We start from the raw sequence: 251,435 nt of genomic DNA, 5'->3' as shown, positions 1-251,435 counted from the left end.
CGACTTCGTCAGCCCGCATGCCCTCCCCTCCGCTGACTACATCCTCTTGGGGGACCTCAACTTCCACCTGGAGAACAACAACGACCGCAACACCAGCACCCTGCTCGACAACCTCGCCAACCTTGGACTCAAGCAACTGGTGTCCACCCCCACCCACCTCGCCGGACACACACTCGACGCAGTCTTCTCATCCAGCACAGACATCGACTTCAGCCACGCCACAGAGCTTCAATGGACGGACCACAGCTGCGTCCACTTCACCTTCAAAAGAACGACGACCCACCACCACCAACAACAGGCTGCCCGCAGAAGCTGGAACAAGATCACAGCAGACCAGCTCGCCACCTCCTTGAGCCAGCACCCTCCTGCCAGCTCAGCGAACCCCAACCAGGCCGCCGACAACCTCACGAAGTGGATCAGCAACTGCGCGGACGAGCTCGCCCCGCTGAGGACCCCGCCCAGCAGACCCGACAGCAAGAAAGCCCCATGGTTCACCGACGAACTCAGGAGCTCCAAGAAGAACTGCCGAGCCCTCGAGAAAGTCTGGAGAAGGGAACCTACACCGGACAACAGGACCACCTTCAAGCTGGCCACCCGGAAGCACCACCAGCTGATCCGCGCCGCCAAGAAAACTGCATTCAAGGACCGGCTGGACAACAACGCACACAACTGCAAGGAACTCTTCAACATCGTGAAAGAGCTATCCAACCCCAGCGCAGGAAACAACGACATCACCCCATCGCAAGACCTCTGCAACTCCCTCGCCTCATACTTCCACAACAAGATCGCGGACATACACAACAGCTTCAACAACCAACCAACGCACACCACGACCGAACAACCACCCTCCACGCCTGGACCCCGATCAGCACCGAAGACACCATCCGCACGATGAACTCCATCCACTCCGGATCGCCGACCGACCCCTGCCCTCACCACGTCTTCAACAAGGCCGACGCTGTCATCGCACCCCACCTACGAGACATCATCAACACATCCTTCGACACCGCCACCTTCCCTGAGAGCTGGAAGCACGCCGAACTCAGCGCTCTACTCAAGAAACCCACAGCGGACCCCACCGAACTCAAGAATTACCGCCCCATCTCGCTCCTCCCGTTTCCAGCCAAAGTCATCGAAAAGACCATCAACAAGCAGATGGCCGCCTTCCTCGAGACGAATGGATCCCTCGACCCCTCACAGTCTGGCTTCCGAGCCAACCACAGCACCGAGACCGCCCTCATCGCCGCCACCGATGACATCCGAGCCCTGATGGACAGCGGAGAAACTGCGGCCCTCATCCTCCTAGACCTCTCCGCTGCATTCGACACTGTCTGCCACCGCACCCTAGTACAGCGCCTCAGCAACATCGGAATCCAGGACAAGGCGCTGGAATGGATCATCTCCTTCCTCGACGGAAGAACACAGAGAGTCCGCCTACCTCCGTACAAGTCAGAGGCCACCGAAGTCATCTGCGGCGTCCCTCAAGGATCCTCGCTGAGCCCTACTCTCTTCAACGTCTACATGAGCCCCCTCGCGGCCATCGCACGCCAACACAACCTCAGCATAATCTCCTACGCCGACGACACCCAGCTGATCCTCTCCCTGACCAACGACCCCGCCGCCGCCAGAGCCAACCTGCACGAAGGGATGAAAGAGGTAGCCGAGTGGATGACGACCAGCCGCCTGAAACTGAACTCAGACAAGACGGAGGTCCTCATCCTGGGCTCTTCACCCTCCGCCTGGGACGACTCCTGGTGGCCTCCCGCCCTGGGCACCGCACCCAAACCGACAGACCATGCACGCAACCTGGGCTTCATCCTGGACTCCTCCCTCTCCATGACCAGGCAAGTCAACAACGTCTCCTCGGCGTGCTTCAACATCCTACGCATGCTACGGAAGATCTTCTGGTGGATCCCCACCGAGACCAGGAAGACCGTCACCCAGGCCCTCGTCACCAGTCGACTGGACTACGGCAACGCCCTCTACGCCGGTACCACCGCCAAGCTCCAGAAGAGACTCCAGCGGATCCAGAACGCCTCAGCCAGACTCATCCTCGACATCCCACGAACCAGCCACATCTCCGGACATCTGAGAGACCTACACTGGCTCCCCGTCAACAAAAGAATCACCTTCCGCCTCCTCACCCACGCACACAAAGCACTACACGACCAAGGCCCGAGCTACCTCAACAGCCGAATCAACTTCTACGCTCCCAAACGCCACCTCCGATCAGCCAACCACGCCCTCGCCGCCGTCCCCCGCATCCGAAGAGCGACTACAGGAGGAAGGTCCTTCTCCTACCTGGCCGCCAAGACCTGGAACTCCCTCCCGACCGACCTGCGCCTGACCCAAGACCACCTCTCCTTCAGGAAGAAGCTGAAGACCTGGCTGTTCGAGCAGTAGCGGCACCCCCCCCCACCCCCAGCGCCTTGAGACCCTACGGGTATGTAGTGCGCTCTATAAATGTCTTTGATTGATTGATTGATGGTCCTCTATCGTCCATTTCCACGTCTGCGCGACGCAAGCCACCACACGGAAAAGGCCCAGCACACCCATATGCAGCTGGAACAAAATAGCAGAAGTGGGCTGGCTCAGCAACCTCGGTACCAACCAACCCAACATTACCAACAACCTAGACAACGACTTAAGAATATTCAAAGATTGGATCTCAGACTATGCTAATACATTGACTCCCATCCAGAACACCAAATAAGGAAGAACAAACCCATAAGCCAGCGGTAGACCAATGACCTCAGGCAATGCAAGCACTACTGCAACCAACTTGAGAGGAAATGAAGATCTAGCTGGGAAGCCACGGCTAGAAACACCTACAAGGCTGCACTCAGTCATTGCCACCACCAACTGAGAGAAAGAAAGAAAAGGGCCCTGACATTGAGAACGGAAGCCAGCTACAACTGCTAGGAATTATTTGATGTCGTCAAAAGAATTCTCCAACTCCACAGCTGCAACCGATACTAGTACCCCTTTGCAAGAACTAGTGAACAACCTCTACGATTTCTTCCACATCTAAATATCAAAGATTTTCTACAACTTTGACCTCCAACCGAACCAGAGGACCTTATCTACTAGTTGACCAACAACTTCAGAAAATACGAACACCTAACCAGTTTGAGCCCACTCACTTACGAAGACACAGCCTCTATCATGAAGTCTGTCCACTAAGGTGCCCCCATGGATCCACACCCCCACCACATATGCAACCTAGGAAGAACCCAGATCAGCCACATACTCTCATCTATCAACTCCTCCATGCAAACCTCAACCTTTCCAAAACAGCTGGAAAAAACGCAGACGTCTACGATCTCCTTAAGAAACCAATTGCCGATCCAAGCGAGCTCAGCAACTATCGACCCATCTCGCTCCTGCAGTTCCCAGACAAAGTCATAGAAAAAGCGATCTACAAGCAAATCTGCATACACCTCGAACTCCACCATCTTCTGGACAGCACGCAATCAGGCTTCCGCAGCAGTCACATCACTGAAACAGCCCTCCTCGTGGCCGCAGATGACATTCAGACCATCCTCGACAAGTAGAATGGAGAAACCGCAGCACTTTTCCTCTCAGCAGCTTTCAGTACCATTTCTCAACACAATCTCATGAGAAGACTTCAAACAGGAATACAAGGACCATCACTGAAGTGGATAACCTCATACCTCACAAGTAAGACCCAGAGAGTAAGACTTTCACCCTTTACCCTCGGAACCCACGCTTACAAGGCACCGCACAGGACCCTCCTACCTCAACCACTGAATACACTTCTACCAGACCACCAGACCGATGCGCTCATCCTCACTCTCCCTCACAAGCACAACCCACATACACAGAAGCAGACCCGGTGGTCATTCGTTTTCCTATATGACTGCCAAGACATAGAACGACCTTCACCAATACATCAGGGCCTAATCCTCGCTTCTTGATTTCCACAAGAAGCTGAATACCGGGCTTTCCAACTAACCCTGTTCCTGCTCACTGCCTGGATCCCCTCCTGAGTAACAAGTGTGCTTTACAAATCCTCTTAACATAACAAGCTGCCTGCCCACTCGCTCAACTACCCTTATGAACTGAAAGAATGGCCTTCATCTCTGACTTAACGGACCCGCCCACCTGCTTCCATCACCTGTTATCTGCGGGGTGCATCTCAGCCTCCCCGCTGCCACTTGCAGACAGTGTCTTGATGAGAAGGACATGTTGGGTCATACCAAGTTTGCTGGGTCTAATCGGGGCTCATCGTCCCTGGATGTGTTGAGCTCTCGCCCTCATTCTCACACTTCAAGCCTCCCTAGCGCCACCTAGCCCACACTGGAGGCTGAGACGGCCATGCATTCAGTGAGTACCCCAGCTGATATAAGGGACGGCTGGGACACCATTCGATCCCTGCAAAGCAGCTGCTGTCTGCAGAAGGGTGGACCGAAGGGGCTGGCCAAACAACAGAAGCATGTTTCACTCACACAGGACTCCTTGAGTGGCAAAAGTGGAATACCTTGAGATACAGTGCGCCTCCTCACGCAAGAGAGCCCAAAAATTGGGTCCAAAGAGGCCAGTGTATGGGTTTATTCATTAACTAACATCGGGTGAGCTGAAATCAGTCACCTGGCCGATGCGATCCAGGGTGGGGTAAGGACCCCAACAATGTCAACGTGAGAGCCGCTCTGCAGAGAGCAGCCTAATGTAATCAAGGACCAGAAATCCACCACGTCGAAGTGGCTGTACTCCTGTCATTTACTGAATTGTCCGTCCTGCTTTACAGCTACCTGAGACACTGCTCGAAATGTGAAACGTTCACTATTGCTACACTTTGCAGAGGAAGAAGTTTACAAGCTGTTCAAAAACCTTCACAACGCAGGAGAAGAGGATGACTATGGCGGTGCAGTCACAGCGCTGAAAATCCACTTTGACCCACAACTCAACATGGACTAGGACAGTTTTAAGCTTCACCTAGCACAATAGAGAGAAGGGAAGTCAATAGATTGTTTCTATACAAGGCTACGCAAACTAGACAGTATGTGCACTGATAACAACCCTCCACAGCGAGGAATTAAAGTGAGTCATTGGTGCTAGAAGAATAATACTCCAAAACCATGGGACAAAGCTAGATGTCAAGATGTTGCTAGCTAGGTCCCATGAGCCACCAAAGAGCTGAGCAATTGGCCTAGCCCTAGCAAAAATCACAATCAAATTGAATCCAGACATGTTGCTACAGATGAAGTTGGTGAAGATTGATGCAATCTGAAGCACAGCCACTCCCAAAGCAACCTCAAGCGACTTGAAATAGATTTAGAACCTGTGGGTATTGTGGTGAGGACCTTCATGCACCACAATCGTAAGGCATGCTTCAACTGTAGGAGGCTAGACAATTTCTCACGTCATTCGAAGCACAGGTCACCAAGGCGAATAGAGTTGTTCATAGCACCACCACACACACTTTTAAAGGCGTAGCCACACATAAGTCCATACCTCAGTCAATGATGAGCAGTGACTTCAATGAAGAGGAGGAAGGAAATTTCCATATTCCAGTGTCTCAACCCCTACTTCAGAGTATGCATACAATGCCTCCACATTATGGTGCTCATCAACTCCGGCTCATCTGTCAATGTAATGGACGAAATGCAATTCAACCAGCTAAAGCCAAGGCTGACACCATCACCAACCAATGTCTGATTCTTTGCGAACCACGGATACACCTCTTCTTACTAGCAGAGACATTCTCCACAAAACTCCACTACCAAAAGAAAGTTGTCGACTCCCAATTCTTTCCCAGCTTGGAGGAAGGGTCCAGGACTGGTCAGCTGTAACACTTCAGAAGATCTAGAAGATGATATTTTAACCAGAAGCATTACCAACAGCACAATTGACAGCCTTCTCAAGGCGTTTGAAAAATCTCTGGGCCTACGTTGTCTTAGAGCAACAACTTTTACACTGCACACAATTCCCTGAGACACCCATGAGTTCCCTACCACTTCCAGCCACTCTTAGAGCCAGAGTTGGGAAAACCTGAAAACATGGGTGTGATTGAAAAGATGCAAGCACCCATCTATAGGTTTCCCCCCATAATAGTCACTGTAAAACCAAAGCAACCATAGCAGTCAGAATCTGTAATGACATGCATTTCCCTAACAGAGCTATCAAGCAAGAGTGACATCTGGCTCCTTCCATTGACAACATACTTATTGGGGTGTAGTGGTTTTCCAAGCTAGATATTAACTCTGAATTCCACCAGCTTATCCTCGTCTTCGGCATCAGATACATTGCCATGTTCTACACCCACGTTGGGCTTCACAGATACAAGCATATCAACTATGAGATTTTTTTCAACAGCCGGAGTTTTTCGGGACACCATCAGGGAGTCCTTATCAGGACCTGAGCATGTAGTCAACATTAACAATGACCTTCTGATCTTCACCAAGGCAGTTGCCAACTACCGCATGAGACTTCAATCTACTCCAAGACAACTTTCTGTCTGCAGCATTACCTTGCACAAGGCCAAATGTAAATTCTTTAAAAACCAAGTGCCAATCCTTTGATATGTGGTTTAAAAAGAAATGAATGAGGGTAGACGTCAGGAAGTCTAAAAATCCCCTGCACTGAACACTGAATTAGATATGAAGTCGCCTTGGCTTGGCCAATTTTTGTAGCTGCTTCATCCACAATCTGACAACTATAACGAAGCCGCACTGCGCTTTCAAGAAGGTCCAGGCACAATGGGAATGGTCTGAAAATCACAACAATGCCACAGAGAGACAAAGAGCCAGTGGTTGACAGCAGCCATGTAGGACGAGGGGCAGCACTCTTGCAGAACGTCAAAGGGTGTGTAGGCGCCCATTGCTCTTTTTAGTTGAGCTCTCTCCGACACTGAAGCCCGATATGCCCAAGTGGAGAGGGAAACATTGACAATCAATTGCACCCACAATAACCTGTAGCTGCATTTCACAGTGGGAAATTCCAGATCTGTCCTCTGAGTTTAGGGGCCGTCCACTGGAAAATCCCACAGGCTGGCCTCAGGTGAATGGGGAAGTGGATTGTTATATGATAACCAGAAGCAAAGTCTATGCTTTGGTGCAGAGCAGAAAAAACATGAAAAAGTCATACACAAAGTCCTCAATACAGGGTGCTCCATCCACCCTGCTGTTTCACAGACCCCCTTCAATGACACGCTCCCTGCGGTGCCCCTGTGAATGCCTACAGCACTGGATGAGGAAGAGAGAACATAACACTTTCACGCCAGCCAAAAACAATGAGCCAAGACCTCTCCATCCAAGAAGGGAACACAGTCCTGATCCAAGATGGACATTTTAGTGGAAGATAGAAAAAGACCTGTGGGCTGTCATAGTTGCCATCTGGAGCACCCCGCTATTCAAAATGATCGAGGCACCCTGGCCTCTAGAGACCCAACCCTGAAATAAGAGCAAGCACATGAGATTGACAAGAGAGCCAACAAATGGTAAGAAATGGGCTGACCCAAAACCTCTAAGTTTTGGTATTGATTGGGTCTGGAGGAAATTGTAATTAAGCCTGAGTAATTGGAGTTATTACGCATTACAACAAATTTAGAAAGGGTTTAAGACCGAAAATTACCACACCTACCACACAGTAAGGGTAACTGTTTGTCCTAAATGAGGTGCACCGAACCAGACTTCTAAGGGTGAAAACTCCCTGATTTACATCAATCTTTGTCAATACAACACCCTAAAATTGACCTGGGTTATCTCATGTGTTAGGCAGAAGTTCAGCTAAATTCTCACAAACAATTACTGTATAAACTTCAGATGTATTTTATTAACACTTCTTTATTCATTTCTTTCTGTTAATTACGAGTCGTAGCCAACGCTTTTCGTCCTCTTGTAATTCTTCAGGGCTCTCTTGGGGATCCTTCTTAGATACGTTTTTTGAGCTCCTACATCTATAATTTGTACACGTTTAATATGCAGGATCTACTGACAGAGTCCTCTAGTTTGGGAAGATGCACTCAGTGTTCTCATGTGCGATCATTGTTTCAATAATAGTCTAAGTTACATTCAGTTATCCAATACTTAGAAATGCATTCGAAATTTTTAGCGACGTCCTATTGGTGAAAGACAGGATTTATTGTACAAATTAGAGACTAGAGCACATACATCTTGATTTTAGTGTTTCAAACCATTGATAGTATTTATTTGGAGTTAACAAGTTTATTTTGTTGATGGTCTGTGCAGTTTGAACCATGTAATTTTTCACAGGTCTGTACATTGAGGATCTGAAAATCAGTAGCATATTCATATGTTTTTCTAAATCAAATGTGCTTTTGTTTAAACGACGCTGGATCCAAAACCGAGAATAGTTCCTTTCTCTGCTGATCCCATACCTTTCTATTTTCTTGCCTACTGTTTTCAAGCATTTATTCTTCTTCTCTAGTGGTGGACTAGTATATGTTGGCAGGTTAGCTCTTTTGAGTGCTGTTCTGCTTTGGATGATGCTGGTGATGTGCTCAGTCTTTCTTCTATGTTGTTACTATACGCTCACTTGTAGAAGGCTTTGTGTCTGTCTAGAGTGCTCTTTTTTCACTGCTAGTATTGGCATTCTAGATCACCTGACTACAGATCTTTGCCTCACCTGTATCTTGAGGGCCTTCCAGCTCATTAGTCAACCTTACATGGCAAACAAAAGTCTGCCCTCGCTGGGGTGGAGCAAACCAGCACCATATCTTACCCTCTTTGATGCAATGCAACAACTTTGGTTGCCGCTCTGCGTTGTACCAATACTCCCAATGCGACAGGATTCTTCTGAAATGTTTGTAGGCATAGAAGGTTGTACTGAACGGGATGCTTCCGCTACAAATCCTACTCTAAACAGCGCACACTCACATATCCACAATGTAGTTGGTCTGTGTTTCCGGCAAGGCAGCCAATTAGAGCGCCAGTGCAGGGGATGATAGCAGCAGCAGGCCAATCTTAGTAGACATGCCTCTACGATGTGTCCCCCCTCCCCCTCCAGCAATGCAGCACAGAAAATTTGGTTGCTGCGCTGCATTGCATGAAAAATTTGTAAATCTGTCCCCTTATGCCTTCCTGCAGTGTTCTTGGTAACCTTGTCTGGAACTGGTGTTTCCTTTAAAAAGTGTTTCCATAAAGAAGCATAACTCCTTCAGTTCCCTTTCTAACTATGCACTGCAGTGGTCCAGAGCCCTTGTAGTCTGTGTGAGGTTCATAGGCAAGTCATCAGGAGGTGATGGTAAGTATCTTCATATTGTTCTCTATATCTTCATCCTGATCTGTGTCAGGTGTGTCTCCTCACCACATAGGCTGTTGTCTGTAGTCATCAAATGAAGTCTGCTCCTGCTCCTCTGGATCCTTCTGATGTTCATGAGCTGGAGATGGAATATGTTCCTCAATTCCTGTCACTCCCTCCTCCCTAGGTTTCTTGTATCTTGTTCTTGCTGGAATTTTGAAAGTACTTCATGCTTAATGAAAAATTCTACTTTTGTATTAAAACTGCTATTTCGGCTTTGAGTCACCTCTTTCTCTTTTTGATGTCAAGAGTTTTTTATTTTGCCCCAACGTTGAGCGCTAGATCGGTTTCCTTATATTTCATCGATGTCCGTTTTAATGTTAGATTTCTACATTTGTGTACACGCTTTCAACCTAAAACGACTTTTTTACCTTTGCTTCATTCGTCTGCCCAATTTGCTGATGTCGAGAAAGTTGTCTTGGCCTTGGAGTCTTAAGTTGTCGGCCTACCTTCTTGAGTCATTGTAGGTTTAGGCTTTTTTCAGTTTCTACTATATTTTCTTCTGCACATTTTCAGCTACTTCCAGGTCTATTGTTGTCAAATCCTTGACATCCCAACCTTGCAGTTGTTTTTTGTGGACCTTTCCCTCAACTTCATCTGAACCAGTCTTCCACAGAAAAGCTCAGTTCAGCCATATATTACTCCTTTGCACGCGTTATGGTGGAAGATGCCACAGACCGTTTTCACTAACTTTTAGGGAGCTGCGTTTAAATTTCTTTCTAGACTTACAGCCTTCATACTTGCCTTGTGCAAGGCATAGGTTGCAGAACCTATGCATACCTGTGTGATAGGGTGATGTGATTAAGTATCTTTAGGCATTTGATGAGCTACAGTGCATAGAATAGCTTTGGCAGGCCAGTGTTGAGTCAGGGAGGACCCTGAGCCGAGATTTGCCGCCTTCTATGTATCCGCTTATTTAAGCTTGGACTGTACTGAAAGACAGAACATATTTCACTTTCTCAGGAGGGAGAACTGGTACCCAGCTGTGCTGGTTTTTCCAGGCAATGTGTTCTTCAAAGGCAAGGTCTGTGCCAAGGATAAATCCGAATGATTTTCTGTTGGTTATTACTTGGGGATGAATCAATATGGTTTATTTCAGAGAATAAAGCTTGCATCTGTGCTTGTTTGGTGCTGATGGTGAACAGGAGAAATTCCATCTTAGTCAGATTGTGCTTAAGATCTAATTCAGGATGAGATGGAGGCGGGATTTGAGTCAGTGGATGTCTATGTATGTTGCTGCTCCATTTGTGGGCTAGTTTAAAAAATGTACTATATATACACATACATACAATGATGTTATTGCTATTATGAAGACCACCTTCCATATAACTCTTTAAAAGTGGTGCATGAGTGTAGTGGTTTAAAGGTTGGCCCCATGAGTCAACAATTAAACCCCAAATTGGTGCTGGTAGCATTCTAGGGGGGCATCAGTCCCTGATTTTCAAATAGGCTGCACCTTGCGGCCAACTGAACTCATGTAGATGTGCAAGTCAAGCCTGAATTCAGTAATGTAAATATGTATTAAAAGATATCTCTACTCCTTCCTTAAGACACTCAGGGTCATAGTTACAAGCCCCTATCACCACAGGAACGCCACTTTTAACGGCGTTCCTATGGCGATAGGGACTCTGCCTTATTTACAAGGTGGCGTTAGGCCACTTAGCATTAGCTTAACGCTGCCTTATAAATAAGGCCCCTTTCTCGCTAAACTTGGAGTGAAAGGAGTGTTGCGGTGGGCGTTCCGCCGCGACACCCATTGATTTTGATGCTGCCCCCTATTTACAAGGGTGGCATAAATAGGAGGCAGCGCCAAAATTAAGACCAGGGAAAACTTGGTCTTAACATGGCGAAACGAGGAGGAATGCTTCATTTCTCCTTGTTTTTGTTGTTTCTATGTTCGCTGCATTGTGCAGCACACATAGAAACAACATAACACCATGAATTATTGTTTATGTGCAGGAAGGTGCCCCTTCCTGCACATAAACAATCATTCCCTCAATGCAGGCACCCTTGCACTATTGTGCAAGGGTGCCTGTGCCAGGCAGCTTGTATTTAGCGCCGGCGGAGGGAGAAATGAAGGGGTGAACCGTATTATTGTAAATATGGCGCATCCCTGTGTTTCTAAAGTGACGCCCGCGGTGTTAGCAATTTTGTAGCTAACCCGCGCTCCGCCACTTGTTTGTAAATATGCCCCTCAGTTCAAAGTGCAATACAGTAGTTAGCAGAGTTTCCACTTTGCGGGATAGCATGCTTGGGTTCGTCATTGTTGCCTGGTGCTTGTTGCACATGACATAAGGAAGATGAAGTAAAGGAGGAAGTACACACAAATGTCTCTGAGCATTCTATCCAAAGGTGATTCCCCAGTGGTGGAACTGTAGGTCCCTTGTTTTGGTGTCCTGCATTTTGTAAGTGGTAAACCAATTGATGTTTGGAAATTCTCATTTGTGAAAGTATGTATTGATCATGCTTATTTTAATCTCCTTCATGTGTCTTTTGATTTATGCTCAGCAGATCTCCAAAATCATTGTCCACATCCAACAAATACTCTACCAGGAGATAAATCATGATAGATCTGTATGCAATGCTGTAATGTTTGCGCCACCATGGCCAACTGAAGGGAATGTGTGCCTCTCTACATTTGTGTGCAATATATCATTGTAATTTATTTCTGTGTGAACCAAAACCCTCTGAAAAACTTTTAGAGTCGGTGCAACAAGTGTACATTCCTACAGACTGATATGGTAGGGCCCTTTTACTCTGACCTGCACCAATAAGATTATCAGTGTGCATCCCACCCCCATTCCCAAGAGGAGTGCATCTGTTTTAATATGCTCCAGTAGCAAAGCGTCTGCAAAACGTCTACTCTGAAAAAGTGGTAACAGTTACACCCCTGAAGTTTGTGCTGGACTCTTGGTGGCACCAGCTTCAGTGTCTGTCAATCCCTGTTCATTGGAGATCTGAGCTCTCAGTCACCAGTCTTTGGAGGCCATTGCTTCAGAGCCTCTCTGTCCCTGGTCCTTGAAGGCCATTGCATAAGATCCTCTTGGTCACTGGTCCTTGGAGGCCGTTGCATCAGACCCTCTCAGTCCCTGGTCCATTGAGGTCACTGCATTAGATCCTCTCAGTCACTGGTCCTTGGAGGTCCTTGCATCAGAGCCTCTCAGTTTCTAGCCCCTGGAGGCCGTTGCATTAGTTCCTCTCATTCACAGGTCCTTGGAGGTCATTGCATCAGATCCTCTCAATCCCTGGTGCTTGGAGGCCAATGCATTAGTTCCTCTCAGTCCCTGGTACTTACAGGTCATTGCATCAGACCCTCTCAGTCACTGGTCCTTGAAGGCCATTGTATCAGATACTCTCAGTCATTGGTCCTTTGAGGCCACTGCATCAGAGCCTCTCGGTCACTGGTTCTTGGATGCCATTGCATTAGATCCTCTTAGTCCTTGGAGGCCATTGCATCAGATCATTTCAATCCTTCTCAGTCACTGGTTCTTTGGATGCCATTATGTCAGATCCTCTCAAGCCACTGGTCCTTGGAGGCCATTGCATCGGAGCCTCTCAGTCCCTGGTCCTTGGAGGCCATTGCTTCAGCGCCTCTCAGTCACTGGTCCTTGGAGGCCATTGCATCAGATCCTCTTGGTCTCTGGTCCTTGGAGGCCATTGCATCAGACCCTCTCAGTCACTGGCCCTTGGAGGCCGTTGCATCAGATCCTCACTGTCACTGGTCCTTGGAAGCCATTGCATCAGATCCTCTTGGTCTCTGGTCCTTGGAGGCCGTTGCATCAGATCCTCACTGTCACTGGTCCTTGGAGGCCGTTGCATCAGATCCTCACTGTCACTGGTCCTTGGAGGCCATTGCATCTGATCCTTTCAGTCACTGGTCCTTGGAGGCCATTGCATTTACTCTCAAATTCACAATCACATACACTCTCTCTGTTATAGTGCAAGCTTTAGCTAACAATGAGCCCAGGGTTGACACCAAGAAATCCTGAGTTTGGAGTAGCCATAATTGTGACTGTTTCACATTGACTGTAACAGAAAGCTGATTAGTGATGCAATGGTTTGCTGTGTCTGATCTTGGTTTCTCTGAGTTGTTTTCTCTTTCACCAACCAATTCTCAATGTACACATCCGGTATCGTCAATGCAGTCCTTGAATTGGGATATGTGTGATGAAGCCTCTTTCACATCTAATGTCATCACGCAATCTCATGCCTGCAGACTCTGAATGAATAACCTCTTGTGATGTCATCCTCTTGAAAGGGGCCACCCGCGCATACCTATTTGAAAGACGTAAGTCTAGGATGAACCTCAGTTTCCCATCCGTCCTTTGAATAAGAAAATAGATGAGAAAGACCCCTCTGCCCAATTCTTAATCTAGATGTCTTGTGTTGCTTCTTTGTCCTGTAAAGATGCTACTTCCTCCAGTAGGTGAGGTAGATGTTTCTTGGTGGTCCTGTCTTGTCTGGGTAGAAGATTCAGTGGCAACTGTTTACACTTGATGCCTTAACCCTTACTGACTGTTGTAAGTGCCCATTGAGCCGAGGGGATTTCTTGCTACTTTTGCGTCCAGCATCCATCGATACATGTTAAATGGTCAGAGGAAGGGAGGGGATCATAGCATACAGACAGAAGATTCTCTCCCTTCTGGTACTTTTGCTTTGGATATTATTTGCCCCGAAGAGTCCGATTACTATACGGATGAGATTTCTGATGCTGTGGTGATGTCTGCGGCTCGTCAGTGTAATGCGCCTGCTTTTGGCTTGACACAGGGCATCGTGTTTGTGCCTTTATGTAATAAGGGCAATGCTGTCAAAAGGCGGCCATGGATTTACCCGTTTCTATATCCTTTTTAATGTTCTCATCAACCATTGCGGCCAAAAACAGGCTCTTCATCAAATAGCATATTTAGAAAATGTTGCTCGACGCCTTGTCTGAATAATGAGATTCAAAGTCAAGTACATTTCCTAAGGTATTGATCTGTCTATCAGCTGCATCAAAATCACAGCAAATCCCTGTGGTGCAAACAAAGTTTTCTACTTGGATAACTCCCCATGCTTTTTTCCTATTGCTCAGGAATATATTGGAAAATAGCCTTAAGTTCCTGTCATTGGTCTCTGCTATAGCTGCTCAAAATTGTCCGAGAATTGGCATTCTAAATGTTCCTACCTGTGAAGTAATTGATTTTATTTTTGCCAGGATTTTAAAAGTTTTCATTACATTTTAAAACCCTCTTTAATATCGGCAGATAATGATCTGTCTTTTCAGTTCTGGTCTGAGGCTCATCATCCTTTCCATATAGAAAGAGATATGCATTCTGATGCACTAAGAAAGTTTGAAAACATTTCTAGAAGTGTAATGCAAACACAGACTTCTGGATAAAAGACAGCAAAAGAAAGACCTGGAAAAACATAGTTACTGTCACTAAATAGCATATACGTTTACTTAACACAAACACCAGCCGGGTGGCCGAGACAACACAGCAGCAGATACATCTCAACAGAAAGCACTGAATATAATGTTGGATTCAAATAATAAAAATAATACATGGGCATTACTCAAAAACACAGTACAATGCTTATAAGTGTGGTAACAGCTACCCAGGTCCCAGCATTTTTTATTTCAAAGTTCTGTAACCACAAGACATCTCTGCTGTCCATGACGTCATTTCCGGGTTTCAGAAGTGCAGGTGCAAATCAGAAGTTCTCAACGATTTCTCTATGGTCACTGAACAGTTTAGCACTAGGGTTTGATGAGGCAAGCCCCATGTGGTCACATTCGCTTCTTCATAATCGCACAATGAATTCTGCAAATGCAGCTTATAGATGCTAAACATTAACACACAGTTGCGCCGTACCGGAGTAGCAGCAGCCATTGTTCCTACACAAAATACGCCATAACAAAAACACAGTGGGTGGATCCTCATGTCCGAAGACGTTCCAGACGGGGAGCGTTGACAGGTACACCACTTTATTTATATTTCGGATTTAGAGCAGCAGGACTACCAAAGAAATCAACAACTAGCTGATGTTGAGGCTTCATTCAGCCATCCCTCAGTTCAAGCCTTAGGTTTTGTCTGAAATTAAATGGCTGATGAAGAAGGGAGGAAGTGATTTGCCCAAGCTCACTGTGTGTCACGAAGCTGGGATTCACAAATCCTCCTAACAAATTGATCACCTAACCCAGTATCCAGCTCTTCTCACACATTAGTGTGAGGGCACGAGCAGAGTCTGTGAGGCAAGGCATGCCCTTTAATGAAAAGTCCAAGTTTCAGAACATCAGTGCGGCAGTTGCTCAATAAGCCCATGAAACTGTTGAAACACAAAGATGTGCAACAAGTAAAGAAATTTGTGCAAAAAAAACGTGGAGAGCAGTAAAGCGTGAAGAGAATCCTTGGGATGAGGTGGAACAAAAGAGGTAGTAAATATGCCAATATCTGTTCAATTATTCCTAAATGGTCGCATGTTAAAGTAAAGGCTAAAGAAATACAGACTGCAAAATAAAGCCCACACCAACATGTGTGTACTAACAGAAATCGACAAGCACCTAATCCGACCATTAAGCACTGGCTCCATGCCTTCTTGGAGTGGAGTTGCAACAGTAATTTAAGCCTGTTCTACTGTAGATGAAAAACTGAATTTGACTAGATGTGGTATAGTTCAAGTTTTTGTGGGTACCTTTATTTTATATCATAATTTTTGCAGTCTTTGATTTATTTATTTTTAACTCCCGATTTCTGTAGCCTGAATTTTTAGGTCTATGTTGCCATTTGGAATCTTACAAAATTGCTGTAAATTTATTAATCTGACAATAAGGCTGCTCTTGTGTTCAAAAGTGCTGAATGTTATACAACTGTTTTTAGTATTTTCCACTTGGCCACTTCTAGATGCCCCAGAGCATGGTCTGCTCTCTGGTTCCCATTGATCAGCCCTAAGAAGTCTGCTACTTTATAAGACACACACAACTACAAAACAACATGAACATATACAAAATCTTATAGTTTCTGGTTGATACAGACACCGCTATCAATGATTACAAGCGGAATGCAACAATGGAGCATTCCATGGTACAAAACATTAAAAAAAGAAACCAAACACCTTCTCATGAAGGTTTGGGTTTGAACACCTACAAGCATGTATGTTGAAGGACAAGCTGGAGTTATTGCTTAAGAGGTGAGGATACACAATGTTCTTCATGAAGGCTGGGCTAGACAGCCAATGAGGACGGCTTATCAATGCAACACATTTTCCTTGGTAATGGAGACCGTACAAGCACAGGAGGTCTTGTTGAAAAACATCTTCAGTCATCAAAGATTAGTGCAGGGCTGTGTCCGAGAACACCAATGATTTGGCACACACTTGGTAACACAGGGTTTGGGAAGAATTTGTCCTTAATGCGCTTTCGTACACATCTTCACATCCCCTTCAGCAAGGCTGCGCCGGCCGCAGATAGAGAGCGCTTGGATTTTTTCCTCTCGCCACTAGGCGCTTTGCCAGCAGTCTTAAAGTACAGCGAGAGCTGCTTCATTCTGTTGTCCAGGATGCTTACATCTGTGGATTTGCTTTTGTTGACGTTGTTGTTTATTCGGTCACTGGTTTTGTTTTCTGAGCCTTCTGCCCTTTCTCCTGTGTGAAGAAGATAAGGTAAGTTATTTACATTTTTCAACAGAAACATGGAAAGGAGGGTTGAAAATTAGCAGTGGTCTAGGTGGCTTCAAGAGGTTATTCAAGATAGGTTCTCCTAAACTGTTCATCACCCAGCTGTTCATCACCCAGCACCTGCGTAACCTCCACTGGCTCCCCGTCAAGAAAAGAGTGTCTTTAAAGATACTCACCCACGCCTACAAATGCCTCCACAACACTTGGACCCTAATACCTCAACAACAGAATCTCGCACCAAAGAGGAACCTCTGATCCGATGACCCCGCGCATCCGCAGAGCAAGAAGAGGTGGAAGAACCTTCTCCTACATTGCAGCCAAGACCTGGAACGGGCTGCCAATCAACATCAGACGCACACTTACCCTGCACATCTTCAGGAAGACCCTCAAGACCTGGCTCTTCGACTGACCGGAGCTGACCCTCCCACCCCAGCGCCTTGAGACCCTCATGGGTGAGTAGAGCGCTTAAAATTCCCTGATTGATTGATTGAATACTGGTTATCAGTCTTGAACAAGATATAGGATTGGACGATTCACCTGCAAGTGGCGCTAACATTATATTTTGAGGCAATTCAGCTATTAGGGTTTTTTCCCATATCAAAGTCAAGTACCAAGTAGGCTTCCCAGTGTGTTACGAAGAACAATGATTCATGTAATTTTCAATAATGGACCTTGCTATACATAATTAAAAATAAAATTGATGTTAATGATTATTACACTTACAATATTTGCCTTATCTCTAAGCACTAGTAGCAGGTATTAATTATTAATCATTTCAATGGTACTCATTCTATCCAACTCAAGAGGATGAAAAGTGGTTGGATCCGCCAGGACTTGAACCTGTGACCTGCAGGTTGAATGGCTGAATCAGTCCACTAAGACAGGCCTCTCTTTCTATGTATATTCATCCTCTCTGTCTCAGTTCTCTCTGCCTTACTTTGGTCTACCTCTCCTCTTTCCCAATACAACCAATATACCTCACCCAACTTCATCTCTCTCCCTTCCTCTCTCTCATGCCCTTGTCCCTCTCTCCGTTACTCTGTCTGCAGCTATACCTATCACTCGCAAACTTCTCTCTCTACTACAACCCTGACTGTTCTTTTCCCATCTGGCCTCCCTGTAGCTCTCCTCCATCTACTTCACTTTTCACATAACCTCATCTCTAAATTTACCTCCCCTCTCTACCTCTCTCTCCACACGTCTCCAGTACCTTACCTCTCTCTCTCAGCACTTTCTCTACTTCACCCCGCCTCGTAACATATCTCAGTTCTCTTTACCTCACATCTCCCTCCCCACCTCACCTCGCTGTACCCCAATACCTAACCTTTGAATTTTAGTACCTCGCCACCTCCTTTGTCTCTTGTTCTATCTCTGTGCCCTTTCCGTCACCTCTCTAAGTATCTTACTCCTTTCTGGCTACCTCTATTACTCTACTTCTACCCCTTTTTCTCAATCATCAATCGTTCTCTTTCTCTGTCTCTCTTTCACAAACACATACTCTCTCTGGACCCCTTCTCCATTTCAACTCACCCCTTGCACCTCAACATCTTTCTATATAGCTCTCTCTATCTCACCATATCTTCCTCCCACAAATCTCAACCTCTATATAAATCTCACATATGCTTCTCTATTTATGTATGTCTCAACTTGCTCTTTTGACTCTGCACATGTGCTCTCTATAACGTGTATCTGTTTTTTCTCAAGTCTCTCTTTCAACATATTCTCACTGTCTTTACCTCTATCTAATTCACCCCTTTTTCTACACAACCTCTTTCTACCTCACTCCTTGCAGTCCTGTACTTCTCTGCCTCGCTCTCTCTACATTTGCTTCTCCGTCTCTCTACCACACTCTAATACTTTACCCTTTTAATTACCTTTCTCTACCTACGTCTTCCTCTTTCTACCACTCCTGATCTTTCCTTCGAGCTACCTCACCTTTCACTATATACTCTACTCCTCTCCCTACCACAAAGATTATTCTACATTATCTCTACTCCCTTCTTCCTCTACTTGATGTCTCTCTCTATGCTGTTCTTTTTATGTCTCTGTCCATCTGATGTATTCCACTTTATCCCATTTCTCTTACTCAGCAGGATCACAGGAATTGTCTAGCCTGAAAAGTCCACACATATAAAAAGGAGAAGAGGGACAGAGCAGGAGAAGAGAAATTAAGAGAAGTGTATTAGATTGTAACCAATGGAATGGTGAAAATCCTCAGAGCAGAGCCATGTTTTTCACTGTTGCAGCAAGAAAGCTAGAACTGATGGGGGATATATTTGTGATTATAAATATTTGGCAACTAAAACTACAAATTCAAGTGCTATGTGCATATGGTTTCTTTTAATATTATACACTTGTCCACTAATCATCAAACAAGTCACCCTTTGTGTGTTTTCCTACAAAGGGAGTAATAAGCTGGTTAGACACCAGACCCAGATTTGTAAAAAATTCATGCAGTGCAGTAACTAAAGTTCCAGCGCTGCGTTGGATGAAAGGAAAAAAGCAGAAGATGATTATTGGCTCATCGGAGCCTTTGTGATACCAAACAATATGGAACTTGTGACAATAACAGTTTTGCAGTGTGAATCTTTCTGGATTCACTATGCTGTGCATTATTCCGCGATCTGGTGGTTGGGTCCGGAATCGTAGTCTTTCTTTTGTCTTTTTTTTTTTTTCCGTAGCCCAGGTGGGCGTCGACGTCCCACCATTTGGTGTACTTCTCGTGACGTCGGCATGCTTCCTGCGGAAGTCCCACCTTGGGGCGCCATCTTCAGATTCTTTTTTCCGCCGTTGGGTCTGGATCGTCACCGAGAAGCTCCAGAGTTTTTTAACGAAAAAAGATGAAGAGCACGAGTTTCATCGAAGGAAAATTAAAGCAGACTACAGACAGGAAGAACATCGAGCCGGGACGACGAAGAAGGAGGAAATCCTCGAGATCTTCGACGTCCAACGGAGAATGCGCACTCAGGGACACTGAGTGCAGGAATGGACAAAACACCTTTTAAATTCTGCCGTAACTGCCACCACAAATACGCGCAGAAGGACCAACATCCGGTCTGCAACCTTTGCCTGCCAGTCGACCACGAGAGCAAAGACTGCAACGTCTGCTCCGCCTTCACACCGAAGACACTCAGGGTGAGAGAGAGAGAGGCAGAGGAGAGCCAACTACAACATGGAAGGAAAAGGTAAGGCCCCGTCTCTGTACGAACTGGGCCTCTCCACCGACGATGAAGACAACGTCGCCGAGGGACCTGATGACTTCACGGTCGCAGAGACCGATAAGAAGACGTCTGACAAGGTAGGAGAGACATCGAGCACAAAAACCCCGAAAGGGCCCTGAAAAACAGAGACTGACTCTCGAAAACCAGAGTCTAAGTCCTCGAAGGGAACACAGGCGCCGAAAATTTCGACGACTGCGAGTGGATCCAAGGAAGAAAGGCCCAGCGGATCCTTCGAGAAGGACTCCCAGGTGCCAAAGGCCGCCGAAAAACAAAGTTCGTCGAAACAGGCCCACGAGATTGGGCGTTCGACGACGAAGGACAAGGTCGCGTCGATGCAAGCTCCGTCGAAAAGGCCAGCGCTCGACGCCGAACATGCCTCCGACATGGAGAAGAAAAAGAGAAGGCTCGAGGCGGAGATGGAGAGCATCCTTCAAAGGAAGAAGGAGTTCGACGAGAAGATGAAGAAATTCTCAATCGCAATGAAACCACCGACGGTTATCGTCGAGGTCGAAGAGCAGGACGAGTTCGACGCAGAAGAGCAGTCGAAAACTCCAGAAGAAGAGGAAGATGACCTCTACTATGAGGGAGAAGAGGAGGAGGAACAGCAATCTAACTACGGCTCGGCGCCGTTGTCGACGCAAGACCTGGAATGGCAGGACCTCGACGCCGAAAATCCAGAAGAGCCCTTGGAGACTTATTCTTCGAGGCCTTCGCCGCCAGATGATATTGGGGCTTACAACATGGTCGTAAAGAGCACGGCTGCAGCTTTTGGCGTGAAACTAGAGGAGGAAAAACCGAAAGCGGACTTTTTACTCGAGACACTGCTCCCCATCCAAACTAGGAGCCAGTTCCTCCCCATGCTTCAGAGTGTCATGAACCAGGGGAAGGAGGCATTCAAGGACCCTGCAACATGCAGATCCATCACACCCAGAACAGAGAAAAAATATAAACACTCCTCCCAGGACCCTCCATACATCAAGGGATCTGTCACAGCAGACTCCATTATCGCATCTACAGCCAGAAAAAGGGCCAATGTTCCGGCAACCTCTGGACCACCTCCTGACAAGGAGAGCAGAAGGATGGACCTCACTGGCAGAAAAATAGAGAGAAACGCGGCAATGCACTGGCGCATGGCAAACTCCAATGCACTACTGAACAGGCACCAGTACCAACATTGGGGCGAAATGGGGGACCTAATCAAGCATCTCCCCGAGCAATACCAACAAAGAGCTACGCATCTAGTGGAAGAGGGGAAGAATATAGCAAATTCATGCCTTAAAACAGCGTTGGACGGGGCAGAGACATCAAGCAGACTGATGGCAATAGGAATCACTGAAAGGAGACAGGCCTGGCTCAGAATTTCAGGATTCAAGCAAGAGGTACAGAACAACATCCTGAACACCCCTTTCAACGGAGAAACGCTGTTCGGGGCACCAGTCGATGAGAAACTCACCCAACTCAAAAAAGAGAATGAGACGGCGAGGTCCATGGGGGCCCTGCAATTCAGAGGGATGAGAAGAGGTACCCCGACACGGAGACCTTACGGAAGGTGAGGAAACTAGCCGGGAACATCACATCAAACATTCCAGCAAGGCCAGCAAGGCGAGGGTCACGGACAACAGGGGCAGCAGAAACAGAACTGGCAGTACCAGCCTCGGGCCAGTCCTTTCGCAGTAGGGGGAACGGACGAGGCCAAAGAAGAAGAGGGGGAGACCAACCCGCCTCAAAGTGACTTCGCATGGAGGAGGGTGCTCACCCACAACATCCCTCCAAGGGTAGAGCACAAAGGAACCAACAAAAGAGGGTTACACGAACCAAACGCCTACGAGCATGCAACACCGGTGGGCGGCAGACTCAGATTTTTCCTCCAAGACTGGAGAAAAATAACAACAGACAAATGGATACTCAACATCATACAGTACGGATACTGCATAGAGTTGGAAAGGAGACCCCCAAACAAAAAACCAAAGAGAAGGGAACACTCAGGACAAGAGCTAGCACAACTCGTAGAGGAAGCACTACAGCTACTCCAAAAGGAGGCCATAGAACCAGTACCTTTCAAAGAAAGGAACAAGGGAGTGTACTCAAACTACTTCCTGGTACCAAAGGTGGACGAAACACTAAGACCCATCCTGGATCTACGATTCCTAAACAAGTACGTAAGGACGCAAAAATTAAAAATTACATCCCTACAAGAATTACTCCCACAAATGAGAGACGGAGACTTCATGTCCACCGTGGATCTCAAAGATGCCTGCCTGCACATCCCAATGAACAGGCAGCACAGGAATCTGTTAAGGTTCACCATCAACAAGGATCACTACCAATTCACAACCTTGGCATTCGGTCTAAAGTCCGCACCAAGGGTTTTCACCAAATGCCTTGCAGCAGTAGCAGCGTACCTGCGGAGGGAAGGGATTCACGTGTATCCTTACCTCGACGACTGGCTAATAAAGGCAAGTTCACGCGAAAAATGCGAGGAACACGCACAGCGTGTCACAAGGACACTAACAAAGCTGGGGTTCTCAATACACTGGGGGAAATCATCAATGGAACCAGAACAAGTGAAATTTGAATTTCATGATGATAACTACTGTAGTTACTTTAGAAGTGTTCTGGTGATTCCCGGATGGAGATTTTTTATTATATTGAAGAATCTGTTTTCTGACAAGAATGTTAAATAGGTTTACCTGTTACAAGAAACTACTTCCATAAAGAAAAGCCTTTTCTTAGATCAATACTCTTGAAATCTCAGTAAACTACTAGCCCTGACAAAAACAACAAACTATGACCTCCATCTAGAAAACGTATGAACGAAAATGAGGCATCTTCTCATGACTAGTAATGGGTGAACTTGTTCAATGTGATGCTAAACAGGTTGTGACACTGCCTGTTTCAGCATTGCTATTAACAAAAAGGAATTCAAGTGCTTTCTGGCAACCAAGGAGCCAATCAGAATGGTCTGTACAGAGCGGCCAATTATGAATCTTTCAAGGGTAGCCAATCAGACTGGCTGAACAATTAGGTGGTCCTGCTAGTCTGACTGGCCCACCTTTCAACCAATCAGAATTGATCTTTATGATTATTCCATTGTAACTGCAGAACATCTGAAGTAGTCTGCACTTTCCTAGAGGGCTTAGTGGCCAACGGAGGTGGGGGGTTCTCATCTGTGGGTGGGCCAAGCAGCACACTGGCTTACAAGTGAATGGCAGTAGCGATTACTAGTAAGCCAGGAGCGCTACAAGAGTTCGTCTCACCCACTCACAGAAAAATGTTTGTGAATCTGGGCACACAGCTTATTTTACTAAACCCATATTTCATAAAACATCCAAAGAAATTGTTTAACTATTGTACTGTTCATTCAGAATACCACACTTGTACCGTATTAAAATCTATACTAACTGCTGTTTACTGCCCGTTTATAAAGTGTCTCTTACATATTAGACAAGCCCATTCATTGATCCATAGGGAGTAACTATGGAACAATTTCACTCACAATTATTTAAAACAAGCATTTGCAATGCAATAGGTCTCGCATTTATAAGAGTTTGAGCTATTGGCATTGTAAAATTACAATGCCTTTTATTTATGTTTTGGTTTTAAAACAAATAAAAGGCATTGTCATTTACAATGTCAGTAGCATAAACTCGCATAAAAGCAGTGTGTGGAGTGCAGCAGTGTGCGGCGTGCAGCAGTGTGCGGCGTGCAGCAGTGTGCGGCGTGCAGCAGTGTGTGGCGTGCAGCAGTGTGAGGTGTGCAGCAGTGTGTGGCGTGCAGCAGTGTGTGGTGTGCAGCAGTGTTTCGTGTAGCAGTGTGAGGCATGCTGCACTGTGTGGCGTGCAGCGGCGTGCAGCAGTGTGCTGCGTGCAGCAGTGTGCTGCGTGCAGCAGTGAGTAATGCAGCAGTGTGCAGCAGTGTGTGGCGTGCAGCAGTGTGTGGCGTGCAGCAGTGTTTCGTGTAGAATTGTGCGGCGTGCGTGCAGCAGTGTGTGGCGTGCAGCAGTGTTTCGTGTAGCAGTGTGAGGCATGCAGCACTGTGTGGCGTGCAGCAGTGTACAATTACTAGTAAGCCAGGAGCGCTACAAGAGTTAGTCTAACCCACTCACAGAAAAATGTTTGTGAATCGGGGCACACCGCTTATTTTTACTAAACCCATATTTCATAAAACATCCAAAGAAATTGTTGAACTATTGTACTGTTCATTCAGAATACCACACTTGTACCGTATTCAAATCTATACTAACTGCTGTTTACTGCCTGTTTATAAAGTGTCTCTTACATACGAGACAAGCCCATTCATTGATCCATAGGGAGTAACTATGGAACATTATCACTCACAATTATTTAAAACAAGCATTTGCAATGCAATAGGTCTCGCATTTATAAGAGTTTGAGCTATTGGCATTGTAAAATTACAATGCCTTTTATTTATGTTTTGGTTTTAAAACAAATAAAAGGCATTGTCATTTACAATGTCAGTAGCATAAACTTGCATAAAAGCAGTGTGTGGAGTGCAGCAGTGTGCGGCGTGCAGCAGTGTGAGGCGTGCAGCAGTGGCGTGTAGCAGTGTGTGGCGTGCAGCAGTGTGTGGCGTGCAGCAGTGTGTGGCGTGCAGCAGTGTTTCGTGTAGCAGTGAGGCATGCAGCACTGTATGGCGTGCAGCGCCGTGCAGCAGTGTGCTGCGTGCAGCAGTGTCGTGCAGCATGCAGCAGTGTGCGGCGTGCAGCAGTGTGTGGCGTGCAGCAGTGTTTTGTGTAGAATTGTGCGGCGTGCAGCAGTGTGTGGCGTGCAGCAGTGTTTCATGTAGCAGTGTGCGGCGTGCGTGCAGCAGTGTGTGGCGTGCAGCAGTGTTTCGTGTAGCAGTGTGAGGATGCAGCACTGTGTGGCGTGCAGCGGCGTGCAGCAGTGTGCAATTACTAGTAAGCCAGGAGCGCTACAAGAGTTAGTCTCACCCACTCACAGAAAAATGTTTGTGAATCGGGGCACACAGCTTATTTTACAAAACCCATGTTTCATAAAACATTCAAAGAAATTGTTGAACTATTGTACTGTTCATTCAGAATACCACACTTGTACCGTATTCAAATCTATACTTACTGCTGTTTACTGCCTGTTTATAAAGTGTCTCTTACATACGAGACAAGCCCATTCATTGATCCATAGAGAGTAACTATGGAACAATTTCACTCACAATTATTTAAAACAAGCATTTGCAATGCAATAGGTCTCGCATTTATAAGAGTTTGCGCTATTGGCATTGTAAAATTACAATGCCTTTTATTTATGTTTTGGTTTTAAGACAAAAGGCATTGTCATTTACAATGTCAGTAGCATAAACTAGCATAAAAGCAGTGTGTGGAGTGCAGCAGTGTGCGGCGTGCAGCAGTGTGCGGCGTGCAGCAGTGTGAGGCGTGCAGCACTGTGTGGCGTGCAGCAGCGTGCAGCGTGCAGCAGTGTCGTGCAGCATGCAGCAGTGAGTAATGCAGCAGTGTGCAGCAGTGTGTGGCGTGCAGCAGTGTGCGGCGTGCAGCAGTGTGTGGCGTGCAGCAGTGTTTCGTGTAGCATTCTGCGGCGTGCAGCAGTGTGTGGCGTGCAGCAGTGTGTGGCGTGCAGCAGTTTGTGGCGTGTAGCAGTGTGCGGCGTGCAGCAGTGTGAGGCGTGCAGCAGTGTGCGGCGTGTAGCAGTGTGTGGCGTGCAGCAGTGTGTGGCGTGCAGCAGTGTGTGGCGTGCAGCGGCATGCAGCAGTGTGTGGCGTGTAGCAGTGTGCGGCGTGCAGCATTGTGCGGCTTGCAGCAGTGTGAGGTGTGCAGCAGTGTGTGGCATGCAGCAGTGTGAGGTGTGCGGCAGTGTGAGGCGTGCAGCAGTGTGCGGCGTGCAGCAGTGTGCGGCATGCAGCAGTGTGCGGTGTGCAGCACTGTGCGGCGTGCAGCAGTGTGAGGCGTGCAGCAGTGTGCGGCGTGCAGCAGTGTGAGGCGTGCAGCAGTGTTTCGTGTAGCTGTGTGAGGCGTGCAGCAGTGTGCGGTGTGCAGCAGTGTGTAATGCAGCAGTGTGCGCAGCAGTGTGCGGCGTGCGGTAGTGTGCGGCGTGCGGCAGTGTGTGGCATGCAGCAGTGTGTGGCGTGCAGCAGTGTGTGGCGTGCAGCAGTGTGTGGCGTGGTTTGTAAACAACAAGAAAAGCGGACATCAAAGGAAGGGTGGGAGGGAACGAGCATATGGGGTGTGAGTTATAACGAAAGTTAATTGTTGTAAGAGGGGATGCAGGAAGTGAGACCGAGCGTGCGCTGGCGAAAGCAGTCTGCTGCTTTCAAGTCCGATGCCAGATGCCAGATGCCAGATTCGAGCTTGAATGCCTCACATGCAGTGGCCATAAACCGCATGCCTAAGGTCTTGTGCCCCTTACTAAATCTCTCTGAATGCGTGAGGCGGCGCACGCGCAGGAAGTAGCTGGTGGCAAATGGAATGCGCGTGGTTGTGCGCGTAACCGCCACCCGATCCGCCTGGGAAGCCTTTGGGAGCATTTTCTGAAGCCCCTACATAAGTCTCGCTGAGCGATCGCTTACGCGATAGCCAGGCGAGACCTAAAAAGGAAGTTAAATGTTTGCGACAGTCATCTTTAGCAAGGGTGTCAGGCAAATACTGTTTGCTTCATATTCGGGCAAAGACGGTGTCTATTATCTTCTGGAAAAACCTAATGGCCTTCAAATTTGAAACCTTCGTGACAGCCTCCTAAAGATTAATCACTGGATAACAAACCATCTTAAAATCAATGCATCAAAGACTTTAACCCTACTTACGAGCTTCCCCATAAATTCGGTGAAATTTATCACACCTGATAAAATCTGACTCGGCAGAGTTGGAAGTTATCGGATGTGAAATATCACCTAGTTACAACTTTTTGGGGAATAACGTGGATTTTGGTGCTTATGGCACCAAAATCTGCACTACTGGTCAATATCGTGAATTTTTCCCCTGATAAATTTCGGCAGGTTTGACCTCTCAGAATTTAGCAGGAGACAACTAAATGGTGTGATGATTATCAGTTACACACAACTCGTAATTCCTGTGCAAACATCGGTTTGCAGAGGGATCAGAACATAATGCTGAACTCGTAATGAGGGCCTTAGACTCTGACATGCGGAGACTGGAAGAGAGGGATACGAGCAGTTGATAACCTGGTCGTAAGAACTGGGAACACACCTATAGTTTCGAAAGAAGAAAGAAACTTAGGAGTTACCGTGGCTCGGCACTATCTATGAATCCCTAAGTTAACCAAAGTAAGTAAGTCCACATTTCATGCTATGCATCTTCTGAAATCTGGGGTGTTCACAGAAGATCCAGGTAGTTATATCCTTCACCATTTCATGACTAAATCATGCTTATGGTCTGCTCATGGAGCCTCAGTTATGAGTCACCTCAAAAAAACCTCACCGCCTACGTGTAAAACAAAGAACACACATGTCCCATGATCCCGAGGCCCATCAGGAGATAGAAGATCTACTTTCAAGTTACTCTGAATTACTCCCAAGGCAATAAATGGAAAGGGACAGTTTTCTTACAGATGAAGTTTAAGGGATGTTCACACAAAAAACATTATATTCTAGAGTAGAACCCTGACTAATCCTACTACATTATAAAAAAAAAATAAAACCATTGATGGCACATCTTTCTCAGTCTAAGCCACAAAATAGGGAACTCACCTCAGGCAAGGATACAAGCCACAGGCAACCAACTGGAATTCAGACAAATGATGAAGAGCTGGACATTTCAGACCTGAACCCAATGGAGATGGACAGCTCAGCATTACCCTACTATCACAGCGGATCGACACTGGCAACAGGACCCAACTCGCCAAAAGTAAAACCGGCCAAGCTCCTCAAGAGCCACATTTATCCCATCACCATCCTATGCTAATGACAAAGAGGCTACACTGTGACGTATCACAACAACAACTCCAATCGCAACAGAAGGCATTCTGCACAAGCGGCACAGAATAGGGATTAGAAGAGGATTTGTATCTTTCTCGAGGGAAGCATTACGATGTTTACCAAATAGAAAATTTGCATCCAGCTATGTAACAGCGAACCCTTACCAACTTCAGTCACACCCTGCATGTCTGATGCACAGAAGGCAGTCCTATCACAAGCATAAACTACAGATGTAAAAACAAATTGTGGCATTCTCTCCCTCTCTCCCCTTCAGCCTTTCTTACCAACTCATAAACCTACTAGACAATTGCTATCGATTAGAATCACAACTAGACTACAAACATCATGATAGCTGCAACATCCAGTTGCATGACTAGGTTGCTAATAATGTGAAACAGCCATGCTACCCACATACATGACAACCCATCATCCCTTAGAAAGAATCTGCTCAACACAACACACTGCATGAAGCTACAACCAAATTTTAAATTAAAACATAACTAAACAACTAACTCAGGGCTCCAAGGCATAGCGCGCTACCTGTCTAAAGACGCACTTTATAGCACCTCTTTAGGGCTAGTGAGCACTATATAATTACTCACAGCATACCTCTCCAGTCTGAAAATATCTGGGGAAAAGAGCTTGTATATATAAACCCTGCCATACTTTCGGCAGATGAGGGAATTAAAAATACCTAGATTGCCATGTGCCTCTGATGCTGTGAGACATTGACAGATGGGGAGTTTAGACAGACAGAACACAGGAGATTGTTATGATGCCTGAGGATAGTTTTGGACTTTCCTTTTTTAATATAGATGATTTGGATTAGTTATTTATTTTCATGAAATAGTCTCTGTGTAATTTTGTGTGTGTTATTCCGGCAAGATGTCTCAGTGATTTGTCGCTCACCAGTTTCATCTGGTGCGATCTGCAGGCCACTTGTTTAAATCCCAGCAGAGCCAACCCAGGCTTCCATCCTTCTGTGGTCAGTAGAGAGTAGCGCACTTAGAAAAGGCAGAAGCGCTCCATGAAGACGTAGTAAAAACAATCTTACGTTCTTTTTGTATTTAACTACATAACTTAATGACTGTTTTGCTTTCTATAACACCCAGGAATGGTCTATCCAGCTGCCAGAAATCAACAAGCATTTACAATGCAATGGTCTCGGCAATATTATAGGTAGAGCTATTGGTATTGCTCATTATTTTTTTATCATTTTTGTATCCCTAAATAAATGGCATTGTCATTTCTATTGGCATTAGCTTTTTTTTGCATATGTGATACCTATTGCATTAGCAGAGAGAGAGTGAGGTAGTGAGATGGAGAGAGAGAGTGAGGTATTGAAATAGAGATTGAGGTAGTGAGAGAGAGTGAGGTAGATAGAGAGTGAGATAGTGAGATAGAGAGTGAGGTAGCTAGAGAGTGAGGTAGTGAGATAGAGAGTGAGGTAGATAGACAGTGAGGTAGTGAGGGAGAGGGATGTTGTGAGGTAGTGATATATAAGCATAGAGTGATGTTGTGATGTAGTGAGATAGAGAGAAAGGTACATGCACCAGAGTGAGACAGAAATAGATAACACTCTGTCACGGCAGCGCTCTGAAGAAGTCACGAGCGAGAGAATACGCCTTCAGGCGTTTTACTGCAGCGACCAGCAAATGAATGAGCAAAGCTGCTCCATACTGGAAAGCACATACACACCCTGTGATTGTGGGCAAATCACTAATCTCTCCTTGCTTATCAAAAATGAGTGTCTCCTTGTGTAGTGTAACTGGTGCTCATGTTAAGCGCTCCCTATGCCTTCGGGTCGAGTTCTTGCTATAGAAAACTGCAAGAAATAAAAAAAAAATCTGGATCTGTAGAAATTATAGCTAACTAAACGTCCCAGGAGGGGAAGGAGGCAGCCCCGTCAGCCTGTTCGGATGAGTTGGACGTTTTGGCCGGATTGACATGTTAAACAAGAGTCCCAAACAGCACTGGGTAAGTGGGTGGGAGAGGGGGACACGGTGGCTTAGAGGGGGCGTCTACCTTTGTCTGCAGATGAAGAGGTGAGCTATGCAAATGGCGGGCATTAGCAAGGAAATAAATACTCCCGATCTTCAAATGCCCCTTTGCTGGGGGTTGAACCTCCTGCAATTAACCTGTCAGTTAATCCACAGAGATCAAACATTATGAGCTGGAATTGGAAAAAACTCACTTCGGTGCCCATGCCACGCCCCATTTCACCTAAACCACCACACATCCTTCAACATGGTATGGATGAAAGGGGAACTTTAAATTAATCAATCAATCAATCAAGGCATTTATAGAGCGCGCTACTCACCCGGAGGGTCTCAAGGCGCATGGGGGGGGGGGTGAGGTGCCGCTACTGCTCGAACAGCCAGGTCTTGAGTTTCTTCCTGAAGGAGAGGTGGTCTTGGGTCAGGCGAAGGTCGGTCGGGAGGGTGTTCCAGGTCTTGGCGGCCAGGTAGGAGAAGGACCTTCCTCCTGTTGTCGCTCTTCGGATGCGGGGGACGGCGGCGAAGGCGTGGTTGGTCGATCGAAGGTGGCGTATGGGAGCGTAGAAGTTGAGGCGGTTGTTGAGGTAGCTCGGGCCTTGGTCGTGTAGGGCTTTGTGTGCGTGGGTGAGGAGACGGAAGGTGATTCTCTTGTTGACGGGGAGCCAGTGCAGGTCTCTCAGATGTCCGGAGATGTGGTTGCGTCGGGGGATGTCGAGGATGAGTCTGGCTGAGGCGTTCTGGATCCGCTGGAGTCTCTTCTGGAGCTTGGCGGTGGTTCCGGCGTAGAGGGCGTTGCCGTAGTCCAGTCGGCTGGTGACGAGGGCCTGGGTGACCGTCTTCCTAGTCTCGGTGGGGATCCACCGGAAGATCTTCCGTAGCATGCGCAGGATGTTAAAGCAGGATGCGGAGACGGCGTTGACTTGTCTGGTCATGGAGAGGGAGGAGTCCAGGATGAAGCCCAGGTTGCCGTGCGTGGTCTGTCGGTTTGGGTGCGGTGCCCAGGGCGGGGGGCCACCATGAGTCGTCCCAGGCGGAGGGCGAGGGGCCCAGGATGAGGACTTCCGTCTTGTCTGAGTTCAGTTTCAGGCGGCTGGTCGTCATCCACTCGGCTACGTCTTTCATCCCTTCGTGGAGGTTGGTTCTGGCGGCGGCTGGGTCGTTGGTCAGGGAGAGGATCAGCTGGGTGTCGTCGGCGTAGGAGATGATGTTGAGGTTGTGTTGGCGTGCGATGGCCGCAAGGGGGCTCATGTAGACGTTGAAGAGGGTGGGGCTGAGCGAGGAGCCCTGGGGAACGCCGCAGATGACTTCCGTGGCTGCAGATCTGAACGGTGGTAGGCGAACTCTCTGTGTCCTTCCAGCGAGGAAGGAGATGATCCATTCCAGTGCCTTCTCCTGGATTCCGATGTTGCTGAGGCGCTGCACTAGGGTGCAGTGGCAAACAGTGTTGAACGCCGCGGAGAGGTCTAGGAGGATGAGGGCCGCTGTCTCACCCTTGTCCAGCAGGGCTCGGATGTCATCGGTGGCAGCGATGAGGGCGGTCTCGGTGCTATGGTTGGCTCGGAAGCCCGACTGTGAGGGGTCGAGGGATCCATTCGTCTCGAGGAAGGCGGCCAGCTGCTTGTTGACGGTCTTCTCGATGACTTTGGCTGGGAACGGGAGGAGTGAGATGGGGCGGTAATTCTTGAGTTCGGTAGGGTCCGCTGTTGGTTTCTTTAGTAGAGCGCTGAGTTCGGCGTGTTTCCAGCTCTCAGGGAAGGTAGCGGTGTCGAAGGAGGTGTTGATGATGTCCCGCAGGTGGGGTGCGATGACAGCGTCGGCCTTGTTGAAGACGTGGTGGGGGCAGGGGTCGGTCGGAGATCCGGAGTGGATAGAGTTCATCGTGCAGATGGTGTCTTCTGTGTTGATCTGGGTCCAGGCGCTGAGGGTGGTGGTGGGGGGCGTTGGTGCGGTCGTTGGGAGCGTTGTTTGTGGGCTGAAGCTGTTGTGTATGTCCGCGATCTTGTTGTGGAAGTAGGAGGCGAGGGAGTTGCAGAGGTCTTGCGACGGGGTGAAGTCTTTGTTTACGGCGTTGGGGTTGGAGAGCTCTTTCACGATGTTGAAAAGTTCCTTGCAGTTGTGTGCGTTGTTGTCCAGCCGGTCCTTGAATGCTGTTTTCTTGGTGGCGTGGATCAGTTGATGGTGCTTCCGGGTGGCGAGCTTGAGGTTGGTCATGTTGTCCGGTGTTGGCTCCCTTCTCCAGGCTTTCTCGAGGGCTCGGCAGTTCTTCTTGGAGCTCTTGAGTTCGTCGGTGAACCATGGAGCCTTCTTGCTGCCGGGTCTGCTAGGCGGGGTACTCAGTGGGGCGAGGTCATCTGCGCAGTTGCTGATCCACTTCGTGAGGTTGTCGGCGGCCTGGCTGGGGATCGCTGAGCTGGCGGGAGGGTGCTGGCTCAGGGAAGCGGCGAGCTGGTCTGCTGTGATCTTGTTCCAGTTTCTACGAGCAACCTGTTGCTGGTGGTGGTGGATCGTGGATCTTGGATCTTCTGAAGGTGAAGTGGATGCAACTGTGGTCCGTCCAGTGGAGTCCGGTGGCGTGGCTGAAGACGATGTCCTTGCTGGATGAGAAGACAGCGTCGAGCGTGTGTCCGGCGAGGTGGGTGGGGGTGGTTAAGCATCTCCTCCCACAAAAAGTGAAGAACATTTTTTTTATTGAAAGTTCATGGGTGGCCCTAATGAAGGGAATTCATGCCAAAGACAGAAAGGACTACTATTGGAGCCATCCTCCAATGGGTGAAAACATTTCACTTTATAAGAGAGGAAAGAAGACGCCCGATAAGCGTATGCACTTTTCAATTAAAAAGGAAATGGCTTTCTTGGTTTCAGACTGTTTTTTTGAACCATAAAAGCCATTCTGAAAGAAAACGTTTAGTGTTTGGAGGAACTAGTCCAAAGCCTACGGGGTAAAGTGATTACCGTACCTACAGGCCCGCCGTCCTGGGAGCTCAGAGGTCGGTGCCGTTCTAAAGGTGAGCTCCAGTCAGTGCACTCCTTCCAGCCTCACCTGAGACGCTTATATGTCCAGCCCTGAAAGAACAGCCGAGCTGGAGACAGACTCTTCTGCAGCTGTCCCTTCGGGGCCTGGTGATGACAGACTGGCGTCAGGGTAGATCCCTGTGATTACAGGTAACAGGCGTGTAATGAGGAGGTGGGCTGTTGGGCGTGTAAACGTGCACTTACACTCACACACTGACAACCCCCAGCCAGGACTGTCCTTTAGACTGGCAGCCGCTACCACCAGAATGAGGGCGCTCTGTAACAGCAGCGTCTGCGTTTACTTTAGAAATTAAGCATCTTTCTACAAAGCGGTTCACGGAAATTACAACAGGAGGTAGACATATTTGATGTGTCATTTGTTGCACGCTTCTTTCAGAGTTCCGGAACAGAGCATATTTCCAAACCCTTAAGCAGTGAAAACAAAAGGACATAGGAAGGGAAACATTTCAGAAAGCTAGGCTGGGAAATGAAGCTGTATGTTTTGGGGCTCAAAGAGAATGCTCTCGTGAACTTTCACAAATCGCATCAGCATATATTCGCAAGTGGCCCTGTTATATTCGGGCTAAAATGCAAATAAATATTCACAGTTGAAGGTTGTACCAAATATTTGGGCGTAGAAGACAGCCAGGTCGCCTAAAAATGTGTTATTGTGTTAAAACCTTAAATTCCACCAATCCGCTGTGCGTTGCTCTGAAATGGGTGGCGGCATGTTATCTCCCTCTTGATTGGTGGAGCCCCACATACTACTATGCTGCATGGCCATACAGCTGTGATATACCGCATAACACAGGTATAAAGCACATTCCACATAACAGCAGGGCTACGTAGCGCGAGGCAAAGGATATCACTGGTAATATATGTAAAGTAATTATGTTTATAGTATTAAAAACACGATTAGTGAGACTGAAAGACAGAGCTTGATAGACGGATATCATAATAAGCCCTGTGGGAGCCTGCCTTCCACCCAGGAACATACTTCTCTGAAGCCACTCTATGAAGATACGGCATTTACATCAGTGATTTCCAGCACAGGACAAATAAGGAAAGTGAAAACAGATGGATGAAGAGTTAATTTAAACAAGTCTTACGTGCATGAGGGAATCGTCGTTGAGGGAATCGCCCTGAACACCACCGCCTTTCTCCGAAGCGAAGCAGAAATGCCTCGGAGAAACGCAGCGGCGTTTCAGATTCAGGGGCGTGGCTAAAAAGTGGAAAGAACAGCACGGAACACGCCCCCGAATCTGAAAAAGACGGAGCCTATTTGGAGGGACGGCTCTCTCCTCCAATGGCTGGCCTCCGTTTAGGAAGCCAGCCAATGGAGGAGAAGCAAAAAGAGAGGCGGGCTAAATAGCCACTCTAAGAAACATTAAATCTCCGGACTTCCGGTTCTGCCTTCGGCAGACCGGACGGTCCCTCGACCTAAAAATAATGACTCACCTCGCTCTGCGTCACATTCTGGGGACGATGCCCCGCTGCACTCGCTCCGCGGGCCCAGGACAGGAGAGTTCAGTCTGAAATCGGACAGGGAGACCGGACTCGACAGGTCCAGGCTCTCGGGTCGAACGGTTGGAGAAAAGGACCCGGGCATCTCCTCGGGACTCGTAGGACCAGAGCTGTAGCTGGACACAGACTGCGTTTCGGAATCGTCTTCAGAGACCAGGCTGCTCAGGTTGTCGTCGTCAAACACTTCTGAGGTCACTATGGGGAAATAGGATATATGTCACTCACTAGTAGAGAAATGCCATCGGAAAACATAACACGTTGACATCAGGGAACATTCATCTATCATGTACTACCTACTTGGTTACCATGAATCTGGTGCACCTAGTCAAAGCAGCAGAACTTGAAGAAAAAAAATCTGCAGCTGGTTTCTATATTTTCTTTAGGTATCCACTTTTTGATTTAGGGCCTCTTTTGCCTTTCAGAGATTCCATTATATATTTCAAACACACAGTTCATTTTAAGAAATATAAATACATTTCATTCTGGTCAAACCTGTACAACGCTGCTGCTGCTGTAGCCTTCAAGCCTAATGGTTGAATTTGGCATTTTGAAAATAAGAGAAAGAGGTGGAGTAAATTAAATTACAATCCTCAAAAAAGAAAATTTCAAATAAAAGCTTAAATACGTTTAGTGGGTTACACTTCTAGAAATGTCTTCATTTGAGGTCAGTTGGATCGAATGTTAAATGTCTGAACAGAGTGTAAAGGTTCATCCTAATGTGTCATCTTCAATGACTACTGAAGCTCCTGTCACATCACACACAGGGTGCAGTGAGTCTCTGCCCTGCAGCGTTGAGTGCGGTGGTAGAGATGGAGCAGCGGGCATCCGTGTTTGAATGGGAACAGAGCAGAAGTAAAACAAATTGGCAGGGAGTGGAATGGATTTGCACAGTGGTTACCCAACCCTCTAACCTCCACTGTCAATCTGTATAGAAGCTACGGACGGCAAAAGCACAAATTCAGTCATGAACTGGACAAATTCAGTCATGAACTGGACATGGACAAGGTGGCAGCACAGGGGTGGATAAAGCCAGAAGACCACAGGTCAAAGCTTGAGGTTTTCATACTTTTTTTCTTTAGCAGTTTTATATAGCTCAAGCTCAACCCAAAGGAATTGAGGCCCTTTGCATGAGCGCCAGTTACATTACACATGGACACATTCATTTTGTGTAGGCACGGGGAGGATTAAGTGATTCTTCCAGAACCACAGGATGTTGAGCTGACGGTGAGACACAAACCTGGGTCCCCAGCTCCAAGATCAGCAGCTCTGGCCGTTACCATTCAACGACAAAATCCACTTCCACGTACTCCATATAAACCTCCGATCTTCCAACTTCGCACTGGCCAAAACCCCTCGCATCCACACAGCCAGAGCAGGCAGAAGATCCTTCTCTCACATTGCAGCCAAGACCTGGAACGAGCTACCGGCAGACATCAGATGCGCCCCTCCCTGAACACCTTCAGGAAGACCCTCAAGACCTGGCTCTTCGGCTAAACAGATCTGCGCCCCCCCCCCCCCCCCAACATCTTGAGACCCTCACGGGTGAGTAGCGCACTTACAATTCCCTGATTGATTGACCAGGCTTTCAAATAGATGCCAACAGGCCCTGTCAGTGCCTTGTCAGCGTATGATTAAAAAAAAAGGGTTCGAGCTCCTCTTAACTTATTTTAAAAAAAGGAACCAAGTTCTGCCATGAAAAATGATTACTCTCTACTGATGAAAAACAAAGTTTTTCTTGTAAAACCCTCACCCACCAGGGTTACCCCTTGGTGGCATACTTCATCGTCGGGTTCATCCCGTACCGCTACGGATCGGGGTGTGCACCGACCTATGGATTACGTGCGAGCACTTTTTTATTCTATACAATGATAAAGAAAGTGTTGAGAGGGGTAGTGGTGGCTATGGTGAAGTTTAAATATACCTGGCTAGCAGGTGTATCCTAATTTATTTCTCCCTCTAGTCGGTATGGTTAAAAAGAGAGGAGGGGAGAATTTAGGAAAAGAGTTTGTTATAAGTCTGATTTCCTAAAAGGTCGACATGTTTCAAGCCGTACCCCTAATTGGCTCTTCTTCAGAACCTAGGGAATCTAGCTCCCTGGTACCCCTCCTGTTCGTTCTGAATGGACACACACTACTTGCATGCCAAGAAATATAAATAAATACATCTACCACCTACTAGGCGTTCAATGTCTGTTTGTATATAAAATGCTTCAATGTCCCATCATGGTTCCTCCGGGGGAGAGGGTGGCAGGATTCCAGAGTACTGAGTAAATCAACAAGGATGGACCAGGGAATCAATCCGGGAATTGAAGGGGGACGTGACTGCCTAATAAATAGAACGTCAGTGAGGGCGTCTAAGTCACCTGGAGTCCAGCGCCATGAGTTACTTGATTCCCTGGTCCATCCTTGTTGTACTCTGGAATCCTGTTTCCCGAAATGCCTCGTTCCACTCCCCGTTGCCTAATTGCCCGATACGAACGCAGCACTGTTGTAAGAACTGCTGCAACTTTTACGAGTTACCTTGCCCCTTTGACCACGAGTTAAGTCTCGTCCTTACAGAACTGCTGAATTACATCGCCTGTCTTTAATCGGATTAAGCCCCTTTTCATCCATTCCCAGAATTCATTGGACCTGTCCTTCTATTGTTTCCCCACTTTAAGAATCTCTCACCCATATAGCACTGTTGTGAACATCACAACCCAGTCCTGACGATGATCCCAATTTAACCGGATCGAAACGCCGTCGACCTTTCAGCTCAATTGATGGCCTTATGGTTCTTCAAATTAATGTACAATTACTTTTATTGTTGAAAATTGAATTTAGAACCTTTGTAATTATTGCTCCATTTTTCACTTTCACTTCACATTGCGCCGTCCCTTGCTGATCTCACCTTGTCACTTGCGTCGCCGTCTCCGTGTCACATACACTTTAAGCACCAAGTACAAGTCCGGGTTGTCTTTATGGTATATTAATTTTACGTACAGTGCCGTTCCAACTGTTCCATTATTTTGTTTATTTAAATTTATACATGTCTTCATGTAAGTAATCTTTTTGATTCAATACAGTATGTCTTTTCTTAATTTTTTCTTTTTCGGAGTCTTCCTTATCTCTTCTGTAATGTTGTGTACATGCAATTTATCTGTCTGTGTTGAATGATACCAGTTGAGAGTTATTATTGTTATTTACATTCTCACCCTATCTCAACGAGGTTTACGGGTTTATGCTCCTGTTGTTTCTCTTACATATATTACAAACATGATTTATTTTACAGCATATTTGCAGTATCCACCAGAAATTTCACTGGAATGCTCATATACATGCCGTGTGATCGGTTTCCGTGTACGATCGAGGACGTGATTTAAGTTAGCTGAGTATCTTGTTGGTTATCATGGAATAGTTGACATACAATCGTAAACAACTCACATTTTATGTAACTGCAGGAAGAGTTCCAATCACAGCATTATCCACAACCCTGTCCATTGTCCATAGCAGCTGAGTAGCCCCTAGCGGCATGCTAGACGTAAAGAAAATTTAGGAGATACCAATTTCACAAGGCAGGGGTGCTCACAATTAGACATGAAGTGAAATCAGAATGAGTTCCAGAGGAATAATCAATGGAAGGAGTTTTTGCCTTGGAAGGTAATTGGCTTGTTGCCTTCCAACATTTGTTGATTTTAGAGCAAATTTGATGCACAAATTGTGGATCTCTGGCCAGCGGCTTAGAATGGTTTTGCCTTAGAATTAGTACATGCCTTCTCGTTGTCAGATTCTGGTCTTTGCAGTGGGGAGCATGTCAGTCTACTGTCACCTATAATGACTGATAAAATACAAACTATGTATGCTGAAGACACGTAAACTCACAATACACTGAGTGTGTCTAGTTGGAACTTGATGCAAAGTCAAGAGTGGCTTGTAAAACACAGGCCGACAACATCATCCTGTAACGTACTGCAAATATGAACCAATCGAAACATGTGATTCCAGGTGATCAAAGTAGGGTTCATCAAGGCATTCACAAGACAGGATTGTGGAGAAGACGGTCAATTATCCTTATGGCAAGGGCTGCGGAGGATATGCACCTTGTTATTTGTCATGCAGCACACTGAAGCCGCTCAAATGATGGATGGCTGCCCTTCCAGCAGGACAAGGAACTCATTGTGCTCCTAGCAAAGCAAGAGTCTTTGTACGAAGCGACAAAGAGGAAAATGGCTGGTTCAAGAGGGCAGCCACTCTCCTGGTATCGCTACAATATGACGTTAATGTGAAGGAAGGAGAGATTGCACACTGTTCGCATGACTTGGCAACAATCCCTTAATAAGATATAGTATCCACAGCTGCATTCGGAAAAAACAAACAAATCATATTTTTCTTTATCGTTTTTTGCCATTGTGTGTAAGTGAGCTGGCGAATACTTATAGCTGTGGGGCAGCAAGGGTTCGAGTATGGTGCTGACCAACCAGAATTCAAAAGACAAAATGGAGAGAGAGAGAGAATGTTTGTGCACACGAAAACATATACATTTCAAGGCCAACGAAACGTGAACTAGTGGGATTCTACAGTGGTCAATATATACAATTAATTAGTGGTAGGTGTCCTTCTGGGTGTATTTGCTGATTGTGTTTCCTCGACATCTACTAGAATATTATCCAAAGCACCTCTTACAGCAATAGGTTGAGGAGTGGTTTGCTTTGCTGATTTTATTGACCGAAATGTCAATTTGCAAGTGTCAATCACAAGTTAACTGCTAGGGGAACAGAATTTAATTAAATGACAAATTCCCCAGCCCATAATATTGTCAAATGAATTAATCGGCTGCACTTCAAGTAATCTCAGGAGGCCCAAAAAATAGCAATCCGCAAAGATTGTTACTAAATGAATTTCGAGCATACCAATTTCTGAACAATTTGGCTTGACTGTTGTTAATTAAGAAAAGCTCCCAAATTGGCTTGATCAAATGTAATTAAGGATGCAGCTATGTGAGCTGATACTGTGTGGATTTGAGGTGGAAGGGGAACTTGGTGCAAAGTTTGTTGTTGGAGTTAGGATATAAATGTTGCATACATTGTTGATAGAAATCCTCTGCACATGGAGTACTGTTTCCTCAGTGAGTGCTTGTCTGTAAGTTGTGTGTACTTCCCCAACCCTCTAAGGCCAATGAGGGAAACCTGCATACCTTGCAGTGGTTGGAGAACTGTTTACTTCCATTTCCCACTAACGACCTCAGAAGAAACTATCAGTATATCTAGAACCTTTATGTAAAATACAAATCTTCAACTGGTGAAAGCCTCTCGATTGGATTCCCTGAGACAGTGCTGATATTAATACTCTCATATCGCGGCTCACTTGGTAGCTGTATGTCATTACATCAAGGCCAATAGTATCGACTGCAATATTATTGCATCCACTACACTGCCTACCACTAAGTCACAAGGTAAACATATAATTACTATTATTACCTCTGCCTACACTTGCAATGTGGTGGTTAGATCAATGTAGTGAACGAGATATTATTGTCATGTGATGGAATCCATGCAATATATGGGTATAACATTGAAGCAGCCCGTAGCGCCACACCACCCTTTCTGTAATCATAATCACAAACAATAGAGCTGGCCAGAGGCAGATCTACTTTACGAGTGGCTCAGGAGATGTTTGCGTTCTACGTACTGGATATACTGTCGGGCTCAGATTTGCTGATGCTCGGATCATCGATTGAGACGTTGCTGCCTTCTGCGCCCACCCCGCGCCCTCGCGGGCCCATGAGGCTGGAGCGCCTCTTTTCATGGATCTCGTCAGAGATCATCTCCAGGTTCTTGAGGGCCATTTTGTACTCTCCTTTGGCCAGCGATAGTTTACTTTGGAGGTCATCCACCAGTTTCTTCAGTTGCTAATTGAAAAAGGAGAAGAAAAAATGTTTAAGATCTTCATGCGGCCATTTTGTATCTTTAACAAGAATTTATAGGAGTTTTTCGTGAAAATGTAACTACTCCTGCTCTCCCCAAGGGTCATTGTGAAATCATGTTTTGCAAGAAAAAAAATGTCTACTCCTTACCTCCCTCCACCTACGCTTCTGAATTTGGTCCCCACAACGTGTCACAGTATGTCACGAGTAAGATCAGTAGAGTAGCAAGACCCCCCTTGATACGGCATTTAAGCATGGCCCTCTAACTGATCACAGACAAATTTCATCAAACCCTCTGGACTCTGATTCACAAAAGTCTTTTGTGTACAACTTTGATTTATAAATGGCTGATATACAAGTTAAAGTTCATTTTTCTATTCACAAAAAGTGAACTTGCATTTGAAAATAAATGAATTTACATCAAATGTAATGCCAGTACGTTGTGAAGTGGGCGTCCAAGAGCCAGGATGCCTTGGCATGTTTTTACACACCCAAGATCTTGTGACTTTTGTCGGTATTCACAAATAGATTAGCTGCACATTTCCACCCTGCAATGTGTCAGAGATTTACAGCTGCCAGAGAGAAGAGTAAATCTGTTTGCAAGGGTTGTAACCGGAAGATCACCACCAGAAATGTATGCGTGTCAGGGTATGAGCTTCTCTACAGTGAAAAATAATTTCCCGATTGAAAAACAAGAGAAGGAGGGTTAGCAGGTGATGTTTTGCACGAGAAAATATACACATATAAATCTGCCCATGTGAAAATTGACTTAAAATGAATTACAGGAGTGCTCTTGAGGAAACTGACTGTTGCACCTTTTGTGGAGTGATCCTGGAATCATTTGTGAATCACAGCACACACAGAGCAGCAAAAGTGTGTAAAAGGGCTTGTTAGGTTGTGCCCGGGCAGCGCATGTGCCGCTCTACGAGGCATGTTGAATTCAGGTATGGACCTGCAGCTCCGCCCACTCTCCTCCCATCTTTTCGATTGGCTGATGTGACTGTCCGTCCTAAATGTTGCCTTTTGATTTGTTAATAGGCTTATTAGCCCCTCTTTCAGAACTGGACCTCTTACGTGTGTCCTATGGTATTGCTTGCATTAGGCCTTCGTGAGAACTTTGCTTAATTAATCTAAAGAACACTGGTGGGAGACCAGCTTTAGCAATGGTGGCCACTTTTTTTTTTATTTGCAGCGCTTTGCACGCTTTCAATTTCACAATGGGCCATGCCCAACTCATCGTTTTTTTTATCATTAAATCATGGCAGCTTCGCATCTTGTTTATGAACTGTTACTGTTCCATCCAGATAGGATGGCTGCCAAAAAATATAACGCTGTGGCTAGGTCGTTTTCTGGAACACTTTAGTCCAAGCCCCTGAAGGTACCGAGCATAAGTAAAGACAGCGTCCCAAGGGAAATGAAAATAAGCATTTGCAATGCAGTATGTCTCGCATTTGCGAGATTTTGAGCTTTTGGCATTGTAAATGACAATGCCTTTTATTTATGTGTTTAAAAAATCTGCAATAATAACAGACATTGTCATTTACAATACCCATAGGTCAAAGGGTATAAAATGTGAGACCTATTGCATTGCAAATGCTTGTTTTTCTGTAGGTGCCGCCAACAAAAGATTTAACATTTACGAAACAGGCAGATCAGGACCCAAGTTAAAACAAAATTTTCACTGCACGTTGGTATCACACATAGTGCTGGAAAACTGCCATTATTTAGCATTAAAACATGGGCAGAGCAGGTTAAAGTTAGACAAAAGCTCGCTGCATGGAACGTGCTTGTGATGGGTAGCAGGTTCTGTCACCAGCTCACACTTTGGTACTTCTTGTGATTCCCTTGCTGCCTCTGGTCTCAAGGTCATCAACGCAGCAGTTTGAACAGAAGGTAAACAGGGCTCTAAGAGCCATATTTACTGCTTGTAATTTCCACCCGGTTGGCCTTCACCTACCCTCTAAGTAGAAAAAAGTGGGAATCTGGGAGGGCTAGAACGGGACATGAAATCCACCATATCATCCCACCGGAGGTCAAATGTCAGATGATGTCACTTCTGCTACCACAGGCACTTTGATGAATTCATCCATGCTGTGGACACATTAAAACAGGCTCTGATGCAGATTCTGAACTTCCTCAAAACAGATGGGGATAAAATAAAAGGGGACTGATTCATTTGAAGGGCAGATTCAACTTGCATATGTAAAAGGCTGGGTTTCCAACTTCAGGGGATTCACAAAAGGTGACCCTGCAGTTGGAAACCCTTTAATTCCTGCATATTTGTACTCCACATGGAAGTAATATTATGTGAAAGTAAACCCAGATGACCACCTGCCCTTCCTCATCCGTGTTAGATGAGGATCCTTGTTGCTTGCTCTCACCCGCCCTCCCTCATCCGCATTGCTTGACCACAGCCCATCCGCCCTCCGTCCATTGTCTGTTGTTGCTTGCCCCACCCACCTGCCACAACTAAAAAAAAGCACTGTGACTAGGATGCCGCTGGCCGCATTACAGTGTTTTTTTCCTCCACACCCTCTGTTGTCCATGTTGACCCGTCCTCCGTGTTGCCTCAAACCCCGCCTTTCCTCCCACAATACCTAGAAAGCACTGATAGTGTAATAGCACTTAAAAAAAAAAAAAAAAAAAAACTTTCAACCATACTGCTGGTACTACATGGCTCGAAAATATTTTAAAAAGCCAATAACTCTTGTCTCGTAGGTGAGACATATTGCCTTTGCCAATGCTTGTTCTTCTGCCCAATACAGGATACAACATGAGGTTATGAGTCAGCCCACTTAAGCCACTGGCTACACTGTGAGTGACTGCATTAATCCCTTTCACAAGGAGCGCTTCCACACACAAAAGTAGTTCCAAGGAATTTCGTGTGTGGGTTTATGTAACTACCAGGATAGAGGGGGGCCAGGATACCAGGCACATCAACTGTGGTTTCTCCATTACATGCCGCCACCATTTTCCATAAGGGCCTTGTTTAAACATTGTTAATGAGAGGACACTGCACCAGCAACACCTACTGAAACTAAGGTACTGTGTGTTTGATTTGGTATAATGGAAAAACATTAATTAATGCACCCCACTGATGTGACCCATGGGGGCAGAATGTAATAGTTCACCAACGTAGGGCAATCCTCACTGATTTTTCCATATCCCTATGTGCTGCTTTATTCTTGGTGGAACCAACTAATCGATGCAAACCCAAGCTCTTGCAACACAGACCAGGGAACAACACCACTCCTTGTCCACGCACCTCCAGCTGCAGGTAGTACTTTGCCTTGAGTTCAAAGTAAGGCCTGTGGAAAGGAGAGAAAATGAAAACAAGAAAAATGAATGAGAGCTGCTCTGAGGATACAGACACTAAAAAGAGTATAAAAAGAAAGAGTTATCCTTCGCCTCACCCTTGGCTGATCTGCCTGATGTTTAGATGGATGGATGTCGGAACCACGCAGGCATTTTTTGCGCATGCCTTTGGAACATGGTACGAACCCCGAACTCATCTTTACAATGCGTTCATTCACCCCGCAAGTCATTACAACGACTTGCCTTAGGCTAAGCATTGGAGTTGGAACAGTATAATTTACTATTACAACTCCAGTCTGTGCAAAAGTAGGGAAAGTGTTGGACTTACAGTCCAACATCAATCCAACAACGCTTCCCTTAAGGCAAGTCGTTGTAACGACTTGTGGGGTAAATTAACGCATTGTAAAGATGTGTTCGTGGTTCGGACCACGTTGTAAAGCTACAGCGTGATTCGAGCCGCGGAGTAAAGGCTGTTTTCCATTTAGATTGGTAACAGCCCTTATCTCTAAGAACTTCATCTTCAAACACAGATCATATCGCACAATACAGAGGAGTACTCAGTGGTGTGGGCACCAGTGGTTCTTTGTGTACAAGCAATGGCAGGAAAATATTTGAAAGGATAATCTTCACCCAAAGTAAGTAAACAAATGTACGTCTGTTCCGGGTAACAGTGCTTATTTGTGAAAATAACATAAGTGCAGGGACCCAAAGTTTTACTTAGGAGGCCCCTGCTGTCGAATGCCTCCATTGTCAATACCAGGGCTGTCTGGTCTTGATTCCACCTCATGTCTTTTTCTTCCGCCACCCTACACTTCCTGTCTCTTTATCTCTCTCTTGCAGTCTCTTTTTCATCCATGCTTTCTCCCTTTATCACTGAAAATGAGTGCCGGCGTCGACCACCTGCAACCACAAATACCATTTAAGCATTGCTGATAAACAGTCAATGGTTCCCATAAGAGCTTGGGGTAGTAACTGGCTGGTGACACAGATGGGACCAAGGAGAACTGGTCAGAGAAGAAAAGAGACAAATGCACATCACTCATCCAACTTGGCCCTACAAAGGGAATCTAGTCAGGGAGAATAGATTACCATTTGCGCCTTCCTTACTCTTACATCCTCTAATCATGCTGGTGCAGGATGCGCCTGTCAGATACATGCGATGCCCAGTGCTTAATTTGACCCAGTGGTTTTGGTGCTCAGCACCGGCGCTTAATCGTCAACACCGTCATTTAAGCACCAGTTAAGGACACATTCATTTAAGGGGAGATTAAATGATTTGCTCAGAATCACAGGATGTTGAGTCGATGCCATAACTCGAACCTGGTTCCCCAGCTCCAAAGTCGGCAGCTCTGGCCATTACGCCCCATCCTCTCCCCACTTGTAGGGTTTGTTGGTTCTGTGTTAGGCAGCGCTAACACGAGAAATGGGCTGGCCGAAGCTGCCTCCTGACGAGAGCCCGGGCACTTATTTTTTTTACAAATTAACCACTGGCGATACAACATCGCATGCAATGGCTTGTGACTTCTGCTACCAGAAGTACAGAGCTGCGCTGGTCAGGGACAACAAATGTCATACATATCACCATTACTCATAAACCTCAAGCCCTAAAACTGGGCGTAAGACCGAAACCTAATATCAAGCCTACCCTAAATTCTACGCCTCTGCCTAAGCACCTATTACTTAACACCAGCCCAAATCTAATATAAACCTAAAGCAGGAAATGCAAGCCTTAATCTACACTTCACACAGTTTAACCGCCAACTCCTAACCATTAAGGTGAGTTCATCTAATTGGGGTGTAAATTAATGCTTACTGTGCTGCATAACTTTTTAAGTACTTGCACGTGACTAATGGGTGGGTCTTTACATAAGACATGTATATTGGCATAGCGGGTTTGATGCATGTGCAGGTTCTGATCCGCTGCTCAACATAAGTGTGTATTTGTACACAGCGCATACAAATAGCGTTACATGGGGCTCCTAATTCAGGTGTAGATGTGTGCACATCCTACAATAACAAACACAACGATGATAATGGAGTCCATCTTGGCAGATCTCTTCAATTGATACCTAAAAATGTCAATCGACTAAAGGTGGGCCTCTTGTTTTTATGTTATTTATTTATTTCAAATTTTCATCCGTATTTATCCACATTTCTTTTTGGGCCGTCTTATTGGTATTTACACATATCACTGTTGTATTTTGAGAATAAATGGAGTGGTAAAATGGTACATTTATTTAACTGATAAACATGCACTCATACTTGGATGCCTTTCACGTTTTAGCAAAATAAGCAGCCCAATGTGACAAAACACTACACCAGCATAAAAACATTAGCATTATCTCATCCTGTGTTTTTAAAACTCCGGATGCTGTCTATCTGCTCAGCTGTTGTCCTGGAACTCATGAGGGTCGGGGGGGGGGGGGGGGGGGGGGGATCTCTCACAAGGAGCACCGTTTTCTGCATTTTTCCACTTTTAACAAATAAACCGACAGGAAACAAATTGATTGTTGCCTGTATTTATCACTAAAAATCAGCAACAATGGAAAACTGGGGCCCTAATTATAAAAGAAAGCAAGGAAGGTCCCGGGCGAAGATTCGGATGAGCCGGCTGGCTTGGGGTCACAAAGGGTTAGTGGAGGGTTCGAGTAACTTCCGGGTATGAGGGATCTCTGTGAGAGCGATGCGCAACTTTCAAATATTTCCTTCCTTTGCAGACCCACAAATGAAAACGCGCCACAACTTCACTTCCTTGTCGAAGCCCAAACACCGAAGGAGCGGCTGGAGTCAGCCGACCCCAGCCCCGTCCATCAAGCCAGGCAGAGAAAAGGCGCCAAAGCGGCCCGAACTCTCCTCATCTGTCATCGACGCAGCTCCAATGTATAAATACAACCGGGGGGGGGGGGGGAACAGGCTACAGCGGATGTGAGGCAGGGGAAAGAATCCGAGCAGGAATGTAAAAAATGCTGATTTATACGGGATATGTGGAAACAGCCTCCTCACAATATTTCCTGTGACCGGTCACATACGCTGCCTGCAACAGCCAAAGCGCCTTTATACAGCCACCGAGCACTGTTCCCTGGCAAATGCTTCTTCCAAAGCACAACTGCATCTTATGTACTTGTTGGTGTTTTCCCAAGTCAAACAAGCATTGGCATAGCCAATAGGTTTCGCCTTTGGGACCTTATAAGTGTTTAGCCGTGCAACAGTTGCATAACTAAATACTTATAAGGTCCCAAAAGCGAGACCTATTGGCTATGCCAAGCGGCCGCGAAAGTGATCGCGATCAAACATCAAAGGCCGTGCGGCCGCTAAAGTGAAAGTAACTGCGGTAAAAGTGGCGTGCGCGCCCGCGCACATGCACTGTAGCTCTAGGCTGGCCTGGTAGCACTTTTTGGAGCCCTCTCAATAAGTCTCGCCAGACCAGCGCATGCGCTGGGTCAGGCGAGACCTAAAAGGAAGATCATCCTGGAGTGATTCTGAAGTCATCTGATGGCTTCAGCCAGCCAATTCCTGCAATTAACTGGGGAAGTCATCCGAAGCCATCCTGAAGTATGCCTCGAGGGCACAATATTTCAATGAGAGGACTCCTCGAGTCATCAGAGAAACTACTCCAGCATAAGTGCCCGATTACTTCAGTGGAAAAGATGGGATGATCTTGTACTACTGCAGGATTATCCCACGATGATTTCAGGATTAGGGTGGATTACTCCAGGATGGGTTCCTGATTACTTCAGTGGAAAAGATGTGATGATCTTGTACTACTGCAGGATTATCCCACGATGATTTCAGGATTAGGGTGGATTACTCCAGGATGGGTTCCTGATTACATCAGTGGAAAAGATGTGATGATCTTGTACTACTGCAGGATTATCCCACAATGATTTCAGGATTAGGGTGGATTACTCCAGGATGGGTTCCTGATTACTTCAGTGGAAAACATGTGATGATCTTGTACTACTGCAGGATTATCCCACGATGATTTCAGGATTACGCTGGATTACTCCAGGATGATCCAATGAGTATTTCAGGATGGGGCTGTATTATTACAGAATCATTTTGGGATTACTTCAGAATGAGGCTGCATTACTCAAGGACGATCCACGGATAACTTTAGAATGGGACTGGGACCGTACGAGCTGCGTAATTCATGATGGGGATGTATTACCCTAGGGTAGGTTCTGGCTGTGATGCTGCATGGCGGTTTCAATATGCAGATGCATTACTCTAGGACGACCTTAAGCACTTACTTCTTGATTGACATACACAGGATGTTAAGAATCACACAGTTTTATTAGTTCGTTAGCAGAGCAAATTCTTGCTACAAAAACAAGCATTGGCAAAGCCAATAGGTCTTGCCTTTTTGACCATGTGGCTTGCCAATGTCTTCTGCCGATGGTCTGCAGTATCGGTTAAAATAAACAAGCATTGGCAAAGCCAAAACGTCTGGCCTTTGCAAGAGCTATTGGCTTTGCCAATATGTTTTAGCCATATTGTACACTAGCGTGGCTGTTGTGCAGCATGGCTAAAAGTTAGTGGGGGACAGTCGAGTTGCATGTCCAAGAGTGCACTTCATAGCACAAACTTTTAATTCCGCCTTCTTTTTCGAGTTGTCGCCTGTTTAGCATCATTCCTTCATCCTCCCACAGGATCAGGGGCCAGGCGTAGCTTCCATCAGTGCATCAGGTGCAGTGGCACCGGATCTCAGATTCCTGAGGGGCCCGCTGAAAGCGGAGTACTACTGGATTTTTAAACTCAAATAGCAGCCGGGAGGGGCGACATTTCTTTCCTTGCCATAGGGCTCAGATATGGTACATGATGTGTGAAGGATGCAGAGTGTTTTCAGTAGATACACCGCGTCCGCAGGCCTCTGGGTAGCAACGTTTGGACGGAAGGAAGACTGAGGTAATCATTAACAAATGGGGCAAATTAGCAGAGAAAAGTGGAATATGTTGTAAAATGAGAGTAGGAATGCTCCAGAAACTTCCAGAGAGTAGTTCCATCAATCTCAGTCTGAGAGAGAACAAGTTATGTTATGTTGCAGTGATTTATAGAGCACAAACAAATACCCGAAGGTGTCAAGGCGCTGGCACTGTGGGAAAGAAATAGGGCCTTAGCAAGAGATTACTTATAGAAAACCCAGGTTTTTAGGACCTTCCTGAATGAAAACAAGTGGGGAAGTGTTCTAATATAGGGGGAAGTTCCCGGAAGGTGAGGAGCGGGTGGGTCGATCTTCAAGGCCTGGCCTGGCCAGCCCAGTCCTTGATGTCATGTAAAGTAACGTAATGTAATGTGGATTTGTAGAGCGCTGCTTGTCACTCATGAGGGTATCCAGGCGCTGTCATGTGTGCTGTGCCTGAGGCAGTGCCTAATTGCGCTGGTGGTAGCCCGTGGTTCTCACGGCACACATTTTTGGAATCAGGGACATATTTTATTTTTCATCATTCGACTTTCACCCAGAGCAAGAGAGCGAAAGACAGAAAGAAGGAGGAAGAGAAAGTGACAAAGTAAGAAAGTAGAGATGAAAACCTGCATGAGTGAGATGAAGATGCAGGGTGTGCAGTGGGCATGAGGTGGAACCAAACCAGGACATCCCTGGTTTTATTACACATCCATTTGTTTTATTTATTTGAGAGTTTTATATAGCGCTATCTAGACCTGAAGGTTTCAGAGCGCTTGACAACAGTAAATGTTCACATCAAAGATAACAAGTCTAGCCAGAGCATCTGATGCCACCTACATTGACACTCAGTAGCACAGGGGCCGGGTCCTAAGAAAAACGTGACGTCCATGCACTTGTTTCAATTTTTACATTTCTGTGTCTGAAAGACAGCAAACATTCAGTGCTTTTCTCTCTTTATATAACTTTTTTTGTACTCATTCTTGTGTCTTCTATCTATGTCATCAAATTGCAATAATTCAGACCCACGAGAATGTTTTCTTTGAGCAAATAATCATATGTTCCTTTGTTATGCTTCAAAACTAAAAACAATTTCTGTACCTGTTCTAAGTACACCTGCTTGCGAAGAAGCGCCCGTACTTTTCTATTAAACTTGCATGATTATTTTTACATTTTTTATGCAAGCGTAGCAGCGCCATGCTTAGGTGGTAACGTTTCTTTTTTCTTTTTGTGGTATGTTTTTGAATAACAACTAAAAATAAATGTAACCACTGCAGCAGCTTGCCAAGGTTAGACCTTTCGGCTTAGAAACACAGGTGTGTAGCCAGAAGAACTGTTATTATCAACTGCCTCTCCATCCTGTGTCAGGCTTCTTCGTCAGTGTTAAAATGTAATTTACTCTGATATCATCACTGTAATTTCCGTGGATGTCTTCATTAGACTAATTAGACATTTCAAAGCCTGAATAATCCTACCTCTTTTTGTCTTAGAATGTTGGCAAGTATGAAACAAACACTCATAGCCAGTGGTTAATTTGTGAAAAATAAGTGCTGGAGCTCTCGCCAGGAGGAAGCTTGTACCAGCCCATTCCTCCTATTAGCGCCGCCTATAACAGAGCCAACTGCTAAACATCCATTAAACCCTAAAAGTGAGGAAAATGTGTGGCGTATTCTCTAGAGCTGCCGACTTTTGAGCTGGGGAACCAAGTTCGAGTCTCGGCGTAGGGTCAACATCTTGTGATTCTGGGTAAATCATTTATTATCTCCGTACCTACCAAAAATGAATGAGTCCTTAACTTCTGCTCATGAAAAGTGCTCCAATACCTGTGGGTTGAGTTAGCGCTACAAGCGCCGGGGTTGACGATTAAATGCCGGTGCCAAGCACCGGAAACCACCGGCTCAAATTAAGCACTGCTCATAGCCATGCTGGGAAGCCATGGCACACTCTTGCAGCTTGCACAATAAACTCACTTGGACTTGTTTATGGTTCTCTTCAGCTTCTTCTCCAGTTGCTTCATTCTCCCCATAGCTGCGTTGTATTTGGCAGCGGTCTCCTTGTGCAGAAGCTCGCTGCGCGTCTTTGTCTGCTCCGCCTCCATGACCTTGAAGAGGTGAGAAGAAACAGCTCTTTGAGTCTTGTGGCTTCATGAATTTTTAATCCGTGTATTTTCATAACCTCACATACTAACACATGAGCAAATGAGATTAACCTACTTTGGGAATGCCCAAATGGGAAGCCTCGACAGCTGGGAGCAACGGCATATGCAATATTAATGTGTACATATAAAACATTTTTCTGCAAATGCAATATGTGTACCTTCTCATGACTGAAAGCATGCATCACCCAACCTGGGTCTTGCTATTATGACAACAATACAGGGTACAATAATACTGCTGCAGAGATTCTCAAATCTTGCAATGACATTTATTTATATTTTCTAGTAGTTTTTACACTACATAAATGCACTGATGCTACAACTTTAAAACTTGGTAAAATTGTCTTTACATCTTCTAAGGCCCTCATTACCAGTTTGCCAGTTTTTAGGGGAAGGATTATGTCAGTTCCCACCGTGCTCTTGGCCAAAGTGAAAGTGAAAGGTAGTGGTAGACAGCTCTGGTCTCTACTATTGGCCTGCGCAGTGGTGGCTCTTCCACTATGGCGGAGGAGCGTGGCCCCTTCAAAAATGGCAGGGAAGGAAAAATAAAACGAAACTCGTTTTATTTTTCCTTTCCTGCAGAGTCTTGGGGGCGGGGCCTGGTAGTGACAGGCGGTGATGGGAGTGGTAGTGCACTTCCATCACTGCGCATGATGGCTTGGTCAGCCGTCTCAGACCGGCCAAATCATCATGCGCAGTGAAATCTCTCTCCAACGCAGCTGGGTTGGACAGAGCAGGCACAGACTCACAGTCTGTCCTGGAGCGCAAATCGAGGGTGCTCAGGCCAATCCTGAAGCTGCTCTCATGCGCGAGAGCAGCTTCAGGATTGGCCGCAGGGCATTTTGGAAGACTGTGTCTTCCGGAAGAGGAGCAGAAGAGCGCAATGGGGATGACTGGTCTGTAGGTAAGTTTTTTATTTCTCTATTTTTTATCCCCCGACCTTTAGTGCCTGCCCCTGCACCCCCCGCTTCTCCAACATACCGGTCGCCCAGGGATTTTTTTTACCAGTTTGCATGCACTTTAAATTAGTAAACAGAGAAATAACATTGGTGAAACATACACTAGCCAACAGGCTTCTATATTTTGTCTGATATACTATGGTTTGCCACTCAATCTAACCTAAAAAATGATCAGCAGGTTTAAGCAACAAATTGAACATGAGGGACTACTTAACTAATGTCGCTGCAGCTAGTGGCTTGGGTGACCGTTTCTAGATCGTCCTACGAGCCAGTGGTCCAGGGTCGCAGGATTGAGGTACATCATTTAGCCCAATGGATGGCATAGCAAATGATGTCACAGAACGCCATGACGCATTAACCAGCAAGCCATTTAAAATACCTGCGACTGAGATGAACTTACTTTGGGAAGGCACAACAGACAGTTGCAAAGGATAAATGTTCACTTGAGAATGAATTTTTGTGGAAATACAATACCGGTCTCTTTTTGTACCACAGTGAGAACATGTGGGTCTGAACAATCATATCAGTGACAACAGCCTACTAGAAGGGTTCTCATATCTGGCATTAGGTTTGTTCTTTTTTCCCATAATGCACATGCACAGTTTTTGCAGACACCAATGGATCCACCAAGGACAGAAGCGGCACCGCGCAAACATCTCACACTGCGTCTCCTAAAAGGCGTCTGACACCATCTCGAGCTCTGAAGGAAGGCTTGAGGAATAAACACCGAACAGGTAAATGATTTCCATTTAGATTAATCTTGAGTACATTTATTCCAGGTGGACATCTTGAAAATCTGGATTGGATCCGGCCCTTATTGAGGAATGCTGGGCACCCATTTAATCAGAACAAGAGTAAAAAGGCAGAGGTTTACATCACATTGTTGCAACAGCGTATGTAATCGATATGATGACAAGTGAATCGGTGACGTTGGCAGCCTGACTTGAAGATGGCAGTCTTCTTAGCAGCTTGTACCATAGTGAGTAGACGCACTACTTGCTTAGCGGTGTTTTAAAAATACATGCCATGCCCGTAAAAAACACCAAGGTGCAACCCTGACTTAGTGTGCTGGGAGGTGACCAATACCAGTACTGTGGTCGTCCCTCGAAAGGCCACTGTAGTCACGAGTCTATACTGGGGCTGTGCTCGCTTTGCATGTGGCAGTCACTTCTTTTTCTCCCCCCTTTTGTGTTTCGTACGGCTGGACAGGGGATGGGGTGTGACCCCGCAGCCGGCTGTTTATAAAGGGATTGCACCTAACTGTGACAGGTGCATAAGGATATATATACATTGGGTGAGGGGCAAGGCAGCGCTGGAGTGAAGGAAAGTGGGGTTAAGTGTCGCCACCCTGTGGGCAAAAGTCCCCTTCAACTAAAAAAATGTGACCTATAGTCTAGACTGATTTGAATAGATAGCTGCTCGCTGGTGTTACGAAGGATCATTATTTCAGGTGACCTGTTAGCGGTGGGCGGCAAGTTGTGCTGAGTGAGTCGCGCCAGTTCAGTCTGCAGGAGGAACTGTCTCTCTGAGCACCGGGGGGTCCAGCGGGCCGGCGGTCACCTGAGCGCCCGATCATGAATCATGATGTCTCTTATGTTGATGCCGCGTGGCCATGATGATCATGCTGACCAGGCTGAGAGAGTCTCAGAGAGTCACCTCAGGTGGTCATCGATGCTGTGCCGTCCCGCCGGCGACGGTCCAAGACCAACGGCGGGTTAATTTATATATTGTAATAAATTATTGCCTCTGGCTGCGCAGGCAGCAGCGCACTCTGACTCTCTCAGACTCACTGAGAGGGACCCGCGACCGCAGGTCACATCCCCCCACGGTGCCACAGCCTGTAACGCGGCATTGGGGCAACGACTCTGAGGGCAGGCCCCGGGGGTCTCGTATTGGCCACTCAGACTCAGTGTGTGTGTGACAGCCGCGGGCGCTGCGCAGCAGACGGGAATTTCAATGCAGGGCGGCAGCAGGGCAGAGATTGTAACATTGTAGCAGAGCGAGCTGCGTGCACGATGATCTTTAACTGTTTCTGAGCCTGCTGGCAGCCGCAAGTGAAGTCTGCTACGGCCCAGGCCGGGCACATAGGTGCCAGAGGTGCTGACGCGGGCGCTAGCGCTACCAGGCTGGCGTAGGCAGCCAGTTTCAGCGCTGTCAGTAGAGTGTCTGTCAGTGGCAAAATGCGTGACAATGCATTTCAGTGTGGTGATGCGAAACACCACACTGAAATGCGTTAGCGTCACGCCTGATGCGTGACACTTGGCAGGCCTGAGAGTTGTCTGCATCAGCCCTAGTGCCGGACTAGGAACCAAAAGAAGGCCCGGCAAAAGATGTTAAACCCAGCCTTGGTCCCTTCCTCCTCCTCCCTCTCATCTGCCTTCTTCTCCTCTCTTTTGTCCCTCTTTCTCTCTTCTGAACCCCCTTTCTCGCACCTATTGCAATTACCTGGGGAAGCCATGGACATTATTTAGGGGGTCGCAGCTGCGACCCCTGGTTTGTTCCTTGCAAACCTTGGACCTGCCTTAGGCGACCCCTAGCCTCAGAAGTGGCAAAATCAGTGCCAGAAACATAGTTGAAACTCATCCTTAGGGACATCTGCTGGGGCGCCACTCTCTCTCTCGCTTTCTGTCAATGTTTACTACAGTAATAGTGAATAATACTGTATAATAATAATAATAATAATAATATGATACATTATTAGTGCACCAAAACATGAAGTACAGTTAGCTGAAAGAGGACCTTTCCTGGCAGCTGAGGTAAGTAAAAGAAATGCTTTTAAATGTGTATTGTGTGCATGCTTGTGGGTGAGAGTGCGTTTACGTGAGAGCAAGTGTGTGTAAGTGTGTGTGGGTAAGCATGTGTATGAAAGTGAAGGGTTAGGGAAGTGTGATGTCCCTTCTGCTATCCCTGGCATTTTTGGTGAATTGGGAGAAGCTGAAGAAAGCGATAGAGGCACCAGCAGTGCCCCCACCCTAACAAACCGCAGCCTCCAAAGGCCCAGCCCACCGGGTAAGTGCCTGGTGGGAAAACAGGCAGTCCAGGTCTGATCAGCCCTGCCATTCATTTATTTAATTATTGTGAGAAGTTGGCCTGGTATATGCTGGTCACTAGTTAAAGTGGCCACCTTGCACCAGTACAATTCGATAGGTTTAAGACAACCTTTTAAAGAAAGCTAATCTAGTGGTAGCTGTGGAGAGCAGCCTTCAGGCTAAGTCTTTAGAGGAATGTAAAGCAGCTTGTTTTACCTTCTAATCTCCTGAATCACTAAATGAAAGGACACCACACAGGTATATATATAAAATATATATGTATTTATTACTAGACATACTCTACTAATCTCTTTATGAGATTAGAAGTCAAGGACATATGCACAAATCAACATTTCACAACAAAATAAGCACAAATATAGCTGGGGCCCTAGGAGTGTACCAGACCATATACTAAAAAAGAGTCTTAGGAATATCGACTTGCGAGGGGACAAGGCCTAGGGCCTTCAGAAGCGCTGGGGCCTCACTAATCCACCCAAGGCAAGTAAGTAAAGGACCCACGGGAGACGCATGCATTGTGAGAACACAGCCGCGGATCCCAATTGACTTCAATGGAGCAAGTCGCGGTTGGAATTTTAAAGTTTTAGGATACTTCAGGAGAGTCTACCAGCAAGTCACTTACAGGGTAAGTAGTTCTAGAGCCAACACACACAGGAGCACCGTAGTGCTGGAGTTACCTCACCCAGGGAAGCCGGGTGCATAGGTGTCTTTTGGTGTTGGGTCGCAGCATCGTTTTCAATGGGAGCCAAAGAAGACTTGCTGCTTGTGAAGACAGGAGAAGTGTCCGGTGGAATCCAAGGCTGGATTCAGAAGAAAGAAGACCTGAAAGCAGAAGGGACAGTGTTCAAAGTCACTTGGCAGTGACCCGGGGCAAGGAAGCTGGATGCCCACAGTCGTCGGGTGATTTCAGGTGATCACAGGTGTCTTGACTCTTCAGCCACGAGGTCCAGGAGGCGTCTTACTGCAGTGTCGGCGACCAGATTGGAGCCAACAAGCCTTGGCAACAGCAAGTCTCGTGGAAAGTGTAAAAAGTCAGCGGTGCAGACCAGCAAGGTCTGAGGGACTCACCCAGCGAGGGTAAGTCAGGGCAGGCCTGGAGCAACCAGGGGAGCCCTTTGGTTTTGGTGAAAAGTATTCTGGGGACCCACAAGCCAACCGACAAGGGATCGCGAAGATGCCTCAGGAGGATTCACTCAACAGGGGCACACGGTCACTCGGGACAGGGTAGGCCTCTGATCTTCAGTGGAAATCCTGCTGGAGGCTTGGGACACACGTGGTCCAAAGTACAAGTTCGTAGAACGACGTGAAGGGGTTGCACTCGAAAATAGTGCCCGGTACCCAGGTATTGCAGTTCCTCGTCACCCGTGGGTCCACTTGCCTCAGCATCGCTGGGGACTTACGATGGCCTTGGAGAAGTCAGGAAATCCACTTCCGGGGCTGCAGGGACTTCGGACTCTGGCGGGAGCGGGAAAGTTTGCGACCGTTGATTCAAAGTTTTGGTGCCTGCCAAGCAGGGGAGTCACTCCTTGACTCCAAGGGAGATTCTTCAGATTTCCAGAGGTAGTGGAACGTCGAAGGTCCAGGATTCTTCTTCAGAGCGTTGTCCAGGGATATCTAGTTTGCAATGGCAAAGGTTCCCTAACTTATACTACAAGGAAGGGAGGGACTAGCTCTATGACCACTCCTATGGGAGGGTCAGGGGAGTGGGTGGCTACACCCACTTCCCTTTGTCCAGTTTCGCGCCAGAACAGGGGCTGGTAGCCCCTGAACCAGGTTGAGCTGGCATATGCACAGAGGAGCCTACTGCTCCCCCAGTGCAGGACTTCATAGCACTCTAGGAGTGCACCCACCTAGCCCCAATACACTAAATCCTGTCTGGGAAGTGACCACACCTCCCTGTGACAGGATGCCTATTGTTGGGCCTCCTCCACTGCGAGTTTCGGTCAGCAGCAGGAGGGCAGTCCAGTGTCTGTGACTGGTGGCATCCATTTTGTGATGCCAGGGCTCTTCAGGATTCTATCGTGTTTCCACAGTGGGTACATGTCTATCCCTCTAGAAGGGTGGGATCATACTCCCACACCAGTTACTGGTGTGGGGGTATGATTCCAAAGCGTTTGACTAAAAACACGACATGTTTTGATGCAGCCATCCCAAAGTTAACATTTACCGCTAGGTTATAATGCACTTAAGAGTATATGGTTTAACCGCATCTACAAACAGCTACAGAGAATGGACTCTGAGAGCTGCATGGGGGCCCTGCTCAGGCAGAGGCACCCCCTCACATGGAAACCAAGCACCCTGCCCTCAGGATTGATATGGCCTGCCTTAGGGGTGACTGATAGGTTTATATGTGTGTGCAGGTAGAGATATAGTGTACCTATATCTCAGTGAGGAGTGCTAATACTACCTCACCCAGGCTGCAGTAGCAGGCCTGTGGTGTCAGATTTAGTCTGCTTCCCAGGGGTGGCATAATACATGCTTCAGCCCCTGGTAGGCCTGTGAAGTACCTATGCCCTTGGTATCTAAGGTACCATATACTAGGGGCTCATAAGGTACCACAGTATCCAATCACTAGTGCACCTAATATGCACTCCAAGTTGTTTAGAGAGAACAGAGAGACTTGGGCCCTGATTAGCAGGGTCCCAGCCAGACTATAGTCAGAAACCAGTGTTAACATCAGAAAAAAAGTGGGGGCAACATAAGTGCAGATTCTACTCTCCTACAATTATTTTTGAGTTTCATCGTGTTCTGTCCCTCGCCTTATGGATATTTCAATTAAGTGCTGAAAATAATGGACGTCATGCTGCGAAATTCGGAGGAATGACCCGCAGCTTGACCCCGCTCTACCGACATAGGATTGCACTGCCGACAAGTCAACTCCAGCACAGCTCGGGCAAGCGCTTAGAGGTGCAGCCATCAAGCAGTGAGGCAGTTTGAATCGCACACTGAATTCAGTGGCATCTGCTGGTGTCCCTAAAAGTCAAACTGAGATGCGGTTGGTAAACAGATGTAAACTGAAGAAGGGGGCCTCATTTGCCTAGAACTAATGAGCTGGGTGTATGCGGATGACGTCCTCCAGCAGTGATATATTCGTAGCAGATTAATGAAATTGTCTTAGTAATTTGCTGTGTCAGTGCCCAGTGGTATTTTAAGAGCACCTACAAGCTGCTTTGAAGGAGTTAAGATGACAATTATGCAGATGTTGCCGGCTAAGCCCCAGGGAAAACCACAGGAGAAGTTTGCAATGCTTGTTGCAAACGAATGCACCAGTTTCTGGCTGCAGCAGGAATGAGTAGCGAAGAGGCACCTGTCAATCATTTATTGACCGGGTACAGGCAGGCAGAATACACAGGTGGGAGGGAATGGCACCCCGGCACCCCCATATCATTGAGTTGACTTTACATCGACCCACCGCCACGACAACCCGACGGTGTCAGCTCCGATAGCTTCAAGTAGAGTCCGATGACCACCTCGGAGTTGGTTCGTTGCACAAAGGGTTCCACCTCTTGATCGTTTCCTCTCTGATTGCTATTATAGCACAAGAGATAGATCGGATCAAGTGAGGGAAGGAAAGGATGGGAACAGCGGGGAGGGAGACCTGTAAAACATAAACATAGACCATTAACTTTATCTATACTTCCTTTCTACATAACTACATAAAGCATGGGAATGTACCCTGTGAAAAGCTTTCGTTACCTGTAAAGAAAAGAATTAAGAACTTAATTCAAAAGGCATATGCTATTCCAATCTCTGTGAATGTCTTGTATCAGGGGTTTGTATGGAGCTTATAGTTTTGTTACTCAGTGAACAAGGTAAGCGTTATAACAGCACCAGAAACAACAGGGATTGATATTCATAGCTCCATATGATTTGAACTCCACCGTTTCTCAACACGGTTTCGGCAAAATAGATTCTGTGCACTACAGATGCCGGTTCTCAACCCGGCTTCGGCCCTCAGTGCTCCCCGTTACTTCACTGGGTTTCTCACGCTCTCTCTCTCTCATTCAACAGTAGAGCCGTTCACCTCACGGCGAGTTAAGTCACTCTCTCTTCTCTCTCAAAATGAACAGTGCCGTTACCTCACGGCGATGTTCTCGCTCTCACACGCACTTCTGCTTTCTCCAGGTTTGAGGGGCACCCCAATGTTTGACACCGTTCTCGTATCACCTGTCCCAACACAAATACCCTGGGAAGCGGTACGCCCACGATGCAGTTTGTAGCGTAGCGGCTTCCCCGAACCCAATGCCTCCACACTCTAAATATACCAGAGACTTGACTGGTGCAGCGGCACCCTTACCCGACCTCCGCCTCCTTCCGACTGACCCTCCGAATCACCGCAAGACTGGAACCAAAGTAGGAATATCCGACAGCGCCATGGTTCCTCCGTTCTTCTTTTCACGGCGCGTAAAGCCGGAACACGACGCAGAGCGTCGGAAGTGACGTCAGCGCGTGAGCACTGCGCCGCACAGGCTGCTGGGTAGGGTAGTTCCGGTGAACCTGACAACGTATCGCTAATAACCCCGTAACAGTACATCCCTCCCAACGGGACGTTGTCAGGGTCTTGGTTTCAGTGGATTCAGAGCGTGAAACCTTTTTATCAGACGCGGAGCATGTACATCCTCCGCAGGCTCCCACGAATCTTCCTCAGGTCCGTATCCCTTCCAGGATATCAAATACCAGATCTTCCTTCCTCTTTTCTTGGAGTCCACCACTGCACGTACTTCGAATTCTGGTTCATTGTCAATGAGCATTGGCTTTGGGTGTTTGAGTGCAGGAGTGTGGGCTGGTTTTAACAAAGACACATGGAAGACCGGATGAATCCGCATGTGATTTGGTAACGCTAGTCTGACCGCTACCGGGTTGATGATCTTGAGTATTTTGTAAGGACCAATGTATCGAGGGTTGAAGATGCTATAGCGTCGGAAGCGGATATTCTTGGTGGATAACCATACTACATCTCCGCTCTTATACAAAGGTTCGGGCCTCCTATGTTTATCGGCTTGTGCCTTATACTTGATCTTTGCTGCCTGGATATTTCTTTGGGCGTTCCTCAAGATGCCTTGGATTCTGTGGATCCTAGTTTGCACTTCTGGTACCTTACTTGTGTTCTTGGGCAGAAGGAATGGGAGGAACCGGGGATGAAATCCATAAGTAACAAAAAACGGTGCTAATTTTGTGGTACTGTGTTGAGCGCTATTGTAGGCTATTTCTGCTAGCCATAACCACTCTACCCACCTTTCGGTAGTGCTTTGGACGAAGGCTTTCAAATATTGTTTCAATGTTTGATTTAACCTCTCCGTCTGTCCATCTGTTTGTGGGTGGAAACTAGTTGACATGTTAGACGTTATTTGCAAGGCAGAACACCATACTCTCCAGAACTGCGACGTGAATTGGGTGCCTCTATCTGTTATGATAGTCTTGGGAAGGCCGTGTAGACGTACTACATGAGTCAGTAATAGTTTGGCTACTTGTCCGGAAGTAGGAAGACTCGCACACGCAATAAAGTGTCCCATCTTAGTCAAACTATCGATCACCACCAGGATGGTGGTGCATCCGTTATCCTTAGGTAATCCTACAATGAAATCCAGCGATATGTGCTCCCAGGGTGTGTCTGGGGTGGGCAATGGCCGTAGCAGCCCATATGGTTTACCTCGATCCGGTTTCGTTTGCATGCAGACCTGACATGTTTGTACTAGTTCTCGTACATCGCTGGACAGTGTGGGCCACCAGAATTGTCTAAGAAGCCTGTCTTGGGTCTTTTCCCTTCCGTTGTGTCCGGCTGTGGGTGACGCATGACACCAATGTAATGCTTCCTGGCGTAAGCTGGGAGTGGGTACGAATAACTGTTTTCCTTTCATAGGGAGGCCTTCTCGCACCTTCCACTCTTTATGCTCCACCAGCCATCTTCTCCATTTAGGTTTTCTCATTTCTGTTTTCACTTTAGTGAGGAATTGTTCGGACTGTACTGCACATATTGCCTGTTCAGGATGTATGATGGATCTCGCAATTGGTTCGGCTATTGTGGGTGTACTCTCCTGTCGTGAAAGGGCATCTGCCTTTTTGTTTGCACTTCCAGGTCTGTATGTGAGCACGAAACGAAATTCTTCAAAAAATAGCATCCACCTTAGTTGTCTGGGTGAGAGGAGGCGAGCTGAAGTCATATACTGTAGATTCCGATGATCGGAATATACAGTGGTCATGTGTTTGGCCCCCATTAAATAGTGTCTCCACTCCTTGAAAGCGTCTCGTATAGCGAGTAGCTCCTTTTCTGCGATTGTGTAGTTAATCTCCGGTCCACTGAATTTTCTAGACATGTAAGCTATGGGGTGTAGCAGCCCATTCTGAGGATCCCTTTGGGATAGTACCGCACCAATTGCAATTTCGGAGGCATCGGCCTCTACCAGGTATGGTCTGTCAGGATCAGGGTGGGCTAGCACAGGCGCAGTTGTAAACGCTTCTCTGAGTTGAGTGAACGCCTGTTGTGCCTCTGGAGTCCAACTGAATTTAACCTTTTTTCGGAGGAGTTGTGTTATGGGGGCTACTATATTTGAGAATTGAGAAATGAACCGCCTATAAAAGTTGGCAAATCCTAAAAAGGATTGCACGTCCTTTACATTCGTAGGGGTTGGCCACTTCTGTACTGCCGAAACCTTTCTTTCCGCCATGGTTTGTCCTCGAGCTGACAACATTACCCCCAGAAACTCAACCTGATCTGCATGGAACTCACACTTACTGAGTTTACAGTACAAATTATTGGTTCTCAAGGCCTCTAACACTTTCCCTACATGTTGTGGGTGATCCTGGTCGTTGTCTGAATAGATGAGGATGTCATCTATGTAGACAATTGCAAACCGATCCAAATATTCTCGCAAGACTTCGTTTAGAAAGAATTGGAATGCTGCAGGTGCATTGCACAGCCCAAACGGCATCACTCGATACTCGAATAACCCATATCGAGTGCGAAAAGCCGTTTTCCACTCATCACCCTGTCTCATGCGGACAAGGTGGTAAGCGCCCCTTAAATCCAGTTTGGTATAGATTACTGCCTTTTTCACTTGGTCCAACAGGACGGAGATCAAAGGAAGCGGGTAACTATTTTTTATTGTTACTTTATTCAAGGCGCGAAAGTCTATACAAGTTCTTAACTCGCCGTTAGCCTTGGGAATGAAGAAAAGGGGCGATGCTGCTGGGGACTTTGATGGTCTAATAAACCCATTTGCTTGGTACTTCTCGAGATAATCTCGCAAATGCTCGTTTTCTCCTTCCGAGAGAGCATAGATCCTCCCGCATGGGACCACTGCCCCCGGAACCAGATCTATTTGGCAGTCGTAAGAGCGATGGGGAGGAAGCCTATCAGCCTGCGTCTCATTAAAAACATCTATATATTCTTGATATATATCTGGTAATTTGATGTCCTTTTCTGCCGCCGTAGCGATGGTATACCCCTGTGAAGGAGGAGCTTCCGTCTGCTTCTTCTCCATCCCGCAACATTGCTTACAAAACGGGGATGCGAAAACTAAACTGTGATTTATCCAATTTATGGTGGGGTTATGTTTGGTTAACCACGGTAACCCCAAAATTACCCATACATAGGAGTCTTGATGATATTAAATGTCAACCATTCACTATGTCGTTCCCCACATCCAACCTTCAGGGAAGGGGTACAGAATCCTATGGGTCCGGAAGCTAGATTCCTACCATCCACCGTTAGCACAGTTTCCAACTGTTTCTTAGCTACTCTAGAGATGCCCAACTCCTGTACTACTTCGTCATCCATAAAGATACCTGTAGCGCCTGAATCCAAAAGGGCAGTTGCTTCAACTGGTTTCCCTTTGACATGTATCTGAATTTTAACAAAAAAATGTTTTTTCTGTCCTATCACTGAAGGTATTTCATATTGGCCCATGGAATTTCCTCCCCCAATCCCGGGGCCTGCTAGTTTTCCGTCTTAGTTACTGTCAATGGAGGAGCCCGTAAAAATCCGCTCTCCTTAACCTTGGGTTTAGCCATGCATTCTCTTACGTAATGCCCTTTCTTCCCACAATACATGCATAAGCCTTGCTTCCTCCTTGTTTCCCTTTCTTCCTGTGTAAGGGCCGCTCTCACGGTGCCTATTTCCATAGGTTCCACCGCTGGGCCGGACATAGCTCCCTGTGAACGTGGTCTTTCATTCCTCACAAAAGGACGATCGTATTTTCTTCTGTCTCCCTTTCTATCCATGAGACGGTTATCTAAACGTCTCGCTAAATTAATGAGGTCTACACAGGACCTCGGTTGTGGATCGATTTGAGCAATCACATCCTTCAACTCATCCCGCAACCCGTGGTGAAAGACCGCTGCTTGCTTTTCTTCAGGCCAATTCGTCTCTGCTACTAATCGCTGAAACGCATTGACATATACCAATAATTCACGATTCCCTTGCTTTAACTCCAACAACTCTCTATCCACAGAATAGGTCTGAGCCCTATGGTCAAAAACACCTTCAAACTCCTCCCGAAACCCATCCCAATCATATAATAAGGGATCATCCTTCCGTACCAAGGGGACCGCCCATTGCGCTGCATCTCCTGCCAAATATGAGATTAGAAAGGCCACTCTAGCCTGATTTGTACTGAATACCTTGGGGCGACACGTGAAATGGAGCATGACTTGTGTCATAAATACTTGCACTTTCTTCTCGTCCCCATGGAACCGTTCTGGAGCGGCTAAGGGAATTGGGGTGGGTATTTCCACCGTAAATGGAGTGGACGGTGTTGTGGTAGCTCCCCCTGCCCAACTACCTCCACTAACTGTTCTGCTTCCCACTGCATCAAAAGGATTACGCTGTATCCGGTCTACGCGGTCCTGCAACACCGCTGTTTCTGCTCGGGAGGCTGCTACCTCGGTCTGCACTAATTGTAATGCCGCTAAAATCTCATCTAGGGTGGCCATTGAGCCCCGAACCAACTGGGAGGTAACAGTGTAACGGGTCGGATATTCTGTCAGCTCCGATAGCTTCAAGTAGAGTCCGATGACCACCTCGGAGTTGGTTCGTTGCACAAAGGGTTCCACCTCTTGATCGTTTCCTCTCTGATTGCTATTATAGCACAAGAGATAGATCGGATCAAGTGAGGGAAGGAAAGGATGGGAACAGCGGGGAGGGAGACCTGTAAAACATAAACATAGACCATTAACTTTATCTATACTTCCTTTCTACATAACTACATAAAGCATGGGAATGTACCCTGTGAAAAGCTTTCGTTACCTGTAAAGAAAAGAATTAAGAACTTAATTCAAAAGGCATATGCTATTCCAATCTCTGTGAATGTCTTGTATCAGGGGTTTGTATGGAGCTTATAGTTTTGTTACTCAGTGAACAAGGTAAGCGTTATAACAGCACCAGAAACAACAGGGATTGATATTCATAGCTCCATATGATTTGAACTCCACCGTTTCTCAACACGGTTTCGGCAAAATAGATTCTGTGCACTACAGATGCCGGTTCTCAACCCGGCTTCGGCCCTCAGTGCTCCCCGTTACTTCACTGGGTTTCTCACGCTCTCTCTCTCTCATTCAACAGTAGAGCCGTTCACCTCACGGCGAGTTAAGTCACTCTCTCTTCTCTCTCAAAATGAACAGTGCCGTTACCTCACGGCGATGTTCTCGCTCTCACACGCACTTCTGCTTTCTCCAGGTTTGAGGGGCACCCCAATGTTTGACACCGTTCTCGTATCACCTGTCCCAACACAAATACCCTGGGAAGCGGTACGCCCACGATGCAGTTTGTAGCGTAGCGGCTTCCCCGAACCCAATGCCTCCACACTCTAAATATACCAGAGACTTGACTGGTGCAGCGGCACCCTTACCCGACCTCCGCCTCCTTCCGACTGACCCTCCGAATCACCGCAAGACTGGAACCAAAGTAGGAATATCCGACAGCGCCATGGTTCCTCCGTTCTTCTTTTCACGGCGCGTAAAGCCGGAACACGACGCAGAGCGTCGGAAGTGACGTCAGCGCGTGAGCACTGCGCCGCACAGGCTGCTGGGTAGGGTAGTTCCGGTGAACCTGACAACGTATCGCTAATAACCCCGTAACAGACGGTGACATCAGCCAGGGTAATAGGGGTTGAGGTTGTGAAACACATCCCCAACCTGAGACCAGCGAGGGATCAAAACTAACCGTCTCAGGACCACCCTTGGGTCGAAGACGGTCCATTCTATCGTTGACCCTAGCCCTCTATCCTAAATATGGAGCATTACTAAACTAGTCAGCGTCCCAAGATGGACCAGAACCGCCTGCATCCAGGTGAAGCAAGCGCAGTGTGAGCAGAACGTTTTACTCTTTCTAATCCAGACTTGAATGACGTCTAATACAAATATCCACTGAGAACCACCAATATCCAATGTGATCCCCAGACCAGAGGGTAGATAGACCCGCGCTGTCATCTCAGTCGAACCCTGGTCGATTCTGACCCAACTGTTCGACGGTTGCTCTTTGCACTCACTGAACACCCAAGGACGATCCTCTCCTTAGAGACTCTCTCTGCAAGAGAGCAATGCGCCGGGGGCGGAGATCTCTCCAGCAAGTGCCTTCATCTGGAGGCACCCTGGCTGATGAATGATCAGGGTCGATAATGCTCTTGCTTACACTAAGTGATCACATAACACTGAGAGGTAAATAGCAATAAAACAGCCTCACCCTTCAAACCATTAAAGAGAGTGGACTACAGACTGGATATAAACAGGATTTATTGTATCCAGCTGATTTAGAGTAGAAGTCATTGCCATAAGAAACGATTTCAAGTAGAGAATGCAATGACATTCATTATATGCAAGCCCTCCATGTCAGCTTTCACATATGCCACCCGTTCCTTGATTATTTCTCTTTTTTTGCTGATCAGGCAGCAGTCGGTTACGATTAGGATAAACGCGACATTGTGTTAATAGCACAGCCATCTTTCAAAGATGAACTTAGTTGCTGTTGGTATCTTGCTGTCAGTCTTATGGGTGAATCACAGTACTTACAGATATATATACTGTCCTTTTATTTCAGACCCACCTAACTTTGCATTCACATTTGTTTTTGTAAAATGCCACACATAGGGCATAATTACGAAGTCAGGCGGAAAGCCTCCGACCAGCGGCCGGAGGCTTTCCACCCGACATCGTAGATTTCAGTCCGACCGCCGTATTAGGATGATGGCGGTGGGAGTGAAACTTGTGGGGGGAATTACGATGCACTTCCGAAGGGGTCAAGGAGCCCGTCTGTGAGTCGGAGGGCACCATAATCCCCTAATGACACTGGAGCCGAGCGTCGTGATTATGATGGCACTTTCTGCCTGCCCTTTCATGGCGGTACACCGCTATGGGGCCTGAGGGGCACCTATGGTGCCCTCCTAAACATCCCTGCACCATATTGCAGGCACCATGAGGTGCCTGCCACACGGTGCAGTGATGTCATAGCAAAATGGATATTTTCGACCGCCCTATGGGTGGTCTCATCCAAATTGTGAGGTTGGAACTGCCTACCTTTGGTCGGGCGATACCAGACTGCTACTTTGTCCGCCAAACATCATAATTACGCCCATAGTGTCCTTTCAGTGCATTTACTTATTGATATATCCAATAAACATTTGCATTGTGTTGCAATGACAGTCATTGATCAGTACAATTCATAGTTCTTAAATGTCTCTCCAAAATATTTTAACATATCTGAGAGTCCTCAGTAAAGCATGTCACGCATTACTCTGTGTTGGGAAACAGCCATTACAACGTGGCTGTTACCACGCCTTACATTTACAACGCGCGTCTTACAATGAGACTACTTTTACCACTCATAGCCTATACCACGCATAGTTCAACAACGAGTATGCCTTACCACGCATGCCTTTACAATGATTTTCTTTGTAAAGGCATATGCGTGGTAAAGGTAGTCTGCGCTCTAGAATTGGAGCAAATGGACAGGGTGTTGGAGGTGGCTGAGGTAAAAAAAAAAGGTCGGGACGTCAGGGAATGGGATGCAGTTTGGTGAGTCATTTTCAGTGCTGGAGAGCCAGGATTTAGGGCTCAGGGCAGGTGTGAGTTTTCTGGTCAGGGCTGGGGTCAGGCAGTTTTCAGGTCTTTAGGCTAGGTTTTAGTGCTCAGGGCAGGGGGCTAGGGTGTTTTTAGGGCTGGGAGGCCAGTTTTAGGTTTCAGGTCTGGAGACAGGGTAGATTTCAGGGCTGATGGCTGGGTTTTAGGGCTCACGGCATGGGTTTGGGGGTGTTTTAGGGTGGGAGGCCAGTTTTAGGTTTCTGGGCTGGGGGTAGGATGGTTTTCATGGCTGGGGAGAGGGTGGGGTGGTGTACAGGGCTTGAGGTGTTGGAGCGGCTGTGGCGGGTGCCAGCAGTTACAAAGCGGGTACTGTTACCACACGTAACCTTTACCACACATATGTCTTTACCAATCATCCTCGACAGCAAAATCCATTGTAAAGGCATGCGTTGCAAAGGCATATTCGCTGTAAAGGCATGTGTGAAAAACGTAACGAGTTGTAACGGTACCTTGTTGTAACCGCCACATTGTAAAGGCATGCATGGTAATCGCATGTGTGATTCCATTATAGAACCCTCTATGCAGTGGTGGCTGGCACAGATCGTGGGTGGCGGGGCTGGGGGTGTAAAAAAAAAAGAAAATCAACTTACCTTATCACCGCGTCTCTCCTCTGTCATCTCTCGCATCAGGCCAGAAACAGGAAGCACCTAGGCTCCCCAAAGCCAATCACAACGCTGCAATGCAGCATTAAGATTAGTCTAAGCAATGTGTTTCAGTGTTCAGCCAGGGAATGGGAGCCTGGGCATTTTCTCCACCCAGGCTGTAATGCAGCCTGGGTGGAGAATATGCAAAGTGCGCATGACTGTTTGGCCGCCCAAGATGGGCGGCCAAACATTTATGCGCTTTTACAGAGCGTTCGCACCACTCCTCCCCCTGCTGTGAGAGCAGAGCAGCCCCATCCTGCAAAGCTGCGCCAGCAGGAAAAAATAAAATGATAACGTTTATTTATTCTCAATTTATTTTTCCTTTTTTAACACGAAAAACAGTGGGGCAACGCTCCTCCTCCTTAGCGGAGGAGCCGCCACTGGTGCTATGTCTTTAAGGACACAGGTGCTTGCATTCCCTCGCTGAAGAACTTAAGATCCAGTTCTCACCTTTCTCTTCTTCTAAGCATGTGTCAGCTATAAGGTTTCCTCTCGGGCAGTGACAGTCTGCTCTGCGGTTCCAGACTAACCTGATTTCTCTGCCTGTTCTTTGTCTTGACACTGGCGAGTTAGTCTCCATGCCCTGGATATTGTGTTTGTATGGTTACTCTTCCTCTACTATTACTGAAGTAAGTTTGACATCATTATTCAACTTTGATGTGCTGGTTAAATTCTTCTATCCTTATGAATTACCTTTAAATAATGTAAAAGGTTGAAACGCCTTGATATTGCGGCAAACTAAGGATTTTTCAAACATAACAATAGACTGTGTCACAAATGCAAATTAAGGGTCCTTGATGCGCTATTCCCCCATGTTAAATGTACTCCTTGCATAAATACACATCTACTATGTATGTTTCATCACTCTTTTAATTCGTTTATAAAAAGGTCATGCACAGAATGATACATCAATGACAGCTTCTAAGTATTTAAAGGGAAACCTAGTCTGAGATCGAGAACTTATAACTACACATGGCTGCTAAACCATGAAACCACTAGAAACGTGATCACATATTGATTTGAGGATAAGTAACTTCTATCTGGCCTAATCCATCATAATGCAACCCTGTCATAACATGTATGCTGAGATGAATCAGCCATTTTCTTAAAAGACACACTTTAGTCTCTGCTAACACTTCTCATGATATGTAACCCCTTGGATTCCACAAGCATCATGGAGTAAAGCAAGTTCAAGCGATGGTTTAATTTCCAGATTACTCGTGACTTGCAATTGGTACCAAACTAAAACCAAGAATTTTTCAAAATCGGGCACTGAAACAGACGATATACCTTCTGCTCGACCACTCCTCCACCATGTCACCTCCTGAATCAGCTTATATAGAGAACAATGCGAGTTGTGAAATACTTTAGAATAACGGTTTCAATCGCACGTCTCAAAGTCTAGGATCATGGTTGGGTAGAAGGTCACACCATTCTGCTTTGGTGGATGTGTTTGGGATATGGGCTGACACCTGTGTTGGAGTCGATCCGCAGTGCGGTTTGAGAATGCCACTTTGACTAGTGTTTCACAGGGGGCTCAGATTTTATAACCACCCCATCGTTCCAGGTACAAATGGAGAGATGCATTTCCCAAGTTAGTCGTCAACGTGTCCAGTTTGGCTTCCCGAGTTCTTGGGATGTAGGTAATGAAGATATTGTGAAGAATCCATATGGAATTCCATGCCTGAAAGAGTTTGGCCATATCATTTTAAAGTCCACGACTAACAGTCAGTATTCCTTTCCTTGCCAATATTATCCAGTTAATCATTTATCCGTTTATATCGGTTTCTGAATTAATCCAAAGAGGCGCTTGTAAATTCAAGAACCCTTTTCTGTAATATTTTGCATTCAGCAATACACATTTTTACCGATCCTGTCAAAATTGGATTGACTCTAAAGTTATCCATTTCTGGGCCCACGTAGGTCACCTGTGAGCCTGCTACTTTGCCCTGTAGCTCGGTTTCCAACATAGACCCAATGTGGGTTTTCCAGGTCAGTTTTAAAGTGGTACGCCGACTGTGATAGATTTTGGGAGATATGATATAGTTCTACCTTAGGTAGTTGAAAACCCACGGATGTAGTTTCAGCATGTGATCTTGCCATTGCCAGTCTTGGCGAAACGTTCTGCAAAATGTAATTTTTAATCAGACAATCAATTTGTTAAAGATGGGTGTGAGAGTCTATGATCCCTAGCATACCAAACATGTGATTAAATCGGGGAGGGATGGGGGTGGCAGAGGTCTACTACCATCTTTATTGTTTGCACCAATCGCGGTCAGTACAGGTAGGAGCAGTGGGGGGGAAGTCGACATATGACGGGATAGGGAAAATGAAATAAGTAAAAACCACTTACCTTGAGCATGCTGCATCACCAACTCGACAATGTAGCGAGCGCAAGGTAAGTGGTTTTATTTATTTATTTTCCCTATCCCGTCGTATGTCAACTTCCACCCACCCCACCGCTCTTGCCTGTAACCTGGTTTACACCCATCCCCATATAGAAGACTGTAGCTTGTTCCACTTCTCAAAATCTATTCGCATGTGTTCGACAAGGATACCCATAGTAACTTCAATCATCCGCTGAATGTTGCTACTAATCGTTACACCTTGGCATTTCCTCTTGTTCTGTACCCATTTAAATGGGGGCCCATAGAGAACTGGCCATAGTATACAGTGTCATCGGCATAGCTTCACCCTTGGTCCAATTCATCTTACAGCCATAATATGGAGCAATACTTTTGATTCTCTCCATCAGGCCTGATACAGACGTTTCGGAAGTTAGCATCAACAAGACATCATCAGTGTACAGCATGAGTTAAGATTGCCGGCCGGGGTGTCTGAACCTGTTATCTCCTATGAACATTGAATTGCAATTGCCAGTGGTTCCAGCATTAATAGAAAAGCAGGGGAGACAGAGGACGCCCCTGCCGGGTACCTCTGTGGACAGGAATTCTGTCTCTCAGGAAGCAGTTACTGTTGAAAATGGCCGTCTGTCTTTTTGCCGTGTCAATTAAGTTCGGTTACAGTTCCTGCCATAATGATCATGTCTTCCAGCGCAGACGCCCCTTTTTCATTTCAGTTTAAAGAAGTGTTATTAAACATGTAACAAGTGATGAACTGCTATTTCATCAAATGCGTGGGTCTAGAATCTGCTTTTATTCTGTAAATGTATAATGAATATGTCTGATAAGCAAGATCAATCAAAATACATTCAGTGATAATTTAGTGACTATTTAGTTTAAAATTATTCCAGGAATGTCATAAATCTTAGGACTGTTCTCAGACATAATTCTATTATTTATCTATTTTATTTAATTGCTTTCAGGCTTCTTTAATTTAGTTTTAGGTTCTTGAACACGTATATAGAGACTCCATTTTGTGCAGGTTGAGACTCCATTTTGTCATAGGCCTGCTAGCAAATGGTGGTCTTTAAACTCCTAGGTCTAAAACATGGCGGCCTTTGTCTTTCTGAGGATGTGTAAATATGTCACATCCTTTTGACTTCTAAATGTGCCATATTCTCCCTTCAATGACATAGACAAAAACGCCGAAGTACAAAAGTGCCTTTTTCAAAGTCATATAACCATAACCCAAACAATGGGTTATATTGAAATTTTTACTTTATTAGTACATCCACTGATGTAGAACGATTTTGTCAAGACAGTCCTAAGGCAACGTTGAAAATTCCATCTTATATAAGGCACAGTATAAAAGGGCTGCCACTTGACCACCTGTCAGGAAAACGGTACCCAGATCACAGACAGATCCAGATGAGCAAGGCACCGGATTCCATCTCGACTGAAGAAGCCTCCAGCAAGACTCTCCGAGGCTCTGCGAATCATTCCACTCTGCCGGCACAAACTGGTACCAGGTTTGCATTCTCGCCCACAGGCGATCTCCTAGCTCTTGGCCTTGTGCTGAAAATAGCTATCAAGCTATTCCAAACAACAACAAACACTGTTGTCCGGGTATGCGCACCACCTCCGAAACTCAGGCTTAATTTTTATTTGTGTGCTATCACTAGCATCAAGCTTAGAGATAGCACAGTGAGGGTGTTAAGGGCTACAGATTGTGATGTTACAATTTTTCCCTGCTTTCGCTGTTATTGAAAAGCTTTGCTGCTTTTTATCTTTTGTAATGTTACGAATATTGTATGCACTTGATCCTGGCATTGTAAAATAAGTATTTTTAAAATAAGTATCTTGAAATTCATATTCTGTTTCTAGTGCCCTTGAGTGGGTAAATCATTAATGAACAATAATTTGGATCACCACTGCTCCCTGTTAGTGACCTAAAATCATTGACACTACATCAATTATGTATTGGGTGAGATTCTGCAGGGCTACAATAACCTGCCTTTCAGTCAGTGCTGGTGCATCGAACTAAGTTCACTCCTGTCACCAGTGGGTGCGAAAACAAATCTTGTAGAGCTGAGCCAGAGACTGAGTTTACACAACATTCCATTCTGGTCATGACGTGAAAGAGGCCAGCTCAGATAATCAGATAAGATAGAGAGGTAAAGTGCCTAAGCAGGATCGGGACTGGTGTTGAACCTCAAGACTAGATGAGGCAATGTGTCCCTGAATGACACCCCGACACAAATAAATCAAATAGCATTTCAGAAACTTAGCTCTAGGATTCAAGAATGAAAATGCAAACTATGAGGGTTTATTAACAAACATTCAAGAGCATTACAGAAGGTAAAAATAGTAATTGATCAGTTTGCACATGGAATTTTTAATAAGACTCAATCAAATGCAGCAAACGAATGACATGAAGTTAAGGCAAAAATATTTGATGACCTAATCACGAACAAACCAACAAGGTTCAATCTTCAAAGTTAAGGAGTTAAAAACACTAGCTCACCACTAAACGAGTCATTTTAGAGGCACATTTACAATGGAAGTCAATGGAAATCGCACAGTCAGCATAGGGTGAGCAAATGTAGCAATGAATTGACAATTACAACATAGAATGATACAATGTTATCTAATGCCACCATTCTAGCACTAGCCCCTTTACGAATAACACACTGAACTCCACTCTGACCTACTGCTATCAGAGGCAACAGTGCAGATCTAGTTACACAAACAGTGAAAGTCTCACAAATGCGCGAGCCTGTGTGTCATAAACAGGAAGAGTCATGAATGTTGCCAAACGCTTTCCTCCGTAGTTCTTCTAGAACAGCATGTCAATACAGAGCACCAGCGCAGGTTTGGGTTTACGTGCGGTGTCAGAAAAACAAACGAAAACACACATCATGGCTTTTTTATTATCCAAGTGAGGAAGTCAGGCCTGGTTTGGGCCTAGGTTAGTCAAACACAGGAAAATACCGTTCTGTTGAGTGTAGCATTCTCATTTTAGCAAAGAATTGTGCACAATTTTTAGCACACATATTATTAGAATAGATTTACTAAAACAAAAAAAAACTTTCTATCGGCAATCCACACTTAATGAAATATTTTTCAACATGGAGGAAGAGGACTACCTTTTGGTCTTCATCCTGTCATGAATACCATAATAAATGCAACCCAGTATGCATGTGATTTTGAAAAGAGCGCCAAGGACGAACCTAACTTGGGGGCATATCAACAAGGGCTTTATCTCTGCTTTTTTGGCTTTAAAAGCCAAAAAAGGAGAGATAAAACTAGCGCCCTATCAACAACAGGGTGCTAACACGCAAATTTGCATGTTAGCACCCTTTTACTCTACGCTTCCCCTTGCATCTCTAATGAGATGCAAAGGGGGCGTTTCAGAGTAAAATAATAGGAGAAATGTCGCTAAGCGACATTTCTCCTATTATCAAGAATGTCGCTAACCCTGTTAGAGACAAAAAAAGCAGCGCTAACCGCGGTTAACGCTGCTTTTTTACGTCTGGTATTTTTCAGACTTAGCCATGATATCCTATGGAAGGAGGATATCATGGCTAAGTTTGCCTGTCCCTATCAACAAGGTAACGTGTGATTATCGCTGGGTTTCCAGCGATAATCTCACGTTAGCCTGTTAGCGTGAGGATTTTTATCGCTACTGAGATAAGCGTTGCTAATAGCACGCTATCTCAGCGATAAAAATTCACGCTAGCCGGCGACAATTATCCTAGCGCTAAGTGCGCTTAGAGACAATTATCGCCGGTTTTTGTTGATATGCCCCTAGGTTCCTTTGTACTGTGAGCAAGAGCAACATGCCTTTCTTCAATCTGGGCCCAAAGATTTTAATTAGTATTTTAATGACCACATTTTTTAGGGCTATTGACCTATGATTTCCGCAATACAGAGGATCTTTCCCTGGTCTAGGTATAATGGAAATGTAAGCTCTATTACAACATTGGAATGTTGAGCGCTCTGGGCTTCCAATGGACAGTAGAAGCTCAGAGCATCAACATTCCAATGTTTGTTTACAGCAATAGCTGTGAACAAAGCCCTCACGGAGCCCAAAGGGATTTCAACCCCCTCGAACTCCGTGAGGCCTTTGTTTTACAAATTAGAACATTCTGCCTTCTAGGGGCGGAATGTTCTACTAGCCTTAGAGCCCTCTGTAGCAGGCTCTACTGTCCATTAAAGGCCCGCTCACTGGTTAAAGGCTCGAGCCAAAGGTAGTAGTGGGCTCTAAGGCTATATTAAAAACTGCACTTATGCCAGTCATTTCCATTGTTTCTCTAAACATCTTCCCTCGAAGAAGAATGAACAATTTGTGTATTCGTAAAATTCTACTGGGAATCCATTCGCACCCATATACTTCTCTGATGGCATCGTTTGAATTGCTCCTGAGATTTCCTCATCTGTGATTCCCTCATTTAACTCTTCTCTGAGTTCATCTGCTAGACATGGCGTGGGTAGTATATCCATGAAAGCTCTCTTTAGCATTGTCTGATGGAGCTTCTGAAGTATACAAGTGAGAATAGAATGATGCAAAGTCTTTGACAGTGACCCTCTGGCAGGTCAGCAGCGAGTTATTATCATCATATAATGCTGGGATAGATGACCTTGTGTCTTGTTGTAGAACCCAAGTTTGACTACCTTTTTGCCGTATTCATAATGGTACCCTCTGATACTATGGAGAGTCACTTCAGCTTGTAGCAGGAGTATTTCATTTAATTAATTATTTTTCAAAGTAAATGCTTTAACGTTGACCTTTATCGGGGATCCTTGATAAGCCTTGGTTAACCTGTATCTCCGCTTCTAACTCCAATTTCTGTTCTTGTGTCACCTTATGTGCTAATGTGGTGTACCTTATCATAATACCTCGAACATAAGACTTCCCTGCTGCCCTTAAAGTTTGTGTGAAGGATACAGAGTTCTCATTCAAGTCTAGGCATTCTTGTAAATAGCCAAGTCATTTCTTTTATTCCTCAAGGATGCAAGTTTGTGTCATATCCATTCTCCAGGTTGTCACCTGGCACATCTAATCGTAAGTCTACGGCAGGAGGATCGTTGTATGAAGTCAAATTGAGCTTTCGCCTATTTAGGTAGAAAATAAACAAGCATGTATCACAAAATAGTCAATTCTGGACTCTGTGCCATGTGGCATTTTCATATACCCAAGGTACATACTGCAAACTACCTGCCTAGAGGTTGGAAACTTCTTTGACCCTCAGTTCCATGGCAGTCAAAAGGAGCTCAGGGGTCCAATCCATGCCACACAAGATGCCTTTCTGTCCTGAACAGGCCATTCTGTGGAAGCCAGCTTATGAGCTCTGGTGCTCTAGAGTAATTAATAATCACCTCCCTGCCCTGTCTCTTACATTTTTTATCTTACCTGGGGACTCTCTAGAACATGCATTTGCAATTCAATAGGTCTCGCATTTACGCATTTATGAGCTATTGGCATTGTAAACAACAATGCCTTTTATTTATGTGTTGTTTTTAAAACAGATAAATAAAAGGCATTGTCATTTACAATGGCATAGCTTAAACTCTCGCAAATGCTAGACCTATTGCATTGCAAATGCGTTTGGCGTCCGTGATATAAAGATAAAACAAGCATTGGCATAGCCAATAGGTCTCGCTTTTGGGACCTTATAAGTATTTAGTTATGCAGCACAATATCACCTGTTGCATGGCTAAACACTTATAATGTCCCAAAGGCAAGACCTATTGGCTATGCCAATGCTTGTTTTCTATTTGATGGAAAGGTTTAGGTCTTCAAACAACACCAGTGAGTGGTTTGCTGCACAAAGGGCCCAGGGCTGCGATGAGGCTAGGACAAGAGGCTGTGCCCGAGAACTGCCTATTGCTTGTAACATGGAAAAGGTTCAGCATATCTGCAGTCATCTGAATTTTTTTAATCCCACCAAACATCAGCATGAAGAATCCCAATAAACATCTACATCAACTCACATACCTCTACAACTCCCCCACCACACTAATGTTAACACCCAACTGCTATTTATTTCATCTACCCCAAGGAAATTCTAGTGAATTCATGGAATAGTTGCTTGAGTCACTAAACTAACCCCAATAACCAATAACATGACTAGCCACTAACCGTGGGTTCGGTAGCAGCATGTGGCCCAGGGAAAGCGCTTCAGCACCTCGTCAGGGCTAGTAAGAGTTATATAAATGCAATTACAATTTACCAAGGTTCCCCAGGAATGGATTTCTGAGGCTTAGATATCTGTGTGAGTGAGAAGGGCTGGTGGGGTGGGGGTTCAAGAGCGAGACAGGGGGGAGAAAGAGAAGGCTTTGACTGTTGAAGAGAGGGCGGGGCAGGCAGAGAACAAGACAGATGGAGAGTCAGAGGAAGGCGAGAAGGAGCAGGAGGGAGAGAGTGTCAGGAAGTGAAGTAAGAGTGTGTTGAGAGAGAGCGAGGGGGGTTGGGGGAGGGAGTGGGCTGAGGACAAGGCGTGTTTAGGAACATCAAAGGTTCTTGAAATGAAGTGAAGTCATTGAAGATGGAGTAGGTGGGAGAGAAGTATCATGGCGAGGTGCGAAAAGAGATGAGAGAGGTGGGATTGGTAAGGGCAGAGAGGGCTGGAGAGTGTGCAAGACAATAAGGAATTTATGAAGGGAGAATGACGGGAGCACAGGAAGGTAATGTAAAAAAGAAAAAATATGGCAGAATATGAAAGACGGACGGGATAAAGAGATGGGCTATAAAGGGGAAGAAAGGTGTGACGAAAGGAGCAGTCAGAAGAGGGTAGACATGTAAAGTGGGAGAGAGGTAGGTGACAATGTAAGGGAGTGAGTGATGGAAAAGGACAATGCAGATCTAAAAATAGGAAAGGGAAAGAGGAGAAGATGAGGGTCCGAGAAGATGGTGAAGTGAGGGAGAAAAGGGGGCAAAGAAAGCACAAAGTAGAAACAGGACCAGGGAGAAGAAGGGTTCAGAAGAGTGATGAGCAGGAGATGTAAAGGGGGACAGAGTGGCAGGAAACTGGAATGAAAAAGACAAAAGGAGGAGACGGGGCAAAGTATGAAGAGAGCTGAGGTTGAGAAGATAGGGAAAGCAATGAGAAAAGGAGGAGCTAGTGAGACCATATACGATGTCCTGGCTCATTCACTTATGGAGCGGAGATTCTGGGAGAGTGAGGGGAGGAAAAGTCGGGAGAGCCTGAGAGCAAGGGAAGAGAGTCTGGAATGAAAAAGACCAGCGAGAACAAGGGGTCTAAGAGGGGAGGGAAAGAGATGTCAAGGGAGCAGGAGAGGGTGAGAAAAGGCGCTTCATGCGAGTGTGTGAAAGAGCGGTAGCTTGGGTCGACAGGGACAGAAAATAGTTCGGGAGAGCATCAAAGAAAAAGAAGAGATACCCCGAGAAAGAAAGGGATGAAACAGAGAAGATAGGATGGCAGGTCTAAAGGGGAAGAGAGATGGTGACTGAGAGAGCAGGATAGAAAATGAGAAAGGGGAACGACAGGCTGGAAATTAAGAAACGCGGTGGCGACGGAGAAGAGTGTTAGAAAGCGAGGGAGCGAACATGTGAGAAGGAACAAAGGAATGGAACATGGAAGGGTGACATAAACCAGGGAAGAATGAAGAGAGGATGTTTGGAAACAAGAACAGGGAATACCTTTTGTAGGCAGAACTCCTTAAAATCACACGTTCAACCCTATCAACAGACGCCATTCAGATCTTTCTTGTGGCGATTACATATGATTACAGCACACAAATTATAGTTTTGGCCTGCAGGTGGCGATAGGCGACCACGTCCAGAAATTAGTTTGGGGATGGTAACTTGTCTCCGTAACATCCCCCTTTTGAGTGTGCCCAAAAGTGTGATAAGGGCCCCACACAAAGTTTGCGGCATTTAAAAAACATATTGTGTGGCATGAATGGCAAAATTATGGGACAAGAAAATACAAATTATGGAGCATGTTGCCACATATACAATGACAATGTTCTTTTTTTATTTTAACACCAAAGCAATCGGCAAATAAAACAAGCATTGCTTAAAAGCGGATGCCCATTACTCTCAGCGAGTGCGCTCAGACGGAGTGATAGGCGCCGGAAGGACAGAAGCAATGACAGGCACAGGTACGAGCGAGGAGGCGCGAGCGCTCTAAAAGGAAATAAAAACAAGCATTGGCCGCGCGGCCGTGAAAGTGACGCGGCCGCGAAAGTAAAAGTGATCGCGATCGGGGGGCTGTAAGGTTGCCCGCGAGCGATGCACTTAATGAGCCATGACGAGACAGGAAAGCCAGATGGCGCCTGTGCTCGTAACTGTGCGCATAACCGCACACTCTAGGCCACACAAAAAGCTGTGGTTGGCTTTTTGAAGACCACTTACTAAAAGTCTTGCCAGAGCAGTGCATGCGCTGGCTCAGGCGAGACCTAAAAAGGGTTAGGAGAGAGAGTGTCCTGACTGCAACAGCAGGACAAAGCTATTTGAGAAAATAGTGCCTGGAGGCTGTAATTGAAGCCTACTGAGTAGCAACACACGTAACAGGGGGTGTCCTCATGGGAGGTTACAAAATAAGACAAGGCGGTACTGAGGAGGGACTACTAAGCCTATTGACCAATGAAAAGCCACAGTTTACAGAGGACAATGACAGAAGCCAATGAAAAAATGGGCGGAAAGTGGGCGGCGCTTCAATCCCATACGTGAATACAACATGCTTCGCAGAGCAGCACATGCGCTGCCCAGGCTCAACCTATAAAGCTTTTAATAGGGTAGCAGACTAGGTAACTTTAATGAAATACTTTCAGAAAATACCTCATATCTACACAATCAAGTGCTCCTTGTCACAGGTTGAGCCCACCCAGATGCATTGTCATTCCGCATAAAGTGCTCCATGATAAGCATGCCACATAATCTATGTGGATGAGAGTCCTTCACTGACCCATCGTGGTCACCACCAGAACTGCCATAAATGCTGGATTTTTTAAAAGTATCTAATTACTCATGCCTTATAAATAGACTCTACCTTTTCTGATATCAACAGGCAGAAGCTATCCACGTGTGCTCCAAGAAACACCTCAAGACAGAGCTGTTCAGCCAATCATTTGACTGAAGTGCTGATCCTGCAACTGAAACACACCCCACTGGGGATCCCTCTCGTACCTGACTGGACTCCACTTGTTTCTGAATGATTATCTAAACATCTGATTCCGTTGCGTCCAGCACTCTACTGCAGCAGTGAGGCACTGCTGAAAACTTCTAAAAACCTAAATATAAGCAGACCACGGGCACCAAACGATCATAGTGGCGCAGTGGCTAACTTGTAAAAAGTTAAGTGCCAGGGCCCAAAGTATTTCTCGGGAGTCCACTGCAGCAGGCAGCGCACACATTTCTGCTGCTAAATACCAGTGACAGCAGTACCTCCATGCTAGTTTTTAAAAAACATATTAAATTGTCACTGAAAAATTCTGTTAAAAAAACCAGCACCAGATTGTGGTGTATAAATATGTGCCGGTGTTTAGAAAAAGGTGCAGGTGCCAAGCACCAGCAAACACCGGCACAAATCAAGCAATGCCTTGGAAGTGTACGCTGAGCTTCACAAGTGCTGGTTAGTTTGAAGGGTCTGATTGGTCTACAGGGCAACCAGGCATTGGCGGCTGGCTGGTGTGGCAGGTCAGTGTGTGGCTGTTTTTTGGCTGTTCATGGGCCAGTTTTATGGTCTGCCGGACCAGATATTAAAACAAACATTCCCTTCAGCAACCTCACATCTATACAGTCTTCTATGCCATGTAAATACCCTTATATATAGCTTGTCTTTACAAGTTCAAATCTGCTCCAATTTGCAAACATGGACCACTTTCTTTAGATAGCTAATTCACTAATAGGGCACTTTTATTTGGACACACAGGCCTATTGTCAGTCCATGGCAGATTGTTGGTTCTCGTGGTGCAGGTCTCCAAGTCCTGAAAAGCCATTCCAACCTATAATTTCGTGGCCTACTCACGGTAATATCAGCTCTCATTGAAATCCTATCTAAACTCGGTCCTTCCTTTCCACTGCCCCTAAGAAACTGTTCCTTCTTCACCAGGAGACAACAAAGTTACGCTGCTATAGAGCTGGGTTAGTTATGTGTTGCATCCGCGCCATGACGTATCCCACCATCTTATCCAAAGAGCCTAAACTGTGTTTGTAAAGATGCGAGGCACTGAAGGCCCGGCTGGACCATTCTGAGCCCCGGGCAGCTGCAGCATCCGGGTAACGAGCAGCGCCTCGCGCTGACCGGAAAAACGCGCAACTGCATTGGGAGACTCGAGCGCAGGCAGCACTAATGCTGCGCACGGTTGCCTTGGTAACAGGTTTCCCTGGAAACCAAAGTTATCAAGATAATAAAAATGAACACTGGGGCCGCGGGGCATAGGAGAGAAAGAAGTGCGAGGAGATGGCTGCAGTTTTTCCGAGTTCGAACGAGAAAAGCGTGTGTGCTGGTGAATGTTTGATCTCACAGATAAAGAGACGGGTTGGAAAAGGTGTACGGGAGGTGGGAGGATGCGGACGGGGGGACCACCGACATGAGACAAAATGACGGACGAAGTTGGATAAGACCACTCGTGCTCAGGTGAAAGAATTTTACGTCTGTCTGTTTCCCTTATCAACAAATGACATGCGAGAACATTGCTACCCTACCCAGCTGCAAAACGGCCACCTTCCCAGCGCACAAACACGCGTTGATCCTCCGACAAACATTCAGGCATGTGGGACACTGCAAGAGACCCTCTGGAGCCCAGAAATCTAGGCCCCTAAACACTGAATCTACTTTCAGTCCACAGTATAACAATTCAAGTCCCCCTCAAACCATCTGTTCTACAGAACAAGCCTCTCCATGTAACCTCATGTCATAAAGGCACCTTGTAGTCCCCTATATCACTTTTGCAGATTAGCTCCTAAAGGTGATCGCAATGCGCGCGCATAGCCAATAGTTCTGTCTTTGCCAATGCTTTGTGGCCATTACAAATGTCTTTGCAAAGCCATATTATTTTATAATGCAGCCAATAACAGCAACCCGCCATGCTAAATGTTTAGGAAACACTGCTCCTAATAATGGCTACCACACTTCATGACGCAATGCAACGGCCTCTGGAAATTAAGTACAACTTTATTGTCTATATATACTATCAAGATGGCTGCCATGCTGTGTCACTCAACTCTTTCACACGCTCACTCGCACATATGGCTGCCTGGCCCTTACCCGTTGAGTGGCGTGGTTCAGCATCTCTTGCCAAGCGGAGTCGAATTGGCGGTTGTCGTCTTCCAGCAACCGCTGCTCTGCTAGCGATATGGTCTCCTTGGCTGCCCGCAACACTTCAGTTGCCCGCTGGAAATCCTGGGTGGCCTTCTGGGCTTCAAGCTGCGCCTAGAGATCAAAATACAATCTTAGTGCTTAAATATATATTAAAATAACGGGGGGAAAAAGGGAAAATGAATGGGGGACAAATGGAAAATCTCCATTCTAGTTCATTTTCTGTTAAAAGGCAATACCTGCATCTTACAAAGAAAATTATAAGAATGTCATTACAAAGCACTTATCTGAAATCATTCATTTGCTTTTCATAAGTGGAGTATCTTAAAGCGGGCTTTGATGGCCACAGTGCTGTCCACAAGACAAAAAGAAAGACCGTGTGGTAGCTAGCGGAGGGGTGAATGCACCAGTTGCTGGGGACATTGTACAACTAGGCGGACACAGCTTTGCCTTTATGTAGAGCTCACTTTGCCTTTCGTTCTCTCTCACTGCATCACTCACCGAGCAATCTGGCAGGACCTCCGCTATCAAAACTGAAGCAGGTGCAGTGGCACAGGGACCTAGTTGTTTGAGGGGCTCACTGCACTTCAATTATGGCTGTCTTTTACAACAGAACCAGGGAAGGGAGCTGTGAGGCCCGTTGACATTGCTTACATTCAGAGCGGGTATTAGCACTGGTGGCACCCGGTGCGACAATCATTTGCACCCAGTGTGGCCGAACTGGTCGCACTGTCGTAAAGCCAGCCCTGATTGTATTAGGGACCGTGGTACTCTTTCTGTGCCACCGATTCTAAAATAATTACCAGAAACAACTCAAGGAGCTCCTTTTTGACACACAGAGCAAATCAGAGCCAGCAATAGTCACATCTCATGTACTGCTTTGAGACGCCGGTGAGTTACTACTATCTACCATAAGTACCTGTATCATTATCAATATACACAGGTGTGTGCATTCTTTGAACAAAAAAGCGCTATTGACAGTACATCATCTCCATGAACTTAAGAACATCCTCCAGTGCTTAATTTTAGCCAGTGGTTTTCGTTGCTTGCACCGCACTTAGTTACCAACACCGGCGCTTGTGACAGTGTGTCACAAGGTGGCGGTGTCTGGCTAATTTAGTGAGCACCTCAACAACAGTTACTTATTAATTCAATATACATTAAAAATTACTATTACCTGCCACCCAAGTCATTCTTATACCTTTGGGGGCCAGAAATAGTCAGAATTGTCACACTTGTAGGAGTGTGATGGTTAGTAGTTGTGTTGTTACTGTCACTGGCAGTGCTGGCAGTGGCAATGTGTGGTGCTAGCTGCAGTGGCCTGCTGACGAAATCCCTGGCACATTTTTTGGGGGATAAATTAAGCACTGGCATCATTTACATGAATAACTACAGCACGGGGCAGGGTGGGATATTTAGAGCCAGGCCAAGGGAACCCCAGAAACAAATAAAGAGGACAATTTCATTGGGAAAGGGATACAGTGCGTAAAACTACAGAGGACCCGAGGAGTTCAAGTGACTTGTTTACCAATGTCTGGAGGGCAGCAGCAGGTTAGGTGAGTAGCTCTAGCAAAGATATTGGGATCAACAAATCACGAGTAAACTGAATCTAAGGCCCTGGTGCTGAGGGCTGCGCAAATCTCATGTTGCGTGCAAATCTTAAACTGGGCGCAGATGGGATTACAGCTCAGGCACCAGGGTCGCACTCGCTTGTAGGGCAATAAGGAAGTGCCCGATGGGCTGGTCTGACCGATCCGTGTGTGGGTCGGTTTTTTAGAAGTTTGTGGGCCGGTTTTAGGGCCAGCTGTTTGGTTTTTAGGTCTCACCTGAGCCAGCGCATGCGTTGCACTGTGAGACATTTAGTAAGTGGGTTTTCAAAGTGCTACCACACGCTTTTGCTGGCCTCAAGCTTGCGGTTATGCGAGCATGCACATGCGCAGCTGCCATCTGGCTTTCCTCCGTCATGGGTCATTAAGTGCATCGCTCGCAGACACCCTTACAGCCCGCGATCGCGATCACTTTCACTTTCGCGGCCGCGTCACTTTCATGGCTGCGCAGCCAATGCTTGTCTGATAGGAAATTTGTTAGTTTTTCGGCTTTTTTTATTTTTTTTAAGGGGAATTGGCTTGCTAAAGTCTTGTTTGTAGAAGGCAGGCGGCATTGCAGCCCCTCCCACTCCTCCTTGCTAGTGCAGGCAATGGAAAAGAGGCACACAGAAATGAAGCTAATTGTTCAAGATCACAAGCTGCGGTCAAAAGTATGAAGTCATCATTATAATCCATGATTTCTCATCCGGAGGCTGACAACAACACCCACAAGTGAAACATGCATCAAATTGAAAGAGAATGCTTCTTCAAGACTTAAGGAAAGAGTGCATGTCCACGTATGTCTGCTACAGGGATGGATTATGCCAATTATTGTTAAAGAGCTCTGTGTGCAGATCACTGACCCCCTAAGTACTTGGACAAGCTTGCACGTCTTGTGATTGTCCGCCACTTCTTCGGATTCTTCTGATTGTCTTGGCTTGTTAAGAAGTTAGATTTCGGAGGCTGCCTCTCTCTTGAAGCACCACACAGCATCAATGCAGCACATCGTTCAATAAACCAGCACCGTTTCACCGGCTGACGTATTGCCAGAGCTTTTCCCTCCGGTTTGTGGTCCGCGCTACAAAGACCCATTAGTGATCACCATATAAGAGAAGCTGTGCTCTCGCAACAAAAATAACTATGCCGCTGGCTTTGCTAAGGGTGCCTGTGAACATGCATTTCCCTGATCCTTTTGTCGCATTTCTGCTCTGTGTTTAAACTGTTGTTTTAGCATAAATTTAATAAACGGACGAAAGAGCTACAAATAAAGCAACTTTCCTCCCGAACCAAGGCCACTGCCTCGTCAGGCAAGCCATGCGCAAGTGCAAATGGCTCAAATCACTTCAGCCCCAGAATTTCAATTATCTGGGGGCTTTGATTACCACCCCTACATGGCCCACAGTAGTGTCACTTTTTGCAGCGACTCCGGGCGGCATGAGCATCAGCTCGAGGAGTGGCTGCATGGCACTTATTAATGGCTCCCCACTCTACCTGTTCGTGATAGGATGGGGTGGTATCTGTAAGCGTCACAGACCCCACCTCACCCTATGAAGAGTGGCGAAAGGTTGGGATTCCTTTATCTCCCAAACTCCGAAAGCCTCACCGGGCCACCGTCACCCATCGTTACTAGGCTGCTGAAACAATAGGTAGGCAGGCAGCAGTGGTGAAATGTTGCTTCCTCAGAGACAGAGCTGTACCTGGGGGCTGGTGACAAAATGTGTTTACCTTTAGAATCCGCTGTTGTGGCATCCTTGGCAATTATTCATTACTAGCCGATGCTGGTTCACACATTGTCCGAGTTGTTTTAGCGCGAGGAAGGCGAGGGAGATCACAAGTGTTCGAGTACCAGTGGCTGCAATCACACCTTTCATGTTTGAATTAGCTGTCAGTTTTGTCTGCAAGTCACCCTTGATTCGGCTAGGATGCCAGAGGGGTGTTGGAAGGAGTCACTTCTTTTCACACATTTTAAGGTATTCATAGAGGAGAGCAACATTTTACACGTGTTTTTAGGAGCAGGCTCAACGTTATGTGAGTCTGGGCAAATCATTTAATCTCATCGTGCCTAAAAAACACAAAAAGGAATGTGTTCTTGTGTAATGTAACTGGTGCTCATTCATGTAAAGCGCTCCAATACCTTCGAGGAGAGATCGCGCTATATACAACTAAAGAAAATAAGCATTGGCATAGCCAATAGCTCTCGCTTTTGGGACCTTATAAGTGTTTAGCCATGCAACAGTTGATGTTGTTGCACCAAGGATATTGTGCTGCATAACTAAATACTCATAAGGTCCCAAAAGCGAGACCTATTGGCTATCACAATGCTTGTTATTGTTGCTTTCCCTGATATCACCACAAGCATTGCCTGCAGCAAAAACAAATGCATGTTGTCTCCTATACCTTGCTAAATGTACTTACAATATGTCTTTACAAGTTGAAAACTGTCCTGATTCGCAACGATGGGACACTTTGAGCTATTTGGTTCATTAAGGGGAGTCACTTTTATTCCGTTGCCTGGGCCTATTTTTTGTCCCTGTCCGACGCTGTCGGTCACTAATTGTGCACTCCGTGGTTTTGCCACACGAGCGTCGTCCAATAAAACGCGTGTCAAACTGTGCAGGCACATTGTGTGAAATCCTGGTCTGCGGTCCTCGGAATGGGGGAAAATGAGTAAATTAAGAGAAAAACTCCAATCTGAGATCTGAGAGTGAGATCTGACACCAAGTAAATACACACCTTACGGTATTGGTATTGATACCTGGGGCTGGGCAGTCCTCACGTTGCAGGCCTTAATATTGGAGTGTTACAAGAGAAGGGTGAAGCTTGGTTTCTTTAGTCTCCCATAATCAAGGTTCGTAGAGCAAAATACACACCAGAAATCAATTAACAGACCTGACATTTCCCCTTAGAACAGCTCAGGTGGACCCACAAATAAACTTGGGATTGTCTTGGTTTGTAATAAGATTGAGCTCACTGCAATGAATTAACGCCCTATGTCCTGGCTCTCCTAGCTGGGGACCGGCAGCCAGCATCCCTGGTGGGTGAGGCCCGTTGATGTTCCAGTAGCAGCACCATTGACAGCACCGTGGAATGGAGCTGACTGGACAGTTACGAAAAACCATCCACGCTGGTCTTTGGCAGAGGTTAAATTCTACCGGTGTTTGCCAGTGCTCGGGACCGGCACTTAATTCTTTACATTGGCGCATATTCACCTAAAAATTGTGAGATGCTTGCGTTTTAATCACTGGCTAGAGAATGTTGCACACTGTCGATGCATTGGAGGGAGGGAGCCATCTTACTAGAAGAGGAACCTTTGGCACACACTTTACAAGCAGATCTCTGCTGTAAGTGCACTAACCTTCTGCTCTATCTCACTAGGATTAGAACTTGTGACTAATATGTTGCACAAAGCTTTCTCTTTGAGATCAGAACCGGGGGCTTGATGGTTATGCACGTATCTCTACAGTAGGTGCATTCGCCCACTGAGAGTTGAGGCTATGATTAAAGTCTGTGACCTGCAGGTTACATAGCGGCGACCGCTGACGTCAGTAGTGGTGGTGGGTAAAATGGCTTATGGGAAGCACGCTATGCTTTAGATACAGGTTTGAAAGGGTCTCAGCAACGGGGATTTATTGTTACCTTTATGGTTTCTTCCCATAAAAAGCAGAAGTGGAGGAAGAAGAAACGATAATCGATGACCGTAAGGTCATTAACATTTTAAAAACAGCAAGAGCGACCCCTTTTCCTCCCATCTAACATCCCTCCTTATTCCTTTGGGCTAGAAATCTCTTTTTTGGGCCAGACTTCCCACTGCTAAGCACCCCCCTGCCATGCTATGCGGTGCCTGAAGCAGACCCACCACAGAACTCTTGCTAGAGGTTGACACAGTTCAGCTTGCCTTCCAGTGCTTGCAGATAACCCCGCCCACACAGTTCATAATAGAGGTGGAGACCACTCAACTCACAGTGTAAAGCTTACAGCAAGAAGCCCCCAATCCCCTGCCACAAAGAACTCAGGGCAGGAACTGAACAAGTTCAGCTGGCTCTGCATGGTTTACAGCAGACCCACAGCAAAACTCATGCCTGAGGTCGTCACAGTTCAGCTCGGTGTGCAGAGCTTGCAGAAGCCCCTCTCCTGAACCAACACCTCCAAGAGTGTTCATGGGAAGTTGACAGAGTTCAGCTAACTGTGCAGTGCTTGCAGCAGGGGCGTAACACAGGCCCCTCTAGACCCTGCGGAGCAGGAGGGTGGGGGCAACCCTTTCATGGGGCCCCCATCGAGCCCAAGGAATATCTGTAAGATTGCCAAGTTTCCCAAGTCTATGCCCAGGTTTTTCCCTTTGAATTCTGGGACTTGTAGTTTCGTTGTATGATACCAGAAACAAGACTACAAACCCCAGAGTAAAAAAAAACATGGACTGGAGCACCACATCACGCATGGACCTAGGAAATCTGGCAGGGCATCACTGGCTTGCCGCTGACACCCCCAGTTGACACGTTTCCGCCCGCTGTGCGGTGCTCGCAGCTGCCCCCCAAACATAACTTATTAAAGAGGTTGACACAGACTGCTGCTAGAGTTCAGCTCGTTTCTTTCCCAGTCTCTCGCCAGCCCACGGCTACCCTCAGGGGTGGATGCACCTGTACAGGGCAGCCTATTTTTAAAAGCGAACCCTCCGCCCGCAGGCGGCGGGACACCTCGAGAGGCGGCGCGGTCTGCTGCTTCAGCAGATTTCAAGCGCGGGGACTGCTGAGGCGCCGCAGTCATTAAATATTACTGCTCCGCAGTTACACGGTGAACCGCGCCAGAGCACAGAGCAATGCGGTGCAACGTCAGGACGCAGGGGACATTAACCACGAGAAGCGAGACGCCGTGGCTGACTCAGTGAACAGAGACACACCAGACAAAGGACTGGCTGGAAATTCACCCCGTAGAAGAGGGGAATGACCGGGGGAGGAGGTCGGCAGGAGGGCCACAGAGCCGCCATTTTATGAGACCCGAGTGGATACACCACATATCGGCGCATCTTCAGCCGTGTAGCAAGAGTGCCGGGGGCCCAAATGTAAGGGAAAAGAGTGCCCCTTACCTCGTTATGCGGTCCCTGGTGCCACCTCACCAACTGCACTAATAATAGCTACACCCCAGGTGTCTTCATTACTCTTCCTCGTCACAGTCCTTACATAATGAGGAGTAAATCGCCTCGTGGGGGTCTGGCCCACTCTTGCCCTTTCATTTACAATGTTTTTCCAAACTCCTCCCCTCTTGTGCAGCAGGAAGACTCGCCTATAAAGACCTCACCAAGTTGTTTGAGAAATGCGGCTGTGCGCTGTGTGCTGTATGAGTGTTACATTGTAGCAGCAAACGAGTCAGCCCCCAAGCCTGCCCTAGCACTCAGCAACACGCACCGTTACTGCGCGCCTCCACTTCAGCTTATGGACCAGTTAGCGCTTCCACTTTGACAGCTGAGGAGGCACTATAATGCGTGACTTTCCATTTCAGTGCGGTGATGCGGATCACCACACTGAAATGCGGTAGTCTAACCCCTGATGTGTGGTGCTTGGCAGGACTGCTCTTCTGGAGCCCTAAAAAGTGATCTTCCACTCAGTGCAACTGTTGGTACAAGCAGGATTCTCCCGAAGCCTGAGAGGACGCAAGGCATTATCAGCATAACTGTGACAAGTAACCCCTGGACCTGGTGAAACGTAGATTACCACTAAGTAATAGAGTAATTACCACCCATACCCCTTCCTCGTCACATGCCAAGGAAAAGATGTGTGACAATTATGAAATGCAACACACACGGTTTATATTGCAGCACTCTTACATACATTATTAAGATGCAACCTGTACTGCTTTAGCAAAGCAATCCAAAGTAGAACCCCTTACAGCGGACAACAATGCCCAAAAGCCTCAGCAGTAACCCATGTATGTGTGCTTGTATTTTATTTAACAGTTTTATATAGAACTCCTGCACCACAAAGGTATTAGGGCCTTTCACAGGTAACTCATTGATATGCCAATCATACAAGACTATTAATCAAACAATGTGTAATATTGGAAATAAGCACATTTCTGGTGAACTATAGAGGCAGCACAGTAATGTTTATCCCATACGTAAATATCATTCTATGAGACTAAAAAAAAGGACATCTAGCTACAAGGCAACGAATGACTGTACTACAGAGAGACTATGCACACAGACGCTCAACAAGTCCCTGGGGGTTGGGGATAGGGGAGGAGGGGCTGAGAGGATAAAGTACTAGAGAGAGAGTGGAGGGCGTGTGGTAAATGTCTCTTCTGATGCCCCCGCTAAGTTCTGCCTGGGATGCTGCAGTGCCCCTGGTACACCATTACAGCATTGGTCGGGTTAAAAAAAACAAACCCTGCCCATCGATATGTGGCTAAGATGGTAGCGGTATTTACCTAGTGGAATGGGCCAACCTGGGGCAATCTCGGAAGAAGGCAACTATCTGCAGGGAGCCCGGTGCGGCCTGCACACATCCTAAGAGTGAAGGCCCCTTTCTTGGGGCTGTTGGATGTGGAATAAATGAAGGTGTGGAAGGAGGGCTCCGCCTTTGGAATGAAGGCGGGACCTTGGTGCTGTAGAACCCTGATAGGAAAATCTTTAGAAGAGAAGACATTAATTATTCAATAATGCCACCAGTTCACTGAGCCAACAGGAAAAATGCTTCAGATGACAGTAAAGCTGAGGAAGCATCTTCTGCAGCTGCAAAGGGGATATCTTTGAGATACTGGAGCAATAAAAGCAAGCCCCAGGGCGTACCCAGTGAAGGCACGGCCGGGTGCTGAAGAGAAAAAGTGTAAGATTTCAGCCAATAGGAATTCTGGGACTTCTGTTAAAATGTCAAAGTAGCTGCCCATGTGGTCTTTACGAAGGAAACTGCGTAACGCGGGGATTCCTGGAGCTTAAGAGGGTTACACTGATGAGGCTGGAGAAAAAAGAAGAAACTCCAAGTAGTGAAATGAGCCAGGTGGAGCCTACAAGCATTTAAAGTGGTTGTCCTCTGATGACTCCCTTGAACATCCACAAGTCTTCAGGACCCTCTCATCTGACTCAATGCCGCAAAGTATACCTCACAAGTGTCTCGTTTATAAGTCATTGAGACTAGAGGAGGGACGAGAACTCCCACACGAGCAGCAAAAGCTCTGTCGCCGTCTCCAACAGCTGCATACTGGTGCCACTTCCATTCATTCCATCAGGATTTTGCCAAAGACTCGATTCATCTTCACAAGAACGGTCCAACGGATGAACCGTACTCACATCTTCACAAGAGCCTTTCCGGCTACAATAACTTATCATTCCCGGGAAACTTCTTAAATGTCGCCACAATAACTTGGCATCACCCATTCTTGGTTTTAAATTGTCTCCTGTGTCATCGTTCACTGCTAACCTTCGTGTGAAGGTCGTCGCGTCGCATCTTGTCTCAGTCTGTCGCTCAGGGGAAATGGTAAAAGAATAGAGATTGCCACCTGCCACTGATAGGGATCTGGATCAGAACACTAGGTTGCTAGTGATGGAGCCTTTTAACAGCAGACAAAAGGCAGGGCTTGGACTAAAGCAATCTAACCTCGGTCGAGCCTCACCAAGCAACGTGATATCCACCAGAACATCTGAAGTGGTCTGCACAGCTCCATCGACGAAATAAAGGTCTTGACCCAGTGTGTTTTTAGCCACAGAGAAACAGGACATTGTCAAGAACGGAGATGATCTCCATTCCATAGCTTAATCTTATGAACCAAGTTGACGAAAGCACTGGTCAAGGTTCCTCCCAAATGGGGGACACTGACCTTTGCACCTTCACTGTTTGTGTGGACTAACACTGTATATCAATCAATATGTAGTGCCTGGATGTTTGCTATTGATTCTTTCTGATTTGAAACTTTGTAGGCCCTTTCTTGGGACCAGCTGCCCTATAGTGAGTCATTGGTCAGCGTCGCACACACCTGTTGAGACTGGCATCTATTACGATTCTCATGAAACCTATGGAATTCAGCTCCACAACATGCTTCATGAGTTCTGGACAAAACCATAATTAATTGATAATGGGGCTCTACAACACCCGAAATGTCTCCTGAGGGGGTTTGAGACGCAAATGGACCCATGAACCACCACTGTTTTTGCTCTCATCAGGCCCTGGCCCACCGTCAAAGTTGTAAGCATTGTTGCATCGAAAATGTATTATTCCATCCCTAGGGTCGACAAAGGAGAATATTAGCTGGAACTTTTGGACCTGAATATACTGTGATTTCCAGATGTCGATTAGCCACAAAGCGCTCCTGAGCTTGACACAAACTCCCTGGACAGACTCATGTTTGAAACGTGGAGGTTGTCAGGATTACACAAAACACAAAAAAGCAAACATACCACTAATCAGGCTTGCAGACTATGAAAACCAGACATCCACCATTACCTTCATCATCAGGATGACTGTCCCCCAATGGTTAAAGGAAGGACCCTGCAGAAGGATTTTCCAAAAAAGGATGGGATGGCCTCACACAACCCCTGGATGTCATGCTTCCTCATTGGCCATCCCACGCTCACCAGAGAATACTCTAGTGGTGGGCGGCCCTTGTTGGAATCAGAGATACTATTCAGGGATGTTTACTTTTAATAACTAAGCAAACACAAGTGTCTGAAAAGTTTCAGTGCTCTATCCATCAACTCTTTGTGTTTGCTTGGTTCGCCCTAAGTTGGCAGGGCATGCTCAGATGTGGGTCCCTTGCTCACCTTGCCATTGCATTCAAGCTAGCCTGGCTGATGAGGGTTGTTAACCCGAAACCGGTCCCAGTATGCTTGTTTCGGGTCCAGGGAAGATCTGGCTTGGCAGTTCGAGCTGGACTGTTCCCATGAGGCACAGGGTCAAGACTGATTTGCATATAGCTGGGTGTGAACTGGGGTGGTGAAGTGAGCTAAAGAACGATGATGGATTCAACCCAGATCTGTGACGGGGGTGGGGGGAGGGGGGTGTCTGAAAAGTTTCAGCACTCCGTCCATCATCTCCTTGTGTTTGCTTACTTTTAATAACTATCACGAATAGGAACAGGGAGGGTGGCTTCCTGCAGGGCTACCAATCCATGAAAGCCTCCCAGTGATACTGCTGGAACGAGGTTTTACTGTCATTACTCTAAATTTGCCACTGAGTCACTACCGGTTGGTAAGTGCTAGATCTTTTTTCCAGCTATAGAATTGCATAAAATTGGTAAAGGGATGAGGAGTTTCTTCTGCAGAAGGCCCATCCTTCCTCCATTAGCTCCTTTGCTTCCACGGATCTCAATACACGTTTGTTTTCCATATAGTAGAGTCTGGAGACAGGGAATTCAGTTTAACAGAATAACCAAAGTTAATCATCTGCAAAAGCCAGTGATTTGCTTTTGACAAGCTCCAAGCTAAGCCTCGTGTAACAGCTGGAAAAACGTTCTTCATCATACGTGATGCCACGAAGCTGCAAATAGTTTGCCACATATGATTGTCTCAGGGTGCTGTCTGCCTACCAGGTAATGATGTCTGTGTTGTCATCAATGAGTTACAAATGAGGCTCAGGACAAGTACTTCTACCTTGATTGATACTTGAAAATCTGACTCAATGACCTCCCGGAGCAATGCTTCAAACCAAAACAAGGGAGCCGATTTTTTTCACTCCCACAGAAAAACTGTCTTCATGGTGTCCTGAAATGGTGGCGGCTGTAGACAAAAGCAGGCAACACTGTGGGAGCAGGTCTACAACCTCTTTGACACAAGGGCCAGTCAGCCTCAGGTTCTGCTTTAGTCTCTCCCCACTTTCTGCCAGTTGCGGGCCAGTGAGTAAGAGTATCTACCCATCCTATTGTGTACTGTCTCTGATTCTGACCATGCCAGGGTCTTCAACTAGCCTCATCTTCTTTGACTGGATGCCCTCTGCTCGGTGGAGCCACAGGACAACAGCTGGGGATAAACATGGATGGGAATTCTGACACAGGTATTGCCTTTGTTACTGTTTCCGGGACCCAAGTTTGCCACATCTGCCTTTGACAATCTCCCTATAGCATCATCGGAGGAAGAGGAATGCTGATATGCCCTCCTCTTACTGCTTGTGCCATCCTTGTGTCAGTGGCTGCTTGTGCGAGACACACTGACCCGTCCAACCGTGCGGGTTAAGAAGGAGCCATGGTCGAAGCCTAGGCCTCTTGTATCGCCTCAACTCTTGCAAGCAGGCGCAAATTGTAGCACCTGCAATGCAATAGGTCTCGCATTTACACGAGTTTGAGCTAATGACAATGCTTTCTATTTATGTTTTGCTTCTTAAAACATAACATAAAGGCATTGTCATTTACAATGCCAATAGCTGAAACTCTCGCAAATGCAAGACCTATTGCATTCCAAATGCTTGACCTTCCTGCCCTCCTCAGTAAGAGCAACTCATTAAAGAAAATAGTGCTAAAGAAGACGTACCGTGTAACAAACTAAATAAAAGGGCCAGTCCTCGTGGGAGGTTACGTATGAAGACAAGGCTGTACTAAGGACGGACAAACAAGTCTATAAACGAATCAGAAGGCAGCATTTATGAAGGACAATGACACAAGCCAATAACAAATATGGGCGGAGAGTGGGCGGGGCTTCAAGTACATACTCCAATACAGCATGGCTCGCAGAGCAACGCATGCGCTACCCAGGCTCGACCTAAAAACCTAGAGAATTAATTCACCTCTCTTTAGACTAATTAAAATGAAACATACAGAATGCCCTGAGAGAGGTATTCTTCCACAAGAGGCCGAAGGGGGAGGAGTGGCAAAATAAAATTCTCAATTAACGGCCAAGCGTGGTTTGTCAAGAAGGGATTCCCGCCCATTCCTTAAAGAATGTGAAGGGAAAGAGTTTTAATGGGATTTGCATGCACCACTGAGTTAACTTCCAAAGGTGGACCTGAGCTCTGTGCATACATCATCACCACTGAGGCAAGGTGTGGGAAGTGAAGGAAAGGCTGTGTGGAGTTGCATCTCAGACTCTTCAGGACAAGGAGGCGGGCTGCTGGCTGGGAGTCTGCACACCTTCGTGCATTGATTTATTTCGAGTGTTTGGTACACTTAGCCTCCCTGTTTAGCATCCCCTGGTGTTCTGCATCATTGATGCAAAAGGAAACATCCTCCAATTAGAGATCCAGGTGGGGTGCGTCCTTTAAATGTTCCACCAGAGCCGACAGAGGCCGAGTGAGGTATGAATGACTGCTTTGCCTTCTTCTGCGCATTGATCTTTGGACGCAAAGTCCCTTTATTGAGAACTGAACGTCATATATCTTTAAAGAGCATGTTTATCACCTTATTCCGTATTTTTAGCCACAAACGTGATGGTGAGAGGCTGATATTATGGTCCAAGTCCCCGATTTACAGAAAAAGTCTAACATGATTTTCTAGGCGGTGTTTCCAATCAGAAATGCGCTTTTCTTTTTTAAGCGGCAGCCTTTACCCACCCATTCACTCCTTTTATGACCCCAGATAGAGACAGCCTCCTCCCTGTAGAATACATGTACATGTTACAGGCTGGAGCTGAGAATCCCCGAGCAGTTTCAAAAGCATACTTGAATGTTGTATATTTAATCTTTACACAGCATGATATTTATGCCTTTCATATATGTTTGCATTTCATATGTTTTTGTTCAATAGGACTTATTCTAAATCACTGTATTGCTGTTCTTTTTTGCTGTTCTTAATAAACTCAAACTTAAAACAAAAATCATACTTGGACACTTATTAAATGTTTTTCCTTGTGCTTTTTAAACGGTGCCAGAGATGGGTGCATCTGCTCTAACCTGTAGCAAAGCTGGTCTGGGGTTCCCTGTGTTCCCCATCCAGAAGGGGCGTGGTTTGGCGGTTCAGGATGGATTGTTCCTATTGGAGCAGGGTCAAGGCTGATATGCATATTGCTGGTCTCTGTTTGGAGTGGGACAGTGAGTGGAAGGGGCTTGAATGCAGCCCAACTGATTGCCAGTGGCTGACCTTATTTTTAAACCTTCAACCCCTCTGTCCTTTTCCTAACCCTTTTACAAAGCCTAAATGGTGGTCGCTCACTTGACTTCATAAACAACGGGGACAGGGGATCGGCTGTACAGTGTCTTTTCAATCTGAAAGTCTTTGTATGGTTGAGAAAACATCCTGGAAACGTGATTAGAGAGACCTTCTCCCTCATGAGACAAAATGCTAAGAGCCATGTTGCCCTCCTTGGGTAGACACAAATAGGACTTTCAATTAATTTCATCCTTTAAGCAGTTTACCACTTCATTTTGATGGGAAGTTGAAAGTTTGTCTTACTTCTAAGCCCAAAGTATCTCCCTGTTGAACTTTCTGATGGCGGGAAATAGTTGTTTAAATGGCATTGTCATCCCTTTTGGTTAATTCTGGTTTATATCCAAATTAATTTAAAACTGCCCATTCATAGGTCTTCAAAATTATACCATCATCCAATTGGTTGGGAAACAAAACAAAAAACTCATGGCAGGGCAGAAGTCAAAACCAGCTTATGAAATCTTTCTGAACACACGCGAGAATGTGTCAACATTAAAAGCAACTACATAAAATCAAAAACCTCAAACGTATCTCTGCTGCCTACCAGACAAGAGTTGTGCAACCATGTTATCACCATGCGTGGTTCGATAAGCTCCTATTGTGCTTGCAACATCTGACACGCGCACAGTGGCTCAGTTGTTGATGTTAGACGCTGAGTTTGCACTAGGCTCAAGGTACTTATTTTCTAGCATGGGATCCTTCACAAAAATAGGTTTCCCACCCAGATTCATGTGATCAGAGCACCAGGATTACTGTCCTGGACCTGTGACAAGGCATTGTAATCAGGTTTGCCTGACCAGTGTATTCATGGACACAAACCACGACTACAACTCCCAGAACACATTGGGTTGTCAAAGGAAGCCCCAGAAACATTGGGTTCAATTCACAAAAGCATTGATGAGTTTGGGAAGTAGCGTCACAGCAGGACTCTTTTACGTACCTTTACATGCCTGGGTGAAACCGCTCTGAAATACCCACCTCCCCATTATCAACTCTGCAAAGTGGGCACAGTGGTTTCCATATATAGTAAATGAGTATGAATATTACCAGACTATTCTTATTCTAGATGTGTAGGAAGCTGGCTCTGTATTTACTAGACATAAGTGAGGTATATAGTGTGTACAGAGTCCAGTGGAACCCAAAAGGTAGGCAGAGGTAAAGTAGATAGCACCTCACTCTCTATTTGTGGTATTGTGGTTGAGCAGTAAGGCTTTATCAGCGGACAGTGTTAAGCATTTGTTGTACCCACTCAGTCAGAAAATGAATTGACAGACTCAAAGACTGAAGTTCAGACCAATTGTTTTTGTATAAAAATATTCTTTTAGTTATTTTATTTTCTAGGACCAAGCAAGCCTGGCACAGGTAAGAAATAAATACTTTAAATTAGTAATGCAGTTGTAACACAGTTTGGATTGCAATTGTATATGCACTTTGTTTTGATTACAGGATTGTTACTGAAAATGCAATGCTTTGGAAATACAGTAAATATACTTTGTATAGGCTTATTAGTTAAATGACCAGTAGATTACTTTGTAGATTACTTTTCTTACACAGTACAGTATACCTGGATACTGCACTAGGACATTTCCTGTAAACAGAGGAGTAAAAGCATTTTTGTTACTTAGTACAATTTTAAAAGGATTTCTTAGGGTTTCCAACTCCACATTTAAAAAACATTTCCTAGAAAAACAGTCAATGTTATCCAATGGAGGAAATAGTGTTATCGGTTAACAGGTAAGTACTTTGTTGGGGGAAATGGTATTCTGTAGTTAGACTCAGGGGTCAAGGATGTACTCTTGTTACACACTCAGCGACACTAGGGCGGCCGGGTGCAGAGTGCTGAGGCCCAATGTTATCCAATGGGGGATAGGGCGCCTCCGGTTGGTGGCTGCTGACGAGCAGGCCACTGGGTTGTGGGAGCAAAGCTCCTGGGTGTAAGCTCAGGGCAAATGGGGGTTTAGGCCAGCACAAAAGGTGCACCTTCAGCGGCACTGGGGCTGTTTTGGCGTCGGGTGCCCTGTAGCTTTCAATGGGGATTCTCCGGTTTGCAAACACACTGCAGGCTCGAAGACTTAGGGCTTCTGGGTGCAACCACCACTTGGAGAGGTAAGTTAAGATGCTGGGGGTTGGTTAGGCACCATTGGTTGGGCCACCCAAGGCCGTGGGGCGCCGGGTGCAGGGATGCCTTTTAGGGTCAGATCTTCTTACCAACTACTGGTCGCGGTGGGGGGGGACCTTCGGGTTTGAGGCTGCAGGTGTCAGCTTGAGACTTGAGGCAGGTCAGGGGTCACCGGATCTCGGGTCAGGATGGCCGGGGAGACTTCCTCCTGGTGTTGGGCCACTCAAACTCGTGCTGTGGGCGCCAGGTGCAGAGTGGTGCAGACCCACGTATCCTTGCGGAGTTGGAGTCTGTTGATGCACAAATCCTGTGTTCACGGGAGACAGAGTCTTTGGGGTGGAAGGCAGGCAGGTCCTCCAGGTTTCTCGAGGTTGCTGGCTGCAGGACACACAGGGATTGCGCTGGAGAAGGTTCAAGGTGGGGACAGGCCTGTAGGGCTGGGGCCAAGTCAGTGGGCGTCCTCCACTTTTTAGCTTCAGCGCGGCTGTTCGGTCCTTCTTCTTTTCTTCTTCTGGTTTCTTGTCTGACTTCTTGGTTCAGGGCTGCCCCCTAAATACTGTATTTAGGGGGCGTTTTAGGCTACTGACCTTAGGGTGATTACACCCTTGGTGTGCTCACCCTACGTGGGGGAGTGAGTACAATCCCTAATCCTGATTGGAGAGTGCCTGCCATTTGCAAGATGGTGGGCACTGAAGTGTGGGCTTCACCTCCCCTCCCCCACCTGAGGCGTGGGGTTGGCAGAGGTGGGCACACCTTCTGGGCTCGCTAATTGTTCCTGCCTGTCTTCCCGCCGAAAAGGAGGGGAGACAGGAAGGGGGCCTGCTCCTGTTAGCAGGAGAGGCTGGGGGTCGCATTACAAAGGCTGCTAGGCCTTTAAAGCTCCCCTGCCACAGATGGCTCTTCCTGGCCTGGGGGAGGTGTGAACACCTCCGCCCAGGAAAGGCTTTGTTTCTGGGCTCAGGGAGCGAAGGCTCCCATCCTAGGGGTCCAGAAAGATGTCTCGTGGTGGCAGGCTGGTGTGTACCAGTCAGGGAACCCACCAGAGGCTGGTCGTTTTTCAGGGGGCATCTCTAAGATGCCCTCTGAGTGCATTTTTCATTAAATCCCACACTGGCATCAGTGTGGGTTTAATGTGTTGAGAAGTTTGATACCAAACGTCTCAGTTTTCAGTGTAGCCATTATGGTGCTGTGGAGTTCGTAATGACAAACTCCCATCACCATATACTCTTAATGGCAGCACTGCACTTACAATGTCTAAGAATGGACTTAGACACTATAGGGGTACAGGGCTCATGCACCTATACCTTCACCACTGGTAAAGCGCACCCAGCTAGAGGAGTGACTGATCTATGCCAGGGCAGTGAGTGGTAGGCATGGCACACAGGGATGTGTGACATATCGACACTTTGTTCTGCACCAAAGCACGCAGCCTGCAAAGGCAGTGGGTGAGTGTAAAGGTACAGGACCTCTAAGGGTGGCACAATAAGTGCTGCAGCCCTTAGAGGCCTTCCCTGGACACAGTGCCCTGGGTACCTGTGGTACGATTTACCAGGGGCTGACCTGTGGCCAGAGAGTGCTAATTGGGTGTGCAAGGTACAGTTTTGTGGAAAGAACACAGGCCCTGGGAACCTGATTCGCAGGGACCAAGTGCATCAGAAGTCTGGCAAAAAGCGGTTGGGGGGGGGTTTACTGCAACAGAAACCCAGCTTCCTACAAGATGTTTTGGGGATAATTCACAAAGGCGTGCAGGAGTGTGTAAAGGAGTACTACGGGAGTACTACTGGGCACACTCCAGAATGCCTTTGTGAATAGCCCCTTATGTGTGCTCATGACATGAAGCTACTTGGCTGCCATAGTCAACAGAGACCCTTATGTGAACTTTACTTATGAAACACAGGTTTAGACAAAAGCTTCAATAAAGGCACTTAGCCACCGAGGTGCACCAGCTGCAGACTAAGGAGTAAAGACAAAAGAGAGAAAACAGACTATGCTGAGCTTGTAGCCCCGCCTGGAGGCTTTGGCAGATACTGCTATGTTCTCATTTATCTTGCTGTGACAATGCCTGTGTCTGGCATAAGACACACTGAGAGTGCTGCATTTCACTCACACTGAGAGTGCTGCATTTCACTCACACACTGAGAGTGCTGCATTTCACTCACACACTGAGAGTGCTGCATTTCACTCACACACGGAGAGTGCTGCATGTCACTCGTGTCATAGTCTGCATGTTTGCTAATCTAAACACTGTGTTCATTTGAAAAATCCTAGTAGGGGAGCATCGAGGCACAAAGCTGTTTCATCTTATCTGATCTTTCCAAAATGATGTTAAACACACCTCAGATGGTTCACCCAGTTTTATACCATATCTAGTGTTCGTCGAGGTTTTAAAATGTTGGCAAACTTAACCAAAGTTATTATTATTTCAGCCCGATGTGTGCCTAAGGCTGCAGTGTAAAGGAGCGTCCAAGCAGCCAGGTTTTCGAGAAGTTCTTTACAAAAGATTTCTTGCAGGCAACTTGAACTGTGCTTTGCCAATCAGCAGGTGCTGCTCACGTGTGCTGGTCAATAGTGCAGGATAAATAAGTAACCTGACCCCTAGGTAAACAATTCTTAATTAAAAGCAGTTTGAATAATCAACATCTCAGGTAAGCAACCACTCGCTTAGCGATGGAAGCAGGAGTTCAGGAATGTTCAAGACAAGCACCCTTCGCAAAGGTGAAAGGTGAAAGGTTATCTCCTAGGCTTGAACCTCTCTCATCCCACAGAAACGATGGACACCGGCCTCACAAAACGTAGAACATGTCACATGCTTCCCTGGCAGAGTAAACCGAGGACGATCACAAAGTTGTCACATTTTATCTTTTACTTTTGGCCCCAAAGTTAACGATTTTTGACCAGTGAGAAATGTAAATATTCTTGATTTACTCTCACCGGAGTCTTTGTCTACATTGCACTAGAGAGGAATTTTGAGCTAAATAAAGACTGCAATAATATTAGCCTCCGTGTCTTTAATAAAATCCAGATTTTCTGACCACAAGGTTGGGGAAAATCTACATTTTCACTCTAATCCAATTCAGCTATGCTAGGAGAAGTTCTCTCTGGCACTTTACCCTTTTTTAGCTTTTTGAAATTCTGACTGTTATCTTTGCAGAAGCCACAAGCCAGCATGGTGTCTATCTGGTGTAGGGGCATTTCAACAACATGCTGGGCGTGATGGAAGTGACATCACATGCTCATTACATCACAGAATGCGGGATCACATGGCCTTTCACCCTGATGTTGGGCCACTCTACCTCTGTGTCTTTAATGTTTAATCAAAACACAAGTTTGCGTTGATTGTGGAAGGGCCCCAAGCACCTCCCTCGCAGTCCATCCATAACAGGAGGGGCAAAGTCCTATCGTTGAGCTGTTCAGCTGTGGGTGGGTGGACTCCGGGGCCCCTTAACATACAGTTCATGGGGCCCCTTCATTTTGAGTTATGCCACTGGCTTACACCTCCAGCCAGTGCAACTGGTAATCACTAGAGGCGGGGGACTCTCAAACAGCAGCAGTCACAGTGGGTACAACGCAGGGGCCACAAGCACGATAGGGGCACGCAAGAGCCACACAGGACCATCAAATGCTACATTTATCTATAAGTGAAGTCCGCGCCAGACCCCTGATGTTCTCACTGTGGACATGATTAACAAAGACGTGTCAATCTATGCAGTGAGGACCTATGCCTACAACTTGCATAGATTTGAGCATATTTTGGGATAGGCAACGCGCCACAGGGTTTCACCCAGAAATCCATGAACACTTTAGCTTTCCAGGAAACTGCTAGTAAATCCACAGAGGCATGTGTGGGAGGAATGTGAAAACATCTTTTAGGTGTCGCCTACAGTGTGCATGCGTTGTCAACAAAAGCGTAGAAATGGGCCTAGAGCCGACCCATTGATTACCACTGGTTGGCGTCCACTTCACTCTCGTTTCGTTGCCTCTTACTGGTCATGCCTCCTGCTTCCTGCTCACCTACTCCTGCATTCTTCTCCGGGCCTCTGTCCCTGCCATGGAACATGGACACAGCACAGCTTCCTGTTTGCTGCCAGTGTTCCTCCACTGGCCGTGCTCTCCTGAAGGTACTTTATTTTTAAATGTGGGCCAAGCACTCAATAAGAGTGCATGGCACTGCACGTCTCCCATTCCCTGCTGTCTGTTTTACCCCCACCTCTCATCGTCAGTTTTCCCTCACCCCCGGCCGTCCACATTTTCACCCCACCCCTCTGTCCAATTTTCACCCTGTCTGTTTTTTCCCTCCACACCCCCCCCACACTTGTGGTATTTTACCACGCACCCTGCACTGTATTTACACATATTTCACAGCCACATGAGCTGCTCTGCAACATGTTTAATGAAGGGAAAAAAGCATTATAACGTAGTCACCGCTGGCCCCATCTTGGCACTCTGTTTAAAGCTTTCAGCCATGTTGTCCAACACCTTGTGCTGCTGTGCAACATGTCTAGATAAAATATTGGCTAAACCAAAGGATTTCGCAGAAGCGATACCTATTGGCTGTGCCAATGCTTGTTTCTTTTCTTTCTTCCCAGAGAATAATTTCTCAACGTACAATGCCCTTCCCATAGTGAGTAACCTTTCTTTTCCACTCAGCAAAGGGATTTACTCCCACTCTTCGCAAGAGTAAATTTCCAGGGCATGAGAGAATCTTAAATTGGTTTGTGTATTGACCAATTTACAAGTCTCGCTCCTGGTCGGACAGTCCACATTGTGAACTGTCCTAAGGATTAAAACCGATCAAAGGTCCATATCAGGATCAGGCAATTTCTGTCAGGTGATCACTAATTTATGCAATGTGTACATAAGTGTAACTTACATGTGAAAACATATCCATGAATCGCCCTCTACATCACTCATGTTTCAAAAAGTCTCTTCTCTTTCTTTTTAGTTAAGCACCAGTGTCTTTGTGCTACGAAGTGCAGTTATTCTCAGTTCAATTTCACAATTTTACATCTTACGCACAAGTGACTTTTATATAGTTAATATTCCACTGGGTTGCACGACTGGCGCCCATAGGCAAGAACAATTATTAACTTGATCCCTGTTGCAGATAAAATAGCTGCATAAAGTTTAAAACTAAATAAAGTATGCAAGGAACGTCTTGTACAAGCAATCGGTGTTGTAACACCATGGCAGTGTGATAGGTTAAGGCTTGTGTAGCCGGTAACAAAATAAAGCCATGGGTTCAAGGGCGTGCGAGGTGGCCGTCCTTCTGTATCTCTGGGGGTTTTCAAATGTCTGACCTGTGATCTATTGAAGATCATGGAGTCTTCCAGTTGCAGCTCAGAAACAAGTGGTGGTACATACCCAGTCCTTCCTGGTCTCCAGAGGCTACTTCACCAGCTGGGGTGGTCTACTGCAAAAGAAGTGGCAAGCCTTGACGTATCCAAGGATTGCAACGTCGGACAGTGCGATATTATCAGGCTAGCCACATAAGATGAATCTACAGAAAACTCATGTTATCGATTTACTAGGTAGTTCTTATAAAGTTTTGTCAGTGATCTGGCCATCAAGAGCACCCATTTCACACCTATATGTCCACGACAGCACTTCCTATTTCCTTATGGTTCTGTGCGAGTCTATCCCTTGCCCATTTCATAGTCCTCGGCGATCCCTGCACGAGGACTTGTAGCTGCAATCTGGATGTTGAGACCATAGGAATGGCTCTAATACTGGCTGTACGGCTACTGCCTATACTTGATTTATCAAATATAAATGTAGCAATATGATGCGTTGTGCTAGTCTTCCAACAGAGCAAAGAGTAAGCTGGCAGCACATTACATGTGTATTGTGTGTGGACAAATTCATTGTGAGCAAAAATTGTTCTTCTACAAGATGTCGCCTTTTGAATTGTCACTCAATGGGAACTGGATGATAAAAGTAATTATTGCCTGTAATGTAATTGTGGCCTGTGTGTAAGTACTCTCTTGTACTCAGCTGCGAAGGGCGTTGTTTTACTATGCTTACAACAAAAATCTTGGTAGAGATGTTCCTCCCTGGCCAATCCTGAAATTACCCACTTCCAGTAGATTATCACTCAAACGAATGTATGACGCCATTCCACATGTGTTTTTCAGGCATGCCTTAGGAACTCCGTCATCTGAACGAATGCGTTTTTAGCACACATTTGTTCTGCACCCAAGCCGTTTTTACGACTTGCCTTAGGGGGGCACTGGATATTGGAATAGTTTAATTTACTAGTCCAACTCCAGTCTGCTCAACAGTAGGGAAGGTGTTGGACTTTAATTCCAACACCACTCCACCATTGCGCCCCCCTAATGCAAGTCGTTGTAATGACTTGCGTGCAGAGCAACTGCGTGCTAAAGACGCATTTGTTCTGCTTTTGGCACTGTGAAGGCACTGCGTGAATGGCGCTTAGTCCTAATGGACGTTTCCTCATTCAAACACCAACCAGCTCAAGTCTTCATCAACAAGACTCTGCAGTACCACAAGTAGGTTCCGCAGGGTGTCAGTCTGGCACAAGATGAAACTGACATTGAGGAGACGAGCTTATGGAGTTAACCTTGTGGAGGGTATTGATATTTGGGATTCAGGAGATCGTCTCATCTGACAAAAGATGTATTCAATTGGGGAAGTATGCAGGGCAGCAACATGGGCTATGTCCAGTACATCATGTATACACTAGTCTTGGGTTTTTAGGTCAGAGGCAGGGGCGGCTCCTTCACTAGGGTGGAGGAGCGTCGCCCCACTGCTTTCTCGCAGTGCCAGAAACAGAAACATAAAATGGTAATAACTTCTAGTTATTAACATTTTATGTTTGGTTGTGGGCGGGGGGGCTGCTCTGAGAGCAGGACAGGGGAGGAGTGGTGTGCCTGCTCACTCCCGAGTGCACAAAGACTGTTTGGACCGCCCCCTGGGGCCACCCAAACCAGTAATGCGCACTCTGCCTTTCTCCATGCAGGCTGCAATGCAGCCTACATGGAGAAAATGGCCTCCCCATAAGCCGTTGGCTGGGGGGCATCCCGCCCAATCACAACACTGCTTGCAGCGTTGTGATTGGTTTAGGGGAGGGAGGGAGCCTGGCTGCCTGCTTCTGCTTCCTGTTCCTGGAGAGCAGAGAAGACGCAAGACCCGGCCAGCGGAAAGGTAAGTTTAATAATCTATATTTTTTTAAATTAAATTAACCCCCCACCATGCCCCCCTCGCGTGCCCACATATCCCTCCCACCTGCAAGTCATACTGGCCGCCACTAGTCAGAGGTGCAGGTCTAATTCAGCCAGAGTGCTCTAATACATGTTTGCCTGCAAACCTGCTGCCTAACTTGCTAGCTTATTTAAAACTGAAAGTCTACTGTGACAGTAAACAGCATCAGATTTGCCATTTTATTTTCATGCCCGTAGGTTAAAAAATGTGTCCAAGATCAACAACCTTCAGGCCTGCTCTTCTGCCACCTAATCCTTCCTTCAACCGTATTCCTTATTGACACTTCAGCCCTGTATAGATGCAATGCCATCTCATTCAGAGCTTTTTGTCAAAGTGCTGGAGATGTAATTGTATGTAAGTCAAGTCAACTGCATTTGCACCAATTCAATCCAACAACACATTAAAAACAATTGGGAAGATCCTGCAGTCCAATTGATCGACGCATAATTACCCACTCATGTGACACTGGATTCTCATGCAGAGACTTAGTTTCTGACAATTAGATAGATCCCCAGGCAAAGGTGCAAGTCTTGTTGCTTTCAGCAGAACAGGTTACAATAGTTCGAACAAAATGCTGAAAACCATTCCAAATACTTTTGATCTGGTCGTGAAAATATAAAAGCTCGCTCCAAACATATTGTAAATTTGACCACGACATCCCATCAAATGGTTGAATTAAATATGCGAATTTGCCAATTTGAATACCCCTCCTTACTTCCAAACGACCTAGTTTCTCACTAATATAATACCTCCAAATAAATGGCCTGGTGTACATCTCCCTTACTCACTTTGTGTCCCTTGTACCTCGTCTCCCTCTCTGAGTCGAGTCGGTTTTGTTTTAGTTTGAAGAATCTAAAGTTTATATAAATGACTCAGAATATATCAGAATTAATGCCTGAATTTTGGACAGAACAAGTCGGAAAGAGAGAGAGGCAATCTCTGCTCCTACTTTCCGACTTGTACTCTCTGCATTTCATATTTGAACTAGGAGAATTCCAAGTTATATGTATGAACTTTAGACACCTCAAACTCGAAAAAGGAGGGGCGCTGCCCTGAGCCAACGCAGATCTTCATTATGCGGCCCCTGGTCCATGCTGGAGCTCTTCCTGCACTGCATTATCTTTCCCATCCCTTACCTTTCCTCCACTGCATTATCTTTTCCATCCCTTACCTTTCCTCCACTGCATTATCTTTTCTATCCCTTACCTTTCCTCCACTGCATTATCTTTTCTATCCCTTACCTTTCCTCCACTGCATTATCTTTTCCATCCCTTACCTTTCCTCCACTGCATTATCTTTTCTATCCCTTACCTTTCCTCGACTGCATTATCTTTTCCATCCCTTACCTTTCCTCCACTGCATTATATGGTCTATGCCCCGTCCACTATCCTATCTATTGTGTATTACTTCCCCGAATACTTGAAACTGTCTCTCCAGCCGCCTACATCGAACACTTTACCTGGTCTCTCCTCCATACTTTCCCACCGCACAGAATTAGTTTGCCTCTCCCGCCTCACTAACACATTGATTCATCCCTCTTGTGCACCACCCCTACCCACAATGCATTGTGTGGTCATACAAATTTTACAATTTGGACTGTACTAGGTGACCAAAGCTATAATAATAGCCTGAGCAACCTGGTATTATTTTGAATCGTATATTTTACTGTTAAACATTTAGCTGGTGTGTGTGTGTTTTTTAATAGACAGACAGCGTCACTATGTGGTGGACTGCCCTAAATATGTGCCGGTGTAACGAAATAAGTGCTGGCGCCGAGCATCAGAAAACACTGGTACAAATTGAGCACTGCATAAAACAAACAGTGCATCCGCTGTCTAGCCTACAGTCCCTCAACAGATATGTGCCATACTATTCTCCACACCCTGGCCCTGGTGAAACTGGGCCCATCCTTCCGAGGGTAGGTCCAAAATGCACCTACTCAGGCAGGGTCTCTCATTTACTCAAGAAACTGTACAATTTGTCACCAGAGCCTTTTACCAAATCATGGGTTTTCCCACCCAGAAATCCCAGGTTTGCTAGAGTAATTCAAAGGCTACTGTTCTTTAGAAGTATCATTATTCATTTTGAAATGTATCTTTGCTGGTGGAAAATCGTATGTCTTTAGCTTCTATCTTGATTCTGCTTTGAAAAGCCCTATTAGTGGCAAACTACGGGGCTTCGCATTGCACAAACACTCGCCAATGGTGAACACCTTGGGGAAGATCTTTGATTGTGTAGAGCTGTGTAGGGGAACCATAGGGAGCAGGAGAAGACATATCATGTATCTCTCTCTCTCTCTCACTGGAGAAGGCATTGCTCCTTATATCACAGACTCACTTAAAGACCGCTTCAAAACCATCAAATTCTTGGACCAAGAAGTCTCCAGGAGGGCTGCAGGGCGCTCGGTAGTGGCCAGCATCAAAACACGGTGGAGAGGATTAACTGGTAGGAAGTGGCGAGGAGTCGAGGGAGAGCTGGCATTGCCCTGCAGGGTAACTGGAGCTATCACAGAGCAAGATAAACATGGAGGAGACTGTGTGATGAACAAAATGTAGGAAAAGCTTGTTGGATCCGTCTGGCAGCAGTTTGCTGGGAACCATGCTGGAGACATTGGCAAACCGCTGGTTGGGAGGACGCAGGACCAGTGCATGGAGACTTTGCAAAGGAATGGAAACATACCATAAATTTTTGCTTTGATATGGAGCTTGCCACCACATCTCTATGCTCTTTTGTTGCACTCTACATTGCAGCTGTAATTAATACGTATGATATGTATCTTGATGATATTAATATAATGTCATTTGTAAAGCGCATGGTTACTTCACCTAAAGTGTCCCAGCGCTAGGAAACAAAGTTCCGGAAATTAAGCATACCAGAGGATCTTAATGGGAGGCATCAGCTAGGTTTTCAGTTTTTTTTTCTGAAAACCGATTCAGATGAAGCCAACCGAAGCTCCACAGGTAGAGAATTCCAAATCGTGGAAGCCAAGTGCCTGAAGGCGCAATCACCGACTCTAGCTTTCCTAACTCTGCGAACGGAGGTCAGTTTCGCTACAGCCAGTCTCAGAGTTAGCAAGACCACAACAGTGAAAAACTCAGGTGGCCACTGTAAACGGCATAATGCGGAGCAAGGCTACCACATAGTCCATTGCGGTCTATCCTGGAAGGAATTTGGCTCCTTTCCAATGGCGATGACCTTGACTGAATGTGCCCCAGCACCAATTATTTGGCAAATTTCCCAATTTCTTAAAAGAAAGTTTGCCTCTCCTCTTACCTGCTGTCAAGGTGACACATGGCCAGCCTACCCCAAGTCAAAAACACATCCTCGTGTAACATTTTGTTGCTTATGCAGTTTAAAGTCAACACAAGGAAAGTACATTACGGCATTGAGCAAACTATAACAGTGCAGATAAGACAACCAGTCCTACAGCTGGGCACGCAGTGCTAAAAATACTAGCCACACGACATGGAAAGAGCTCCAATAGTTGGTGTATGGTGAATACCAACGTCCATTTTACTCTGGCATTATTTTGGATAATGGGCGCCAAGTGAACCATGTCTGCACAACAGATCTATCTCACATTACATCAACCTTAGAGCCCACGCAGGGACAAAGAAACCACTGAGAGGTTTGGTGCCCAAGGGCAGCAGGAAGTGATGCAAAAAGCAGACAAGAAAGAGACACCAGGACAATCTTATGCAAAATGTCAAATTAAAAGGTCGAAAAAAGTAAAGTGGCCAATGTTAGCAAGGAACCCACATACCCAGCAGCCACCAGAAGTAGTAACCCTTTAACTTATATTTGGGAGGGAAATCGTATCGTGGGGGGCACCAGGTGGGGAATCGAGGCAGTTTGTTTTCTTATTTTATGACAACTGATCAGTAGGGCCTGGTATCGTAACACGGATTACTGGGTATTACATGTTTTGTGTTATTTTTTAGATTTTATTCTTACGCTTGCACTTCTCACAGTATTTTGAACTGGTTTGAATAGAAAATGCCACGCCAGCGGCGGCCCCATACATTGAGCAGGGATCTCGCGTGACTTCGAGCTCATCACTTGGCTGTTTGCTATGTGTGCCACATAAGGTGTAATACACCTACCTGTTCCCACCACTTTACTACCTTGAAGTTTCTCTGAGCAGCTTTAAGTGCTCGGACCCTGCATCAAAGTCCCTTGGAAAGAGTTTGTCACCTTCAATTTCCATTAATTCGTTTTATTACAAGGCGGGTTTGATTTTCGCGAACTCTGATTCGCTGCATACAATGCAGTCCATGTCACCATAGCACAAAAATATGGTGGCTCGTTCAATAAGTTGTTGGTGATACCAACACTACTCAATCTAGTTAGATGAGCTCGGACTACTAATGCCCATCATCACCGTTGGCACTGTAATTGTTTTTTCAAGCGTACACAGCTGCCAGTAGTGTGGCTCTGCAGGGCTGTTGCCTTGTCTTGCTGTTTTCAGGTAAGAGTTAGCACGTAGGGTTGGATGGAGCCCATGTGCATTGTGTTCTATATGAGAAGAGCTGGGTGTCGTGTGTGAGAACCAAACACGTGCTCTGATTGAGTTGTGATGATTTAACACTGTAGCTAGGAATGCCTATATCACAGAAAAGTGTATTGAATTCTATTGGAGTCTCGTTTTCATTCATGCCTGGGATCCTGGTTTGAATCCCAGCCTCAGTACAAAAATCAACATTGTGTGATTTTGGGCAGATCACTCAATCTCCCTGTGCCTAAAAATGGGAAATGTGTTGTGAAGAAAGAGTCCAGTCATCAAGTGAGATTGTTATTCCAAATTACAGATGTTTTATTAGGAGCATAGGAATAGCGTTGGTATCCCTTCAGGAGCCAGCATACATCTGTCAGGCAAAGAACACTACTATGATGTTCCTATGGCAACGTTAGAACCTACAATAGAATCTCCCCATTTAAAGTGCCATACATACATAGTAGCATAAAGTAATAACAAGACATAACAAAATGTAATGTGTGAAATGTATTTGTGTAATTCCCACTTGACTTAAAAGATCTTGTTGATCATTTTCCAGTCCCACCATGTAACGTGCAGCGCTCTCTTGTTTCCTTGCTATGATTGCACTATATAAGTACTAATGCTTACCTCTCCCTCCCTGCTGGAATTCAGGAAAGGACTCAAGACCTGGATGCTCAATTGATCACTTTCGAAGCAGCAAAGTTCTCCGTGCCTGGATACCCTCGCAGGTGATTAACCACGCTTTAAATGTCCTGATTGAGTGATTGAATACTACATTCATACCTGGGCAAACTCGAAGAGGTTACATATTTTGAGAAAAGACTGCCAATTCAACTGAGTTTAGAGGCAGACCTAGGTCCAAGCAAAGGTCATCTGCTGAGACTGCCCAGAGGAGAACTGGGATGGCAGCTGAAAACTATGCACACTCTGGTACCCAGGATAAAGACCCCTACTCAAGAACATTCTGACTCAAGAAGTTCCCTACTCAAGAAGATCCCGACTCAAGAAGATCCCGACTCAAGAAGATCCCGACTCAAGAAGATCCCGACTCAAGAAGATCCCGACTCAAGAAGATCCCGACTCCAGTCAGTCTAAGAAGAAAAAAAACAGGCTGCTAAGACCTGCACCAAACCCAGTAAGAGTAATTCTTGAGATTATGGGGATAGGCCAACTTATCTTCTCCCAGGGGTCTACCTTTGGATTTTAGCTTGACTAAGAGATAACTAATAATTGCTGATCTTTGCTTCAGAGAGTCTCATGGGCTGACAGAGCTAACTTCATTAACAGAACATACAATTGATCAGTTTACACTATGCCTTAAAGAAAAAATTTAAAACTCATTTCTTTAATGTTTAAGCCAGTTTCTCTGTATCTCTCCTTTGTAGCGCCAAGAGAATTTCAGGTGGAAGCTCACCAAAATCTTATTAACATAAGGTAACTTTTCTGTGCAACAACAGTCTTTTTGGAATCTCCCTTATGCATTCAGACACTCACCCCACTCAACACTCTTTTAAAAAGGCACTGAAAGAAGGCATATTCCGAGGTTCACAAGACCCGTGAAAAAAGAGACAACAATAGGGTATTTTGTGGGTTATAAATGCTCTGGGTGATTGAAGGTAAATAGATGCTGAAGTTTACTCACTACCCAAAACCCATGGGGTAGCCATGTTCACCCTCTCCCCTGGAGAGGCAGTGGTCGTTCTCGGCAGGTCATGACATCATGGGCCAGAACTTCCAGTGTCTTCTCTTCACTTGGTTGCACCTGGTCTCTCAGTCTTCTGACTAAAACATCCCAAGATGGTGATATTATTTAACACGGGAAGTGAAAGTCGCCTCTTTCTTTCTTGATGCACATAAACGTGTTAGTCGGAAACTTGTGGTTAATGTAACACTTATCAGAGACCAGCTGCTGTCGCCTACATAGAATGTGTTTTCATCCCACAGTGAGGCATAGAAGAAATTTCTTACTCTCAGTCTGTCCATCTCACTCCTGGGACCTAGTACTCTACTCTCTGCAAGCACAGTTTGGTCCTGCCACCCGCACAGAGCGATGTGCATTACAAACTACCCAAAAGGTACACGTCAGCTGGGTCCCCCCCCCCAGGGGCCTAGTGCAGGGGGGGGGGCTTTCAGGGAGCTCCCCCATTCAGCCCAAAGCCAATGAATATCTGTGTGATATGGGGGGCTCGCGTGGCCCTCACTAGATTCTCTAGGAGGACCATCATTGTGTGATGGCCACAGACTCCCCACAAGTGGCACAGCTCATCAATAGTTTCCAGGGAATCATACCAGTTAACTGGGACCGTGCCAGCTGGTCAGGAGGATCCCCAGGTCCTGCAGAGTCAGTGCAATGCAAGGTATCATCAATGCAACATTTTCAGGAAAGCAAGGAGTTAAAAGACCGAGAAATGATATATGCTTTCAAATACATAACTGGCTGAAATTTATGTAGGCTTGATATCTTGAAACAAAAGCTACATATTTTTAACATATAATCTTCTTGTGCTTCTCTTTGACCATGTATAGCGCTTCTCTGTCTTTTGTCTAGAAATGCCATATACATCCGTGTATACATACTTGCAGGTAGACCTTGCGATTTATCCATAGAATACACTATGTCAAATGGGATGCAGTGGCCATAGAACGGTCCTGTGATCAGCCAGAGGAATGTTTACCTTGAAGGATCCTGGCCCAATAATTGTGCTAATCAAATATGGAGGCTTTATGCCTGTGGTGTACTTCAGTATTTGGGCCACATATTCCCATCTCCAGATCTAAATGCCCTGACACTTTCAGGGCCTCATGGTTACCGAGCAAACACAAGGAGATGATGGACGGACCGCTGAAATTTTTCAGACACTAACCCCCAGTCACAGATCTGGGTTGAATCCATCATCGTTCTTTAGCTCACTTTGCCACCCCAGTTCAGACACAGCTATATAAAAATCAGTCTTGACCCTGTGCCTCATGGAAACAGTCCAGCCCGAACTGCCAAGCCATGTCTTCCCTGAACCGGAAACAAGCATACTGGAACCGGTTTCGGGCTAACAGCCCTCATCAGCCAGGCGAGCTTGAATCCTGTGGCAAAGTGAGCAAAGGACCCACGTCTAGGCATACCCTGCCAACTTAGGGGGAAGAAAGCAAACACGAGGAGATGATGAACCGAGCGCTGAAACTTTTCAGACACTCCCCCCAGTCATAGATCTGGGTTGAATCCATCATCGTTCTTTAGCTCACTTCGCCACCCCAGTTCAGAACCAGCTATATGCAAATCAGTCTTGACCCTCATAGTTACCGGCCCCATCAGTACTACAAGATCTGTAGTACGTCTTGGAAATTTGCAGGTGAAATTCAATTAGAAATTTGCAGGTGAAATTCAAAGGGTAATGGAGGCATTAATTAGCGCTACAGGTCTGGAATTATGAGTTGCCCTAGTAATTCCTCATTTGCATGGGATCCTGAGGGTATCACTTGTAAATCCCCGGTAACTATCTCACCCACAATTAGCAATGCCCCCATAGCAGTAGCTTCGGTTAAGGTGGTGGGGGAGATGTGGTACCAGGAGGTATAATAGGGACTTCGCAATGAGTCCTTTAGTACTACAGACAAAGTTCATGTGCATAGAGCAGAACCCATTTGTTGTTGCTAAGCTAGGAAGCAAACGTTTGTGCCATGCTATATCCCACTCAATGTATGCTAAGCGATTTCCTATATGACACCATGGAATGTAATCTGACGTACAATGAGAGTGCTTTTCATAAAACACCCCCTCTTCCATGTCTGGCATTCCTGCTGGAACAAAATGATACCTCAACCCGAGCCACGCGGTTCGACTCACAATGATATTGATAGGTTTCTAAAGTGCGCAAATACCAATGGCGCCTTGGAGCTGAATGACTACCATTACTTATTAAACAAAGCCTGAGGTAAGGGCCCAGATGTACCTCTCCAAATGGCCATGAGAAATGCCAGGTTTCGAGATGTGTTCTAAAATGTAAAAGTTGGACTGGTCTCTCTGCTGTTCTAGTAATCTATTCCACAGTTGTGCTGTAGAGTGAATAAAGCTTCTGCCAGCCCAGTTGGATCTCCTGATTTTAGGAACATTGATGTTCTGGAATTAGTAGATCGTAGTGTCCTGCTGTCCAAGTGAGATTTCTCTTTAGGTTGTCAGGAGCAGCTCCCTAGAGGGATTTGTGAGTGAGTCAAAGTGCTTTGAATCGGACTCTTCTTCACCGGCAGCCAGTGAAGCTCTTTTAGTGTCCCTGACTCTGACTGAAATTGGAAATGGGAGTCCGGAAGTGACATGCTTCCTCAAATAACTCCATCATGTCCGCTCTGCTCTTCAGACTTGCAAAGCCTTGATGACTACCAGTTTGGAAGCGTGTCTGACAAGAGTACAGTGACTTCTCCCCTGACGGATGGATGGACGCGCTGATGTCATTTCTGGGGCAGGTCCGGCAACCAGGCAACAGGAAGGGCCATGTAAGGTCTGGCAAAGTAAACTGGCCTCTTACGGCCTCCTTAGTGTCGACAGACATTTCACCACCTGGACTGCGCTGATTAATTAAACAACAAGGAAGGTGAAAGGTGAAATCATAAGGGAGGAGGATGGAAGGCACCCCCAGTAAGGACAAGCATTGGCACAGCCAGTAGCTTTCGCCTAGGCAAGAGCTACTGGCTTTGCCAATGTGTTTTTGCCAAGTTGTACACCAGTGTGGCTGCTGTTCAACATTGCTAAATGTTAGTAACGTGGCATAGGGTGGGGTAGATTGGGGTAGAGTGGAATGGGGTACATTGGGGTAGCATGAAGTCAGGTAGACCGGTGTAGCGTAGAGTGGGGTAGGTATTTTGGAGTAGCATGGAGTGGGGCTGACTGAGGAAGAATGGAGTGGGGTAGATTGGTTTACAGTAGAGTGGGGTAGCCTGGAATGGGTTAGATTGGTTTAAAGTGGAGTGGGATAGATTGTAGTGAGGTATATTGGGGTAGAGTGAGGTAGACTGGAGTGGGGTAGTATGTAGAGGGAGGTAGACCTCAGTGGAGAAGAGTGGGGTAGATTGGAGTGGAGTGGGGTATAGTTCAGTGAGGTAAAGGTAGATTGGAGTAAATTGGAGTGGGGTAGATTGGAGTGAAGCGGGATACTTGGATTGGGGTGGGTTAGTGTAGGGTAGATTGGAATGGAGTGGGGTAGACTGGGGTCGAGTGGAGTGGGGTAGACTGGGGTAAATTGGATTGGAGTGGAGTAGAGTAGGTTGGAGTGAGGTACAGTGGAGTGCAGTAGATTGAAGTGAAGTAGATTGTAGTGGAGTAGATTGGGATAGACTGGACTGGGGTAGATTGGAGTGAAGTCGGTTAGATAGGAGTGCAGTGTGGTAGATTGGAGTGGGATAGATTGGAGTCAAGCGGAGTGGGCTAGATTGGGGTAGAGTGGAGCATGGTAGATTGGGGTAGAGAGGAGTGGGCTAGATTAGAGTGTGGTAGATTGGAGTGTAGTGTGGTAGAATGTAGTGGAGGGGCGTAGAGTGGAGTTGTGTGAAGTGAAATGGTGAACCGTGTCGTTGAGTGTCTTACAGTGGAGTGTCGTGGAGTGGCTTGGTGTGGAGTGGCATGGCATGGATTGGAAGGGCATAGAGTTGAGCAGAATGTTGTAGAGTGAAGTGGTGTAGAGTGTTGTAGAGAGGAGTAGTGTAAAGTGGAGTGGCACAGTGTGGAGTATGCATGGTGTGATAGCGCACTGCCATTACAGGCAACACATACACAATTGAAAATGGCGATTACATTTGCACAGAGATACAGCTTTACTGTGCACAAATGATAATGGGTGGAAATGTTCTTGCCTTTAGTGCGTTGTTTTTGTAACCTGGCACCAAGAAACCTGAACAGTGATCATGCACTATATAAAACCCTATAACATAACATACCATTGCTATATCAATGTCATCAACTAGTGTATTGTGTTTTGATCGTGTTCAAATACTTGTTTCCACCACACTTTAGAATCCCCATAAATGTGCTTCATTTCTACTGTTTTCTTTGTGATGTATTCTGAAATATCAGTACAGTTCCTCTTTGTTGTGTGCTAGAAAAGATAACAGTCTACAGCCTCTCACATCAGTACTCAGCAGGATGGATTATCACATTAATTCTCTCACTTTGAAGTTAGTGAAACAAAAAGTAATCACCATGTTCCCTCAGAATACAAAGCCTGACATGCGAATGCGATAAGAGAAGAACAAGATTTAAAGGCCTGTTTACAGATAGTGAGTACTCACGGGAGAGATGAAGTCATGCTGAACAGTCTAAAACAAACAAACGTCAGAGCCAGCTAGACATGATGCTCTCTGTAGAATGGCTCAACAAAAAGAAAAAAATAGATACCAAAAGTGCGAGCAGTGTAAGGACACAAGTACTTGGGCCAAGCTCTAGGGGAGGGTCACATGCACGAAAGGGAAGTGCCGCCGCAGAACTGACCAGCAGGAAGCAAGGAATTGAGAGTGGCTTTGAAGCACACCACTGGTAAATTATGGGAGGGATTCAGGCCCACTAACAATAAACATAATGTCTCAAAGAGACAGCGCATGCACAGTCTACGCGAGACCTAAATAAGAAATAATAGAGGGGAGGGGCGGTAGAACCACTGCAAGCAAGCATCTGCAGCTAGAGTGAATCAGTGTTTGTTCCGCAGTGAAGTATCTGCAAATCATTTGACATTTGGTTATAGCAATATTTGATTACAACCCCCTCCCCCCCCCACGGGTGCCACAAACCTTAATCTCTCTCTGCATTTTTAATTAGGTAGAAAGGTGATTGTTGTAAGTATTTCCAATAAAGACACGGAACAGGAGACAAGGTGAGAAGCCTCTTTATTATAACAGTGATGTTACCACATTTTGAACTGCCCACCCTCCTACATTTTCTGGTCTCTGAAAATTATCAGAAGTGTTCTTTTCTTCACCTTGCGTTACATGAGTGCACTACATACTCAAATTTGTAAGATGTCCTCATACTCATTTGTCTTCGAAGTCAGTCTTCCCGTGCTATAGTTTCCATGATCCACCCATTCATCTGACACTTTTTAGTTTACTTTACACCACAGAACGAGACTGAAATTGTTCTTTTGTACTCTGTTTCAGTTCGAAGAGCAACATCTGCTAAGTAAATAAATCCATCAATAAATAAATAGTTACTATTTTGGTGTGTTGTTTTGCGTTGTGTTTTTGTATTGCGAAGATGTGTTTTATTTTTTTGTTTATGAATTTTTTGATGCTGTGTTTAAGTGTAGGTGTTATTGTTATTTTTTTGCTTTTATGTGGGGCGTGCGGGTTGAATGCATTGTGATGTTATATTGTGTTATCATACCCCAACTCCAGTCCATCAGTCTAATACGTATACTCTTCTTGCACAACAGCACCAGAAGCACCCCACCTTTATGATACTGAAGTAAAAAGTGTTGACACAAGCGTCTCTGCAAAATACCACCAAGGACATGTGATAAAACTCACCAAAAATATTTTGTGATTCAGCTCCTGTAGTGAACAGACCATAGAGATCAGGAAAATGATGGTATCAAGTACTATATAAAGCAATTATTACTATTATTACTAACATTACTAGTAGAAAAACTAATTGAACACAGCTAACAGGTGTAAAACAGGCAGAGCTAATAGACAAGAAAGTGCATCTGTGATGATTATAGATGTTTAAAATTATTTTCCATGTCTCCAAGGATGGAGGCGATGTAGTTGTTTGCCTGTTATGCAAAGAATATTACATTGTTCTTTGTGTTCAAACATATGTGTAATGTTTGCAAGAGACCTGAGAGGTCCAGCGCAGAGGCAGTTCGGTGGAGTTCCAAATCTTCCCTTTCCATGGCTAGGGGTTGTCTAAGAAAGCCTAACTATCCCCAATCCAGGTCCGCCCCATTTCTGGCATGCTCCAATGTAGCACCATCACAGGGACTGACCTCCTCTGGAGTATGTAATGTGCAGGGGGGGCTTCTCAGTAATGGTGGAGGAGCGTCACTCCACTGGTCAGCCTGCCAGCAGTCAAGCGAAAAATAAAATGACTGCTGGCTGACTCCGCTGATGCCAGCATTGTAGGGAGAGGCGGGGCTATGCATAGCAATTGAGGAGTGGTAGGTGCACTGTAAGTGCACATGTTTAAACAGACATGCGCACTTAGGTTTCTCCAACTCAGCTGTGTTGCACTGCCGGGTTGGAGAAACATCACAGGCTCTTAGGCACTGTCTGAGCGGCAAACCATGCTGCCCCGGCCAATCCTAGTGCTACCCTTATGCTACTGAGAGCAGCGTGAGGATAGGGTGGGGCGCCTGTGCCCCACTGCATGCTGGGATGAGAGCCGTAGAAAAGGTCTGAGGCAGTTGCGTCTTCAGGTAAGTTTAAATAAAAATCTTATTCCCCCATATTCCCCCCACTTTAGTATTGCGTCAGCCGCCACTGGTAATGTGACTAGTAACAGATGGTCAGTTTCATTGTACATTTACAACAGAGTCTTTCATGTGACTAGACCGCTTCACATGTTTGGGTGGATCTCTGCCTGGAAGTCCTGATTCTGTGAATCAGAATAATTTTTTATATGCAGGATTCTAGTTAGAACACGCATTGGCATAGCCAATAGGTCTCGCCTTTGGGACTTTATAAGTGTTTAGTTATTCAGCACAATATCCTTGGTGCAACAACATCAAGTGTTGCATGGCTAAACACTTATAAGGTCCCAAAGGTGAGACCTATTGGCTATGCTAATGCTTGTTTTAGCTTTATAATTCACTAATTGGGCCACTTTTATTTTGGTGCCCAGATCTATTTTCTGCCCTAGTCCAACACAGTATATTGATTAGGTATGCTGGAAAGCTGTCCAGTGTGTGTCCATTCCCAACTGTGAAGTGTGTGCAAGCTGTCCTGGTTTTGAATTAAACGGCTTAACACAGCATTAAATTCAACCACACCAAGGAAATTTCAAATCCCATTCACCTTCCAGTGGGAGCTGCTGGTTGTTTTGATTTGCCTCTGTTTGCTTGAAGTAAAGTCAAGATTAGAAGGTAGGCCCCTTGAGTTAGGCCATGTGTGCTTTTGCACAGCTTGCTTTGACAGTGAAGGGCTTCTGGCTAAACCTGCTAAGGAGCTTTTTCTGTTAAGGCAGAGAGAGAGGAAAGTCCTGAATATTATTTTCATATTTATTGACCAAATAGGATTAGGATCTGTATTTTTCTAACTCTATTACTTTATCTGCCAGAGACCTGTCTCGCCAAGTTGAATTGATTATGTCATCAAGAGGCGGATTGTCATTCAGACAGACACTCAAGTACCCCAACTCTTCTATAATATGTATCTCATAGCAATCACCTTAATATATTTATCAGAAGACTTGTGATCACACAATAGTTCCCCTGTCTTTGAAAATGCAACTACCAATACTTCACCTAGTATTCAGTTGATCTCAGCATTAGTAAAATAGGCACAGTGTAAGGCCTCTCCAAGGACAAAACCTTCACCCCTCTTCTGCCTCCCATCAAACATCACATCACGATGGAGAGTTTATAAACTGGGACTACTTTTATTGATGGTGAGATAAAGGCGCAATTTTGTATTCTTTGTCAAGGGGATAATAACCTCATCATGACAAATCTTCTCATAATCAAAGATGGAAGGTGTTCTATAAGTTAATGCCCATGAAAATGTTATTAGAGAAGAGGTAGGAGCATATGTGTGTTTGTCTGGTCAACCTTTGCAAGTTGACTAAATTGCTTGAACTAGGAGAGAATATCCTTTCGGCAAATCGGACAATGAAATAAGGGATGTTCAGCATATTTGTGAATATCTGATGAACCATTAGGAGGGACCTTTATCACTCTCTGCTTGAAATGAAGTAACATAGTCTCCTGATTATCCCAGAATTCTCCATTCCAAATGAAGGATATTAGTTATGATCCACCCTCAGCCCTATTAGACACAAAAGGCTGTATGTCTTGTACCACATCCAAAGTCAATGCAGCTTACCTGCTCTCCTCGCCTTCTAGAAGTTTCTTATAGGTGGCTATCTCCATGTCCAGTGACAACTTGACATTCATCAGCTCCTTGAACTCAAGCAGCTGGCGAGCCGTGTCCTCCCTGGCCTTCTGCAGAGTCACTTCGCCCTCAGACTGCTTGGTGCTGGCATCCTTGACTGTACGCTCTCCGTCACCCGCAACCTCGGCATACACAACCCAGAGCTGCCAAGGCATTATGCCAGTCAGCCTGGGCTTTTATGCAACCAGACTTTGCATTCTGGGATTTGTAGTATCACTACTAACCTTGCAAATAAGGGCTAAAAAACTCCAGCGCATAGCTGCGCTGGCGTGGTTGTTCCTCCGGTGTCTGTCCCGGTGTTTACCATGTCGGGTCGTGTCGAGCCACGCGCCGCAGCTAACGCAGAGTCCATGGCGTGCGGAGAATCTGTGAGTGAGAGGATCCTGCGAGACGTGCATGGGCTGTACACAGAGCTCGAGAGCGGTGAGAGCACAATTGCAGCCTAGAGACACGTACTCCACTTCTCGTGTCAACTAATGTATACAGCATTGTAATTGTATCTGTACAGAGCTTACTGCCCTAGGCGAGGCACTGGACTTAATGACCATCTATGGAACCCTGCGCAAACATGTTGAATGCCTAAAAGTAATTCAATTGTGTGCTTTTAATTCTGCATCTGTGGATTTTTGTGGTAGAGGGAGGAGGGGCTGGAATTGCAGATAAGTTGCCGCCTTGGAATCTGTGGATTTTGGGGGTGGTGGGGATGGGAGTGGGTACGTGCAGATACCATACCCCTTTACCCCGAGAAATATTCGCACGAGCCATGCATGTATTCGGGCTCTGGAAAAGCCAGGAACTGATACTCTAATAGAAGTTATGATAAAATCCTCTTTATTCTCTTTTAACAGGTAGCCATTCCCTTTCTTAAAAACAAGCCCACGAGTGGTGCGCGCGCGCGTGCCACAGCGAGACATCTGGTTTCAATTATTGCGCCCGTGTCTGGGCACGATAATTGAAACCACATGGCGGCCGTGCGGGTAACCGCAACCAATAGGCCATGGGCGGAGCAATGCCAATAGCGTGGGAAAAAACAAAAAGCACACGCACGAGCGTGTGCGAGTGTGAGGTGAAATTTTAAAAGCCCTTACATAAAGTCTTCGCCAGAACAGCGCAAGCGCTGTTACAGGCTCGACCTAAAAATGGAACGAGTATCATTCAAGGGAGAATGTAAGCTGTAACACATTACGATTTTGCAGGTTACTGGCAAGCTGGAAGTTCAGACAGAACTTAATTTGTAAAAAAAAAATAATAATAATTGTTGCGACCTAACACTTTCCATGCCTCTCTCATCACTCTACGCTTTCTGTCTCTCTATCTTACTTTGGAGGTTTTTTTCATCCTTATTTTGTACCCTGTCACGGTTTTCCTACCCTTCACCTTTTTCTGCCTTTTTCTCTTTCGCTCTGGGAACCTTTTACCTTTTTCTGCCTTTCTCTCTTTCGCTGTGCGTCTAATGATGACAAAAAAAGTCCTCGTTCCCAAAAATGAGTGTGTTCACTCACCATCCGAAGCACAATTACAAATTAAGCATTGGGCTCGGATCGAAGCAGGCCATTCCATCCCAGCATTGGGGGGTCTGTCGCTGCAGATGGAGAATGAATGCCCCTCTCAGGCAGATGTACAGTCACCACCTGATAAGGAGGCATTTTGACTCATTATGTCTGCAGATGTCGATTTTCGTTTCTTTTATAGTTTGAGTTTCCCATATTTGTTTACACTTCATGCTCAGGTTTCCCTAGACAGTAGGAAGGATGGATTTACTTCCCTACACTTTTCAGTTCTGCATTATGTACACATTTCCATTTCCCCTCCATGCGTGCAAAACCCTCAATAGCAGTATGCGTCCCGTGGCTGTGCCAGGATGTAACCCCCTCAAACACGGATGCAGAGCCTCGTCATACATCACTGCTACAGCCCCGAGAAAGCCAAGCCCAATCAGCGGAAGTGACGTCAGGCCAGTTCCCGTCTAGAGCCAATGCTGCCTCCTCCCATGTACTGGACGGATTATGGCATCCATCACCACACTCCAATACCTGGGGTGGAAGCACATGGTCTGTCTTGAACCATTGTAACTTTGGAGCTGGCTTGTGAATGGATCTGCAGGAAGCTGTGCGCTTCGTGGGGAAACATGATTTTGAATGGCAGGAAAACAAGGCTTGACGGTGCTCTCTCTCGTACTGGGTCCAGTGGCGGCTGGTGACATTTGAAAGTGGTAGGGCGTAAAACAATTGTCGTACTTCACTGTGGCGAGCGAAAACACATGCACTCTCGTGGTGTGCTTAGCTAAAAACGAAAGATAAAAAAGTTGTGCCTTAATAGTGAGCAGTGGAAGGACACAAGTAATGCCCAACACCTGCAACCATGGGTGCCATTTAAGCACTTTCAACCTGCATCCGACAATCTGCCTGGACCTCTGACAGACGCAAGTTAGTGAAACCATCACAATCACATGAACTTTTAAACCTAAATGTACACTACAGTGCTTTCATCTTTCACAGTGTCATTACACATGCACCAATGAAACTGCCTCGATGAAAGATTGCCCAATCCAATCCCCTACTATTTACTTGCATGTGATGTAACACAAATAATTCAATTAACCCAATCAAGGCCGGTTTTTAATCTAAAAACACTCTTTGGAAAAGTTATAAAGCATTTAGGGGCATATTATCAAGACACGAACAATTATCGCCGCTTTAGCGGCAGGAAACTGCCGCTGAAGCGGCGATAATGTTAACGGCGTGCTTGATATTATGCCCATGCGTTTCTGGTCAATGAAAGTACTGCAAGACGAACACACTTGAAACTCGAGAGATGCAAGTGGGAAGGGCAAACGTGATGTTCTCATACGACCAATTTGCAAATCACACCTGGGCACCAGGGCGCCTTGTTCCGAGTCCACTCCTGGATTTTACTCGGCGCTTAGGCACAAGGCCTGTGAATGTGAGTTGCACTCTAAGAGTCGTTGCCTTTACAGATGTCACCAGGCTCCCAGTGCTTTTTTAAAACCCAGCCCAAAGCATTCCGGGAGTTCTGGTCACTTCCAATACATGTGAAGGACAACAGGGCAAGCCCTTGCAGACTTGGCTTTCTCTTCGTTACACAAGGCGTTATGGGCGCTCCGTTTCACGCAGATACCACCATCCCAGGCCTGTATTTCATTAAAAGACGAATGCCCTGTGGGGATGAAAGCGATGGGTTATTTAGCCTGAAACAGAAACATTGGGGTTCTACAACAAGTAGTATAGTTTGTAAATTTGCCTTCGACATGCTCACAAACCTATTGGAGGGTAACCTTTTGGAGGCTTTCGCACGCTCTCTTGAGGCAAGCTCAGGGTACCCTGACAGTCTATGGCAGACTGAAGCCTGTGCAGAGACATTCTGAATGCCAGCCCGTGAGGGGTGGGCCTTGAAGGCCTTTACAAAGTTGGCTGCAGTGTTTCACTACATCCACCATCCGGGGGTACTTCCGGATTCTTCTCGAAGGTTGCAGGCTATGAGCACAGAAACATGGAGCAGTCGTTAAAGCGAGGGTTGGCGCGTGCTGTTTCAGGGGACTGAGGTAACTTGCGGGTTCAGGATATCTGCCTCGAGGAAAGCACGTTGGTTTTAATGTGGCGCATGCGCCTGCCTGAATTGGTTGCACCCACCAAGAGTATGCACTGACGCACACAGAAGCCGTGCACCAGTACCGTAATCAAGTGCTGGGGTGGTTATATTGTGAGCTCACTCTCTCTGATATAGGGGTTTTATGCCATGAATAATGTCTTGCTTCACTGTGACGAACGCTCCTGTCTCAGCAGTGACACACACCCCTCTAGATACTGTTTTTGGTATTGCCCTCAATATTATGAGGACCAAAGTTCTTCCCCCTGGTTAAAAAAGAAAGTCTTGCATGAGTATTTTTCAATACAGAATAATTGACAATAATTCTTCATGATCGTGGCCTGGACAACAAATAGCCCAGTTACAGAAATATTAATCGGTTCCCAGGTTGAATGTGGCATATGTGACCTTCAAGAGGACAGACAGCAAAGCTTGGCTTGAATCTTTATCCTACCTGCTGAGGTCCTGAGCACGTCCGCGCCCGCGCGCCGCATCTGGTCCGTTCGTTGGCGCCTACAGCGGTACAGCCCCTCTCAGGCTCTCAGCCAATCCTGGCGCTGCCAGCAGCGCCAGGATTGGCTTAGCGCACGGTTACTGCTCGCCCGCCTGCCCATTAGGAGACCGAGATTTGAGCCTTTGCTCAACCCTCGGTCTCCTAATGGGCATGCGCCAGCCAGACCACACACACACGAGTGCACATGACTGGGCACGGAGCGAAAATTCGCTCACCTTCCCCAATCATGCGCACTTGTGCTGCTGCCTGTTGCCCCTGCCTGGTCCTCCGACGATCATGTCAGTCAACATGACTCCGGACCGCCCACCGGCGGTCCGACGTCATGCTGACTGACATGATTGTCAGTTCTCCCTCTGCTTCTTTGAACTTAAGTAAACTGATTCAGTTTACTTAAGTTCAAAGACGCCGACGCTGCGGGCGACGGGGCTATGCCCCAACGCCCTAATGGACGCACCGCGCCTGACTGGGTCCTTCGGGAAGACTTTCAGAGCCAGACTGGGAACCCAAAGCAGCCCTGGCAAAATTTGTAAAACCAGCCCTGGTACGGTGTGTAGCGTTCGATCAAGCGCGACTTCTACACGCATGGTTGTGGGACAGAGGGGATTCTCCCCCCAAGAAATTTTGGGAGGAAATTACAAAAATTGTGCATTTTGCAACACATTTCCCATTATATATAAAATTATATTAGCTTAAAAAGCATAGTTGACCTCGCAGTGCACCAGGATACAACAATTTTTACTGGGGTCCCTCAATGGTTCCCTCACTATCACCCTCCAACATTGCCCCTCATCTCTCCATAGCCCCTCTATCACATGTTTTTTATTTGTTTTATAGCGCTTCTCATACCAGATTATGGTGTCGGAGCCCTTTACATCAAACACACATAGAGAAAATGAGTAATACACGTGTAAGTCCGTGTATAGAAAATGTATACATAAAACAAGACATAAGGCAGTACGAAGTGTAGGCATTTTTTATGAATGCTTGGGCCGGAGAAGGAAAAACTCAGGATTCAAAATGAAATACAGTGATTAGGGTTAAATTTACTAAGGACAATTAATTTGTACCCAAACAAACCCTTTTTCGCAACATTAGGTTAATGAAAGACCGAAAAAAACTAACTGTCTAACCTGTACTATGCAGTTTGCATGCAGCTCTTTGATGGCCGTCATAGCTCACTGTGCTAGATTACCATTGTAATGTATGAACTGCACATTAACAAAAGGATCTCTGTGACAAAAGCAGTAACCCCTAGAGGGAAAGGCCAGGTAAGTACCCATATGTGTGGATTTTAGTGCACAAACGTCCAAAATCTGTATGCTATGCCCCATTTAAAGGGCACTACTTGTAATTGGTGATCATTATTGCACCTTTTAAATTCAAATCCTCGTGGTATCGGATTTTAAAAGGTGCGATAATAATCGCCGTCCCAGTAGGGGCACTCGTAGTGAGGGCCTGTTTGTTTACGAGTTTTGAAGGCCCATGCAACAGTAAGTGGTCCGTTTGTGAAAAAGAAGTGCATGCCTGAGGAAATCCTACATCTGCATCCATAAGTCTATGATCTCCTGTAAATATAGATTAAGTTTCCATGAATACTTCTGCAAACATTTGTAAGTTTCTAGTTTGCATAAGCACATACACACCTTTAGGCAAACATCAGCTGACAATGCAAATGTACCTAAAGGATATGGTTTTCTTTTTTCTCCATAGGAGAAATATCTTTGCTCCTTGAAAGGCCTTGAAATCTTCCCTTTTTGATATGGATCAGACGGGAGAGGTGGACTCACCTGGCTGGCAGGTGCTTATTACGGAACGTATGATGGGACGGATTGGCCGAGACTGTTTGATCTATACAAGTCACAAACGGGACATTTGGCATTCTTGGACCTGGTACCATATTTGCTTTCTGCGCCGCCGGATGGACTGTTGGCTAAAATCCGAGGATACTTGTTGCATACACAATACCTTGCCCTGAAAAAGTCCATTATAGGGACAAAACGCATTGGCTGTTTTGTGCTGTAATCATTGGATGTTTTTTCAAGCGAAAAAAAATTATGAAAAAAAAGAATTGAAAAAGTTGCCTTCTGGAATGTGATTGGGACTCACATGTTGTGTGGTGCATCACCAGCTGTGTTTTGAATATAATTGTCTGTATGGTCGCATCTTTGGGCAGGGATGCAAGGGGTGAATGTACACGTCTTCAAGATATTGTGAATATTTTGGAATATATCTGGGACAAGGAAGAGGTGCGGTTCTTATGACTTGCTGTCCTCACCTTTTGTAGTTTTTAAGGTCAGTAAGATGTCGCAGTCAGATGAACACCTGGTTACTAACCCATAGATCACTGACTTGTAATGGGCTGCCCAGCCTCTGCCTCTCAGCCTTCTGAGGTGGATGAAATAAATGTACTTAAGTTAGGATAACTTGAAAACCTGTGACTTGAGTGCTTAGAAACATGTCAAATCCATGTCTATGCTGCATAATAAGTAATAGTTATTCATGCATGGAGTGTGCTCGGAAACCGCAGCATAATTCCAGCCAGGGAGGAGATATTCAATCTGGTTTAACATTGGCACCTGGTGAATATTTTACAAACATAGCTGGCATATTTTTATGCCAGGGCTGGAAAAACCTTTGGGAAAAATCAACAAACGCCAGCATTTTTTTATTTTGAAAAATACACTCAAAACAACAAATAGGAGAAATCATATCATACATATTTTACAGTTGTCAATGTGAGCCACAGATTATTATTAATGCAAAAAGAGACAGGATTGGCACACAAAAAAACTAGAGTTTTATACACAAATTATTATTTAAGTAGCAGTTCGTGGCTCTTCCAGAATCACAAATCATAACCAAATGACAGGCGTTTTCCTGTGCCAGCCGCAGATTCACTCTGGCACAAGCGCACTCATCCAGGCGCCCTCTTGCCAGGGCCAAGGGCAGCAGCCTGTTTCTCATTCCTGGCATGCAGAGCCGGCCTGGACTGGCAGCCGCAGCCATTAATAGATCCGGAGCTGCGCTCCCCTGGCAGCCCGTGAACACCGACACAAATTGATACAGCGCTACCTGGGGATCAATGTTGCAAAATCACTTAATTGGGACTATGAAAACACTATCGATGTGCAAGCTGTGCTTGAGCGGCCACGCGCTGCAGTACTGCAGCCCGGGGGGCGCGCGCCGCTGCCGGAAGCCTGGAGCCGGCCATCTCCTGCAGCATTCGAGGCTAATTAGATGCAATAATTAAGTCGTATGGTGCAGGGACATCTTAAGGACTTGGTGGGCCGCTGTTCGGAACAGCTTCGAATTAATGACCCAGTTTCGCGCCATCTTTGGCCAGTGCACATCCACCCTGGTCCAGATTCTAAACCTCTTTGCATCTGATATACAGGCATAGCGACAAGTTTTTTCAATATTACAATACAGCTGCAGCCAGGGCTCGAGTCGGGGGTACACGCAGGTACCCTCACTCTTTTCACAGGGTGGACGCCGTCCCCCCTGCCAAGAAGCTGGGCCCCACAGAAATAAGCTGAACGTGTCCCGGTGTAAATTTCAGACACCGGTGTAAATTTCAGACACCGGGACACGTTCAGCACTTGACGTCATGAGGTCATTTGCATATTGTCAGTCCCCCCACTTCTTTCTATAGGACTTGTGACCTGGCTGCAGCATCTCACTTCTATTATTGCAAATAATTATTGTGACCCCTCCTATTTCCGATATGCGAGATCCTGTTTTGATCTAAAACAAGCTTTTTTAAGGATGTTGCATGTTCATAGCACTCACAGTGAAAATAAATTAAAGGAAAATAATATTTAAAACAATCTGTTTAAGAATTGTTCAAGGTCGTCGGGGCAAGACTTTCTACAGAACGGAGTTGACTCTAACAGGGGGCCCCCCCTGGAAGGCTGTGTCCCTGGGCCAAGGCCCACTATGCCCATGCGTTAAACCGTCTCTGGTATGATAATGCAGATGAGGGAACGGGCTTGCCTCCTTAGGATGAAATGCAGTCACAATGAAGTGACTGGATTGTTCTTCCTAAAACTGAAATCAAGAACAAAGGACAGGCCTGGCCTAGAAACTTCCTCACTTGAAAATCAAAGACCGCAGTCCGACGCCTCATTCGAGCCATCCACCAATTGGCAGTGCTCAGAAAGACTCGTCTGCATCTCCTTGTTAAACAAAAGGACGCACTGAATTTCTAAAGGTATCCTGGTCTCAGTGGGGTAGCTAGCCACTTTGCCGCCACTGTGGCGGTCCCTGCCTTTGCTGCCCCGCGGTGGACGCATGAAAAAGTGTGGGGTGGCGGCTTGTGATTCTTGCATTTGCCGCCCCATGGCAAACGACACATGTAAGAGAGGGGGGGGAGGCAGCCACATCCAAAACTCGTGTTGCCCCACCCGGGGGGACCGCTTCCCCCCCTTCACCGTGCTATGCTACAGCCTGGTCTCTTCCCAACTCACTTCAGTGTCTCCTTCTTCCAGCTGTAACAATGCAGGCAGTACACTTCCACCGTCCGGGAAGGTTTCCTCACCCCCGTCCTGTGCCATGCTAAACCAAAGGACTCCAAATGGATCCCATTTTGCTTTGTGAGACAAACTTTAAGGTTAGACATCAGAAGACATCGGTTTAAGCATTTACCGAATCTCCTTTTCGATGTTTGCACGGGATCTTACCCTGTATATTCCCTCATACTGCTCTGATCATGAGTTTATGCTTCATTCATTGTAGTGTAAAGCTCTTGATACTTCACAATGCATGTGTCCAGCTAGTACTTTACATTTCCAACCTCTGAGCTGATCAGTTGTCCTTATTTATGCGGTGGCCTAGCAGTAGCCTGGCAGAGGGCAGATTGTTCGGCTGTCAAAAGTACCTAAATCAGCACTATCTCACATGCAACCAATGATGTTTCTTTTTATAGTTGGACATTCTCAGAGTACACTCTATCTCAAAAGTCAAATCTTTCTTCCTAATCCTTGAATGACAATTTTGACTTTGACGTAAAACCTTAGATTGTCGCCTCTCCCCTTACTTTCCACCCTGTGCATGCCTCTCTCTCGTTGAGCACAGCCTACTGTAAGACATGTATGTGTTTGCCGTAATCTCTATTATTGTATTTCGGCAAATTGGTCACACCTTATCTCAAGGATCAAAACCTGTCGTTCTTTGAAAGTCATACTCTGCAACATGGCAATACCTAAACTCCTCTGGCTCGACTACTAATCCCACAAATCATCTGTATCAACCCACATACCCACCCACTAATGACCAGACCTAACTCCTACTAAATGAATCCACCACAAAGACACTGAAATAAATGTATGGAAGTTCTCCTTGAGAGCAAAGGCTTATCCCACTAACCAACAATAACCACTGGATTACCCATTAACCTTGAATTTCGCAACAGCGTCCTGCACAAAGTAAGGAACTTCAGCGCCTTCTCTGGGATAGTGAGAGCTATATGAATGGAATTAAAATATCACTTTTCTGTTCTTCCTTCTGAAACAATATTAAAACTGCTCCATTACTGACAACCTCAGCTTAAAATTGGATTATGCAGCTGCACACCGATGACGTCACAGCGTGGGTGCTTCAAAATGCAGCAATGCATGGTCCTTTGAAAGACCATGCCTGGTAAATGTCTACAATTTATATAGTACTCAATAACTAAATAAAGCTTGCTCGGGAGTGTAGCTATCAATGGAGCAGCAGGTGCAGTGGCACTGCTGGCCCAAGGGTACTAGGGCTCATTATCATCCAATTAATGACTGCTTTTTACCACCAAATCTGGGAATGAGTGTCTCAATTGTTAGCTTGCATTAGGGCCCTGGATGCCCTTGTTACGCCATTACACTTTTTGCTGTCCCTAACCATACAGCCCAAGCTCCAGTCCTTACCAACTGGCTCCAAAGTTAAAACCATACTTTCAGTATCTGAATATGCATGAACAGTAACCCTTTCTGCCACTCTTGCCCACATCTTTTTTGTGTGGGCGTGGTTCAATAAAGAGACCGCATGCCCAACAGGTTGAATCGCTGTTCCACTGTCAACATACCTGTGACACTAATGAAGGATAACTACTTTTGAAATGCTCTGAAATTTTGCAGGTGCAGGAGAAAAAGTTATTTGTCCCAAGATCACACAATTCAATTAAGTATGGAAATTTGGCTAAGAACTTCCAGCCTCAAAATCAACAGTCACTCTTTCCTTGAGTCTCTCACATTTTTTGGTAAGACTAATACCATCCTGTCTAAGGTTTGAAATTCAGATGTTATGCTTGAATCCTTTGTGTCATCAGACCCCAGATAATCAACAGAAATAGAAGTGTTTGCAGCAGCCGAGACGCTAAAGAATGTAATCCGGCTTGTCAGAAAGGTATTGATTAATAGTGGTGAGGATACTAACAGGACAGTGGTGCTCAAAGCCATACACTTGGTTCTGAAGATATAGCAGGTCCAGTGTAAACAGGTATCACTGACCATTAGCCAGGCCCAGCGTATCATGGGCGAAAATCCCAAGATACAAGCTCATGCTATGTGTGCTGTCCGCTCAAAGTGTTCTTGGCAATGCTGATGACCAGGAAGGTGACCCTTTACTTTGTCAACTGACCATCAGACTCTGAGACAACGCCTCTTCTGCAATAGCGTTAAAACAACCCTACTATTCTAGGTCATATGTGATGACTTGCGCTTGAGGCGGTTTGGTACGTTGAATTTGTCATGTGTGTGTTTTTACACACTCGCTCACTCAATTACTCACTACCTAAACCATTAGACAACGTTTCCTCACTGAAGCTGTCCAGCCTGCTGCACTGCATTTGTGCTTTACTGGCTCTTATTCAACAAACATTGAGGCATTTAAAAAACTTTTTTGTGAAGCCCTGCAGTTTACCAGATGGTGGCATAAGAGCACTATGGAGCGTGGAAGAGGTCAAAGTCTTGATGGTGGAGAGATCTGCAAACTTCCAGCAAAGAAGATGGTGTCTGTGGGCGTGATTCTTCACGCGGTTGGCCAGCTGTGCCGATAAAGCCTCTACAAATATAGCAATGCCCACAGGCCTGGGGTGTTGTAGGAGGTAACAATTATTGTAAGTCTCACCAGCAGGACTATCCCTTTCATGAATGGCCTTCAAGGTGGACAGAAGGACGGGGACACAGACTGAAGCGAAGGGCTGTATGAATCTACGACTGTTTCCTTGGCATACCTGGTCTTCTAAAGCACTAAAAGGCTTCGAGTTGTCCTGGTGTGGCTACCAAATATAATTCCAAGGACAATCTAAAAGCACTTTGTTAAATGATGAATGTGCATCCTGACTCACAGACGTATGATATCTTGAAGCCCCAGAACTCACACATTACCAGTGTTTGACAATTGTGAAACTCTTTATTCAGAACATTAACCTAAAATTGACTGCTGCGACCCACCAAAATATTTTGTCAAGTGCTTAATAGAAGGAGCTGACTTGACAACCATTGTTCTGTAAAGGAAGCCTCATCACCATTACAACGATTACATGTGGTTTGGAATATGGAGATGCAACAACCTAAAGGTGGCCGTCAGTGCTCAACCATCATGAGAAATGAAACAGAGACGTAATAGCTTTTTGTTTGAAGTCAATGGACGAACCAAGTTAACGTGTGATGTAGACAACTACCTAGGAGAGGGGATATTCACCAAATGTAGCAGCAAGGGAAACAACCAGAGGGTTATTTGGCACAATACTGGTCGAAGAGATATTTTTATGCCTCATATTGGTAAAATAATCCATAAACAGAGCAAAGGTTTCTCTTTGAGGCAAAGAATAGAGGAGATGTTTGGATTTTATCTTTACGAGTCTTGAATTACTCCTTCTCAGAATACTGAGTTTTGAGAATGGCGGGTCTCGTGCGAGAGAAGGATTCACACCACCCATTGCGCACTGGGTACACTCATGTGCTTACCTGTCGGGCCACTCTTCGCGCCTCCCAGTACGGCTTGGAGTCTTCTACTGCCTTCCCAATCTTCTTAAGCAATTCATCGAGCTTGACTGTTGCTTCCACCAAAACTGATCGAAACTTCTGCCGGGCGTCCTACACAGAGGCAAACAGCACAAATCGTTTAATATGGAGGGGAAAAATATCAACTTCAAAGATTGCCATTCCTATGTTTGTGCTCTGACACCCCTTCTCTCCTCTTTATTGTATCTGTGGTTACCCTAAACCTGCAATGGGAAAGATGTCATGTTAAAAGAATGTTCTTGGTGGAACAGCTAGATCACCATTGCCACAGCCCTTAGTATATCTTGCTCAAGAAGACATGAACCACATTTCTTGTTGCGCTTCCTCATTGTGAATCCACTGGGCATCATAGTTGGAGACTTTGAGAGTCGCGACGCCCAGATGCGCTGTGAAGCAACCTCTTACTAAATGTTAGAACATGAGGTGCATGGATCAACCAATCATATTGCTCAGAGAAATAGTGCTCCTTAGTAATCAATGTCTGTTATGTACTCTGAACCTGGTCATATAATAATGTCCTACAGTCTGTAAGAATATGGCTCACAGCTTGTGCTTCTGCTATCCCTCATCGCGCCTGCCTGTAAGCGTAATGATGTCACACAGCAATGCCCACGACAGACATAGCTCAGGAAGTACATTAGGCAAAAGCACATAGTTCACATACCTTTTTCAAATCTAAGCAAAAGTAAACATTGCTGCGCCAAACATTCTAGAAGGCATTCCAATAGAGATATCTGCCCTCCTCCCTTGTGGGTGTATCACAGAATATTGAAGACAGAAAAACTGTAGGGCAAAAATGTTGTGACAAAAATATAGAGGGCCATAATACAGAGAAGGTATGCGCATATAGAGAAGGATAGATTTACTATTTTTAACTCCACATCTACATACCTTGAAGATAATATTGTCAAGGTACATATATGCAGAGTTAAGAAGGGTAAACCTATGCTTACATCTGTAAACTTAACTTCACAATATGTTGGCCCCGATACGTTTGCCACAATATTTGGCATGAGATTATATCCTAGATAAAGAAGTAAGGGGATACAAGGATGGATAGGTCTTCCAGAGGCAGCAGGATGGTTGTTTGTTCACAAAAGCATCAGTGATATTAAGTGAACAAGATTAGACCTCGCCAGTCAAGAAGCAGGGGCTAGTTCGGTAGTCTTGTCAACATCAGGCCTAGTGGAAGGCTTGTTGATGCTATAAGCTCAGTGCTATTTTGTCACCAGGAAAAGTGGCCTCAGTTAAGGCTTGCAGGGCTAATCCAGCATTCCCAGGCAGATGTCGTCCAAGATCACACCTAGAACCTACTGTAGTCGCCATGGAGCAGAACATTCCTCAGGTCCCCCTGCAGGTGAACGCTTCCGTGATCGCCATTGCAGTGAACCTTGTGATTCGCAAAACAATAATATTTTCAGGCAAATCATTTTTTTCTTTTTTAATGGAGGACAGAGTTGTGTCCTAGTTAATCACTGACCCATGATGAGGGGTGTTCTAAGTGCTGAACATTTCAGCATGCTGTAAAGTGCTCTGCGGGATCCATCAAAGGAATCCTGGGACATGCTTTATTGACTTGTTCCTATTTCAGCAGTAAATACAAGTGCCAGGGCTATCTATAATTTTATTGCCCCCATATCAAGGTGGAGCCCCAAGCAGAGGCATAGCTATAATTAGTGCAGAAGGTGCAGTAGTACCAGGGCCCAGAGAGATGCGGGGCCCACTACAAAACAATTATATCTGTACTTTACTATCCACACAGGTGAAGGAGACCCATGTTTCGTAGTTGCATTATGGTGCTGGGCACCCAGGCTGCACCACTGGCCAGAAGGTGAAACAGACTCACCTAACACACATCCATAACGCGGGTGGCATCCCTGCGCGAACTCCAGGGGAGGCGCCTACTGCAGCCAAGCTCCTTTCTACCTCCTGCTGCATTGGATCAGCCCCCCCTCCAGGAGGCTGGTGAGCACCCTCCTTCCTTAAACCACCAACCACTCCACGCCACCACCGACCAGCAGCCAGAGCTCTACTCCTCCCCACACATTGCACCGGCGCCCTCAGGGCACGCGTGCTCTCAGCATCATGTTCGGGTGACTTCACAAGTATCCAGGACTCTGAACGGCGTCTACAGAAAGCATTGGACAAAGCAGTCTTCCTTGCACTTGACTGGGCTGATTCGCTCCATTTTCCCTCTTTTTCATTTTCTTTTTTTGGAAAGAACTGAATATATAACTTTGGATGGGTTTCCTGCCCAAGGGCAAAATCAATTTTAAACTTTAAAGGAATATCATGTTTTATTTTACAAGTTTCGAGGGCAGTTGAAAATTGTAATTTTCTGTCCGCTTTAATTAATCTGAAGCGTCTCAGCCCTGTATTTTCTCCCCAGGCCCACCAGTACCCAAGGAATTGATGTAGGACGCCGGAAGCACGAGCAGCAAGTCTCACATGAAAGGCAGAAAGACCACCATTGTGCAAAACCATCCTGTGCAACACTCCGCAGAATCCCCAGAGCATCGCGAGGTAATGTTGAGCGATAATGAGTGGAGTTCTGCAAACCTTTGCCTGCTTTTGCCCAGAACGTGGATCCTTACATGGGGTTGTGTGCGTAGGAAAAAAGTCTGAGAGTGCAGTCATCCCATTGTTCATCACACTACTGCAGTCGCATGCCAAGGACCACTACTGCAGTCACATGCCAAGGACCACTGAACACCAAACCTGAAACCGGAAGTCGTGGATGCTTAGACTTGACCAATGAGACTTAGGAGCAATCTCATCGCCTTCCCTCTCCAGCGATCAAAATGATAGGCCTCAAGGATAAGGAAGTGGTGTGCTGACCATATGTCTTATTTTAAGGTACAACTGATGAAGTATCCATTTCCCTATCAGCATCCTGACGTAGGGAGTTTTGTAGAGGAAGTAGCATCATTGACGTTTAACCAACACAAGACGTAAATCAGGATTGCGGCATTCGAGAACCACGCGAGCTTCGACCAAGAGAAGTTTTGGCTTCTATTGATTAACATGTCCAAATTCTGAAAGCATTCCAAGCGTTCAACTTCCATCTACTTGCGATCAGGGCATTCATACGCGCTTGCAGTTGCCACAAAGAAGAACCTGTTGATGGCTCCCTCATGGCAAGACAGTGGATGGAACCACTGTTGACAGCCAATCATTGGCCCCACATTTCTTTCTTCACAATCAGACTATGAGGAAAAAATTAGGAACTGTGTAGATTTTTGGTCACAGTAGGGTGGAATTGTGGTTGTAATAAGCGTAGGATCATGGGATGGGTGGGGGTGTCTGGGTACTAACCAGCGAGGGCAAGGGGGATGCCCATGCAAACCATCTGGGACACCCACAAAGTCTGGGCTTTGTGGAAGTGTTCACACACAGTTCGCAGAGCCATTCCCAGCTTGGAAACACCTGGTAGATCTTCCCTTTAAACACGGCGGGTGCACACGCATTTCCGGTGTGTAATGTTTATGGGGGATCCACATCAAACATGAGGTAGAGTGGAATGGGCTTCAATGCCTAGAATGATGGAGAAAAAAGAAAGACAATATGTCCCAATGAGCAGGTTTAATATTACTCCAAGCAGGATCTGCAGGAGCAGAGGCAGGTCAATGGAGCGCCACGGAGATCCATGCACACTCCGGCGAATTTTCGCAAATCTCCTAAAAGTTGGGAATATCAGTTAGAAATATGCTCGGCGCTGATTTCAGACTTTTCAAAAATGTAAGTGAAATGGACTCAATTTTAGTTCAAAACACGCAAAAGCCATTGTTTCATATCTGTTACTTCACGATCAGCATCAGGCACCTGGGAGATTCTTTGCCAATGCTTATTTTGCTCCAAGGCAAAATAGATTGTCTTCAGGTGAAGTTGTGTTGAAAAGCACTACACATTAATTTGGTCTGCAATATTAAATGGATCATTAGACCGGGTGCTCTGGGAGCCTCGTTCACCCCACATCCTTTTAAAGAAGTATGCAGCAAAAACATATCCTGGGGGTTTATCTATGGACGGTTGCGTGAATGTTGACTGAACGTTTACCTGAAGGATCTTATGCATAACTCCTGGGCAAGGCATGAAGATTGGAGGAATTGTGTGAGGAGTAGGGCGCATAGTTACCTGGGCGACTATCTGCTGCCCTTGCCCCCTTCGCACCACACCATCTGCATGTGCACTGGTAGGCTATACACCAGGGTAGAAGACAGACCAGGCACTGACCTGCCCTCTTCCCTCTACAAATGAAATTGTCAACTCATCAGAGGCAAACAGATCCATAGGAGAACAAGATTGCCCGACCATCGGGCACCGGCATGAGGCCAGTAGGACCAGGGCATAGCCAGCCACATGTGCAGGTCCACAAAATCTTCTTGGCAGCAGTCTCATGGTCTCTCTATAGGCAAAGCTGTTTTTCGCCAATTGAACTGTATAAGCAGGTCTAGTCTGTGCTAAGGGGCACAATGACCTAGTCTTGTCCCCCGCACCCCTCTCTTTAGTTGCCCTGACCCTCAAGCCTCTTACAGCCATGACACATCCCCTCTGTCACAGCCAGGAGAACCAAGAAGGGCTAATCTGCAGGGTTCGTACAAATTTAAACCCCGCGTCTCAGATAATGCCGGCTCGCTATCTCAAACCAACAGAGGACCGCAGCGACAGGATTAGCGGTTCTAATTGAGGGGCGGCGAAGCTGGTTGCTCGCGCAGCTGCAGTGACCCCCTGACTGAGCGGGGGCAGCTGCCCAGCGGCACTTCTCTATTATGTACTGATCCTCTCTCTTCAACCACAGCGGCGGCCATATTAACTGGGAGCAGACACCGACAGAGAGCGGATTTCACTCAAGAAGGTCCAGCCTGCTCATTTTCTGTTACAATATGGAAATAGAGGTGATAATATCAACAGCCAGGAGGATTGGAGCAAAGTAGAGGGGCACCGAGGTTTCATACATGACTTGAAAGGTGCCAGTGTGAACACCTTCCTGCTCAAAATAATCTCCAAGGGAATTTTCCTCTTTCTACGTGTGCTGCAAAACGCAGCTTGTGTAGAAAAAGGAAATAACGAGGAGAAATAAATATATTTTGTTACGCCTCTATGGGGATGGTGTAGCATTTTGACGCAATCCCAGATTTACTACCCTTAGTAATTCTGAGAATGCGCCAAAATTCCTGGGTGGATGCATGGGAAGCCACACACAGCCATGCAAGGGGACATTGCAAGGCTTAATGAACATCACTTAAGCTCTTGCATTGCCATGCGTCGCCTTGCGTGACGGACGGCAACGCATGGGTTTAGTACATCTGGCCCCAAGTCTCGTCACTGCCGATACGAATCCTTGTGCCTCTGTGGATGATAATTATGCGCCATCAGAGCAGATGCTGCCATCATCAGGCATGTGATTAGTAGGCGTAATTGTAGTTAGTTAGCCCCGCCCATTCTATAGTGTTATTACATCCCTGTTGGTTTCAGCACCTACCTAGATTACCATGACAGGTGAAGGGAGAGGATGTAGCCTTACAGCTAGAGCGGTCAACGTCGAAGCTGGGGAACTGGGTTCGAGTCTCGGCAACGACGCTAAACATGCTGTGATTCTGGGCAAATCACTTAATCTCCCCGTGCCTAACAAAAAAAAAAAAGAATGTGTCCTCATGTAACAAAACTGGTGCTATGTAAAGCGCTCTGATACCCGATATCTTCGGGTCTAGTTCGCGCTATATAAAACTCTAAAAAAACATTTTTTCAAACAGGGTTCATATCATGCACGTCCCCCTAACTTTTACCGTTCCAGCTACTCTTCTTTGAATATTAAAGGGGCCATCCAGTGAATGATATCACAGTAGGTCTCAAAGCCCAAGCAGGCCTCATGAAAGGACATTCTAGAATGCCGATTGTAGGTGATGGTTAGCCGTGCAGGACTGAGAGAAGAAAACTGCCTTTTTTCACTAGATTGGAAGGACACTTTGAATGTGGCTTCACAAAGTATTACTTTTCGGCAGATTTACATCTCAGAACAGATACTATTCAGCAAGAACTGAAATATAATGTGCGACTGCAGGACGTTCTTGTTCCTTGATGTGAACACTGAGAACTTGAGTGGTAATATGAGTTTTGCAACTACAGCATGCAACCTCATCAAAGCACACCTCCCACTATGGCGCAGACTGTCGAGAGTGGTTTAAGAGCACTTGATGTCACTCCAAAGCATCAATATGTTTACTTTCAAATTGCTAGAAGGTCACATACTATTTTTGGCTAAAACCAATGGCTATTTTTTGCTGTTTTGTCATTTTGTTCATTAAATTATTCTCTATTTTTATAAATTGAAGTGGGATTTTTATTGCATTGTGTTTTTGACTTCTTACCTGTTTTGGTACATTTAAATGCTTTACACAGTTTCTTACGATAAGCCTGTCTGCTGTGTGTTATAGCTACCAGGGGTTGAGTTCAGGTTCAAATTACTGAAACCTTTGCCTGGACCTAACAAGATAGTGCTTTTATTACTACTGGTGGATACTAATCCACCCCAACTAGCACAAGAATGATGAGCATATCTAAAGGAGGAGGTCCAGATATGAGGAAAGTTGCATTTTCAAGCAGCCTCTGATGCCACAGAATTGTACCACCAAAGCTTTATCTCATTAAACCAGAATTATTTGGTTTCCTTGTTCAAAGTGGCCCTTTTCAAATGCACCATCCACTCTTGCCGCTTTATTATAAAATATTGCCATTCGGAATAATTTATAAGCTCTTATCTAATAAAAAATGGATATCCTTTACATGGTAAATATGTAAAGACCGTGATAAATATTAGTTAATTAACTTTTAAATGTTCACTACCCACTTCCATTCAAGAGAATATCTAGTTGATTTTTGTATGTTTATATTGGTCCACTTTAGAGCGCTAATAAAAACATAATCTAATCACAAAACAATGAGAAGCCTATATATCAAAACGGCGCCCATGTCGTAGCACGCTCATACTAATAATAATAATGTTGGTGATGAGGATGCAGGAATAAGTGCATTTAACATGACACGTCATCACTAATATTAACAATGTGGATTTTAAATATAAAGGCCAACAGCATCCAGCAACGCTGACCTGTTTAAACCAGCATTGGCAATCCTTGGTTTGTGTTTTATTGCACGGCAGGTATGACTAAATGTTTCTGACACATGCATTGTTTCTTAAACACAGATTCATTAATTGCCTAAACCATTCACTGCTTTCCCAATATATAAGTACATATTAAAACAGGCTTCTCCAGCTAGTAGTTTCGTAAGCTACTGGCAGCTCTCCAGTTACCTGTAAGTAGCTCTCCTGTGTGCATCCCAGACTACTAAATTAGAAACTTTTATTTGGTTAAATTAACATATGTATAATAAAATTGAAAAGTGTGAATTCAAGAAGAAAATGTGTATTTTCAGATCTCATATTTTCCAAAATATATCTAAAGCGGATATCTGAGTGGTAAATCATGTGGTGCTGAGAGGACTTAATACAATATTATCACCTTGGTGCCGGGGCATTGCGGCAGTGGCTGGTATGTATTATCCCTGTAGAGGCATTCCAAATTGACAGAGCCGATTTGCATTACTGCCGGCAAACTTGCACAGTGGTCATCACTGCTGGTAATCTTGCAAAGGATGGCCACTAACGTAATCTTGTCACAAGTGGTCGAACACTAACAGTGATGATAATTAGTAGCTCGGGATGGCTTTCATCAAACATAAGTAGCTCTTATTACTGGAAAGGTTGGAGACCCCAGAATGAAAGCATGCATTGTAAGTCATGTATTTACTATTTACCTGCCTCAATAAAATATACATTGCAAAGTTTTGACATCAGCGAAGACTGCAAAGGAGGGAATGATACGGGGGGACAGTCCACCACCATGAAGCAACACCACTGACGGTGCTGTGTGGTCCCCCGACTGCTTCTCAGCGCTTGTTCCCTGTTTTTTGGGAGTGAAGGACGGCAGACTGGAAGTCTGGCACTGGTTGCTTGTTGCTATATACTAATTTAATGAGGGCCTTATCCAGGGTTCTGGGGTGCGGGATGGCAGTCATTTAGGGCTCATTCCCGTGGCCCATCAGGTTCACGAGCAGGAGTGTAACTTCCATTGGTTAAACAGGTGCAGTGGCGCCGGTGCACATGGGGTCCTACTGAACCCCGATTACTGCTCCAATTTATAATTCCAATAGCTGCTGGGGCACCCATTTCCTCCCTAGCTCTAGGCTACGCTACTGTACAAGAGTAGGGTCTTCTCCCCTCGACGAGCTACTCGCATGTCCTGGACCCCAACACTAAACAGTCTGGCACCCGTGCTCCCCAACACCGCTCCATGGAGCCTGACCGCAGAGTTTGAACAGCCTGAAAACCATCGGCTTATGAAGTCATCTGATGGACGTTTATTCCCAAATAAACTATTTTTACCGTTCTGCGCATGCGCCATCTACTCTTTGACCTCTCAGTTGGTAATCTAAGCTTCTTAAGTGAATGCCTAGCATTCAACTTCTCTCTCCTCAGTTGGGATGTTTTTATTCTGGGGTTTGGCCACAAAGCTTTTCCCTAGCTTAACGCCTGCCCGAAAAATATGATATATGTACTGTTGGGACGGAAAAGTAGTCTGAATGGTAGACGTGTACCCCGGCCCTGAGTGCCCAACTGTATTGCTGTGTGAATCCTCCCTAATGCAGATTTTTTGTCATAGGCGAACACGGATTATGCGTGTGCGCCATGACATAGGCTTGTCTCATGGATTGCGGTCTTGTTGGACTTGTAGGGGCACCCAAAGCGCTACCCTTATAGAGGTAGAAGGCTAATGCCTTCACCAAGAGTTAAACAACACAAGTGTGGTGATGGCAGCAAACCGTGTGCTGACCAGTAGTAGTGAACAGGTCCATTTTACCCTGTAGCCTTGGAGCGAGGCCTACAGGCTCACTCACCTTTTTAAAAGTTCCACTGCTGTGTGTTTCACTCACCCTTGGCCTACATCAGGTTGATGCAGAAGTGTGTAAGTGGTGATAACATGTGCTGAGTGCATGTGAGCGCGCAAGTCATACACTACACAGAGGGCGCAAGCAGGGCCGGACTGGGAACCAAAACCAGCTCTGGCATACTGCTTGGCCGGCCCCCTAACGGAGGTGCGGGGAGGTTGCGGTCAAGTTGTTTGCTAGGGCCAGTTTCGGCTGATTTTGTTACGGGGGCCGATATTGCCAGCCCCGGAAACAAAAACGGCCTCCACGGGCCCAAAAACGGCCCCAACACTGGCCCACCGTAACGGCCAGTCCCGCCCTGGGTGCAAGGTGGGACAGCGTGCACATGGTAAATGTGTGTGCGCTGGCAGGGTGGGTTTAGAGTGACACACTTTGCTGCAGTACAGAGAGACTGTAGTTTTGAACAGTGTGTGCAGACTAAGTGTGTGTGTTGCATGTGGAAATGCTGGTGGTACCATGGTACATTGGCACAGCAGTACTAGACAGTGGAGTGTGCTAAATGTATGCTGAGTGCAGAAGTGCCTGCACTGGTACATTACAAGGAGGACCTTGGGTTCCATTTTGGGGAATAGAGCAATCTCTCCCAGACAGAATGGTGTATTGCTGCATTCCTGTAAGCTGGATGGGACAATCATGGGGTGAGGGGGAGCCAGGCTCTCCCTGTCTAATTCAAAGGGCTCTTTGATTCAGTGGCAGATCACAAGGGAAGGGCCTGGACACGTCTCAGGAAGAGGGTGATGGGACCGATAAGAGAATCATGAAAGGGCTAGGGCTGAGGGCCCAGGGATTAACCTTTGATTCACCTATCACTGTGGCTGACATCGGGGTGGGAACTCTGGCCACTCCCATGAATCTGGTTGTGGGTAAACAGCTTCTGATGTGACAGACATCCTTAAGGAGGAAGAGGAAAAGGGTAGATGTCAATTTCAAAGAAGCAGAAACTCAACATAAAACGTCAAAGTTCCAGACCCTAAATCACATTTAGTGTCAGGAAAATAACTATAAGTAGGGGAGTCTGAGACCGGATACTTAGACTTCTGCTGACCAGCCAGCCGGGCTGTACGAGAGGGAGAAGCTCTGCAAGACATCTGCCTGTGACCAGGACGAGGGGCATAGTCTGCTAGGCTCCCTGCTGGGTGAAGGAACATTATCCAGGGAAACCAAGACCACCTGCCCTGGAGTCTGGCGCACCAGTACCTGCCTGCCCAGCAAAACCGGTGTGCCTGTGAGGTAGAGGAGCGTGAGGGAGCGAGATCCAGAGGGGAGCTCAGATGTGTGTGGCTCCTGAGGGAGGTAAGAGGACAGTGCCTCATTGATCAGGCCATTGCCCGTGTGCAGCGTTGTGAAGTTTGGCAACCCCGCATGCCGGGAGGGACCGCTGTGCACCAAGGAGAGTGCTGCATCAATCGGGCCGCCATCCGTGTGCAGCGTTGTGGAAGTTGGCAACCCCGTGTGCCAGGAAGAGCTGTAGAGTGCCAAGGAACTGTGTTGCACTGATCGGGCCGTCACCCGTGTGCTGGAAGTTGCCGCAACCCATTATGCCAGGAGGAGCCACAGTAGAAACAACCGGAGGCCAGCGTGACCGGACACTGAGGTTCATGGGAGCGACACCATATGCCATGAGGGGCCGCTCGAAACGCTGAGGTCGGAGAGCCCAGTCGTTGCCCGTGACCCTAAACTGCTGAACAACCAAGACGAGGGAGGCTTTGTATCCAAGGAGCCCCGAGTACAGAGGAGACGCCACTGAAGCTACCGCCTGAGTAAGGAGACTGCCCTCGTCCCTGAACAAGGAAAAACAAAAGACTTACTGCGTGTGGCTGGAGCTGGAGTAACCCCGATCGTCAGGACGCTGGTAAGCACGGCTCAGGAGCTGCGCTTGTGAATGTGTAAAGCCCAACTTTGCCGATCCGGGCCAGGACCACACTGCATCTCTGCCAGGAGTGGGTAAGCCAAGAATTGAGCCTACCAGGCTCCGGGGGATATACCGCCTTTGGAACCCTACTTGAATCTAAGGGACTACACCTTATTGACTGATTCCAAGAGGGGGAAACCCCATGAACAGGGCAAAGTAGTTTACATTCCCTGGATGTTGCCACATGTGAATGGGGAATAACACACACCTGTTACATGGGAACTTAGTAGCCGGGGGTGGGGGGGCTGGCCTGACAACTACTAGTGTGCATACCTCAAGGAGGAACTGTGTTGTTTCTTTTTTAATGTTGCTTACCTTTGCATGTGTAGAATTAGAATTTTAAATTCTTCTTTCATTTAAAATAAGTATTTTACTGGACTTGATTTATTGTGTGCGTTGCATACATGTTGAGTTATGAGTCGTATTCACTGATATGTATCCACACTTCCTTCCGAGGGAGCTTTGACTGCTCGTGTACGCTACTAACAGAGTCAGGTGCAGAAGGTGGTGCCTAGGAGTCAGAAAACCTTATATTGAAATCACCTTTTCGGTGTGCTGTCTAATATTGCTGCAAGTATATGTTACCGTCATAGTCTGGCTTCTGTAATCCGGTTTGAACCAGACTGCACAGTGCTGTTCTATGCACAGCACCTCCGAGGTAATCCTGCAACAGTAAAAGTGATCTCTGCACAGCACCTTGCTGCTCCCTGGATGCAGGTTTTCATTATTTTTTTCAAACTGTGAATAATATGCGAGGGCATGGATGGAAATAGTAATTAATATAGAAAGACTGTTAACAAAAATCAGATCCCCTGGAATTATATGATTTAGCGGCTGTGGCGTTTTTCTGCATAGTTATGGATTTGCCACATAATACATCATCTACTCCATAAGCTACAGATTTCAACAACAAAAATGTGTTTCTTGCTCAAACTGATCAAAAGTTACTAAAAGCACGGCAACACATGGTGTTGCACAGTGGAAACCCCTTCGCAAAGGTTGATTGTCAGCAGCGGTTGGCAAATAGGCAGAGTGAGGGGGGCGGGCAAATGTGTGGTCGGTACATGCATGCATACAAGGCGAGGGGTGAGTGTAAATAAAAAGCTGGTATCAGCATGAGAGCAGCACCTGGATTTGAGGGAGCGGCCTCTCTCAGGGCTTGCAATAGCGCTGGAGGCCTGAGGAGCTGTCTAAGAATACTAGGTTAGAGAAGTTTAAAATGCGCATGTCTGGCTGGCCGTCGCAAGACAGCCGGTCAAAAAAACATGCGCACTTAAAGTGCATAGATCACTGCAGCCACTCAGCAGCAATGGCCCCGCCCTGTCCTGACACTCTGTTGAAGACGGGTGGATGATAAATTAAATTGTAATAAACTAACTTTATTACCATTTTATTTTTCATCGCTGGCACTCTCCTGGGGGGTATTTTTGGCAGTGGGGCAACGCTCCTCTGTCCTAGTAGAGGAGCCACTCCTGTTGATTGGTCACCTTTCTGTTACTTATTTCTCTATTTGGGTGTCACAGTGGAACTAAGAGGTCAAACATTTACCCAAATAGTGTTAAAGTGAGAACAACATAAAAAATAATGAAGTAATACTAACACAAACTGTGCTGCATTATGCTGCATAGTTTGCCTTTTCTTGCCGTATAATTTAGCCAACTCTACCACATAATTGTCCCCTCTCCTGCCGAATGAAAAACAATGAAAGTTTTAATTGGTGCATTGTCCTAATATGACTGATCAGTGAGTTGTTACTTTCAGAGATTGTACAAGCGTTTAGCATACTTCTAGGCGCTCCCACGGACTGCAGAAGTGGCAACAGACTCACGTTGAGGTTATTTTGCCCAGAAGCACATATCGTGAACTTAGTAACTAGAAATCCCTCTTCCTTTATATAAAGCACACACTGTACACCGTAAAATACTAGGGTTAGAGGAAAGGACCCAAGTCTTCAGTGTACATAAAACAACGCACTCGCATACTTTATTTACGAAGTGAACGGACAACTTGGATGTGAATTCGAGCTGTTCCCTTACATCTTCAAACAGGAAGTTGTTCTAGTTTCCTGCGTTTATCTTCCCTGGTGATTTTAAATCTACGAATAGTACTCAGCAAACATATTGCTATTATAGTGCTGACTTTTTATATTATTCTCTCTTTTTCATACCTTTTACGACAAAGGGGTGAGGCATGGGCAGCGGCATTTTACAGCAGGATAGCCGCAATGGAAGAGAGGAAGCAGCGACAATTGTGCTTAAAAAATACTCACTATGGCCGTAATTAGGAGTGGCCAGGAATATATGCTGGATTTAGCCCCACTCTGGGAGTTACAGATATCTACCTGTAGCTCAGGGAAGGGGCGGGGGAGGGGTTGGCAGGGGGTGGGGGAGATGCGTTTACTACTGCCCATTATGGGTCTCGCCCTCAGGGCCCACTAACAGACTGGGAACTAGCAGGGGAAATTGTTAATTTCATGTCTGATTCGGACGGTAACGAATAGTTTCTTACCTGTCGGTGTAGTTTTGCAGCTTGAAGATCTTTCTGGATTCACTATGCTGTGCATTATTCCGCGATCTTGTGGTTGGGTCCGGATTCGTAGTCTTTCTTTTTTTTTTTTTTGTCGTAGCCCAGGTGGGCGTCAACGTCCCACCATTTGGTGTACCTCTCGTGACGTCGGCGCGCTTCCTGCGGAAGTCCCACCTTGGGTGCGCCATCTTCGGGTTCTTTTTTCCCTTGTTTTGTTCCTTTGTCGTCTTCTTTTTTTTTTTTTTATTTAACCCCAGGCGGTTTTAGTCTTGTTTATTCTCCAAGTCTCTTTTCAGTATTTTATTTTTCTCAACCTCACTTGTTATTCCACCTTGCTCTCCTGCCTCATCTTTCTGGCGGAGGTGGGTGGGTCCGCTAGTGAATCCAGAAAGATCTTCAAGCTGCAAAACTACACCGACAGGTAAGAAACTATTCGTTTTGCAGCATGAATCTTTCTGGATTCACTATGCTGTGCATAGACTTTGTAGCGGTTTGCTATTTTTGTGGCGGCTGGGTGGAAGATGAGCGTTGGTCGTTGAATATATGTTGGAGCACCTTCTGTCCTACTTGTGCTTCCTTGTTCATCTGTATGTCCACGCAGTAGTGTTTAGTGAACGTGTGTACTGAAGCCCAGGTTGCCGCCAGGCATATGTCCTGAATGGGCGTGTTTGCCAGAAAGGCAATTGTTGCCCCCTTCTTCCTTGTGGAGTGTGCCTGTGCCCCCTCCGATAGTTCTTGTCCTGCCTGCCTGTGGCAGAATTGTATTGTTAGCGCGATCCATCGTGCGATGGTGCCCTTGGTCACTGGTCTACCCAGGAAACTGGTAGCGAATGACACGAAAAACTGTTTTGTTTTCCTGTGTTCCTTAGTTCTCTCTATGTAGTGCATCACCGCCCTTCTGGCGTCGAGAGTGTGAAGTGCCCTCTCTGCGCCCGTTGTTGGGTTTTGGAAGAAACTTGGTATTTGAATGGTTTGGTTCATATGGAAAGCGGACACCACCTTTGGCATGAAGTGTGGGTCCGTCCTCATGACGACTCTGTCCTTGTGGATCTGTATTTAGGGCTCCTGTAGTGTTAACGCCTGCAGTTCGCTTACCCTGCGTAGCGATGTTATTGCTACCAGGAAGGCTGTTTTCATGCTCAGCATTTGTAGAGAGGCCTTGTGTATGGGCTCAAAGGGCGCCTTCATGAGTTCAGTCAGGACTAAATTGAGGTTCCATGCCGGCGGCGGCATTCTTTTAGGTGGTGCTAATCTTTTAGCTCCCTCAAGGAATCTCTTTACTACCCGAGAGGTAAAGAAACTTCCTCCCGTCTCCCCTCGTGTGTACGCTACAATCGCCGCTAGGTGGACTCTTAGTGACGACGAGCATAGATTAGATTTTAGTAGGTGTGTGAGGTATCTAAGCACCGTTGATTACTTGGTCATTTTGTTTTGCAGTTTATTTCAGGTGCACCAAATAGTAAACCTTTTCCATTTATCTCCATAGCATTTCCGTGTCGTTGGCCTCCTAGCCTCACGCAGCACTCGCATAGTGCTTCGAGGTAGCTTAAGGTGTGTGAACTCTAGGTCCTCAGGAGCCAAGCCACTAGACTGAGGCTCTCTGGCTCTGGGTGTAGAACCTCTCCGTTCTGCATGGAGAGTAAGTCTTTGATTTTTTTGAATTTGTGTGGGGGGCCCTCTGCCATCTCCACTATCTGAGAGTACCACGTTTGTCTTGCCCACTGTGGTGCTACTAGGATCAGCGTCATGTTGCTTGTCCTGCATTTGTTGAGTACCCTGTGCATCAGTGGTATTGGTGGAAAAGCGTAGGCAAATGTTTTTGACCAGCTTATCCATAGGGCATTCCCCTGGGATTGTTTTTCTGGTTGTCTGGATGCGAAGTTTTGGCATTTTGCATTCTGGCGTGTTGCAAATAGGTCTATTGTAGGTTTCCCCCACCTTCTGAATAGTTTTTGCGTTTCACATCCATTGAGCTCCCACTCGTGGGATGCCGAAGTCTGCCTGCTGAGCCAGTCCGCTTCCACATTGTCCTTCCCTGGAAGGTGTATGGCCAGCAGGTCTATTTTCAGTGGGATTGCCCATGGCCAGCAGGTCTATTTTCAGTGGGATTGCCCATCTCCAGATCTCCTGAGCCAGTTTGGATAGGGGGAACGATTGCGTTCCTCCCTGCTTGTTGATGTAGAACATCGTTGTAGTATTGTCTGTTTGTATCAACACTCTTTGGTTGTACAGCTGCCTCTGGAAAGCCTTCAGGGCTAGCAGTACGGTCTTCAATTCCAGGTAGTTGATGTGTTTGACCGCATCCGTTGGAGTCCACAGACCTCTCACTCTGAGCTTGTTCATGTGTGCACCCCATCCCCTCTGGGATGCGTCTGTGGTGATGGTCACAGTTGCGTTTGGAGGTGTCAAGGGTTTCCCTGTTGTGATGTTTTCCCTGTTCTACCATGTTATCTCTTCCTGCACTGCGTGCGTTACAACCACTAGATCCTCCCAACTTCCGTTTGCTTTTCACCATTGTTGTTGCAGCCATTCTAGGAATGGTCTCATGTGTAGGCGTACATTGGGGACTAGGTGTATGCATGACGCCATCATCCCCATGATCTTGCTCGCCGTTCTCACTGTCAGAGCTCGCCCCTTCTGGTAGAGACGTGTCTCCTTCAGCAGGGTTTCTGTTCTCCTGTTGCTGGGCATGACTGTGTTGTTTATTGTGTTGATCTGTGCCCCCAGGAAGATCTTCACCTGTTCTGGTTCCATTGATGATTTCCCCCAGTGAATCGAGAACCCTAGACTTGTTAGTGTATTTGTCACTATTTCTGCGTGTTCCTCGCACTTGTCGCGAGTACTTGCTTTGATTAGCCAGTCGTCCAGGTAAGGGTATACATGGATCCCTTCCATCCGTAGGTATGCTGCTACCGCTGCCAGGCATTTTGTGAACACCCTTGGCGCGGACTGGAGGCCGAATGCCAGGGTTGTGAATTGGTAGTGATCCTCGTTGATGGTGAACCTTACCAGGTTCTTGTGTCCACCGTTCATCGGGATGTGCAGGTAGGCATCTTTGAGATCCACCGTGGACATGAAGTCTCCTCCTCGTAACTGGGGCAGCACTTCTTGCAGCGATGTCATTTTGAATCTCTGAGTTTTTATGAATCTGTTTAGGAACCATAGATCCAGGATGGGTCTTAGTGTTTCGTCCACCTTTGGGACCAGGAAGTAGTTTGAGTACACTCCCTTGTTCCTTTCTCTGTATGGCACCGGTTCTATGGCCTTCTTTTGGAGCAGTTGCAGAGTCTCCTTTTTGAGTTGAGCAAGCTCCTGCCCGGAGCGTTGCCTTCTTTTTGGTTTCTTGTCTGGAGGTCTTTTCTCTAGCTCTATACAGTACCCGTACTGTATGACGTTCAGAATCCATTTGTCTGATGTTATTTTTTGCCATTGTTGAAGGTAAAGTTTTAGTCTTCCGCCTACTGGTGTTGCATGTTCGTAGGCGTTTGGTTTGTGAACCCCCCCTACTGTGTTCACTATGCGCTTCACCCCCTGGGGTATCCTGAGGGTGAGCCTCTTCTTTCGATGGAAGTCACTTTGATGAGGGTTGGTCTCCCCCTCTTCTTCTCTGTCCACGTCCGTTTCCCCTCCCGCGAAAGGACTGGCCCCGAGGTTGGTACTGCCAGTTCTGCTTCTGCTGGCCCTGCTGGCTGTGACCTTCACCCTGCTGTCCTTGCTGGAAAGTCTGGTGTGATGTTCCCGGCTGGTTTCCTCCCCTTCTGAAGGATCTCCGAGCTGTGGTGCCTCTTCGCATCCCTCTGAATTGCAGGGCCCCCATGGACCTAGCCGTTTCATTTTCCTTCTTCAGCTGGGAGAGTTTTTCGTCCACCGTGGCACCGAACAGCGTCTCACCGTTGAATGGTGTGTTCAGTATGTTGATCTGGACCTCCTGTTTGAAGCCAGAAATTCTGAGCCAGGCTTGCCTCCTCTCCGTGATACCAATAGCCATCAGCCTGCTAGATGTCTCTGCCCCGTCCAATGCTGTCTTAATGCATGCGTTGGAAATGCTTTTGCCTTCCTCGACCAGATGGGAAGCTCTCGGTCTGTACTGCTCTGGGAGATGCTTAATTAGGTCTCCCATCTCGTCCCAGTGTTGGTGCTGGTGCCTGTTCAGAAGGGCATTGGAGTTGGCCATGCGCCAGTGCATGGCCGCATTTCTCTTCACCTTCCTCCCGGTGAGGTCCATTCTTCTGCTCTCCTTGTCGGGAGGCGGCCCTGAGGTAGCCGGCACATTGGCCCTCTTCCTGGCCGTGGAAGCAATGATGGAGTCAGCTGTGACTGATCCCTTGATATATGGAGGATCCTGTGAAGAGTGCTTGTACTTCTTTTCTGTTCTTGGAGTGATGGATCTGCAAGTTCCGGGCTCCTTGAATGCCTCCTTCCCTTGGTTCATCACGCTTTGGAGCATGGGGAGGAACTGGCTCCTAGTCTGGATGGGGAGCAGTGTTTCCAGTAGAAAGTCTGCTTTCTGCTTCTCCTCGTCCAATTTCACCCCCAAAGGCCGCTGCTGCGCTCCTGACGACCATGTTGTATGCTCCAATGTCGTCTGGCGGCGAAGGCCTCGAAGGGTATGTCTCCACGGGCTCTTCGGGACTTTCGGCGTCGAGGTCTTGCCATTCCATCTCCTGAGTCCTCGACGGCGTTGAGCCGTAGATCGACTGCTGCTCGTCTTCTTCTCCCTCATAGTAGGCTTCCTCCTCCTCCTCTTCAGGATCTCTCGACAGATCTTCGGTGTCGAAGTCCTCCTGTTCCTCGACGACCTCGGTCGGCGGCCTTACTGGGATCTTGTACTGTCTCATTTTTTCGTTGAACTCCTTCTTCCTCAGAAGGATACTCTCCATCTCCACCTCGAGCCTTCTCTTTTTCTTCTCCATTTCGGAGGCGGGATCGGCGTCGAGCGCTGGTCTCTTCGACGGAGCTTGCGTCGACGCTGCCTTTTCCTTCGTCGTCGGGCGGCTCACCTCGAGGCCCTGCTTCGACGAACCCTGCTTTTCGGCGGGCTTCGGCACCTGGGAGTCCTTCTCGAAGGATCCGCCGGGCCTTTCGTCCTTGGATCCACTTGCGGTCGTCAAAATTTTCGGCGCCGGTGTTCCTTTCGAGGACTTTGACTCTGTTTTTCGAGAGTCACTCTCAGATTTTCGGGGCCCTTTCGGGGCTTTCGTACTCGAAGAGTCTCCTACCTAGTCAGGCGTTTTCTTATCGGTCTCTGCGACCGTGAAGTCGTCGGGTCCTTTGGCGATGTTGTCCTCATCGTCGGTGGAGAGGCCCAGCGACGTCGGGTCCTTCGGCGATGTTGTCCTCATCGTCGGTGGAGAGGCCCAGCTCGTACAGCGACGGGGCCTTACCCTTGCCTTCCATGTTGAAGTTGGCTCTTCTCTGCCTTTCTCTCACTCGGAGCGTCTTCGGCGTGAAGACGGTGCAGGCGTTGCAATCCTTGCTCACGTGGTCGATCGGCAGGCAAAGGTTGCAGACTGGATGCTGATCCTTCTGCGCGTATTTGTGGTGGCAGTTACGGCAGAATTTGAATGGTGTCTTGTCCATTGCGCTCAGAGTCTCTGAGTGCGCATTTTCCAATGGGCGTCGAAGTTTTCGTGGAACTCCACCTTCTTCGTCGTCCCAGCTGTATGTTCTTCTTCTCTGTAGTCTTGTATACTTTCTTCTTCGATGAAACTCGCGTATTTATCTTTTCCTTCGTTCAAACTCTGAGGCTTCTCGATGACGATCCAGACCCAACGGCGGAAAAAAGAATCTGAAGATGGCGCACCCAAGGTGGGACTTCCGCAGGAAGCGTGCCGACGTCACGAGAGGTACACCAAATGGTGGGACGTCGACGCCCACCTGGGCTACGACAAAAAAAAAAAAGAAAGACTACGAATCCGGACCCAACCACAAGATCGCGGAATAATGCACAGCATAGTGAATCCAGAAAGATTCACGCTGCAAAATTCCTCATTTCCTCTGGTCTTTCACATAGAGTTTTCAGTTGTTTTCACGAGCTTAAATCAGAGTTAAGGCTAAAAATTCCAAATTCAGATAGGGAGGTCCCATCAAAATCATGAAGCCACTCTTAACGAGGGCCTGTGTTTTTATTTTCCTTCATCCCGGACACCGCCAAAAGGTAGTGAGTGAGTACCTCGCTGTAAACTTTGTCTCTTCCCCTGGGAATAATACAATACTTCTCCTTTGCTACCAGACACCAGGAAGGAATTTGGAACAAACAAATAAGTTAATTGGTCTGGAGGAGGCCAGTCACATAAAAACACCCCGTATAGCAGTTATAGGAGACTTGAACCTATGGGCCGATGTCCAGGCGGACCCATATCCTTTCATCCTTCACTGATATGGGTTTTCCTCAAATTGTTGATGAGCCCACCTATATCTAAGGCTGTGACCTGGACTCCATATTCAGTAAGGATGTTGACATTGTGGTTGGGAATATCTGCCCAATTGTCTTTTCCCTACCTTTAGTTGCTCCTCCTGCAAGTGTTCGTAAGATACCCATCTTAAAATGCAAAATCTACATCATCACTGACAGAAACGGCATATACTGTTCTTTCCTCTTTCTCTTCCCAGGAAATGGGTTGCAATATCATGTTTAATTCTTTTTCACACACAGTGAGTAACATATCCCCACTTATCCCTAAATCTACCCGATTAAGAGTGTTTCACATAGATTGGTTTGACAGCAAATTTAAAGCCATGAAACTACCAATCGTGTAGAAAAATCAAATGACGAAAATGTCCATGCATGCTGAAAAAGTAATGCCACCATCAAAATCACAAAATGCAGATACTTGGCAGAGGACATCAAGAAGGCAGATATCCAAACCTGAAGTCTGATTACATTGGTACCCTCACCACCCACTCCTGTTCGCTGCGATGTGGGCTTGACTCCTTCCATCCATCCAATGCAGCTAGAAACACATTTGTGGTAAAAATCTTATATCCTTATTGGTTAATGCCATAGCTCATGGCCAGCTCCAAACCTCCACTTCCTAAACCTCAAGGTCCATGCATCTGTCAGCTAAACTGGCAATACTTTCTCCTTACTTCCTGCCAACCCAAGGTGGCCAAATATGTACTTCATGTACTGAACCCGGTGTATCTTGCTATAGAGCCAGCCGCTGCATCACTGCTTAAGGAGTGTGCCACCTCCCCACCCCATTCACCCTGTTTCTCTACATCCTCATCAGTAGTTCCCTTATCAAGGGTATCTTGCAAGATCTGAACTTTTTAAAGCCTAGCAAGATTTTATTCTTAACACAAACACATTTTTCAAAAGTACAGAACGTTTACACGTTATGAAACTTTTAATATTTTCAGAATAACTAAGGCAAATGAAATATGTTGTAGTTCACTTTTGCAAGTTATTATCTAACGGACTGTGGAATGTGCAACATGCAGTGATAGGATATATTTGTGTTTCCTGTTAATGATTGTGCTGCTAATCATTCATTTTAGTAATGTCAATTTGTATGATTTTGTTTGAAAGCATTCGTCAAAATAAGTCAACTATTTTGCTTTGTACTCCCCTCAGATCTCGGAGATGGGCATTACCTAAGTGAATGGACTCAATTATAGACCTCAGAAGGATGAAAGACTGATTTTTGGCTTATCAGGATTCAAATCTGCAACCAGGAAGTCACTTGGCAGGTGCTAGCACGCTGAGCTATCCTACTGTCATCATGGTGCAATAAAATACATGTCCTGAATCAAAACAAAGGTTTGTCTATGTGCCTCTCCTCAGCAGTGAGATAGGCGTACTAAGTACATTGTGCTTCTAAATACAATTTTCCACACTATGTCGTCACTTTTTATGCAAATTTATGAATTTTGTGTATTTTGCATAAAAATGACCAATGCGGCCACTATATAAGCAAGACCCGGTGTTACCACCTCCTAAAGGATTTTAATTGGCTAGTTCAGTGCCTTGTTCAGCGCCTGTGCCTCAAATTCTTTTGACGCAGATCCAATTACTAAAGAAGTCACCTCACACATGGGTATCGAAAGAGACCACAAAAGTAATCCAGTAAGATACATTTCATAGCAATATCATCCCGTGCCACTTTAATCTCAGTACATTCCTCCCTTGCTTGACCCCTCAGTGCCCCCTCTTCCTACCTTGTTATAGAACGTACAGAAATGTTATATATGTGAGTGTATGATGTCACTTTTTCTTTCTTAATGTGAAAGCAGTCCACGAGGTAGATAAGAACGAGGGGGAGGAGCAAGCTTGCAAAAACTAACCGGATTAGACGGATAGAGTTGTTATTGGTACATTTGTCAGGAGGTTCAACATTAGTCATTAGCAAAAACATATATATATATAATTTTATATAGTTTATTTGTACTTAAAATCATGAGTGCCTCTGTACCCTACCCATGCTGTGAGGCAGTTAAAAGCCCCCACCTTGCCCAGGCACCCAATTAACACTTGATGATGCTCACCGCCCTCAGATCTAGGTCACCACCCTTTCCATGGTCTTATTCCTGGGGTGGCACACTGAGCTGCTGCTGTACATGCGCCCACAGAGGATCTTTAGCCAGCTGTGATATCCCTGCTCTTTGCACAGCTGCAGATGAAGCAAGCCGTGCACAAGCCATCCCTCTCCCATATCCGTGGTGGACTCCATCACATCCTGGACTCTATTTAAAGATGCCCCACTTTTCCCCTTATCTGCCCTGCATCCATGCACGAGAGGAAAGGCGGAACACCCGTTTAGAAGGCAACAATGCCACATCCGCACATCTGGCCTGGCAGAGTCACCCTCAGTAAGGCACGAAGGAAGGAAGTGGCAATTATCCAGAAAAGTCCATTATATCCTGATGGTACAGTTTGGGGCTCCTTGCTGAAAATTGAGAAGGCAAAATTCAAAGGAAAGGCACTGTTGTGGTTGCAACAGAGGGAGTCCTGCTGGCTGGAGAGTAATGTGGTCGAAACTATGGATGAGTCTGGACTTCCACTGATTGAAATATATGTCTCATCAGAATCCCTGCTCTTGGAAGGAAGGCGGTTTAATGGGATAGACACTTGCCACTGTTACCTGCAGGTGATGGGCTTGAATCCAGCAAGAAGGTATATATGAACATATTTTTAATGTTTCACAGGTTATAGTCCAGATTAGCCTCTGAATTGTGTAAGCTGATTGGTGCATCAAAATACAGTCACTATTCACAGCAAAGGTTAAGAGTGTATACCAGATATCTCCCAAGACTCATGACTCACAGACATGGAAACAGCTTGCGTATCTGATCACCAATGGTCAAGCAGGTGGCTCTCCCAGCTAGGTAGTCTCATAAAGACACCTCATTAATACACAAGGAATTTGTGTCAAGATCCAGACTAATCATTCCATGAGACCTCCCCCAGCCTCTACCTAACAAAGTAGGATGCTCTGGAGCACTAACATCCATGGTCTCAGCACTGCGGGGCTCCAGTTACTAAGACAAAGAGTTAATAACCTACTGAATATGATCAAGGACATCATTGTTGATTGTTATTGTTAGATTATATTTGTAGAGCGCCAATCACCAAAGGTCTCTAGGCGCTTACAGCGTGGACCAGGAGCCAGGAATCTCCTAGTCCCGAAGATACTAAATGCACGGTGGGTGGATTTATCCAAATGCCTCGGTAAACAAGATGGTTTTAAGTTTTGTCCTAAATGGAAGTAAAGTGGTTTCTGCGCATATTGTCCGGGAGCTTATTCCAGATCTGGGGAATCACAACTGAGAAAGCCCGCCCCCCCCCCATTGTAGCTCTATTAAAGCGCGGACAGGCTAGTAAGTTAGTCTCAGATGACCGGAGGTGATGTCCCGGCACATAGGGCTTCAGACGGTTCTTGATATATTTGGGCGCTACTCCATACTGTGCTTTAACCTTGAACCTGACCCTCTGCTTGATAGGGAGGCAGTGTAACTGTTGTAGCAGGGGGGTGGCGTGTGCTCTTCTTGGCAGTTTAAAAATCAGCCTTGCTGCATCATTTAAAACCACCTGAAGTTTCCCCAGGAGTTTGTCAGGAAGTCCTGTGTATACTGCGTTACCGTAGTCTAGTTGGGACAGGATTAGGGCCCTCGCGACGGTACGCATGGTGGAAAATGACAACAGGCTCCCGAGCTTCCGGAGTTGTCGGATCAGGCCTGTGCAGCTCCCCACTACAGCAGACACCTGATTGTTAAGGGTTAGCTTGGTGTCCAGCTTGATGCCCAGGCTCTTTACTGCTGGCACTGGTATCGGTGTGGTGCTAAATTCTTGGGGCCAAAAGAGGCTTGACCAAGGTGAGACCCCTGTAGTGAGAGCAAGCACCTCTGTCTTATCCGGGTTTACCTTGAGTGAATAGGAGGTCATCAAGTTCATGGTAAACCGGAGGATATTCTGGACATTGAGCTGTGCCTGGGGACAGTTATCGACTCGCACAATTAACTGGGTGTCGTCAGTGAAGTTGAACACCTGACAGTCTAATTTTTCCAGAGCTTCTACCAACAGCTGGAGGTAAATATTAAATAGCAGGGGGGACAACGCAGAGCCCTGTGGAACCCCCCAGCGCAAGACACACTGCCTGGACCTACATTCTCCTAATTGGACCTTTTGAGACCGATTCTCCAGAAAGGAGGTAATCCATTGGAGGACCGTCCCGGTGACTCCCAGCCGTCGGACACGGGCCAGCAGCTGCGCGTGGTTCACCGGGTCAAACACGGCTGAGAGATCTAATAAGATCAGTGCAGAGGGATTATTATTATCAGCTGCCAGCCTCATTCCATCAGGCACCGAGAGCATCACCAGCTCAGTGCTGTTATGGGCCCTGAATCCTGCTTGCCATGTGTGTAACAGCTGATGGTCTTCCAAGAAGGACGAGAGAATTCAGAGCACGTGTTGCTCGAGAACTTTGGCCAGAAAAGGAAGCCGGGAAATTGGTCAAAATATTTTCAAATTGTTAATGTCAACCCCAGCTTTTTTCGGCAGTGCATTTCGGGGGTTTAATGTTGTACTATGGCTACCCACCTCCCCAGCCATTATATCCTTCACAGAGGTCCCTTTGTGGGACATCAAAACTGAGGGCCAGATCAGGGCCGGACTGGGAACCAAAGCAGCCCTGGCAATTTTGTCAGACCGGCCCCACGCACGGTGGGGGGTGGGGAGGCGGCAAGCATGAAGCACTGCATGAAGCACTCACTGCTGCTTAACAAAACCTCTGCTGCTTTTGTTACTGAGGGCCGCTATTGCAACATTGCTGCAAAACCGGCCCCCGCTGCTCCAAAACCGGCCCTCGCTGCTCCAAAACCGGCCCCCACCCTTCCAGCCTCCAAGGCAAATGCTTGATGCCCGCTACGGCCAGTCCAGTCCTAGGCCGGATTTAGATCTTAGTGGAGGTGAATACTGCGTCACAAACGTGACGGATATCCCGTCCGCTGCATTACGATCCCATTATCCCCTATGAAGATCGTACTACGGCGGAAAGGATATCTGTCACGTTTGTGTGAGAGTATTCCATCCGATGAGATAAAACTAAGACCCTAACTCATGAAAGCAAGGACAATGGATAAATTAAGGGACAAGAAAAGGCAAATTATGCAGCATAATGCGCCACATTTTGTGACTGTATTACTTCATTATTTTGTTCATTTTTCACTTTCTAACTCTGTCTGGGCATTGGTTGCTCCTCATTAGTACCATTTTAACACCCAAATATAGAAATAAGCAACAGAAAGGGGACCAGTCAACCTTTGCAAAGGGCCTTCCACTGCGCGGTAGCACCATCGCTGCACTTTTAGTAGATTTTGAACCGCACTGCATAGGGCCATTTTTTAAGTCTCAAAACTGCTAGTGATAGCTAGTTGAAGACAGGAATAACACAGTGAGCATAATCACTTGCATGCATAATAAGGCTTATTTATCGCTGGATTTGTGTGTACAAATGGGACCAGCACAGGATATTCATGTGTCCAGTTTCTGCAGAATAGTTCTATACATGTTTGCAAGGACTGTTTCAAGATGGCGGCAATACGGGGATCGCAATCAGTTTCATAGGGCAGACTTCAACAGTGCATCACACAGCTTTATCTACACCGAAAAGGGGTGTTCTAGTTGGGGTGAGGGGAGCACAGGTTCCACCCGTTTCTGCTGTTCGCAAATATTCTTCTGCTAAGGTTGATGACTTCAAACTTGTGCAAGAGCCGACAAGACTCTTAAGTACAGAACATCTATAGACCCACAACAACCAGACTTCCACTTTTTATGACAAAGGTCATCTAACAAGCACATATCAAATGCCGCATAAACATTGGACAACGACAATTCCCCTTACATCTCCAAAACACACCACACATCGGGAAGAAAGCCTTATGCCAACACTAGAAATACATGATTGTGTATGCTGATGGGCAGAGTGTAATATGCGACTTATTACAGTTGTCAAGCCTCGAGGGGGCATGATGCCCCTGCCGCCCCTCAACGTTGGTGATAAACAGCATATTACTCACTGCTCACGTGCATGGAGTTATGCTAGGTTGTTTTGTCAAGAGTAATAGTTAAAAAAAAAAAGGTCTTAAAAGAACCAGAATACAAGGGGTTAAATTAATTCACTGACAAACATGACAGCATGTCGAGAGACTGCTAAGGGGTTTTCTTTTATACGGTTATAGTAACCCGCAGTCAGTTGTAGTAAGCATTGGTAATACCATGGAAGTTGACCTTTGCCCTGCAGTAACGAATCTGTGAATGTGCCTTATTAGTACACTTGCTTTAAAGAACGTGTTACTGGGTCACATGTATTTCCCCTGGCATGGCCCATATTCGGAAATGCAAACACATACATCAGAATGACTCCTATGCATGTGTATATATAAATGCAACATGTACCTCGGGTGCCATTTCAGAGATAAAATGCACGATGCAGCTTCACCCACCAAGCAGCCTGTTTCCAGAGTTCCGCACACAACAGATGCATGATGCACACCGGTGCCGGTGGCTGTAACTCCCAAGAGAGACAGTCGCCGCTGCTCAGCACATGACAGCAGGATATTACATACATTGTGGAGAAGTACACCAGGCAACGCCCAGTCACAGTTAAACACCACAGAACGTGTGGGCACCAGTATCTTGGCATTGGGCATCCCTGGCGCATGGCAGGATGGCGTCAATACAGTACCTGGCCAAGGCCTGGGCATGTTGTTGTCTTCTGTGTGATTCTAGTCAAACCTGATCTGCAGCTTTCCGAACCATCTGGAAAACCTGGCATCGAGACAGCCCCCTGTGCTCTAGTTTCAAGGTCACCCTGGCAGGCAGAGCGCCTTCTGCTGATGCCACAGAAACAGTTCATTAGTGTACTACTGGCACTGGGCAGTGCATGAGCCCTCGAGGGCTGCAGTCCAAACCTCCTTCACACAGTCACGCATCTGCACACAAGGCTGGCTCACAGGAGTGTGTGTGCAAGTGGGTCTGGTCCTCGTGCAGCCACGCCCTGGAGGCCTGCAGATGGCCCAGCATGCACCTGCAGACTGGCGCTCTAGCAATCCTCTATGGGAAAGAACCGTGCTGCTAACACGGGGCATGCAAACGGATGCTCTGTGGATTAATGCACCTGCTGCTGACATCTGTATGCAGCCTCCACACAAGCTCCAATTCCCTGAGATACAGCTTGTCCTTCTACCAATTCAAAGTCAATAGAATGCACACTATTGGGCGGGGTTAAAGAGTAAACACAAAACACCACTTCACTAGCCCTGGGCATCGCCTTTTCAAATTATCATGCGCTTTGATCAGTACAATTCGTTCCTTTTAACTGAATCAAGACTAACTCTTCTAATGCACCAATTTTATTTTAACTAACCCCCCTTCCCGCGTGTAGTGCTTTCCGCGAAGGGAGTCCAAACATGGAGTAACTTGGTAACCTAGTTATGCTAACATTTGTCATTTAAAACAAAAAATAAAATACATTTATAATTTATTAGGATGGGCTTTGAGGTATCAGCCATGTAAAGATTTGTCCCAGTGGCTTCTCTGCCAAGCTGTTGAAAAAGATAAAGACAGGAATGAAAACTATGAAGATTCTCAAAGATTTCAAACAAGATGTATTGGATTTATTTTGGTGTATCACTGACACCAACTAGTGATGTCAAAGAAGTGTATAGTGTAAGTGATAAAACCACAGAATGCAATTTCTATACAGTTTATTTTGTTTCAAATAGCCAAGCTGTTAGCACCTCATTATTCAAGATATATTTCTGACATACATTTCCACTTGTTCCTTTCTTTTTGTATTTCAGTCGTATTCTTTATTCATATACCCATATGTTTTTCGTTGCTTCCCTTCCTCCTTGCCACGGCAGGCCGTACCTTAGCTCCCAAGGTGAGAGTCCGCGGGGCTTCAGATTGCTGTGTACTGACTGACACCGACCCTCCCACCCCTCATAAATGTCCTGTCACTGCTCACTAACTACAATTATATGCAAAAAACCTCCAAGGGGCCCCTTTGGAAGTGTCCAAGATCCGCCTCTGCTTATCATCACCTCAAGTCTAGATTCTGCACCAACCAACAAAATATGGTACTTTCCGGTTTGTGCATATTTGTTATATTGGATACTACGGACATCTACACCCAGATTTACTAAGAGTTCGCGCAACGCAGGGCAGCAAGCAAAGTTGCTGCGTTGCATGCGCTAGAGCGAGCAGAACTGCGCCAGATCTACAAAGAAATGGTTCCATTCTGCTCTCCATGCGCTGGCACACTTAGGGACATATGTATTAAGTAGTTGCGTCGCCCTTGTGCCACGCAATGGGGCTCAAGAGCGATGCAGCTACTAAGTAAGATGTGTCATGCTACGTAAGACTGCCTTGCGTGGCTTGATAAATCTAGAGTAGCGCAACACAGCGTAAATCGCTGCCTTGTGTTTCTCTGCCCCAGGTAGGCGTTCCATGGGTGGAACGTGGGTGTTCCCAGGCATCCACCCACGGATTTTGCCGCATTCCCAGATTTACTATTACTGGTAGACCTGGGAATGCCTCAACATGCTACACCTCCCCAGGTGAGGTGAAACGAGGAGAAATATCATTATTTCTCCTCGATACTTCCTTAAAAGGAAAATGCCTCAGGGGAATGTTTTTGTGCAGGAAGGTGTTCCTTTCAGCACAAAAAACCCTGCATGCAACCTGCACCATGGTGCAAAGGCGCCTGCTTTAGCGCTACAAAGCACATTATGCACCAGACAGGAATGCGCCATATTATGGTAGATATGGCGCATTCCTGCCCTTTTCCTATCATACAGCGCGGTGACTTTCTGCGCTGCGTGATTTTTTAATCAATACGCCCCTAAATGCAGTCCTACACAGTGGTTAATTTGTAAAATAATAAGTGCCGGGGCTCTCATCAGGAAGCAGCTTGCACCAGCCCATTTCTCCTGTTAACGCCACCTAAAGCAGAAACAACTACTAAGCATGAAATTGGGGGGACGATGTGGTGTAATGGCCAGAGCTGCAGACTGTGATTCTGGGCAATTTAACTATTCTCCCCGTGCTTATCATTAAATGAATGTGTCCTAAATTGATGCTCAAGACAAGCGCCAATGTTGATGATTAAGTGCCGGTGCTCAGCACCGGAAACCACAGGCTCAAATTAAGCACTGGTCATGCACCAACACAGGCATCCTTGCACTATAATGCAAGGGTCTCTGCATTGGTTTTTAATGCAAAAACTTTCTTAGGTATGTATTTGTGAAGGCTGTGTTCAGAATGTTTTTGTCTCTTTGTGGCTTTAGGCTGGCCCGATCATGATTTCTCCTAAATGGTGCAAAAGCCACGTGTATCATACCATTTACAATTAATCTTTTCATCCAACACTTAAAGATTTCATTATAGTCCGGAAAGCAAAATTACATACATTTTGACCTCTTTGCAGATGCAGCTGTGCTCTTAGATGGACCTCATTTGAAATGCACTTCCTTCCGGCCCCTAGCACATCTGCCGACTTTGAGAATAAGCATTGACAATGCCAATAGGTGTGGCTTCACAGGAATGTTGTTTGGTAATGTGAAGCATTACAAGTAAATTGCATAGGAATAGATATGTATTTGTGTGGAAGCAAAGAACTGTAGAACAAGATTGGTGTAGGTTAAAAGGTCAAGTGACAGTTGCACTGTCAAGCCAGACCTAAAAAGCCATGTAGATTAATGACTGCCTTTGTCTGATCTGTGCTGCAGCCAGGGAAAAACAACATAAATTATCTAGTTATCTAAGGCACTTTACTGTTCAAATGTGCTAAGATTTGATCCAAGACACTATAATAGCATTCCACTGTCAGTTACGTGACCCTAAAAGTTCAAGCTTAGACAGCTGGACAAATATATAAAAATGATCAGAGCTGCGTGGAGTGCAAGAGTATTTATTTTTTGTGGAGAAACACAACTCCTGTCCATTCAAAACATGTACTCCTGTCTCCCAGCATATGGACAAAGCCAAAGCCCCTCTCTAGTGATGCTAACATAATTGTCTGGTGACAACTGCGCTGTCAAGCAAGACCACAAAAACTCACTGTGCAAGAGGAATGGGGTTTAGACGGGTGGGGTTTCAGGAGGGGGCGGGGTCTTGAGCCCATTTTCTTACCAGCCACAAGGGGGTTTTACAGGGGCAGGACCACGGACAGGGGAAAAGGCTTTATGGCGAGCACTGGCAGAGACCATCTCCCAACTATCCCCCCACACACACAAAAAACACAAACGAAAGCTTCAGCGGCTGCGGATGATATGCTGGGGAGGATCTAACGCCCCCATTTCCCCCGATTGACATTAGTTGTGCACAGCCTCCAAACAGTAGCTGGAAACCCATTCTCCACAGAGGTTTGTACTTTTCTGGTGTTATTGTGTTGTGTTAATGTGCTGTGTTGCTGTATTATTTTGCTATGTTGTAGTTGGTATATTGTTGGTTTGTGGCGTTATTTTTTTGTTACTATTCAGATGTAGTCATATTGCGTTGCAGTGTGATGTTCTGTAGTATTGTTTCTGCATTGTGTTAGAGTTATTGCTGTTATTTTTGTGCTGTTGTGTTATTGTGTGTTGTACCGCACATGTAGCCTGTGTCTTCAAATAGGATCAACCCATTCTTTTCAAATGTTAATTTGCATATTCACATATTACCACTGCAACAAATCCATGGTTACGATACAGTGGGACATCACTCCTCAGAGAGCTCCACTGGCTCTCCATCCAGAAGCGCTGCAAGTTCAAACATCTCACACACACTTTCAAGGCACTACACAACATGGGACCCGCATACCTCACTCACCCGCTTCACTTCCATCAACCCAGCAGAAAACTCCTCTCAGCATCACTCTCACTCGCACATCCAGCCCGCATCCACAGAAACCGAACGGGCGGTCGATCATTCTCCTACTAAGCCTCCAAATCCTGGAACAACCTCCCCTCAACACATCAGGGTGTCCTCCTCATGTCTTGAATTCTGCGAGAAGCTGCAGACATGGCTTTTCAAATAGTCTTCTTGCAGGACCATCGAGACTGCTTACTCCCAGGCCTAGCGTCACCACACGCCTACTCTCACCTGCTCAGTGCCTCGATACCCTCACAGGTGACAAACCACACTCTACAAATCCACCTTACGTTACATTACAGCGGGGAAAGATATTTGCACCACGTAAAAACTTTTTTGATCAGGCCCTTCAGGTCTGCAGTTTTTAGTGCCGGTCTGGTGGACCACACCTGAAGAATTTCTTTATTAAGTATGCAAGATCCATGCTATTAATTTTTTTATGTATGAAACTCAGCAATATGATGGCAGGGCCGGGTTCTCAGCACTGAGACGACGTGGTCAAATGTTTCAAGACTTTCTATCTGTAGTAGGGCCTCACAAGAAGAAGTCCTGTCCGGCATTGCTCTTCTTGATCCTGGCAGGAACGCTCATTGGTTCCGATGAGTGAAATAACATGTTGCTGTTGCCTTCATTATCCTCCTCATGAAAAGTAAGCATTGAATGGCTAAAGTGCATACAAGTATGTTTTTTACACATAAATTGTTAAAAAAATTCAAATGTTCAATTACTGGCTTCCGTCTGAATTGAATGAGATAAGTAGTGTACTTGTAAATCAAATCCCTAAAAAATAAAAGGCACCGGTAATGGGAGTCTATTCAAACTAGCATCGGCAAAGCAGATAGGTCTGGCTTTAATAATTCTAACACCGTCAAACACAGAAATGCTGTCACTTGCGTTATCTCCTTAAAGCCAGGCCTATTGGCTTTGGTAAAGCGTGTTTGTACAGTGTTTTATAATATATGTCTGTTATTTCTAAACACAGTACACAACAGATATTACGTTGCCCAAAAATGGTGCTACATTTGCAAACTTTGGAAAGATGATAGGCGGAGTCTGCCTTGCTGTGATGTTAACTTAAGATCTTGACGTCACTCGCAGTTGAGAATGTGAAGTCACTGCCACTTTTAACATCTTGATTTAATGAAAATTTACCCAGAATTGGCCTCTTAGAAAAGTATTCCCCTAAAGTACCAGTCTTGCAGTTCATAGTGCATTGCTGAGTTATAGGTTTATTTGTGCAGGGTCATGATGACCTTAAGTTGTTTGAAAGGTATGACCTGTACTTCCCACACTTATACCGAAGTGGAGCTCTCCTGGATTTTTTTGATCGAACACCTATCACAAGCTTGTCTCGATGTTTTTACGATTATTCATATTCACCTGTAAAAATAGCAGTAAGACATTCGTTTGACAATATATTAAATATTAATTTTGTTAGATTAATTTGGATCTACCTTAATTCATTTTTAATTTCTTTAATGGTTAGGAAAAGATTTGGAGCAGAAATATTGCTCACAGCACAGGTAGTGGTGACCATCTGACTGCTTCTGTAAGCTCTAAGTATTGTCTTTGTCCAGGTTCTTCGCGATCAGATGTACATTGTGACTTTCCATGAACAGTCGGCCAGGTAATTTGGTGAAGAAAAAATTCCCAGCCAAGTACCACTGCCTCCTGTACAGTTGAATGATTATTTTTAAACCCCATCTGAAAACCGGATGATACAATACAATACCATTTATAAAGCACACAGCTGCCTGCTCTAGCAGCAAGGGTTAGACAACCATGCAACAGACAACCCAACCCAACCCAACTCAGGTGAATCAAAAAGCAAAGATCTTAGATTCTTTGTAAGCGCAGTTTGTGATGGACTTAGGCACAGACTAAGAGAAAGAGAGTTCCAAAGCTTAGAGGTGAGAAAGAAAAATATCTCTCCCACCTCTCTTAGCCTTGCAAATCCGAGGCAGAGGAAGAAGTTTTTGACGGTTAGATCTCAATGATTTAACTTGATGGTCAGGCTTGAACCTCTTCCTTAAGTAAAGGGGTGCTTTGTGTTAAAATGCTCGAAAGGCAAAAGTTAATGCGTTGAATTGGACCCGCTTAGTTACAGGTAACCAGTGAAGTAGCCGTAAATAAGAAGTCACCGGCACCCGTAATGGGATCTTCGGGTAGACGCAATTATAAACTATTAGCATAATCGAGGGGTGACCCCTAGCACAGACACCCATCAGTTTCAGGAATGGGTGATCTTGGTGCCAAAGAAAAGGATCTCAGATCTTTCAGAATCAAGGTGAAGACTATTGTCACTTATCCATTCAACAACTGACTTAAGACAATGTTTAAAGCAGGCTTCTCCAACAAGCAGCTCATCAGCTAGCGGTAGCTCTCCAGCTACCCATCAGTAGCTCTCCTGTGTGCAGCCCAGACTACTAAATCTGAAGCTTTTGCATGGTTGAATTAATACCAAAGTTTAAAAGTGTGTATTCAGGACAACAATAGCTTATGTGTGGAGAAAATGGTTTCAGTTTTCTAAATAAATTTTAAGTTATTTGAGTGATAAATCATAAGGTTTAGGGGAGACTTGTTACTAATATTATTAAATTGGTTCCATGGGCACTACGGCTTTGGCTGTGATATATTACTCATGTAGACACATTCCATATATTTACAAAGCATTTTTTATATTAGTGCTGGCATCCGTGCCTGATGCACCGAGGTGATCACTGCCGGCAATCGTGGAAACTGTGAATACTATTTTAATCTCGTCTGATGTGGGTTCGCTATTCTAACTCTAACAAGATTAGTAGCTCTGGATGCTTTTCTTTGAACATAAGTAGCTCTTTGAAGTTTGGAGACACCTGGTTTAAAGGAACAGAAATCTTCAAACTAGTTCTCCTGAAAGGACAGTAGGAGCTGCATGTCATCAGCAAAAAAGACCACACGTACAACCTATGATTCCACTAACCTTGCTACCGGCTTCAGATAAATATTAAAAAGGGTGGGACTCAGCCCGACCCCTGCAGCACACCACACTCTAAAGGTTTGGAGGAAGAGGTGTAAGGGGAGAGAAAAACTGCCTGTGTCCAATCTTCGATAAAAGATTTAAGCCAGGACAAGGCTTGTTCTCGGATTCCAATGCTACAAAGCCTAATTAGCGGTATAGTATGCGAAACTGTGTCAAACACTGTAGACAAGTCAGACAAAACCACCATGCCCAGCCCCCACGCTGTGAGGGAGTTTGGTCAAGATTTTCCTTAATAAACTCAATCAACTCAAGTAAGGCTGATTCTGTGCTAAATCCTGATTGGAATCCAGATTGAGAGCCATGTAACACATTGTTAGACTGTGGGTAAAGGGAGAGTTGCCGGTTTACTAACTTCTACAGCAATTTGGTCATTAGCGGCAGGAGTGAAATAGGTCTAAAGTTACTTAATACCTTAGGGTCCGTATTCATTTTTTTTTTTTTAAATAAGGGAAGCAAAAGAGCCCGTTTCCAGCTCCTTGGTACAAAAGCGTGTTCCAAAGAACAGTTAATCAGTTTATTCAGAATGGGGTTCACAAGTGGGGAGGCAAGTTTTGAAATAGCTGAAAGGCATTGATTTAAAGGGCAGCCTGATTTGCATTTAGCAAATTCAGCTGAGGACGCTTCCAGGGATATATAGTTAAAAGCAGTCAGTAAAGGTCCATCGCCTGAAATGGGATCCTCTGGCCAATGCTTTGGATCCTGCAATGGAAGTACTCCGATAATGTTTGAACTTCCTTAAAAAAGAAATCTGAAAGATTCTCACATAAATTAATGGAAGAGATGAGGGGGTTCTTAGCTGTAATCGAGGAAAATAGGCCTTGTGGCACCTGCGAATGGAGGTACTGTACTTTTTCAGAGCTGCCTTGTAAGCAGCCTTTGCATACTTATATGATTTCTTCAATTGATGGTCCAGAACTTAGCATGGGATTTCACCACCTGCAATACAGGTGAGAACCAGGGAGCAGATGGCTTTGATCTCTTAAAGGAAGAGGCTTTAAAAGAGGCAACAAGATTCAGCTTCAGCTAGCCAATCATTAAAACTAACCACATCCTGATCTAAAGCACCAGGTAGATTGATGGAGATAGAATGAAAGACCTCCACTAAGAGGGATTCTGAGATTTTATTCCATGGTCTGGCCGTTTTCAGAACAGCAACCTGCGGCCTACTGGGCATGGTCGAAAGAACCCTAAATAGAATCAGGGAGTGAGCAGACCAGATTAGCTTTTGACCCGGCTTGACCAGAACAGTTGAAGGACTCTAATAAATAAGGTATAGTGTATAACCAGCCTTGAGTGTGGGGCCCTTTACTAACTGTTCTAATTTAAATCCTTCAAGAGTGGGCAAAAACTGCTGAACAGTTCTGGAATTCAAATCATTACCATGTAAACTAAAGTCACCTTACACCAGAAAGTTGGCATGGAGTAACGACAATTGGACAAGGACATCTGTCAGTAGATGATGGGAATCATCAGGACAGGCTGATGGTCAATAAATTAGTCCGCCGGATAAGGCAAAGGAGGGCGATTAAACAACAGTAAAAATGATTCCCTCAATAGACACGAGAAAGAGGAATGATGTACAATTGCCGCATCGGCCCCATTTTTAACCTCTCAATGAATATATTGGATTTGAAACCCCGGGGGTGTGGCTAGAGCAAAATCAGAAGAAGAGAACTCCGTAATCAGGTTTCGGTTAAGAACCACAAGCTCCAACGATTCTCAGAAAGTAGATTAAAAACATCAAGGGTATGTTTGGGCAAAGACCTACAATTTATATGGCATGCACAAAAAGTATAGCCCGTAGGAGAAAACCCCGGGCGGCCAACATGAGGCCCGTCGGCTCGACTCACTATCAGATTCAAGCGAAAACCCAACATAGGAACATTTAAACATAGATGATGATTTGGGGATTTGACGGAGGACTTGCCGACTCGACACAGGTGAACGGTGGAATGAAGACCCGCTGAAGGTTTTTTTTAAATTAATTGACTGCTAGCACTTAAAATGGATCGTTCGTCTTTTTGATTTTAAAAGAGAAAATGTCAGTTACCATGTGCGGTCACTATTGTATTCATATGGTCGTGGATCATTGTTTCAGCATATTAGAGAACTATGTTTCGAAGCTCTGCAGACCACAAATTTGGTAACGTCAGTCCCAATGATGGTTTTATGGATATCAGATGAAGAGACCAAAACGCTGAGTCAAGTCTGCTGTTATTTTGTGATGAAAATAGGATCTGATGCATCACAACCATAGATAGTTGAAAAGGACAATAAGTTGAGCTTGAGAAACAACAATCACTATTGTAATGTTTTAATTGTGGTGGTTTGTATTGGGTCTTGGGGCTTTTGGTAGATGGTATTGGTCCGCACAGTGTTTTGTTAAAATAGGTAGACAAACAGGTTTTCAATAAATGAGATTGATGAGAAGGCTTTGCTAAGTTATCTATTTTTATTTTTACATAGCACAAACACGCCCTGAAGGTAACCGAGCGCTTTACATGAGCACAAGTTGTGTAACAGACTGACACATTCATTTTGTTGGGCATGTTTGCACTGTTACACCAAGAGGATGAATGTATGAGGTTAAATCTTGCAGTGATTGAATATGAGGATTAGTAAAAGACCCAATAAATCATTAATTGAGAAATAGAAGAATTTAAATTACTTCCTTGGATGCAGTTTAGTTGTTTTGATAATGGACCAATCTTCCATGTGGATGAAAGGGCAGCTTTGTGCCTTAGATCACAGTACAGGTGGAGCAACACACAGCAGAAGGCAGGTTTATTGAAAATGCATCCATCAGAAGCCAAGTCGCTGCGGACCGGAGAGCATGGTACAGTGAAATAACAGTAAAGTCCTCAAAGTCCCATTGGGAACGAGACGTTTCGTCCACTGAATTAGCCTTCTTCTGGGTTCTTTTTGAAAAACCTAATGGCCAGTACATAAAAATTATATTTCAAAGAAATGCACATATAGTATATCTACCTTAAAAATAACTACCTCTTAAGTCATATTCCATGACCAACTGGCATCTCTGATGCCCCTTCAGTAACATCCAATGAACAATCCAATGGGTTGAGACTATGCGTGTTCCAGGAAGAAATGTTACAGAGAAGCAACACATGACAGTTCTGCAGGAATGATAGGACAACAATGCATCCCTACAATATACAAAAACAGCGTTTTGTCTTTTGCAAATTTTTGGAGACGTGGAAGTGTGGCAAAACTGTGATCTCTCTGGCTTGCTCAGCCTTTAAAACATATACTTTTTTTTCGGGCTTTCTTATTCAATATAGCCATATTAACAAATACTAACCACATCACACACAAACACATACTAACATCTGCCCACAGCTACAGAGCGCTTGGAATTTCAGAAGTCCTAACCCTTCTTTTACCATGACAGGCATATGGCCAATGCAAATTGCGCCAGGGGTCGAGTAGTGGGGGTGGGCGGAGTTGGCGGGGAGATAGGAAATATAATACAATGAACGGCCAAGCAAAGGGAAAAATAGTGGCCGTTCTACAACATGTATGACAAGTAAGAAACACGCAGAAAAACATTAAAAGTAGGCACCGAGCAGCTATCTCAAGCCCCCCCCATGCACGGCACACAAGAGACCTGGGCCTGTATATATATCATAGCGTTACATTGTCTTTGAGCCACGTAAGGGGGCACAAGGGCGACGCAACACTAAAGTCAGATTTAGCAAGCAACGCAAGGCAACCTTGTGTGGCCCTGCCAGGCTTAATAAATCTGGAGAAACGCAAGGCCGCGCAAATCGCCATCGTGCAAGCATGATTGCGTTGGCTCTAGGCAGCAAAAGTGCGCCAGCGCAAGGAAAGGACAGGAATGCGCCACATGATGTTAAATACGGTGCCTTCCTGCCCTTTCATGCAGTGCAGCACAACAAGGTGGCTTGCTGAGTTTCGCTGCGTGAAATATGATAAATATGCCCCCTGATGTGCCATGCACTATGGTGGTGGCAGAAGATGGTCTCCGGACGACTCTCTAGTCAGTGGCTGTCCCTTCTGGATGAGTAAGAAAACGGTAAAGAGGCAAAATGATGTCAAATACACAGAGGGGAGCTAAGGGCTGAAGTGGGCTCACTCAATGCCCCATGCTGTACACCGTGGTGTGTGGAAGCAAAATGGCAGCCAAACAACCAAAGTATATATAGAGCTGACTCAAACCCCCTCTAGCTTTGTATGCGTCTCTACATCATTTTTTAGGACTAAAGAGAGACCGAAAAATGTCGCTTGCTGTGATGATGCCTCCTGATGGATGGGGTCAAAGGTTTTACTGACATAACCCAAAGAATTGGGTCTCAGGTCCTGAGGACACCTATGGTCTTAAGCAAGTAACTTAATTTCAATGTACAAGAGTAAAAACCACAACTGTTAGGCCATAAAAACTGCGTGCAGGTAAATAGCTTAAAATAGCGAGTTAGAAATGAAGACGGTCTGCAAAATTAGAAAAGTTTCCCTACAGATCTAACCCCACTTTATTTCCTTGGCTTATCCCTGCCACCTCCTATACAGTCCCTTTAACAACAATACTTTCTCATGGGTATTGATGTACGTCATTAACTGCGCATCGAGTGTCGCACCCCATGCGGTAAGTGCCGCATAAAGGAGCTCAGGGAGGCTATTAAATAAAAATGAATGATTGTTTGCTTTGGGTTGTTGACAAATCAATGGAAATCGACAAGTGCTGTCTTTACCCTGGATTGAGTGATGAGGCTCCCTCTGCTGCGAAGGACTACGCTGGTCATTACAGGTAATAGTCTGCGCGGCCTGTTCTCGCTGCGAGGCGGACCGCCCAATCCTTGCTTTGCATTAGTAGCATGGGGGCTGGGCGTAGAATCCACCAGCGCTTGGATCCTTTGCCTTAGAATTAGGGCTCCCAGTTTTCAAATTTTACAGAATTAGGGCTCCCAGTTTTCAATTTTTACAGATAAATACAGACAGAAAACAATGTGTTTGATGTCTCTATTTATTTTTTTTAAATGAAAAAATACACAAAATTGGGCTTCTTTTGAGTGCCTTTCCATACTGTCGTTCAATAATTCCAGGCCAACAGCTGAGCAGATAGATGTCATGGGGAGATAAAAAAATAGGATGAGGTTTCATTAAACAACAAAATATGTCAACGTCCATTTGTATTATAATGCCAATATGTACCTCTGGGTGTATTGTTAGGTTATATTTGGCTGCTTAATTTACTAATGCATGACAGGCGTCAAAGTATGAGTGATAATATTTATAAGTTAAATAAATATGTATATATACCATATTACACCTTCATTTATTTACAGAACACGAAATAAATATGGATAAATACTGATAAGATGGGTAAAAAATAAATATAGATAGATACAGAAGGAAATGTAGGTAGGTAGGTAAAGCTTTATTTGATAAAAATATCATAAAAGCACAACATACAGTAGTATAAAAAGATCAAGTTAGACAATAAAAAGAATCAATCGTCATAAATATATCTAAAAAGACTGTAAAAGTGGATAAGAGCAATATGTGCAAAGTACAAAAAGCTTGAGGACCCAAAATTCATTATAAGTGATGGGTAAAAAAACTGATCACATAGGAGATTTAGTGCATTTAACGTGCCAGATTTTTCTTCCGCAATAACCAAGCAGCACCCAGATACTTAGCAATACCACAAACAATGGTAAGGGGGGGAGGAGCCTAGCACGCATCCAAGATGGTCGCGTGAGCACAGGGCTCCCCGGACCCTCGCTGCTCCTCGGAACTTATCCTGACTTTATCCTGACTTGGTTGACGGATTCTGGAAGATGAACGTTGGCTGAACCCTAAACTCTTTTCAGAAACCAAATCGGACCTGGGAGACCTGATCTATGGTGGTTTGAACTTTTGAGGCCCAACTGATGGCTGTGCCCGGTGCGAAGGTGAACTGTGGAGCCGGGGCATAGTTGAACAACAACGGCATCGGGGCTGTGCCAGCGGCCGTCTCATCACTTTCGGTTTCACTTTTGGATCTCTGAGTGGCTGGACAGTGGAGTTGCTTTGTGCGGCTGGGTTTTCACTCGGCCTTCGCTTCGTGCCTTTGCCTCCGCCTGAAACCAGTGTGCCCATTGACTTTGATCCTCTCGCACCGCCACATTGCGGTCCCTGGTACGGCTCGTGTCGGCTTCGCCTGTGCCACTTTGACGCTTGCTCGGTGGTCCCCTTCGGCGAGCATGGTTCCACATGGGAGGCAGAGGGGATCCCGAGAGGCGTAAGACCAAGACATCCCTACGTGGGGGACCGGTCCAGACCAACAACATGGACCGCTACACTCATGGTAAAGGGTCCCCTGGGACGGCCAGTGTTCTCCCGGATGACGCTGGGGGTGTTCCGTCCGCCCCTCCGGATTTGTCACTACAGGACATCATGGGCGCCATTAACGGCATCAAGGAGACCATCGCTCAGCAGTACGAGGCCTTGGCCCGTAAAATCGACACGGTGGCCATTGATGTTACGCTAATTCGGGCGGATCTCTCTAAGACCAATGAGAGGGTTCTATCGCTGGATTTGCGGACGTCCACCCTTGGTACGGATGTGTCGGACCTGCAGACTGCTCTCGGCGATCTCAAGTCGGCCAACGACCTGATGGCCCGGCGGCTGGAGGACTTCGAGGGACGGGCTCGACGCAATAACATCTGCGTCATAGGTGTTCCGGAGACCTCCGACCATCGCCCGGTGGATCTTATGGTTGAGGAACTCATCCTCAAACAGCTTGCCCCCGCTGGCCTGAGTAAGTTCTTTGCCGTGGAGCGGGCCCATCGAGTCCCAGGAGGTCGGCCGCGACCGGGAGCTCCCCCGAGGCCTATTGTCGCAAAACTTTTTCACTACAGAGACCGAGATGCGATTCTGCAGGCCTCACGGGTACATGGCCCGGTCCGATATGAGAACTCATCCGTTAACTTTTTCCCGGACTTCACCCAACTTGTCCAGAAACAGCGGATGGGTTTCCAGGGGGTGAAGCGCCGTCTCCGGGACCTGGGTTTTAAGTACTCGATGCTTTTTCCTGCTAGGCTCCGAGTGGAATACGAAGACCGGACTACCTTTTTTGACTGTCCTGCGACCGTGAGTGACTGGCTGGATTCTCTGCCGGACCGGGGTGACCGGCCTGGGCCTTCTGGTGGTACCGAGGGTGGCGGGCCTCCTTCGGAGTGACTTTTGGTCCTTGACTTTGATATTTTGTTTTGTTCGGCTGGGTTCTACTTCTTTTGTACGTTTTGTTTAATTATGATCTGTGTTGGGGGCGGGCGGGGACGGGTCCCTTTCCTCCTCCGGGGTCTTTTCGTAGAATGGGGTTTTTAGGGCGACAGGCACACTGCAAGTTGGGGTGGTTTTCTGGACCGCAGGGGTGCAGGGTGGGGGGAGTTGAATTTGGGGGGGGGGTTGGTGGGTGGGAGGGGTTGTTTGGATTTGTGTTTTTTGTTTTCAAGCCGAGGTATTGGCTCTGTTTCAGTTTCAGGTGTCGCGCTATTTGCTGGGGGACCCTTGATCTACTGGAGGGGATGGGGGGGGGACGGGTTGAGACTGATGTCTTGGAACGTCAACGGATTGGGGGATCGTATCAAACGGGGTGTTGTGCTGCAGTATTTGCGTCGTTTGACTCCTGATGTGGTATTCTTACAGGAGACGCATCTGGTTGGTAATGTTTGTCATGCCATGAACAGGGGGGGGGATACCGACTCGTGGCCCATTCCGGTTTCACCACTGGCTCTAGAGGGGTGGGCATTCTCCTACGATCTTCACTTCCGCTAGAGATCACCAGGGTTGTCCTAGACGATAGAGGGCGCTATGTGGCTCTGACTGGGAGGTGGGAGGGACAGTCCCTTTCCTTGGTTTCGGTTTATGTTCCCCCGGGCCTCCAGAACTCCACTTTCTCAGACTTGGGTCGTATGCTGCTTGAGCTTCCTGACAGTCTTTTGCTTATGGGTGGGGATTTTAATTCGGTTGTTTCGGGTGATTTGGATCGCCACCCGCCCAGGGCCCTCCCTGCTGCCCAGGCGTGGCTCGGCGGACTCTTGGATACCTTCGGTCTGGTGGATTGTTGGAGGTTAATGCATCCGACACAGTGTCAGTACACATTTCACTCTGGGGCCCATGGGAGTCTCTCCAGATTGGATTATTTTCTTATGCCCGCGGCCCAGGCTGCCCGGATTCGAGAGGTAAAGCACTTGGCCCGGGGTATCTCTGATCATTCCCCACTGTGGTTGCTTTTCGACACCGGGATGCGGTCCGCTGGGCGGATCGCCCCTATTAACCCTTGGTACTTGCGAGACCCCAAGATTCGTGATAGCCTTGTTAAGTCGATTGATCAGTATTTTCTCGAGAATGAGGGGTCGGTGTTGTCCTCAGTGTCTCTGTGGGAAGCCTTCAAAACAGTGCTCCGCGGGCATGCCCTATCCCAGATAGTGGAGGCTAAGAGGGTTAAGAATGAGGCGGTGGTGAAGCTGGAGACTGAAATATCGGGGCTGGAAGCAGCTTTGGAGACGGGTGTCACTCAGGATGGGCTTCATGCCCTCAGCTTGAAGCAGTTTGAATATAAGTCTCTTGTCACTGACGCTGCCAAGATCATGTATAGGGAGCAACAGGGTAGGTTGTATGATGCCGGGGACAAGGCGGGTAAACTGATTGCTTGGTTGGATAAGAAGGAGAGAGTGAATCGTGTGGTCCCGGAGCTTCGGGTTTCGGATGGAGTGTGTGTGACTGACCCTGGTGAGATTGTGGAGTGTTTTGCTGACCACCTCCGGGCGGTGTACTCCCCGGTGTCTGATAGAGATGAGGATGACTCTCGTCTCTTGCTGCGGGATATTGCCTTGCCCGGCCTATCCGTCGAGGACCGTGAGCAGATGGATGCCTCCCTGTCTGTCGACGAGATTGCTACCGCGATTCGTTCCCTTCGCTCGGGCAAGGCTATGGGCCCCAACAGACTGCCGATTGAACTGTATAAACTACGCCCGGATAAAATCGCGCCCTTCCTCCGTCGTATGTTTCTGGAGTCGCTAGAGCGGGGTTCCCTTCCCGACGACCAGCGTCTGGCTACTATAGTTGTTATTCCCAAGGACGGTAAGCCACGAGACCGCTGTGCCTCATATAGGCCTATTTCCCTACTAAATGCCGAACCGAAAATCCTTGCCAAGGTCCTCGCTAATCGCTTGCTGAGAGTTATATTTAATTTGATACATCCGGATCAATGCGGCTTTATCCCTCATCGTAATACCGCTCTCAACTTGCGGCGTCTACATGGCGTCCTCGCTAGGGCGGAGTACTTCTCTGAACCGGCCATATTGGTTTCCTTAGACGCCACGATGGCCTTTGATACCATCGAGTGGCCATTCCTTTGGGCCGTATTGGCGAAGTTTGGCTTTGGGGAGGGATTTATTAGTTGGGTGAAGCTCCTCTATGCTGGTCCAATGGCTCAGGTTGTTGTCAATGGGCGGGTTTCTCGGCCCTTCGCTCTCGGGAGGGGTACTAGGCAGGGGTGCCCGTTGTCCCCTCTGCTCTTTGCTCTCGCCTTGGAACCGCTCGCTGCCTGGCTCCGCTGGGAGCCCTCGATCAGAGGGATCCGGTGGGCCCCGGGCTTCGAGGATCGGGTCTCGTTGTACGCGGATGATATTCTTCTGTACCTCACCTCGTCGCAGAAGTCGCTCAATGTGCTTTTTGATGTCCTTACTTCCTTCGGGAGAAATTCGGGTTTGATAATTAACTGGTCCAAATCTTGCGTGTATCCTATCTCCGGTGGCCTTCCTCTCTTGCCGCCTCGGCTTCCGATCCAAACATCTCAATCCGGCTTTAAATACTTGGGGGTATACGTTTCGTTGGATCCGGCGGTCCGCTACGAGCAGAATCTCCTGTCTCCCCTCCGGCGTTTGAGGGCGGATACGGCTCGGTGGTGTAAGTTGCCCTTGTCTCCACTTGGTCGCGCAGCACTGTTTAAAATGATGTCCCTTCCCAGATTTCTTTACGCACTCCAGAACTCCTTCGATATCATTCCGGCGGCCTACTTTAGGGAAGTGGAGAGTTTGCAGAGGAGACTGGTTTGGGACGGTCGTGCGCGTATCGCTTTGGCAAAGCTGACTCTTCCCTGGTATGACGGGGGCATCGCGCTTCCTGACATTAGAAGGTACTATTGGGCCTCCCAGCTGTCTGCCATTAACCATGCTACGTACGCTCCTGGCTCGAACCCGGCATATGAGATGGATAAATTCCTGCTTCCCGGCGGTAACCATAACAGAGCGCTCTGCTCTCGATCTGCCGGAAGGACCCTCACGGGCCCTACTAGGATTGCGGTACGTGTGTGGAAGGCGGCGAATGTAGCTGTGGGCTGGAGTGAGCGGTTAACGTGTGCTACTCCTCTATTCGCCTCAGAGCGCTTGGGAAGCCTCTGGACAACGAAAGGCTTTGAGCACTGGGATACGATCGGCATTAGCAGAGTGGGGGACCTATGGGTTAAAGGCGCGGTTAAATCCTTCGCGGCGCTTCAGAGCGAGTACGAGCTTAGTGAAAGGGAGTTCTTCCGCTATGCCCAGGTTCGGCACGCCCTACTCTCGGTCTTTGGGGAGGGGACCACGGTCCCTGTTTCTTCGCCTCTCGAGGACCGTATACTCGACGGACACGTCCCCGACAGTACTATCTCCCTGATTTATATAAAACTAATAAATAATCGGGCTGATCTCTTGGTGCGTCTTCGGGAGGCATGGACGGGAGATGGGGTTGAGTTGGACGACGAGGACTGGCAGTCTGCGCTGTCATCCCCTAAGGAGGTTGCCATCCCGGCCCGTCTCCGTCTGGTCCAGCTTAAGATTCTCCATCGTGTCTATGTGACGGGTCCCCGTTTGGTCTCGATGGGGTTTTCTGACGACGGGCTCTGTAAGCGTGGCTGCGGGCTCAGTGCCACCTTTCTCCACATCCTCTGGGAGTGCCGCGAGGTGGCGGAATATTGGCGCCAGGTGCATGATGTTATGAAACGAGTCACTGGGGTCGCTCTGCTGCCGGAGGTGCGCCGATGTGTTCTTAATGTGTGGGAGCCCAATGACTATAATGCGGCCCAGGCTCGGTGGGCGGCCCTTGGGAACATGATCGCAAAGAGAGATATTGCGCAGCTTTGGGGTTCCCAACGGCCTCCCACCGTGTCCGTATGGAAGGAGAACATGGACTGGTGCATGTTCAGGGAGAAGACGGTGTATGTGGCTCGTGGTAAACCGGGGGCGTGGGGTAGAATCTGGGGTCAGTGGAATGTGTATCGAGGGACTATCTGTTCTCCCCCCCTGGTGGATACGTCTGATGTTGCCTTGTCCCCCTGATCCTTGAGGGTTCCTTGCTTAATTTGTTCATCTGAGTATAGATTTGGTTTTCCCGTGGCCCCCCCCTCCCTCTCAGACCCCCTTTTTATTGACCACCCTAGGGTGGTCCTATGTGGAGTTCCTCTGCTGTGGTTATACGCCCTTTTAATGTTTTTCGCCTTGCTTTTTGTTTTTCTTTACTTTTGTTGATATTTATGTAAAAAAGGGTGTATCCTGACTTCCCTTATGTGCAGCCTGATCTCCTGTCAATTAGCGGAGCCCCTGCGGGCCAGTCATTGTTTTTTGAACTGCTTGATCATTTCTGAATACTAGCGGCCGGCCCAGGAGGTTGTAGGCCCGTGCTTGTACCCTTTTTCTCTGCACAATAAAAAATTTTATAATAATAAAAAAAAAAAAAACAATGGTAAGGGACGAAGTGTCTGTTTGCAGGATGCGTAACACAATACGGTAGTCACGGCTACCGAGCATTCTACAAATCGGTCTCAGCCACTTGGCTCTTGCTCTTCTGTAATGGAAACAGGCAAATAAAAAGTGGGGGATAGACTCTTTAGGTGCTGTGCAACTGGGGCAGCCAACAGAAATAAGGGGGAATCCCTTCCATCCAGCAGTAACACAGTTAAGAGGAAGGGACCCCAATCTGAAGCGTACGTACAGTGATCTATCTAGAGGAGTCTGAATAAAGTCAAGATAGGGTTCGAGTTTGCTAAGAGATTTATGTTCGAAGAAGGCTTCGCTCAGCTTCCCCATCTTCACATTGTTGAGCTCTCTTGTGTTTACCCAACTCCAGTAGGCCTTCTTGAGGTCCTGTTTCGAAGGGGGTATCTGTGATTCCCAACAGTCTTCGTAGCCAATGGACCTCAGCGTTTGTTTTACATAGGAGATCCATTTTAACCTCTTCCCAGTATCCACTAATATGAGTTCACTTAAGTCTGCAGCATACTTGGCAAGTTCTGGTGTCCGTCGCAGTCTTGCCCAAAAAAGTAGAGGTCGAAGGCGTGCAATGTCCTGGATAGAGTGTCTGCCTAAATCATAAAACAAGGGTTTCAGAGGAGATGAAGTGGGAACAGAGATGAGGTTCCTCATGAATTTGTTCTCGGACAAGACCAGGTCATGGATGTTTTCATAGCCCCAAATTTCTGCCCCATACAAGGAGCTAGATAATGCCTGTGCTTCATATACCACAAGGGCCGGTGCCACTGGTCGACTAGTAGAGAGATGTTGTTCTCTAATAATGGCACCAGACACCCTCTTGTGGCATAGAAGCATCTTGGTCAGGTGCGAGCTCCACTTCATCCCTTTTGCAATGCGTATGCCTAAATAGTCGAAGGAATCCACGATGTCCAACGGTGTACCATCCAGACTAAAGGCATATCTAAAACGTCTTGGAGGATTAATAACCATTAGTTTGGTTTTCTCTGTATTTCTGATGAGGCCATAGGACTTGCAAAAGGAATCAAACCTATTTAGAATTTTTGGGAGGCCAGCCGGGGATTTGGAGATCAGGAGAGTGTCGTCGGCGAACAGGAGAGTAGGGACTTTTTCACCCGCCAGGACTGGAGCATCTGCTGGGACCTCTCTAAGGAGATCCACCACCCCGTTGATGTATAGAGAGAACAGGGTGGGAGCTAAGACACAGCCCTGGCGTACCCCCCTGTTCACCGCGACACTCCCTGTAAGCTGGCCCTGAGCACCCCATCTAACATTAGCATGATTATTCTCATGGAGAAGCTTTAAAAAGGCAATAATCTCTTGGGGGACACCTAATTGGGATAAAACCTGCCACAACCTTTGACGGGGTATTAAATCAAAAGCAGACTTTAGGTCTATAAAAGCTAAATATAAAGTGCCTTTGCCTAGAACTACCACTTTCCAGTATATCATAAAAAATCTAAAAACTTGATCCATAGTGCCTACCTTTTGTCTAAAACCTGCTTGAAAATGTGATAAAACATTCCTATTCTCAATCCAACACCTCAGTCTCATAAGGAGAACCCTGCCAACCACTTTCTGTATCACGTCAATTAGACTAATGGGTCTGTAGTTGGCAGGGTCCTCCCTATTGCCCTTTTTATAAATGGGAATCACCACTGCAGCTTTCCAAGACTCAGGTACTATAGAACCCTTGGCTATAGCATTCATGACAACAGAGATAAAAGAAGCCCATGGGATTGGATCGTGTAAAAGAAGATCACCTGGTAGGCCATCTGGGCCTGCCGCCTTACCAGGCGCAATACTTTTAATAGCCAGGATCACTTCTTGGGTCCCAAAGTTGGTCTCAGCTGGGAAGTTGGCGGCAAGGGGCAAGTCGTCCACCACGGGAACTACAGGGACTGTCTCTTCCGCATATATAGCAGAGAAATGGTTAAACCATTGCAGCTCCGTTATATGATTTGGGATACTAGCCGTTTTGGCCCGTTTGCCTCTATTTAAGAGGTCCCAGAAAACCGTTGAATTTCGGTTTAATGCTGCCTCTTTAAGTTCCTGCCAGTGCATTTCCTCCCAATTCTGCTTGGCGACTATCAAAGATCTCAAGTAGTCTCGTCTCGTCTCGCCTTTCTAATTAAGTTTCTATCTTGCTTTCTTAAGGCTTTTGACAAGGTCTCTCTGTCCCTTCTACAATCCTTAGAATACCAAGGATTGGCGCTAAACGTGGGATCCACCTTGCAGCAAGAATTCTCCCCCAGAATGAAGAATTCCCCTATCTTATTGATAGTCTCGTGGTAAAGGGAGGGTATGAGTTGGGGATCATCCGTTTTGTTGCTAGCTTCGCAAAGCTCAATATGTTTCCTAGCTAATAAGGAAATGTTAAATAAATAAATACCATAACACCGGGAGCCCTACTTATAATTAATCAAGGGCCTGCATTTAGTGACACATACCAAAATGGGCACGATTTACAAAAATCTTATTTACTGCATGCGTGGATGCGGTTTAATCAATTGAATGCACTGTGCCACACTTTCAGTAGCACTTAAACCTGCAACTTTCCGGTAAATCTTAAATCTGAAGAAAAGTTTAGGAAATGTATTTACATTTGAGTTGGAGTTTCCCACATTAGCATAGGATGTACCTGACCACGCCTCTGTCACTCCCACTTAAATTTCCTACAAGTGTTTTTCCCCCCCAAGTGGTTCCTAATTAAATTTTCATTACCAGAGACATACATATAATAATTGCTTCATCTGTTATTATAAAAAATAAACATTATTTTAGGTGCACCACCTGCAGCTCCTGTTGACAATCATAGTATTTGTACTATGGATTAAATGTGGATCCAGGATAGAACAAGGGGTGGCTCCGTCAGCTACCCCGCTAAAACATCGCGGCATCCAATAACGTGTACGTTTGTGAGGGTTTACAACTATATTTGTGATTCCTTTACTACATGGAAAGCCACTTCTACAAAAACAGCAGGAAGTCCTTTACCAGGGGTGCACGCTCATATTTATGGTATAAAGGTTTAGGAAGGTTATAGAACACATTCTGTGAAATAAAGTGCTTTTACGCATTTCTGACGCGTGCTCTCCTGTGGATTGTCTGCCACGTGCATGCTGCCTACCCGTACGCAAAGTGGACTGTGGTAATGCCTGAAAATCGACAGTGTGTTTAGATGTATGTGCCTTATTCCTTTTGATTTTATGAAACTCTGAAAAGAGCAAAGACAAACACAGGCACACAGATATAGAGCTATTACCCCCATCACACTACATGGTCAAGTGAGGGGGGAGGGCAGAATCAAAACTCATATCTCCTGATCCCACAGTCTCTGACCTGCACTTCCAACCACTGAGGAAGTTGTAGCTGGTTTCACCCACACCTACATAACTTTGAATCCAAAAAGAGTGATCCAGGCATTGCCCTCCAGCTTTCCTTTAATACTGAGAATATCAGTAGTGTTTTTAATGACTAAATTAGGCAGGGATGGCTCCTCAGTAATGGCGGAGGAGCGTCACCCCACTGCTAGTAAATGAGAAATAAAACGATAATAAAACATTGTTGGTATCGTTTTATTTATCTCTGTCTGAGCTGATTACGTTTGTACTCCAGAGCAGATGGAGTGGGTAGGGCGGGCTGGGCCTTGGCAGAGAGGAGTAGTGTGCACGCATAAGTGCATGTCAGTTGTCAGTTTGGCCGGTCGTGTTAGGCCGGCCAAACAAGACATGCACACTTATGTTTCTCCAACACAGCTGGGTTGAAAAAAATGCCACGGGCTCCCAGGCACTGTCTGAGCAGCAAACCAGGTTGCTCAGACCAATCCTGGTGCTGCTCACATGATAGGTGTAGAATGAGAGCAGCATCTTGAGTGGGGAGAGAGCCAGTGCTTTCAGGCCCATCCACTTCCAGGATGAGAGGAGCAGGAGCAACAAGATGGCCGGCAGCGGGAGCGGCAGGTAAGTGATTTTATTTATATATTTTTTATTTCCCAACCCCTACCCCACGCCACCCTACCAGTTTTGATTGGCGACAGCCGCCACTGAAATTAGGGAGTTGCGGAACACATCACATGCTGTTACAAAGGGCTACAATAGACTTTGGGTGTATCCGTTCCATGTGTCATCTACAACCCCTTTTTCAAAGCATATATCACTATGAATTGCAATTATGCCTGCATGGTCTTGACATTCACTCTTTCCCTGGACCATTTAAAGAACCTATTTTTTACAGTAGCTTATCTTCCAAAGGGATTGCCCGAATGTCTGTTTGTTCTATTTTCTCAGCTATGTTTTTAGGTCTGACTTGAATTTTACAGTTGTCTGCAAGAGCGATTGTTACCAATTCTTCAAGATATACTGAGTGCGCTTTGGCACCGCCCAGAGAAGTATTACTCTCTCACCTCATGCTACTAGCCTGTTTGGTGTACAATTCCACTTCCTTTGGAGTGCTTGCATTGCAATGAATTGTGGACTATTTTGCACCTTAACAGTACACAGACTCATCACACATTAAATTCTTCGTAAAATAGATTTATTATAAACAGAAAACACTTGTTTTTATGTTGGGTCTTTCACTGAAGTTGGCTTTTTTTATTATTTACTCAGGGCTCCAACCAGGGCCGGCTCTAAGGCGGTGCGACCGGTGCCACCGCACCGGGTGCTGACTCTTCAAGGGGGCGTGTCTGGAAGTATTTTATTGTTTTAAAACCACCTGCTGCTGCATTGCTGGCCTCCTCAATTTTCAAACAAAAATAAAGAATGTCAAGATAACTCGGTGATTAATGTTCTTGCCTGAGAGAGAAGGAGTTTTGTCAAGTGGAAGTTTTAACTCATTTTATGGTAGCACAGAGGGTTATTGTGCCTGCAGCAGAGAATGTGTACCATGCAGATCACTAAGTGCATGCAATTTAAATAGGCAAGTGCTTTCGTCAGAGAGATCCTTTTCTTACTAGCAGTGTAGATGTAAAATCCTAACATGGAACAGTGAGCTAAAAACTGTCATCAAAAAGCTGCATGCAAACTGCAAGGTAGAGCATTATAATGTTTTCCTCTGTCTTTCATTGTTCTGTTTCAAAAAGGGAGTCATTTCGGTAACAAAAATCCTTATAATTAAATGTAACCCCCAACCATGGGTTTATTCTGAGTCTGTACTTCTCCAGACCAAGCACTCTTAAACTATACTGTCTACCAGTATGGATCACATGCAACTCCTACGCCTTGTAGTCCTCTGTATTAGTAACATTTCCTATAAACTGATTTACACACCTATTATTGATTGTCTCTGTGTAGTGTTTGTGATGTAAAGTGCTCCAACACCCTACACTGGTAAAGGTGGCGCTATTAAATACATCTGAGAGAGAGTGGTTATGGAGACTTGAGGGGGACTGTTAAAGGGTAGTAGTGAGGGAGTCTGTGGGGAGCGTTCATGGGGGGCGCCACCAAACATTGTCGCACAGGGCGCCACCAGCCTTAAAGCTGGCCCTGGCTCCAACTGCAAGCCAGCCATGTTGCCTTCCCCAATTTTTGCTTACAGGTGCAATTGTTTTATTAAAGTGGGGGCCGCCACAGGCTACGACTGGTCTTGGTGCGCAGTCCAATTACTAAACATAATACATAAATACATCTCTTTTTAAATCCACTTTACTGCTAAGGTACAGATCTTCACAATGCAAGGCAATAACAATGTTTGCATACTGAACCCAAAAAGGGAGCATACCAGATATGCCAAAAACGTACGCATGTCTGGGGTTAAAGAGGTACGTTTCAGTCCTAAAACAGTATATTTAGATAAATATTTATGAGATTCCGATTAATATTCCAAAGATTCAAATTCAAGAGATGGATTACAGGCATTATTAATAATCAGCGCATGAAATTTAGATTACAATCGTCAAGACACCACAACAAAGTATGTGCCAAGATGAGCAGTAATACACTGAGTTCTTTTTTCTAAAACCACAAATTTCATGTGACTTTGAAGTGGTAGAGCTCCCAACTGTTTATACTGTAAACCTCATAGCACGCACAAAATATTTTTCTGAGTACATGGGAGGAAGGTCACTACTCACAGACTGACGCATGGTTTGTTTACAGTTTTCACTTCAAACACCTGACAAACCTATATTTACAAAGCAGCCTGACAAATGTGATCACTTATAACAATTGTAGTGAGTGTTGCAAGAGTGTTCTTTAAGGACGTAGTATAACAGGCATGTTAGTTTAATTTCATTCCATTAATGTTTCTTGTAGTAGAACTAGCTTCTCACCGTCGAAAATTAAAATGAGAAAATCATGTGTTGGACACTCCTGAGACTTCTTACCTCCCCTTAAGCAATCTGGAAAATCACATGTAACAGGATCACATGTAACAGGACTGGTGATCACTTTTCAAGACCACAAACAGAAGCTACAAAATAAAAGGTTTTGGTTGCGTTATGGGTGAGCAAGTTGTTAGCCCTGATGACGGCCCAGCACATGTACTGCACTAGGAGCCGAAACATCAACAAGCTTGACTGGAATCATCCTGTTAAGATATATAAAGTGATTTGTTGGCATCACAAACAACAGAATAGGTTTGATGATCCTTAGGAATAATGACCAATCATGTTCGATGTAATTTTCTTAGTAAAATGTAAACAATCGTCTTTGCACATTCCTTGTGTTTAGACCGCTCTCTTTAAAAGGATCTTTTGTGTATGTTATGCATTAACTATTACTATGAATTAAGTGATAAAACGTAGGTTTACTTCACTTTAAAATTCTTTTCATTTTGAGTATCCACTGATAAAAGAAAAAATCATAACAAAAACAACAAGCTAATTCATTTTTGGTCAAAGAGTTACTCTTCATTTAAATAATTTGATAAAGTAATCAAGAGTCATACCTAAATAATTTCCATCAAGGATTTTTTGTTGTTAATATTATACATGTACCAAAATACTTAAAGGGGTAGCGGGTTGCTCCATTTTTGCAGAATAGTGTGTTAATTTCATCAGCACAGGCATGAAAGATTTACAAGTGAGAGAATAAATAACCCATATATTAAAGAGCTTCAAGACTATCAATCGAGAGAGATACACAACATAAATGTCTGTAACACAGCATCACTTGCTTCTTTAACATACATTGCAGGTCCAACAGCCTCAGGGGTCTGCCTCTCTCCAGAGCTGGCTAAGCCTCACTTCTAGAATGGTTGTTAGGCTTGAGGAAGGCTTGGGGTACAGATAAACTTGGGTATTAAAACATGCAACACTTGTCTTATCTCAATTAGGAATTCAGCAATAAAACATAAATTGATTTCTCAACACTGTGATAGAAACACCTTTGACGATAGTCTATCGTAGTCGATTTGGTAACCCTCCAGAAAATACACTTTTCCCAAACCGTCAAGGGCTGGATTTACACCTAAAGTAAGTATGCTGTCCTTAAATATTTTGGTATATTTCTAGGCCTCCCAATCCATTTTTAGGGGAAGCACTGAAATACAGCCCTCGCTTGGAAGCACAAATTTGCAGATAACGTTTTACAGATAGAACACCGGCAATAATTGGTTAAACAGCGAATGATACTCATACTATTGTCCGATTGGGATAGTATCAGCCCTCAGATGCTCCTTTGTAATCACAACTCACTCAATTGTTTTCCACATGGGGAACTAGAGCCCATAGTGGGACTTCGATCAGCGCAAGACAAGGTGGTGCCATTCGGCTTCCGAAATACAGTTTGTAGAGGAATCCAGTGTCCCTACTGCCCAGATCTGGTCAACTAAACTATGCCATGCTGATCAATAATTGATGCAAGTGTCTTACCGTTAGGGTATTTGTTGCCCTGACCAATAGCCAAAACCAACAGTTGATGGACAGAATGCAGAACAATGTCATACATTCACCCCAGTACAGAGATCTGGGCCTAAATCCATCGATTTTTGCTCACCATATCATTCCAGTTTGAACCAAGCCGAAACCGGTCCTAGGATGCTTGTTACGGGACAGGGAAGACATGGCTTGGCAGTTCGGGCTGGACTGTTCCCATGAGGCACAGGGTCAAGACTGATTTGCATATGGCCATGTGGAACTGGGGTGGCATGGTGACCAAAATAACGATGGATTTAGGCCCAGATCTCTGTACTGGGGTGAATGTATGACATTGTTCTGCATTCTGTCCATCAACTGTTGTTTTTGCATTGGTCACCCCGAGTGGGACGGGTATGCTCAGACGTGAGTCCCGTGCTCTCCATGCCACTGCAATCAAGCTATCCTGGCTGAAGAGGGGTGAAACCCCAAAACCGGTCCTAGGATGATTGATTCCGGTCCAGGGAAGACATGGCTTGGCAGTTCGGGCTGGACTGTTCCCATGAGGCACAGGGTCAGACTGATTTGCATATGGCCATGTCTGAACTGGGGTGGCATGGTGAGCAAAATAACGATGGATTTAGGCCCAGATCTCTGTACTGGGAGTGAATGTATGACACTGTTCTGCATTCTGTCCATCAACTGTTGTTTTTGTATCTGACCAATAGCCAGCCCCTCTACAAGTCAGTAGGTCAGTTTGTTTCATTTGGATGCTCTTTAGATGGCTCGCGTACCGTGGAGGTCGGTGAAAGGATATGCTTTTCTATTGGTATTTTGGTCTGGGATACCAGGTGTTTGAAGTCTGTATCATTTATATGTCCGAACTGTTGTCTATTAAAGATTACACTTGGAAACTGGAATTTATTAGGAGTGTGCATGTGGACTCACACTGAGAGGCTGTTTTTTTTTTAACCTGCTGGCCTTCACAAAGTTGGTAAAGCTTTCTTTTATTCATTTAAACAAAATGCAAAAGCATGCAAACCCTGTGTTTACTAGAAGATTCGGCAACAAATTTGTTTGCAGGAAATGTTTACAGCAGAAAGCTTTTTTTCGAAATAGAAACTTTGACTGGCAAAGTTATGCGAAATCATTTCAAGATAGCATTTTCATGAAGTTGTGAAATGGTGAACTTTGCACAACTCTGTCAGCGGATTTCAAATTCCACACAGCCCTGGTGTTTTAAGCACAATGCAATGGAGGCAATGCAACGCAATGGAGTTGCTGCTGTCTGGGCAGCAAGCTTCTTGGAGATTAATGATGCAGTTGTGGAATATGTGAAGTTCACATAAATCACAAGTGCACAAAAAGAAGGAATTAAATCAAGATATGTCATTTAAAAAAATGACGTGGCATTCTGGCTCTAAAAATCTGTCTGTCTGCAGATTGGAGGGAAAGTCAGATGGGACCCATACCCTGTGGATTTTAAACAAAACTACACTATAATTTTAATATGAATTTTGTATTTTTTTTTAAGTAATGGACAAAGCGGAAATACATTCTATTACTACTGTTAAGAACTGCTGCCCTAAAGCTCAAAAATAAATAAACCATTTTAAAAAGCGACTAAGAAGCCTTTTGACAACCATAGCCATGTAGGTAGCCTGGTAGAGACTCACATCTGACCAATCAGAATGTGGCCTGTATTTAAAGCGGTTTATATTAACCTCAAATAAAAATAAAAGAGGTTTATTACTGCTCTAAAGGATGCTCCTTGGTTTATTTTTGTTGTGTGTATAAGGTCTAGTGCTGACCCAGCTTGAAGGGCCATCTGAGGGCTTTACAGAGGAAATTTCTAATGCAGGAGCATTTTAAACAAAAAGTGGCTTACATAAGTAGAACAGTATTATATGTGCGTGCATTATGTGATGACAACAAGTGTTTGGGACAATGAATTTTGCAGGTGGGTTTAACATAAACACATTGCATACATTTACACTTTAGAGCACAAAGAAATAAAGTGATTTACCCAGGATCATGCAACTAGATCAAGTGTGGAAGCCTAGATTAGAACCCTGGTCTCGGATTAACTATGTCAGCAAGTTAACCACCAGATCAAATCTCCTCGCGTGACTTGGAAAATGAGCCTTTATTTACACCAACCTAATCTTATGTTTGTTTTAAAAATGCATGGCCATTTACTTGGGGACAAAAGTATTTAAAAGCTCTGTTCAGAAAAGCAAAGCAAATATCTAGAAAGGCAGTCGCTGCTTAGGTCATTAGGGTTTTCGCGCGTAGTCCAGCCAAACTGAACACCACCTTAGTCTTCATAGAGACAATTATCCTGTAAGGACGTTAGATAGCCGAGGGGTTAAACTGTGGTCGTTTAATGTGGTTAAAGTAGTTGCAAAGAGGCATGCATCAGAAATATGGAAAAATTGGCAGCAGTTGTGGACCGCGCCACCTGTTTGATGACCATAAACAAGATGTGAAGCTGGGAATGAAAAGAGGCAGGAAACTAGCAAGGAGAGTGGAGAGACGAAGAGACAGGAGTGAAACAACAAGCATCAAAAGTGCCTAGAGAATGAAGTGCAAAGTTTTAGAGAGTAACACTGAACAAGAATCAGTCATAAAGATGGAAGAAAATGCGATCTTGTAGTAAGAGTGCCACAAAAAGAAAAAAGATGTAAATCATTTCCTGGTATGCTAACGCTACACATAATGGGTGCGACCCTTGCATGCGAGGGCACCACGCGTGGCACATGATGGATTCAGCGCATGTACACCATGCCAAGTGCTCCATATGCAGGCTTCACCCACCCATAGTATATCAAAGGGGATTGAAACCAAGATCTTTTAGTGACCACAAATTTATTCGAACACTCACCAAGGCATTGGAAGGTGGAGTTCTACTGGGCTCCACAATGATTCCTCTCATATTTTTAAAACATATGTGCCTGACTCCCTGCGGTACGCTGGCCCGGTCTGTGGATTCACATGAAGATCCGTAGGCAGCGGTTTTCGACTCTCAGGAGCGTGTGCTAGCGGACAATACCTGGATACACCTAAAGTTTGAAAGTGTGATTGTTGCTAGTGTAGTAATGGAAAGTGAACAACACTCTGCAGTGGTAAATTTACTTTTGTGTATAGCAACAGGCAACAATTCACGGATGGCAACTGACGGGGTTTGTTTGGTTCGGAAAGCTCATATGTCAGAGAGCCATGGGGGTGACAGGGGGCACTTCCCCCTCCCCCCCTGGATTTATCACTTTTCCTTTAATGACTATGTCCTTGCCTTAGACAATGTCAAAAAGGGTTGGAGGATGGATGACGTTAAAATTATGCCCACCCCCTATCCCCCCTCAAAAAAGTTCCCGCGAACGCCCATGGAGACAGCGTTATTGTTTTGATAGAGAATACACCAATGGCTAAACAGAGCTAACTATTCCAATTTGAATGACAGAGCAGAATGAGCTAGGATTGCCCCAGGATTGCTAGATTTCTTCATGACATTGCCGGTTACTGCATGAGGTGAAATCATGAAAGACTTCCAGCCCAAAGTAGATACCTTACTCTAGAAGAGTAACAGGGGGAAGGTTAGACTTCCAGCCCAAAGTAGATACCTTACTCTAGAAGAGTAACAGGGGGAAGGTTAGACTTCCAGCCCAAAGTAGATACCTTACTCTAGAAGAGTAACAGGGGGAATGTTAGACTTCCAGCCCAAAGTAGATACCTTACTCTAGAAGAGTAACAGGGGGAAGGTTAGACTTCCAGCCCAAAGTAGATACCTTACTCTAGAAGAGTAACAGGGGGAAGGTTAGACTTCCAGCCCAAAGTAGATGCCTTACTCTAGAAGAGTAACAGGGGGAAGGTTAGACTTCCAGCCCAAAGTAGATACCTTACTCTTGAAGAGTAACAGGGGGAAGGTTAGACTTCCAGCCCAAAGTAGATGCCTTACTCTAGAAGAGTAATAGGGGGAAGGTTAGACTTCCAGCCCAAAGCAGATACCTTACTCTAGAAGAGTAACAGGGGGAAGGTTAGACTTCCAGCCCAAAGTAGATACCTTACTCTAAAAGAGTAACAGGGGGAAGGTAACTGAGTGAATCGTGACAACGCAAAGACTAGGGGAAGTTTAGTATTCGACAACTACAAAAGACAATATTAGGCGTCTATTGTAAAGTCTCTGGGCCTGATTTCGAGTTCCGAACCTGTGGTGGAGGTGTGTGGCGGTCGGGGGCCGCCGCATTAAGAGTAAGGCAGTTGGACCGTGAGTGGACTGCCACAGCTGCCAGGGATCCGCAATCCCTGGCACTGGTGCAGAGGTCTTGAGGCAGCAACTTTCCTCACTGCAACACTAACCACAGCGGTGAGACTGCATTTGTTAGGGTGATGGTGATGAAACAAAGGGGGCCTTACAGGGCCCCCTGGTGCCTCATGGCCCATGGGATGCATAGAGGAGGGCACATGGTGTTCCACCCTGTGTGCATGCACCCCTTTTCCTGCACAGCATGGACTTCACAGTCTATGCTATGCAGGGAGAGACTTTGATGTTCCCATTGCGGTGCCTTTTTGAAAGGCACCATCATGGGAAGATGAAAGGACCGCCCGCCAGACCAGGAGAAAACTCCTAATCTGGCAGATGGCCGAAGGACAAGTTTGGCGGTACTGGAGCGGGGTGGTGGCGTGCTGTCCCGCTCCACATTGCCAAACTCGTAATCAGACGTTCTGTTATTAATGTATGGAACAACGCCTGTTCCCATTCTGTCTGGTACATTGGAACTTACAAATCACTTTTGCATTCAAATGAGAGACCTTGAGCGTGGCGGAAAAAAAGCATGACAATTCATTACTAAGAACGTATATCCGGGTGGCACCACCAAGTCCCCTATGAAAAAGAAGCAGACTAAGCTGGATGAAAGAGAAAGATTTACATATTGTCAAATAAAGCTTTTGGTGTGTAGCTCGAAGAGTAAAAAAACAAAAATCAAGCAGAACAGTCATGGCATTTGGAAAATCCATCAGTGCCGCTGTAGGAAAGAAAGAATTAATTTCAAGCACATAAAAGATCATGCTTGCGTCCATGGAACATTAAAAAGCGTGGCAGCTGGATCTGAGGCAGGCACAGATAAAAAAAACTGTGGTCTTATATTTGGAGGGGAGGGAAAATGGAATCAACATAGATGTGGTATGTAGAACCTGTACAAAAATACAAGATGGTACTATACACCTGCTAGATTGAAAAGAAATAGATCCTTGGAAGTCCAGCCGGTGCTGGAGCAGGCATGGCAGAGTAGGAAATGACCACTGCATACTGCGGTAGTGTGTGAAAACCAGACAATAGTGGCACGAACTAGGCAGTATTGACAAATCCACTGGAATTTTACCACCAAGGGTGTATAGATTTTGGCCTCCCTGGAGCAAAGTTACCAGCTAGGAGGAAAGAGTAGTCCTCTGAGAACACATTTCTTAACAGCTGCAAAGCAGGTGGCAATGTCTCCATGGGTGAAGGATAAAGCACTCCCAACTTTGATGTGGAAAGGAGGAATTTTTTAAAAACCATGGCAATTTAATGGATCATTTACTCAATGACAGGACTACCACAGAAGTTGAGTGCTTGGTCAAAATATTTATTTGGCAGCGGCAAAACAGTTTTCCGTCAGAGGTAGCTGGTTATACAGCTTCTGTTTATGGAGGGTTAAAAATAAGAACGATAAGGGAGAGTTGGTTTGATAGGGAGTCAAAGGGTCCAGAGAGTGTTCTTTAATCGGAACATTGATCAGATGATAATTGTTTCCTGAAAACATATATTAAAAGCAGATTGAAAATTGTGGGGCCTATTCACAAAGGCACTTTGAAGTATCTAAAGTTATACTCCTACAGTACATGTTTACATACTCTTAAATGTCTTTGTGAAATATAAACATACAAAATGGGCATAAAACATGAATATTCATATGCACTTCTACTAATAGAGAGTTGGACCTTACATGGCCGGATTCCAAAGGCGTGTTAGACTACATAAAAAAGTACTTCTTCCCACTCTCATAAATGCTTTTGTGAATTGATCCCAAAAATGTTGTGTATACCAGTGCTGAAACCTAATACCTGTGCCATCATTAAAAGGCAATCACTTGAAACATAGGACAGCATGGTATATGAACAAGACCAAATATGGCTGCATGCGAATCCTGTTATTGTGTTTAGTAACTTGATAGAGGTTTGCGGTCTTTGCACATTCATATCCTCCTAAATTATTTTTGTTAACATTTTAAAGTGCATTTATTTATAAGTTTTATCTTACTGAGAACATTAGTGTGTACCATCACCGCGAATAACACCCTGTGTTTCTTGATATGGTTTATGGTTGGCGTCCATCCTTATTAGTACCATTTATGGCAGTGTATATCTTTTTTCCATCATTAAAACAAATGTATTTGTATTTTGCAGTGCCTTTTTAACAATGGTCTTTTATGTATTGCAATACTGTGAATAAAGATTTATTTGACTTTCAGTGCTGAAGCCTGTTCAACGTGTAAACTGTGGAACTGGTTTTGTGTTATGTGTTGCACTCTTCTTACACTTCAGGACAGGGCCACACATTTTGATGCAAACATATTTTTTTCTCTGATCTCCTGGTGCTGAAGAGTGAGATGGATGTATACACATAAAATGATGAAGCTGAGCATCTGCAAACTATACTGGACCATATCAATGTGCAACTGTGTTTATTTCTCTGTGTGGCCAATTTTGAGGAGTGTGTGGAAATTATATCTATATATAGCCATATCAATTTAAACCCATCCGGAACTACAAATGGGTGGCAATATGTGATTGAGAAAGTGCTGCAACTATAAAAATCACATAATCTAAAAGTACAAAATTGGCACCTTCAAAGAGCTGCTGAGGTTAAGCAACGTACATGTGGTTTCCACACAAGAGCAAATTCCACAGAGTACTTTTCTGATCCCCCAAGAAAAGAAGCAAATTAATCGCTCCACTTTACTGTGGCAAATGTTTTAGACCTGTACAACCTGACAAGATTTTTTTAAAGGTTCTTTTTTTCAATAATTTCTGACCCAGAAACACTTCTAGTGTTGTTATGTACTTTTGTGATTAACCCAATAAATTTATATTTTTTTCTCAACGCACTTGGTCATGAGCTAGTCCTCTGCCTGAGGCCACTGATTGAGGGCAACATTTTGAGTTTTGGAATAATTACCGAAATAAACTTGGATTTAGAGTCACAAATCCCAAACCCTGCTTCACAACATCATGATTTCAATTTTTTCGCAAAATCCTAAATTACATAATAATCATTTGCCACAATTTGGGATTTTTCCTTTGTACTAAGTTAGACCTAGGAGTGGAAACATGAGTGCTCCCAAGAAAGAGACATGGTGGTGTGCATAAGAAATCTGGCAAATACCCACAAAGTTGGTAATGGATATTCACAAACCTTCTCACACTCACGTGTTGAAACCATTAGGAATAGATGGGCCATGTATGTGTGAAAAATAACATTAAAACACCTTTTTTCCAGCATGTGTGGGAGAAAGGGGTTCTTCGCAAGGAGTACCTTCTCCCTGGTGGAGACAAAAAGGAAAGATACTAAAAGTGATAATGCACATTTCAGACAAAATTTCCTCTTTGAGTGTGTGCCCTATCGTAAGGATTCAGAAGTACACATAACAAATCAACGATCTTTGTTTACGCAAGTACTCCATGTGGTTATTCTGAATCCTGAAATGTAAAAAGTCAATGCAGTATGCTGGAGGGAAAATACAATGAGTTTATTTCTGACTTTTTAAATGTTTGTGAAATGGCCCCACTCTTTGAACATCGCCTGCAAATTGTCTGCAGTGAGCTACCAAACACAGGCAATCCACAACGGAATCCTCAGAACCGCATTCCACAAAACAATACCAATGCCTAAATGAGGAACCAGAAACCATCCCTGAGTAACGGTCATCAGACTCCCTCTCTAACAACAACCCAGATCTAAGCTTACTGGCTTCAATTCTCTCAACTGGAACACTAACCAATACTAAGGGCCAGGTTACAAGTGACCGCCAAACCTGTAGTGGAGGTGCAGTGGCGGTTGGGGACCGCCACACCAGCGGTCCGAATGCCATATTACAAGAACTGCGGTCGGACTGTTTTGGGACCACCACAACCGCTAGGGATCCGCGATCCTTGGTGGGTTCTCGGCGGTCTGGGGAAGCAATAACCGCCAAGTATAGTGAGAGTTTCCCCACCCCCAGCCTTTTCATGGTGGTGAGCCCGCCATGAAAAGTCTGGGGGTGGGGAAAATAAGGTGGCCCTGTAGGGCCCCCTATAGCCCCAGTGCACGGGGATGCATGCAGAGAGGCACATGTTGTGCCCCCTGCCTGCATGTACCCCCTTTCCTGCAAGACATGGACTGCACAGTCCATGCCGTGCAGGAACAGCCTTTGGTGCTCCCATTGCGGTGCCTTTTCAATAGACAGCGCAATGGTACCACTGCGTCGCCCGCCCGCCAGACAACAAGGAAACTCATAACTGGTGCGCGGCGGCAGTCGACTTTGGCAGTCTGAGAGCAGGGAGCTGGTCTGGCGGCCCGCTCCAAAACCGCCTAAAACAGCTTGAGAAATTCCAACAGCTTCTACCATCAGTGGTGGAAAAGCACTAGATTTCCAACACACCTCACTCACAATATACAAGAAAAACACAAACATGGACAGGGCAATATTTTGAGCACTATGAGCTTCAACACACCTCTAATGACAGCAGGGGTATTCTACTGGTGGCTATCTACCAACCACTCCAAGCATATGAACAATTCTTCAACGCCAAGTTCAACTTCCATCCAAACTGTGCAATCTCTAAAGGACCCCATGTCAACAAAGGTTCATTTTAATCTCTGCATAAATAGAAATTTAAATGTCACTGCTCATAAGTAGTCACTTACTGTCAAACTTTGTTTTATGTCGTTAATACATGCCATCCACATGGGACGGCCAAGCATTAGACTGCATCTTCATGCACCACTTCCATGTCTCTGTTATTGAGATGAACCCACAGTTCTGGACCAACCACTTTCTAAGTTGGGAAGCCATGGAGATTTCAGCATTAAACAAAGGATCAACAAACATGAAGAGACTCTTCATCCCGCCAGAACACAGAAGAAAGGAACAACAGAAATCATTTGCCCAGAAAACTATAAAGGGCCCGATTCTGATGCGCGTTGGAAAAGCTTCCTGACCGAATCGGTTGGGAAATAGTTTCAGACCCACTTCGATCGGGAGAGTCCGACCGGCGGAGTACGATGCATTCGGATGCTTCCAGATACGATTTGGTTGGACTCCCATTGACTTCAACGAGTGCATATGTTCTTAACCGCATCATAATTGGCCCCTCGGTCGGGAAAACACGTCCCTGATCCGATTTGGAAGGAGCAAATGCCATTAGGAGGCCTTCCTAACCGCATCAGAATCAGGCCCTAGGTAGGAATGCTTTCCTAGCCGCATCAGAATCAGGCCCTAGGTAGGAATGCTTTCCTAGCCGCATCAGAATCAGGCCCTAGGTAGGAATGCTTTCCTAGCCGCATCAGAATCAGGCCCAAAGTGTAAAACCTATAGCCTCAAATAGGAATGATCTCTTAGCCTAAAAGACTGAGGCAACCCTAACTGATGAAGATTCTACCTTCCAAAAGAAAGATCTTCCTACTGCAAAAATAGCCATCCACCCCAAAATTTTAAAAAAAACTCCTGAAACCAACAGTTTTGCCTCAAAACTACATGTCGTGAAGAGAGAAGGGAGAAGCCTGGAAAAGACTGATTCAGTCGAATAAACCCTTATGCCAAACCTCAGCAAAGTAGTAAAAAGGCATGAAGGACAGTGATGATCAGCATAACTTCTGGCATTTGGACGCAACGCCTCAAAGAACAGAAGCTTTCACAGTAATTTAGTAAAACAAACCATACAATATGGGTAAAAATGTAATGCAGACACAGAAAACCACATCTAAAGCAAATTGCAGACAATATAAGACACTAGAAAGAACAAGCATTTGCAATGCAATAGGTCTCGCAGTTACACGAGTTAAAGCTATTGGCATTGTAAATGACAATGCCAATAGGCATTGTTATTTGCAATGTCAATAGCTCAAACTCGCGTAAATGCGAGACCTAATGCATTGCAAATGCTTGTTTTCTGAGCAGACAAAACCCATCCCCCCCGTGGCCACATTTTAATGGCTGCATCCTGTAGCCTGGGGTTGCTTTGAATATATTTACTGGGACTGATTTTAGTTTCCTCGCCGGCCCTGCTGCCGAGTGAGTATGGCATGGTGTGTGTAGCGTCCTCAGTTCTTTACCTGACGAGTCACTAGAGAGCCTTGCTGTAGAGGCCGTTTTATATTAATCATAATAGGAGTCAGTTACCACGGCCTCCTGTGCGTTAGATAACAGCACATAGAATTAAAAACATGCATTTGCAATGCAATAGGTCTCGCATTTACAGAAGTTTAAGCTATTGGCATTGTAAATGACAATGCTTTTATTTATGTTTTAAAAACCAGAACATAAATAAAAGGAATTGTGATTTACAATGCCAACAGCTCAAAGTCGCCAAATGCGAGACATGTTGCATTGCAAATGCTTGTTTTTGTTAGGCACAGGGTGATTAAGTGATTTGCCCAGAATCACAGGATGTAGAGCAAAGTTGCCGAGACACGAACCCGGTTCCCCAGCTGCGAGGTTAACCGCTCTAGCCGTAAGGCTACATCCTCTCCCCCCAAAAAGCTGCCTACTGTGCTGCCTCGCCTCATTCATGCAGCACAGCAGGATTTAATGAGGTAACTAGGTGTCACTTCACCCCAAGCCAGTATCATTAGCAGCCTACTCCTGGGTCTCATCACATGAGGGAAAGGAAAGAAAATAATTATATATATTTCTATATATATTCCATTTTTTTTTTGCCTAGTCCTTCTTAGACCATAATCCGACCCTGGCCCAAAAACTGTTCTATTTCTATGGCTGTGTCCCGGTTTTGCATTCTTTAACTCTAATCACCCTATCTATATAAATTTGACACAATTTGTTTAATGACCTGGCCAATAGGGCAGAGTTCAGAAGATTGCCGAAGAGCAGGGCATACAGGATACCAAGTGGATACCAAATATCACACAACACCGGCAACTCACATGTTGCTGGCAACCCCTCAAGTGACTCGCCCCTCCCGCGCCTGACCAACGAGAGTGCCTCTCGAAGACACACTCCTTCCTGACAGGGACAGGGCAGCGGGTGGCTCGCACTGTGCTGCTCTTGTGAAGTGTTCTGTACCAGAGTCCGCGTCTGTCCAGGACAGTCGCCAACGACTGAATACGCCACGCAGCTCTACCGCGAAGAGAGCAGCCATTTCCGGTTCTGCAGCAACAGTCGCGTTGGTTTCAGCTTTTCTTGAGCGATGGGCGTGCCCTCTTTTTTCAGGGCCTGGTCAGTTATTCTAACCAATAGTAGGGTTCCTTGAAACTTCAACCAACAAAGGACCTCCGTAAGACTACACGCTAGCTTGTCACTCCGCTCCAAACCTGCAATTGGTTACCTCACTAAGTTTTTATCTCTTTTGCGTTGCTTAAGCTTGGAAGCAAGGGAGAGGTAATCGGATATTTGAGGTCTTTTGCCCGGGGCGGAAGGTAAGACTCACGTTTGGAATTCAACTATTTTTGACTCCGGAGATTTTGCATGTAATTACCAAAGAGGGATAGAGTGATAAAAGAAGTTGCCCTTAGGTCCTGTTATGGGGAGCGGGGTACTTATTCACGAGAAGCAGTCAGCACCCCTACGAACTGCAGTTCCACATTCAGTATTTAAAACAAGATAAACAAGCCCGGCGGAGCGTGGGCGCGAGCGCTTGGGGGCGGGGGAACGGACCTTTGAAGAACAAGCGCGCACTGAAGTTGACGAGGAGGGAGTGGGAGGGGGGAGTGGGGGTGGGCACAGTGGTGCGAGACATCAAAGGGGCCGCGAAAGTGAAAGCAAACGAGTGCTTTCAGGCCTCCAAATGGTGCGCGCGCCCGGACGGCGCACATGCACTGTATTTGGAGGCCTGAAAAGCCACTGTTTGCACTTCCAAAACTCGCTTACTATAAGTCTCGCCAGAGCAGCGCTAAAGCGCTGTCTCAGGCGAGACCTAAAAAACCACTAGACTGCTTTAGCCACTGCATCACGCAAAGCAATGACCCTCTCTCATCTTAAGATGATAGTAGCAGTCCGCCATCCCAGCCCACTCTTACCTTCTGTCCTGTTACCTTCATTTAACAATCTGTGTATTGAGCAGACTACAACAACCAGACCATCACCTAGACCTGCTCCAGCTGGAAGCTAGCTAGGCAATCTCAAAAATGCAAGAGGCACCCGTCTTCTTAAAACCCCAGTGGATACAAGGTCAATATTATGTCCTACAATACCCACTTTTCCCTGTAAGGTCCTTCTGTCTGTCTCTTTTGAATCCAGGTCTCGTTGCATCCATTCTCTGTTTCCGCAGTGTGTGTGTCTGAATTCTGAGCTGGTGCGGGATAGGGAAAAGGTGCAACAAAAATAAAATTAAACAAATTCTGATGCTGACCCAGAGGTCGTGTCCAATGTGCACCACATGTTCAAATGGCTGTTCCCGGCTAACATCGTGGAATGGATAGTAACACAATGTATGCCAATATGGACCCACACTTAATGTGGGTCCCAATGAACGAGGTAAGAAGCGAATTTCTATAAGCAAACTCAAATGTAGCCGGCATTCTTCTATTTTGGGGCGTCCTTGCCATCTTTAACAAAGTACATTAGTGAATTGTGGTGACCTTCCAGAGACAGTGTCGGCCTTAGGTCAAAGCTCATGTCTGGGTAAATTCCTTTCATCCACTGGCATCAAAATATGAAACTAAAGCTTACATCACAGACATAAGCAGGATATCGAGTGCTGCCCTATGGTCTTTACAAATGCATGTTAACCATGTCAGCCACACCTTGAGACATCTATCTTTGACTGACAAAGGAATGTTTAAGGTGGCATTGACTTTTAGCCTGTGAAATTATTCAGAGCTTTTGTTTGGAATCCTTGAAGCAAAAAATTTAGTGTTTGTTGATTTTTATTGTTTCTCATTGTACTATCCCTCTCAGATGATTTTTGGGCAAAATCACTCAGTAAATGGCTGGCGGTGGTTGCTTAAGTGGGACATTTTTTATTGCATATGACAATTTCAGGTAGAACTAATGTGAATTAAATATTTTCAGAAAGCTATTTAAAAAAGCATTTGTATTTACCATTTATGTGTAAATCCTTAAAGAACATAAACTCTGTTGCCTAGGGGCTCTAATTGCGTTTCATCTGCAGTCAATCTGTGCAAAGACTCCTTGAAGCCTGAGAGCACACTCTATCCTCCAATCATTAACCACACGTGTTTCCCATTGGAATAGCCTGCTGCTTTCCTGCCAATAAGGCGCCGGCCGCCCATTAATAGAGGTTTCAATTACCTTCAGCTGCGCCACGCCAGAGCTGGGCCATGTGGCCTCGCGCAACCATCAATTACGTCTGCAAGGCGCATGCGCAGATATGAAGGCTAAGGGACTTGCCTCGAGTTCAGTTTCCCTTCGGTTGATGTCATCCGTGGACTGGTTCAGCTTCTCCAGCTCCCCCTTAAAAGAAGGAAAAACACAGACACGCAGCTGGTGTTAGCGAGTGTGAAATCAAGACACCCACCGCAGCAGAGCTGGGACGGGGTCCAGACATATTTTTATTACATTTTTGCAGAGTAATCGAGCACGTCTCAGAGGAGCCAGGCCCCTGGCTGGAATTTTAAATGGAAACAGACTCCCTACAATAACCCCCTCGCCCCCCCCCCCCCATATTTTCCAAAAGGTTAAAGGTCAATCCGGCATGGCCGGACTGCCCATGCAGTATTTTGAAAACAAGTCGAGGAAAAGTTTTTGTTTAATGAATGCTGCCGAGGATCGCTCTGGCGCACAGATTAATTGGCAGATAACACAAAGCGTGACCAATTATAGAAGAGACATTGACAAACCCAGGACGTTTAGCTTCGGCAAGCTGTTGTGATTGTTGCAATATTTTAATGCAAGCACATGCCACAAAAGTAATCGGAAACAGTGCCAATATATGATTGCAACAACAAATTAAAAAGAACACTCGCTTGTGGCAATTTTACTTGTGATGTTTTAAAAAATAAACGTTCTTTATGTCATGCATTTTATTATTAATATTTGTGAAAGACACAAGAATAAATCAGCACCCACCCAAGGCAGCTGCAATGTTACGATGTCACTTAAATACTTTATAACATCATGTTTGAAAAGGAGACAAAAAATAAGTCACCATCTAACTGCGCCCCAAGTGCAGGAACAAAATAGTATGTAAAGTTAATATAAGAAAAATCAAGCTCGGAAACATATTTGTCACTGCAGAGAAATGATTTTTTTTGCATACATGTTAACAATGTGGACAGACATTAGGCAGTCCTTCAAAGTGCAGGGGTCCATAAGGTAATGGGGTCTGACCTAAGGCCCCACGCCTATGCTGTGGTGGGCGGAAGCACAGGCTAATGGATGAAGCCCGCTGACCAAAAGCCCCTTTATGAATGTTACATATGATTTTTTTAAAGCTCTAAAGAGTCTGGAGACAGCTAAAACTTCCTCAAAGTCCAGAACGAAAACAAGCACTGGCAAAGCCAATAGGTATCGCCTATAAAATACCTATGAGATTTGCCTAATTGTTGTAGCCATGTTTTACACCAGTGTGGCTGCTGCTCTGCATGCAAAAGGTCAGTGGCATAGAGGAGAGGGGGCAGGAGTGAAATGGAAAATTGCAGAGTGGCGGGTAATAGAGTGGAGGGTTGTAGAGTGGCGTAGTGTGTTGTGGAGTAGAGTGGCGTAGAGTGGAGTGGAAGGTCGTAGATTGGAGTGGCGTAGAGTGGAGTATAGTGTAATGGAGTGTTGTACAGTGGCATAGAGCGGAGTAGAGTGTAGCAGAGTAGGGTAGAGTGACAGAGTGGAGAGGCGTAAAGTGGTGTGTTGTAGAGTGGAGTAACAGGGTGGAGTAAAGTGTTATAGAGTGGAGTAGCGTAGAGTAGAGTAAAGTGTCACAGAGTGGAGTGGCGTAGAGTGGAGTAAAGTGGTATAGAGTATTATAGAATGGAGTGTTGTGGCCTAGAGTGAAGTTGAGTGGAGTGTTGTAGAATGAAGTAGAGTACAGTGGAGTAGAGTGGAATGTCGTCGAGTGCAGCATGCATAATATGGTAGCGCACTGCCATTACAGATGGCAGAATTTTTACTGAAATGACCATTACAGTTTATCTGATAAAACTATACAGTGCACAAATGATAATGTGTGCAAATGACATCACCTAGTGTATGGATTTGTTTTCATCGTATTACAGTATTTGTGTCCACCACACTTCAGAATTACCAAAACAAGTTCTTAATTTTAGCTTTCCTAATTCTGACCTATTCTGAAATATTAGAACAGTTAATTTACAGAAAATGTCATTTATGTTGTGCGCTAGGAAAAAAAAGCCTTTCCATTGCCGTACCCAGCAAGATTGTCACACAAATCCTCTCACTTTGAAGTCGGAGAAAGAAAAGTAAACACCAAGCTCCCTGGAAGACAGAGCCTGACATTCGACCTCTGTCTTTGAAAGCTAAGCAAATGTGACAAGATAAGAACAAAATGTAGAGGCCTCTTTACAGAAAGCAAGCACTTGAGGAAGAATACAGTAAAGAGGCTATGCTCCACTCAAGCTGGACAGCTTAAAACAAATAAAGCCAGCAAATAGAAAGCAAGCAAATGTGAGTTATAAATCGCAAAGCTAATGATAAGCAAAGGGTGGAATGCATTTCCAAGAAAGTTTTTAGAATGACCACAAGAAGTCTTTTTGCAACCGGGCAGCTGTGCTGTCTGGTAGGCTTCGAATTAAAAAGCAGCACTATTTAAACTGGAATTAAAGAAGAGCAGGAACTGTGCCCCGAAGCACTTGTTTTCCTACTCTGCATCACCTTTTACGGTAATAGCATGAGAATCATTACGTTTTTAAAAAATAAATCTTTGCAGCTTTTTAATAGGTATATAGAGTCAGCATTAATAATTTGTATACTAGGATCATGGGATTTACGCATTTTAAAACATAGGCTGTCAGATTAAAACTCCACACATCTCAAATATTTGGGATCACTTATCGGCGATATGTCAAGGACTGTTCAGCTTTTTAGGCAGCAGAGGGGTCTAGCTCAATGTTCACTATTCATGCGGCTAACAGGTGATCAGAAATCAGGATACCTGCGTGGGATCTCACTGGATTTGTATCACTTCATCTTAAATACCCCATAGGACACACACGGGGGGTGTCTGGAGGTGATTTACAATTATTTCCTTAACTACCTTTTCCAAATGATTTCAATATGTCGCATGACGACCCCATATGCGGGGTAGATTCTTTGTGCTAGCAACTTCTCAATAGATTAAAAAATGTAAGATCTCAGCCTCTTCCGCGGGTCTTTTAAATATGGATGAGTGATAAACATGTTGCTCTTGGATAAAGCACATTGGTTCCACTTGTACTGTTCTTTTCCATGATCGTGCAGCACGAAAAGATTATCCATAGACCGTCTAACATGCGTTCTTTACTTACAATACATTGTCCACACAATCTCATAAGTACCGATGACTGCTTTCATACATTGGGCTTTATTTGAACTGGGGTAGTGTGCTGCCTAGGTTCTGGCAATGCTTCCACCCTTGTAACACCAAGCCACTGCCAATCATTACTTCTGGTTAGCACTTCCGGGTAGAAAAGGGAAACAGGAAGTGAAAGGGACAATGAAGCAGTTAAGGTGGAAACTGGTGATGAAGGGAAAAGGGGAAAGAAAACTTGGGAATTCAGTGACAACACAATACTGAGGCTGCCAGGGCTGGTGATGGGAGTTATGCCAACCTATGGCTGAGTGAGACTTTCCTCTGCTAGCCAGACCCCCTGATCCTCTGCCGGCCCTGGTGTCAGAGTCTGTAGTCCATGCAGCGAAGATCACCAGGACTTCTTGTAGCAGCAGCACATGGTGGCAACTACAGCAAGAGCCATGGCTTCCTCTGCCCCTGAGGAAATATCTCAAAGTAAGCCAAAGGCCAGGCCTTGAACAATATGAGACATCATTTAATGTACGATTACTGTACACTCAATGGTCATGAATATGTTTGATTCATGTGTGTTGAGACAGGGGTCATGCATGCATGTAGAGATCAGGTGCATGGGCGGTGGAGGGTGGAAAGTTGTTTAATAGAATTTTAGAACTGAGATATCCATTAGGCCGGACTTGCAGTGGATTCATTTCTTTCTCTACTAAAATGTCCTTCAATAGCACTACTTAGTGCAAATTGGAATATTTTAGTGGACACTTGACTAGTGTGAACTGGACTGAGTCCAGCATTGTGTTTAAATACACCCTCACCACCATAATGGGTCAGATTTCAACTGAGAACCCAGGACTACCTGAAACTGGTGAGGCATCCAGGCTCCCCACTGCCCCCTGCTGGTGCCCCGGGTGGCTTGTCCTCAAACCAGGTGGCCACATCTGTGCCTTGAAGACGCTCTTAAGCGCATGGTCATCTCCACTTACCGCCAGAATCTGCTGCATCACCATGAGCCCCGGTTAGTCCTTTTAGGGACAAGCGTCAATAAAACCTGTGTGGTGTTCAGGCTTTAGGAAAATGAGCCATGTAGGATGAATTGAAAAATAAGAACTGGTGTACATGTAGCAATTGAAGTAGGACTGGTTCAACACCTAAAGGGCCATCAGTGTAGAAAATCAGTTCTCTTTGCCAGTCCTGCATTGGAAACAATCACCAACAGCAGTCATTCAAGGATGTTGCACTGCCTGCTTGGGTTTTGTCTGGAGACCTATACTGACACCATTCAATGGATTGCCCTAATAAAGGGAATATACCACCATATGATGCCTTTTCAGCCATCTAAGCAGGAAGACACCCCAACCGCAGCCTGCCCAATTACAAGTGACGACAAATGGTGACTCACTTGTCACTATTTGGAGCTGTTTCTGTAACTAAACATTTCCTGGTGAAATTGCAGCTTGAACCCCACTCAATAGCCACACCCTCCACCCTCCCTGTAAAAAGATTCTGGCAGTATGCGCAACAGTAATGAGGCTATACTGATGCAGAGCGATGGGGAGGGGAACAAGCATTGGCAAACACAAGCATTTTAAGTCCTGCCATAAAAATGATTTAAAAATCTTGTGCAGTAATTTAAAAAAAAAATGTTTTCTGTATACAATGCATCTATGAAATAAAGAATGTAATGTGAAATGATGCAGCACACTTTTGAGCCGTAAAAGAGTCCCTCATGCATCGTAATGCAAGCATGCTATAGGAGGCAGAAGGATACACCAAACAACCAATAGGATGAGGTGAGAGGGCATACTCATCTGAGTGTAGCTAAGCTCAATTGTGTATATTTTAAAGCAATAGTAACAACACATCATACACTGCTGTGCTCTCAAGCCAGACCTAGAAGGTGTATGCCGATGTAAGATGTGCTTGAATTGAGCTGTGGGCGTCCCCCTGCTGAGTGCAAGGAATAGGAACAGCTCTACTGACACAGACCACTGGATCAGCAATCTTTCCAAGCTGGCCTCATCAGAGAGGCTAACTTTCACTGCAAGAAATAGAACTGATTTTATAATCCGGTTTGGAAAAAAATATATATATAATAGCTATAAATGAGACATTGTATGAGCTATGCAGTGTTTTTGACCGAGTATAAATTTGTATAATATTCGTTCTAAGCAGTTTAATTTCTGGAGGATCAGATAAATAATGTTTGTAATATATATATATATATATATATATATATATATATATATATATATATATATATATATATATACACACACACATACATATATATATATATATACACACACACACACACACACACACATACATATATCATAGATATTAACCCCTTCTATGCCCATGACGAGATAGTCTCGCCATGGAGCGTGGTTGCGCTGTGCCCATGACGAGACTATCTCGTCATGGACCCCGCCCGCTAATGAAAGGCCCGGCACTGGAGGGGGAAAGGGCGGGGCACTCAAGGGGTTAAATGTTGACCCTTTTGATATAGTTATGTGTTGACCTATATGTTAATTTGAAGTTTTAATAAACAAGAAAGGCAGATAAAGTGGTGTCTGTTTATGAAGCTGGATGGATGTGCAGTGGAGTAATCTGAGTGGTCAGTGACGCGGAACCACTTATTAAGGCTGCGAGACCTCTACATATCAGCTTAGAGATGGGAAACGATTCACAAAGAAGTCAAGTAGCCGCACAGGTACTTTACTGTCTATTAAAAACAGCCATTGAGAGGAGGCCTTCAGTTTGCAGCCACATTGGGTTTCTTGGCAAAGATCTACCCCACGGTGCATAAACATGAACCGACCCAGGTCAGGCATTCAGTAAGGCCAATTGTTCATGTGCGGTAGGTGCAGCCTAGACCGCTCTCATCAGCAGCCAACACACCACCTTGAGGTCAGCTCAGGCCTTGTTCTACAGGGCAGCTGTGAGCGGCTGTGAGCCCGGAGATGCCAATCAAGGGATCCGACAGCCTGATTGTAATAGCAGAGCAGAGTGGCCCAAGGTACCTATTTATAACAAGCATTTGCAATGCAATAGGTCTCTCATTTACGAGAGTTTGAGCTATTGGCATTGTAAATGACAATGCCTTTTATTTAGGTGTTGTTTTTAAAACAGATAAATAAAAGGCATTGTCATTTACAATGCCAATAGCTTAAACTCTCGCAAATGTGAGACCTATTGCATTGTAAATGTCAGTGCCAGTGCTATAAAAAACAAGCATTTGCAACGCAATAGGTCTCGCATTTGTAAAGGTTAGAGCTGTTGGTGTTTAAAATGACAATGTATTTTACTTTTTTTTTGCAGTGGAGTAATTTGCAAAGTGGTATTGCCATTGGTATTTTTAATGTCAACATCTCTACCTTTAACAAATGAGAAAGTGTTATAAGCTGTATACATATTATGAACTAAAACAACAGCCAGACTGGAATGCACAGCTGCAAAGTAATACTGGCATTCCTTACAGAGTACACATTGGAATGTAAATAAAAGAGCGGGCTATGGCACGGCTGGTGTTATACTAACTAAGGAAACTAGGCAAGCACCATCAGGCATCCAACAGTGGTCTACCACGTTGCAAATGCAGGATGCAAATTCCCCAGTTACTAGGAAAGAGGGAGCACTAAACTGGCAACATTTAATTTTGCTTGGGGCTTTTAAAAAGGAGGCACCAGGCATGCCTGCAAGATCTGAGAGAGCCTTAAAGGTATATATGTGACTATACCTTGGTTGAAAGTAGATTTTGGTGTCTCTGTGCCACCCCTTTCCGTCTTGTACTTCCAGACTGCTCCTTAATTTCTCCATCTATCCCACAGCGCCGTTCCAGAAGGCAGGGAAAGAGAGAAAGGAAAGGTGGAGAATAGAGTGAGGAAGTGTAGAGGTACAGGGAGAGGAGAAAGAAGGGGGTGTCACTATGGCACACGTGTTCCTTTAAACATGGTCATATACCACAGCGCCGTTCCAGAAGGCAGGGAAAGAGAGAGAGGAAAGGTGGAGAATAGAGTGAGGAAGTGTAGAGGTACAGGGAGAGGAGAAAGAAGGGGGTGTCACTATGGCACACGTGTTCCTTTAAACATGGTCATATACCACAGTGCCGTTGCATAAGTCAGGGAAAGAGAGAGAGAGGAAGGGTGGAGAATAGAGGGGGTGTTGCTGTTGCAAATGTGTTGCTTGAAACATGGTTATATACTTAGCAGCTATTTTTATTTAGAGTGTTGTGATTGGCGGATATTACTTCTACATTTTTCACTGATGTAACGCAAATACTTAGGGGCATATTTACAAGCCCCTTGCGCCACTTTTGCGTCACTGTTCCCATGTTAAAAGTGACTCAGAAGTGGCGCAAGGGGCTTGTAAATCTGCCCCTTAACGTTTTACTGCTTTCAGAGCCAGAAAGGTGTTAGGGAGTGTGGAGAAAGAGCACGGAGAGTACAGTGATTGGGAACAGACGTTAACTAACCTATTTGTGTCCCAAAGCTTAAGATCCCCGTTGAATGGTAAGCTTTTTATTTAATGAGATCCCCTAAAACTAGAACATGTGTCTTAAATACAAAAGGTAATCAAATTCCCACAGGATGTGAAAACGAGCAGGAAATTGTAAAAGAACCCTGCTGCGTGCCTTTAATGTTACTGGGAAGTAAACAAGAAAGACGAAAGAGAAAGTAGAACAGGAGAGGGTAAAAAACAAGGATGATGAAGAGTAGAAAGTAGGTAGAGGGAATGTTGGGGGGAAGGAAGGACTGACGACAGAAGCCATGAAAAGCTATAAAGAGGGAAAAGAAAAGACAACGTGCAGACGGTGGCGCAGCACAGAAGGAGCCAGGGAGGGAGGGCTGTCAAATATAGAATTATAGCAGGAGAACTGGGAAGAACGGGATGTTATTCACCGACAGCTTCTGTGAGACATCTGATGGCTGAGAGTGAAGCTCGTGCTGCCAATGACGTCACTCAGAATTGCACGATGAATAGCACCCCTATTATTCACGGATGCCAATCTTCCATTTTATGTTGTTTAGCGACCCCCCCCCAATAATTAATTCCTGCTTCTAACATACAAGCAGCGGCAGAGGGGCCATACAAAGTGTACAAAAAAACGGGTACACAAGTCTGACCTTGAGTTTGCAACTGGCGACTGCCGGCCTCTGGGCAGTCGAGTCCGGCACCAGGCACAGCTGGCTGGGCCTGTCCGGTCACATTACATGGAATGGTAACCACAGTGCACCATGGGAAAGCAACGCGTATCACAGAGATGCTCTACATGTGGACGTGGCGAGACAATACATTTAACATGTACTATCATTTTAATACTGCTGCATACACTAGCAGGAAAAAACGCAAGTTGTCCCTACAGGAAGACATAACCAGCTACAGCGCTAGTAAACTGTAGTTGGTCGGTGCTGCTCAGCAAAAACCGGAAATGACGTGTGGGCAGCACTAACCATTAAGGAGCCGGGAAAGCTATGTTAGGGAGATCTGTACCAATGGCAAGCTGCAGGCGAGTTTATACTCATTACAGTATTTACTTTAGGTCTTGTGACAGCGCATGCGCGCTGCTTACGTTCGACCTAAAAAATTAAAGCAATAGGAGAGAGCATGTCCAGCCTGCAACAGCAGGTTGAGAGTGCTCATAGGCTGTAATTAAAGCAAAGCCTACCGAGTAACAACAATCGTCACAGGGGATGTCGCCATGGGATGTTACAAATTGAGACATGGCGGTACTAAGGAGGGACCTCTAAGGTTTTTGAGCAAAGAACAGCCACAGTCTACAGTGAACAATGACACAAGCCAATGTAAAATATGGGCGGAGCTTCAAGTCCCTACCTGACTACAGCATGCCTCGCCGAGCAGCGCATGTGCTACCTCGGCTCGACCTAAAACACAACAAGGACTTTTTAAAGCTCGATTAAATATCTGTCTCCCGTGGACAAAGGAGCTGAAAAGGAGACAGTCCGACCCTCACCACGAAAGGCCAGCTGTGACTCCTTGAAAGATCACAAACTAGCCAGGATTCATTGAATATGAGGTATTGTTAAGGAATGTCATGTAGGGGTAGCCCTATTTCTGCTGAGTATTCAATAGATGGTTGTTTTTAGGTCTCGCCTGAGCCAGAGCTTTAGCGCTGCTCTCGCGAGAGCTTTTGTAAACGGGCGATTTGGAAGTGCAAACTAGTGCTTTCAGGCCTCCAAATAGAGTGCATGTGCGCCGGGCGCGTGCACCATTTGGCAGCCTGCGTGATCATTTTGCGACCGCTTTGATGTTCTCAGTGAGCCGCGCGGCCACTGAGAACATCAATGCGGCCGCGAAAGTGCTCACCATTTGCCAGCCTGCGTGCCTCTCTCCCCTACCCCCACCCTTATCCCACTTCCTGCTTGTTTAACTGAGGACCTGCAACCGGCGTATCTTTGAGGCCGAGCCTATGAGAGGTTTAACATACTGGCTTTGTTAAATCTGCGCTCCGTTTGATAAAAGGGCGTTTACTTCTATGGCATAGATATATTCACGCTGTAGGCTTGGGAGTCTGTGATCTTACGTAAAAGCCAGCCGGAGGAACAATTTTCACTGTGACTTATAAGACGTGCCTTTTCCTGAATGTGGCAAGCTATTGAAACTGAGCGCGCAGACCCCCGTTTCGCGGCAAACAGCCTTTGTTGTCCATCATTTCAGGGTTTGCATGCCATGGGGTGGTTTTCAGAGCAGTGGCTACCCTCAATTGTGGCGACTTTCCGATGTGCAGTGTTTCTCCTCTACGTGCTTCAAAGAAAGGGTGCGGGGGATGGCTGAGCAAATAAGCCCCCCCCGCCCCCTCGAATCGAACACATTTCCACATGCGGCTCAGCCACAGCGCCCCCGAGTCACTTTTACGGACACCACTAGTACAGACTTCCCTCGGGACCAACATATGTGCTCTCTGAAAGTTGTATTCTTCTCCCATGCAATAAGATGTCGCTTACAAAAGTAGATTTAGACAATGGCGTCTATATTCCTACTTATATAGATTTTAGCAAACACAAACATTTGCACAGATATATTTATTTCTTAGTAGTCTGTGGTTTCTTGGTGAGTTTAAAGAAACCAGTATATCGAATACAGTGTAATTTACTGATTACTGTCATGTAAATCTCATTAGCAGGCTAGTATAAAAGACGATTGAGGCCATGACGCCTGCCACTTTCCGTAGGAGTAGCTGAGACAATCCCATGCTCAAAAAGCAATAATCCATTCCACCAGCACGCTCAAGCTCCCTGACTCGCAAAAAATAAATAAATAAACCGCTTCTGTTTCTCTTTTATGAGCAGCGTCATATCTCTGAGCTAATGAATTCAGCTGCACTATCCAGGCAGTCTATGGCCACTTGCGGATAATGGACAGTTTGCCAACAGCCAGAGGCTCAGCCACCGGCAGTTAACACTCCGACAAATTAGTCGTAAGCTGTGCTAATGACTGGTTTTAACAGAATTATTACTGCTGTAAACCAAAACCAATCCTTGTTTAAAACTGGGCATTTAAAAAGTTTACAGACAATGTATGTTTTGTTTCAGCTCTACCCTTCGTTGTCAGTATTCTCAGGAGAAAAGCTGACATCGGTGAAACTACACGGGAGCCGCCTCAGACATACATGTAAGTGCAACATGTAGTGCAGACTCGATTATTTGCAATGATTAATGCTCTTCGGGACTCTTTATTATGGGGCCTTATATAATAACAGATGATCGAAGGGGATACAATGTAAGATCTAGGGTATAACAATCAATTCTCGGGATCTAGCTAAAACAAGCATTGGCATAGCCAATAGGTCTCACTTTTGGGACCTTATAAGTATTTAGTTATGCAGCACAATATTCTTGGTGCAACAATATCAACCGTTGCATGGCTAAACACTTATAAGGTCCCTAAGGCGAGACCTATTGGCTATGCCAATGCTTGTTTTAGTCCCAGTTAGAAACATGGCCCTTACTAGGTTCGAATGGTTGTGTGCTCTCATTTCCTGTGACGGGTCGTGTGTTCTCACTTCCTGTGATGTCATCAGTGGGACGTCACAGGCTGTGTGATATCTCTCCCAGTATTTGATTATGGTGAAATGACACTGTTGGCGTCACCTGACCTAGCAGAAGGGCCCATTGGAAGATCTTGCACAGACGTCCTTGCTGGTGTGTTGAGAGGGGCCTGTAGTTTGCATTTTACATCATCATCTTCCGGTCCATTGTGTTATTAAATCAATCAGTGTAAGTGGCGAGTGAGTGCTTCGCTTACAGTTAACATATTTCACTTTACACACTTAAGGATCGCTTTAATTACAGAGCGCTGTAGACAAATCAACACGTGCAGCCTTTCTCAGCCATCATTTTACAAAATCTCTCTCTAATCCACCGTCTCTGCAGACACGAGCACACACTCCACTCCCCCTCTCCACCAAAGGGCTGCCTTCAGTTTCTATAGCGCGCCTTTCCGCGTCCCTGGGATGCTCGCGTTACGTAGGCGTCTCAGCCGGAGCCTCTGGAGTGTGCCGTCTCACGCTGGGCTCCGTCCCTCCGGTGCAGCCAGACGCTGTAGAGGGCGGCTGTCTGGAGGGGGCAGCGGCAGCCGGGGGCGTAACGCAGGACCCTGCAGCAGAGGGGACCCCAGCTCTTCAACGGGCACTCATTCCTCCCAAGACCAACGAATATCTGTGTGATATTTATGGGCGGTCCTCGTCATATTCAGTATTGGGGGGGGGGGGGGGGGGTGGTTGGGACATCAATTGCGTTAGGTCACTGAGGCCCGCGCCATTTCAGCAGCGCCTGTTCCGTGCAGAGGGCCTTCTCAAGAAAGAAATGACATACGGGGGCAGGGCTTTAAGTGGGATAAAAAAACCTGAGGTGTCTCTCTAAGGGGCGTGGTAAAAGTAGTAAAGGGCGTGGCTTAAACACGTAAACTAAAGATGTGTGCTTAGCATAGTGTACCGCCCGACTTGTATTTTGCAGTTTCTGTCATTCAATCCAGATATATGATACAACAAGTAACATCATACCTACAACAAGAAAGAACTATTGGCTTTGTCAATGGCTGTTAGTTGCATAAGATAAATAAGCAGCAACTATGGCTTGTATGTAATATTGAAAAAGCTTCCACTTAAAGCCCTGGTGCCACCACGACAATGTTGCTGCTCTTGAGTTTCAAAAAGAGATGGGAAATCCAGAGACAAAATGACTCTTTTTCCCTTCCCCTACAACTCTCACCTGGCATTACGTCATGCCATAACTTCTCCACTAGTGAGAAGTGAGCAGTGTGAGCACGCACACATCGATGTGCCTGCTGTCACTGCAGTCCGCCAAAAAACGGAGTGTGTGTTCCAGGGCACAAAACAGAGCCCAATAGAGACCCGTTACGAGGCCTGCTTTAAAAAAAACCTCCTCCGGTGCTCAGACCCGGTGAGAACCGGCCCACTTAAAGCCCAAAAGGGGAAACACGCCACACCCACCCAAGAGAGGAAATTAATCACACCCACCCATTATTGGGAATGGAAACTGGCCCTGGCAAACTGCAACCCTCCCACCTCCCCCCCCCCCGTGGGGGAAGGGTGGAAGGGGAGGGGGTGCGGTCAAGCTGTTTGCTAGGGCTGGTTTTGGCCGATTTTCTTACAGGGGGCCAATATTGCCGGCCCCCGGTAACAAAACATCCGCCAGGGGCCCAAAACCATCCCCCACCCAGGCAGCCCATCGGAGAAACGCCCGGTGCTCTCTACGGCCAGTCCGGCCCTGCACCCACCCAAGAGGGGAAACACGCCACATTCACCCAGGAGAGGAAACACACCACATCCGTCCAAAAAGGGATACACACCACACCCACCCAAGAGAGGAAACACGCCACATCCAATAAGGGAAACACACCACATCCACCTAAGAGGTGAAACAGGCCAGACTCACTGAGGAAAGGAAACACGCCAGACCCACCCAAAAGAGGAAACACGTCAGACTCAACCAAAAGAGTAAACACCCCAGACCCACCCAAAAGAGGAAACACGCCAGACCCACCCAAAAGAGGAAACACGCCAGACCCACCCAAAAGAGGAAACACCCCTGACCCAATCAAAGTGGAAACACCCCAGACCCATCCAAGATGGAAAACACACCAGACACACCCAAGAGGTGAAACACGCCAAACCCATCAGGGAAATATGCCAGACCCACCCAGAAGGGGAAATGCGCCAGACGCAACCAGAAGGGGAAACACGCCAGATGCACCCAGAAGGGGAAACACGCCAGACCTACCCAGAAGGGGAAACAACCCAGACCCACCCAGAAGGGGAAACAACCCAGACCCACTCAAAAGGAGAAAACACATCAGACCCACCCTAAAGGGGAATTCACGCCAGACCCATTCAAAAGGGGAAAACACGCCAGACCCATTCAAAAGGGGAAAACACACCAGACCCATTCAAAAGGGAAAACACACCAGACCCATTCAAAAGGGGAAAACACACCAGACCTATCCAAGATGGAAAACACACCAGTCACACCCAAGAGGTGAAACATGCCAAACCCACCAAGGAGGGGAAACATGCCAGACCCACCCAGAAGGGGAACCACACCAGACCCACCCAAGAAGGTAAACACACCATGTTAGACCTGTCAGCCCTTTGGGTGGTCCCTCCTCATCATTATTTATTTTGTCCCACTTTTGCCTCAAACCCTGTTTGAAGTTTTTCCTTTTTGGGAACCACCAGACTTTTTAGTGTTGCTACAGATACAGGGAGCCATTTTAGCTACCCCTGAAACTTCTGTCTGAGGGCCTGAAGCACAAAATGGTGGCCTCCTGTGACATCACCAGCATCCACTGGAACCTACCAGCACCTTCCAGAACCTTCCAGGAGATTCCAGAACTGTGTGACAGTTGGAAACCGTTTAGAATGTTGGGAGGATAAGAGAGGCAGTTGGCAGTTGGAGCTGGCAGTTGGCACCTGACTGGTGAAGAGAGAGGAGCACAACAGTGAAGGAGGAAGGAGTGAAGCAGTAGGGGTGGAAACTTGTGCCTGGAGTGGGGTCCATAAACCCACCCTTGATACTTGTCCCTACTGATGGATCCCAGCCTATAGCCCTGTGTGGGAAGAAGACAGAAGAACACCATCCTAAGGACCTGGACAGCAGGAACAGGCCTTAGAACCAAGAAAGCAGCAAGATTCTGACCTGAGAACTGGTTTCCCTGGAGCCTGGCGTCGAGTAGCCGAAGACCTGGAGCCCGAGGTGGAGAAGCGGCGCTGACTGAGGTAGCAGACGTCGTACCCGGAGCCGCCTGAGGTCGTAAGAGGGCGCCGGCGGAGGTCGAGAGGAATACCAAGGGTCGAGAAGGAGGTGAACCGAGGTCGAGTGAGCGGCGTCATCGGAAGGGTGAAGTCCGCCCTCCGGAGTCGTCGGAGACCGAGGTAGAGGAGCACCGGAGGTCGGGAGTGAGGATCGCACTCCGGAGTCGCCCGGAACCTGTGAGGAGGAGCACCGGAGGTCGGGGGTGAGGATCGCACCCCGGAGTCGCCGGAAGTCGACAGCGAGGCCAGGCCGGCCGACGTCATCGGAGCCGAGAGCGCCATCGGACCGGAGCCGCCCGAAGTCGACATCGTGAAGAGACTGCCCGACGCCGTCGAATCGGAGGTCGAGATCGAACCGAGGCCACCGACATCGGACCGGAACCGCCTGCCGGCGTCGTCAAAGAACTGACATTGTGCCGAGGCCGCCGAGACCGAACCGGAACCGCCTCACGGCGTCGACACGACTCCAGCGGCGTCGGAACATCAGAAAAGGGCAGTAAGTGGAGTAGAGGGCGCCTAAGGCCCTGTGGAGACCTGAGAGACTACTCTAAGGGGCTAGGGAGGTGCTGAAACCCACCTGACTGTGCCTGGGGTGAACTGGGACTAACCTAGAGAGGTTGTGTGGAGAAGGAAAGCCAGGGCATTGGTATTCCCCCCTTTGATCTACCTCAGTTTAGGCCTCAGCCTTGTCCCAGCCAGGGAGTAGCCCCCCCCTCAAGCCTTCCACACCCTACAAGCTGTGCCTGGGCCAAATCAGCCCTTAAGAATTGAAGTGTCATCTGATTCATGAGTGTTACTGTATACTTCTAATTATTTATTGGGGATACTGTATTTATTAAGTTCTTATCTATTTATTGCTGCACTGAATTTATAGGTCCACAGGACTTGTTGGTGTACAGTATTTATTGGTACAGTATTTATTACCTCAAAGTATCTAATTGTTTGTATATATTGCACTTGTATTTATGCCCTGTTATTTATGATCACCCCTATTTATTTCAGCAAACAGCAAATATTTATTTGACCTGCTCTATTTAAGAATTTGTATATTGTGATTGTTATTTATTTTCCCAATCAGCAACTAAGAGAAAAAGATAAAGAAGAATATTTTCATAATTTTTACGGTGTAGAGTCGTTTTTGGAACGGATGCACGCATGGTTATTGTATGGGTATATTGTATGCTTAGCACTGCGCCTGTTTCCTGACCACTCGAGCCAAGCTACCACAGTGTGTTCGGGAAGTCCACCACCACCCTGCGGAGTGGGAGTGGGCTGTTTCCAACATAAATTGGTGTTCAGTGGTGGGATAGAGCTGTGCCTACATATACTCAACAATAACTGTGGGTAGTCCATAGGCCTACACCGGGAGTTTTCTCACAGCGGCCTTCCTAATTGTGGGTTTTTGTTTTTCCAAATTTACTCTGGTGGTGGGAGGAGGTATTACTAAAGGTACCCCCCTGCATTGTTACTGCACAAAACCTGTCCTCTAACCTGAGTGGGCAAGATGGAGTTTGTTCTTGAAAATCTAGACACGTACACTGTGGCTCAACTCAGGGAGTTTTGCCAGCGAGAGGGGGTGTACTGTCCCCCAGGAGCAAAGAAGGGTGCACTTCAAACCAGCTTAAGGGCTTGGGGGGAGGCACGCAGGGAAAGCAAGGCTGAGGAAGAAGACAGGGATGGAGAGCCTGACCCCGAGGGGGCTGAGATGTACCAACCTGAGGTGGGGAACCTGTCCGCAGGGCCCAGGACACTTTCTAGGGGGGGCAGCCGTGCCTCTAGCGGGGGCTTGTCTGAAGTGGAGTTAGCAGACCGGAGGGAGAAAAGACAGCTCACATGGGACTTAGCAAAGCTGGAGAAGGAAAAGGAGGAGCAGAGGATGGCCCATGAATTGCGCCTGAAAGAAATAGATCTTCAGATTTTGCGAATCGGGGCACAACCTGTTCCCAATGGTGGCAGCCAAAACCAAGAGTCCACCAGGGAATCCAAACCTTACCTGCCAAAGGACATTGTAGCGAGCTATGGGGCGGGTGACGACATCGCCAAGTGGCTAGCAGCCTATGAGGTCTCATTGAGGGCCCATGGGGTTCCAGCGAAGTATTGGGGAGGGGGGACTGTATAAATACATGCCTCCAGCTGGTAGGGATGCTTTATTGGCCCTCGAAGAGGATGAGCAAACCCACTACCCCACCATGAAACTGGCGCTCATCAGGAAGTTTGGACTTACTCCGGAAAAGTACAGACAGAAGTTCAGGGGTAGTCACAAACTGGGCACACAGAATTGGGTGGACTTTCTGGACTATGCAAAGAAGGCACTGGAAGGTTGGATTCAAGGCAGTGAAGTAAGGAACTACGAGGAGCTGTTTGACCTAGTATTGAAGGAACACCTACTCGAGAAATGTTTCCCTGAACTGCGGCAACACCTGGTGGATAGCAAGCTGACCAGTCCCCGGAAGCTTGCTGAGGAGGCGGACATTTGGGCTAGTACCCGGGTGTCCACAAGGGGGACTGGAGGGGATACTCAAAAGGCCGGACAGGGCGCCCCCCAGAAGAAAGAGGGGGGGGAAAAGAAAAAGGAGTTCTCCAAAGGCCCCCAAAATAACTTCCAAGGGAAGGGAACAGGATTCACCTCTAAGGCTAACCCACCCAGAAACCCTAATCCTGGCCAGAGTCAGCAGCCAAGGGTTGTCCATTGCTATGAGTGCGGTGGCGTTGGACACTATAAAGGAGATCCGAAGTGTCAGAAACGATCACCCCCTCCCACTGGAGGAAAGCCCCCCGGAGTAGCTAGTGTAGTGCTCGGGGAGGAGATGCCCTTAACTAAGGGAAGGGAGTGGGCGGGTGTCACTTTAGTGTCCCTGGGAGAACGGGAGATGGTTCCTAAGATCCAGGTGCCCGCAAATACCGCAAAGTATGGGCAGTGGATCACCATCAACGGCCAAAGAGGGGAGGCTCTGAGAGACACAGGAGCCAGTATGACTATGGTGCGTAGCCAGCTGGTGTCTCCAGAGCAGGTAATTCCCGATGTACTCCACCCAGCCGCGATGGCTGACGGCAGAACCGGTCACTATCCCGTGGCTGAGGTTCCCTTTGAATGGGGGGGGGGTTGCAGGTTCACTTCGAGTTGCCGTAAGCCCTGCCGTGCCAGTCGATTGTCTGCTGGGCAATGACATGGAGCACAACGCTTGGAAGGAGGTGGAATACCGGACTCACACCGAGATGCTGGGTACACCTGACTGGGCCTGTGTTAGCACAAGGTCCGTGACTACCCGAAGAGGGAGTTCATTCCGGCTGGAGCCTGGAACAAAGGCCCAGCCAGCTGCCAGTCAAGGGAAGAACCGAGGACAGGAGGAGCCTGCCTCGGCGTCTCCACCCCGTAGGACGGATAGGCCACCGGAGGTGGTGGACCAGGAGTCTGCGGAGGGGGACGTTACCAACCTGGAGGACCTACCCATCCCGGCCGAGTGGCACGTGGAGGGAGGCCCGTCCAGGGAGGAATTCTGCCAGGGCCAGAGGGAGTGCCCTACCCTTGAGGGGCTGAGGCGACAGGCCGAAGCCCAGGCAGCAGGGAACGTTGAAGGGAACTACAGTGTTTACTGGGAGGATGGCCTCCTCTACAGTGAACCCAAGGCACCTCTACACGGATCGTCACGAGCCTTGGTAGTTCCTCAACGTTATCGAGCCTTCCTTTTAGAGTTGGCTCACGAAATCCCCTTGGCAGGACACCTGGGGCAAGACAAGACCTTCGCCCGTCTTGTCCCACACTTTTATTGGCCTCAGATGAAAGTGTCGTCCGATACCTACTGCCGGACATGTGTGTCTTGCCAAGCCAGTGGGAAAACAGGGATGAAGCTGAAAGCTCCCCTGGAACCACTCCCTGTCGTTAGCACCCCCTTTGAAAGGGTGGGCATCGACATTGTGGGTCCGTTAGATCCGCCAACATCAGCTGGTCACAGGTTTATCCTGGTTCTGGTGGATCATGCCACACGGTACCCAGAGGCAATACCTCTGAGGACCATAACAGCACCTGTTGTGGCAAGGGCCCTGATGGGAATCTTTACCCGAGTGGGTTTTCCAAAGGAAGTTGTGTCCGACAGGGGGACCAACTTCATGTCAGCGTACATGCGGGCAATGTGGAAGGAGTGTGGAGTGACCTACCGGTTCACAACTCCTTACCACCCCCAGACCAATGGTCTGGTGGAGAGGTTTAACAAAACCTTGAAGGGCATGATCAGAAGTCTGCCTGAAAGCCTGCGGAGGAAATGGGACGTCCTCCTACCCTGTTTACTTTTTTCTTACAGGGAAGTGCCACAGAAGGGAGTGGGCTTCAGCCCCTTCGAGCTTCTGTATGGGCACCCTGTACGTGGACCTCTCAACCTGGTGAGAGACGGATGGGAAAGAACTCCCAGAAAGCTTCCCCAGGATGTGGTGAGCTACATGCTGGCCTTCCGGAGCCAAATGGCTAAGTTGTGGAAGCAAGCTTCTGACAACTTGGAAGCCGGCCAAGCAGTGATGAAGGCGTGGTATGACCACAACGCTCACCCGGTGGAGTTGGAGCCTGGCCAGAAGGTGTGGGTGATCGAACCAGGAGAGCTTAGCGCCCTCCAGGATCGCTGGTCAGGACCCTTTGAGGTGTTGGAGAAGAAGGGTAAGGCTACCTACTTGGTGGACCTGAAGACCCCTCGTCAGCCCCTGCGGGTGCTGCATGCCAACCGCCTCAAACCCCACCACGAGAGGCCCGAAGTCATCTTGATGATGGTGACTGACGGAGGAGAGGACGTGGAAAGCGAGCCTCTCCCTGATCTGTTTGCGTCTCAAGAAAAGGATGGGTCGGTGGAGGGAGTGATTCTCTCCCCATCTCTAACTCCTGAACAGCAGGAGGACTGTCGCCAGGTCCTGGGGCAGTACTCTTCGTTGTTCTCCCTTGTCCCGGGTAGGACTCACCTGTGCGTCCATGACGTGGACACAGGAGACAGCCCACCTGTGAAGTCCAAGATCTACCGGATGTCCGACAAGGTGAAGGCCAGCATTCATAGTGAAGTCACTAAGATGCTGGAGCTAGGAGTGGTTGAACCTTCTAGCAGCCCCTGGTCCAGTCCGGTGGTGTTAGTACCAAAAGCTGCACCACCGGGTGCCCAACCAGAACTGAGGTTCTGTGTGGACTACCGGGGACTGAATTCAGTGACAAAGACTGATGCTCATCCGATCCCTAGGGCGGATGAATTGATTGACCGGCTGGGAGCTGCCCAATATCTAAGTACCTTTGACCTTACTTCGGGGTACTGGCAGATCTCGTTGACTGATGGAGCAAGGGAAAGGTCAGCCTTCTCCACGCCCAATGGCCACTACCAGTTCTGTGTGATGCCCTTTGGGCTCAAGAACGCACCTGCCACGTTTCAGCGCCTGGTAAACCAGATCCTCACCGGAATGGAGAGTTTCTCTGCTGCATATCTGGATGACATAGCCGTCTTCAGTAACAGCTGGGAGGATCACTTGCAGCACCTGCAAGCTGTTCTCCAGGCCCTGAGACAAGCTGGATTGACGATCAAGGCCAGCAAGTGCCAGATCGGGCAGGGGTCGGTAGTGTACCTTGGACACTTGGTGGGTAGGGGAACGGTGCAACCCCTCCAGGCGAAGATCGAGGCCATCATGGCCTGGGAACCCCCCAAGACACAGACTGAGGTCCGAGCATTTTTGGGCCTCACGGGATACTATCGCCGCTTCGTGAAGGGGTACGGTACCATCGTAGCCCCTCTCACGGAGCTCACGTCCAAGAAACAACCTCGACGGGTAGTCTGGACGGAGGCTTGTCAGCAAGCCTTTGAGAAATTGAAGAAAGCCATGTGCGAGGCCCCGGTCTTAAGGGCCCCAGACTTTTCCAAGAAGTTCATTGTCCAGACAGATGCATCAGAACATGGCATTGGGGCAGTGTTATCGCAACTCAATGAAGAGGGTCTGGATCAACCCGTGGTCTTCCTATCCAGGAGACTACTTCCCAGGGAACAGAAGTGGAGTGCAATAGAGCGCGAAGCCTTTGCAGTGGTATGGGCTCTGAAGAAGTTGCGGCCATACCTGTTTGGAACGCACTTCCTGGTTCAGACCGACCACAGACCCCTTCGTTGGCTGATGCAAATGAAGGGGGAGAATCCCAAGTTGTTGAGGTGGTCTATCTCCCTACAGGGGATGGACTTTCAGGTGGAACATCGGCCTGGAGTGGACCACGCCAATGCAGACGGTCTCTCAAGGTATTTCCGCCTTAGTGATGAGAACTCCCAAGGGGTTGGGTAGCTCTCCCCACTTTCAGCTGGGGGGGACGCGTGTTAGACCTGTCAGCCCTTTGGGTGGTCCCTCCTCATCATTATTTATTTTGTCCCACTTTTGCCTCAAACCCTGTTTGAAGTTTTTCCTTTTTGGGAACCACCAGACTTTTTAGTGTTGCTACAGATACAGGGAGCCATTTTAGCTACCCCTGAAACTTCTGTCTGAGGGCCTGAAGCACAAAATGGTGGCCTCCTGTGACATCACCAGCATCCACTGGAACCTACCAGCACCTTCCAGAACCTTCCAGGAGATTCCAGAACTGTGTGACAGTTGGAAACCGTTTAGAATGTTGGGAGGATAAGAGAGGCAGTTGGCAGTTGGAGCTGGCAGTTGGCACCTGACTGGTGAAGAGAGAGGAGCACAACAGTGAAGGAGGAAGGAGTGAAGCAGTAGGGGTGGAAACTTGTGCCTGGAGTGGGGTCCATAAACCCACCCTTGATACTTGTCCCTACTGATGGATCCCAGCCTATAGCCCTGTGTGGGAAGAAGACAGAAGAACACCATCCTAAGGACCTGGACAGCAGGAACAGGCCTTAGAACCAAGAAAGCAGCAAGATTCTGACCTGAGAACTGGTTTCCCTGGAGCCTGGCGTCGAGTAGCCGAAGACCTGGAGCCCGAGGTGGAGAAGCGGCGCTGACTGAGGTAGCAGACGTCGTACCCGGAGCCGCCTGAGGTCGTAAGAGGGCGCCGGCGGAGGTCGAGAGGAATACCAAGGGTCGAGAAGGAGGTGAACCGAGGTCGAGTGAGCGGCGTCATCGGAAGGGTGAAGTCCGCCCTCCGGAGTCGTCGGAGACCGAGGTAGAGGAGCACCGGAGGTCGGGAGTGAGGATCGCACTCCGGAGTCGCCCGGAACCTGTGAGGAGGAGCACCGGAGGTCGGGGGTGAGGATCGCACCCCGGAGTCGCCGGAAGTCGACAGCGAGGCCAGGCCGGCCGACGTCATCGGAGCCGAGAGCGCCATCGGACCGGAGCCGCCCGAAGTCGACATCGTGAAGAGACTGCCCGACGCCGTCGAATCGGAGGTCGAGATCGAACCGAGGCCACCGACATCGGACCGGAACCGCCTGCCGGCGTCGTCAAAGAACTGACATTGTGCCGAGGCCGCCGAGACCGAACCGGAACCGCCTCACGGCGTCGACACGACTCCAGCGGCGTCGGAACATCAGAAAAGGGCAGTAAGTGGAGTAGAGGGCGCCTAAGGCCCTGTGGAGACCTGAGAGACTACTCTAAGGGGCTAGGGAGGTGCTGAAACCCACCTGACTGTGCCTGGGGTGAACTGGGACTAACCTAGAGAGGTTGTGTGGAGAAGGAAAGCCAGGGCATTGGTATTCCCCCCTTTGATCTACCTCAGTTTAGGCCTCAGCCTTGTCCCAGCCAGGGAGTAGCCCCCCCCTCAAGCCTTCCACACCCTACAAGCTGTGCCTGGGCCAAATCAGCCCTTAAGAATTGAAGTGTCATCTGATTCATGAGTGTTACTGTATACTTCTAATTATTTATTGGGGATACTGTATTTATTAAGTTCTTATCTATTTATTGCTGCACTGAATTTATAGGTCCACAGGACTTGTTGGTGTACAGTATTTATTGGTACAGTATTTATTACCTCAAAGTATCTAATTGTTTGTATATATTGCACTTGTATTTATGCCCTGTTATTTATGATCACCCCTATTTATTTCAGCAAACAGCAAATATTTATTTGACCTGCTCTATTTAAGAATTTGTATATTGTGATTGTTATTTATTTTCCCAATCAGCAACTAAGAGAAAAAGATAAAGAAGAATATTTTCATAATTTTTACGGTGTAGAGTCGTTTTTGGAACGGATGCACGCATGGTTATTGTATGGGTATATTGTATGCTTAGCACTGCGCCTGTTTCCTGACCACTCGAGCCAAGCTACCACAGTGTGTTCGGGAAGTCCACCACCACCCTGCGGAGTGGGAGTGGGCTGTTTCCAACACACCACATCCAGTCAAACATGTCAGACCCACCCAGAAGTGGAAACATGCTAGACCCACCCAATAAGAGACACACACCAGACACACCAAGGAGGGGAAACACACCACACCCACCCAAGAAGATAAACACACCAGACCCAATCAAAAGGAGAAACAAACCAGACCCACACAGGATGGGAATACACCAGACCCACCCAAGAGGGGAATACACCAGACCCATCCAAGGAGGGGAATACACTAGGCCCAACCAAGAGGGGACTACACTAGACCCACCCAAGAATCACCCAAGAGAGTCGACACACCGGACACACCGAGTAGGGCTAAACACCAGACCCAACCAGGAGGGGGAAGCATGCCAGACCCACCCAGAAGGGGAGACAAGCCAGACCCACCCAGAAGGGGAAACACGCCAAACCCACCCAGAAGGAGAAACGCGCCAGACGCACCCAGAAGGAGAAACGCGCCAGACGCACCCAGAAGGAGAAACGCGCCAGACGCACCCAGAAGGGGAAACGCGCCAGACGCACCCAGAAGGGGAAACGCGCCAGACGCACCCAGAAGGGGAAACGCGCCAGACGCACCCAGAAGGGGAAACGCGCCAGACGCACCCAGAAGGGGAAACGCGCCAGACCAACTCAGAAGGGGAAACAACTCAGACCCACCCAGAAGGGGAAACAACTCAGACCCACCCAGAAGGGGAAACAACCTAGACCCACCCAGAAGGGGAAACATGCCAGACCCACCCAAAAGGAGAAAACACATCAGACCCCCCTAAAGCGGAAAACACATCAGACCCATTCAAAAGGGGAAAACACATCAGACCCATTCAAAAGGGGAAAACACATCAGACCCATTTAAAGGGGGAATACACGCCAGACCCATTCAAAGGGGGAATACACGCCAGACCCATTCAAAGGGCAAATACACGCCAGACCCATTCAAAGGGGGAAAACATACCAGACCCACCCAAGATGGGAAACATGCCAGACACATCAAAGGAAGCTAAACATGCCAGATCTGCCCAGAATGGGAAATAAGGCATACCCACCTAAGAGGAGAATACGCTAGACCCACCCAAGAATTACCCAAGAAGGTAAACACACCAGACCCACCCAGAAGGAAAGCACACAAGCCCAGACTCACCCAGGAGGGAAGCACTCCAGACCCACCCAGGAGGGGAAATATGCTAGATCCCACCAGAAGGGTAAACATGCCAGACCCATCCAGAATCAGAAAAACACCAGACACACACAAGAGGGAAAACACACTAGACCCACCCAAGTAGGGAGGCATGGCATGCCCATCCGTAAGGGCAAACACACCAGACCCACCCAAGAGGGGAAACACACCAGACCCACCCAAGAGGGGAAACACACCACACCCACCCAAATGGGGGAAACAAACCAGACCCACCCAAATGGGGGAAACAAACCAGACCCACCCAAATGGGGCAAACACACCAGACCCACCCAAATGGGGCAAACACACCAGACCCACCCAAATGGGGGAAACACACCAGACCCACCCAATAGGGAAAACGTGCCAGACTCACCCAATAGGGGAAACACACCAGACCCACCCAATAGGGGAAACACACCAGACCCACTCAGGACAGCGTTCTCAACTCTACAATGAACATCTGAAAGGACCACAACCCCAGGTTTATCCATCTACCAAAACCATTTGAGCGGGAGAAAGGGTGCAAGCTTTTGAGCATCGGATAGGAAGGGGACTTCGAGCAAATAAACTAAGATCCTGGGACCTGGGGGGAGGAGGGGTGGCAGGGAATGCCAATTCAAAGTGACAAATGGCAACGCTTTTTGACTAGATCCCCCTAGATTCTAACTTCTGACCTGCATATCACACACTTGTAGATGGTTAGCATTTAACTCAGTTATTCATTGCGGTAGCTCCAGAAAAACCATACCATTGTCGCTGCTTTAATAAAAAAATACCATGTGAAACGAATAGGTATCAGTTCACCACTACCAAGACGCAATTCTTTGCTTCCCTTACTGGGCAAGCTATTAGAAGAACACAAACTCTCAACTTATGGAGTACCTTAAAACCAACAAGTTACTGGATACCTCTCAATCGGGCTTTAGACCCTTGCACAGTACCGAGTCAACGTTAATTGTAGTTACTGATTATATCAGATGTTCTCTTGATGCAAATATTCCATCTATGCTTGTGCTTCTGGATTTATCGGCAGCATTTGATACGGTATCGCATCCCAGAATGCTATCGAGACTACAAGATATAGGTATCCAAATGCACATCTTTAAAATGGCTCAAGGACTTTTTAACCAATTGTGCCCAGACTATCAACATTGGCCCTTATGAATCACAACCTCTCCAGTTAGATAAGGGGGTTCCTCAGGGATTGCGTTTGAGCCCTACACGCACATATATATATATATATATATATATATCCCCATTACCCAAGGTGCCCCGGATCAAGAGGACGCCACTTCACGAGGATGGATACACTCCTTTATTTGCTCGAAACCACGCTAGCAGCCCCAACTGGTGTAAGTTCCTGACGCGTTTCTTAGCAACATGCAACTTAATCATAGGAAAGGGGCAACAGGCAAGAAACGGTGAGTACTTCGAACTGCTTTTTCTCTCGCTTTTTTCCCACAATGCATATGCTTTCCAGTAAGCTGTATGCTGGGATTTGAAGTCACAATTCTTCCCTTCCGGTAGGGTCCGTAAATCTTGCCACAAAATTGATTACCCCATTGTTAATTACGATGTTCATAGCCCTCCAGTGGGCTTCAGGGCTGCTATTGTGGTCCTGTATGGCAATCCATCGGGCTGGCAGGCTGCAACGTTAACAGCCTTGCAGACCTGAGTTTAATTTTCAGACGGTGCATCCCACGCGGCTCGGAGCCTGCCGCGTGTAAATCCATTACCCAAGGCGCCCCGGATCAAGAGGACGCCACTCCACGAGGATGGATACACTCCTTTATTTGCTCAAAACCACGCTAGCAGCCCCAACTGGTGTAAGTTCCTGACGCGTTTCTTTGCCACATGCAACTTAATCATAGGAAAGGGGCAACAGGCAAGAAACGGTGAGTACTTCAACTGCTTTTTCTCTCGCTTTTTCCCCAAATCCCAGCATACAGCTTAAAGGAAAGCATATGCATTGTGGGGAAAAAAGCTAGAGAAAAAGCAGTTTGAAGTACTCACCGTTTCTTGCCTGTTGCCCCTTTCCTATGATTAAGTTTCATGTTGCAACGAAACGCGTCAGGAACTTGCAGCAGTAGGGGCTGCTAGCGTGGTTTCGAGCAAATAAAGGAGTGTATCCATGCTCATGGAGTGGCATCCTCTTGATTCGAGGCACCTTGGGTAATGGGTATATATATATATATATATATATATATATATATATATATATATATATATATATATATATATATATATATATATATATATATCCCCCCCTCGAGAAAATTGCAAGAACTCATGGCTTCGAACCTCTATCTTACGCATCTGATACTCAGCTAATTTTCAATTTCGGTAAAGATATAACCAATGACAAAGGGCGCTTCGCAGCAGGTATGACACTACCGCGAGCTGGATGACAGATAATTGTCTCCAGCTAAACGCTAACAAAACTAAGATTATGCTCTTTGGCAAGGCCCAAAAACTCTGGACACCTGATTGGTGGCCATTTGAAATGGACAAGGCTCCCACTTCTAAGTCAGCTGTAAAAAAATGTGGGGTTTGTTGTGATCAAGCACTCATTATGCAACAGCTGGTCGGGACAACAGCAGGACATTGTTTTTGCATTACTTCACCTCATTACGGAGGGCTTTTCCTTTTCTGCCTCACTCTACGAGAAAAAACTTGGATTCAGGCTTTAGTCATCATCCGGCTTGATTATTATAATGCCTTATTGGCTTCTATCAATGAGACCAGGATTCATAAATTACAAATGGTCCAGAATACTGCAGCTCGTCTCATTACCAACCGCCCTCCTAGAACGCCTTCCTCCCTTCTGCATTCTCTTCATTGGCTGCCAAAGCATGAAAGAATTATTTTTAAGACTTGTTGTCTGACACAAAATCCCTAAATGGCATAGGCCCAAGTTATCTGTCTACCAAGCTCCGCCTCTATGGGCAAGATAGATCTTTGAGATCCAGGACAAAGCCCTGCTCAGGGTTCCTCGAATAAGTAAGGAATGGTCAGGAGGTAGGTCCTTCTCCTATTTGGCCCACCCGTACTGAAATAGACTCCCGCTCTTTCTACGTGGTTGCACAGACTACTTCCTATTTAGGAAAGTTCTTAAAACAGAGCTGTCTGCAGCCAAATTGATGGAAACTCTGCCTTGGCATGCAGGGCTGTGCCAAGATACCCCTCCCTGGGTGATTTGTGTGCGTTACAAATTTTATAAATAAAATTAATTTGATTCAACTACACTTTCCACCCTTGTAGTTGGGAGGAGTCCAAAATCCCAAATGCCAAAACTGTCTACAGGCCCTATGTCCTGAGGGTGGCTTTCAGTCAACCGTGGTCTTACAGCCAACATCAGTGAGTTTGCTGGGGCTAGATGTTTCATTATTATCTAGAGATTTACATGGGACTACAATTCCCAGCATGCTTAGTGCTGTTCGCTGACACACTGACTGAAAGTCGCCCTCGAGTTGACACGGGAACAAGTTGACTGCTGTGGGATTTAGTCGAAACCATGTACAGCTGCAATTGAAAAATTCTACCCAGTTTGTAATGTGAATTTTCTATTAAAGATATTTGCATTATAGTTGAGGCGGACTGCATGGGCTCAATTCTAAGAGGCCGCTGTCCAGGGTGTCACAAACCCCACTGGGGCAATATCATTAACACCGGGGTGCGGGAGCACTGTCTCTGCACTGAGAGCCCCCGCTTGCACAAATTCATTGTACATATGGGCAGACTTTGTGACATTTTAATTTCTCATTCAAGGCTACTAAGTACCTCCATGTCATGTGAAACCTCTAAGTACATACTTAGAATGGGGAGGAAAAAAATACAAGTCCCAGAAGACAAGGCGCTGCTGGATAAAAAGCCAGAAATGGCTAAATGTGTCCCTTGGCAGGAATGCGTCATCACCAGACGCAGCTGTAGGGCCTTTCATTTAGAACTACGCGGCGCCTGGAATCACTTGGGCAGCAGTGCTGTAAAAGTAGATCTGATCCGTCATTAGACATATAATGGCATAAACTGGCCAAGGTTGGATAATGGAACCCATGAGATATGAGCACTCCTATAGAACAGTGGTCTGCACTCAGACACAGGTCACAATGCATTCACTGGCTTCATTTAGATTTGCTTTTGCTTACCAGCGAACTCTAAAGCGCCCCAAGCAGAACCCAGCGCCTAAAACAGAACCCGGAGCGTCCGCCTCCCACCCGTCCGGTCAGAAGCCACGACATCATCTGCGGCGTGCCCCAGGGCTCATCCCTCAGCCCGATGCTGTTCAACATCTACATGGCCCCCCTCGCACAAGTGGCCCGCCACCACAACCTCAACATCATCTCCTACGCCGACGACACCCAGCTCATCCTCTCCCACACCAAGGACCCTCACACCGCCAAAACCAACATCCACGAGGGTATGAAGGCCATCGCCGACTGGATATGGAGCAGCCGTCTGGAACTGAATTCGGACAAGACGGAGGTCCTCATCCTCAGACCGACCCCCTCAGCCTGGGACGACTCCTGGTGGCCGACCGCTCTGGGGACAGCACCGACACCCACCGACCACGCACGCAACCTAGGATTCATCCTCGACTCCTCCCTCTCCATGTCTAAGCAGGTCAACGCCGTCTCCTCCTCCTGCTACAGCACGCTCTACCGGATTTACAAGTGGATCCCGACCGAAACAAGAAGAACAGTGACACAGGCCCTCGTCAGCAGCAGACTGGACTACGGCAACGCACTCTACGCAGGAAACCCAGCCAAACACCAACGGCGGCTACAACGCATCCAAAACACCTCAGCCTGACTGATCGTCAGCGCCCCCCGCCGCAGCCACATCACCCCCCCTCCTGAGAGACCTGCACTGGCTCCCCATCGACAAGAGGATCACCTTCAAGCTCCTCACCCACGCACACAAAGCACTCCACAACGCCGGACCAGCCTAACTGAACAGCAGACTCAGCTTCTACGCCCCCACCCACCAGCTCCGCTCCGCCAGCCTCGCCCTCGCAGCTGTCCCCCGCATCCAATGTATGACCGCCAGCGGCAGATCCTTCTCCTACCTCGCCGCCAAGACCTCGAACACCCTCCCAATCCACCTACGACAGACCCAAGACCTACTCGCCTTCAGAAGACTCCTCAAGACCTGGCTCTTCGAGCAGTAGCGCCCCCCCCCCCCCCCCTACCGCCTTGAGACCCTCACGGGTAAGTAGTGCACTTTACAAATACTCTGATTGCTTGATTGATTGAATTCTGTGCCCCAATAGCTTCGCTGTTCCTTGTTTTTTCTTTGCATTGTGGTATTTGTAGTCTTTAATTTATACTGGAATAAACAGAAATACAAGTAACAGAAAATACAGAGCGTTTCTGAACTGGATGAGTTAGTCACACATTGAATCTGGAAAGCTGAGGACTCTGATGCTACCAAGCAGCATTTCGGTCTCCTCACGGTCCTCTGGGAAACAGAAACAGATGTCAGCTCAACCCCCTCTTGTGAGCATTGCATACTTATTCTAAACCTCCTCCTACTGCCATGAGCTTCAAAAAACAGAAAAACCGTTCTAGACCCTTCCCTCTTCTATCCCTCCACTATCCTTTTCAATCCAACTAACAGACTAACATGTCCACCGCTCAAATTAAATGCATATATTCCTGTACCAATTCCCACTAATCCTGTGGGTTCCGGAATGGCATGCTACCAGTAGCGGTCCATGGAGGGAGTTCGATGGGGCAGTGAGGCGGGGAGGGGCAGGGTGGGGAAATGTAAACACCGGAATATGGATGAACGGAGGTAAGTACACATTTAAATAAATAAAACTAATTTTGTTGCGCGCGCTGCATCGCATTTTGCGATGCAGCGCGCGCAAAGTAATTTGTTTTATTTATTTAAATGTGTACTTACCTCCGTTCATCCATATTCCGGTGTTTACATTTCCCCAATCTGCCCCTCCCCGCCCCGCCTCACTGCCCCACCGAATTCCCTCCACGGACCGCTACTGCATGCTACCCACCAAAAAGCAGTTTGACACCTCAACAGGGGTAGCAAGCATTACATAAATGCAAATCCTTCCCTCTTTAATACCTCTACTATCCTGTTTCAATCCAAATAGCAAACTGGCATGTCCACTACTCGAATTCACTTCATATCACCCTATAGTATAGGGTGATATGAAGTGAATTCGAGTAGTGGACATGCCAGTTTCTATACGAATTCACCACTAACCCCTTTTGGCTTCTGGAGTAGCGTGCTACTCGCCGAAAAACTACGTTGATGCCTCATCGAGGATAGTAAGCACTATATAAATGCAATTACAATTTGTCAGTCCTACTCTTCTAACCATAAGCAGTTAAAAAGAATGGAAAATGTAGGTTTGTGTAATGGGTAAAGTGAAAATAAAACTCCTAGAAAGTCAAGGACTGGCTGAAAGTCACCACAATGTCACGAGGTCGACTCACAACTATGCACATTCAATTAGATCTAAATAAAACAAATTTACATAACTCAGTGGATATTCTGATTTGCATATTTCGGGTAGCAGTGCTCAGCAGCCAACTGGCCCCAGGGCCGGACTGGCTGTAGCGGGCACCGAGCATTTCCCCAGTGGGCCGTCAGGGTGGGGGCCAGTTTTGGCCCCCTGGGGGCAGTTTTTGTTATCGGGGTTCAGCAATATCGGCCCCCTATAACAAAATCGGGCGAAACTGGCACTTGCGAACAGCCCATGGGGGCCCGCCGAGCAGTTTTCCAGGGCTGGTTTCGGTGCCCAGTCCGGCCCGGACTGGCCCTGTGTCACGAGGAGGGTGTTCAGCCAGCTCAGTTGTTCACACAACAGAACTAAGCAAAATGTGATTTGTCAGTATTAAAGTTAAACCACAAGTCCCAGAATGCGCAATGTGTGGCTCCGTGACCAGGTCTGGCTCGTGACATTAGCTTTCCCCCCGCTTCCCCGTCATCTGCATTTAACCCCAGGTGAATCAATATACTGCCCCTGCCTTTACAAAGTTCTGAAGCCTGTCAGTCAGGGACGGCCCTAAATCGGATTGACCGGGACAGTGTCCTGGGGGATAAAGTTGGTGTTTGTTGTGGGGGCGGGAGTCATTGTGGTGTGACCACAGGAGATGTGAGGAAGATGGGAGGAGGGCAGGCGGTTGATTGGGTGCTAACAATTACACTGAGGTACATTAAGGGCTGATGAATATATGTCGTTACTACGCATTCCGTTGCAACGCATGCCTTTACCACGCATGCGTTACAATGAAATGGTTTTTCTACGCATAGCCTTTACCTCGATTTTTCCTTTACCCTGCCTTTTCTTTTTTGAGGGGGAGACCCCCCCAAACCCCCTTTTTTCTTTTTTTTTGCCTTTTGTCTCACGTCTTCGCCGACACTAAAAAAGGACTGACGCATTTTTTTCGGATGAGGAAGAAGACGTTCCGCGATGACGTTGCTTGCGTGGTAAAGACGGTCGTGGAAGCAATACGCGTTGTGAAGACGTTTATGAGGTAAGTGCACCGTTGTAAAGGTAACGCGTAGAAAAGCCTTTGCGGTAAAGGCTGTTTCCCAGGGCTGATTATAAAGTCTTTAACAGACCCGATTGACACCAAGTGGGAAGGACGAGCTGCTGTTTGCATGGCATTACATCAGGCAGCTCCCTGCTGTGGCCCTCAGAATACTGCCCTCCCCCCACCCCCCGCCCCCGGGCCTGGGCCCCGCTCGCCCATGCCCAAGGCAGGCCCTGGTGTTAGTCCAGTGTTTTTATCCTAGTACTTGGAGTCTTAATTTTATAATGGCATAACGAGGACTACAAGTCCCAGAATGCAATGTTAAAACTGGGACTGGATGAGCTATTCCTGCTTGGGCATGGGAAACATGAATGCTCCGCCTCTCACCCACCGAGCTGTGCCTTGGCTCCTTGCCATTGACAGTTCCGTTCAGCTGCCCTTTGCTTTTGCCCCCAGGCTTACAGTCCGAACAGAAAAGATGCAAGTTCTGGAATCTAGAATACAAAGGGTTGTTTGTAAAAAGCCAAGACCGTACACCAACTGACTCAGGCACTCCAACATTCTACATCCCAACATTCTCTCACGCAATCATTCTGGCTGAGCAGCAGGATACCGCAGACCGCCAGCAGGCATCACGCGGCACTTGTCACCTATGAGCAGTGCACACTCATTTTAAAACCCCCTTCACGTGCCTGATGGAAAGAGGAAGGGAGCCCACATCTGCAGCACCCTTGTGACTAACTAGGCCTCAAATTCATTTTGGGATTGTGTGAAACACGTCAGATTGTCCTATATCAGGTGTGAGTAACTTATCCATTCGTGTTTTTCCCCCTTTTCGTTCGTTATTTGATTAGTTTGATAAAACAAACTAATGCTCGATGAAGTGTTCATTACGCTTTTTTGACTCTGAATTTGGTGTGCACTTTTAATGTTGTTATGGTTTTAATTAACTAAACAATAAAAATATTTACCTTACCCTTCCGTTCTTTTAATTATACGTATGGATTTAAAATGAAAAACACAAAACTTCAGATACCAAGCAAAGAAAATAAAACCATTGGCTCATCAGATAACACAATTTCAGCGTGATTATGTATTTCGATTAACAGGCTTTAATTTAACTAAGCCGTGCATTCTGGGAGTTGTAGTCTAGGTTCGGATCGCGGACTAAAAATTAAAACCAATGGCGCGTGAAAGGAAGAGGACTTCAAATATGGCTTTGAGTCATCTGGTAAGACTAGCAGGTTCAGTGTAAACACCTCGCAACATGTCCAGCATGACAAGATGTTTAGAAGAGAACACAATCTGGTGAACATAGTTTAATCCATCACCCCAAAGATACTGAAGGGAATGCATGGAGGGTGTGATTGGGCACACCAGACGAATCCCAGCAGGCAGCAATGACACTGGACTAACTAACCTTGGGTTCAGAGGGCTGCCCCGCCTACAGCGCTTCAACTTCTCGTCGGGGGTAGTAAGCGCTATATAAATGCTAGTACAATGTCAGTTTGAAGGCATTTGGACTATTTCTTAATTGTGTATGACACTAAATATTTTGGTGAACTGGAGAGTAATGGACCTTGGTTGTCTGTCCTCTGGAAGCTTCATATCTGCCAGGTGACCCCGTGTCATGTGACCCCTTCGATCCCCTGCCTTGTAACCAGCAGCACCATGAATCATGGAACTTGTAGTTTCACTGAGTTTGTAAGTAAGTACGTTTATTAACCGTTCAATTATTTAAAATCTTTACAGTAAAATGAACTTGAAATCTGCCCCCCTCCACCCTGCACCCCCTTCAAACCCTCCAGCCACTAGTTGCTTAAAACCCGCAGTTCATACTGTCACCACTTTTGTTGGTAGTTCCTTTCTTTGCCGTCAAACCAGGGGTTATTTTTAGTTGCACAAACATATCATTAAACCCTGTTAAAAATACTTGAGTTCCTTGCCGTCAAGCGAGGGGTTATTTTATATTGCACAAAAGTTTCCTTAAAACCTGTTAAAGTCTATGAGTTTAAAGTACCTTTGGTTGAGCACGGGAGACCTGGGCTGAGATTGTCGGGTGCCTTTCTGGTGTATGGGCGCTCCGCTCTGGTTCGTGCCGTGCAGGGCTGGCTTTAGCGCTGGTGGCACCCTGTGCGACAATGTTTGTTGGCGCCCCCCCAATGACCACCTCCACCACGGATTCTCTCACTACCACCCTTTAAATGTGACCAAGTCTCCATAACCACACCCTCTCAGATGCATTGAATTAGTTATATAGCGCCACTCATACCAGAGTAGGGTGTCCAAGCACTTTGCATCACACACACATTACACAGAGACAATCAATCATATATGTGTAAATCAGTGTATAGGAATTTTTACATAAGCCAAAGGACTAAAAGTGTAGGAGTCACATGTCATCCATACTGGTAGGCAGCATAGTTTAAGAGTGCTTGGTGTGGAGAAGCACAAACTCGGAGTCGGAAAAGAAACAGCATAGTTGGGAGTTTTCTTTAATAATAAGAATCGATTTCTAGCCAAATTAACCCTTTTTGCAACATTAATCAATGTTCCAATAATGTATACTGCAGTGTGTATGCAGTTCTATGATGAAAGTTAATAGCTCACTGTTGAATATTAGGACTTTAAGTTATAAATTGCAAGTAACAAAAGGATGTCTCTTTTGAAAGCAGTAACCTGCTGATCTCTTCACATCATACGCACTCTGTAATCTACTTGGTACACGTTCTTTGCAGCAGGCATATTAACCCTCTGCACTAACTTCACCTAAGTCAAAACCTCAACTATAGAAAACTGATCTCTCTCCAGGAAGATAATTAATCACAGGAGTTATCTTCACATTTATGTGAGGCCTGGTAATTGCCGGGGGAAAGAAACGCTGCAGCAGGTGCTTTAAAAGCTTAATAAACTTTAAAACACGGCGCCCCCAGGAAGCCAGCACCCGGTGCGGTGGTACCGGTCGCACCGCCCTCAAGCCGGCCTTGGGGCCGTGAGGTGTTCCCATACATAGTTCCATGGTAAGGTTCTACTTCCTCGTATTATGCAGCTATGATGATGTCACAACTGCCCCTTGTGATGGCCCTGTGGGCGCTGCTCTGAGGATGTGAGCTTTTCCACCGCTGGGCCCGGCGGCAGCCCTCGTTGGGGGCTCTTTATTGTCAGAATCCGTCCGTTTGGTTTCAAGCTCGGGCTGCGGAGGGCCCCGGCAATTGTTTTGTTTGAGTTTGTTGCCTGCCCTGAGTCCTGAGAGCTGTGGCGTGGCATTGAGTGCCTGTCCAATTGAGTGTGTGAAGTTCACCACTCTCGCGAGAATGCAGCTTTTTGTTTCAGAGAAACACCAGTCCGAGGCCTCCTTGCAGAACCCTGTGCCCTTGACCCTGACAATAGAGTGGAGCAGTCAATGATGTAAGCGGGCCAGTTTGGGGCAGCAGCATGATAGATGAAGCCAGGATTTCTTTTGATAGTTGCACAACCGACATGAGACTGCTCCATCCTTTCGGGCCCAGTCACGGCTGGCATGACTCGCAGGTGGGAGGTGGGGTCCCGCAGGGAGGCAGGGGTAATTTAGTTGAAAAAATTAAGACTTCCCATCGCCTCCTGTCCCGCTTTGCGTCTCCTCTCTCTGCTCACAGGAAGCAGAAGCAGGCAGCCTCCCTCTCCTCCCCTAAGCCAATCACAAAACTGCAATGGCGCCTGGGACGCCGACCGCCCAGGCGTCTATGGGGAGGCTGTTTTCTCCATGCAGCCTACATGGAGAAAACAGGAGAGTGTGCATGACTGGTATAGTCCGCCCTGGGGCCGACCAAACAGTCAGCGGCCACAACATTGGGCTAGCCACTCCTCCCTGACCCGCCCGCCCCCAACCAAACCCTTCTGCTTTCTCGCAGTGTGAGAAGCAGAAACATAAAATGGTATTTATACCATTTTATGTTTCTGCTTCTCACACTGTGAGAAAACAGTGGGGCGACGCTCCTCTGCCCGCATGGAGGAGTCGCCCCTGATGTTGATTTGAGTCCGAGATCTTAAGGGTGATGCGCCACATGAACTGCCTGGGCTGAAAGTGCTTCTAGTAGGTTCTGTCGAGCTTTTCCCTAAATATATGGCGCGTCCCGTTTTGTCGTATCGATGTTGCAACAGAGTTAGGCCCGATCCTTTTCGTACGAAGTGGACCGGACCTGCCACTTCACAGAGTTTTGCAGGGTCGCGGGTAGGGCAGCCTCTGCTTCGATTTCCAGGGCGCCTATTGCTTGGCCCAGCTTGATGTGCCAGGGGAGTCCACTTCCAGAGAAAGCAGGTTGGTTATGAAGAGAAGTTTATTCGTATACTCCACCCATTACACGGAGTGTCCCTTACAGCTGAGACCAAACAGTAACTGACTCGTATCATTCAAGTCTCCCAGAACGGACATATTCGAATATATACAATGATACATATCACAATCCGATGCGCGAGGCCCGCCTCATGTGAATGATGCATCGCGTGCTTTCCGCGCGATGCATGGCCCTCCACATCATGCCGAGCGCAAGCTCAAGTAACCACCACATCACCTTCCCCCTTATAAAAATGAATAAGAAAACATGCAAATACACTCTTTTTTTTTTTAGTATCTAACAAACGAATTAAATCTCGCTGGTGTTCTATTCGTACGTCCTCGAGAAGAGCGAGGATAGACCCTCGAGGAATTCTGGTTAACAGTGAGGGGAGCACAGGATGCAACCGATGGGGAGGGGTTAATAACCCTACCAGAAGGTTCTATACTCCTACCAGGAGGTTCTAACCAGTGACTCCAATGAAGATCTTCCACATCTCTCCCACGCCTGTCCTGCATAATCTCAACTTGGCGTGTGGATACCTTCACCAAATGCCTTTTATTGCACCAGCCTTTTCTATCAATAAACGCAGCCCCCCTACTAACTTTCATAACTTGAACTGGATCATAATAGATAGATTCACCCTTCCTCACACACTTCGGTTTCTTAATAAGAACCCAATCACCGACCTGGACATCCTCATAAGACCCACTCTTTTTGTCAAAGTTAGTCTTCATCTGCTCTTGTTTTTTATTCACCCTTTTTTGTACTTCATCCAAGTTAACCTTTTTCTCCCCAGCCATATTTTGAAGCCATGTTGGAAATAACGTGGAATGTACCTCCCTGCCTCTTAACAAACTAAAAGGAGAAACCCCTGTGGTGCAATGAGGGGAGGTATTATAGCTCCAAACTTTTTGTCTGATGAAATCCTTCACATTAATCCTGGCTGACAAAGCGGCCTGAATCACTTCTTTGATTATTTTATTACCTCTCTCAACTAATCCATTCGATGAAGGAGAATACAACGCTACCTTCAATTGCTTAATGTCTAGGTTCTTTAAAAATGTACACATTTTCTCAGACACGAAATGAGTACCGTTATCGGTAACTATTACTTTCGGAGAGCCTTCCACTAGGAAAATCCTATTTAAAAATGAAATTGGCCCGACGAGGAGCACACGCCCGATGATGAAGCATGACATCCTTCGGGGGGTGTGAGGGCAACAAGAGACACTTTGCTGTCTCCCCCCATCTCTAGTACCTGACCCTAGACCCTATCTCTTCTTTGTTCACCCTCTTAAATTTTTGGGTTGGACTTGGTTGATTCATGACCATACCCACCCCGGAACAGTGCCTTCTAGTGATTATCTGATTATCTCATTGTTGTATCAGTATCAGGTGAGTTTACAAAATCACAGTACATCCATTTTGAATAGTAATCAATTAGGAGGATAATGTACTGGTCATCTTGATCCAATAAAGTATAAGGCCCTGAAAAATCAATCCCTACTTTTTCCCAAGAAGAGTGAGGAAACTCTGTAGGGTGAAGTGGAACCTTAAGTGTTTGCCAATGTTTATCAGACAAAAGGCACTCAGGACAATCATTCACTGATTTTCTTACTTGACTGTCCAGAGAAGGCCACCAATAGTGTTGTTTGATCCTCATAATAGTTTTGATAACCCCAAGATGTCCCTGATGAGCTTTGTTTATAATTAACGGTCGCAAATTCATCGGGGGGGGGGGGGGCACATTTGTCCCCTGTACGAACAATCCCATTCTTCACCGAAAGCTCCTCAGCTATTTGGGCGAAGGTTCTAAGGTCACCATTGAGACATCTAGGGTCAGGCCATTTTTTGGTGGAGTACTCCTTTACTTTTTGAAGTACTCCATCCTCCCGGCCTGCAGAATTCCAATCATCTTCCGATAAAACTGAACAAAATTCGGAAACAGCGTCTACCACTGTGACACATTCAATGTCATCAGGTACAGACTCGTTGTCGTCATATTTAATCATCGACAATCTGAACAGACAATCAGCGCGGAAATTCATTCCACCCTGACTATATTTCACCGCAAAATGATATTCTTGTAATTTGGAAATTAACCGCATTAACCTTGCGGACATTGAGGACGAATTGACTTTCTCAAATATATAAATAAGTGGTTTGTGATCGGTGACAAGTTCAAATTTTCGACCCCATATGTACATCTTAAATTTTTGGACGGCCCATACGCATGCCAAAGCCTCCCTTTCAATAGTACTATATTGATGTTCAAACGATTTGAGGGACCTGGACGCAAAGGCCACAGTTTGTTCCTGGCCATTAACTCTTTGTGTGAGAACCGCGCCTAATCCAGAGAGGCTTGCATCCACCGTTATTATTGACATGCAATCGTCTCTAAATACGTGCAAGGTTTGTGCCGAAGTAATCATTTTCTTTACATCGTTGAAGACCTTATCCAGTTCAGGTGACCAATTAAAGCTAGAGCCCTTCCTTAAGAGTAACCTTAAAGGTTCTACCATCTGAGCATATGCGGGTACAAACCTGGCATAGTACTCAGCTAGCCCCAAAAACGAGCGTAAAGAGTCTTTATCAGATGGGTGTTTTGCATCTGTAATGGCTCTAATTACTGAAAATTTTGGTTTGATTTCATTCTTTGAAACCGTGTGGCCCAAATATTCCAGTTCTTGCACTGCTAATTTACATTTATCCGAACGGACAGTCATGTTTCTAGATGAAAGAATTGATAAAACTCTTTTCAATACAAGGTTGTGCTCTTCAAATGATTTTGCAAAAATCAAAATATCGTCTAGGTATGCTTGTACCCCGTTGATACCATTAAATAGCGTATCCATAAGTTTCTGAAAAACGCTTCCGGACGACGCCAAGCCAAAAGGAAGACGTAAAAATTTAAAAGCCCCAAATGGTGTAATGAAAGTAGTCAATTCTTGAGACTCCTTAGCTAAAGGAACCTGGTGGTAAGCGGACCTTAAATCTATCAGGGAAAACCATTCTGCACCACCGAGGTTTGCAAGTAGTTCATGGATCTTAGGCAATGGGTGACAGTCTATTATAATATTTTTGTTGAGTGCGCGCAAGTCCGCACAGAGCCTAACCTCGCCATTTTTTTTTCGTGCGTCCACAATGGGTGCGACCCATTGTGAAGAATCGGTTGATTCAATAATACCCTGGTCACATAAGGACTTTAACGATTCCTTCAATTCCTTCCTCACGCTTAATGGAACGGAGCGTACTTTCTGACATACCGGCTGGGCTCCCGGTATTAACCTGATAGGATGTTCAAAACCTTTCACTGACCCCACTGAACTGCTAAAGACTGATTTAAACTCAGAGATAATTTCATTCATAAATCCAGACACATAACTGACGTCATTACACTCAACGTTGCACACAGGTAGATCACCTACTTTAATTGGTTCATCATCCCCTGGGACCAAATACAAGCCCATACGACCAAGATCCTTCCAACCAATAATATTCTTGCCCTTCTCAGCGACATATATCTTTGTCAAAGCCCGTCCACCTAGACACTGCACCACACCTGGAAAATAACCCAGCATATTGATATCTTTCTCCCCAAATGCTTTTGGATTAACATCGGACAACCGCAGGTCATTCTTCCCTTTCCAAAACTCGTAAAAAGTTGAATCCCTCAATATTGTAATCGGGGAACCTGAATCTGCCATTACCTGTAAGGAAACATTATCAATTATGGCAGAGCATAGAGGACCCTTTATGTGATTCGTTTGATCATCACAATCTAAAGTTACTGCAATGTTGTTCAAAGAATTGGTACAATTATCCAGGTCGGAATCAACATAGCTCACATTAAATGGTTTCCTAGCGTTCCAACACACTCCTTGAAAATGGCCAATCTTTTTACATATAACACATCGTTTGTTAATGGCAGAACGGACATATTCGAATATATACAATGATACATATCACAATCCGATGCGCGAGGCCCGCATCATGTGAATGATGCATCGCGCGCTTTCCGCGCGATGTATGGCCCTCCACCTCATGCCGGCACCGAGCGCAAGCTCAAGTAACCACCACAACTTCCCTGAAGATCGTTTCCAATTGATGTTTAAGTGTGGTATATGGGGCTTTTAGGACTTGATTAAGTTCCCCTGTAGCGCCAATTCTGATCTGCAGAGCCCTAGTTCCAGTCGTAGCCGGATGTTCCGGCTCGTCTCAGCACCTGCAACACTCTCCTATATGCTTTTATCTGGGCCGTGGCTATGAGTATCAGTGGCGTAACGAAAGTTGAAGGGCCCCCCCTGCAAGATACACAGGGGGGCCCCGCTCCGGATTTAATCTGGAGCTCTCCGCATGAGTAAAGTGCTGAGGGGGCACCCTGCAGCTCGGGCCCCCCAAATCAACCACACTGCAGGGGCCTGTGTTATGCCACTGATGAGTACGAGTTTGTCTAGTGCTCCCGGGAAGGCCAGGGGGCTGTTATTAATGGCCAGAAGTTGTTTAGCCTTGAGGGCAGGCAGCATGGCCTCTGCTGCTGGGCTTGCCAGTCCTTGGCTCGGGCGCCTCAGTCCGGCCTGTGTCACCCCACACTGAGTGTGTGAGTATGAGCGCCAGGCCCAGATGGTGGTCCGAGATTGCCCCTGGGCCTGCTGCTGAAAGGGGCCTCAGATATCAGCTGGTGCACGTTTAGCATTTTACAAACCTCAGGAGATATGCTTCGGAGTGGAAGCGCCCCCTACTCCGTGGAGCTCTGCGAGGGCCTCAGTGGGAGCATATATATATCCCAGCATGCAAAGCGCTGTTGGCAGAGGAGCCGCGACTGGCAGAAGGCGACACAAGGACCAGCTGTTTTATAAAAAGACTGCACGTGATACCACCCAGAGAGTCAAAACAGACACAAGAACCGTGAACCTACAAGGGACGGACTCCTACCACTAATGTATATGCCACTGATCCCACACCGCACTGCGTAAAGCCCCGGCCCGTAATACATCCCAAACTCGGGCCTCTTCGCTGTGCTCACAGCCAGGTGGTTATAATTAAACCACAAGGTCTCCGTGCTCTTGACAGAATGCCACACACTTAACTGTTCACTCGAGGAAAATACCTCGCAAGGCACAGCGCCCCCCCGTGGAGACCTTTTGATGGGTGCCGCTGACGGGAGCAGCCGCTGACGGGAGATGTCAATGTATTAAAAGTGAAAGCAGTTACGGCGGCGGGATCCACCCTGCTCCACCTCCCTCTCATCGGCTGCAAGGGGGTCTGTTCTCGCCACAACACTCTTTCTGCAATAATAACTCAAAGGCCTGAGCACAAAGGGCTATAAAGCAACAAGGCCCGCTCGCCGTGAGCAGAAGGGACGCAGGCCGAAACAATATAGGTCTAAACTACACGGTTTTAGCGTCCAAGCCGCTTCATGGCGCTTAATGACAGCAACCCTTGGCCTCAGTGTATAGTGCCACCGCCAAACCATCTTGTAGAAGCGCTGTTATGAACCGTCCTGGTTAGACTAACAAAGGTATCCACTTGCCCGACCACAGAAGGATGAAAGGTTGAGCCATCCTGGAATGCAGACGGCAAGCTCCTGCCGCTACTTAGCATAACAACAATGTTAAAGATCCGTTCACTTAGCGCTCGCTACAGCCTCGAAACGCTGTGAACAGCATCAGTTATTAATACTCCAACACCACAGAACTCGTTTATCACCCTCGTCTGGATGAAAGGCTGAGCCAGAACCGAACGAGAGCCCTCCAGATCTCGCGGAGACATCAGCAGCAGACGCATTAACACGCCGAGCTAGCTTACAAGCCTCGTTTGACCATTGACCTTTTCTTGTATTTTTCGGGGAAGGATGGGTGGGGTGGTGGCACAGAACAGCGTAGGGGGAGGGGTCTGCAGAAAGAGCAAGTGTCATGCCGTGCCTACCTGTATCCTGGGGTCGACCTCCTCCTCCTCGTGGGGCACGGGCTCCTCGGCCCTGGTTCTTTTGCCCATGTCCATAGTGCCCTGCGCGCCGGGTTACGTGGTGTTTATTTCCCCTGCAGAGGCCCTGCCAGTGCTTCCAGTTAATATTGCTTCAGCGCCGAGTCCCCACAAAGGCAAAGCGCTCTCTCCGCAGCGGGCTCCACAGCCCCCCGTCCCAGCTCTGCGCTTCTCTTCTTTTTCGTGCTCTTGAATACCCGGCAGGAGAACGCATCGTCCCCCGGCCTGGGCTCAGACCTGCTGACTGAGGGGCATGGTCGCGCTGTAGTGCCACCCCACCGCTGGCACAACTGGAGCAGCTGCAGACAGAGGAGTGTGGCAACAGCCCCGGCCTGCTCTCCTCTGAGGCAGCGGTGGGCGGGGCGAGCTGTGCTGCACAGCTCCGCCCCTGCACAGCTCCGCCCTCCGCTGTTACTGAGCCCCTCTCAGCTGCTTCCCTTATCAGCGAGACATCCCTTCATCTGGCAGCGCAGCGGAGGCGAGACATGCCCCGCACACAGCCTCCTCGCCTTCATGCCAGGATGAAGGCGCGCAGGGGCTGTCGGTATGCTAATGCACAAAGGGAACGCCCTCTGCCAGGCTTCAGAGATTCCAGACAAAAGCGGGTGGCAGTGCCTTCATCCTACAGGGGGTTATTTAAACGCCAATAAGCAAACCACAGGCAGACGTCTGTGTCAGAGACACGCTGCTGTTATTTATATAGCGCGTAGCGGCCACTAGTGCCTCCTCGAAGCGCTCTCTCCTAGCCTTTCGAGGCATGCAGGTGAATGCCTGTGTGGATGGGACGACCAGGAGCTATGCCATTTATAGGAATAAACCACTACGACATATACACTGGCTAAGACATGCTTATATACACACACCGAACCACCTTTCGCCCCCAACCCTAATTCTGACCTAGGGTCTAGTACTTAGTGACACCCACATCCTTAACCATATTCGAACCTTGTCAGAACCCTAAGTCTAACCCTACATTTTTCATTTAAATATTTTTTTTCTCTAGCACGGAAAAAAAACCATATCCCGAGGGATGCCGGACCGCCTTTAGAGCCTGAGTATCATTAGTGTGCATAAAAATGCGGATCATGAAAGCGATGAATCTGCCAAAAGCTCAAAATAACTGTTGCAGCAATAGGGAGAAAAGGCAGAGCCCTGGGGATCGCGTGCAAATTAGACTAGAAAGGGCTAAAGATGGTTTTTTTTTGCACTTTCATGTAGCGGGAACTCTACCCGATGGCACTGGTGTGCTTTACAGAGTTCCAGTTGCTCTACACAAGAAGGTGTTGATTTATGTTTTTTTAGGCACTGGGAGATTGAGTGTTTTGCCCACAATCACAGGATGTTGAGCTGATGCTGAGACTCGAACCTGGTTCTCCAGTTCCAAAGTTGGCAACTCTGCCCCTTACACTATATTCTCTCCCCTCTAAGAGAATTGAAAGAACAAAGGGGTTGGGGGGGCTAATCTTGAGGGCTACCACCAGTGCCAATCTTATGTAGCCCACAGTGGCGGCTCGTCCGCTATGGCGGAGGAGCATCGCCCTTCCCTGCCAGCAGCCTCATAATTTGAAAAAATCAAACAATAATAAAACATGTTTACTGTAGTTTTATTTTTCCTTTCCTGCTGTGTCTTGTGGGCGGGGGGGGGGGGGCATCGCACGGGGGGGGGGGGGGCTGTCACTGGAGGAGAAGCGCTGGGATTGGCCTGAGCAGGCTTGTTTTCTGCTCCAAATGGGACTGGGAGCCTTCGCTTGCTATTCTCTACACCCGGAAATGTAGCTGGGGTTGGTTAGATGTCAGTGCGCATGACGGTTTGGTCGGCTGTCCTAGGATGGCCAAACCGTCGTGCACACTGACATCTAACCAACCCCAGCTACATTTCCGGGTGTAGAGAATAGCAGGCGAAGGCTCCCAGTCCCATCTGGAGCGGAAAACAAGCCTGCTCAGGCCAATCCCAGCGCTTCTCTCATTCTGGTATCAACCTGAGAGAAGCACTGGGATTGGCTGCAGGGAAGCCTGAGGGCCTCAGCAGAAAGGAGAAAAGCAGCGACCGGCAAGGAGAAGATACGATTTTTATTTTTATCATTCCTCCCCTACCTCACACCCCTCTCCTGTCCCGCCACTCTGCCGTGAGAGAAGCCGCCACTGGTAGCCCATCAAGGAGGATGGAATGGTCCACGCTACCCAGTGCCGCTGATAGGTACAGTAACACCATGGCACTGACACTCCTGCCTTCATTGTCCACCCAGTCACGTGGCTATCAATAATTTTTAGCAACAATGGGAAAGACTGAGATGGTCTATGATTGGGAGGAATTTTTGGGGTCCAGCTTAAGTTCCTTAAGAAGGGGTTCTGCCGCTGACCAAAAAGGAGTCAGAAGCATTCACTAAGAGCATACAGAACATAAGTTGTTTCTTGTTTACTCTGGAGAGGACTCGTTTGGAGTTTGATGACTGTGAATTGCAATCTACGCACTTCAGTTAATTGCGCCCTGAAGAAGTCCTCATGTAATGTGACGAAACGCGTTGGCTGTGTCCTTGTCCATGCTTTTAAGTAGAAGCAGAGAAATAAAGAATGAAATCTTCATCATATATGAAACCTGTGATGTCCATATTTGTTTGTCTGGACTCTTATGTTTCTTTTGGATACTCTTAGACTGCCAATTTGTTTTCTTACTGGACCCTTATGTTATGTACACTCTTAGTAAGTGCTTCTTCCTCCTTTTTTGTCAGTTATTATTATTAGAGCATTTTTGGCGGTTGGCCCTGGTAGTGAGCACCCTGGGAACTTATCAGAGTGCAGCATTTTTCACCACAAGCACTGGAACTGGGTTCAACAATTGACTCTTTTAAATTGAAAAGAGACTAGCCACTTAAAAAGGGGCCTTTTATGATAACCAGGGCGACTAGAATTATGTGGTAGGGGGGGATCATATTATGTGGCAGAGTAAATTATGCAGCAGGAAAAGGCAAATTATGCGGCATTATGCAGCACGTTTTTGATAGCATTACTTCATTATTTGGTCATTTTTAAACTTGTTAAGACTGTCTCTGCATTTGCTGTACCTCATTAGTACCAGTTTAACACTAGAATATAGCAATAAGCTACAGAAAGGTGACCAGTCAACCTTTGCAAAGGTCCTTCCACTGCGTAGCAACACATGTTATTGCGTTTTAACTAACTTTCAAACAGTTTGTTAGAATTTTTTTTAATTAAAATCCGCATATTATGGATTATGTGGCAAATGCGGCAAATCTACAATTATGTGAAAATCGCCACAGCCCCACAATCGTATAATTCCAGTGGCCCTGGTGATAGCACAGAGAGGTGGCAAAGTAACCGGGCAAAAGATTTTAACAGATGAATGGGTTCAGAGTCACGCAGAGAGTCCAGCTGGTGATGAGACATATTTGCCTTGACTGGGAAATAGTCAGAAACTCAAAAGGTGGTGACGTGACGCAAATCCCTTATGGGTGATGCCAGCACAAATGCTGTTAAGTTTGTTCATAAGAGGATGCAAGAGTCACAAAGCAGTTGGAAGGCGAAAGGGAGATTGGGATAGAACATTCATGAATAGAGTGGAAAATTTATTTTTGGGCGTTAGTTTTAAGAATATTGGAGCCAGATGTACTAAGAATCGATCTGCGAAAAAGCGGCTGCAATTTTTGCACCAAAGTTTTGCAAATTGATTCAAATTTTGTAAATCGACGTATGTTTGTTCTCAAAATCACCATCCACAGTGGGTCGTAAGCCATTATTGTTAATAAGGTAGGTTGCAAATTGCGACTCATTTTGATTGCAAGCCATCACAGTGTCCTTGTGGGGCGAGACGACCACCATGCCTTGTGATTGCAATTAAATTAAGTACTTTTTCATTTAAATGCAGCTCATTTTCCATAAAGGAAACAGCAAATGAACATTTTAAAAAAAACCTTTATTCAAGAGTGGCTAGTGGTCCACTCCCAAACACACTTTTTTTTTAACATTCACATAGGGAAAGGAGGCCCCAGAACTACCCTTTTCCTTTTTAGTTCTCGCCTAGACAGTGCATGCGCAGTCTCTTCGAGACATTTTGTTCTCTATCAGATGGCACAGAAAATCTCCATTATTTACCTTATCATGAGTTGTAATGGCATGCGTTGTAATGGCATGCGTTGTAGTGGCATGCGTTGTAATGGCATGCATTGTAATGGTATGCTATGTAAAGGCAGTTGCATTGTAACAGTTGCGTTGTCAAGGTAGGTCGTTGTAATGACTGCGTTGTAATGGATGTTTCCCCTCATTTGCTTGCTATTTATTGGTCAGGTGCGCTAGGCTTTCCTCCTTTTCGTCTGTTTGTCCCCTGCCTGGAGCGTGGACGCTTTACTTGTGTCCCGCTACTGCTTTTTTCTTTTAGGCGCTATTGTTTTCTTTCCGTTTCAGCACTCTATCAGAGTTCATTTTATTCAGTTGGTTTGACTGTATCATATACTTCTACCCCCTCTGTATCCCTCCCTCTTCAATGTTGCTTGCCCCCACCGACCCTTCATCAGTTGGTGTGCTGTTGTTGTTTTCAATTTCAAGCACACAAATGCCTCAGACACCATAAATTCAATTTTTCTTTGTACCACAGATGTTTGTTTTTTAATTAACTCTGGGTTAACTTATTTTTTCTTCATTTTTATATACTTTTTTACATTCAAGATTCCTATCACCAATTATCTTTAAACATACCCTTGCTGTTTTCTTTAAAGCAAAAAAGCAATATCTACAATATTTACTTTTCTTACATATATAAAGACATTAATATCACAATCGACATTATTTCACATGGACAAACATATATCTTTACAATCAAATACAATACAAGTACAATCCCTTCGCAACTGGAGAGTTTTTTCTTTTAACTCTTATAGTCCTACTTATTTTGGTCTATTATTGGGACGTTTAATTTTTCGTCCTCAATATACTCTATTCCCTGGGTCCTGCGGGGGTCAGAGACTATTTACGCACTTCTAGCTCGAGTTTACACTTTCTTGCTCGCGATGCCTCATTAGTTGGCAAATTTTTGTCCTCGTTTTGCTCTTGACCTCCTACTTTATGGTTGCCAACACGTTTCGACCTTTGTGATGGTTGGACCAGAACATTTTGTTTGTATGAAGGTCTTCATCAGGGCGGGACTGTTTTCTGGTAGGACATCTAATACCTTGTACTCATTTCTCACTTAGGTGCGGTTATTCACAACCGGGTCTTAATGCAGTGGAAGCTTCCAATGTCTGTGGCCACCATTGTCTTGTCTCTTAGAAGTGTTGCCTTCAGTTTCTTGGCAGTCTCGTTTTTGTCCACAGTTGTTTACGATCTTCACCTCATTCCTACTTCCAATGTGGCATCCTCTATGCTTCGGGCGTTTTCAGCCACCTACTCACTCCCCTCGCTCATTCCGTTGTTGCACATGCCCAACCTACCTCTCTGCGTTGTTGCCTGCATCCATCCTTTTGTTGTCGTTGCCCATTGCAGCTCTCACAACCAAGTTAGACATAAGTGTGATGTAAGATTTATGCCACTATTTAAATCTGTGAAGGCTTCTCACAATGTGATCGTAGTAGAAAACCGTGATGTCCTTTTAACAACGTGTTTCAGTGCACCTCATGGACTGACTAATGTTTTCTGCTTCGTCCACAACAAAGGGTGCAGCGTTACGGCCAGAGCTGCCGGCTTTGGAGCCAGGTTCGAGTCTCGGCGTCGGCTCAACATCCTGTACTTCTGGGCGAATCGCATAATCTCCTTGTGCCTACATAAGATGAATGTGTCCTTCTGCAATGTAACTGGTGCTCATCTAAAGCGCTTCAACATCTTCAGTCGAGTTATTCGCTATATAAAATTGCAAAATAAAAAAAAGTTAGGATCCAGATTCATGGAGGGCATTTAGCCATTCTATGTACTCCATGCACGTCCCCGTCGTACCCTGAAGGCATGGATTTGCAACTTTCGTTTCTTATGGGCACATCCTTTGTTGTTTGTGCTGAGCAAAGTCACTGGACAGTAGACCATTTTGTTTTCACTACTACAGGTATCTAATGAAAAATCCCACTGTTGTTGGTGCCCAAATCAAGGACTGGCAAGAGGCATCGCGCAGAACCGAAGGCCCTTTTGGCAGCTGTGCACCAGCAACCAATCAGCATTTGGTCCTGCTGTCACGTGTGTGCCCCGATTGCCCCTCCCTCACAGCAGGGAAGCCTTTATTTTATTTATTTATTTATTTAATGCAGTTTTATATAGCGCAGACTTTACCCACTCCTTTAGAAGGAGAATTACACACTAACAAGTAACAAATACAAACATGCTAATTAAAAAGGTAAAAATAAAATACGAGGTGCAAGAAATAGGTTAATACAGCTATAAGAGTCATATTTACAGCGTTGCGTTCAAATGAATGGCAAGCAGCCTTGAGGGACATGAGAGAGAGTTGAATTAAGCCTGGAAGTGTCTTAAGAAGAGAAGAGATTTAAGATCTGGTTTGAAGGTCCGGATAGAGGCTGCGGTTCGGAGGGTTGGTGGAAGTGAGTTCCAGATTCGAGCCGCATTACCTGAAAAGGATTGGGCCATACATCCTTTCTTTTGAAAGCTGGGAGCTCGAGTAGTCGTTAGGTCTCGCCTGACCCAGCGCATGCGCTGGTCTGGCGAGACTTATTGAGAGGGCTCCAAAAAGTGCTACCAGGCCAGCCTAGAGCTACAGTGCATGTGCGCGGGAGTGCGCGCCGCGCTGTACCGCGATTACCTTCACTTTAGCGGCCGCACGGCCGCTTTGATGTTTGATCGTGATCCCGATCACTTTTACTTTCCATAGCTTTGCATAGCCAATAGGTCTCGCTTTTGGGACCTTATAAGTATTTAGTTATGCAACTGTTGCATGGCTAAACACTTATAAGGTCCCAAAGGCGAGACCTATTGGCTATGCCAATGCTTGTTCAGCATTGCCTGAAGGTCTAGAGCCCCCTGAGATTTTGAGTTTATTCGCCAGATGGCGAGGGGTGGAGTGTGCAAGGCTTTGTGGGTGATACAGGCAGTCTTGTAAATTGACCTCGCTTCGATGGGAAGCCCGCGAAGAGTAGACACTATGGGGGTGATGTGATTATATCTTTTAGCCCCTTTGTCACCTTTTCCCGTTAAACACTCAGCTCTTGGATGTGTGGGGGATGGGCAGTTGAACAGCAGTATGTTAGTATATTTTAGATGGCATGTTCACGAGCTTTGCTGTTTTATAAAAACCTCATGGCAGATGTCTTTTATTGGCTTCAGAAAGAGAACAGGCTAACTTAGTCAAGCGAGATACAAACCTACGTCATTGTACACAGATACCCGAAGCAGAGGCATGAACCACCTACGCTGTCTATTCAGCTGGAATAAGTGGCAGCCCTCTTCTTTAGAATGGGGAAGGAAGAGTAGCGGGAGTAAAGATAAGCGGAGGTACGGGTGGGGCAAGGGGGGTGACTGTCAGTGCACATCACAGCCCCCTCCTTGAAGTGGTCCTCAGAATCTAACTCGCCCTCCCCCCCACCTCTTCCACCAACTGATCAGCATCAAAGGCTCCCCGGGGGCTGATCGCGTGACGTGTGCACTCAGGAGCGCCGTCTTGTAAACAAAACTAACTTGTGATTTCCAACATAAATAACATGAGGGATGTCTCAGCGCTGGCATAACATACTTAACAATTACCAAACTCAAGTGTACTAATTTCATTGACCTCTGAAGGATGAAAGGCAGAGTCTGTTTTGCAATATTCAACTATGAAGGATGAAAGGCAGAGTCTGTTTTGCAATATTCAGCTATGAAGGATGAAAGGGAGAGTCTGTTTTGCAATATTCAACTATGAAGGATGAAAGGCAGAGTCTGTTTTGCAATATTCAGCTATGAAGGATGAAAGGGAGAGTCTGTTTTGCAATATTCAACTATGAAGGATGAAAGGGAGAGTCTGTTTTGCAATATTCAACTATGAAGGATGAAAGGCAGAGTCTGTTTTGCAATATTCAGCTATGAGGGATGAAAGGCAGAGTCTGTTTTGCAATATTCAATGTTACAAATAACTATGGTGGGTGCAGTGTTCTTGAGCTACATTACTAATAGTTGGTGATTGGGGGGCTGGTCATCTAGTCTTTTTGTGTCTTGTTTACTTGAGAGACAGCTCTGCTGTTCATTGCCTCTGTCTCGACTACTCGCGACTCCGTAAAGTGGGGCAGGGATGGCTGAGCATGTCCCAGTCCTGTTTGTTCTCCCCCTCCCACCTGGCCCCATCCCTGTTTCTTCTACCCCTCCCACCCGCCCCACCTCTGTTTCTTCTCTCCCCACCCACCTTTGTCTCGGTTTTTTCTCCCCCCCTCCCAACAGACAGAAGAAACAAGCATTTACAATGCAATGGTCTCGGCAATATTATAGGTAGAGCTATTGGTATTTCTCATTATTTATTTTATTTTTTTTGTATCCCTAAATAAATGGCATTGTCATTTCTATTGGCATGAGCTTTTTTTTTTGCATATGTGATACCTATTGCATTAGCAGAGAGAGAGTGAGGTAGTGAGATAGAGAGAGAGAGTGAGGTATTGAAATAGAGAGTGAGGTAGTGAGATAGAGAGTGAGGTAGATAGAGAGTGAGGTAGTGAGATAGAGAGAGTGAGGTAGTGAAAGAGTGAGGTGGTGAGGGAGAGGGATGTTGTGAGGTAGTGATATATAAGCATAGAGTGATGTTGTGATGTAGTGAGATAGAGAGAGAGGTAGTGAAAGAGAGAGTGAAAGTGAGTTAGTGAGATAGAAAGAGTGAGGTAGTGAGATAGAGAGTGATTGAGGTAGTGAGTGAGAGAGAGTGGAGTTGTGAGGTTGTGAGCTAGAGAGTGAGGTAGTGATGTTTTGAGAGAGAGAAGTAGTGAGGTAGTGAGATAGAGTGGAGTAGTGAGGTAGAGAGAGTTATGTAGTGAGAGAGAGTGAGGTAGTGAAACAGTGATGTAGTGAGGGAGAGGGATGTTGTGAGGTAGTGAGATGTAAGCAGAGTGGTGTTGTGATGTAGTGAGATAGAGAGAGGTAGTGAAAGAGACAGTGAAAGTGAGTTAGTGAGATAGAAAGAGTGAGGTAGAGAGATAGAGAGTGAGTGATGTAGTGAGTTAGAGAGAGAGTTTTTCTACTTCTGTCACGGTGGGTAAATTTTTACTGTTTGTAGACTTTTAGGCCCCTTTACAAAGCCAAAGGCTTCTTACTGTCAGTTAGCGAGCAGCGCGCCCTGAGCTACCGTGCCACTCCGCGGCGCGATCACAGAATGTTGAGCGTATCTGTCAAGACTCGAACCCGGTTCCCCAGCTCGGAGGTCGACCGCACTAGCCGTTAGGCCACATTCTCTCCCCCAACAGCTGAACACCTTGCCTGTCCAAAAATGGCACTCTGTCTGTATGTTTTCAAAGAGCACTGTCAAAGGAGAAATTATTGCAAAATTAACACATTTGCCTGAATCAACAGAATGGGCTTTAAAGTGTGCCATATCTCTACATTTCCCTTCAAAGCAACAGTGCCTGCCGGTACAAAGCACTGTGGGAAGCGCTTTGACCAAAACAAACCATCCAGCGCATAGAGAAATCAACCCGTTCTAGATAGAGTGTGTGCGCGGAAACCAGAGCCTGGCCTAGCTGCGGGTGGCAATGGGAAATCACAGCACTTAGGGGTGCAGAAGCACAAACGCGGCCCGGGGACAGCAACAGCGACATGGTGCGCCACCCAACCAATACAAGCCGAGGTAAGCTCGCGGCCACACAAAGGCCCCCACCCCGTTCAAAAATCGGCGCCTGCCTGGAGCCCAACTCACTGCTGAGGGGAAGAACAGCACCTGGGATGGCCACAAAACCCTACAGCCAGGCGGCAAGTTGGAGGTAGCAGGGAGGTGGGGCGAGGTTCGCGGTGCTTCCGGGCGCAGCATAAATAAAGTGGTGACCCTGTGTCGGACATACATCGGGTTGGAAGCACTGGTGACTAGTCCCCGAGCCTGCCTCAGAATTACTACCCGACCGGAGGGGCAACCCCCTAACTTCATTCCCATACATCACACCCTCATTCAAATTAGAGAAGGAGGCCTCCTTTGAGACGCATTAGTGCTAAAGCGTTACCAACAGCTGGCCCCCTCGCGCTCACCACCCTGCCGCCCCCCATGCGGGGGCACTTGCAAGTGGCCGACGCACGCCATGTTGCATTTTCGCCCAACACACGACGTACGAGAGAAACACTGCGGTACGATAGATAAAATGCTCCTTTGCTCCGAGGCCCTGAAATAATTACACGGAGGCCTTAATCACTTTAAAACATGCAGCGTTGGGAACCGAACACTGCTTGCCATGCGCCGAAGCTGAACGTCCATTTCTCGAGGCTACACAGGAGCCCTGGATATTAGAATGAGCATACAACATGCCCCCCCCAACGTCACAGATGAAACCGCCAGCAAATCTTATTGGGATTGCAATAATTGCAACCTGGAGATACAGCGCACGCACCTTAGTAGTGCTGGTCATCTAGGCACGGTGCGGTAATTGATATTCTGCACGCACGTGCTCTCGGAGCGCTGTAAGCACTCACCACCATCTATGTCACAAACCCAGGCACGGGGAGGCCCAAGGTGGATGACGTCGCCACAGCGCCTCTATGCCCCACAACTGCACCACCAAAGCTCGACGAGCGGTCGCGAAACCGGGGGCACCGGAGCACCGTAAAACAACCAGCGCCGCTCGCACCCCTCTTCATCCAACCTCCCCACAGCCACCCATCGCTGCGTGGGTATCGTCAATGAAATCGGAGGGCTACGTATTTGAAACCGGAGGCATTGGCTTAACAGTTACAGTGGTTAACCTTTTTATATTTATATAGCGCGTACTCGACCCGACGATAATGGGGCGCCTTACTTCGCTGCGTATTTGCAGTGGCTACGGCATTGGCATAATACATTAACGCGCTTGGCTAATAAACGGTTATTCAAAGAGATCTACCTGCAACGATCAATGGGATTTGAAACCTGTAACCTTGAGAGTAAGAGCCTCAGACCTTAACCATTATGCCACAGTGCCTCCGATCTTGGCGCGTCCTTAAAATTAGCCGAGATCGGACACCGAGCCGCCACTCCTAGCGATTGGACTCGAACCAGGCTCTCCTGCTACACGGTCCGCCTTCCTCGCCCTCCACCCAGCACAGCCCGCGAAAACGGCTCTCGCCGCTGTCCACAAAACTGACCGACTCAATAAACTCTGCTGCTCAAAGAAACTACACTCACCGCAAACAAAAGGCACGGCGTGAAAACCCGGAGTGCAGGGCAGCGAGGAGGACCCAGCGCTGGGGCGACACACGAGTAGTAGATGGAAATGTGAAACGAGAAAACCGCGCTCCGCTTCCACCTGGTGCGGGGCCTCAGCCTCGGAGCCACTGCATGTGTCACCCAGTCATGGCGGGTCCCGGCCGTGGTTACTGATTAAGATACAGGGCCTAACTAGGCGGGCAGCGCGCAAGAGCAACAGCAAGAAGATCCTCACGGCCAGACGATAGATAAACAAGCACACCACTGCCTTTCTCCGAGGCGAAGCAGAAATGCCTCGGAGAAAGGCAGCGGCGGTTTCGAATTCGGGGGCGTGTTTTTCTTTTCTCTCCTCTTGCCATTGGCTGGAGGAGATAATGAGAAAAGTAGCAAAAAACACGCCCCCGAATCCGAAAAGCGCGGGGCCTGTTCGGAGAGACAAACCTCTTCTCCAATGGCTGGCCAGCATTCAAGAGGCCAGCCAATGGAGAACTGGGGAGAAGAGGGGCGGGTTCAAGCCCCTCTTCTCCAAGTCATTAAATCTCGCGAGCGAGACTGCGCAAGCGCAGCCTTCGCTAGCCGAGACCTAAAAAACACTATGATGCAACCAGCGCGGGCTGCTTCATAGTGC

At 46.4% G+C, this 251,435-nt stretch overlaps 1 protein-coding gene across 1 annotated transcript; it reads right to left on the bottom strand.

Annotated features, from left to right (window-relative positions):
- Positions 1–14,692: 14,692 nt before the first annotated feature.
- On the bottom strand, positions 14,693–240,046 carry SH3BP5 (SH3 domain binding protein 5). Its single transcript, XM_085630638.1, has 9 exons — positions 239,461–240,046; positions 197,900–197,962; positions 130,854–130,982; positions 81,185–81,349; positions 50,699–50,829; positions 43,779–43,821; positions 40,279–40,498; positions 34,547–34,807; positions 14,693–16,902 (listed from the first exon to the last, which is right to left on the bottom strand). Exons 1-9 carry the CDS (start codon positions 239,533–239,535, stop codon positions 16,691–16,693), a joined length of 1,299 nt encoding a protein of 432 aa, XP_085486764.1. The 5' UTR covers positions 239,536–240,046; the 3' UTR covers positions 14,693–16,690.
- Between the last annotated feature and the right edge of the window lie 11,389 nt (positions 240,047–251,435).

This window comes from Triturus cristatus, chromosome 10, assembly GCF_964204655.1.
Source record: "Triturus cristatus chromosome 10, aTriCri1.1, whole genome shotgun sequence".
Classification (NCBI taxonomy): Eukaryota; Metazoa; Chordata; class Amphibia; order Caudata; family Salamandridae; genus Triturus; species Triturus cristatus.
This window is presented reverse-complemented; position numbering and strand designations above follow the sequence as displayed.

Coding starts and splice junctions, on each gene's coding strand:
- SH3BP5 (XM_085630638.1), bottom strand. CDS start 239,535: ATGGACATGGGCAAAAGAACCAGGGCCGAGGAGCCCGTGCCCCACGAG. Junction 130,983..197,899: donor GAAGGGAAACTGAACTCGAG/GCAAGTCCCTTA, acceptor GCCTCTGTGTAG/GACGCCCGGCAGAAGTTTCG. Junction 40,499..43,778: donor AGTACTACCTGCAGCTGGAG/GTGCGTGGACAA, acceptor TTTTTCAATTAG/CAACTGAAGAAACTGGTGGA.